The 218,804-nt window shown below is 39.6% G+C and overlaps 3 protein-coding genes and 2 pseudogenes across 17 annotated transcripts; 2 read left to right on the forward strand and 3 right to left on the reverse strand.

The window, feature by feature from the left end:
- Nucleotides 1–12,630: 12,630 nt before the first annotated feature.
- Nucleotides 12,631–30,495, reverse strand: MYL4 (myosin light chain 4). Of its 3 annotated transcripts, none has more exons than XM_081161214.1 (8): nucleotides 30,379–30,495; nucleotides 22,156–22,312; nucleotides 19,015–19,042; nucleotides 15,129–15,278; nucleotides 14,452–14,625; nucleotides 13,894–13,971; nucleotides 13,305–13,349; nucleotides 12,631–12,788 (listed from the first exon to the last, which is right to left on the reverse strand). In XM_081161214.1, exons 2-7 carry the CDS (start codon nucleotides 22,276–22,278, stop codon nucleotides 13,321–13,323), a joined length of 582 nt encoding a protein of 193 aa, XP_081017340.1. In that variant the 5' UTR covers nucleotides 22,279–22,312; nucleotides 30,379–30,495; the 3' UTR covers nucleotides 12,631–12,788; nucleotides 13,305–13,320. The 3 variants fall into 3 exon arrangements, with proteins under 3 accessions (XP_081017340.1, XP_081017339.1, XP_081017341.1); XM_081161213.1 differs by lacking the exon at nucleotides 30,379–30,495 and adding an exon at nucleotides 22,556–22,650; XM_081161215.1 differs by lacking the exons at nucleotides 19,015–19,042; nucleotides 22,156–22,312; nucleotides 30,379–30,495 and adding an exon at nucleotides 15,398–15,691.
- Nucleotides 30,496–37,204: 6,709 nt separating this feature from the next.
- On the forward strand, nucleotides 37,205–71,318 carry CDC27 (cell division cycle 27; the record flags this gene model as incomplete). Of its 8 annotated transcripts, none has more annotated exons than XM_081162635.1 (19): nucleotides 37,205–37,397; nucleotides 43,023–43,098; nucleotides 45,165–45,312; nucleotides 46,843–46,968; nucleotides 51,148–51,245; nucleotides 52,152–52,306; nucleotides 52,397–52,608; nucleotides 53,538–53,652; nucleotides 56,613–56,728; nucleotides 58,377–58,476; nucleotides 59,409–59,616; nucleotides 59,832–60,001; nucleotides 61,231–61,383; nucleotides 62,725–62,933; nucleotides 63,978–64,095; nucleotides 66,022–66,150; nucleotides 66,243–66,317; nucleotides 67,063–67,219; nucleotides 68,308–71,318. In XM_081162635.1, the coding sequence occupies exons 1-19, from the start codon at nucleotides 37,371–37,373 to the stop codon at nucleotides 68,388–68,390; spliced, it is 2,475 nt and encodes an 824-aa protein (XP_081018761.1). In that variant the 5' UTR covers nucleotides 37,205–37,370. The 8 variants fall into 8 exon arrangements, 7 of the variants coding, with proteins under 7 accessions (XP_081018761.1, XP_081018758.1, XP_081018759.1 ...); XR_014000568.1 differs by having other exon boundaries at nucleotides 37,224–37,397; nucleotides 56,595–56,728; nucleotides 59,829–60,001; nucleotides 67,044–67,219; XM_081162632.1 differs by having other exon boundaries at nucleotides 37,224–37,397; nucleotides 56,595–56,728; nucleotides 59,829–60,001.
- Nucleotides 71,319–81,285: 9,967 nt separating this feature from the next.
- On the forward strand, nucleotides 81,286–218,577 carry KANSL1 (KAT8 regulatory NSL complex subunit 1). 4 transcript variants are annotated; one of them, XM_081162819.1, is made up of 16 exons: nucleotides 81,309–81,345; nucleotides 82,957–83,095; nucleotides 121,792–123,157; nucleotides 172,118–172,259; nucleotides 178,948–179,052; nucleotides 187,008–187,120; nucleotides 187,890–188,085; nucleotides 200,886–201,057; nucleotides 208,598–208,780; nucleotides 209,212–209,400; nucleotides 209,731–209,879; nucleotides 214,784–214,905; nucleotides 215,516–215,573; nucleotides 215,779–215,891; nucleotides 216,652–216,904; nucleotides 217,219–218,577. In XM_081162819.1, the coding sequence occupies exons 3-16, from the start codon at nucleotides 121,875–121,877 to the stop codon at nucleotides 217,447–217,449; spliced, it is 3,309 nt and encodes a 1,102-aa protein (XP_081018945.1). In that variant the 5' UTR covers nucleotides 81,309–81,345; nucleotides 82,957–83,095; nucleotides 121,792–121,874; the 3' UTR covers nucleotides 217,450–218,577. The 4 variants fall into 4 exon arrangements, with proteins under 4 accessions (XP_081018947.1, XP_081018945.1, XP_081018946.1 ...); XM_081162821.1 differs by lacking the exon at nucleotides 209,212–209,400 and having other exon boundaries at nucleotides 81,286–81,345; XM_081162820.1 differs by lacking the exons at nucleotides 81,309–81,345; nucleotides 82,957–83,095; nucleotides 178,948–179,052 and having other exon boundaries at nucleotides 121,793–123,157.
- On the reverse strand, nucleotides 138,317–140,894 carry LOC308568726 (protein-tyrosine sulfotransferase 2 pseudogene; annotated as a pseudogene). Its single transcript has 2 exons — nucleotides 140,889–140,894; nucleotides 138,317–139,349 (listed from the first exon to the last, which is right to left on the reverse strand). The product of its transcript is annotated as a protein-tyrosine sulfotransferase 2 pseudogene (transcript).
- On the reverse strand, nucleotides 156,597–163,822 carry LOC308568727 (NAD(P)H-hydrate epimerase pseudogene; annotated as a pseudogene). The gene is made up of 2 exons: nucleotides 163,727–163,822; nucleotides 156,597–157,298 (listed from the first exon to the last, which is right to left on the reverse strand). The product of its transcript is annotated as an NAD(P)H-hydrate epimerase pseudogene (transcript).
- Nucleotides 218,578–218,804: the final 227 nt, after the last annotated feature.

A 218,804-nucleotide genomic window follows, 5' to 3' on the forward strand; every position in this document is an offset into this window, starting at 1 on the left:
TACTCAAAACTGCTCCCAATTTAAAACTTACAAATTATTTTTGGAATTTCCCATTTAATAATTAATATCAGACTACACTTGACGGCGGGTAACTGAAACTATGAGAAGCTAAACCATGGATAAAGAGGGATGGTTGTGTACTCTCTCCAAACTCAAACTCACAGGCTTTGGAGCTTTATCATATTTTCCTCAAAGTCCCTCCCCCACACACACACACAAATCCTTCCTCATGGTCTCTGGGTCTTCCCCAGACTAGAAACCTCACAATGCTCAAAGGGGCAAAATGCCAGTAGCACTGTGAGGCAGGAGGGCACCAGGGAGTGCCTGGGGCTGGTGCAGCCTGTGGAATGGGTAGCTCTAAAACAAGGCTTAAGGCCTCAGAGAGGATCTGGAAATCTCTCCAGCTCCTGGGCTCCCCTGAGGACCTTCAGGCTGCCCCTGGGCTTCCCTAAGCCCTCTCTTGAGACACAAGATGCCTGAAAACTGGCCCTGACTCAACTCTCTGCCTCATCTCCCACCCTAGCCCAAGAAGATACCTTTCCCAAACATTCCATGCCTTTCTATCTGACTAATCTAACTTCCTTTTTCCACCTGGAAAATTCCATTTATCCTTCAAAACCTCTCAGATATCATCTCTTTCATGTAATTTCATCTGATGTGCCCCCCTCTCTAGCCTTCCCCCCCCCACAGAGGTGGACACTACCTTCTTAGACCTCCCAAACACTAGGATACACATAATGGCGATACACATTAGCAGAAGTGTCACTAGCAATTTGCAAGAGAGCAGGGGAGGAGCCAGCCCACAAAGCATACCTGGGCTTCTTGACCTGGGACTTGAGGCTCCAGATCCATATACCACCCCTAGGTCAAAAAGACCCCCTAGGCCAGAAGCTGTTTCAACAGCATTGTCATTGCCCCTGGAGCAAAATCCAAGTCACACAGCCTGGCTACATCTCTTGCCTAAGTATTTACTTATTTGCTGTGTGTGTGCGCGTGCGTGTGTGTGCATATGTGTGTGTGTGTGTGTGTGTGTATAATTAAGTCTACCAGCCACTCAGGTGTCTCCTCAACCTAGCTCTGCTGGCACCAACCACTTGGGGTGGGCAGTGGCCCAGCAAACATGCTGTCCAAGTCCCCAGCCTAGCCCAAGCCCCGGCGAACCCACTAGAAAGTCTGCAACCCTGTTCCCAACCTCAATGACCATGCAAGTGAGTCCCTGCCAAATTCCCAGCCCAGGGAAGGAAAGGGGCTGGGCCATTTACATATCCATTTACATTTAGTATCATAATTGATGCTTGCATTTAAGTCTACCATCTGTTAGTCCATCTTTTTGGTTACACTGTTTCTTGTTTTCTGCCTTCTGGGATAATTCTTTTTTTCTTTCACTGGCTTCATAGCTACACCTCTGCTTTGTGGTTCGTGTGTGTGTGTGTGTGTGTGTGTGTCTGTCTAGGGATTACAATATGCATCCTAAACTTAACATACATACTCTACCTAGAATCAGTATTATACTAATAATTTCCTATTTCCCTTTTTCCTTCTACAGCTATTAATTAGTATTCCACAACATGGAAGAGCTGTCTCTTCTCTCTGATTTTTAAAATTCAGTTATTTATTTATATCAGTATAAATACATGGATATTTACTTTATTCTCTGAGTTATAATCCATTACTATGATTATTTTGTTGTTCATGTTGTCCCAGGTTTGTCTGTGCTTTTAAGTTTTCTCTTTGCCTTTGGTTTTCCAGCAGCTTGACTGTAATGTCCATAGGTACTGTTTTCTTTGTATTTATCCTGCTTGGAGTGCATGAGGCTCTTGGATGTATAAGTGGTTTATTTTTCACCACATATAAGAACTTTTTAGCCATTATTTCTTCAAATATATTTTTCTGCCCACTAGCTCTCTCCTTACCTTCTGAAACTATAATTATACATATTTTTAGATATCTAAATATTTACTATAAATATTCATATAGTTATAAATATTTAGATATTATCCCACAGGCCACTATGGCTTAGCTGTTTTTTAAAAAAAATCATTGCTTCGTTCTGCATATTAAATAGTCTATTAATCTCTTTAAATGTCCAAATCCTTTCTTCCACAGTCTCTAATATGCTGTTCAATCTATTCCGGTAATATTTTGGACATTGCACTTCTAAATTCTAGAATTCCCCTCCATTCTATTTTATAGGCCCAGTTTCTCTGCTGAGATTCTTCAGACCTTCAAGCATTATGTTTACATGTCCCTTCAAGCCCTTAAACACGCGCACAGCAGCTGCTATAAAGTTCCAGTCTGCGCGTTCCCGCTCATTGCAGGGCCTGTCTCTCTCTCTTTTTTGAAACCATGGCCTCCAATTTCCCGTCTGCTCACATGTATAGCGCTATTAGATTGTATACTAAACATTGTGGATTATTCATTTTAGAGCTTATGGTTGTCTACCCTTGAAGAGTATTTGAGTTCTGGTCTATTAGGCAATTAAATTACTGGCAGGTTATTTTCATCTAGTCAGGTTGGTTTCACTCCTTCAGGGCTGCTCATTTTTTATTTTATTCTTAGTTTTAGGGTGTGGTGTTTTTTATTGTAGAACACACTCCTTACTCCTAAAATGTGAACTTTCTGTACCATAAGTACCCTGAGTTGTTCAGTGAGATCTCTTCACTTTGCCTGGGCTGAAACACCGATAACTGTGAGCCATGTGCAGCCTCCAGGGTTCTGGTCTAGCTCTCTCCCAGCTCCCTGCTAAGCCTTACAGAGTCTCACCATGTGCCTGAGCAGCCCATCTTCATCTAAAATCCCTGGGGAACACTCATGCAGACTTCTGGGGGCACCTCTCTGCTCAGCTCCTTCCTCTCTGAGAGCCTTCCCCACCACTCACAGCTTCCTCAGTGGCCCTGAACTCTAATCTATGCTCTTTAGCTCAGTGAGACCATGGTGCACTTCTTTTTTTATTGATTGCAGAGAGAGCAAGGAAGGGGGAGTGAGGGAGTGATGAGAGAGTCATTGACCAGCTGCCTCCTGCACACCCCCTACTGGGGATCGAGCCGTAACCTGGGCATGTGCCCTGACCAGGAATCCAACTGGACACCTCTTGGTTCATGGGTCGATGCTCAACCACTGAGCCACACTGGCTAAGCCATTTTGCACTTCTCAGACTCTACCTTTCTCCCTCTATTCCAGAAGGTTGCCCCGCAGAAGGCTGGGCAGAGGTAGGGCTCACCTCATGTATTTCCCTTCCCTCAGGATTACACTTCCACTTTGCCTGTGTTCAGTGTCAAAAGCAGCTCCTCAAATATTGTGCCTGAATTCCTTGTTGTTTACTGTGGGAGAGCAGTTCCCTACCAGGCACTTTGTCAGTCAGAAGCAGAGGTTCTGTGATTATTTTGTTATCTGCCTCCACCTGCTCCACCACTACTGGCCAGATCCTTGAGTACTTGGGCTGTAGTTTATTATCTTATAGTCCCTAGTAGGCCCTTAGTAAATAAAAGAATCGCTTTCTAGTTTTGACCTTCTTAGCAGCCTTTGATAGTTAATTTTAATAAAATACTAATCAAGCTAAAAATGTTAGGGGACATGAATGTCCATTCTGTTATTTGCCCAAGTGCCACACTGCCCAGCTGATAGGACCATGGAGGGATATCCAATGCATGACAGGTAAAAAATCTTCCCCAAGATCCACGTAAAAGGCAAAAGTTACATTATCTGGCCCCTTTCCCAACCTTGGCCAGACTGACACCAAAATGGGCATCCTTTCCCTGGCCTCTCATGAAGAGTCTGTCCCCTTGGGGAAGCCCCACTCATACTCAATTCCTCTTGTCGCCACTATCATGGTAGGAACCAGGTTTGTGGCCATTTTCTGGACCTCTAGCCTTCAAGGTCATGCTTCATTCCCCTGTGTACTAAGGGTCAGAAGGTCTCTGGATTCAGGTCCTGGCCCCACTGCATACCAGTCAGATGGTCTTGAAAAAGTCCCCAAATCCTCTCTATGCTCCTTTTCTGTATCGGTGAAAAGTAACTATCTGTTCCCTACCCTTTTCCCCACCCACGACCCCACTCTATGCCTTCCTAACACTCACACTTGGCTATGAGGTTCTGTGAGATCATGGATGCGAAAGCCTTTTGGAATCTGAAAAGCACAGAGGAATATATTATATGCATTATTATTTATGGCGAGATTGCAGACCTCTCAGTACAGATCCATTCCTCTAGTCAAGGAAACTCAGTATGGAGCGGCGTATTGGCCCACAGCCTTCTCCTCCTACACATCTGGCAGCAGCTCTTCCGTCCATCGAGGGAGGGATGGCCCAGCTGTTCCTCTGGCTTGAAGGAAAGTGAGCTTTTCAGAATTTACACTGATGCCTAAAAATGTCATATCTTGGGATTTCTGGGCTCTGGGGAGCTATCTTAGAAGCTACTCCTAGATTTTTATTAAGGTAGCGGTGGAGCGATGAGCTCAGCCTTGGCACCCACCATTCATTCACAAGCACGCAGTGGGCACCTCCTGCAAGCCAGGTGCTTCTGGGCGCAGCGAGGATGCAGCGGTGAGGAACACCAGGCCCTGCCCCCCGGAGCCGGAGCCCAGATGGGCCTGGGCAATCCAGCTCTGTCTCAGAGTACATCCTCACAGAGCCAGGCCCTCCCCTGCTGAAAAGACAACACGGGAGCCCATGGGTCTTTCATCCCCCTCGGCATACAAGGCACCACCTGGCCAAGCCTGGGTTCAAGCTCTGAGCCCACAGAGGGGATCACAGGGCTGCTCATACCCCTCTCAGATCAAACCAGACCCTTTCCCCACCCAAACCCTGAACCAGATGACGCCTCATTCTGATAACAGAGCAGCTGCTTGGGTTCTGGCCCTCAATTCCTGTTCTGGTATCTTCCTAAATTCCCAGTGACCGTCTTTGGGGCCCTGCTCCTAGTGATCTAAACTTGCAGCTTGGCTCAGGCCCTCCTTCTTAAGAGACAGAGCAATGTAAGAGTTGTCTGCACAATAGTCAGGTGGCCAGGATTTGAATCCTAGCTCCACCATTTGCTAGTTTTATGATCCTGGGCAAGTTACTTAACTGCAGTTTTCCCATCTGTAAAATGAGGAGTCAATGGAAAAAATTAATGTAAGCCATTTAGCACAGGGACTAGCATGTAGTAAGTATTCAGTAAACGTGAGCTGTATTGCCCCTTTCGGATCAACTCATCTATGCTGGATTCTAGTCTATACCCAAATTCCGCCTACAAGTCAAAATTCCCACTGCTGCCTATCACTAGGCCCCTTGGGCAATGTTGGCCAGATTGAGGCAGGAAGATGTTACAGGCTACGGGCAGGGTCCTTGCTGGTCAAACTGACCGTCCTCTGACAGCTCCTGGGTCAGGTTCCCTGACCCTGCACCAACCCATGCTGATCCTTGGCGTAATTAGTGCTGCTAGGACAAGTCTCAGCTTGTCCCATATTCATGGACCCCTTTTCTTGCCAAGACCTAAAAGCATCAGGTCACTTATCCCTTCAGAGCCCAAGGACAAGTCACCCGGGGCCCTTTTTCTCAGAAAAAGCCTTTTCCTACCCTTTCACCCACGAGGCTGTTCTATTCCCAGGTCCTGACCACTTCCTGTCTTGACTATTATAAGAAGTTACCAGCCATGCCCAGTTGACTCCTGAGATATGACAGCCACACCGGAAAAACCTGGGCATTAGACCAAGGTCTGGACCAAACAAAGGGCCCCTGGGATTCAGCTTTTCCCTGAAAGAATGACAAAGAGTGGGATGACTATGAACCGAGAGTCTAATCAGCAGCATGCCTCACTTACCCGTGGCTCTGGATGTTTCCAACCCAGTAAGGCCTGCAATCCTCGGCCCTGACCTGGAGGCCATGAGGATGGAGGGTGGAGGAGAGGGAGAGCCCACATGTCCTTCACCCCGACTAGGACCCCTGGCAGGAGAGCACCTCCACCTCTCTGACCCTCCCCTTCCCTCCCTCCTCTCCACCCCTCTGGCTCCATTCTCCTTCCCTTAGGGCCTCAGACACCTGTGACCACACCTGGGTAGTTACTCGCATCGCCATTCATCTATCTTCCTGACCCACTGCGTCTTTGGCTCTTCCCAAGGGACCCTCAGGCCCATCCCCTAAATTGAGGATTTTGTATGTGATATAAACCTTCAGACTGGACCACCCTAGTTAATGAATGCCCTGTTTCTCTAGAGTTTTCCTTTGCCTGGGTCACAGAATGAAGTTGTTTCCTATTGCTTCAGAATTCTACTGGACAACCTACTGAGTAAGATTTAAACTAAGGTGACAGACTGGTGACAACTTTGTAGCTAACATATTGTGTTTCGTAGCTTATTTTGTGCCAGGCATTGTGCTAAATGCTTCATACATATTACCTTGTAAAATCTTCACAACTCCCTTAAAATGGGTATTGTTTTATAGATGAGGACACTGAGGTACACAGAGGGAGAGTCACTTGCCCAAGGTCACTCACTGGTAAACTGTAGTCTTCAGTTCCAAACCCTGGCATTCTCCATACCCAGCAGCCTTCAATGCCTACCCTCCCAAAAGGTGATTAATAATGGGCACTTGGGACACTGTGGCAGGTGACCATGGGTAACCTTTGAGGTAGGGGGCAAAACTCTCAGAGTCCCTTAAAAACTACTTGTAGCGTGTTAAAAGATGGGAGATACGCACAATGGAATTGCCAAAGGTACATGAAATTAGCTACATAGGTAAGATATAAGTCCCAGCCCTATTTATCTGTGGCAATTTTTAACTGTATTTTTTATCAAGCTTGAAAACAGTAAAAAATATGACAGTGATTATGTAGCAAGACTCAACAAGTCCAAAAGCTCAGGAAAAAAAGCAAGGTTGCAGAATGCCCACCTAAGCTGCAAATCGCATCACACAAGTGACTCACTGCCTCCCCTGCCTCCCCTCAAAAACTCTCTTCCTGCTCCACCCCTCCCCTAAAGACCCACAAGATTCATCTCAACCAGTTGCCCCAGGTGCCACAAAGAAAAAACCAGAGGGACAGGGTTACCAGGGAGACGGGCCCCTCATTTCACCTTCCCACCTGGAGCCCAAACCAGCATCCCCCATTTCCTTTGAGGTCACTTTTTAAACTCCTGCTCCCGGGGAAGGATGTCTGACTCACATCCCAGCACTGGTTCCTTCCTTTCCAAATCACCTTGGTACTTCTGCTCTGATTTTGTTACATGCTGGTTTTATTTTATTTTTATTTTATTGTTAATCCTCACCAGAGGATATTTTTTCCATTGATTTTTTTAGAGGGAGTGGAGAGGGGAGAGAGAGAAACATCGATGTGAGAGAGACACATTGATCGGTTGCCTCCTGCACATGCCCTGACTGGGGCCTGGGACTGAACCTGAAGCCCAGGTCCGTGCCGTTGGCCGGGAATGAACCCCGAGAGCCTTCGGTGCATGGGCCAGGGCTCTAGCCACAGAGCCACAGCGGGCGGGGCTGAGTTTCTTTTAACCTGCTGGCAGGTTTGTACCAAAGGGACCCCAGCACCCACCTGCGGTCAGGCGGCTGGGCCAGAACCACACACGACAGCTGAATAAAGACAAGGTTGGAGGAGAGGGGAGAAAAAGAAATCAGACTCCTCGAGCTGGAAGGGCCTTCTGGAGCATCCCCGACTCCTTTACCTCACAAGGAAACTGGAATGAGAAAGTGATTCATAGGTGACAAGCTGTACAGCAGGGCGCTGAGGGGCCGGAGGAGGCAGCTAAGGCGCGGGCTCTGCAGCTGGGGCTTGGGCAGCGAGAGGACGGGACCCGGGTCTGATTCCTGAAGCTTCCACAGGCCCACTGAGCGCCCCTGGAGAGCTACTTAGCCTCTCTCTGCCTCAGTTTCCTCATCTGTAGAATGCAGATCATCGCCCCTGCCCCAGGGGGAGTCGCTGGGAAGAGGAGCGGCCGATGGGCAGGAAGCGCGTGGAACAGCATTAGCGCAGGGGAAGCGCGCGGTAAAGGTGGCGGTCAAGGCCTGGTGCCCATAACGCTGAGCGCTGCTTCTCTCCATTTGCTTCCCAGGTATTTCTATTATTTGGGGGTTTGCCAAAAGAGTAATGGTTGCTTCATTTTCCTTCTTCCTCTAGAGCTGTTCTCTCTGCCTAGAATACCCTCCTCCCCTCCAGAGCTAATATGTACCAAGTCCTTACTGTATGTCAGACACCGTTTTACGGCTATTAACTCATCTGTAATAACGCGAGGGGGTCAGGACTACTATTTTACGGATTCCACAGATCAGGGAATTGAGGCTTGGCGATGTTGAGAAACTTGCCCAACAGCTCGTGAGCATAGGCCCCTCCTGACTGAGAATACTCTCTTAATTCCACTGTCTGCTGTCTCTATGTGTCGAAATCTCCCTCTACGGTTTCAGGGCCACCTCCTCTGATGCCCTAAGAGCCTTCTCTGATGCCCTAACTGGAAATAATCTTGCTTCTCCCTTTAAAATACCCCCACCTCTCTGTTAGTATCTATCTGGCAGCCTTTGCCGCCTGCTTGATATTTTGTATCTGTGCACAGTACATGGCTTAGCTTACCTATCCATCTCCATGTTCCTAGAGGGCAAGGACCAGATCCTGTATGATTTTATAAACGCCGAAGGCCCAGCAAGCAGTATGGAGGTTCCTCAAAAGATTAAAAATTGACCTGCCATTTGACCCAGTGATCCCACTTCTAGGAATATATCCTAAGGAATCCCAAACACCAGTCGCAAAGAACTTATGCACCCCTAGGTTCATAGCAGCGCAAGTTACAATAGCTAAGGTCTGGAAGCAGCCCAAGTGCCCATCAGCAGATGAGCGGATAAAAAAGCTGTGGGACATTCACACCATGGAATACTATGCGGCTGTGAAGAGGAAGGATCTTTATCCTTTGGGACAGCATGGAGGGAACTAGAAAGTATTATGCTAAGTGAAATAAGCCAGTCAGAGGAAGTCAAATACCACATGATCTCACTTATATGTGGAATATAATAAACAAAATAAACTGATGAACAAAATAGAGACATAGAAGCATGGAACAGACTGAGGGATCTCAAAGGGATGGTGGGGAGGGGGAGGGAGAGATTAATCAAAGAACTTATTTGTTTATAAGCATAGCCCATGGACACAGATGCTGGTCTGGGGAAGGCCTGGGGGTGGGGTGGATGTGGGGTGCGGGGGATCAATGAGGGTAAAAAGGGGACATCTGTAATATTTTCAACAATAGAGATAAAAAAAACTTTAAAAAAAACCCACAAAGGCCTGGCACAATGCCAGCTGCCATTATAAGAAATTAGACCCTGGCCAAATATTGCAAAGACTCAATTCTAAATCAAACCAAAAACTTGCAGTGCCAGCAATAAAATGCATTAAGAAAATGATTGTGGAACTGCCATGCACAAGAGCTCTCTCCACATTCCAACTGGTAACCAAGCTTTTGAACGCCCGATCTTTGACCTCTGGCTTCTCCTTAACATGCAGAGCACAGGCTTCTCCTTAACACGCAGAGCACAGAGCGGAGAGCTGAAGTGTGGGTGGAAATGGAATGGAAGAAAGGGTAGGGCCAAGGCGACCATTCTTTGGAAGCTCCTTTGAAGCCTGGGGGCCGGGAAGTTGAGGGAGCCCTGAGACCAGCACTGCAAGATGAGCTGTTTCCATTCCTCAGATGCCGAGATCAAAGTTCATACACCATAAAGAAAACTGAGGCGAGGACACTGTGAACTTCCTGTTTCTACACTGACCAGGGCCCTTGGGCACAAAAGGACATGTCTGTCCGTAATAACACCATAGAAGATTTATGTAAATGCAAAACTACTAAGATTTCTAGAAAGTGCACATACTCTCTTGGGTCTGACCCAAAATTTGTGAGATGGGAGGTACCTCCATTTGACGTTGGACTCTATTACAAGAAAAATTAAGCTGGTAGGACAGTGGGCATGTGAGTGCTAACCTTCAAGAAGATTCACATCCACAAGGAACCCACACATCTGAGGGAGGAAGCCCAGTAGAGGCCGCCGGAACCTGATAAAGGAACAGAGACGCAGAAGTGATCACAGCGATTCGATGAGCCTGTGGGCTCTAGCTGGGGAAGTTGAGGGGGGGGAACGCCCCAGGGGGATCCAGCAGAGTCTGGGGCAGGATCCAGAGGAACTTGGTAGGAATCCTTATCCAGCTAAAAGCAGGCCCCCAGAAGAAATAAAAGGAAAAGGTGGAACGTCCTCTCCAAACCTAAGTGTGACCCAAGGAATGGCTGGGGAGAGGTGGCAATGAAGAGCCCTGAGAGGAGGCGGCGAGCTATCTTAGAGCTGGCGGCCGCCCGGAAGGAAGGCTGGCCACAGCAGATGCAATGTCAAAACACCCGGGGGAAAGATAAACAGAATCCCACAAAGGCTCTGAAACAGCGGTTCTTAACCTTTGTTTGGTCTCTGACCCCTTTGAAAATATGATGAAAATGCTCTCCTTGGAAAAAGAGCACTAATGTTCCCACAAGGGTCTTTGCGGTGAAGAACCTCTGCTCCTGTCGCCAGAGGGATGGGTGGTGCTCACAGCTGAGCTGCAAACAACTGAGTAAGGAAACGGGTGGGGAAGGGGCTCAGAGAGGCTGGTGGGGTGAGGGAGGGGAGCTCTGCAGGGTTCTTACCTGAACACATGGAAGGGGTGGGAGGAGTAGCCAACAGCAATCATGAATAAAAGTTGTGGCGTGGGGATGTGAGAGCAGGCCAAGAAGGCATAAGTCCAAATGAGGTGGAATTTTCTTCGTGTTAAAATGAACAAATAGGTTGTATGTATGTTCAGAACACCAAGAACAGGAAGGCCTAGCAGTGTGATGTTAGCAGAACTCCCCAACCTCTGTTTTGACCTCAGCTGTCAAGAAGATTAATTTCCAGACTCTAACATGTGAAACTACATTGCTAAGAAGGAACCGAGCCCCGAGGTGGAACAAGTTAGACAGCAACCGGCCGCGTTAAATGGATCCAAGGATCTTGGCCTAGAACGTGTGCCCGCTGCGTGATGTTAGCTGAGGAAAGAGGTGACTCCAACTTCTGTCATGGGAAAAAAGTCAGTGACTAAAACCTCTACTTGCCTGCAGGCATAGAGATGGCGCAGAGACGGCCTAAGTGACTTCTGAAGATTCTCAGGGCCGCGTTGTTCAGTCGCGCACCTGGGCGTCTTATGGAAAGCGTGCCGCTGCAATTGTGCCCTCTAGCGGTGCGAGGCGATATTGCACCATTAGCCATCTTCACGCACATTCTGCCCTAAAAGCCCTGGGAACCAAAGGGCCTTTAAAGGATGCCAAACACGTGAAGGCTCTATGCTAACTGCCGCTCGCAGGTGATTACACTCTACCAGAAGTCTCCAGGGTCTCCTCGAGCTCTGATATCTTCCAATTTGGCAATTGCGTTAAGGAGACTAAGTTGTGGCCGTTGCTGATTAGCAGTGGGAAAAGCTGTAGCCTTTTGAAGGGTGGGGCTACTCGAATGGGCAGAAAGAGGAGTGAGAGTCAGGGGGGAGAACGGAGATTGATCAAGAGATCATGGGGCCAGGGGGGAGGAGGAGGGGGCGGCAGAGCAGGGAGCTAACAGGGGAAGGAGGCCAGCTGGCTGCTGCAAGTGGTGTTCCTTGGAGACTGTGGCAAATAAAGGAAGGCCTTAGAAACTGACAGGAAGGTTTGGGAATGACCAGTAGGCCTGAGGGAGGTTTTGTAAATCCTAATTAGGGAAGATATTTTATGAAATTGGTTTTTCCCGAATATTAGTATTATGCTGTTGGTTTGCAAAGTGAACCCTGTACACGGAGGGTAAGAAGAAAGAGGTAGACCCCTCCAGATTGATAGGTGGCAGTTTTAATAAGCAAGGGAACGTATTTATGAGGCTTGTTTGGGGCAGCAGAAAGACAAGTCGATCCCTGCACCTCCCACCAGAATCTTCTAAGTTTTTCAGAGGCTTCAGTGGGGTTCAGTCACATACACAGGCCAGATGGCCTCAACAACACGTTGCTCTTTCAAGGCTGCATCCTTGAAACAGCTATTCATATGAGGATGGTGGGCAGAGCGTACATGCCAAGGGCAAGGGAGGGGGTGAGGAGCCTCCAGTGCCCTGGTCCACCTCTAAGGTCAGCTGACAGTCACATCCTCTTGATGACCTCCTCCAACAGATGTCATGCTACAGCCTTCAACTGGAGGGGGGACACTAAAATACTTAAGAGTTGACTTTGTTGTTGTTATTGTTTCTATGTGATATTTTTACATCCTTAAATGGGAACAACAACTCCTACCTCCTAAGCAGCGATGAGAGAATGAGATGTGAGGTGCCCGGCATTGTGCCCAGCAGCAGAAGCAGCCATCCTAGGCCGCGAATAGAGGTCACACACTGCAATGCCACAAGATAAAAGGCTCCTGGGTCCTGAGGACTTTGTGGAGAACCACTCGTGGGTCTGGCCCTCATATTTCTGGATCCATGGGGAGCCTTTGTCTCCTAGCTCCCAGATACTACTCATTTCTCTGAGGAATACACATGTGGCCTCAGGTGATCTCTCTCTCTCTCTCCCTCTTTCTCTCTCTCTCTCTCTCCCTCCCTCTCTTTTTCTCACATACACACAAAAACAACTAAATTAATTAGTTTTAAAAAACAACTCAGAGACTGGTGGGGATCAGGGAGATGTTTATTTGCAGGGAGAGCTATGGGTTCATGAGGTCCTCTGGCTGTGGTGCAGTGATCAGTCCAGGACTCCTGCTCCAGCTCAGTCATTCTGGGCCTCTCACTAAAACCCTGGGAGGGCTAGATCCAAGGGCCAGGCACCTGAAAGAAAGTGCTAGGTGGGAAGGACATCTCTCCCTCCATACCCAGTCCCCCACCACAAACCCCACATCCCTATCAGGATGGCACCAAGCCCAGGGGAGCACAGGGAAGGGAGTGAGGAACAGGGTCAAGATTATAGGCCAGGGCCACGCTCTTCCACCTGGGATCTGGCTTTCTCATCCACAGGAACCTGTACAAAAGGCCCCAGGCCTGAGGGAGAGAATGGACTGGCCTTGAGAGGCCCTGGGAGAGGCAGGGGGACGTGACTGATGAGGGTCAAGGTAGGTACAAAGACCAGGGAGGGCAGGAGGCTGGGCAGGAAGGGAACGAGGGCAGGAGCAAGGCAGGAGCAAAGCGGGAGAGGAAATGGTGAGTGGGGCCGGCTGGCCGCCCGGGCATCATCCCCTGCGGTTTCCTCTTCAGGGGTCAGGGCTGGGGCAGAAGAGCTTGGGGCATGTGATGTTCCACAGCCCCTCGGTAGCCCGGAAAGGACCAGGATGGAGACGCTGTACTCACCCTGGAGGGGTCCGCTTCACCCAGACATGATGTGCTTGACAAAGGCTGGGAAAGAAAAAAATCAGCCATTGCCCTTGGCCCCTCTCAGCTCTTTATTGCCTTCCTGGCACTTTAAACCGCTTCCCCTCCCCTGACTTCAAACCTTCCACTCCCCTTCTCCAGACTGTGATTCTTTCTCTTATTTGGAGGTTGGTAGGAGAAAAGGGAAGAGGGAAGAGACCTTACATCTATCTGCTCCGTGTCCACTCAGTGCAGATACTTGACATAGACGAAATGAGATACATCACCTCTACTAATCCCCACAACCTTGATAACGGTGCCTGTATCACCCCATTTTTCAGATGAGAAAACTGAGGCTCAGAGAAAGTAAGTGACTTAATCAAGGTCACACAGCTTGTATATCACAGAGCTACCTCCAAATTCCATGCTTCTTCCATTATACCAGAATGGAAAAGAACACCACCAAAGTCCATCTGGTGGCCATGTCCTCTAGCTCCTGGATCTCCTCTGTTCTGCATGCCCACCTGGTCCACACCGCACTGCCCTCCCATCCCTGGGTTCCCTGGGGAAGTGAGGCGTGACCCGATACCTTCATAATTGATGCAGCCATTGGCATCCTCTTGCCCAGCCAACAGCTGCTCCACTTCTGCCTCAGTCATCTTCTCTCCTGGGGTGGGAGTCAGTGGGCTGTTAATTGCAGATGGCAAAGGAGGGACAGGAAAAATCCAAACGCCCCCTCAAGCCTAAAGGCCTAGGATTCCTTGATCTGGAAGTGGTCATACCAAGCCTCCCCCAAAGGCACTGGAGAGTGGACCAAGGTCTTAAGGCCCTTTTTAGGCCCCAAGCCTCTACCTCTGCCTTGCACCTCTCACTGGGCGAGCAGACCAGGGCCCCCGTGGCCAAGGCAAAGGCAAGGACAGGAACCCTGGGTCCCACCTCCCAGGCCTCAGCAGTCACACCTGCTCTGCCAACCTGCTCCCATCTTTTCCCAAACCCAGTGGGGGGGAGGCTGTTCCTGCAGAGCCCAGACAGACAGGGCTGGATCGGTATGTGATCCTCAGGATTCAGGGGCTCCCCAAATCTGCCACCTAGGCACTCCCACCTTTCCATTCTGCCCCCTCTTTCTGCCTCTGCCCAGCTGGCATACCCAGGGTGGCGAGGACGTGGCGAAGCTCCGCGCCCATGACCGTGCCATTGCTCTCCTTGTCGAAAACGCGCAGGCCCTCCACGAAGTCCTCGTAGGTGCCCTGCTCCTTGTTGCGGGAGATGTGCTGCAGGATGGGCAGGAACGTCTCAAAGTCCAACATCTTGGCATTCATCTCTTCAGGTGGCGTGGGGAAGGAAAGGGAAGTGCCATGAGCAGGACAGCAAGGGGAGCAGAGGGTCAGAGAGCGCCCCGCCTCTGTCAGGCTGGGACCCATCCCTGGCAGCACCCGGGGCTGAGCATCATTCTAGAGCTAATCTTGAATCTGTTCTAATTTATATTAAATGGATCATTTGCAGTCCTCCATGCTCTACCCATTATCAGAAACAAATTAATTGTGATAAAACTCACAAGGGTCACAGGGACTAAGGGCTCCCGGGTAGGGAGTTATCAGATTCCCACCAAGCCTTCCTGCCCCAGTGTCCCTGGCACCCTTGAGTGTCAGAGGAAGAGAGAATGTCGCTCCTGCCCTCCAGGAGCAAGCCCAGGCCACATTCTTCAAGGGGCAGCTAAGTCCTGGGTCAGCTAAGCGGGGAGGGGAGGCCGCGGGACGGGCTCAAGGGGAGGAAGGGGGAGAGGGGCCCACAGGAGGCAGATCTGGGCAGCGCCCCGCCGCCCACCTTCGGGCTTGGGCTTGCCCAGGACGCGCAGCACCTCGGCGTTGGTGGGGTTCTGGCCCAGCGCCCGCAGCACGTCCCCGCACTGCGCGTAGGTGATCCTCATCTCCCCGGTCGGGGTCCGGTCGAACAGCGAAAAGGCCTCTTTGAACTCTGCGGAGAGAAGGCCCGGCGGGCAGCGGCGGGGCAGGGCGGCCCCACCTGGGCTGGGGGCGGGTCGGTGCGGCCCGTGAGATATTCCCGGTTCCCTCCCGGCCCCTCGGGAGCCCCACCCGTCCTGTTGCCCGGTGCCGGCGTGACCCGCTGCAGCGCCGGCCTGCGATCTGCGCCGTCAGCCGGCTTCTCCGCGGCCTCCACCCGCCCATCCACCCACCCCTCGCGGGTGTCGGCGGGGACCCTCGCTGTGGAAAATGGCAGGGAAGCGGAACGAGCACCGGTTCGGCGGTGGGGTTCCCGGCTCCCCGGCTGTGCAGTGAGGCGGCCGAGCCTGCGGGTGTCGTCTCGGGCAGCACCCGGCGCAGCAGCGCCGCCCGGAGCGCGCCCAGCCGCGGGCGTCCGAGGAGGCGCCGGGGGAGGCGGGGCGCTCCGCAAATGGGGAGCCCTGCTAAAAGGCCAGCTAATTAATATCAGTACCTCCTCTTCCAGGCTGAAGGGGGCTCCCACGCCAGACAAGATGACATGATGGAAGCAGTCAGACCACCCGACTCTGCCACTGACCAGCACGCCCCCCCCCGCCCCCCCAAACTACTAACCTCCCAGCGCGGTCCTTCTTAGCTCTAAGAGGGGATACAGTGCAACCTGAGTGGGTTGCTGGGGGATTACAAATGGTGGTTGTTACTGTATTTCCTGGCTCTGAAGCCAGCTTGGATCTAAGGGGCCTACACTCCCGATAGGGACGGGGCAGGCGTCCAAGGGGCAAGGCTGAATGAAGGCACTTCTGCGCGCTTGCGAGGAACCTAATTCCTCACTAATTTGGATTCAAGCAATTCACTACCGGGGATAATTGGGATCAGGAAGGGCACTGCAGTTACCTTTTACTATCTGCAAAGAAATGGTTTGCTAAGCAGATTAACGATATAAACCAAAGAAGAATGTGTAGACTACCTAGGAGAAAAGCCAAGTACTTTAGAAACAATTATTTACTTAGAGGCTGCATATGGATTATTTACAATCATTCCACACATCAAAGCAGGTTCCCCAAAACTTTTACCAGCAACTCTTTATTCGGCTTTGGATGAATTAAAAAGATGTAAAACCACAGGTCTATCACAATACTGAATGAGTTCAAATTCCACTTCTGTTGCTTACTGGCTGTGTGACTTTGGGCAAGTAAATATTTAACCTCTATAAAACCTCTTCTATAAATGGCACCTATCTCACAGGGTTTTTTAATTACATCCAAATCAAATACAATAATTATGTAAAAAAATCTTAACACAATGAATTGCATGTAGTAGATTCTCAAACAATGCTATTAGTGTTATTTTACTGAGTTTAATCCTAATCTTACCATTTAACTGTGACCAAGTCACTTAACCTCAATAAACCTTGGTTTCCTCTTCTGTAATAAGGAAGTAACACCGATCTCACAGCTTTGTTGAAAGGGGTTGATTTTTATTATTATCTTTTTTAATTTTTGAAGCAATTAGCTTGCCTTCTGGCACAAGTTCAGTGCTTGATAAATACATGCTTGCTAGTTGACTCTGAACTCAGACTTCTTGATCTCCTGTTTCACTCAGAAGAGTGAGGTTGGATTTAATAGGAGTCTCCTCATAAAAGCAGACTATAATGATACCTTCTAAGAGACTGGAACATGAGGAGGAAGCAACTAAGAACAACTTATGATTTGAGTACTTACTGGGGCCAGGCTCTGAGCTGATAATTTGCATGGATTGCCTCATTAATTTTTACAAAAACCTTATGCTATAGGTATATAATTATGCTCATTTTAGACCAATGCAGATGTGACTTCTGACCGGCTGTTAAGGAAACCAAGGAAATGAGGAGGAGCGAGGAGACCTGCTAATGCTCCAGCCTTCTGGGAAACCTGGGACACACATAAGAACCAAACGCTGAAGTTTAGGATTGCTACCAGAAAAAAACAAAGCCAGGGTGATCTTGAGGTATCTGAGAGTGATGCTAATGGGCTCAGAAGAAACCTTTTCTCAATCGTCTGTAGTAGTCAGCTGCTTGCTAGAGCAATGTACAATGGTGGTAACCCCGTTCTAGAAGGGCATGGAAATCTGGAGAGGGACCAGAGAAGGCAGTCAAGGGTTAGAAGCTCATAGTTTCTATGAGAAGAAAAAAAAAAAGACATAAAAGAAATTTGGGCCATGTCACGTGGAGAATATAGAGCTACAAAGAGATTTGATAACTACCTTCAAATAGATGAGGGGCATCTAGAGGGTGCTGAACAGAGTCGCAGAATTTCTGAATCAAAAAGAACCTTACTTTGCAGATAAGAAAATTAAGGTTTAAAGGAGTGACTTGCTCAAAGTCCCACGGTCATAGTGGCAGAATTCAGGATAATACCAAAGTCTCCTAATTTTAAATAACATTCTTTCCAGCATGAGAGAACCGTCTTCAGCTTCACTGATAAGTAAATGAAGAGATAGCAGAGGTAATTAAAGCAGAAACTATTCTGATCCAACATAAGAGAGAAAATCTTCAAAGTCAGAGGGATAAAAGGCTGGAATGAGTTAGGCCCCAGTCCTGAAAATCTTTATGGCCCTAGTGGTTAGAGCATCAGCCTGCAGACTGAAGGGTCCCGGGTTTGATTTCAGCCAAGCATATGTACCTCGGTTGCAGGCTCGATCCCCAGCCCAGGTTGGGGTATGTGCGGGAGACAACCAATCAATGTGTCTCTCTCACATCGATGTTTTTCTCTCTCTCTCTCCATCTCTCTCCCTTCCATTCTCTCTGAAAAGCAATGGAAAAAAATATCCTCAGGTGAGGATATTTATATATATAAACACATATATATGTAATATGTGTTTAAAATCAGAGAAGTTGGGTCAGATGACCTTTCAAGGTCCCTTCCAACTCCTATGATTTTATGTCCTGCGGGCATGTCATGAGGAAAACAGAGGGCTAAGTTGCAATGACAGTGAGCCCCAGGGGTGAAGCAGATACACATTATGAAACATTTCATTCTCAAAACACCAGAAGATGGGCTAAGGGACAACCATCAAGTTGGAAGGGGGCTGGAGATCTTGAGGCTTGTCTTGAAGCTACACTAAATAACACTTTATGTAAGATTGAGAAAAATAAGTTGCCTTCAACAAAGATGGAGAAGTGTTGCTGATGGAGCTCACAGGTGGACTAGGACATCCCAAGTTACTGTTGGCCTTGCCACCATTAGTGAGTGAGCATCTTGGCAGACTTCAGGAGGCGGGAAGAGGAAGCTGGTAACCCGAGGGGGGCTTTCCAATAACAGGAACAGGAATGAGGGCTTCTAAATATGTTGGGGCATAGATTTTGGGAGTTGGGGGGGGAGGCATTTTTGCTGTGCATCTATTATGTTCTAGGTGGTCTGGCAGAGTACTTGAGAACTCAGGTCTGGAATCAGATTGCCTGAGTTTGAATCTTAAGACTGGACAAGCCACCCAACTTCTGTGTCTCACTTTTGTCACCTGTAAAATGGGGTGGTTATAGTCCCCACCTCACAGGGTCATTGTGAGAATTAAATGAGTTAATGCATGCTTAAGTAACAACATGTAGTAGGCAAAAGTGAGCAAAGAGCAAATCCACAGGAAATGTAAGTTTGCTATTATGATAATGATGATGATTACTATGATGGTGATGACGACAGCTCTTCCTCCTCCTGTCCCTACTCCAGGAAGGGCAACAGAGAGGACGCAAGGGGGGAGGGGGGGTTGTTAGTACTCACCTTCGATCTGGTCAGCAGTGAAGTCTATCTGGGGAGAGAAACACAGAGGAATGAGGCTGCCAAAGGCTTCCCAAGGGAAGCAGAAGTGGCTTCCACCAGCCAGGTCACCTCCAACAGGCCCCAGAGGAGCAGGGAAGGAGACTGTGGGCTAAGTGTGAAACAGCAGTCTCCTGATGAGTGGGACACGACTGACAGCCTCCAAGTCTGTCTCAATACCGCTTGTTAAGTGATGACTCCAAGTGAAATACCCTGGATAACTCTAGAACCTACACTCCCTCCTTATAACTCTTTTGTGTCAAGTGTGAATTTCTTGACCTAGTGACCATAAACCGACCTCCCTTCCATCGCTTCCGACTCTCCCTGCTCCACAATCCTCCCACAAGCCGCACTTCCACTCCTTTTGGGCGCCACCCACTCTCACCCTTGGCCTTCCTTTTCTACCTCATGTTGACTATAGGTCATCTCCTTCAATGCGGCCATCCCTCACCCCACTCCACCCCAGTCCCTCCCTCGTAGGCACTCTGGAACAGCAGGAGTAGTTTGGGTGGACCCTCGATGCTTGGTAACTGTTTCCAGTCATGCCCATATGTGTATCCTGGCGCCCTGAAGCCAGGGTTCCTGCAAGACAGGAATGTTTGTTGTTGCTCATGGAAATTCCTGGCACTGAGTGCACACTCAAAAGATATTTGTTGAGCAAAGGAATATACTTTAGATTCCCCTCCCCCAATGCATAATAATTCAACTATGAGTACAGAAGAGGAAGGTAGGAGGCTCTGAAAATGAATGACAATGACCAAGCATGAGTCATTTCCATTTAAGATCGTGTGTTTCTTCATTGTCCTTATCAACCACCACCACCTCCCCCCCAAATCCCCTCTCCGCTGCTGGTGGGGACCAATCCTGGGTCGCCTTCTTCCTGCACCATCCTTCCTAAGTCATTCTGAGCTGTGCTGTGCCCACCCCAGGCTGACCTCCGTTAATGAGGACCCTGCGGGTGGCTGCAATGAGCTAGGGGAGCAGCGGAGGAGTTACACCAGGTTGGGAAGGGAACTAGCTGTGCCCAGGAATGGACTGTGCCAAACGGGGGGGGGGGGGTCAGGAAGTTAAAGAAACCCCCTAAATGGGCTAAAGGATCCTTTGCATGAACTCTCTGAGGAAAAGGTACAGTTTGTCTTACTTTGCAATTCTTTAAGTCCCAGGAGTATACATGTAAGAAAAATTAGTAGAAAGACATAACATCAGAATACATGGTCAGAACCACACACATTGGGGCTATCACTTTTGCTCTTTCTTTGAGCAAAGAATCTTCTAAGCAAAGGAACTGAGAAGGACAAGTAATAAGGAAAATAGCCTTCATGAAAGACACATATTTTTTCTACTTTAAAGCAACTTTTAAAAAACCCAGGAGTGGAATACGCAGACATGGAAAAGGGGAGTGAAACCAGGGAAAAGAAAGCGGGGGAAGTGGGTGATGGAGGGAAGTGATACGCCGAGGGGAAAGCACTTGTCTGATACCACTAGTGAGCTGTTGCCCAGGCTCCAGGGCCCAGGCCTATCAGAACAAATCAGAAATAAAGACATCCTGCCCAGAGATAGTCAGCTTTTCTTGCCAGGCTTTACCCATAGAGGGAGTGATGTATGAGCTAGAATACCTGCAGGTATTTTCAAGATCGTACACTATGCCTCAGTTTCCCCAGAGTGTGCCATAACCAAGCTCGGGGGTGGGGCAACTGCCTCCATCTCTTGGCCAAGGCAGTTCTGCTTAACTCCTGCCTCCTGGAGACATTACCATAGATTGACCACTTGGCACAACTGCAGGGTCTCCGGGGCTGTGGGAGCTGGGAGGAATCCTGAGACTGCCAGGGAGGGTCATCCAGTGAGAGCCCAGGGTTTTAGTTTCCTGCCTCCTTGTCACAGAACCTGCTCCTGGGCTCTTATTTTGCTCTGACGTCTCACCACCCCAGCCCTGACTTCAGGCTGACATTCCCAGGGGCCCACCACACCCAACTTGTTATTAATAGCTGTTCATACCAGTGGCCACTTGCCCTCTTACATTCTGTGCCAACGCCTAAAACTGCTTTGCTCTCCTGAGACCTCTGACCTGCTCCTTCCTAGGCCCGTCCCCTCCCAGTTCCATTCCTTCTGCAGCTGGGCCGGAGACGTGGGAGGCCTAAAAGGACTGAGTCAGCTGGCAGGGCCTACACCAGCTCCAGAAAAAGGAACCTTCCAGTGTCAGGGGCACAGGGCAGGGTAGAGAGAGAATAGGACTGCGGCGGCAGACGGAACCAGGCCCGGCAGCCTCACCAGGTTAGAGAGAGAGTCTCAGCTAGGATGGGCCAGTGCTCTGCTTACGCCAGATAGGAGCCCAGGCTGAGGCCATGGAAGGGGGAGCCCACCTGGACTAGGGAAGAAGAGAGGGAACCACGCTCTGTCACCTTATCTAGAGCCTCCCTGCCCCCCAACCCCCACCCACGGCAAGAGTCTGAGAGTGAAGCCTCCCCAGGCATAGGGAACACACTCCCTCACTACCAACATCACTGACTCCAAGTTCCACTGGCAGTTATCCTTCTGTGTCTTTTCTCTGAGAAAAGGGTCAGTCTCTTTTACTTCACTATGGTGGCCCCCAAAGTGCCCTAAAAAAAGGTTGAATGGGTCAGGCCGGCACGGCTCAGTGGATGAGCATCAACCCTTGAACCAGGAGGTCCTGGATCGATGTTGCAGGCTCCACCCCTAGTGGGGGGCGTGCAGGAGGCAGCCGATCAATGACTCTCTCTCATCAGTGATGTTTTTATCTCTCTCCCTCTCTTTTCCTCTCTCTGAAATCAATAAAAACATTGTGTTTTCAAAAAAAAGTTTGGATGGTTGCACCTCCCTGCCATTCCCAACTCTGCCGGGCAAATCAGGGTGACAGAGCAGCGCTTCCTCAGACGGAGCAGAATTCTATTCTCAAGGGGCAAGGCCAAACAACCCAAAACACCCCTCACCAGCTCCAGCACCTACTCCACCACCCCCAGGACTGTGATTGGGGCTTGGACACCATAGCCTTACCCCAGCCCAGCCTCCTTGAAGTTACTCTCTAAGCTGTAGGCAAATAAGACCCTGAATGTCATCCCCACCCCTATCCCAGCGGCTGAGACTCACCTTTACACTCTTGGGGTCAAAGGCAGCTTCCTTGGGGGCCTCAGGGGCTGGGGCAGGGGCTGGGGCAGGGGCTGGAGCTGCCTTGGCAGCTTCCTTCTTAGGCTCAGGCTTCTTGGGAGGCATGTTGCCTTGTTGGGATCTTTGGTGGAGGTGGCACCTAAGAAGGAATCAAGAGATGCAGTGCCTGGGGAAGGAGACAGGAGACTGGGCAGCCTCTCTCCCCTTTTATCCTGGGCAGGAGCCCCCACGGAGGGACTGGGTGAGAGCAAGAGCAGCTGCTACTTACTATAAAAGGAAGAAAACCAGCAGGGGACAGCTGACAACTGTGTATTGTCACCAGGTTTGATGCCACCAGCCCCCTCCCCCTCTCTCCACCCCTCATACCCCTCATGGTCTCTACCTCTGGGACAGGCTGACCCCTTCCTGCCAATTGGTGGAAACCCAGAGGGGCCAGGAAAACAGGCCCTCTCAAAAATGCCAGCGCCCAGCCAGAGAGATGAGCTGACTTGAACAGTTGATAACCCTCACACAAAGCCCAGGGGAGGGTCAGGCTTTTTTTAGCCCCTCCTGAGCAGAGGCAGCCCACTGCACATTCCTTTGAAGCCAAGATCCTTTAAGCTGAGAGCCACTCTGGGGCCTCCACTCTGTCCTGAGGCTCAACTCTCAGGCCCAGAGCCCTGAAGCAACAGCTGGTCCGGAAAACGCACTCACTCCCACCCCCTCCCAATCCACAGGGTGAACCCTCCGTCTTCCAGAGCAGGCATCTTAGGAACTCCACAGACCTCTGATCCCTAGGTCTACTACCCCCAGCAAACTTATCCATTCATTCAGCAAGTATTGAGCACTTAACATGTGCCCAGGGAACCAGAGTGAGAGGCAGGTATGGCTGAAAGTGGATGAGACTGGAGGTCAGGGAACTCAGGTCTCATTTTCACTATACCTCTGGGTGTGGGTGTGTGTGTGTGTGTGGTGCTTACTGTGTACCAAACACCATTAAGCGCTGTTCATATAAAATCTCATCAAATCTTCACCACAATCCTATAAGGTAAATATTATTATTACTCTCGTATTACACATGGGGAGGCTGAGACTAGAAGTGGTAACAGCTAACAAGGTCACGCTGCTAATGAGCTATGAGCTGCATTAGAACCCAGGGGTGTCTGATTCTAAAGTTTGGGCGTGAATGCTTGATATTATAATCCCATTTATGGGGGACACATGTCTGTGTGTTCATCAGAAAGATCAGGATGAATACACACTAACGTGTTAACAGAAGACACCCCTGGGGACCTAGGGGGTGAGGATGGGATGATGACAGCAACTGGCAGTTTTTTACTTTTTTCACTTCCTGTATTCATGGAAAATTTTATAATGAGCATGTGCTGTTTTTGTAAAAAAATGTTGAAAGTCAGTAAGTGTTCAGAAAAACAGCGCAAGAAAAGCTTATCCACTGCACAGAATTGCTTTGGGCTGAATCTTGAGACTATAATTCAAAGGATAAAGAGGAATAACACCAAGAAAACAGAAAAGTCTCTTTGCCTTTCTAGGGCCAGTTGCCTCACCTCTAAAACCAGATTGCTAGACTACATAACCCCTGGTCCCTGTTAGCTCCTAAGCCTGCAATTGCAGGGGTCTTGGGACCCACATCAGCCCATTCCCAGGCTCCCTAAGCACAGGCTTCAAGTCCCAGATCTTTCAGAGCCCAAAGGGCACTTAGAGATCGTCCCAACCTGCCTGGTTTTGTAGGTGAGGAATCTAAGCCCAGGGAGACTTTGGAGCTACCTCAAGGCACACAGCAGAGCTGAGCATGGAATCCTGGCCCTGTGTGCGGTGCCCTGACACCACCCTGCCCCTCCTGTGGCTTACACCTGCTCTCACTGCTGTGAGCAGGAAGCCTTCAAAGGAAACTGAGGCAGGGAAAAGGGACTGGGACTTGCCCGGGGAGATACTAGAGCAAGAGCAGGGCGTACACCATGGGCTGGTCCTGGTCCTGGGCTGGCGTGGAGGCTCCTTTGCTCTTTTCTCCTGAACTCTTCTCTTCTGTCTCCCCTTCTCTCTTCCTTCTGACCCTCACCTGCTCCCAGGTGCCTCTGCTTGCACCCTTCCCGCTTCCCTGTCTGACCACTACCTGACTACCTTATTGCCCAGGAGGGTTGGGAGCTCAGGTTGCTGGTGAGGAAAGAGGGAGGGAAGGAAGGAAGGAAGGAAGGAAGGAAGGAAGGAAGGAAGGAAGGAAGGAAGGAAGGAAGGAAGGGAGGGAGGGAGGGAGGGAGGGAGGGAGGGAGGGAGGGAGGGAGGGAGGGAAGGAAGGAAGGAAGGAAGGAAGGAAGGAAGGAAGGAAGGAAGGAAGGAAGGAAGGAAGGAAGGAAGGAAGGAAGGAATCAGCCGGGCCTCTCCCCTCTCTCTACTCCCAACGGCATCCCCTTCTTGGACCAGGTGTCCTGAGGGGTTTACACAGATGCACAACTGGGGTTTCTGTACAAAGCTGCAGGCCAGAAGCTGGACGACCCACTGACTCTGCCGGCCACTTCTCCCCTCCCTGGGTCTCAGCTTGTTTGTCTCTTAAATGAGAGACGATCAGGAGTTTTCAAATGGTGTTCGAAAGACACCTAAGGCTCCCTGATTGGCTTCCACTGCAAGGGACGCAGAGAGGCCAGGTTTGGGAGCTCCCCCACCCCCTACCACTTCAATCAGCACCACTCCCCTGGGCTTTATACACTGGGCAGCCCACGACCACTTTCTAAAAAACGGTTCCATGGTTTAAGAGTTTAAAAATAACCACTGAATGAGATGCTCTCCTATGTCCCCTTCCAGTTAAAAAACAAGTTTTTCTATTCATTCTAGAAAGAAGTATGATCTTCAAAAGACATAGAGCAGGAAGGTGGTCTTTCCTTTCTCTTCCCCTTTCCTTTCTTTTTCTTTCCTTCCTTCCTTCCCTCCTTCCCTCCTTCCCTTTGTCTTCTTTCTTTCTTTCAACTATAAGAAGAAGCAAAATATCCAGTGTGCTTGGGAACAGAGCAACAAGGTTAGAAAGCTGGGAAGGCTGGGTGGGGCTCGAGGGGGCTCGGGCACACGGGAAGGGTGTGGGCTCTCGGGGCAAACAAGCCCAGGCCTACATCCTGGCTCTGCCACCATCCCCTTGGGCCCCGTCCCTTCAGGGCCTTCCCTAGCAAACGCTCCCTTCTCCAGTGGTGGCGAGAGCTGCGTGAATGTCAGTGAGGCACCACAAACCACCTCTGGCTCGTAGGAATCATTCGTAGCTGTTCGTTTCCTTTTGCTTTCCCGGGCAGGTTTCTCCGATTTCCATGCACAACCCAAGGACACGGACAATGGTGGGGAGAGGGACTGGGGAGGGGGAAGAAACGGGGGGGGGAAGGGTCATTGGGGAGAAAAAGGGACATCTGTAATATTTTAAACAAAAATAAAATTAAAAAAAACAAAAGTTCCAGGAGAGGGGCCCACGTGAGAGGGCCGTGGGAGGCGCAGTGGCTAAGGAGAGCGCAGGGTGTGGATTTAGGAATGAGGAAGCTGGAAAGGAGCGGGGAGGGGGGGCAGCAGCGGGGTGCCCCGGTGTGAAATATTTGTGGCTCAGAAGGCATGTAGCAGGTCCCTGGGGCCAGGCAGATAAGGAGCCTGGCAGCCTGAAACCTTAGGCCACAGGCACCCAGTGGGGGAGGAGACGCTCCTCGGATCAGCTTCTAATTCTCTCTCGGCAAGGCCGGCAAGGCCGAGATGCCCGGCACTTCAGAAGGGACCGGAGGAGGGCTGTGGTTTCCCAGAGAGAGTCAAGAATCAAGACGCCAGACACTAGCCTTGTTATTACGAAAACTCACGATGCCCACAGCTCCTAAGAGCCCAGGAACTGGAGTCAGAGGTTTCGCTTTCTCATGGTGCTCACTCGGCTTCATGGTCACTGACTGACCTTCAAATCTTATCCCTCCCGAGTATCCTTCTTCCCAGGGTCTAAGACAGGGTCCCACCCTCCAATACATGTTGACCACCCCAGGGCAAAGGAAAGAAGAGGGCGGGAAAGCGGCAGGCGGGCGAAGAGGCCAGGAGAGGAGCGGGTACCGGCAGCCCAACAGCCGCCCAGGGAGGCGTCCGGGTCCGCAGCCGGAGTCGCGCCAGCCCACTCAGATGCTCGCACTGGCCCAGCCAGGCGATCGGGGTTCGACTCCCGGTCAGGGCACATGCCAGGGTTGTGAGCTCGATCCCCAGTCGGGGGCATGCAGGAGGCAGCCGATCAATGACTCTCTCATCATTGATGTTTCTATCTCTCTCTCTCCCTCTCCTTTCCTCTCTATGAAATCAATAAAGAGATATATTTTAAAAAATGCTCGCACTAGAAGGCCCTCAAACTCAGCGCATGGGAGGCGTAGGCAGAATTTCACACCAACAAGTTTACACCACATGTCAAATTCAGAGACAAATTCAGAGGAGAAATGACATCAGCCCTCATTTGGGCTGGGCTTATGCGTTTACTCACCGGCCTCCCTTCACCTCCAACCAGGCTGAGCCTGGGTTTGCCCTGAGAGACATCCCTTAGTCTCCAGCCTGGGATCAAATGCTGCTGACAGCAGGCCTGGCCAGTAATGCCTTGTCCTTGTCACCCTCCTTCCTCTCTTCTGGCCAGTGTCTCATAAGCTAGACACCTTGGGGTGATGCCTTGGCCGACATAACATTAATCTGACCATAGAGGGCGCTGGGTAAATCCACTGCAAGGCAGAGGTTAAGAGGGCCCACTCAGGAGCCAGAGTACCTGGGTTTGAGTCCTCAACAGGTTAGTTCTCTAGGCGAGCTAGTTAAATTCTTTACGTCTCAGTTTTCCCATCTATCAGATGGGGCTGCTAATATAACCTCATAGGGCGGTTGTGAGGATTAAGTGAGTTCATCTGGGTGACACGCTTACAACAGTGTCTAACACAGAGGAAGTGCTCAGAATCCTTACACTTGAGTCCCAGTTGAACTAGTGTGACCAGTGCTCCCTCTCCCAAGATCAACCACGGAAGAATTAGAAAGAGAAAATACCAAGATAGACCGGGTTTAAACTGGTGTGTGTGGTGGAGCGTGGCTTTGGTTTGGGGCAGGAGGAGGCCAGGTTTGGCTGCAGAATGGTAGAGAGAAAAGGAGCTCTGGGGCTCTGAGCTCCCTTCATCCACCGCCGTCTCAGAACAAACGGTGATGCCCCTACACCTGCGGGACTCGAACCTGTGACCCGGGGGCTGGTGAGGGTAACATCAGGGCACTGAAGATGAGCTGTGCTGATGAAGAGGTGATTAAAAAAGCAGGTAGTGCCCAGCCGGGCGTGGCTCAGCGGTTAAGCATCGACCTAGGATCCAGGCGATCAGGGTTCAATTCCCGGTAAGGCCACACGCCTGGGTTGCGGGCTGCAGCTGATCAATGACTCTCTCATCATTGATGTTTCTGTCTCTCTCTCTCCCTCTCCTTTCCTCTCTCTGAAATCAATAAAGAGATATTTTTTTAAAAAAAAAAAAGCAGGTAGAGGCAACCAAACTTAACCAGGCATTTCCCCTCCCCACCCCCTAAACTCTCCGGGCAGGTGAATTGCAAACTAAGAAGCCCTTCCACCTAAGACTAAAATTGAAGCTCCAAAGAAAGAAAATGAAAGAAAATGCTTATTTGTGACTTAGCAAGAGAAGAACAAGAATTTACACTAAAATAGAAACCTCTCATGATGCACATTTTCTAACATAAATATGAAGATTTTAATTATAATCAACAGCATTACATAAAAACTGGCTGCAAAAATGACAAGAAAAGTTTAAATGTTTTGTTGATATTAATAAATTTAGAGTTGCTTTTCTGTTATGCAGTATCTCCTGAATTTCATGTTAGTAATACCGAGTTGACACATGAATTAGTGAATTTACTTAACTTGGACATAGTTTTGAAACTGATGTGCTTTTGCTTCAAAGTCAAGTCAATTCTAAAATAGATGAAACATTTTTGTCAATTTGGATGCAAATATTAAAGGGAAATAACATTTGGTACTTGATTCAATTATTGGAAAATTTTAAAGACTACTTGGAACAACTTAGGTATGTGAATCTACTTTTTCAGCTGTGAATTTTATAAACTCTAAATATAGATCAAGTATTTCTGATAAATATTTAGCATACAAATTGAGATATACTATAAGAGTAAAACACACAGATTTTGAAGACAAAAAAAGAATGTAATACATCTCATTAGTAAAGGTTATACTGGTTACATGTTGAAATGATAACATTTTGGATGTTCCGAGTTAAATAAAATATATTATTTTAAATATGTAAATTCAGGCATGCTAGAAGCATTACTCATTAGTCAAGAACACACACACAAACAAAAATACACGTTAAAAATATTTGATGGTTGCCCAACGTGAATGCAGTTTGGATGGGATGAAACAATGAGATAAAAGGGAATAAGTAAATAATTAAACAAAGAGGCCTTGCCCAGACCGTTCATAAAAGAAGGCTACAAAGCAAGGAGAATGATTACCCTGGTCCTCTGTACCTAAGATGCCTTACTACCAAGAAAAGAGGGGAAAAGCAATGAATAACCTGAAGTTTCACTGACCCATAAGGCCCACAGCATCAAAGGTAAAGGCAGAAAAGGAGTGGAACAGTGCCTAAAGTCAAAATATCAAGGACCATGGTAGCATTGACTCTCCCTGCACTTTAATTACCCCCTTAAACTTTCTTTCCACAGCTGCTTTAGCACCAGTGGAGGATGCTACATGACGTTTGGACTAATTGCTCGTCAGTGAAAATGGTTGAAGCTAATTTCTGTGCTGCGATCAGGACAGTGCCACCTAGTGACACATTTGTGAACTGAACCATGGGAGGAGGCACTGGGAGGGGCGCAACAACAGGTGGGTTAGAGTGGGCCTGAGGATCTAAAGCAGAGGGCAGGACAGCTGGTGTTTGTCAAAGAGATTGATAGCTGAAAAGCAGCACAGAGTAAGTTGGAATCCTCATCAGTCATCCAAACTGCGCTGTCCCAAACATCCTGACAGCTGCAAGGGACTTTAGAGGCCCAGAGGGGTGACTTGCCCAAGGTCACACTGTGAGTCATGGCAGACCTGAGACTAGAACCCAGGACACTATTCTAAGGCAACAGTGGGAGCTGGTAGAACTGATAGAGATTCCCTCAGGGAGAGACCAGCCCCCCCACGGGCATGGAAACAAGAAGATAAATGATGAATGAAAGAGATGACCTGGCACCCTCAGCATGGATGGCTCTCAGTAAGGGAAAAGAAACTTACACCCTTTGCAGGAACTTTTTCTTAGCATTTGGGGATATGCTTTTAATGCTAAAGATGATTCTCTTTTCTTGGTTTCCCTTTCCACCAACTTCTTTTACATCTTGAATTCTGACTTCCTCTCTAGTGCTCCACCAGTGACTTCTCTGTGGCTAGATATTGTGGTCTTTTCTCCAGGCCTTCTCTGCTGTACTTATAACACCAAAGTTTTGCCACTGACCCTCCTCTCTTTTATCCAGAGTACTCTCAATCATTCACTCAACTAACACTTATTGAGCACCTACAGTATGCAGGTATTGTTACTAAAGTGAATGAGAGACCATCCCTGGCCCAAGGGAGTTTGCTGTCTGGTGTAGAGGATGCAGGTATATAAATAGTTTTAATATAGTGATAAATAATCTCACAAAAATATTACAAAATATTACATAACCAAAAAGAATGGATTTAAAATTTTTTATCTTTATTGTTGAGAGTATTAAAAAGAATACATTTAGTTCTGCCTGAAAAATCTATATCTCAAGTACCAACTTCTTTCCTAAATTATTCAAACCTCACATTTTCAATTGACATTTGGACATATCTCACTCAAGGCCCTTCAAACTCAGTCTATTTTAAACCCAGCTCATCACCTGTCTCCCAAATCATATATTTGTGACACACAAAACCAACAAACAAACAAAAACAAAGTCTATTCAAGCCAACTGTAGTGTCTACTCAAGACTGGAATATAATCAAGTCCGTGTTTGATCCATTGCTGTTTGACCTATTTAGAGAAAAATGAAAGTTTACCTAGAAAATGGAGAAACAAAGAATCTATTATTTGGTGGACATCCTCTCCAGATGACATAGATATTTTTTATCTAGAAGTCAGGTGGATATGTCCCTTCTGGAGGAAAAAGAGATAATACCTAGCAATATCATTCAATTTGTTCTTTTTGTTTTAAGTTTGTACTCACCAAGAGACCTTCTGGTTAGGATTCAAATGCCCTAAGGAGAAGGAATTGGATAAGAGTATTTCTTACTGTGAATGAGTAACTCAGAACTTCTTTCATTGTACATCGTTTTTCAGATTCAACCATCTAGGATCCTAGAATAATGGAAATTTAGATACACTCCCTAGCAGTCTCTTTGCTGCATTCCAGGTCCCTACTCTCACCTCCAATTCAAGTAGCCCTCAGCTGTCAGCATAATCTTTCTCAAATTCCATTCTCATGAGGTCACTCCCTAGCTCAGTCACCACCAGCGGCTCCCTAGGTCTATTTTATCAAATCTAAAGTCATCAACCTGGAACCCAAAGGTTATCAACTGTCCCCAACACCACCATTTCAACCAATCTTATACGGCCTCCACCCCAGGCAAGCTAATTTGCTTACAGTTTATCTTTTCCCTTGTACTTTTGGAGTCAGCCTGCTCCTCCTAGCCACCAGCCATGTAGCACACCTCAGAACTCACCTCAACCAAGATGCATTTTCTGATTAGCCTCAACACTTCAGACACTGCCTTGACTTGAATTCCCTTAAGGACTCATGTTCAAGGCCAGCATGTTCTCTAAACCAGAAAGGGAGAGTCATAAAAGCAAAAGAGAGAAGTTTAGTGGTCAAGTCATTTAATAATCAGATATATTTATAATATTTTAATATTGCTTATATTTGTGCAGGGCACTATGCTAGGTGATGGGGACATCATGGTGAGCCAAAGTCCTTGCCTTTGTGGCACGTATATTAAACAAATATAATTAAACATACATACCATGAAGAAAAAGAACAAAGATGTTGTGAGAGAATCATAGGGCGGAGCTAATAATTTAGAATAGGTAGGACAGGGGATATTCTGAGTATATGATATTAAAGCTGAGGCCTGAAGGACGAGTAGAATTTAGTTAGTTAAAGAGTAAGGGGAAAGTATTTTAGGAAGAAGTATTATGTGTAAAGACTTCCACTTTAATCACTCAGTGAATATTTTTAAGCATCTACTAAATATAAATCTTTTCAAAGAGCAACAAGAGAAATGCTACTGGGCCTTCCTTTAAAAAGACAAGACATAAATAGAATAATCAATTGTATCAGTCTTCTCAGTATGCTATAACAAAATACCACAGCCTGGGTAAACAACAGAAATTTGTTTTCTCACAGTTTTGGACACTAAAAATGTCTGATCAAGGTGCTAGCAAATTTGGTTTCTGGTGAGAGCTTGCAGATGGCCACTTTTTCACTATGTCCTCATATGACCCATTCCTTGGGGCATGTGCATAGGGGCGAGTGGTAGAGAAAGAGAGAGTGAGCTGTCTGGTGTCTCTTCATATAGGAATGCTAATCCTGTCAGATCAGGGCCCCACCCTCTGACCTCACTAACCTTAATTATTCCCTTAGATACTCCATATCCAAATACAGCCCGGATAGGGGTTAGGGCTTCAACACATGAATTCTGAAGGGATAGAATGTAATATCAATGAATAAACAAGATATAATTATAGGAGTTTATAAATGGAAGTTTATTCCATTCGTTCATTAAACAATAGGAGTGAGTACCCATGATGTGCCAGCTACTGTACTAAATGTGCAGAATACATCCTGGAGTCACACAGGGCTTCTGTCCTCGTGAAGCTCATAGGCTAGATAGGAAGTGGACAATTAAGCAAGTAACTGCAGTAAAGGGTGATGTAAGTAATGACAAGTAAGGTAGCACTAGAGCAATGGCAGGACCAGCCAACCTAACCCTGTATTCTAGTAGGTCAGAAAAAGCCTGAAGAAGTATATTTGGAAGATGGGCAGAGATAGTCAGATGAAGAGTGGAATTAAAAGTGTTCTAGACAGAGCAGTACGTGCAAGGCCACTGAGGCAAGAAAGTGGGTCAAGATGTTCCATGTTGCTAGTGTAGGGAAGAGAGAAAAAACTTTTCCCTCTATACTCTTAGGTTCAGTATCTGGGACCTTGCAATTTAAACTGACAAAAGACAGATCAACGAAATGTTTAAAACAAGAGTTTATTTACACATGTAACATAGATACACGCAACAAAATTCAGTTGTAAGGAACTCAAAGAGGTGGTTAGAATTTGGGGCAATACATTTGTGGAGAAGGGACAAGACAAAAGAAAATGGGCTTGGGCTTCTAGGGGTGGTAAATTGTGGAAAGGTAAATATATGGAGAAACTTTGGAAGATAAAGGCTGTTTTAGTAAGGTTTGTTTGTGCAGACCCAATTTAGTGGCCAATTTCGTGTCTCCGGTGATAAGGGTGTTTTTCCTCCTTCTGCTATAGGAGAGGGGAGAACAACACCTCCACAAAGGTAAATTTATGACCTGCTTTTAGGCAGACGGGGAGGGCAAACATCTCTGTTTGCTGTTTCTTAATTGCTTTCAGCTCAAAATAATCCTTATGCCAAAGTAGCACATTCTGATCCCCTTCATTGGAATGTAGAGTATGAGAGGAAGATAGGTGAGATAAAGCTGTTAAGGAGGCAGGGACTAGATCTTGGAGGGCCTTGTAAGACAAGTTAAAATCCTCAGAGTTTGGGGGGGTAGTGGATTTAGGGAAGGGTATCCTGATGTGATCAAACTTGTTTTTGGACATAGGTAAAGCCAGAGGCAGAAAGAGACATAAAGGTATATTTAGGAGGTAAAATTAGGGTTTTGTGACTAGATGTTAAAGTTAAAGAAAGAGAGTGGTTTCAGGTTTGGGCAATGGAGAAGATGGCAATGCCTTACCCTGGGATGGGAAATATTTCAAGTGTGAGGAGTGAGGGATGAGGAGTTCCGTTCTGAACAGAGTACCTGTGAGACACCCAGATAGAGATGGCCAGGTGACAGCTAGACATTTGGGTCTAGAGTTCTAGGAAGCAATCTGGCTGGAGATACGGATTTTGGAACAATTTTAGATGAAAAACTCAGGCCAAGAGTTTGGATGAGCTTGCCTATGGTTTGTGTACGGTGACAAGAAAGCCTAGAACAGACCCCTGAAGCATTCTAGTGTTAGAGGGGCTGCAAAGATAAAGAATAGAGCAGTAAGAGGAAAACCAGGAGACTGCGTGATCAGAGACGCACAAGAACAGGGATAATTTCAGCAAGAGAGAAGCGCAAATATGGGGAGGAAAGAGCCCCAAGGACTGGTAATATAAGGATAAAAGACATCATGCGCCTGGCCGGGCGTGGCTCAGTGGCTGAGCATCAACCTAGGATCCAGGCAATCGGGGTTCGATTCCCGGTCGGGGCACATGCCTGGGTTGCAGGCTAGCTGATCAATGACTCTCTCATCATTGGTGTTTCTATGTCTCTCTCTCCCTCTCCTTTCCTCTCTCTGAGATCAATAAAGGTATATTAAAAAAAAAAAAAAAAGACATCATGCAACAGGGACAAAAGAAGGGCACAGATAAAGAGGACTGAAGGAATTCAGAAGAATAAGCTTACTCTAGGCTGTGTTTCAATAATACACGCATCTTGCCAAAGAGACTGTGTCTAGCTTCTTGAGCAGTTTCCTAAATGTGGCCTCCAAATCTGATTAAACATGAAACAGGCCAAGAGGCAGGCTAAAAAGAAGAGACAATTTACCATGTTTGGAATAATGCTTATTGTAACCCAACTCCACATCCAGCTAAATATATGTGGATAATGGACACAGCAGGATGCCCAAGGGCTTGCTGGTTGGTGAGTTTAAGTAGGTCAACCAGGAAGAGAGAAAGAAGTAAAAATCCTCTAAAAGACTGCATCAAAGCACAACTTCAACAATGTGGCTTTGCTGTGGATGAGTAGAAAACCACAACAGATGGGTTAGCCCAGTGAACAACATCAGAAAAGAGATGTCCTTTTTTGGGGGGGGGAAGAGCTTTAGGTAAATTCTAACCTTAAGAGTTAGAGTGCCAAGCATCACAGGCTCTTTAAATGCCAACTCTAGATACACGTTTTCACACAAAAAATATCTTTATGTATCCTGTGTTGTAAGTTCCTACATTTAAGTTTACAAGAATCCATTGTGCAAGTACAAGACTTGGGTTGGCAGCATGTTGTGTGGAAAAGAGCTGTGTTTGTAAAATGAACACGAGCTTAGCATGAGCAAAGTGTCATGTGACTGCTAAAAAGAGCAAATACAACTTGAGCCTACTTTTTTTATCATTTAAAAAAAATATGTCTCTTTGATTTCAGAGAGAGGAAGGGAGAGGGAGAGAGAGAGCTAAAAAGATCAATGATGAGAGAGTCATTGATTGGCTGCCCCCTGCTCGCCCCCTATTGGGGATCGAGCCCACAACCTGGGCATGTGCCCTGACGGAGAATCAAACCACCATCTCCTAGATCCTGGGTCAATACTCAACCGCTGAGCCATACCAGCTGGTCAACTTGACTCTGCTTTAATTGAAGTGTCTAGATAATAAAAGCAATAGACCTATTGCATACTGAATGGAGTGTTGTGTTTCAGTTAAATGCATCAAATTTTAAGAGTACTATCCCTTACCCATTCATTCCTTTTCATTTCCAAATCCTACCAGATTCTCTCCTCTCATACATGGTAGACGGTTCCCAAAGATGACCCAATAATCAATCACTCTCTTCGGAAATGCCTTTTGCTGTGTCACTTCACCACTCCTCCCACCAAGAGGTGCAGTCTATTTCTCCTCCCATTGAATTCGGGCTGGCCCTGTGTGTTACTTTGACCAATATGAAGTGTCAGAGTTTGACTTATAAGCCCAGGCCTTAACAGACGCCCACAGCTTCTGTTTTTACCTGGTTAGTTGCCAGCCAAAGTCAAAAAGCTAGGGCTAAACTACTAACTGATGAGAGGCCAAGGATGAAGGGTGTGTGTGTGTGGGGAAGAACCAAGTGGCTCTGCCAACAGCTAGCACCAAGTCCTCAAACATGTGAGTGAAGCTCTCTTGGATATTCTAAGCCCCAGCCAGGCCAATAATAGTAATATTCTATATCTGCACTATTCAGTATGGGAATCACTAGCCACATATGTCTACTGAGTCCTTGGAATATGGTGAGGGCACCTGAGGAACTTCATTTGTAATTTCACTTGATTTTAACTAAATTTTAAATAGCTAGTGGTTACTGTACTGGACAGTGTAGAAGACTAAACCCATTCTAATTCATCCAGCATAGCCCTGCTAAAACAAACAAACAAACAAGGCAGCAGAAAATCACCTTAGCACCTACCCTTTATTATGGGGCTACAAGTACATAAGCGGTGACCTGAGATGGGTGGTGGCGATCAGCTCTGTCAACTGGTGTTTTTCATTTTATTTACCAGTCTTTTTAAAAAATATATATATATAGATAGATAGATAGATAGATAGATAGATATAGATATAGATATATATAGAGAGATATATATTTTTTTATTGATTTTAGAGAAAGAGGAAGGGGGTGGAGAGAGAGAAGCATCGATCGTCTGCCTCCTGCACCCCTACTACCAGGGATAGAGCCTTCCAATCCGGAATCAAACCAGCGACCTCTTGGTGGCATGGGACAGCTGTGGCAACCAGCTGAGCCAACACGGGCCAGGGCTCAGCTGGTGTTTTTTAAAAAAAGGCCTCCCTCCAACATCACCCAAAGGAAGGGAGTGGCCATTCTAACTTGATTCATTTGCATAAAACATGAGAACCAGAAAGGGAAATTTCCACACCGTGGAGATACTATGAGTACCACATCTAGTCTGGAGATGTTCTGACTAGAAAATCAACCTACAAAAGCTGTTTTCCTCATCTACTGAAAAACAAAGTTTAATATTTCTCTGGTTCACAGATTTTTGGGGGAAGGGAGCAGGAAGTAAATTTGAGAGAGCCTACTATGTGAGTTAGATACAGTCACAAGGCATTTAATTCTCTTAATCTTTTTTTTTTTTTCCAGACTAAGGAAATAGAAGTTCAGAGACACTGTAACTTGCCGAAGGACCCAAAACTACTTAGTGACAGATGTTAAACTCAAAATCAAGCCTGTGGATTTCCAATTCCACACTCTTTCCAATACACCAAAATGCTTCCGCTATCAAGAATAAAAATATCTGCCAGCCTTCTGAGATTTTCCAAAATCTGGCCACCTAAGTATTTCCAGTTAATGCCTAAATCTTACCAGACTGATCTCATTTCTGCTTTCCTTCATGCACACTCTCTTTTCTTCTAATTCTAACCATCCCTCAAAGTCCAAGTTGTCTCCCTTTTTCCTTCCACGAAACATTTTTCATCTTAATCCCAATTCATTGTCCTCTCCTCTGAATTTTTACATCACTTAAAGTGGGCACCACCTAATGTAGCACTTTGTGACACTGCTCTTCCTTTTCAGACACTGTGATCTCTTTGAGGACAGGGGCCATATAAAATTTTGGAGGGTGGCAATCCTTCCAAATTTCCTGCCTCCCTCTGAGCCATGAATAGGTACTTCTGGAACGGATGAAGGACCTACACTCAACAGGCAAATGCTTCTTGGTTAATTAAAGTCAGCCCCAAACTCTCGAGTTTTACCCCTTGCTTAATCTACCGCCCACCAATTAATACAGAAAGCCTGAGTGACGAAGGGAGACGGCAGCCAGGCCACGTAATGCTCCCCGCCCGCTCCCGCAAGTCACGCCCAGCCTGCTAATTGCCGTTTGGGCGTGGCCCAGCCTAGGGTGGCCGATTGGGCGTGGCGTGCGTGAGTAAAGGCGTGGCCGAGAAGAGGAACCTACGCTCTGGATCGGACTCGGTAGTCTCCGGTGATTCTCGACAATTTCCGGCAACGGTCTCCTCCTCCACCGATTCACCTCGTGTATTTCCGTCTTCTTTCGGGCTTTTTCGCCCGGCTCCCGCGCGGATCTCTCCACTTCGGGTATTTCCGTATCCCGCTCGGAGGTGCTCGGCAATCGCTCGGCCGCCCCCATCCCCCGGTAACGGTCGCTGGTGAGTTTAAATGAGCCGGGGCTGGCCGGGCCGGAGCCGCTGCGGGGGGTGCCTGAGGCACAGCAGAAAGTGGGCCTGAGCCTCAAGGATGACGGTGCTGCAGGAACCCGTCCAGGTAATGATAACCCTTTTCTCTGAGGCTTGGCTTGCGGCCCCAGTCGGGAAGCCGCGTATGGCCACTCCGCGGCCTGGTGCGGCCTAGGCCGGGCTGCTTCTCCCGCCTCCCCTTATGCCGGGTCCTGCCTGTCTTCTCGTCAGTTCAGGGGCCTCGGCCGCAACCTAAGCCGTGTTACCTCTGGCCCTATGCTACTTCTGTACCTCGTCTGAGCGGCGTTCGGCGATAATACCTCCCTTCTCGGAGCCGACGTCGGGCTGCTAGCCCCTCCTGTCAGTCTAGGGGCCTGGCCCGGCCCCGGCCCGGGTGAGAGATTGGGGCGTGGGGGCGAAAGCTCGCCCCAGGTGCGCTGTTACCTACAGGATGATTGGGAAGCGCATTTGATCAGAGCTTGGACGATCTTCATAATGGTGGGGCAAGTTTGCGTGGGGGGCAGTGGGGGTCGGTGTTGGTTTTGTTTTTGTTTTCTGTGAGAGGGTAGAGGGATGGTAGGATCGGAATTTTTAATACTGATTTCTATTTTGGTAACAGACTTGCTAGCCCGCATTGCTTTTCTCGCTCAGTGCTATTTTCCACTGAACAATGATCTAAGAAGAGAACTCCAAGGCCCAGTGCTGAGGTGCAAGCACCTATACAGGGGGAGGGAGTGGAAACGGGCAAATCTGAGTTTTTTTCCATAGCCTCTGGTGGAGATCAGGAGTGTTTTAGTGTATGATAATACGGCGTTCAGGAAATGAAAGATAAATAATGGCTTTTCCATCATTTCACTCTCCTTACCACACCAAGGTGTGCTTTGACGCACAGTGCTCTGAGGGAAGAAACCCTATACGATTTTAAGTGTGCCATGCAGTGCCCAGTCATTTCCCCCCCTGCCATCTGAAGAAGCTGAATCTTTTGTCCCTTGGTGATGGACCAGGTCTGGGAGACTTTCAACCCACCATTTGATCTTTGACTTGATTAGAAGAGTTGACCTCTATCAACTGCTGTCATTGAGTCATGGACTTTATTTATTTTGAAGTTATAAAGCAAACCGATTTTAGAAATTAATTCATATTACCCTTAATAAGCTTTTGATAGCAAATAGTATTTTAATACATCATGACTTTCATATTTTCTTTATTTTTCTTCAAAGGATAAAAATACTCATTTCTCCTAGTCGACTTCTCCAACTCTTTACATATAGCAGCTATTATTGTTTGAATTAATATAATGTGGGACTTTATCTTAGGAAGTTTCTCTGTAAGTTGTACCAGTGCTTCCAAAGCTATTTCTTTTACTTTTTTTAATCCTCACTCCGAATATGTTTTTATTAATTTTTTTTTTTTTTTTTAAGAGAGAGGGAGAGAGAGAGAGAGAGAAAGAAAAACATAGATGTGAAAGAGAAACATCAATTGGTTGCCTCCCTTGCTCATCCCCACTGGTGATCGAACCCAAAACCTAGGTATGTGCCCTGAGTGGGAATTGAATCTGCAATCTTTTTAGTATACAGGATCAATGCTCCAACCAACTGAGCCACCTGACCAGGGCCCAAATCTATTTCTTAACATCCAAATTCCTCTTACTAGTAAAAAGTCCCATTAGGATTTTTTTTTTTTTTTTGAGGCCTAACATGAAATTAGAAGTTGCTATCTGTACCTTAAATGGATAAGTAGAGCACTCAAGTTGTTTAATTTGTTTCATATTCTTGTAATTTTGTCTTAATGATACATTTGCCTCCCCTGACCCCAAAAGCCTTCTAAAATGATAAACTAGTTGTATTGCTAGCCTAATAAGCACTATTTAATCATTTCAATTTATATAAAAGCATGGCAAATAAAAGAAATATGTAGCCTATTAGTAGATAGTATCCCTCAGGTTTCCTCTTTTTCCTTAAAGTACTCTTGGCAGTAATGCTCTTAGGGATTTTAAAATTATTATTATTTTGTTAATCCTCACCTGAGGATATTTTTTCCATTGATTTTTTTTTTTTTTTTTTTTTTTAGAGAGAGTTGAAAAAAGGAGGGGAGAGAGAAACATTGATGTGAGAGAGATGCATCAATTGGTTGCCTCTTGTACTTGCCCCCAATGACAGCAGGGATAGAACCTGCAACTCAGGTACTGCCCTTGACTGAGAATCAAACCCAAGACCCTTTGGTGCATGGGCCAATGCTCTAACCACTGAGCAACACCAGCCAGTGCTTAGGGATTTTTAAGACTTAAAAGTCGAATTTGGTTTGGTTGGGTTTTTCACACTACCTTTGTCCATTAGATTTGGGAATGGTGGTAAGAAGTTTTAGGATATGGTTAGGTGAGAATTCTGGTTGTGATTTATAGTATAAGAAGAAGCCAGAAGGGACCTGGAGCAGTGGGAGGAAAAGCAACTTTGGCCACAATGATAAAGATCAACTAAGGATAGTGCTGAAAATGGGAAAGAATTAGTAAGGAAGAAAATAAAATAGGACAGATAAATAAGATACTATCTATGTGTTTTTTTGTTGTTGTTTTTTAAATTATGTATTTGTAAAGGAATGAGAGTAAGTTAGAAAGTTGTTTCCTTTCTTGGGATGCCTCAGGGTTTGTGGTATTACTAGGCATAGGAAAAAGTTGAGAGAAAAGATGAATGCAACTGTTTCCTGCCTTTTTTTTTCTTTAAAGTTTTTTTTTTAAGGTGTTTTTATTGACTTTAGAGAGAGAGGAAGGGAGAGGGAGAGAGAGAAACATGGATATGAGAGAGAAACATTGATGGGTTGCCTCCTGTACTCCTCCCACACCTGCAACCCTCCAGTGCACAGGACGACACTCAACCAACTGAGCCACATTGGCCAGGTCTTTTTTCTTTAAAGTTTTAAGGTGAAATAGCCAGTCTGATAAACCACATAAGCTAAATATAAGCTTCTCCTCCAAATTATTCTCATAGAAAAGTGTTATTTATCTGTCGTTGGGGCACAAAAAAACAACTTTCCTCCACCTTTCAAGTTCTTCTAGGTGGGCTAATAATCAAATTAACATGAGACAGAATAACAAGAAAATGTCCAAAATGTATTACGGGTGTATGCAGAGTGGTGCCATAAGAATGGGACCCAAAGATGCATTGGACAATTGAGGTGTGTATGCCATTTTGATCAAAGGTGAAGGGGAGCAGGAGTCTGGGATTTCAAAGGAAAAGTAGGCAGTTCATAGGTAAACAAGAAAGAGCAAACATGTGGGAAACAAAATTCTTCCTTGGCCACCCAGGAACAAATGGGACACAGAAAGAAGCTCAACAAACAGGCTTTGCTAGGTTTCTCACTTTCTGCCACATTTAGTTTATATTTTGATGATAAGATGAAGCTTCCTTCCTTTTTCTATCTGAATTCCTTTAGGCAGGTTAGGGAGGAGAGTCAAAGGTTCTGAGTCTTTTGTTTCTTAATAACCAGATTAAAATCAGTATCCCCAAAAGGCATATTTTGTGGTGGCAAAATTTTGGTCCCCCACAAGTCTTTACAAAAGTCTCCTATTATGAGGCAGAAATTCTGTCATAAATTTTTTAAAATATTTATTACAAAAGTTGTAATCAGTTCAGTATATGCTAACAATCATACACAGTACTAAGATGTATATCATAATTTTTAATATAACTGTTTGGGAAAGGCACACTAGCCTAAATCACTTCAATCTGTGCTAATTTGGATGTTTATAAAATTCACCTGATGAAATTGATCCAAAAAAAGCAAAGACATTTTAATAAATTTATCAATTCACAGACCTTTTGGATGAAGTTGCAAAAAAAAACCTTGTAAAAATCACCTTAATAAGCAATTTAATAAGTGGATACTATACACCTAATACTGTTTTAGAGATCATTAGATAGTGAAGAAGTGCTTTTGGTTTGGGATAAAATGTACAGGGACAGCAACTAACATGGATTCAAAGAGTACTATATTTGAAATGACTTAACATTGAAGGTGGTGTATTCAGGAAAATTGTGTTTGATAAGCCCCCCCCAAAAGCTTTATTGATGTCAACGATTTATGTAAAATCAGTTTCAGTAAAATTGTTCTATTCAATGAGAATAGAAAAAAAAGAAATTTCTAAATATATTCTGTGATTTTAAAAGTATATATTTGTAACTAAATTGATAAATCAATAGGCATTGGACTATTTGATCTTCATTCAAAAATTTTATGTATTCAGGTTATATATCTATTCATAAACACATTTGTTTATGAATTTTTCTTTTGGAAAGTAGATTACCTTATACTTAGGTATGTTAGTGTAAGAAACATCCAAACCTGTAGAAAATTTTTATGAGTTTACTTGAGCCAAACTGATGATAATTGCCTGAAGCAAAATCTCAACAGATTAGGAAAATTTTCTGAGATGGCAGTTTTACAGCTTATTTTATACATTAGAATCAAAGAAGGAGTCGTAAGGGGGCGTTACATGAAATTCATTGGTAGTAGATTAAGGGGGTGGGAGAAAGCAAATCAGGGAAATCTCTGAGACACATACTTCTTTTACATTGGTGGGTATAGGATAGTTAACAATGAACATTTACCAGCGTATAGAGATGGTATTCCGGGAACAAGATAAACAGTAAGGGGATTGTGATTCAGTGGATTTGAGGTTGATCACCATCAAGCAAGGGTTGATAACCACTGATCTATGCAGGAGTAACACTAAACTGTACTTCATGAGAACAGAAACTATTTGTTAATTATTGTACTCCTGGAGTCTAGAAAGTGCCTGGCATATAGTGGGCACTCAGTAAATATTTATTCAATGAATGAGTCCTAGAGCCTTCCAGTTCAGAAAAGTTATAAAAAGACACCACTACCCCCCACCAATGCTTTATCATGGTAAGTCATGATGGAATCAGTAAAAACATTTCCTTGAGTGGATGAGAACAGGGTGGCATTAAAGGTATTTGATAGGGAAGTTTTTTTGGAGGATAATGTACATTTGAACATCTTCCTCATATGTATCATAAAAAATTGTTGGAGCCCTCACAGGTTTGGCTCAGTGGTTAGAACATGGGCCCTCAGAATGAAGCGTCTGGGGTTCATTCCCGCCAAAGGCACTTACCCTGGTTGCAGGCTCTGCCTCAGTGGGAGGTATGAGGAAGGGAACCAATCCATGTGTCTCCCTCCACCCCCTTTCCACTCTCTCTGAAAAGCAATGGAAAAAATATCCTCAGTTGAGGAGTAAAAAAAAAAATTGTTGGAAACCACTGCTTTAAGTTTAGAACAGTATTGTTTAGTGGGGCAGGCAGACCTGCAAATGAATAACTGTAATGTAATATGAGTGCTCATACGAGAAGAAGTATGTTTACCAAAAATGGCGAGATCAGTCAGGAAAGCTTTATGAAGTAGATGTTATTTAAGCTAGGTCTTTAGGAATGATGGAGCCCACGTTCCCCAGTGAAGGAAAAGGAAGTACAAAGGCACAGAGGCCTAAAAGTCCATGGAAAGTCCAGCGGGTGAATTCAGGTATGTTAGGAGCCATACTGTGAAGAGCTTTATCTAACATAAAATTTGCGCTGTGGGCATTGAGGTTTTATCACTTAAATCAGGGATGTTGATTTGAGGATTATATGCAAGGCTCTGTGCTAGGAGTTTCCTTGAAACTGTATGTTTGTCTATTTATGTTCTTTTCTTCCATTTGCAGGCTGCTATATGGCAAGCACTAAACCATTATGCTTACCGAGATGCAGTTTTCCTTGCAGAACGACTGTATGCAGAAGGTTTGTAATATATTCATTTCTATAAAATTATAAATAAATAAAATATATGAATGCCGTCCCTTTTTATGACTGTAACAAGATTCTGGTATCGCTTTTGTTTTTCCTTTATGGTTGACATTAGTTCATACAAACTTTTCCCTGTATCTGTGTAGCTCCCTTATATGCTACTTTTAATAACTATAGAATTGTTTCAGGTTTTATACTATGGTTTATTTAATCTTTCCCAATCTTTAAGTATTTTTTCCAGGTTTTTTATTAGAACAGAGTCTATATTCTGTGGCATAGAGCATGGATTAGAGTCTATGGCCTGAGTGCAAACCCTAACTCTGTCTCTTAAATATGCAGTTGTATACCTAGGGCAAGTTACTTAATGTCTGAGTATTACAGATTTCTCAGCTATAAACTAAATATAATAATAATTGCCTCATAAAATTGAAGACTTAGATGAAATAATATAATTAAAGTACTGGGCACAGATTTCTAGCATGGTAATAAATGTTCAGTAAACATCTAGTAATGTATATTTTGTTTCCATCATTAATTATTGTAATTCTCTTTCTAAAATGCTGATATAGATAATTATGTACAGTGTTATTGTTTTTTAAGTCATTTCCTTGGATTATATACTCTAAAATGGAGTTTACTAGTCAAAGGGTCAATTATACAGCAAATTACTTTTTGTCCAGCTAAGATAGGTGGTGTATGTGTCACAATTTTTTTATCCACTCGTCTATTGATGGGGACTTGGGTTGCTTCCATATCTTGGCTATTGTAAATAACACTGCAATGGACGTAGGGTGCATATATTCTTTCGAATTAGTGTTTTGGGTTTCTTCAGATATATACCCAGAAGTGGTATCACTGGGTCATAAGGAAGTTCCATTTTTAATTTTTTGAGGAACCTCCAATAGTCTTTTCCATAGTGACTGCACCAATCTGCAGTCCCACCCACAGAGGGTTCCCTTTTTTCCACATTCTTGCCAACACTTGTTTGATGATTTATTGATGATAGCCATTGTGACAGGTGTGAAGTGATATATCATTGTAGTTTTAATTTGCATTTCTCTGATGATTAGTGACTTTGAGCATTTTTTCATATGTCTATTGGCCATCTGTATGTCCTTTTTGGAGAAGTGTCTATTCAGGTCCTCTGCCAACTTTTTAATTGAATTGCTTGTTTTTCTGTTGTTGAGTTAATGAGTTCTTTATAAATTTTTGATATTAACCCTTTATTGGCTGTATCATTGACGAACATATTAACATATTTTCCCATTCAGTGGGTTTTCTTTTCATTTTGTTGGTTTCCTTTGCTGTGCAAAATTTTTTTAATTATATGTAGTCCCATTTATTTATGTTTTTGTTTTTTCTTGCTTGAGGACATATATCAAAAAAAATACACCAAGAGAAATGTCACAGAGTTTACCACGAGTGTTACAGTTTCGAGTCTCACATTTAAGTCTTTAATCCACTTTCAGTTTATTCTTGTATATGGTGTAAGAAGGTGGTCTAAGTTTAATTTTTTTGCATGTACCTGTCCAGTTTTCCCAACACCGTTTATTGAATAGACTGTCTTTACCCCGTTGTATGTTCTTGCCTCCTTTGTCATATATTAATTGAATCTGGCCCTTTTTCAATGTAGAAATTATTTCAGATTGGTAATGTATAACCCTGCATTTTCCTCCCTAATGAAATTTGACTTTTATACTCTCAAAAGGTCTATTAGGAAAATATTACATAAAAACAAGATGCTTTACTGGTAGCCTCTTTAAGGAAGGGGTGTGTGTCTGTATGTTTGCTTTTCTTAAGGATTTAGAGAGAATACAATGATTGTCTTTATTGTATTATCTCCTTGGTTCTTTGTAGAAAGATGGTAATTAGGACTTGGGGAACTAACTTTTCTATCAGTAAAGTATTTCTCCTTAATTGAAAATTGGATTTATAAATGATTGTTTTACATTAAATAACATGCCTAGTTTTTTTGTTGCTAAACTTGCTTATTGCCAGATAAACAATGATTACCATTCAACCTATTGAATAATACCCTTTTTCCCCATATCTGTTCTTAGTACACTCAGAAGAAGCCTTGTTTTTACTGGCAACCTGTTATTACCGCTCAGGAAAGGCATATAAAGCATATAGACTCTTGAAAGGACACAGTTGTACTACACCGCAATGTAAATACCTGCTTGCGAAATGTTGTGTTGATCTCAGCAAGTAAGTTTTTAAAAATGTTTTCTATCTAATTTCATTCCTACTTACATTGTAGAATTTGATACAGAATTCTTTTAATGAACTAAACTGATCGACTCGCTTTCTCCCCACTTTTTTGATAGTAAAGATTTTTCTCTAGCATTATTATTTTTGTTATGGAAAGATTTCACTGTTATGGTAATAAATAATAGGATTTAATTTTGGAGAAACTTAAGTTATAACTAATTCCTATCATTTTCTAAAATCCCAAGTATTACTTCCTTTCCTTTGCTTTCATTGTTAGGCCAATTGGAATAAACCTGAAAACCTACTTACCACTTCACCTGGGATTAACGCTCCCTTGTGTCTAGGTAGTTCGTGTAATTATTTGCCTTTCAAGATCATTCTGTTTGAGAACCACTACTCCTACCCCTTTGAAGCAATGGGGCAGATTCAGGAGAGTACTTTTGCACATTACAGTTAAACCAAGTCAACTGTACCAGTTCTGAATTTGGAGGCAACTAGATGTATATAGGTAGTTATGTCCTGTTAAACTCTTTTTCTGTGCTCTAAGAGATGGATAATGGTAAAAGTGACTAGACAGATAATTGTAAAAGCCTATGTGTATATATAGTTTGTAGGTTTACAGGTTTGTTTTATCTGATGGCTTTTAAATTAAAGCTACAATATGGATAAAATTTCTGAGATATTTGTTATTGAATTATTTTTACTCCAAGGATTCTAATGTTAAATTCTTAAAAATCTATGTACTTAAGTTACCAGTTTCTTAAGTCAGTTCTTATGTTAGACATTCTTACCCCATTTACAAATTATTACAGTTTTAAAAAAATCTCACTGACAGTGAAAAACTTTAGATATTACTTTTATGTGTAAACTTTCCTGAGAGTATTCTACATGATGATTTGGAAAAAACTTTAAAATACAAATCATTATGAACTCTGATATGCTAAAAATATATACTGAAATCAGACAAAAATTTTTCCTTTGGTGAACATTTATGATTTTCTATATCAAGAAAACATAATTGATAAATAAAAAGAGAGGAGGTGCTATTCAAGTTTCATTTATAAACCTAAAAATGACTGAGCTTGTTAAGTATGCAATATTTAATTAAAATATGTTAGTCTTATTTGATTTGCTTGCAAATTTCTATTTCAAGGAATTATAGAACTAAGAAGGGTCACCACGATTGTTAATGAAAAAACATATCATCCCCCCATCATCCCCCCCCCCCCAGTATAATGGTCTTATTTTTTTTGACAGGAGTATCTGTATGTTGTTCAGACGAGATTTGTACATACAGAAACTAAATTTAACTAGTTCCGTTTTTAAAGGCAAGACTGGAATTTTAAGATCATAAATTACCAGTCTCCCAAATGATTCTAAATACATGTTTATTAGTATTCTAAAGGTACCATGAACTTTCTTTTTTACCTATCTTTATATTAGGAGGTACATTGGTAATGAAGAATGTATTTATACTCAGGGCTTTTTATATTGACTTTTTAAAATCTGTAAATTTGTGTTTTAAAGGCTTGCTGAAGGGGAACAGATCTTATCTGGTGGAGTATTTAATAAACAGAAAAGCCATGATGATATTGTTACTGAGTTTGGTGATTCAGCTTGCTTTACTCTTTCATTGTTGGGACATGTATATTGGTAAGAATCATTTAAATTATCAGAAAATTGTTTCCAATATTAGAATGCTTTGTGGTTTTAAAAACCTATGCTTATCTGTGTTTATCAGATAGCACTTGGCTGAGTAGTACACAGTCTTCTAGTTCCATGACCTTCTTAAACCTGGAAAATATTAGAGTTGCTGATCCCATTTTGACTGTCCTCTTTGCTTTAATGATAATAGCTGTAGCAGCACTACCTACCTATCAATTGAGTGCACATATGGGGTTTTTACCTGGTTGAGGAGAATATCTTCATGTAATTCATTGAGGAAAAAGGAAAAGAGTGAAGTTTTTTTCTCTAATATTAAATATCATTGCTGCTTCTTAGAAGGAGGTTTGAAGGCAAGTTTTAGTAATAAAGTAAATAAATTTATTTATATTTGTTTAAATTCAGTCTTTTAAAAGCAAGAAAGAGCGACTTCATTGTTATCACCATAATAATATTTTTCTCACCTATTTTTCTCTGAAATATTCTTTGAGCTAGGGAACAAGGGTTGAGATTAATTAGGTAACAATAGTTCTTCAACTGCCCATCACTTGTGTAAATGTCATCTGTTGCATATCATGGGAGAAAGGGATAAGGATTGCTCCTGTAAAGAATTAGGATAGCATCGATTTTAAGATAAATTGAGGCTAGTTTAATAGTAGTTTTGAAAAACTTTGAAAATGTCTTTTTGAACAGAATAAATTATTTTAATGGAGACTCATTATCAGATGACACCACTCTTGAGAATGGGAGTAAGTAAAGATATAATATCAATATCTTCATTTATCTCAATAAAAGGACTTAGAGTAATTAATTTGGTTCATACAACTAGGATTCATTTTGTCATTTATTCCAGAAACTTTGAGATTCATCCTCTGTTACGGCTAGACACAGTAGTTGGCACTGGGAATGTAAAGATAAATAACCCACAGTCCCCACCCTCAGAGGTTTATAATAGAGTAGAGGAGATAAACAGTAAACAAAAGTTCATAAGTTTTTATTGTCACAGTAAAAATACGATAAAATTTGAGCAATATTTTGTTCAAATGAGGGAATGCTCAGTTCTATCTGGTTAAGAAGGGTAAGATGGTAACTAGGAAAGACTTGATAAGAAAAGTTTTGTTTCTTTGAATTCTCAATAGTAATAAAATTAGAAATTAGAAAATGGGCAAAATACTTGAACGGACACTTTACCATAGAGAATATCTGATGATAAATAAGCACATGAAAAGATGTACCAAGTCATTAGACATTAAGGAACGGTAAATAAAAACCACCATTAGAAACCACTCCACACATATTAGAATGGCTAATATAAAAACTATCCAAAATACCAAGTCCTGGTGAGGATGCAGAGCAATAGGATTTCTCATATACTGCTGGTGAGAATGTAAAATGATATTTGTATGTGAATGTTCATAGCAGCTTTATCTTTAAAAGGCCAAAAGTGGAATCAACCCAAATTCAGTGGGTTAATTGGTAAGCAGATTACTTTCATACAATGGACTACATACAACTCAGCAATGAAGAGAAACAAACTACTGATAAATACAATAACTTTAGATGGCTTTCAAATGTATTATGGCAAGTGAAAAAAGCCAGTTTCAAAAGTTTACATACTGCATGATTCCATTTGTATAAATAACATTAATGTGAGAACATTATAGTGATAAAGATCATTGGTTCTCAGAGGTTAGAGTTGGGGTGAGAGTGCGGCTATAAAGACATAGCTGAAGGGATGTTGAAACAGTTGAAACATGGGAACACTGTACTATTTTTGTAATTTCTATGTGAGTCAAATTATTTCAAAGTAAAATTTAATAGAACCAGAGTGTTAAAATTAAAAAATGCTATATATGCATAACTAATTACTTTAAAACAAGATTATTAAATGTTTTTGAAGGTATAGTTGAATCAGATGCTAACCATGGAGAATGAAGATTTTTTTCCCCTCCTTTAAAGGAATAAGGATGGATTATTTTTATTCATCATGAAGGTTAAAAGGTTACAGCCCTGGCCGGGTAGCTCAGTTGCTTAGAACATAGTCCCAATACGCCAAGGTTGTGGGTTCTATCCCTTGTCAGGGCACATACAAGAATCAACCAATGGGTGCATGGATGGGTGGAACAACAAATCGATGTGTATTTTTTTTCTCTCAAACTCAATTTTTTTTTTTAATATATCTTTATTGATTTCAGAGAGAGGAAAGGAGAGGGAGGGAGGGAGGGAGGGAGAAAAATATCAATGATGAGAGGGTCATTGATTGGCTGCCTCCTGCATGCCCCTGACCAGGGATCAAGCCTGCAACCCGGGCATGTGCCCTGGCCGGGAATCGAACCCCGATCGCCTGGGTCCTAGGTCGACGCTCAACCGCTGAGCCACGCCTGGCCGGGCTCAAACTCAACTTTTGAAAAAAGATTAAAAGATTACATATCCAATGAGAAACAACCCTGCTCCAAAAACTGGGTTTTAATTTCAGCCATCATATGCCTGTCTTCTGACCAAAATTGTATTCTAATCTAGATACACACATGTTGTAGTTTTATAGCTATGGCGTGTTCTTTTTTTTTATTTTTATCCTTACCCAAGGTTATGTTTTTATTGATTTGAGAGGGGTGGGAGGGAGAGAGAGAAACATCAATGTGAGAGAGAAACATCGATCAGTTGCCTCCTGTATGCACTCTTATGGGGGGCTCAAACCTGCAACCTAGGTATGTGCCTTGACCAGGAATTGAACCTGCAACCTTTTGATGTATGGGATGATGCTCCAACTAACTGAGTCACCCAGCCAAGGCTTTCCTATTCCTAAGTTACCCCTTAATCCATGGTAAATGATTATATCATTATTGTGACAATTATTTTTCTTTTATGAAATTTCATCTTAATGATCTTAGGTATAGACTTTGATAAAACTTATTTACATTTTCTGAAAGTCTCCTACCTGCTCCAGCCTCCCTCTTTGTCTATGTGTTTATTGAATCAAGTTAGGAAACTGGGAAGCTAGATGTCCTTCAACTGGTGGTACTTATCTTTAGTACATCATTTATTCTAGTTTCTACTTATTTGCAAAATTTGGAAGTAAGGCAAACTAATAATCTAGTTCCCCAAAGGGGGTCTTCTTCCCTTTTCTATGAGATTATACTGACAGCACTTATAACAGATTATATGTTTTAGCTGATAGTTTCATTTGAATGTTCTTTTGGAAATCTTGGTTAGATACCATCTGACTCTTTATAGAGTTTTGGAAGAATTGCTGTATCTTAATTTTTCCCCATTATATGTATAATGAAGAATTTCCACCTCAGACCAGGTGATTAGTATTTTTTACCTGAAAGCTCCAATGAGTCTCACCACCCTCAGCCCCTTCCGTCCTCCCATTTAAAAGCTAAGGAGGTAACAATGCTAGTCTAATAACTGCCAGGTTGTTACAAGTATATGTGGTTTCAGGGATGTTGCTTAGATTCTAAATCTAAGCCTTTATACATCTGACTTAGAAACATAAACTTTCTTTCATTAAGAGCTATCACCTCTACTTTGTTAGAAAATCTAATCTCTTAAATATGTTATATTTAAAGTATTTAAGTCACTTTCAAAGTTACCACTGGGATATCATATTAAAAATTAAGAAAATGAATGGCCTGGCCAGGAGTGGCTCAGTGGTTGAGTGTCGGCCTAGGATCCAGGAGATTGAGGTTTGATTCCCGATCAGGGCACATGCCTGGGTTGCCAGGAGGCAGCTGATCAATGACGACTCTCTCATCATGGATGTTTCTATATCTCTCTTCCTCTCTCTGAAATCAATAAAGAGATTTTTTTTTTTTTTAATTTAAGAAAATGAGACTGAAACATTGGGTTTTTTATATCTCCAGTAATTCTAGTATCTGACAGTAAATTAAAAGCATTATAATATTCAAGATGGCAATGATAGTTTATTTTGTTAGCATTCCTTTCAGTTCATGTTCTGTTTGTTTTCACTGACTTTTGACATCAACTGCCCTAAGTAACAGAGATTGGACGGTGGTAAGAAAGGGAAATTTGTGATTTAGGAGAGCATCAGGAAGAGTATTCTCAGAACTTTTTATAAGACTTAACCTAATTTCTGTGCCAAGAATTTCTTTATAATGTATGTTTTGGGTTTTGTAGCTTGTCTAATCTATTTGTTTGTCTTTACAGCAAAACAGATCGGCTTGCCAAAGGATCAGAATGTTACCAAAAGAGCCTTAGTTTAAATCCTTTCCTCTGGTCCCCCTTTGAATCATTATGTGAAATAGGTAGGCTTATAAAAGTGGCTGTGGTGGGGGAGGATCTTCCATTTCCTCTTCTTTATTTTTTCCCCTGCTTAATTTTTGGAACGTGATACAAATTATCCAGAAAAAAATATTTTTCAAGGCCTAAAGGGCTGTTGAAATTGAGACAGAAATAAGATAGAGCCTTCCCCCTGTTTGGCTTAGTGGTTAGAGCAGCGGCCCTGGGACCGAAGGGTCCCGAGTTTGATTTCGGCCAAGGCCACGTACTTCGGTTGCAGGCTCATCTGCAGTCCGGGTGCCTGCTGGAGGCAACTAATCAATGTGTCTTTCTCATGTTGATGTTCCTCTCTCTCTCCCTTCCACTCTCTCTGAAAAGCAATGGAAAAATCCAGCGAGGATTAAAGAATAATAAGATAGAATCATATGTTTCAGGAATAATGTGGCCTTTCTTGTGTCCTGTATAAATAAGACCTGGAAAATATGGGGAGAGAGTGTCTGAGTATATATATGCTCTAGGATGCATGAAGGATCATTTTAAAACATTGTGTCTATATACATGGAAGTACTTAAAACTTTAATATCTAGTGAGTTTCGACTCTCTACCCTCAGGCCTTACCTCAAGCAAAATGAGATCTAGATCTTTGCTTTCTGCTTTAAAACAAACACAAATCTGCATTTTCCTGTGATTATATTTAAAATCAATGTCATTGCTGTTTAGTTTATTTCCTAAATTTACAGCTTTATCTTAGGGGTAAACTTTTGTAGTAAACTGATGGATGGGCTTTCGGGAGGTAAATTTGATCAGCTGAAACAGACAGGAGAACTTTAAAACTCTGGAAAAGGGCTATTTCCACTCATTTATATATACCTGGGGGGGAAATTAACCCTTATTTCTTCAGAGACAAACTTTTTTTTTTCTTCCCTTCACAGGTGAAAAGCCAGATCCTGACCAAACATTTAAATTAACCTCTTTACAGAACTTTAGCAACTGTCTGCCCAACTCTTGTACAACAGTAGTATCTAATCATAATTTATCTCACAGACAGCCTGAGACGGTTCTTACGGAAACACCCCAGGACACAATTGTAAGTGTATCATATTTTAGGGTTCAAAATATTATGAAAATGAAAAATAATGATCTGAACTAAAATAATGGTCGAAATGATCTGTTTCAGGAATTAAACAGACTGAATTTAGAATCTTCCAATTCAAAGTATTCCTTGAATACAGATTCCTCAGTGTCTTATATTGATTCGGCTGTAATTTCACCAGATACTGTCCCCCTTGGAACAGGAACTTCTATATTATCTAAACAGGTTCAAAATAAACCAAAAACTGGTCGAAGCTTATTAGGAGGACCGGCTGCTCTTAGCCCATTAACCCCCAGGTAAGACAAACAAGACAGTTTAAAATATGCTGTAATATTAAATGATTTTGTAATAATTTATATTATTAGTAATGTAAGTTAATATGAACAACTTCTAAATCATGGAAATAGAGGTATTTAATAAGAGTAATGTATCTATTCTGTTTTCAGAAAATAAAGTAAAAAAATAATAATTTAATATTAAATATTGGAGAAAATGTAAAACTTTTAAGTATACCATATTGAGCTAGTGTATACATGAAAAGATGTTGTCTATGGTTGTGCGTCAGTGAATAATGAACCTCTTCAAATGTTGGAGTGTTTACGATATAATCAGACAGTGGTGGTTGTTACAGTGCTGTTTTCCAAAACATGGAGGCAGGAATGACACCTATTAATATGAAATATTTTGTCAAAATTATTAGAAGTATATCTATATATGTATATGTATAAATGTAGGAACCCAGCCCAGAGGATACATATCTCAAAGTATCAAAATAAAAAATTATATGCCAGAACAGACTGTGAATTGGTTCCCAGGGCCAGGAACTACTAAAATAGCATAACCATGAGATCACACAACTCATTGAATCCATAAATGGATTCACATTTTCTCTGTTATAGTGTCTAAATCCCATAAATTCCAAGAATTTGAAGTAATTTGATCATTTGCAACTTAGCTTTTACAAAGCCACTCTTATTTATAATAAATCTCCTATGATCAGTAGTTGCTGCTCAATTTAGTCTTGTTTGATTGGTATTTTAAATTTTAGTTATGGTGGGTGGAATAGTCTACATTCATAGCTTATTTTTAATCTGCCCCTTAGATGCTCATTGCCCCCAAGACTGATTTGCCATTCTCTTCCTTTTAGACCTTCTAATTTAAGTATACTGCTGCTTTATATATGCCTTGATGACTTTTTGACACCTTGATTTCAACCTCTTCTCAGTTTTGGGATTTTGCCATTAGAAACCCCAAGTCCTGGAGATGGATCCTATTTACAAAACTACACTAATACATCTTCTGTAATTGACGTGCCACCCACCGGAGCCCCTTCAAAAAAGGTATTTTCCATGTAAAATATAGTTTTGGTACTGATGAAAGAAATTCATTTGAAATTTCAATCTGTTAAAAGCAACTTCATAGAGAATCTAACTTTATATAATTGTTGTTGCCTTAGAGTTGTTGATCTAAACGTAAAAGGTTATTGCTGTCATAGCCTCCTTGTTATAGTCAGAGACACAAAGCTGGTTGCTGTTTTCTCCACATTAGATTAAAACTCACAAGTATAGTTTATTTCAGCATACAGCTAAATAAACATATTCAGATTTTTACTTTTAATTTCCTGTTTTTTTTTTAATGAAATTAAGATTACTTCTGTCACTTTTAATATAAATATTTCTGCCATAGTTTTTACTTGTCCCCACCACCATGTTTGTTTAATTATACTAGTGTTAAAATAAAAAAAAAAAAGATTACCCAAAGCCAGCTGTTTCTGATAATGAAATTCTTATAGTGAATCCTCATAGATGTGTAGTAAATTTATAGTAAATGTGTAATAAAATGAAAAATATTTGACAGTATTCTTATAGTAAATACTGGAACAAGTTTTGAGGCTCTCTTTATAATATTTTTTTATAAAGGTCTATGACAGCAGAGGCCAAAGTGCCATTTGTTTAAAAGATCTGTGATCAAAGCACATCTGTAATACTTTAAACAATTAAGATAAATTAACTTTTTTTCTGCCTTTTTTTTTTAATCTATGGTGCAGAATATCTTTTATGATAATTAAATTAGGTTATATGTGTAAAATGCCTATTTGCTATGCCTACTAGATGTTTAGGAAATGGCAACTAAATAAGTAATACTAGGATGTGATTGACCAATGTAGCCCCTTTACCCTTCTAGAGACATGTTCCTTCATGTTGTTTTTACTCTTTACTCTTGAACTTCCTAGAGTCTGTAAAAAAGAAAAAAATTCTATATTAGCTCCAAGAGTGGTGAAAAGAGACTGCAAAGTAGTTAAAGTGTGGATTATTTTAAATGTGATCTCTAAAAGTTGGCAACTACCTGGTATTGTACTGTTATGAGAGTGAAATATAATTGTGGAAATTAGTTTATTACAGTTGTGAGAAGGCATAGTAGCATGGTAGTTAGCCTGCCAGGTGAGTAGGCCAAAACCAGGCAAGCCATTGCAATCAGGACAGGTTAGGCAGTGAGAGGTACATGATTTCAGTGCCCAAAAAATAAAAGCCACTTATTGTCTCATCCTCTTCTGCTTCTGTTCTCTTCTTAACCTATTACAAGACATTCTTAGAAAAGCTATACTTGTAGGTCTGCTTGCTTCATCAGCTAAAAATATCAAACCGAGTAGTGAGTGCAATACATAATTCTTGGTTAAATAACGAAAGGCCAGAATTGATTTTAAGTTTTGTCCCTTGCGTGAATGTAGAAGGAAGAGGAGGAAGGAGTATAAAGTTTTATTTTGAGATGGTGGTAGATTAGGTAAAAATATTTAATGGATACAGGAAAGAATATGGCCTGCTGATAGAAATAATAATTAAAGTTGTTAAACTGGCTAGGCTCTCCTAGGGAACGAGAGTAGCTAAGGAGCAGTTAGTGGAAGAAAGAGGGACCAGCAAAGGAAGTGGTAAGGTAAATAATAAAGATTCTGTACTATTTTGGAAGTTATATAAAGTTTCAAAAAGGAGGGATGGTCAATGATGATGAATGCAGGAAAGGCCAAAATAAGTCTTCATATCTGATGAAAAAGTGATGATTTATAATGTGCAGTTTGAGAATGATGTGTAGTGGCTATCAAAGTAACAGGTAAATTTTGAAGAAAATTATCTAATAGTAAAAAAAATTAAAAATATCAATAGTCATTGATCACTTTATAAAGAAGCTAACTGAGAAAATGAATAGAAATAAGATTATAAATTTTAGAGAAGACAAAAAGGGGCAAGCAAAGGGTTCCTCCCCTCCAGGGAACAGAGACTAATTAATGAAAGATTGAATACACTAGAAAGAAATATTAATTCTAAGAGCAGTGTCTTTAGAATTTGGAAAATAATTAGATGACTTATTTTTTAATCTACTCCTCTAACTACTGTAGGTTTCCCCCCCTATCCAAAAGTAGAGCATTCATGAAACCGTTGGTAAGCTGAAATGGTTTAAAGCAAAGAAGTAGTTACCATTAATTTATATGGAAAAATTTTGAGCATTTCCAGACCCAAAGTTCAGCGCATGTCTTCACTTCATTCACCACAATTAAAACACTTATACACCCAGTTTTTCGCTAAGGGTAATTTCCTTACTAGCTCTCTTAAGCTCTTCTGATACTTTAGGACATATCTTGCTAATGAGTGCACAAAATGAAGCGCAGATGCTCACAGGCTCAGTTCCGTGCTTGGGCGGCTTGATGCTGAGATACTAAGTGTAGTTCCCAGGGAAGGAACTTCGTGGTATCACTCACTGCTGGGGGCTCACAAAGCCTCTAACAGCTCTCTGCAAAACAAATGCTGAACACTATTTTTGCTTTTCACCTTTTTTCATAAAAGCGAAAATCATGAACTTTCAAAAAACAGGATACCTGTATAGAACTGCTTTTGCTAAGTGCTAAAGAAGAGATATAAAATCTGTATTATTTTTTATGTATACTAAGTTAGATCACAAATCTTGAGGATAGTAGCTGTCTTAAAATTCTTTAGTTTTTAGCGCCAGCTGGAGAAGATGTGTAATAAATGGCTTCCAGGAATTTTGAACCTTTCCTTAGAAACTAAAGTGAAAATGACAGGACAGTATAAAGTTAAAAATATGGGGGTTAAAATGTGGAAATAGGCTGATGTTCATTCTAATATGACATTAATAATGACAAATATTGACATTAATAGTTTGTGTTTTCAAATGACAGTAATATATTATGAAATCTTGCATTGGGAAAATGGAAGTGGAAGTATCATATGTCTTATTATTTACAATGCAATTTATAATTCACAAACCTTAGACTTTTTGTGTTTTACAGTCTGTTGCCAGAATCGGACAAACTGGAACAAAGTCTGTCTTCTCACAGAGTGGAAATAGTCGAGAGGTAACTCCAGTTCTTGTTGCACAAACACAAAGTTCTGGCCCACAAACAAGGTATTTATTATGGTGTCATTATTTTATATTATTCGGTTTTTCTTGCTGTATTTCAATATAGGCAGGTTTTAACTCTCCCAAGAATTCTAGAAAGACTATTGTACATTTTGAATACATCAAATTTGAAATTCCTAACTTACTAAAAAGACTAGTGTAATTTTTAGTTGAGTATTATAATGCAAATCAAAACAAGAATTAGCTTAAATATCATTTTAGTTTAATCTAATTGTCTCATGAATTTGTTTAAACTAGATAATCCAAACACTCTTCCAAAGTAATTTTCCTGTTACTTACATGACCTTCTCCATTGGTCAAGTACAGGTAGGTTTCATTCTCCCCTTCCCCTCCTATGCATTTCTATAAACAGATAGCTATGACTCTGTCTCCTCCTAAAATAGTGAACATGTACCATAATTCTTTTTTTTTTAATATGCCTTTATTGATTTCAGAGAGAGGAAGGGAGAAGGAGAGAGAGATATAGAAACATCAATGATGAAAGAGTCATTCATTGATCGGCTGCCTCCTGCACGCCCCCCACTGGGGGTCAGGCCTGCAACCAGGGCATGTGCCCTGACCGGGAATCAAACCTCGATCTCCTGGATCATAGGTCGATGCTCAACTGTTGAGCCACACCAGCCCGGCCATATACCATAATTCTTAAAAGTCACACATGTGCATGTACCTTGACTATATAAAAGGCCTCAATATTTCTATTTATTTATTTGTTTGTTTGTTTTATTCTTTTTTTTTAATCCTTATCTGAGGATATTTTTTTCCATTGTTTTTGTTTGTTTTGTTTTTTTAGAGAGAGAGAGAGAGAGAGAGAGTGGAAGGGAGGGAAGTGGATGGGGGGAGAGAGAGAGAGAAACAGAGAGAGAGACACATCAATGGTGCCAGGGATCAAACTTGCAACCAAGGCTCTAACCACTGAGCCAAACCAGCTAGGGCCAACCTGAGAATTCTTTATTCACTGGTCAACATCTCTTTTCAAAAGCCTCTGTGACCCAAACTCAGGTAACTGGTAGCTTTTACCATAAACTGTATAAATTGTAAACAGTTTATACTCCATGGACTTACCTCCTCTCAATTAGATAATTTTAGGTTTTAAGTTTGCTTGCTTTCTAAGAATGGATTTCTTATATCTTAGGGTTTGCCTTTAAAGTGAAAAATGTACACAAGGGATTATTAGATTTCTTTGCTCTATAAACCTTGATGTGGTGTTTGAATTTACAGAAAAATAACTTCTCAAGTATCAGTCGTTTTGGTGGTATTTGTTGACAAATATCCCTACAGTTAGACTATCTTTTTCTTTTTCTCATTTGCTATAGTTGCAAATGAGGGTTAGAGATATTGGTTTATAGATGTGTTTTCCTTTTATTGACCTAGAATTTTTATGTGGATTGTTTTAAGTTTAAATTAGCAATTTCAGATAGAGCGAAGATCTGTGGTGTAATCATTATTTTATGGTAACACAAATAGTATTTAAATCTGAGTTTTCATAGAGTGGACAAGAAAAGGACTGAACAAACTCGTCAACTTTAGAGGGCAAACATGTTGAATGCTTATTTTTTAATACACCTGAATTGAAGCAGTAAAGGGTCATAACTGAATTTTTTTTTTAAATGTCTACTTTTATAATTTTTTTTAGTACAACACCTCAGGTATTGAGCCCCACTATCACATCTCCCCCAAATGCACTGCCTCGAAGAAGTTCACGACTTTTTACTAGTGACAGCTCTACAACCAAGGTAATGCTTCTCCCTCTAAAATTTCTATTCAATGATGACCCAGTCTCTAATAAATAAATTAGGTGACTATTTAAACTTTTTAAATGTTTTTATTTTTTAATTTGGGCCATCTATAGCATTTGTAAATTTTCTTGGTCCTTGAATAAATATTTTATAACACTGTTGAAGTGACAAAATTGTGGTGGAGAGCAGATCTGTGGTTTTTAGGAATTAGGACTGGAGGGAGGTGTTACAAGGAATGTCTTTGTGTTGGTAGAATAGTTCTGTTCCTTTATTGTGGCAGTGGATTACACAAATGCGTACATATGATAAAATTCATAGAACTATGACACCATAAAAAAAAGTGCATGTAAAAAAGTGATGAAATCCAAATAAGATCTGTAGTTTAGTTGATAGGATTATACCAACTCCAATTTCCTGGATTTGATGATATACTATGGTTAGTCAGATGTCATTGGAGAAAGAGTAAGTGGAAATTTTCTTTGTTTTCTTTACACATTTCTTTGCACAATTGGAGGGTCTCATTATACCTTTGGTAAATTTTCTTGGTCCATTGATAAATATTATGGACAGTCTTTAACTTTGACATATGCAGATCAACAGTTTTGTGACATCAGTTATGATGCTTTGAGACAAGTAATATTGCATCTACTTACTTTCTTATTTTTAAATAATAAATGAAAATTATATACTTTCAGAAAAGAGCAACATTTAATGCTACTTTACCTTAAACACTAGTTAATATGAATTATTTTCAGAATTATTTAATATTAACTGACTTTGAAGACTTCTGTCTTTATAAAATTTCTTCCAAGAAAAATATATATCAATCAAGACTGTACATTTATTTATATCTAATATTTGAGAAAGGGTTGGGGGAATGTCTAAAATACATGAGTATAACAAGCGTGGGGTTTTCCTCCTTTTTACAGGAGAATAGCAAAAAATTAAAAATGAAGTTTCCACCTAAAATCCCAAACAGAAAAACAAAAAGTAAAACTAGTAAAGGAGGAATAACTCAGCCTAACATAAACGATAGCTTGGAAATTACAAAGCTGGACTCTTCCATCATTTCAGAAGGGAAAATCTCCACCATCACACCTCAGATCCAGGCATTTAATCTACAGAAGGCAGCAGCAGGTTTGTTGTAAATGCCAGATATCTTCTTTGTATTTTACTTTATTTTATTCACTTATTTTAAGTAAGTTTCTGTATGTTCATTAAAGTGTCTTTCATTTTTTTCTAAGTAGATGTTGGAATTTTTAATGAATTATTTTGTTGTTAGCCTTTCTAGAAAACCAAACTGTTTTTATTGTCTTTTCTCCTTTGTTTACTACATTGTTTTCTCCTAGAAGGTTTGATGAGCCTTCTTCGTGAGATGGGGAAAGGTTATTTAGCTTTGTGTTCATACAACTGCAAAGAAGCTATAAATATCTTGAGCCACCTACCTTCTCATCACTACAATACTGGTTGGGTACTGTGCCAAATTGGAAGGGCCTATTTTGAACTTTCAGAGTACATGCAAGTAAGTATAGAAAACAGTTATATATCCCTTTCTACACATTTCCAAAACCTATGTTTGGCTGGTGGTTAGGTCTGTCATCTTGTAATCAATGCCTGTTTGAAAAACATATCTGTATAACATTTAAGGGATTTCAGGGAAGTTAACAAGGTATCAAGCTATCCTAGATAATATATGGCTATTTCTTAGAATTAAGTTCCTGGTTTTATGAATCTTATTTTCTGTCTTCATTAAGAACAGACCATGTAGTCCTTAATTCTAAACTAAATTTTACTTTCAGAATTTTGAACTTACTGAATTGATAAACCAGAGAACTAATTGGTTTTATATAACCCAAAGTCTCAAACTTCAGGGGGAGAAAAGCACAGCTCTGGGAGCTATGAATGTGATGAGGAAATAATTTGATTTGATAGCTGAGGAGGGACCCTAAGTCAAGAGAGTGCTATAGCCCAGCTGGCATGGCTTAGCAGTTGAGCATTAACCTGTGATCCAGGAGATCGTAATTCGATTCCTGGTCAGGGCACATGCCTGGGTTGTGGGCTCGATCCGCAGTTGGTAGTGTGCAGAAGGCAGCCGATCAATAACTCTCGTCATTGATGTTTCTATCTCTCTGTCCCTCTCCCTTCTTTCTGAAATCAATAAAGATATATTTTTTTAAAAAAGAGAGAGAGTGCTACAAAGGAAAAAGGAATGACTAGCTAGAGACAATCCCTGGCAGGTATGACATTGATGGGTATATTCAGTGCTCAACGTCCCTGAACCTGTTTTTCCTCTAAAGTTTTCAACCCAACTTCTTAATAAAAGTCAATATAAAAATACGTTTTTTGTTACAGAAGTCATTCTTCTCTCACCTTTCTTGAGGGAGTTATTCTGTAAAGCCATTATTAAAGCTTTGAAAAGTGGTTTTTGAGAATAAAATAATTGGCTTTTCCTTTTTAAATTATAATTTTGAATAGATCTTTTTTTGTGTTGTGGAAACTTAAATTTTCCTTTCAGAATTCATGTTTCTTCTATGACTTGTGTATAAAAAACTAAGTTAATTTGAATGTGATTATGTCAACATTTGACCTGCCGTGAAAGGTTGCTTAGTTTCGCCATGTATTATTACTGACTCATGTAAACATCATAAAACAAGGCAGCATTTAGGTTCTATGAGAAGAGTGCCCAGTGCTCTCCCTTTACATATGTAAATTGTATCAACTTGTTTTCCCCTTACTTTTTTTGTATTTCAGGCTGAAAGAATATTCTCAGAAGTTAGAAGAATTGAGAATTATAGAGTTGAAGGCATGGAGATCTACTCTACAACACTGTGGCATCTTCAAAAGGATGTTGCTCTTTCAGTTCTTTCAAAAGACTTAACAGATATGGATAAAAATTCACCAGAGGTATGGTAACTGAACACTTTGCTGTTTTTTTCTTTTTGTTTTTGTTTTTAAATATATCTTTATTGATTTCAGAGAGAGGAAGGGGGGAGAGAGAGACAGAGAGAGAGAGAGAGAGAGAGAGAGAGAGAGAGAGAGAGAGAGAGAGAAACACATCAATGATAAGAAAGTCATCATTGATCGGCTGCCTCCTGCACTCCCCCTACTGGGGATCAGGTTCGCAACCCCGGCATGTGCCCTGACCAGGAATTGAACCACAATCTCCAGGATCATAGGTCGATATTCAACCGCAAGCTACGCCATCCAGGATGTTGTTTTGATCACCTTTACCTAATTGAGATGAACCAAATAATTCAAATGCCATTTAATATCACCCACACTCTTCTCCATAGACAGGACTCAGAAAAGAAGAAAGAGTCCTAAAATAGATGGTTCAGATTCCCAAATAGAAAAATCACAAAGTAGGTATTTCATTTAGGATTAATAGAGATTTGGCTGTGTTAAAATTGCTGTTATCACCAAGATTAGAGTTCATTAAGCAGAAATTATATTGATTGAAAATTGGTCATTTTAAATAGAAATAAAATAGTAAATTTAATTGTCAATTTAAGACATAGGCACAATTCATTTACATGCTGTAATCCTGTAAGAATTGTATTTCAGTGCATCTCAAGAATATTTAGTGTTAATTTTATAACGTATTTAAGCTTAGAATTTAAAAGTCAATTCCTATTATACTTGGTAGTTATGTTCTATAGTCTCCATGAATAATGAGTTAGCATATACTGAACCATTGCTCCTTGGAGAAATAATCACACAAACACACACACACAACATTATAATCTTATATCCTAAAAACAATTCAGCCTGGTATATTCTGTTTATTTTACAAAAGAGAAAATGAGGTGCAGAAGTGTTGAGGTGCCTTCCTGAGGCCACCATACAAACAGGTGCCAGAGTTGGGATTCAAATTGTCCATCTAGCCCCAGAACCCGAGCACTCCATGCACTGCCCCGCTACAGTCTCTATCTTTTGGTCACTGACCTGCAAAAACAAGAAGGCAGAGAGTTGCCCTTTTTTACCTCAACTGAGAATGTGCCTATTGGGCAACCCATATTTTCGGTACACTAAAGCACTGCAAGTATTGATTTGAGTTTTAAAATAAAATTTAGCCAGTAGACAATTTTGCAGATATGGAACCCGTGAATAATGAGGATTGACTATATCTATTAAAATGTTCAGTTTTTGTCTTTCTGTTCTAATTTTAGCCATAGATTTGTTTGTTAGAAGAAAAAAACCAAAAATTTAATTGTGCATTTGTTTTTTGTTTTCATTTTTTTTAAGGCCTGGTGTGCTGCAGGGAACTGTTTCAGTTTGCAACGGGAACATGACATTGCAATTAAATTCTTCCAGAGGGCTATTCAGGTTGATCCAAATTATGCTTATGCCTATACTCTATTAGGGCATGAGTTTGTCTTAACTGAAGAATTAGACAAAGCATTAGCTTGTTTTCGAAATGCTATCAGAGTCAATCCTAGACATTATAATGCATGGTAAGTACTAATGAAGTACAAAGACAATATATCTTATTGATGGAGCTGATACTTAGTAATTTTTCTTCTTAAATATCTCTGTGTTGTCATGAATTTGATTAGTAATACTTAAGAGTGGTACATACTGGTTGACAAAATCTAACCATAATGTTTTTTATTTCAAGTTTATACTTTTAACAAACACTTCAATTTACTACTAAAAATAGAATACCAGATCCTTATACTCAGCAGTTTCAACCTTTTCTCCTACCAGACTTTTGCAAATAATTGATTTGTTACTTTTTCTTAGAACACTAAAATGGTGATTTGGATGGAAAGTGGAGAGAAATAGTATAATTCACCCATTGAATAATAGAATATAAACATTAAAAACAATCTACGAGTTGCTGCTGTTTGGCAGTGTTCTAGTTTATTAAGTACTAGTTTTAGTTAATTAGGTTTATTAAGTCTATAAATTTTGAATTCTATGGGAGCATGTTTTTGATACAGTAAGTGGGGAGAGAGGAAGCAGAACATGACACTATGCATATTGTAATTATATAAAATATATACACATTTGGACAAAGAATATGGAAATGGCATTGTTAGGGGTTTAGGGTTTTAGAATCAAAAGAATCTGGTTAGATTCCTTGTTAGCTATATATTTTTGGGCAAGTTAATTTAACTTCTCTAAGCCTCAGTTTTCTTAATTGAAAAAGTGAATGAACAGTACTGATCTCCTTGGTTCCTCCTAGGATTAAATAATTTACATAAAGAATTTAATAACCTATTGGCCCACACATAATAACCACTCAGTAAAAAGCAGCTATTAAATCTTGGTTGCAGTAGGGGGTTTAAGGATGTGGTTTGTTTTTCCCCACATTGTCATAGTTTTATCTGATTAATTGATTTGATTTATTGTTTTTACTTGTAAAAGTGACTTGTCTAAAATGCTTTGATGATTTTTCTACTGGTTTATTAGATTCCATACATAATTCTTTTATTAGTTGAACTAAATCAGCCACCACAGTTTATATCCCTAAAATTATACTTTTATACTTTCAGGTATGGTTTAGGAATGATTTATTACAAGCAAGAAAAATTCAGCCTTGCAGAAATGCATTTCCAGAAAGCACTTGATATCAACCCTCAAAGTTCAGTTTTACTTTGCCACATTGGAGTGGTAAGTAGCTTCCTAAACATTGTTCAGTCATTCTCCCTTTTGAGATGTGTTTGTTATTGACTTAATTGCTATAATAAGAATTAGGGCTATTTTGTTATTGTTGTTATTGTTGAAACAAGATCGTGGGTTCTTTTACAGCCAAAAATACCACGTTTCTCTTGGCAGAGAGAAAATAACTGGTGTACCCTTATCTCTTGGACAAGTCACTTATTTTCTCTGAGCTTCTATTTTATGAATGACAAATAATACCACCTTCCCTACCTCATAGGGTTCTTATAAGGCTCACATGAGATACTTCATATTTTTGAAAGTACTTTTCCATGTTAATATTTAGCTCCTAAATTAAGTAATTAATATTTTAAGGCAGATGGTTTCCTGTGTTTTAGCCTGAAATTCTTATAAGACCATGTGGATTACCAATTTTGTTTATTTTCTTTTATATATCTGATAATAAGTTGTACTTTGATAGGAGAAAAGGTATGTTTGCTTATTAAATCTCATTTATGCCCAGCTGGCGTGGCTCAGCGGTTGAGCGTCAACCTATGATCCAGGAGATCTAGGTTCGATTCCTGGTCAGGGCACATGCCCGGGTTGAGGTCTCGATCCCCAGTGGGGGGCATGCACGAGGCAGCCGATCAGTGACTCTCTCATCATTGATGTTTCTCTCTCTTTCTCCCTCTTCCTTTCTCTCTCTGAAATTAATAAAGATATATTAAATAAAATAAATAATTTAAAAAATAAAATCAACATAGTAACTTTTATAGTTAGATACTATACAGAAAATATAGAGAAAATATATTGACTTAAAAATTATTTTCATCACTTAAGATGAGGAAATCAAACTTAGTATCTCTTGATAACCTTTAGTAAAGTTGGACATTTTTTTAAAGTAAGCTTTTTTCTAAAGTTATTGTGGAAGAGATCGTTTTTAACATTTTGAGTGATTTATTGGAAGAAGTGTTCAGAGTAGAAAATATGCTTTTCTGTCTTAGGGAACTAGTATTTAGATTTCAATCCTGTGGGCAGAGTATTTGTCCACATGTAGTAATGACCTTCTGCAAAGATCATTGCATAGATGAATTTAGCAACCAGATGTTGGCAGTACCTACTCTCACATTCTTTTGACGGTGATATTTGTGAAAGTTCCATAGCCACATCCATTCATTCCACTTTATTTCTGAGATATAATTCATCCAAGGAGGAACACAACAGAATATAAGTATATACACATGAATGAATAGTGAGGCTTGGATTTGTTTGTTTTTAAGTTATTTAAAATAAAGAATTTATTTCCCAGTGTTACAGATCAATGGTTTTCAAATATATAAGACAGAAATAAAATTTATTTTTATAAGAAATTTCTAAAATAGGTAAAAGTGTAATAGTTCTGGGTGAAACAAGGTTAGTAAGATTTAGAGCCAAATCTTCTGGGGGTTTTTGAACCAAGTTTTAAATAGCCTAATACTTAGAGGACCATAATAGACCTGTTGAAATGTATTATCTAGCTAAACAGTGCAGATTTTCTTGTGAAGGGAAAACCAAGGTTTTCCTTGCCTTTTACACCTAAAGGTAACCTAATATCTTCTCTAATGACAGGATCTTGATTATCATTGTGGATACATGATGGTGAGTTAGGCACTAGAGGACCTAGGCTCTGATCCTAGAGCAAGTTATTAACATTTCTGGACTTAAGTACTCTCATCTTTAAAGTGAAGCGAGTAGGAGGAGATTTTAGAGATAATCTGTTAATAGTTTGATAACCAGTTATTAAACTCACTTTACCTAGTGAACAATCCAGTGAGACCATACAACCTTATCTCTAGTAGTTTTATTATCTTTCTGTGATTTTTAGTCACATTATTTGGTTCTCACTTCTCTTCAAAAATATTAGAAGGAAACATTAATTAGGATCTTTATTTCTTACAGGTTCAGCATGCACTGAAAAAATCTGAGAAGGCTTTGGATACCCTAAACAAAGCCATTGTTATTGATCCTAAGAACCCTCTATGCAAATTTCACAGAGCCTCAGTTTTATTTGCAAATGAAAAATATAAGGTAAGAGATATATGTCTTAATGGTCTTCAGGTTTGTATTGCTTAAGTTAAGCTTTAGTTAAGATGATGTTGTCGTTTTTTTGCTTTTTTCAGTCTGCTTTACAAGAACTTGAAGAATTGAAACAAATTGTTCCCAAAGAATCCCTCGTGTACTTCTTAATAGGAAAGGTAAAGATTGGGGCCATAGTCCTAAACTATGGCTTTCATAACAAATATTAACTTTTGGAGAATAAATATAATACTTAATGTGCAACATCCCTGGAACAAATTCAACTAGAGTTCTGAACTAAATGCCCTGGGAATAAAGAATGGATTTAGTTTTAACATTTAAGAAGATTATATCCTAATGAAGGGGCAAGACCACACATCCCATAATCCTAACCCTACTTTGCCTTTGGAAGTTCATTACCACTTTCAGTAATGAATTAATAAGTTGAGATTGCCTTATGGAAAGTCCTTAACTCCAATTATCAATATAACACTTACCAAAAGAAGAAAATTAATGGCAGTACAGCCTGGGCTTCCAGATGCCAGTTGGTTAAGGTAGTTGCTAATAGTAGGCAGATATTGAGAGTTGAAATAACTCCATTTAAAAACCAGTGTAAATGAATGCTAATCAAACAGTTTATAGTCCATTTCTTTCCATTGTCATTGTTCCATTCAGAGTGAGATTTATTGGAATCTCACTACCTGAGAGATATAGGCAAGGAATTCTAAAAATAATATCTGAATATATTAAAAGGAACTCAAAATTTGGCATGAGTTCTTTCTTCTACAGAATGAAAATGTCCTAATCATCAGAATGGGTTTATAGCACATAAATCAGGAGCTGAATTTAAATTATAAATGTTTAGGATTTTATAGTTGAAGTTCACAACTTAATGGAAAATGTAGTGCTGCTGTTTATTTCTAGGTTTACAAGAAGTTAGGTCAGACGCACCTTGCCCTGATGAATTTCTCTTGGGCGATGGATTTAGATCCTAAAGGAGCCAATAACCAGATTAAAGAGGCAATTGATAAGCGTTATCTTCCAGATGATGAGGAGCCAATAACCCAAGAAGAACAGATCAGTGAGTATCATCCATATGAATTAGGTTTGTCTGTGGTTACTCAAACTAGAGAGCTAGTGAAATACCACATCAGAGTTAAGATGGACCACATGTTTATTTAGTTTTATTTTTCTAACCATGGTATATTCTTTATACCAAATGGAATTTTAGGGAAATTGACAGAGTGACAAAATAAGAAAGTACATACGGAGTCAGATAACTAGTCTCAGTTCTGTTTCAAGTTTGCTGTGTGACTTTGACAAATTCATTGCTGGTTTTTATCTCGGCCTCAGTTTATATTGGCATATGTAACTAATGCCTGCCTTTTTGCTTTTTAGGAATGTAGTGGGGGGAAAGATGATAGATATGATGGTGTGTTGAAAACATTATAAGCGCTATTCTAATGAATAATAAATTTGTGCACATTTTAAGTTATCGACAGATCTGTAGTAGTGGCTATTCAAATTCTCTGTAGCTCTTGCAAATCCAAAATCCAGATCAAGAAAAGAGGAGGGAACAAAATATTCTAGTTTAAGGCAGTAAATACTCTACCCCAAAATTGAGTATGTATCTTAAAATAACTAGTGAAGAACCAAGATTGAATGTGTCAGTATTTTTTAGTAAGAGAATTGAGTAACTTTTGATGAGAGAAACTAAGATGCCTTTGTTCCAAAAAACTTGGCGAAAGGCCTTAATTAAAATTAATTTCTATAATCTCAGTAACCCTTTTTAAACTGAATGTTAAATTCTATATTTCTGTGGACTAGCAGGGACTATCCCCAAAGTGGAGGAAATGTTAATCTTTTTTTAATGCCTCAGAAAACTAGTTCTAATTCCTAGGGTAAGAATGAGGAATTCATTAGGGAGAGGCAGTTTTAGAAGTTAAAACTCTAATTAAAGGTGAAATGCAATAAACTAATCTCAGACCTTGCCGTAAAATAAGGAACTTGAATTGTATTTTATTAAAGGACATCAGGATTTTTAAGGACCTTTATTTAAGGTCTCATTTCTCTGAGTACAGTAGTTTTCCTTGTTTTCATGAACCAACAAGAAATATTTGTCAGACATCTTACTGTGGACTTTTTGTTTTGTTTTGTTTTTTTTTAAAGTGGGAACAGATGAATCCCAGGAGAGCAGCATGACAGATGCGGACGACACACAACTTCATGCAGCTGAAAGTGATGAATTTTAACTTCTGCAGACCAGACTTTTACAACTGGATGTGTGACTAGTGCTGACATGTTTCTTGTCTCTCCATATACTGAGTCTTCACTCTTGAGCCGGCAGTGTCATCATCCATTACTTATACCATGAGTGTGCCACTTTCATTGGACTTTGACTCTACACAGAATGAAAGGCAGTGCAATATTTAGCTGCTAACAAGACTGGCTCCTTCACCAGTATGAATGACAATTTAGGGGGGTAGGGTGGGGAACTTTCTTTTTTCTTTAATCTCCCTTTGCTGGAAAACTATCATGGAAGGAAGAGTTATGTTTTATCTGAAGGAACCATTAGATATGGAAAATAGTGATGAACCAGAATTTCTTGGTCATTTTTCCAGAATTTTGTTTTTATTTGGTTCTGTTCCTGATAAACAGAGTAACTGACCTTCATTTCTAGGTTCTTCAAGAATGGTGTTAGCAAGTGCCAGATGGAACAATAAAAGACATTGCCTATAACAGAATAACTTGATTGCCAAGGAATGTAAATTACCTTAAACTTGCAGTGTCTCCCATAAACAGATGTAATGGGCATATTGGGACTCATGCTTAGGAATCAAATATCCCTCCATGCAGTGTACACTTATTCTTGGCAAGAACGCTTTAATGTCTAACCAAGAATTTTAATTTATTCATCTTGCTTCAAAGTGTTGATCATTGTTGTCATGGTATCACAAACTTTAAAGTTGATCCTTACCATATTGCCTCTTCTCTGAGCTCTGTGGGATCACCTTCAACATTCAGAGATGATAGAGTGGTTGCCCACTGAAAAGCCAAAACAAGCCCCTTAGTAACCACTTAAGTTCACCATAGGAATCAAAATGAGAACACTAAAGTAGAGAGTCTTTAAGAGATCATAATAGTGAAAGCCTTAATACAATTAGAACTGTACCATAACCTTGAGTCTGTGTGTTCAAGACAGTATCCCTTTGACTATTCTAAATGTCTAAGCAGGGTGCAAGAATGTGTACTGACCGTTGGTTGAGGTCATTTCCATTCTTTTCAGCTCTCTCTGCTTCGAATTATTTTCAGTAATGTTTATTACCGTTTACTGAGAGTGATTGGGTTTAAGATACTGGAAATTTTTAGCTTAAAAAAAAAAAGTTCTTATGAAGGAGATGTGTTCTCTCCTGAGTTTGTCATAATATAGGTTGGTGTCTTTGGGCAATGGCCACAGTTTTAAAGACCTAATTATGTGTAATAAAATGGGAATTATTGGAATTTCACAGTAACAGATTTAAAGTCTTAAATTGTGTATCTCCTTTATTGTCATGTATTGAAATTTTTAGAGAAACTAGTTGTTAACATTTTATTAAGTGCCAATGTCAGAATATAACAAATTATAGTTTCTTATGAATGACAGGCCTACAGTTATTATTTTGGACTATTTGATGAAGGACAAACTTATTTACTGGTTCCCTGTATTAGTCAAGCTGTGAAAATGAGGTGGATTACAGAAGATGTGAAAAAAATTTAGCCTATAGACTCAGTAATTTCCTATCATTTACTATTAATCTACTCATTTAAATGTAGATTAGATACTATTATAAATTAATTCAAGTCAGAGTCTCAGATTAGGTATTGGGTGCCAGAGAGGTATTTAACAAAATTTCCTACCTAAATCTATGTATATTGTGCTGCCTTAAAAAACAATTTATAAGAAAAAGGAAAGATTGGGAATAAATGAATTATCATTAAAAATTCCCAAAGGCCAGCACTTGGATTCTAACAAATATTCCATTTTATTACCCATTAGTTCTGTAATATTTAATTTTATATTCTTTTATTTTTTTAATTGGCAAATCATAAGCCAGCTGTATAACAGTATCAAATATAGAGTTTCATAGAAAGCGTCAACCTGAGCTCCATATTACAAAGTCCAGAGAAAGGTAGGCTCAGAAAATAACTTGCCGATATGTAATTAGTTATCTTTTTGTATAGTGGGAATTTACATCCTGTGCCAGAAGTAAGCGAGAGTCTGGTACTAATTTTGAGACCAAGGATAAAAGAATAGTTATGGAAGGCACACCATGGCAATGGTTGACTGAGGGACACTCAGCCCAAGCTTGGCCTGGTTTTATTTTATTTTTCCTCACATTTACTTTCCAAGTCATTTAGGGATTTGAAGCCGTATTACCCACCTAGTAACTGTTTCTGGCTTTCTCTCTTCACCCCGTCCCCCCGCCTGCATGGACTGGGGATCAAACAACCAGAAGAGGGCATATATTTTGATAAGCAAAATGTTTGCTTCAAATTTCAGAAGTAACTTTGAAGGAAATTAAGAATACTAAGTACTTTGACATGTTTTTTTCGTCTCAGCTTTTCACACATAAACATATATGTACACACACACTTTAGTTCAGAAGTTATGTTGTGGCATTGGATATTTTTCACCCTTGGAAGTGGTTCTTAACTCTGGGATTTTAAAAGGTGGAAATATTTTTTCAAGAGAATAATGGTACTCAAAATAAGGAAAGGTGGTCCCTACATTTTCTGTATTTCATTACTTTAAAATTTTTATTTTTCCAAGAACTGCAAGTAACATTTGAACCATGCTGCTGTTGTACCTTAAACAAAAACTCAGTGATAACCAGTCTTTAGTCTATTAAAAATGCTCTTTTTGAAGAAAAAAGATTGGAAGCCTCTGATTAGCCAGAGTATAGTGTGGGTCTTCACTGAGAAATATAGTGACCCGTTTTCTTTGTGAAAACCTTGGGAAATGCAAGTGTGGGTGTGATGTGTGTTCTATTTGCATTGAAACAATGTAATTTTGTGTCTTCTTTTTGCTTTTCCTGACTTATTTCAGAAATTGTACAGTCTTGGGGGGGGAGTCTTTTGTTAATATATTTGCAATTCATTAAAGGATATGGAAAATCCAAATAAATTACTTTTGAAAGCAATTTATAATCAAGTTGTTAAAGCTAAATCAGAGCTGTGCCATCTATATTTTTATAGTAAGGCACAGCAAAATAGTGAAAGGTTAGTTTTATATTCCACAGAAGTCTAGGGCAGTGTTGTTTTTTTAACTTATGCCCTCTTTAAATATAAATATATTTGCATTCTTTTTTAGTATTTAGAGTTTCAAAATATTACAGCAAAAAGTGGTAGTTTTTAGAATATATATTTTTTCAAACTGTAGAAGCCCCTTGACAGCAGCTGCTACTTTGCAAGTCAACTGCTTATTCTCTAATCATGTGATTTCTGAAATTCTTTGAAAGGGACACAAAGCTTTTGTGTTCCAAAAAAAAAATCTTTTAAAAATCAAGATCTGAAAGAAGTAGACTATGAAGACTAAATTTTGCTTTAGTTTGATATCTTGGAGAAAGTGGAGAGAACTGGAGGGTTTTTTTCAGACTTGAAGAAAGGATTAACAACAGAGAAACACGTGAAGTAGGATGAACTAGGCAGATCAGAGGGAACCGGCATTCATAACCTTCCCTAGGGCCTGCCGTTTACTGTCAGCTGGCCAGGGCTAACTAGAAGGATAGGCAGAAAGTGTTCTTTGTCTCGTTTAGCTGCTAATTAATGGTTTATGAAGGTTTGGTATAGGTTTTATTTTTCTTTCTCAGTGCAAACTTGGCTAAATAGCGATATTGAATGAAATCATGATGTGTACTGTGTAACTTGCTTTTTATACAGTATTTTCAATCCTCAACCCTACCTCAGTAAATAAGGTAGGTATTTCTTCTGTTTTACAAAAGAGAAAAACAAGGCTCAGCTATTAGATGATAGAGCTGAACACTTTTGGCAGAATATGTTCAAACTCTTTTAGTCTAGGATTTCTTCGGGAAGTTTCAAATCATGTCTAATGTTAACCATTAGGTATCTTTTCTATCATTTTGAAATTGTCAACTATAGAGTATCATAGAAGTTCAGGCTTTACAAAGGAAACTTTATTCTTTTTTTAAATTGATTTTTAGAGAAAGAGGAAGGGAGAGAGATCAAAACATCGATCAGCTGCCGCCTGTGCAGCCCCCACCCGGGCATGTACCCTGACCAGGAATCCAACTGGCAACTCTCCAGTGCTTGGGACAATGCTCACCCAACTGAGCCACACCGGCCAGGGCAGGACACTTTATTATTAACCATAGATTCAGATCTATCATGTGCATAGTCCTGTGATGAGGCTTTTGATCTGTATCTTGCCCACTCTACTTCTTATACTGAAATTGAAAGTATGTTTATCCCCTCCTAGAGTGATTAGAATTTGCTTTAAAATGTAAGATTTTAAACCCTCAGTTTTCCTTTAGTTCTTACGTACTTTATTACCATTTCCCCTATCACAAGTATTCATTTTATATGGAGTGGAACGCAAGGAAACAGATTTTGTTAGCAAAGGCAAAGGGGAGAATGGCTCTTGTCTCAGCAGCCAAGAGCACCAGCCACACTGCTGTAGAGGAGTTACTGCTTTTTATCAATTGCCTGTATTCAATTTAGTGAACTTTCTTATTCTCAGAGTTTGCAGGGTTTCTAGGTAAGATTATATCTGCAAATAATACCATTAATTCCTTTTTAATCTTGTATGAAACACCTCATTTCTTTTTTCTTTAATTGCTGTGGCTGGGATCACCAATTAAGAGCAGTAGCAGCTATAATAGCAAGCACTCATTGCCTTATTTCCAATCTTAAAATGCTTCTTAATTTTCTCAAGCTTTTAACTCAGTGATATAATCTAAAGCCACTAATATTCAGTATGCTCCCTTTGCTAGTCTCGTCAATCCGCAACACTTAACTCCTACTTCAACTACCATTTATAACATTGATACTCAGTTAAGGTACCTCATTTCTACTGCTACTTTTCAATGGTTTTTATGATGACTAGGCACTGCTGAAATGCATCTATTTTAAAAAGCACATTGAGACTTCTCTGGCTGGAAGACAATGGCAATAGCCTGATTACAAATGTGCCCCTCGCTCTCCCAAAACAATAAAATCAAAATCAAGTAGAACAAATAAAAACACAAGATTCATGCCTCCGTTACTAGAATACTATAACTTCAAGTTGCCCGTAAGTAGAAAGCTTTTCCAGTAGGGACCTTGCTATCACCATAAGCCTGTGGGTGCTGAGACGGGGACGCGGGTAAATCACTCCACCGGACAGCAGAAAGGAGTAGAAGACTTAGAGGAAGCACAGGCAGGATCTACAGGAAAGAAAAAGTGACGTAAATGCGAACTACTGAACACAGGTGGGCACTTGGTGGGCCAGAGCCCGCACTTCAGGAAAAGGTTTGAAAATGTGTGGGACCAAGAACAGCCTCAGAAGCAGTGTTTCTGGGGGAGAATCCGAAGAATCAGATGTGAAGAAGAGGCGGCGGAAGGAAGGGGGAAATAAGACTGGTAGGAAAGAGAAACAAGGTATATTGACCTTCCCTCCCTCGCCAGCAAATGCTTAAACTGCAGAAGAGGGTAGAACAGGCAGATAAGGGCTCTAAAACTAAGAATTCTTGTCCATGAAGTTATTTAGAATGCCATATAGCAGTCCACATGCATACAAAACTATTGCAAAAAGTCAGAAAATGTAAATTAAAGCCTTTCTGATGATAAAAACGTCTCCCCCCAAAACCACAAAGCTAAAGAGAAATAATCCTTTTAAAAGAATGAAAACGTGAAAAGCCACCTTAAATTAGAAAAGAAAAAAAAAAAAGTTGATAAATTCAACTACACTAAAAACCCTTTAAATGACAAAAAAAAAAAAGTGAGACAAATGACAAACTGGGAGGAAATGTTTGCCCACATAATAGATAAAGGGCTAATGTAGACTTATTTTTGAGAGAGAGAAAAGGTATGAGCAATTCACAAAAAGATGTAAAATGGGCCCTTAAACATGAAAAGGTGTTCAACTTCACTCAATAAGAGGTGCAAGTTAAAGCTACATTGGGATACAATTTCTCACCCAACAAATTAACAAAGATTCAAAACTTCAGTCTGCACTCCGCCGGCAGAGCTGTGGGAACAGGCGCCCCTCCGCTGGCGGTGGGGGTGCGGGATGGTGCCCCGCCCCCCCCCAGCAAGATTTGGCCGCGTGCAGCGAGGCTCCATATGCATCAGCACCACCGCTGGGAATCGACCACGGAGAGAGCCTTAAAAACACATTGGCATAAGTTTATTCGTTCTGGCATTATTTGTGATTGCAAACGATTAGAAACTAAATGCCTGAGCATAGGAGATTGGTTGGATAAACCGGTACACACACAACAGAGTGTAGCTGTTAGAAACGAGGACAATCTCCGAACTGTTATGGAATGATTTTCAGGAGATACTAAGTGAAAAGTCAAGTACAAAAGATCAGACACATTTTTTTTTGTGTAAGAAGGGAAGTAAAAACATACATCTATAATCTGCTTCTCAAAAAAAGGAAACACTGGAAGGCTAAATTAGAAACTAGTGACAGTTACCTATAACGGTTGAGGAGGAATGGAGTGGAAAGGATTTGGGAGGGAGTGACACTTCTCTGATTTTCTTTTTAATGATATTTTTACTTTTTTTGTTAATTCTCACTCAGTGATATTTTTTCCATTGATTTTTAGAGAGAGTGGAAGGGAGGGGGGAAAGGGGGGAGGGAGGGAGAGAGAGAAAGAGAGAGAGAGAGAGAGAGAGAGAGAGAGAGAGAGAGAGGAACATCGATGTGAGAGAGACACATCAATTGGTTGGTTGCCTCCCACACATGCCCCAACCAGGGCTGGGGATCGAACCTGCAACCCTTCAGTCTGTGAGCAACACCAGCCAGGGCTATAATATTTTTACTTTTGAGAACATATTAATATGCAAATATGACATAAACATTGTTTGATACCTTTTTTGTTTTTGTTTTTTCACTTAAAACATTTCTAGAGATCACTCTGTAGTAGTACATGTAGGTACATGTAGATAGGACTTCTTTTTTATGGCTGGATACTATTCCATTGTATATCTGATAATAGCAATAGAGCAATAATGATAATGACATTAAATACTTACATAGTAGCTAAACATTATTCTAAGAGTCTTATTTAATTAGCATATTTATTCCTCTCAATGATACTATGCAATAGGTATGACTATTATTCTCATGTTGCAGAGATGGAAACTGAGGCACTGAATGTTTAAATAACTTGCCCAATGTCACAAAATTAGCAAGAAATGGACAAGACCAGCTACCTAATTTGTGGGGTCCAGTGCAAAATAAAAGTGCGAGCCTCTTGTTCAAAAAGCAGGGCAAAAGCGCCATTTAAGGTACTAAAATGTAAAGCTTTTCCCTTTCATAGTCTCTGTATTGACTCGTTAGGGTGTTTCTTGTTATTTAATGTCACCTAAGCAAAGAAAAATTAAAAATTTAAGTCATCAAGCAGGAATTTTACCATCTCTCATTATCTTGTGCACTGCCAGTTTTAAAGATTATTTATTTACCTCATATGTTGAATTCCTGAAGTTATACAATTTGTATTTTGTTGCTTGTACCCGCACATGTATTTTGTTCTTACCAGAATATTGGGAACTCTGGATAAACTAACTCAAATGTTCTGATTTCACTTGCTGTGGGCATGTTCTACCAGCACTCCACTTTCAGCTTACTGACAAGGAACGAAGGACTGAAAGGAAAAGGGACTCTGGGTTCCCTTTTCCTTCTATGTCATAATTTTCAGTATCAGCGATTGGCTAATACAAAGAAATAACACGAGTAAGGAAAAGATATGATACAGTTATTAGTCTTTCATGCTTCTTAGAATGATTGTCTTTTTTCTGGGTTGGAAACGAGTTCTAGTTTGAATGGAAAGCATGGTCTCTCAGGGCTTAACCATACATGTAACACACATACCTGGCACTCATTTTGAATTTTGCTGAGCTCCCGCATTATGAGACCCCCTGAATTCTGTGCTCATGGGGCATCTCAAATGCCTATGTAAATGGGGTGACATGACACCGAATTGTGCATATCTCCTCTGCTTGCTCATGCATTTGCTTCATTACCCCATTGGACTCCATTTATAAAACCCAAGTTCAAAAGTAAAATTATTTAAAATTTCAATATGGCAACAGCAGAGTGTGGGGCCCTTATGAGTGTGGGGCCCTGTGTGACTGACTGCACAGGTCACATGCCCAGGAAGCCAGCCCTGGTGACAGAGCAGGAGCCAAATAATAATTTATTTAACCAGTCCTATAATGAAGTGCACTTCAGTTTTATTTTCTTCATCTTTTGTTATTAGAATGTTTGTTTAAAAACAAATCAGTAACCATCTAGACACAGGTTATCTCAAAAATTGGAAGTAGGGGAATATTTATTATACTTTTTTCATTTTATTTAATGTGCTCTGATAGAATCTTACTTGTAGTCTCTGACTGAGATTCAAGGCTTCTTCCTCCTAAGCAACTCTATAATGATAATGAAATAAATAGCCCCATATATCCAGACTTTTCAGAGAATATATCAGTAAGATAAACTCAAGAGCATAAAACAGTGCCTGCCACATAGTGAGGTGCTCAATAAATATTTAGGGAATGAATAAATTTCTAGAGTTATATCAGTAAGATAAACTCAAGAGCATAAAACAGTGCCTGCCACATAGTGAGGTGCTCAATAAATATTTAGGGAATGAATAAATTTCTAGAGTTAGAATTGCTGAATTAAAGGGTATTTGCATTTATAATTTTGATGGCTATTGCCTTATTGCTCTTCATATATCTCCATAGATATTGGAACAACTTATATTTTCACCAGTGATGTAAAGAAATTGTTATTTCCCCCTCTCCACTGCCGACACAATGTGTTAGAAGGCGTTTATCTTCATAACCTGTTAGATGAAAATAATATCTCAGTGGAGCTTTAAATGCACGTCTTTTTAAAAAAATATATATTTTTTTATTGATTTCAGAGAGAGGAAGGGAGAGAGAGAGAGAGAAACATCAATGATGAGAGTCGTTGATCGGCTGCCTCCTGCATGCTCCCTGCTGGGGATCAAATCCGAAACCTAAGCATGTGCCCTGACCGGGAATCGAACTGGGATCTCCTGGATCAAGGTCGATGCTCAACTGCTGAGCCACGCCAGCGGGCTAAATGCATGTCTTTTAGTGAAGTCGAGCATCCTTTCATTTATTTAAGAGCCATTCTGATTTCTATTCTTGTAAAAATTGTCATATCTTTTGTTCCTTTTTCTAGAGATGCTTTTTAAAAAATATTTACATTGTGAAATATATCATAGACACAGAAAAATATATAAAAGGTCTTTTGTACTTTTTAATAAACTATTATGGAGCAAATACTTGTGTACCCATCATCTGATCAAAAAGTAGAACACTGCCTGTCCCTAAGAACAACCTCTGCCCCAGTCAAACCAAACTCCTTCTGCCCTGTTAGTTTGCCTTTTATTGTGTTCATTTCCTTTCTTCCTTTCTTCCTTCCTTTCTTTTTTCCTTCCCTCCCTCCCTCCCTCCCTCCCTCCCTCCCTCCCTCCCTCCCTCCCTCCCTCCCTCCCTCCTCTCTCTTTCTTCTTTTTCTTTTAATTCTCACCTGAGGATATTTTTCCCATTGCTTTTCAGAGAGAGTGGAAGGGAGAGAGAGAGAGAGAGAGAGAGAGGGAGAGAGAAACATTGACGTGAGAGAGACACATCAATTGGTTGTCTCCCACAGGGTCCCCAACTGGGGTCATGGATTGAGCCTGCAACCAAGGTATGTGCCCTCGGCGGGAATGGAACCTCAGACCCTTCAGGCCGATGCCCTAACCACTGAGCAAACTGGTCAGGGCTCCTCCCTTTTCTGTATAATCCTATCACCTATGTATCCCTAAGCAATATAGTTCAGTTTTGCCTGCTTTTAAACTCCATATAGATGGAATTGTACTATATGTATTATGCATCTTGCTTTTGTGTGTGTTCAATATTAGCTTTGTAAAAATTAATATGTTGTTGAATATAACCATAGTTTATTAATTTTCATGGTACAAAGATACCACAGTTTAACCCATTTTACTCTTGGTAAACATTTGGGATGTTTCCAGCCTGGGGTGCTGAGGAACAACGCTGCTGTGACTGTTCTTGTACAGTAATGTTGACCCTTAAAAGTCTGCATTTCCTTATACTATGTATCCAGTAGTGGAACTGCTAGGACATAGAGTGTGCATATCTCCAATTTTATTAGAGTATATCAAGGTATTTTCCAAAGTGGCTGTGCCAGTTTACACTCCCACCAGCAGCAGTGTATGAGGATTGCTGGTCTTTATTGATTTGTAGGAGGTCTTTATATACAGCCTTATGGAAACTAGCCCTTTGTAATAGCAAAATTTCCTTTCCAAGTTTACAAACTCTTTAAAGAGGCACTGATGTTCTTCCAACCACCCCTAGAGGAATGAAAATGTAACTGGAAGAAGTGGAATATATATATATATATATTTTAATATTTCTTTATTGATTTCAGAGAGAGGAAAGGAGAGGGAGAGAGAGAGAAACATCAATGATGAGAGTCATTGATCGGCTGCCTCCTGCACGCCCCCGACTGGGGATCAAGCCCGCAACCCAGGAATGTGCCCTGACCAGGAGTCGAACCCCGATCGTCTGGATCCTAGGTCAATGCTCAACCGCTGAGCCACGCCCGGCCCGGCAAAGTGGAGTATTCTAATTTTGAAGCATTTAAATGAAAAGTAAGTGTTCTGGGTTAATCACCTTATCGCTCTTAATTTGCTATACATGTCATTAATACAAATAATCATACCAGAAATTTTCATGGGATGCTCTGGAATACAAGATGCCAAATATAATAACAATGGTAGTTAGAAGTTGCACTTTGTTAAATCTAGTTTATGTATTAACTAATTTAATCCTCACAAAACCCCTAGGAGGTAGGTACTATTTTTTTCTGCCCCATTTTACACATATATGAAATAAAAAGCGAGACTAAAGATGTTTCCTAGGGCGCATTTAAAGAAAATTAATAAACTCAGAAAAGGTTATTTTTTAATTGATAAGTGTTTCTTTTTATAATTTATTTTTCTTCTTGGGGATTAATGATACCCCATCCCGGGTTCCTTTTCCCCGTCTTCTCAGATCTGCTATATTCTACATAGCTTTCTCTATTTTCTTTGAAGAAAGGCAACGTGTATATATCTTTCTTCCAACCCTCACTCATAGTCCTTTGTTCTTTTAGTCACAGGGACATCAGAAATCTGCAGGTAGAGAGTACTTGGAGCAAATGGGAAAGGGTAGAGAGCAAGAGATAAAGAGTGAAGGGAAGGGTTACAGCCTGGCATGGGTATGTGGGGGTGGAAAGGATGCCTTCTTTAGGGTATGGTTTCTTAACCTGTGGTCCACAGATTAGGAAATCCATGAATTTAGATCAGGAAAAGCAATATGCCTTTATTTTTGCTAAAGGGTAACAGAAAATTAGCATTTCCTTCAAGTACAAATGGAGACAACAAACCAAGTAGTATTAGCAGTACCTGTGATCTTGTCACCAATAGAAATCACAGGCATTTTTCAAATATATTACAGTTGTTGCAGAGGTCTTGAAATATCATTTATGCTCATTTATAGCCTCAAAATTATGGTGTTTATTAGGCCTGTTATTAGTCTTATTATTTAATACATTAATATAAAATACATTAATATAATTAAAAAATCATAGCTTAATATCGTTGCTTTCCTTTGAATTCCTATGTACGTTCGCTATGCATTTGAAAACATTCTGAGAGGACGACCATATGCTTCACCAGACTGCCAAAAGGGTCTGTGGTATGAAAAAATTAAGAACTCTGCTTTATGGATATATTCTTGGCTTTCGTTCTTACTGAACAAACCTAAAGAGGGTCCCTGAAGTGAGTCTCAAGACCTGTGAGGTTCTTGCAGTTTTATTCTATTTTTCCAGAAACCCGTCCTTCCTCCCTTAACTTTCATGCCTCTTCAGTATTGTTTTTCTTATCTCTTATTACACTTCTATGGGGGGGGGGGGGTGTTCATCCTTTAGCATGTCATCAACCACCATATTTAGGTGGAGACCCCCAGACCTCCCCTAGCCCAGACTGTCCACCCTCTCCCAAGGTCCCTAACTCCAGTTGCCTCTGAAACACATCCGCTTGGTTTTACCTCTGGTATCTGGATCTGAATATACTGAAGACTAAAACTCCTCCCTAAAGCTGCACGTTGTCCCACTTCGCCTCGACGGCCATCCTGTCTGTACCCCTGGTTTTCCAACCTGAGAATTATTTTTAAATTTAAATCAATTACTTAACCAAAAACCCCTGGAATCTTTGTGAATGGTACAAAAATAAAAAGATACAAAAGGATGTGCAGTGAAACGCTGCCTTCCTCCCACCTGGTCCCTTAGGCGCTCAGTTCTCCCTCCCGGGAGGAAACCACTGTTACTAGCACTTTGAGTCATTTGGGATTCCTTCTTATATTGGTTATATCTCGAGTCCTTCCCTGTTGGTGAGATGTGTGCCCTTTCCTCTCCAGGCTCTCTGACCTCATATCGGGCTGACTTTATGTAGAAGCATTTGTATGTGTATATTTTATATACATATATAAAATCTCCCCTATGGCCTTCCGGCCTCGAGTTTTCATCACGTCGCTTCCTGGATGAAGAACCTATAAGGGTGAGGGGCCAGGGTTGGGGGTGATGGAGAAGAGACCTAAAGGGGACTTGGGTGCAGGGTTCGGAGTGGCCGACGGGTGGGAAGCTCTGTCAGGGTGCCTATTTCTGTCCTTCCCACCTCCGGCCTCCTTTCAGTCCTCCCGTCCAAATGTCTCTCGTTTCCAGAAGCCCAGGCAGAGACAGCGAGATACACAGAGACAGAGACGCCGGGGCACCAGCATCCCTCTCCCCCTGCTGTCCCGCCCCACCACTCTGACGGACATCGGCCGTCAGCCAATGCCACTCACGATGTGCCCCGGGAGGGCCAATGAGAGACAGAGGAGGGCGGAAGATTCCCCGCCCCCACTTCTAGGCTTGGTTGAGCCGTGCAGGTAGGTCCGGGGCCCGGGGAGCCGCCGTTGGCACTGGTGCCCCGGGGGGTGGGTGCGCGAGTCGGTAGGGGTGATGGTGGGGAAGGGGACGCGGTTCCGTCCGCGGGAGTCCGAGGAGGCGGCGCGGCCGGGAGGCGGGGGGTCGGAGGGCCCGGGGAGCGGGCGCCGCCGAGGGCCCTGGAAGCGGCTGGGCTGGGGGAGCGGGGACGCGTGTGTGGGGCATAGGGACCCCCGCCCCGCTCCCGCTCACGGGCCTGGGCCGCGGGCAGCCCGCCGAAGGGTCGGGGGCCTGGTGCCCGGGGGCGGGCCGGGGCCGGGCCTGGGGCCGGGGGCGCTGAGCAGAGCCCGGGGCGCAAGGCCGAGCCGAGGTGGGACGGACCGACGCGGAGAGGAAGGGAAGCTGCATCCCGCGGGCCGCCCCTCCGCGGGCGAGCGGGGGCAACGGCCGCCGGCGCCCCTGCCCGGAGCCCACTTCCCCGCTCGCCCCCTGTCTAACAATGGGGATGGGGCAGGAGGAGTCACCCCACTGCGGGAAGGTGAGGCGGAGAGGTTTGGGACCCGGGTCCCAGGTGGGGGGAGGGGTGGGAACTCGGGCTGTCCCCTTCTTTCTCTTCTCCCCGTGCCTTTTGCGGTGGGGATCCTGGAGGGGCACCTGAGTCCGCCAGAGACTTGGGTCAAGAGTCAAACTACCTCCCCCAACCCCCCCCGCCCCCCCCCCCCCCCCCCCCGGTCCCCTCAAAAACCCGGTGAGCGTTAAAGAAAGTGATGCCAAGTCTTCCAAGCCAAAGTGACAAATGCATAGCAGGAACACATCTACACTAGAGGATTTTATTTTTAATTTTTCTTTAAAAAATGAGAGTATGGTAGTCTTTGATTTTTTCGAAATTTGTTTTACAGAGGTGGGTGCTGTTATTTTTGTCCCTACTCGGGCAAGCCTCCATTTTAAGCAAAGCAGTAACTGGTTAAGCTGGAATTTTCATTTAGGCCTAGGACTTGAACAAGGATTCTACGAGAGAGGTCATGTAATCCATCTTCCTGCCTCCAGGCACACTGGCCTCCCTCCGGGTCCTCAAAATTAAGTTGTTTGGTTTGCTTTTAAAGATCTCTCCGAAAGAACGGTCTTTTATTTGCTTGTAGCACTTCAGTCAAGAATAAATTTTTTAAGTAGAACGGGTTCTGAAACTTAAACTTAATAAAATTTAGGACAGTGAGAGTGATCAGAGAGGTTTTCATTAAATAAAAGTAAATGTGTAAAGGTGTAAAGGGTCTATTTTAGATGGTCAGTTAACAAATCACTTTCCAGTAGTGTTTATGAAGTACCCTGGATGGTTAATTATTTTTCTATCTGGGATTTTCATTTTCTAACTACTTATTAAGCAATTTTATATTATCTAAAATATATATTACATGTTTAATTCACCTTTATGTAGTTTATTTCTACGTATATATGGATATACACATGCCCACAGTTGCCCTTTTCCAAAGAGGACTGTGTTGTACTTCTTTTTAGGGTGATGAGGTAACAGTACTTAACGTCTCTGTCCAGAGAGCTTAATCTCTTTGCTTATTCTTGATCTTTTTTTTAGTCTAAATCAAAGTCTTCTCTTTCAGATACCTTCTTGAAATAAAAAATTTTCCTACCTGCTCATACTTGGTGACTGAGGGATTACTGAGACTCCCTTCGTGCTCATTTTTGAGTATTGTCTGAACTATTCCTGACACTATGAATGCTATTTGGATGCCTCTTAAGGTAAGATGTGTTATTTTAAAATTAAAGGCTCATTTATTTTTTAGACTTGAGAATATTCTTGCATCTCTCCTACTTGTGGGGTGTCTGACTCCCTCATGTATGTGGGGTTCCCGTACATGTGTATGTATTAAATTTGGTTATTTTCTCTTGCTAAAAAAAAAAAAGAATTGAGAATATTTTAATTCTCAAATTTGCAATTCTTTAACCTTCTTTAACCATGCCTTTCCCCTCAAAAACTATCATGCTTGCTTCCTAGGACTGATTGGTTATTCCTTACTTTGTGTTGCTACGTTTCTTGATTGTTGGAGTTAAGATATTAATGAAGTTCTCAAATTAACTTGCATTATATATATGTGTTATATATATGTGTTAATATTTTTAACTTTAAATTATGACAGCCCACATAGTTGTAAAATTCTGTTCCTATCTGCATAGGATGGATTGGCAATTCAGACATCCAGGTCCACTTTCAAAGAAGTACTTTAGAGTCATAGGTACTAGGGCGTGTCCCACTCTTGCAAATCTGTAGCTGATTCATGTGTTACAAAAGATGTGTCATTAACTATTTGTTTACTCTGAAACTTCATATAGGATATTAGGACATTCTAAGACCTGTTGGTTGATGTGTACAGCTCTGTTAGAGAGTCCTGCTGTTTTGTAGTCCTTTGCATGGGAATTTACGTTATTTTTCTCAACAGGTAGCGCTTTGTGCCAAATTTCATCTCACAGGATAAACCGCTTTTGGGCAGTGTGGACAGATCTTTAGATGAAAAAGCACTCATTGATATGGTTTTTCTCTAGTCTCTTGGCTCCTTTCAGTCTCTTGTACATAGAGGGCCAAAGAACACTCCATTGAGACTAAGCAGAGGGGCAAAGCTTAAGACATATGTAGGGAGGAAAGTGGGAGGAAAGGTGGAGAGGGAAAGACAAGGAGTGATGGAAACCCTCCACCAGCTTCGCCAGGTGGTACAGATTGCCTTCCTTTGGATCTAGATATTAGTGTAGTTAGATCGTTTGTTGTGTGGTCATCTGCCCTGCAGAATTCCAAATTAATACATTGAATAAATCAGAGAATAATGCAATCTGTGTAAACTAAATATTTGGACTATTGGAAATCTTTAGGTAAATGTAGACTGAGTTCTCATCTTCATTTATGTTCCAGCTGCTATTGTGGGATAATGAGTCCTTATATTAGTGTAAAGGAAGTCAGAGCAACAGTTTTTCCAGCCATTCTCCCTGTAGAATTGGAATGGTTGCATGGTGAACCCAACCAGATTCTGAACCCTTAGGAATTGGAGGACTTTGTACAAGAATATTTCTCTTTGGCACTGAGTATTTGGCACCAGGACCTAGTGGCCTTTGTTATCTTTAGGAAGCAGGCAAGGAGCTGTCAGCAAGTATTGGTTCCCTAGAAATCCAAGAATATTGGGATCAGTGTATTGGGTTTTATTTATAGTCACCTTGGTTTTAACTAATGTATTAGCTACAGAGGCCTGCTTTTTAAGGTATTTATGCTGTTTAAGATTTTACCTCTAAATCGCAGAACCTGGGGTGTTATACAGTTAGTTGACCCTTTAACATCCTTGGGGGTTAAGGGTGCTGCCCCCCCCTTTGCTGGCCAGTTGAAAATAGCAAATAACTTTTGACTCCTCCAAAACTTAACTACTCATAGCCTGCTGTTGACAATATTACTGATAACAAAGTTGATTAAAATATTTTGTATGTTATGTACGGAATATTTACAATAAAGTAAGTCAGACAAAAAATTTATTAGGAAAATCATAAGGAAAATTGTATTTGTGGGAAAAAACACTGCACAGTTTAAACTCATATTTTCAGGGGTTAGCTGTAGTCTCACAGTAACCCCTGAAGTTGTACTAGAGCCCTTGGGCTTGGCAGGGACACAGAATGGAAGTCAGAGCTCTGTGCCTTACGAGTGTCCGCCTGTTAACTGCTTATGAATGCAGTTATGTGGCTGCCTTAATTTTATGTTCCCTGCTAGTGGAAAACCTCTTCTAAATCTAAACAAATTTTTTACTTGCTAACATTTTCTTCCTCCTTTTATTACTTAAAAAAAAAAAAAACTTAAAAGTTACACTGTTTGATCTGGGCAGGAAAAACAAGCACTTTTTGTGGGGAAGAGCATTGAACTTGCCGGATGGAAAATGAAAGGGAAAGAGAACTCTTTCCCTTTCTCTAGTTGTAAATATCCTTAGAATGTTCCTAAGATGTCTTTTCAGGTTACAGCTATTTATTTTTTAAGTAAAAAAAAGAGAGGTAGCCCTGCCAGTGTGGCTCAGTGGTTGAGCGTTGACCCGTGAACCAAGAGGTCCCTGGTGCAATTCCTGGTCAGGGCACGTGCCCTGGTTGCGGGCTCGATCCCCAACAGGGGTGTGCAGGAGGCAGCTGATGGCTATCTTCCGTCGATGTTTCTCTCTCTCTCTATCCCTCTCCCTTCCTCTCTCTCTCAAATCAATAAAAACATATTTTAAAAAACATATATGTAGTTTTTTAAAAAAAGGTAGTCTAATCAAAATGTATACTTTGGAGCCAAAGTGTTCATATTCTGTAGTTTCTAGGCTTTGTTTCTGATTATCTTTTTTCAGAATGAACTCTAGTTCTTAATCAGGCATTACTTAAATGTTAGGCCTGAGTATGTGCTTGTTTCCGTGCTTCTAGAAAGTAGTGCCAATATTCACCCTTTTCATAAACCAAAGGACCAAAGGAAACCTAAGTAACAAAGGAAAAATAACTCCAAACAGAAACTCCTCCATTGAAGGCACTCTTGTTAATGGGAAGTTCCCATGGAAATGATTTACTGCTTTCTATCTACATCAGTGGTCTCCAGCTTTTTTTTTTTTGGTAGCCATGACTAAGCAGTATCAGTGGTGTTTGCTGTTTCTAGGTCCAGTTGTCAGGATTAGGCTATGGGTGAGATGGGAGAGGAACAAGGGGGAGGAGGAGAATTGGATGAGTTGGAGAAAAGAGCAAAGTGAAGCTGAGGTGGAGAGAATAGACAGTCTGATGTGTGATACGGTGCGCCCATCAGTTGTCTCACATGGCTCTTAGGGACTGCTGGCTGTTCTGTGTGCTAGGCTGAATTATGATGAAAGCAAGCAAAAAGTATTCTTGACAAACAAAAGGACAATTAAAATATAATTCAGTATGATATGGAAAGGTCTCCAAGATATACAGTTAGGTGATAAAAGCAAGATGCGGAACAGTGTGTGTGTGATGTGTGTTTTGAAGAAAGAAATGGAGAGAAGGAAATTTGTATTGGTTTGTTGTGTATGCATAAAAAAAACTTTAGCAGAATAAACAAGAAAATGGTGACACTGGTTACCTATTAAGTCTAGGGACTGCACAGGCAGAGGACGCATTGTGGGAAGGAGACATTTCACTGTATTATGTTTTTTAATACTTTTTTGTTTGTATCAAAGTCAGGAAATTAAATACAAAATTTAAAAAACCCAGTATCTCAATCCTTACATCTTTTCTTCTCCTGTGTCTGGAAGTCAAAGAAACAGTAAGGCGCCACAGCTGAGCACAAACAGCCCTTGACCAATGGCTGAAGGGATACATGCACATGTTCTCCTGGGATCTTGAAGAATTTTGAATTTATAGATGTGTATTTCTAGTATTGAATTATAAGGTCAGACATTTAAAAATTTCACTTGCTCTTAAAGTTTTAATATAAGAATATTTTTACGTTTATTCCTTCAAGTTGGCAATTAGATACACTGTCATGGTTCTTGGTTGTGAGATATTGGGCAATTTCTTAATCTCTCTGATAGGGCCCTCCTTTGATATTAACATTTATTTCAGAGGTTGTTGTGTATATTATATTGGTAAAGGACCTAGTGCCTGGCTTAGTGAACTACTATTAATAATAGTTCCTTATAGCCTAGTGATAAGAGTGGTGGCTCTGGCTGATTTGGGGCAAGTTCCTTAACCTCTTAGAGCCTTGGTGTTTCCTCATCTGTAAAAAGGGTCTAATTATAGTACCTAGATCCTAGAGTAAACTTTGTAAGGACTAAATGAGTTTCTTGATGCCAAGTGCTTAGAATAACACTTGGTTTGTGCTCAGTAAACAGTAGCTGCTAGTTTTCTTCATGACACCTGTTTACTAGGGCTACTGTAACAAAGTGCCACAAACTGAGTGGCTTAAACAACAGAGATCTATTGTCCTTCAGATCTGGAGGCCGAAGTGTAAGGGCAGGGGGCATGCTGCATCCCTCTTGAAGGTGCTAGGGTAGGATCTATTCCAGGCCTCTCGTCTAGCTTATGGTAGTTCCTTACAGCATATTATATAGAGTTCTTCCTGTGTGTGTGTGTCTTTGTGTTAAAAAATTCTTTTTAAAAGGACAACAGTCATATTGGATCAGGGCCCACCCTAATGACTTCATTTTAACTTTATTACCTCTGTAAAGACATAATCTCCAGCTAAGGTTACATTCTGAGGTACTAGAGGTAAGAGTCCAAACTAACTTTTTTTAGGGGGGGGGGCACAATTTAACCCATAACAACATCCAGTAGCTTTGTCAGCCCCATAGATGTATCATTTATCGTGAGTGGCAGACCCTCAGCACCTATACAAAGAAAATGAAAATTTTGGTTCAAATTGGTAACATGGTTTAAAGAAGAAGAGTATTTCTTTAGGTTTCTCATGCACTTATGTTTAATTATGTATAGATTTTTGTTATCATTGAAACTAGATTTATATAAAATTAAAACTTTAGAAGGTAAGATTACTCTCTTTTTCTTTTTGGTATCAGTAAAATTCTGATTTGAAAAATTAGGGTAAGGTTACATCTTGCTCTCTGTGTCTCATCCTTTGTAGAAATTGATGGAACCTTGGGATTTCCTTAATCTGTAAGAATTAGGGTTAGGTATCTATCTGTCTCTAGGGGGTTGGGCCGTAAGGATACCAGTAAAGTGGAATTAACACCCCCTTCCCTGTGTGAATAAAGAGACATCTTAATCAGATGCCATATTTGAAAAGCTCGGCATGGTTATCTTTGAACATTTCACTTCAAATTGACATTGGGGTAGGCAGTATGGGTTACCCCAGAAATAGCAAGGCCTTAAGGGTATTGCTCTGGTCTGACTGATTTGGTCAGCCCTCTGCTTCTGTTCCCCTCCTGTTTGTGTTTAGGATAAAATTCAAACTTTTAAACATAGAATATAGACTCCCGATGATCTGGCTGCTGCTGACCTTTCTGTTCTGTTTTTGTTTGTTTGTTTATTTATTTTATTTATAAAATGTATCTTTATTGTTGAAAGTATTACAGATATCCCCTTTGACCCCTTCCTCCCCATTCCAACCCCTTCGCCAGGCCTTCACCTCTGACAGACAGTTGTCTCTTCCCAGCCAGTTTTCAACCTCTTATCAGAACACTCTAGTGTTTTTCACTTTTAAAGAATACAAAACCCTTAAACCTTGTCCCCTTGTCCCCGTCTAGCTTCTACCCATGTGTTCCACTGAAACTGTCCTTATAGATTCATCCCTGTTACCCAAATTCAGAGGATCCCTTTATGTTCTTATCTTCTGGGGCCTCCTTGTATTTCTGACACTATGGACCATTCCCTTTGGTTCTGGTGGTGGTGGTCCCTCCTGGCCTCTTGTCTTCATTTCTGAGAGGCGTTGTGGAAGAGTGAGATGGAACATGGAATCTGGAGCCAGGCTTCTCTTTCTCAGTTTTCTTTGCAGACTTTTTTCTCTTTCACACCAGTGTTTGCCTTACTTTGGCTCTTTCTCCCTACCCTGTCCAGTTCCTGGGGGACATCTTAGACACGTTTGTGTCTCGCCATCCATATACTGATGATTTGCAAATGTGTTTTTTTCAGCTCCAATCACATACACACAGCTGCCTCCTGGACATCTCTGCTTGGATGTCCTTTGTTCATTTTAAAGTGACTTAATCACCTACTTCCCCAAGTTCAACCACTTCCTATCTTCATGTCCCAGTGGGTGGTACCATCACCCATCCAGTCACTTCATTCCTACTTATGGCATTTTAGTCACCATGTTCTTGAGATCCTAGCTTGAAATGTTTCCCTAGTCACCTCCACTTCTCCCTCTGAGTTCACACCTTTGTCACCTTTGGCCTGCATGACCTTCAGTAACCTTCTGATCATTCTCCTAGACTGCCTTCCAAGTTGCTGTCCTTGTAAAATGTAGATCTCATCATATGATTATGTGCCTCTTCCCCCATGGCTTACCTGGCTTTCAAAGTAAATGTCAAATGCTTTTGCCAAACACCTGGGTCCTGCCAGGTCATCTCTACTGCTGCGTGAGCACTCTGCGCTCAGCAATGCTGAATTGCTTGAAGTTCCTTCTGTGCACCTTGTTGCTCCTGGTCTCTGGGCCTTCACACAAGCAATTGTCTCTGTTTAGAATGGCCTCCGCCCTGTAGCAGAAAGTAACAGTGATGATAACAACAGTAAAAACAACTGTAGCTGACACAGCTTCCTATGTACCCTGGCATGGCCTTTAAGTGTGTGTACATTCCTAGCACTTCTCGTGTACAGTGATTGCCTGCTTGCTTCTCTCACAGGCTAGCTAGTCTAAGTTTTTCGAGAGTAAGGGCTGTGTCTTGTCTTTTGTCATCATGATGCTTGCTGTGTGATGGCACTTAGTAAATGTGTGTTTAATGTAGTCTGAGGACTACATTGCCCAGTCTGTGGAGTATATCTTTAGGGGGGTATCAGTGGAAAAGCTGAATTTGTTACATCCATTCACCAATCCTAGCTTTACCCTTTGGAACTATAGGATCCAGTCTGTTCAGTGTGAGCAGCTTTGTAGCTTTGGAATAAGGCAAAGAGGTCTTTGTTTGTATTTTAATAATTTTCCACTGAATAATGAAGGGCATAGGTGTTTTTGTTTTCTTAGTGAGACCTGTTTGCTGACAACCCAGTGTCATATGGTAGTTAGAATGTTTTCACGTTAGTTAGAATAAAGTATAGGAAAGTGGATATTATTTAGACTTGTGATGTTCCAACCAGGTAATTCATTCGGCAAGTATTCGGTAGAATACTGCAGTATTTTAGAATTCCTTGTGAAATTAGTTTTTATACATTAGTGATCAGGTGTCCCCTCTCACTTTCTGCATCACAGATCTGTTAAGTATGAGTTTATACACATAACATTTTATCTTTTATCATTGTGTATAAATTGTGTTTGTAGCAACAGCCCAGAAAATGGACAAGCTTGTAATTGTAGCCTACTGTTTTTTTAAATGTAGGTCTTAATCATGGTAGCAAGTTTTTGGCCAGCAGGGGGAGCTAAAGTCACTAATATGTGACTACGTCTTTACTGGTTTTCAAAAAGTTTGTCACAGCCCAAAGAAAGAAAAGCTTTACTGACAAAGAAAATGATCAGAGTTCACAAAGAAGAAATACAGTCTTTTCCTTGTTGTTGCCAGTAGAATTTGCAATCCCCCACCCCTATTTTACATAGAACATCACATTGTCTTTAGTGAACATTCTATAATTATTCAAAAATTCTTTTTTGACTGGAAGCTATGAATCCTTTAGATACAACTTAGATTTTTTTTTTAAATGCCTTACTTTTCATTTGTCTATGCTGTAATACCTGCCACTTCCCTGCCTGCAGTATTTTAGCCTCTTGTATCTCAGTGGGTCTTCGAAGTAATATAGGGTAAGAATTACCTTTTAGTTAGGTATGGTGGTTAGAAGACTTGACTTTCTGTTGAGTTGAAATGTGTCCCTCTGCAATTTCCACTTTGGGCCTAATTTGTCTATACAGGAACTGCCTAGAGCAACTACTCTAGTTTCTCTTTTGCTCAACAGCCCTTGAGCTATTTAGACTGCTTTCATGCTTGCCAAAGTGTTCTCTAAGCTGAAAAAAAGTCCTAGTTTTTGCAAATGTTTCTCATTAGATACACTTAAAAATCCTTTTCACCTCATTTCTCTTATTTTTCACTATCAGGAAGCTCATCATTCCACCAGCAAAATGGGGACTTCTCAGTATCTCTCTCATGTAATTTATGAAATCGTTAAATATAGCATTTCCAGAACATTACCTCAGATCAATCTTCTGCTTATATTTCTTTATTTGAGGAAATGTCTATGTATCCACCCATTAATTTTCTATGTCTAAATCGTGCCCCATCTATGGTAAATATTTTCAATTTTGCGGTCACTCAGGTTTTTTATAGTCTTTTATTTAGAATCTTATCAAGACTTTTATAAAGGCTTACATAAATTATATTCACATACTTTCTCAAACTCAGAGAATTTGGGTAGACTGGTGTGGTGGGATTTCCTCTTTTCGAAGCCTTGTTGTCTTTTCCTCAGGAGATCGTTCATGCTGCTGTGTCTTCTGATCCCATCCTCTACAAGAGATTGGCCAGTTTGGCTGGTTTGTAGCTCACAGCTAGAGCCCTTCTTTTGCATAGGTGGGAGTTATACTGATGGCATGTTTTTGTTCATTTTGTTAAGCAGTATTTGTTGAGTGCCAGGAGTAAAGCAAGGAGCTGGGTAAATGCTGATAAAGGACACAGATCTGGCTTCTGTCCTCCAAGGGCTTATAGGAGGTCACTCCCCTCATATAACAGCCAATAGGTTCTTCCCTGCAGTTTTATAATGTTATACTTAAATTCTTTTAAAATGCAGAGGATGCTTTGGGACTCGGTAACTACCTAACATCTAATATGTTAGTTTGGAAGCATCTTGTTTGTTGAATGATGAATTTGACTCACTGTTCCTGATTTGTATACTTTAAAGAATAATTTAGAAATAGGTTTTTCTTCTTCCTGTCTTCCTCAATAAGTATTCAAGCAAATTAAAGTTAGGCCTATCAGCTATCTTGCTTCTATCACTGTTTATACTCTACTTCTCAAGTGACTCATGCAGTCATTATTTGGCACCTGGCTTTTGTTTTGTTTTCTGTGCTGAAACCGGGAGCATCTGGCTTTTTATATATTTAAGCAACTGCTTGGTGGCTTTGCATTCTCTAGCAATGTTTTAATTGTTTTCCCTACATAGGTCTTAATGCTTCTGATCAACTATGCTTTATGGTCTTTTATTACTTTTCCTTAGTTTTGTTACCTGTTTTGAGAAAAGTTGTTTTCCTCCTCTCCTGGCTGCCCCCCCCCCCCACTACTTAGCAATTCAAAACGTATGGTTGAGCACCTGACTTTTTTGATTTCTTACATGGAGTATTTTAAAGTCCATCTCTAGACTTTGTATTACTCATTTACTTTTTAAACATAATCTTAATTTTATCTAAAGTGTAGATTTTCTTTCCCAAAATTGTGTAACCATATAACACATTTTTAGTTTTTCCTGACTTATGGAATGTTGTTTATGTGTTTTTTATGCCTATTACTGGTGGGTCATATATGTCAGTTTCTGATTATAATTTAGAACCAAGTTCTGTTATATGTGTATGTCTTAATAGGTTCTAATTTTTTTTTTTTTTGAGAAAGTGTTTATTGTGTTATTTAAAATTTTATATCTGTTATAATATTCTTCAGGGAAAGTATAATATTATTGCTTTTGTTGAAGCTTTTATTTATTTATTTTTCCCCAATATGTCTTTATTGATTTCAGAGAGAGGAAGGGAGAGAGAGAGAGAGAAACATCAGTGCTGAGAGAGTCATTGATCCACTGCCTCCTGCATACCCCCCACGGGGCATTGAGCCTGCAACCAGGGCATGTGCCCGGACCATGATCTCCTGTTGAAGCTTTTAAAATAATAATACATTCCAATCCTATATCACTGAAAATAACCCTTCCAGCAATAGGATTTTGTGTTTTTTAAACTCTTCACTTACTGATGTCCTAGTGTGTATCATTTCTATAGATGACTGATTGTATCAATGACATGTTGGGTCTTCCTCATTTCATTCTCATGAAGTAGAGTAACTTGAGTTTGATGGAAACCTAATCTTTTAAGTTAAAAAATTTTTTTTCTTTATAGAAATTTATTAAATGCTATAAAATTTCATTTTTGTGAACATGTATGATGTGCCAGATATTTCCAATGTATAATTACATTTTTTACGCCTATGTTTTGAGGTATCACCAGTCCTATTTTTTATTTTTTTAAATGAACAGTTTGTTTTTTTATCCTTCCCAAGGATATTTTTTCCATTGATTTTTGGAGAGAGTCGAAGGGAGGGAGGAGAGGGAGAGAGAGAGAAGCATTTCCCTGAGAGAGACACATTGATTGGTTGCCTCTCATACACGCCCTGACCTGCTGGGGATTGAACCTGCAACCTAGGTACGTGCCCTTGACTGGGAATCGAACCTGAGACCCTTTGGTCTGTGGGTTGACGGTCTAACCACTGAGCAAAATGGGCCAGGGCTATATGAACAGATTTTTATTAAATTTTTTTTTAACTGCGGTAAATATCAATCTTTTCTTACTTATACTGCTGGCAATGAGTTTGCAAGTGTAACATAAAGGCAAATTAGCGCTTTGAGGTAATCTCTCAAAGGGAAGTAAATGACAGAATTATGGCATGCCTTCTGACATTTTCACAAGTGGTTCAACTTTTTTTTGGCAAAGTGAAATTGTTTAGAAATTATGTTATTTTGAATTCTTTTTTTTTACAGCTTTATTGAGATACATCTCATATATCATAAAATTTGCCTATTTTTAAAAACATGTTTCTATTGATTTTTGAGAGAGAGGGAGGGAGAGGGATATAGAAACATCAGTGAGAGAGAAATATCAATCAGTTACCTCCTGTACAACCCCTGCCAGGGATCAAGCCCACATCCCGGGCAAGTGCCCTGACTGGGAACTGAATGACCTCTTGGTGCATGGGTTGATGCTCAACCACTGAGCCACACCGACTGGCCTACCCGGTTTAAAATATACAGTTTTTTTAGTGTATTAACAGAGTTGTACATTCATCACCACAATCTAATTTTAGAACATTTTTAACACCCAAAAAGAAACCTTGTATCAGCAGTCACTCCTTATTCCCTTTTGTCCCCTAGCTTCTGGCAACCACTAACCTACTTTCTGTCTCTGTGATTTACCTATGTTGGACATTTCATATAAATGGAATCATACAATATGTGCTCCTTCATGACTGGCGTCTTTCACTTAGCATGTTTTCAAGGTTCATCTGTATTGTAGCGTGTATATCAGTACTTCATTCCTTTTTATGCCAAGTAATATTCCATTGTATGGATATGCCCCATTTTTGTTTATCCATTAATCAATTGGTGGACATTTGGGTTGTTTCCATTTTTTGGATATTATGAATAATGTTGCTGTAACCATTCTTGTGCAAGTTTTTGGACACTTTTTTTTTAATACTTTTTTTAAAAAAAATTGATTTTAGAAAAGGAGGAAGGGGTGAGAGAAACAAACATTGATGTGAGAAAGAGACATCAATTGGTTGCTTCCTATATACACCTCAACTGGGGATTGAACCCACAACCTAGGTATTGAACCTGTAATCAATTGAAAAGAGGGCTGGATACCTCTTTTCAGTTCTCTTGGGTATATACCTAGGAGTAGAACTCCTAGGGTTTTTTTTGTAATGCTGTTTAACTATTTTAGAAACCACCAAACTGTTTTCCAAAGCAGGTACACCATTTTACATTCCCACCAGCGATATATGAGGGTTCTCATTTTTCCTCATTCTTGCTAACACCTGTGATTGTCTATCATTTTGATTATATCCATGGCCATGCTAGTGTTGGTATGAAGTGGTATCTCATTGTGGTTTTGAATTCATTTTCCTGATGACTAATAATGATGATATCTTTTGTTTATTTGTATATCTTTGGAGAAATCTCTATTTCTGTCAAATTCTTTGCCCATTTTTTAACTGGATTGTCTTATTATTGAGTTGTAAGAGTTATTTAGATATTCTGGATACAAATTCTTCATCAAATATGATTTTCAAATATTTTTCCCCACTTTGTGGGTTATGTTTTCACTTTCTTGATGGGGTCCTTTAATGCATTAAATTTTATAATTTTGATGACATCTAATCTACCTGTGTTTTTCTTATCACTTGTGCTCTTGGTGCCATAGCTAAAAAATGTTGCCTAACCCGAGATAATGAAGATTTACTTTTGTTCTCTTATAGGAATTTTATGGTTTTAGGTCATACATTTAGGTCTGTGATCCATTTTGAATTAATTTTTGTGTATGGTGAGAGATAGGGGTCCAACTTCATTCTACTGCATGTGACTATCCAGCTGTCCCAGCACCATTTGCTTGAAAGAATATTCCTCTCCCCACCCATTGAATTGTTTTGCAATCTTGTCAAAATTCAGTTGACTATAAATGTAACAGTTTATTTCTCGACTTTCAACTATATTCCATTAACCTACATGTGTATCCTTATGCCAGTACTATAGTGTCTTGATTTTTGTAGCTTTGAATTAGGTTTTGAACTCAGAAGTATGAGCCCTCCAACTTTGTTCTTCAAGATTGTTTTGGGTATTCTGGGATTGAATTGAATTTGTAGATCAATTTAGGGAGTGTTCCCATTTTAGTTACACCTTCCAATCCATGAATATGGGATGTCTTTCTTTTTAATTAGGACTTCCTTAACCTCTTTTGACAATTTTTGTAGTTTCAGAGTATCAACTTTATACTTTTTTGTTAAGCTTATTTCTACATATATTATTCTTTTTGATGTTATTGTAAATCGAATTAAAAAAACCTTTTTCATATTGCTCATTGTTAGTGTATTGAAATACAATTGATATTTGTATAGTGATCTTGTATCCTATAACATTGATGGACTTTTTTTATTAGCTCTAATAATTTATTTATAGGTCCTTTAGAATTTTCTATATACAAGATGTCTTGTACAAATAGAGGTAGTTTTACTTTTTCCTTTGCTTTTTGTTTCTTTTTCTTGCCTTATTGCTCTGGCTAGAATCACCAGTACAGTGTTGAATAGAAGTGGTGAGAGCAGACATTCTTGTTTTGTTCCTGTTCTTAGGGAGAAAAGTATTCAGTCTTTCTCCATTAAATACGATGTTAGCTGTGAATTTTTCATACATACCTTGTATCAGGTTGAGGAAGTTTCCTGTAGTTCCTTGTTTGCTGTGTGTTTTTGCCATAGAAGGATGTTGGATTTTGTCAAATGCTTGTTTGTATTGAGATGATTATGTAGTTTTTACCCTTTATTAATATGTCATACATTAATTGACATTCAGATATTAAACCAACCTTGAATTCCTAGGATTAACCACTTATTAAAGGTGTACATCCTTTTTTATATGTTGCTGGATTCATTTGCTAATGTTTTGTTGAGTTTTACATCTATATCCATAAGGCATATTTGTCTCTAGTTTTCTTGTGATATCTTTGTTTGGTTTTGGTATCAAGTAATAATATGATCTTGCCACCATAGATATTCTGGGAACTGAGTAGTCCCCCCCCATAGAAAGATTTTTTTCTTCTTTATACTAGAGAAGATAAAATTTCATCTAGCTATTTTATTACTTTTTGTTCTGCTAGTTGAAATAGTTGATTTGCATCTAAATTTGATTGTGGGAATTAATCTGGAATCCAGCTGAAAGTACTGAATATTGTGTTCCATTATTTTTGTCATTCTCATTCAGAAGTGAAAAAAGATTGCTGTTAAGAAAATTATATATGATTTCCTAGTAAATGAGTGACAGAGATAAGACAGGGACTTTAGCATTTCCTGAATTCCATCATGTTCTCAGTCCCTTGTGGTCTCATTTATAATATTGTACCCACGACAATTTTTACATTAGATTTCTTCAGGTTTCATTATCTGTATAAAGGGACTATGTTCAGCAGGGTTTTTTTGGCATGCATATTTATCTATAAATGATCTAAAACAGTGTTTCTCCAGCTTTTCCTTTAAAGTACTTTCAGGGTCTGGGGTTTTCCAGAGAACTTGTCACAAAAAGGACATTTCTCTGAAGACTCTTTGTTGATCTTGAAAAAATGAGAATTTTGCATTTGCTTTGTAATATATTTGTGTTTATTCTAACAAAAGTGTACCTGATTTTACTATCATCTTTAAATTGACACTTCAGCAAGGTCTCTCCTATTTATCGAATGGCTTCAGTTACTCCCTGGTCCATAGCTGTATGTTCCAGAGTGTACGTGAGAACCCAATTCAAGAATCCAGGGATTAGTGGATTAAAATGTAATATTCCTTTCCAGGAATGGTGTGCCTTTCCATTGGAGGGAACAGGCATGTTTGCTCCAAAATTCGTAGGTTTGCTTTGCTATTAGGGCAAGAGTTTATTTATATATTTTTAAATATATTTTTATTGAAAGGAAAGGGGAGGGAAAGAGAGAGAGAGAAACATCTATGATGAGAGAGAGAGTCATTGATCGCCTGCCTCCTGCATGCTCCCTATTGGGGATCGAGCCGCCAACCCGGGCATGTACCGTGACGGGAATCAAACCAGTAACCTTTGGTGCACGGGATGACTCCCAGCCAACTGAGCCTCACTGGCCAGGATCAGAACAAGATTTTAGAAGCTGCATCTTAACTTTGGACTCAGCAACTGACTTAAAAAAATTTTTTTTAAAATGCCTTTTGCCTTATGAACCTGTTGCCTTCGTTTCTCTTTGAACATTTCTCTCCTGACTCTTTATGAGGCCCTCCACAACTTGGTTGCTCATAGCTGTCTTAAAGTTCTTCTGCAAGTTTACCTTTACATTTCATTTAGAAAAGAAGCCAGGTAGTTTTCTTGGTAAATTTTGGGCAAATTCTGACACTCAAGTTTATTATCTGGTACAGTGTTTATGTCCTGGGCAGACTGCTTCATTTGACATTGCCTTATCTGCAAAATCATTATATTAAAGCACTCCTTTTATGTTTGGTCAGTTAACTTTTTTGCTTAATTCTGATTGAGAATTTAAAAATGTTCTATACTATAGTTCAAAGCTTTCAAAATAAAGTCTACCTAAATAGGCACTGTAGTTTTTCTTTACTTTGTTTAACTCCTTGAGAAACTTAAAATATTCATATAAAGTACTTGCTAAACTGCATGCATTAGAAGTCAGTGCTTGTGTAGCTACTTTGAAATCTGGGACTACAGAGGAGAAAACCATCAGTCTTGGATGTTGGATCTTAACATAGCTGATAGCCTGAGAGAACCTGACTTGTTTAAGTGATATACTTGTATTCAGTTGAATTTTAATGCTATCTTCTGAATTATCCCAAAATAATTACTAGATTTAGGAGTGCTTTCAAGGTTAACCTTAACTTTAGTTATTGTTCTCATAACTAACACAGTTAAATCATGAGGCTGCCTAAGATTAGTTTTTCTCCTTGAGTTATTGGATCCCTTTTATGGAGAGATAGTAAGATATTACCTTTATGTAAATTCTGGTCTGTATCTGTAGTAAGAGGAAGAAAATCATCTAGTTAGGTGGGATTGAAACTAAAGAATGCCATGCATTCTTTTCCCCCCCTACTTTTATATATTTTATTTCTGCATATATTATAAACAACACTTTTGCACAATTACTTTTAAGGAATTTTGAAATTAGGAAACCAAAACTCTTACATTTACCCACAAACGTCTACGATGCTGTTTGAGCCTTTGTGAATGCAGTTCTCCTTCAGCCTGAAGGACTTCCTTTAACATTTCTTACAGTACAGGTCTGCTAGTAATACATGAGCTCAGCTTTTGTTGTCATGCATTCTTATAATACTTTGCCATTTACAGAAGTTTTTCAGATGATGTAAATTGTTTAATCTTACTGAAAGTCTGTTGCTACTGAACTGAGTACGTAAGAATATATGTTTTGAATCAGTTTAAACCTCCATTTAGTGAAAAAGAAAATCTTGATTTCTGAGCTTTATAGTTACTGTAATCAGTGCGAGGGCTTTCTCTTACTTATATTTGGCTAAATCTTGATACATGCGAAACCGTGAAATAGGTAGTACAGTTTGGGTTTAATACCTTTATCAAGGTATTAAACAGGTGCTTCCTGTTTGCCAAGTGAGTCACATGTTTCTGCTGGGAGGCTGTAACTCAGGAAGGCAGGCGGTGCAGTTGGAAAGAGCATCGGAGACTGCACCCTGCTGCCAGCACGTGCTTCAGCTTCGAGGCTTTGGGCAGTTTCCTGACTGTCCTCTTTGGCCTCATTTTCCTCAGTAATGAAATCTGGAGATTGAACTACATGGCCCTTCATATTCCTTGTACACCCAAAATTCTTTGATTTAAATTTCTTAGCTTTGATTCAGTTTATTCTGGCTATTTAATATTTAGCTGGTTAAATATTAACAAAAGAGCATGCATCAATTTCAGTTTAAAGATGTTTCTTTCATGATATAAAGTTTAATATTGTCTTAAATAGATGGATGTGTTCATTTCCATGATATCTGGTCATGAGCTTAATAGGTGGTCACTGAATTTTTTTGAATAAATGGATTTTAACTTTTCTTATGTGGCTTTAGAGTTATGATTGTAAATAATCCTTTTCAGAACTGGAATGTTTTTAGGAGACTCAAAGCATTTTTATATATAGTGTTATCTGACTTTATGAATGCACACATTGTTGGCTGGAGTCTAGAGTGGGATTTGAAGTTTGAATTAGGGAAGATGTTGCTGACCTTTACTTATATAGTTTATTTTAACCTTTCAGTTATTAAACTTTGGAAAATACCTTCATTCATTCATTTTATTTATTTATTTATCTTCACCTGAGGATATGTTTTGTGTTAATTTTTTAGAGAGAGAGAGAGACATCAATGTGAGAGAGAAACATGGGTTGGTTGCTTCCCGTACATGCTCAGGGATTGAACCCACAACCTAGGTATGTCCCCTGACCAGGAATCAAACGTGCAACCTTTTGGTGTATGGGGCGATGCTCCAACCATCTGAGCCACCTAGCCAGGGCTAGCTTCATTTGTTAATTACGATGATAATAATAGCTAAACTTATGAAGTAGGCACTACTATACCCTTTTTACAGAGTAAAAACTGAGGCTTATAAGTTAACTACTTTGCTCAAAGTAACACAGTTGGTAAGTGATGGAGGCACAATAAAATCTAGGGCTATCCCTTACTCTTAATTACTACAGTACACCTCTTTTCATTTTTTCAGCAAATTCTTATGAAGTACCTCCTTTTGCAAGGTTATGGACTAGGTCTCTGGGATACAGTGGTAAATAACAAAAACAGGGGTCCCTGTCCTTTTGAAACTAAATGGTTTAGGCTTTAGGACTTTCCCCTGAGTTACTATAATAATTACTTTTTTTAAAAGTGCAAAACAAAAGAATCCCTTGTCCTTGTGAGATTAGTTTGGACGCGCAAAGTACTGAGTATGTCATAGAATATTCTGCTTAGGAATTTCTTTCTGGCTTGTTAGAAGATATATGGTGGGGAAGTTAGAATGCCTTTTTGGAATATGTTTATTGTATAGATGAGAGTAATAAATCTGAAATTGGAATATCCATAGTTCTTGCCTTTAAGGACTTCCAGACCAGCTTCAGAAGGAGGGTGAGAATGATAAATGAAAAAAACCTCAGAGGAATTAGAGAGAGCATTTAATCAAGAGCAGGGTAATGTAGTACCAGTTACATTATTGTTAAGTGAAGTGAGGAAATGACAATGGTTGTATGGTGAAACATATCTTGAAGGAAAAATAAGTTGGAGGTGGATTTGGGGAGAGGAATGAACAAAGAATGATGGTGAGGAGGGATGGTCCTCTTTTTCTTGGCAGAAAGAACACAGATAAAGACATGGATGGGTATAGAGTTGTGTATAGGAAGGAAGGGCTTTTCTGAGGAATGAATAAATGTTATATAAAATAAATGTTGGTTGTTATATTGTTCTTATGTGGCTGGAAGTCCAGAAGTCTTGCAGATAGCAGGATTGTTTGATACAAAGGCTTAATAACTGTCACCAAGAACCAAGGTTCTTGTCCACTCTGCCACCTTTCGATGTTGGTGGCATCTTCAGGCTTACTGTAAGTTAACTAGTGGTTTGAGGTGTCATGTTTAGCACTGAGAAAGAGGGAGTGTTTCTTCCTTATCTTTAGGATTTAGGATTGAAGAAGCTTTTATCATAGTTCTCTCTTGGAGATCTTTTGGAAGGCTTCCACTCATTTCTCATTGGCCAGGATTGGGTTCCGAACCAATGCCCATTCCCAACCAATCATTGGCAAAGAGAATGGGTTAAAATTAATCCATTAGGATAGAGTGGGTATTGGAGAGTCAGCTACAGTGTCTGTTCCAACAGTGATTTGAAAAGTGAGCAGTAGTATGTGTGTGTTTTTAATCAGTCTTGACATCCACTGTGTTTCTGGGGGCAATTTTTAGCAAACATATTTCTATCTCTAAGATTTTTGTGTCTGTACTGGCTTACTGTTGAATGTCCTTATTTGTAACAATTGGTGCCTAAGCAGAAAGACATCTGATTTGAGATGAGTGTAAAATAGTTTGACTGATCTAAGTGCCATAAACACTGTGAACTCCTGATTCTTGAGCTAAGCAATGAGAGAAAGAGAAAGTAGGAATTTATTTTCCCCTAAAATGCATGTTTTGAAATGAGCATTTCCATCTTTTCCCTAGTCCATTGAAAAACATATTTCATACTGGCTATTTGGGGGCCTAATTAAATCTGGCAGTTGAGTTTTAAAGGTTGAAGAAGCAGTAGTAAGGTTATTTTGTGGAGGGTGTCTTTGAACATGATATTAAAGTATACACTGCAAAGGGCTTTGCCTTATTTGGTGTTTTTCATTCTGCTCATTTAGATTTCAGAAGCCTCAGATTAGGGCTCTCGTTCGCCATCTATTGGTCCTGGAATTGTATGTTTAACACCCTTATGCTGTACTTTGTGGAATTACCATTATGTGGAGATATGTTTGTGTACATTTTTTAATCAACTAAATATTCTTCCCCAGGATTATACATTAAAAGGCCAAGATTAGGATCTCTTTTGGGTGTGTATACAAATATGTATACATATATTAGTTTATTCTTTGTGTAATTTGACTCTTTCTTAGCTGGTTGCTTTTGATATTTGAAAACCACTATGATTGAGTGATTTTAAGAGTATACACATGGAAATATAGGTGCACATGGAAATATGCTGTAGAAGCTGGTGAGTTAGTGTAACTGTGGGAAGACTAAAGCTGTGGGTTTTTTTGACTAGAAGTGAGGCATACTGCCGGATATTGGTTCTGGTAAGCCACAAAACAGTATGAGCATTTCTCAGCTTCATTTTTGGTAGTAGAATATGTCCCTTCTCACCTGCTGAATTGGATGATTAAATTGTTGGAAACATTTTTTATTTAATCAGTCATTTAAAGTAATATTTTGATGAATCCTAGGATTCTTTTTTTTTTTTTTGTCTTGAAGCACTTAATTCATCTTTTGGCAACTTTTTCTTGTTTTAAAGGATGATGGACTATAACTTGTATATTTGTGTAAATGTCCCACTTTGCATTATATTACTGATTTTTTTTTTTTTTTTTTTTAATCTGGAAAAGATTCCATTATTTTAAGACCCTATTTTGGGAAATGAATAAAATACTGTATGAAGGTGGGAAGTTTGCTTTTTGTTGTGAGATTTGGGTTTCGCTACGGAGTTCTTTGTTAAACTTTTAGCATAGCAGGGAACTTCCTTTTGGTGGCGACAGGAAGCATAAATACTCATTGTGTAATGCCGTTTGCCTGTTTTGGCGGATCTGCCAAGCCATGACACCCAAAACAAGACGCGTGCTTCTTTAACTAAAACTACAGTTCCCAGCGGGCCCGGCGCTGGTGGGCTATCACTTCCCCTCTCGCTCCCGGCTTCTTCCCGGGCTGGCCCGGCGCGGGCCCTGGCCTGCGCCTGCGCAATGACGACGTGCGCTTTTTCCTTTTTTTTTTTTTTTTACCCTGGCGGCTGCGGAGCCCGGCGCTGGGGCTAGTGCCCAGGCGTGCTGCAGTGTACGGAGACAGGCTGCTAGGACAAAGGGCGGCAGGAAGCGCTTCACTGGTCAAGGAGCTTCCTACCCGATTCAGCGCACGTTAGCCCTGGTACAGTGTGGCAACGTGGGCATTAGCCTGCAGGCATCACTACACAGTGCAAACAGATCCTCGCTCATGTCCTCTCGCTCCGCTGCGCCAGCCCGCCTAGCCCCTCATAGCCGGCGCGCGACCCCACCAGCCCCAGCGCGGAGGGAATGTGACGGCGTCAGTGCCTCAGGTTAGCCTCACCTCGGCCCGAGCCAGAGCCCGCTCCCGCTTGCCGCAGTGCCGCGTGCCGCCGCCGCACGTCTGAGTGCACCTGGGGCCCTGCGCCGCGGCCTCCACAGATGGAGGTGCAGAAACAGCGACCGCGGCAAGGAGCCATGACTGAGGCGGCGGCGGCCGCGCCTCCTGGCGGCCCGTGGGCGCGGCGGGCGCCCCCTGGCGGCGCGCCGGGGCGGAGCGGCCTTTCGCCGCCGCAGCCGCAGCCGGCGGAGGCGCTGCTGTCCCTCCTCCCCGTGTCCCCGGCGCTCGCCCGCTCGCTCGCTCGCTCCATTCTCCCTCCGCTTCAGATTAAAGGGGGGGAGGGAAAAGGAGCTCGGCCGCCATTTTCCCACTGCCGCCGCCACCGCCGCCACCGCTCGCCGAACGGGCGGGAGAACCGAGCACCGTAGCGAAGCCGACTCATCTCGCCGCGGCGGCGCGGGGGGCGGCCGGAGCGCGCTCCCCGGCCAGGAAGAGACGTCCGGGGGTGGCGGCCGGGGTGCGGGTTCGGGCTGCAGACGGCTGCGCTTGTTTGTGCGGGGCGGGGGGGGCGGCTTCACCCTCTGCCCCCGCCCGCCCGTCCGCCCGTCCGGGCTGCGGTCCTCGGCCGTGCCCAGGCCCTGCCGGAGCCGAGGAAGGCCGGAGAAAGGGCCCTAAAGAGAAGAAAAAGCGGCCGCTCCCCGCCGCCTTCCCCTCCCCCTCCGCCTCGCCCCCCCGCCCGGAAAGTCAGGGCGGCTCCGGGCGCCGGGGGGGAGGAGAGCGGGGGCCCGGGCCGGAGCCGCTGCCGCGCGCCCCCGCCCGCCGTCGGCCCTCGGCGCCCAGGCCGGGGGCTGTTTGCAAACTGCGCCCATTTTGTGGGGCCGAATCCGCCCGGGCTACGCTCCTCCATCACGTGGTAGGTGCTGCTGCTGCTGCTCCTTTCCTCCACCTCCTCCCGCTGCCCTTTCTCCTTCTCCTCGCTCTCCCTGTGGCTCCCATTTCTCCCTCTCTTTGTTAGTTGTAACTAGAAAGGCAGGGCAGGGCAGGAAAAATCCCCGGAACTTTAAATGGCCTCTCCGGGCTTCCCCGCTGCGGGTCCGGGGCTGGGAGTCGCCCCAAGGGCGGGGGTGTGCGGGGGCCTTTCCCCACCAGCTGCCGCCTCGTTCGCCAGCTTTTCCTTTGGCGTTCTATTTAAAAAGGAGGCCTTAAGAACACGATTTATTCCTGTTTTAAATAACAAAACAAAACAAACTCTGGTTCTCGCTTTGAACTTCTCGACTGCAAAAGGCCTTTCTCTGCTCGAAACACACATCTTGTGCGTTTCACGGTGTATATCACAACTCTTGATTGTTTAGTGAGATGGTTATTTGTTTCATTTATTTATTGTTTTTGTTGCCTGTAAATTGAGGTCACTTAGGTTTTCAGATCTAGTTTCCCTCAGGCGGACGTGTTTTTTTTTTGTGTGTGTGTGTGTTTTTTTTTTTTTTAAACTAAAGAGGAAGAGGTATTTATTTGCTTTTAAGTGAGTTTGGGGGCCTGTTTTCCGGCTGACGGTCTTTTGATTTTCAGCATATAGTTAGGTTGTTCTTCCATAGGATAAACAGTACCGTGATGTTTTACTTAAAAATCCTTTTGTTTTCCATTTTTGGGATCCTAGTGTGGTATTTTTGAGGAACACGTTACTTAACTATCGCTTATTGGATTGCCTTAGGGGAGAAGGGGTGACATGATGGCGCCACTTTAAATTGCTCTTTCCTTCTCCGTTTTCCCCCTTTATTCTGGAGGTCACTGGTGCATTTTTTGTGACCTGTTAATAAAGCTGTACTTGAGAATATTAACAATACAACTCGTAGGGTCAGAGTTTGGTACCTTAAGGGTCGGGAGACTCGAATCCCAAGGTCCCCAAAGTTCCGAGAAATCTCCCTAGTCTTGCCTCGCCTCCCTCCGCTCCATTCACAATCCTGGTGTTGCCATCTCCTTTGTCACGTGGCTAGCAATCATTGTGTTTTTTTTGTTTTGGGATGTGTTTATATTTTTAAATTGTAGCCCAGAAGAACCTACCCCATTCCCATTTGAGAGAGCAAAACGTTTTAGTTGTTTTAGCTTTAGAGTCGGAGAACATTTCTAAAAAACGATAAAATTACATAATCTTTGCCTTGCATAATCATGATATAGTTATAGATTGTTACTGAACTTCGTTCTAAAGCACTTTCAAGTATGGAAAACTAGTACATCGGAATGTTTTTCATATTTCAGAGTAGTATAGTTTCTATTTTTTCCTACTTTTGGGATCATTTAAAGTACCACTATTTACAAAGGCTTAAGTGGGTGTGTTTTCCCCTCCCCCCTTCTATAGGCTGTACTTGGTTCCTTTTCTGACATACTGTCTGACCAATTTAGAAATTTTCAGTTGTCTGAAGGTTTGTCAGTTTAAAACTATTTTTCTTATCTCCTAACAATAAATACTTTTGAGTAATAATTGTACTTTACCTAAGGGTATTTATTATATTTATGTTGCACTTTTGATCTGGAGAATTTTTGCTTTTAATCCTAAAAGTTTAAATGAATGTTCAGTTATCTGTTTCTTTATCAGTTTTCCTAATAATTGGGTAAATTCCTATTTCATAAAGTATCAAGTATATGTCTGTTTTTCTACATAGGTTACTATCCACTTTTGCAATTTAAAAAAATACTGTGATTTAAGAAACTTTTTAAAAAAGTAAATATGAAATGTAGTGATTCTTAAGGATGCATTGATTATTGTCCTCTTACTATGTATATTTTCAGTGGTTTGGGCCATTTTCCTTGCTAACAGTTACATCATGTCATGTGATATGTGCAGTGTGATGTGTAGTTCTAAAAATAAGGCAAGGTAAAAATGCTCATCCCTTGAGGAATTTAAAAAATGTACTATAAATGTGGGATAACTGATTTACATTTCTGATTTTGGTCATGGAATTCTGATTTCAATTTTCACTAGGTTTCTCCAACAAAGTATGCAGTTCCTTTGAATTTTTAGCATGTTTAATGTATTTGTTAGTGATCTCATGTTTGGAGGTGGTTAACTTTATTTCTCAAGTGTGCACTAGTTGAAGAGAAACATTAGATGTGACAAAGATTCTTAAACATCTGTGTTATGGTTGGTCTCTGATAACTACCTCATTGAAGTATATATAAGATAAGTATTTTTGATTTGTGTTTGTACAGACAGTTAAAAGAATGATCAATTAAATATTGATGAAACCTTGAGGTCGGGTGGGATTTTTGGTCCCTTTGCCTATGTGAATCTATTGAAGTGAAGTATTTAGAAGTGTTCCTGCATCTTCTCTGAAAGCTCATTCAGAACATTAGTATTTTGACTTTTGTGCTTTACCAAAGTCAGGTGTTAAACTTTTTGTCTGATTTCCTTTTTTTCTTGCCTACACACGTTATTTCTATGGCTAAATCTGCAGATAGATTTGTGAATAGAGCATTCTTTGATTGTTAAGTGACTTATCATTGTCCTGTTGAGGAAAATTTTGGACGCTGGAAAATGAGTAAGCCTTAGTTCACTTTTGAACTTTTATCAAGGTGAGAAGAAAGGAAAATAATTCTAGTGCTCCATTTTTTTCTTCTTTAAACACTGCCAATACTCTTCCACCTCATTTGTTACACTGTAACCTATATCCTCTGAATTTTATTGGGTTGACCACAGATTTTAATTGTATTTTAAAGTGAAAACAAGTTTTAGATTTGTTCTGTTGATACAGCCTGACTCATGTGACCTGTAAACATAGGGTCATGTGGTTGATGATGTTGGTTTGAGAAAGTATTTTAGTATTTGAGTGATTCTAGTTAGGAACTTTTGTGAATAAAGCTTAGTTACCTTGTTATATTAGAAACACAATTTTTAAATGTTGTAAAACTTAATACTAATTCATGTTGTATTTTCTAAACAATAGTCATTGAAAATCTTGCTTTTAAAGAGTAATGCTTATTCCTCTTATAGCCGGCTTGGTGGGGTTATTTTTTTCTTCTTGGTGAGGCCATTAAGACAAATTTATTTGACTTCCTGGAGAAGAGAGCGAGATTTTAAAAAATTGATTCCTCCCCTCCCTCAAAGATCTCTCCATTCCCTTGAATTTGGAAAGGGGGGAATAGTGTGAGGTCTTCAGTTGATTGCCCCAGAGCAAATTTCATCATTTAGTGGTTTATCTACAGGTTTAAAGCATCTTTTCTTTGCCCTCTTTCTCTTTTAAGTGAGTTTCTGCTTTGATTAGTTAGACTGTCTTAGGTCTCAGGAAGGCTCTTTTTTATATTAGTGTTCCCTTTTGCTTGATCACTTTATGAAGTACAGTGCAGGTGTCCCAAATAAAAATGGTCGCAAACACCTGGCTTGCCTACAGTCTTAGTGCAGAGTATTCGGACCATGTCCTTTACCTAAAATAGGACTTTATTTCTTGGAAATATATATTAAGACTGGTTTTCCAGTCTTCATGTTGGTTCTGAAGATGTATGTTTAAATTATAGTTTCTATCCTAATAAACTGCATGTTAGTCTCTGGGCATATTAAAAGTTTTGTAAAAATATTCTTGCCAGAGTGTAATAATTCATAACACAAAAATAAGACTCTTTCATCAGTACTTCTCATTCTCTAAAATGTAAGATCAAAACTTAGTGAACCACAGTAATGGTTAGGAAAGACAGTATTAATTGGAAAAGACAAATGCCCCACTATACTAGAGGTCTCCAGCATTTGAAGGTCACAAGATGAGGTAAGATGTAAGTGGTGTCTTTGGGTGTCACTGCAGATTGTGGGGAGAATTATGGGTCATACAGGAAAAGACCAGTTGGGAGGGTCGCTTAATTATTCAGTTATATTTGTTTTTACATTATGCCATGTGCCTGTCTTTTAAGATGTAGGGTAAAATGTATGGGAGAAAATAAGCCAGCAAGGTATAATTTGCCAAAAAGCCTGGACTCCAGACAGAACTGAAATTGACATTTTTTTCTTTATTTGTTATGCTTTTTCTTGTCTTTGCTGGAATAAAGGTAAAGCTAAAATAAAATGCAGGGTATGAGGAAACTGACTTCAAAGTTTAAAGCACAGTTCATATTTATGAATGAAAAGCAAACAAACTTGGGTAGTCTGAAAGAAAAACTTAAAGATTTGTATATGAAGGTTTTAAACTTTTATGCCAGGAGGCCCTCAAGGTGGAGACCTTTTAAATTTTTGTCTTTCCTTTGAGTAGTGAGCCTGGCAGATAATAGTTGCTTAATAAATATTACTGTCTGCAAGCCTTGCTTTTCCAAGACTTTAAGCTAGCTCCATAAAATTTTAACGTTTGACTGCCGTAACCTACTAAGGAATTTATATATATGTATGTATGTATGTATGTATGTACGTTGTTAATCCTCATCTGAGGATATTTTTTCCATGGAGGGTGAGGTGGTGGTGGTGGGGGGACATCGGCTTGTTGCTTCCTCTCACACTCCCTTGACCTGGGGCAGGGATTGAACCCACAACTGAGGTACATGCCCTTGACCAGAATTGAACCTGCGACCCCTCAGTATGAGAGCAGGCACTCTAACCACTGAGCCATGCCGGAGAGGGTGCTGTATATTTTAACGTTGACTATAAACTTAAAATTTTACCTAGTCCTAATTTTTTAAGAATTAGTTTCTTCCCCAAGCTTTTGAGAATCAGGAAATGTAAGATAGAGGTAAATTCAGTGCAGTTTTATCTAAATGTTATCAAAAACTCTGGTTCTTGTTACTTGAACCAGGAATCCCAAATGAGATCTCACTCTGAATTTTAAGTACAGCAGATTCTGCCCTTGTTTGGAAAAAGTTGCTTGAGTGGCATCAAACATAATGGAAGCCCCTCATCTTTTAATTTCTTTTTTAAAAAAGATCAGCTTGCTCCCCCGGCATGGCTCAGTGGTGGAGCATCAACCTGTGATCCAGGAGATTGCAGTTCCATTCCCAGTCAGGGCACATGCCCAGGTTGCAGGCTTGGTCCCCAGTGGGGAAGCATACAGAAGGTAGCCCATCAATGACTCTCTCTCATCATTGATGTTTCTGTCTCTCTCCCTCTCCCTTACGCTCTCTGAAACCAATAAAAACAGTTTGAAAATAAAATAATAAGATCATATCTGGTAAACTTCAGTTGGAGGGGAAGCATTGGGGAATAAAAAAATATGAGTAACAATTTTGTTAGAACGTTAAACCAAAAATTGCTAAAAATGTATATCCAGGCTTGCTTTTACTACTTGTTATTTGGCCTTTGTGACTGCTTATTAGCACTTCCACTGGAGGGTGTGAAGGGATAGCGGCGAAAAGCTAATTAGTTTAATTTCTGATGTTTGCTAGTGTAGAGGCTTTGTAGAAATACTAGTTTGATAAGTTGAGCTGTCGGGAAAGTTTCATTAAACTGTTCAAACATTACCATGGAGAACTTAGGATTTTGAAGACTTTAAGCACATATAAAAAAAAAAAAATGGACAGCTGTTTTTGCAGTTACTGGTTTACTGCTTACTTCCTAGTTTTTCCTTTGACCTCTCAAGGGTATGAAAGAAGGATGTTAGTATTAATATTTAACATTTCCCTGGCATTGGAAAAATGAATTTTTATTTATCATTAATTCAGTACTCTAAAGGGATAAGGTAGGCTTCAGTGAGATCCCTGGAATTTGGTCTAGGATGCCCGCTAAGAATAACCTTTTTGCTTTTGAATTGCTTGGACCCTTCAAGAAGTCTCTGATTTTAGGATTGTTCAAACACTTGTATTGTTAAGAGTTTGTTAGAAAGAGATGAGATTAAAAAGTACATTTTTTTCCTTTTTGTGAGCTAAACTGGTAGGAAATTTGTATTCAGTGGTAGAATAGAAATAGGGTAAACCAATAAATGTTTTGATAGGTATCCTTCAAAAATTTTTTTCTGTTTATATATTTTTATTTTTTACTTATTTATTTATTTTTAAATATATCTTTATTGATCTCAGAGAGAGGAAAGGAGAGGGAAAGAGATAGAAACATCAATGATGAGAGAGTCACTGATCGGCTGCCTCCTGCACGCCCCCAACTGGGGATCAAGCCCACAACCCAGCCATGTGCCCTGACTGGGAATCGAACCCCAATTTCCTGGATCCTAGGTTGATGCTCAACCGCTGAGCCATGCCCGGCCAGGCTTTATATATTTTTAAACACAAACGGGATCATACTAATGTGGCTTGGTCTTTTTCCCCTCATTTAGTTATATATCAGGTTTTTCACATCAAAACATATACAGTTTTCTTTTTAAATAGCTGCATAATTTTCCAGTGTGTCTTTTTTTAAGTTTAGGGTTTTTTGTATTACAGTTCTTCAGTGAAAGAATTGTGCATACATCGTTACATATCTATGAGAATATTTCTCTTGGATAGGTTCCTAGAAGTGCAGTTACTGGGTAAAATTTTGGGTAATTGCATTTAAACTTTTGATAGATTTTGCCTTCAAAAGACTTATGTAACCAAATTTATAGTTTAAAAGTTACAGTTAAACAATTTGCCAGTCTTAGTGCAGGTGCTTGGCAATATAAATGACTGGAACTTGAGGTAGATGAAGTCTGTCCTAGATTCAGTTGGTGCCAGCTTCTTGTTAGCTCATTATCACTTTTTGATCAGGCAGCCCCTTTAACTTCATAGTGGATCTCCAGCTGCTGCATTCAACATAGAATGCTCAGGTTAACTAAAATGTATTGGTCCACTGTCTGCCAGGCACAGTGCTACATGTGGGGGAGAAAAATAAAAGGAAATACACAGTCTAGGGAAGGAGGAGAAAGACAAAATTGGGAATTTATATTACATTATGAGCTGTTGCCCAGGGAGGGTGTTATGGGGGTGCACGTAAGACCCTAAAGGGAGAAGGACCCCTAACTCAGCTTGGAATGAATGGGGAATACTTGAAAGAGCATGTGATGTTGGAGAAGAAAGAGTAGCATGAGCAGAGGTGCAAGGGCATGGAAGAGCCTGGAACTATAAATACAATTCAGGAAGCTTGGAGCGGGGACATTAGGGTCACCGAAAGATTTTAAGCAGGAGTAAGCATGGTCAGATTTATTTTCTATTCCCTCCCTCCTTCCCTCTCTTCCTCCTGTTTTTATAATCATTTTGGTGGTAGATGCTAGATTGAAGGCTTGCTGAGACAGGAAGAAAGAACAGTTGAGAGATTATTACTGCCTGGATTACTGTAGTACGTAATTAGGTTCTGAATTAAGGCAGCGACATTAAGGGTGGAGTGAATGTGCGTGTCATACCCATTCTACCTATTTTGAACTCTCCCTAGTCAGCCTTCAGAATTCAGTCAGAATATCTCTTTCTGGAAGCCTTCCTTGACCTCTTCAGGCAAAACACAATGTTTTATCATCTGGGTTTTCCTTTGCACCTGTTTTCTATCATCTCATCTTTGCATTAATGAAACTTATTCTTAGTGCCTTCACATTAGGCCATGAACTTCTGCAGTCTTTCTATTATTCGTGTCCGGCATTAGGATATGTTTTCAATGAGGTGTCTATGATAGACAGTACATCAGTGATTGGGATTAGGATTCATTCACATAGGGAATGTCGAGGGGGCAGGAATTGGTTTAGGATTTGGTGTTGGGGGCATGGAATGGGTTTTGTATATGGAATAGTTGAAGCAGTGTGGATCATGCTGTACCCTACATATTACATATTCTTTAGGTTTCAACTTAGATGTTGTTTCTTCTGGGAAGCCTTCTATGACTCTACCCACTCTCAACCTGTGTGAGAGTCCCCTAATATGGCCCCCAGGATTCCCTGATCACATAGTAGTGTCTGTCTTTACTGGTCTTTGTCATCATTGTGTAGACACTTAGTGTGGTGCTTTTAATGTTATAGGTATTTTAATAAAATGTTTGTTGGAGATAATCAGTTGGTATTCCCTCATCAACTTTCCTCTAAAAACTAAAATTTGAAATCTAGTGTCTAGCAGTTAAGGTCCTTTTGATTTAAACCTAGCATTAAATTAATATAATGGTTTAAAAATTGTGGACTTTAGAATTAGGGATTTGAATTGGAATCCTGCTTTTGCATCTTAGGGATTGTGTGATCTTGGGCACATCACTTCTGAACGTCAAGTTTCCTCATCTATAATATGAATAAGAGTACTGCCTTACAATGTTATTGTGAAGGTAAATGAGAGCATGTGTAAAACGCTTAACTTAGCACAGTGACTGACATAGTGAAAGGTCAGTTAATGTTAGTGAGCAGAAGTCATAATAATAACCTCCAGTCAGAGCTATGATTCTCTTAGTAATTATAAAACTTTCTCAGTTAAGCCCTGTTGGTGTAGGAAAGTGTTAGGGATTGCGGTGGTGAGGTCTACATTATTTCTTCGTTTCATAATAAAAATTATGCCTTTCACTTCCTGTTGTATTACATATCTACTTTTTCCCCCCCATGTAAAAGAAATACTTTCCAGTGTGTCCCATAATGTAGCTTTCAGTACTTTATCACAAATCACTACATACATAGCTGCTTTCCTTCTCTCTCTCTCCTTGAGAAGCTGTACATGTACCGCGTGGATCATCTCCCAAATCCTTTCCCGTTAGTTTGATTGATAGTTTCTCGGTTAGAGTTTCCTCATCTTTCTCTGCTTAGCAAAATCGTACTAAAATTTGAAGGTCTACTTCCCCAAGTGTTGTTATTGTTTCGTGTGTTTTTTTGTTAATCCTCACCCAAGTATATTTTTTCCGTTGATTTTTAGAAAGAGTGGCAAGGGAGGGGGGAAGAAACATCAATTGGTTGCCTCCCACAGGACTGGGGCTGGGAATCCAACCTGTATTCCAGATAGGTGCCCTTGACTGGGAATCTAACCCAAGTTCAGTCCTCAGGCAGACACTGTAACCACTGAGTAACACTTGCCAGGGCAACCAAGTGTGTTTTGCGTATTCAATCAGTAAGTGCTTACAGTGCTTAAAGTGTACCAAGTTCTAGATAAAGTTAGTGAGCATTCAATAAAAAGATGTTAAAGAACACTGCATGTTTTGGAAGTAGAATTAATAAAGTGACCATAGGGATCATGCAAATAATTTGAATCTAGTGATGGTGACTAAAGTGCATTGTACAATTCAAGCAGGAAGAAAGCATTGTGAATCTGAACAGTATGGAAAAGTTTCTGTGGAGAAGTTATGTATTGAAGGATTAAGTTTTGGGCCTAAATGGTAGAAGGGCCTTCAGGTTGAAGCAGCAACCTACACAGAGATTGTGGAGTTTGGAATTTGGGGAGAGTTCTAGGTCCATGCTACCTGATGCACTTGATCTGATACTAAGTTTCATCTTGGAGAGTTTTGACTCCTGAAAAGGGCACTAGAAGCTATTTTAGAATAAAGAAGTGAGGTGATGAAAAGGTATGGAATGGATTAAGAATAGAGAGGATATACCACACCTGAACAGCTTTATGAGCAGTAAATGGAAGTATTTCATCATAAAGAAGACAGTTATGAAGGAAAAGAGAGCCTTTTCTTTTGTCCTTCAGGACCTTTACATTAATGTTTGTGTCACTTATTTGGCCCTCCTGCAAACTTTAGCCCCCTCCGATTTCTGGATTTAAGCTTGGAGGAGACTTTGACCGTACTACTGTGGTGACCACTTTAGTTGAGGTTCTTGCTGCATCCTGTCTGGATTATATTGCAGTAGCTTCTTCATTGCATTATTCTTTGCCTTTTCATTTTCTTTTAATCCATCCTAACCAGCCGGTCTCTGTAAAGCACAGTTCTGATGTGTCACTCCCCATTTGAAAAACCTTTAATGACATTCTGCTGCCTTTAAGTCTGAGTAAAGGCTGGCTATTTAAGCTTTTCCATTAATGATCTGGCTTCAGACTTCCTTTCCACCTTTTTCTGTACTGTTTCCTCTATTAACTTACTTTATATTTCAAGCAAATTGATGATTTCTTTTAATCTCCAGGATGTCCTATGTTTTCCCACAGCCTTGCCTTTTCCCATGCCATTTCCTCTCACAGGAATGCCATGTTACCATTCTCTTGCCCTAGCCTTTACATAATGAAGTATTAGCTAATTTTAAAATTTCAGCTGACATTTGACAACTTCACGGACACTTCCCTAACCATCCTTCCTCCTCTTTCTTTACTTTGTGCAGACTAACGAGGTAATGGGGAAAGAGGTTAGTAGAATACACTTTATGGGCAAACTTTTCTTCCCCATCTGATTTTTGCTTGTTTTCAGTGGAAGTGTGGTGATTGGCCAGCCAAATGGCCAAACCCTTCCCCTTGGTTTTTTTTTGTTGTTGTTGCAGTTTATCAACATTTTTACAAGGTGGATGCTGCCAGTTTATTCTTGTGTTTTGGGGAGTCCTTTCTTGGAAACTGAGGAATAAGGCACAGTTTTCATTTGTAGGTATAGAGTTAGTTCTTACTTGGAGTATTTGAAGCAGCCAGGTGTTTTGCTATCTGGAAAGAATATATCTTTATATCTATTTGTGTATAAAGATAGATATAGAGTCTATATTTCTAGGCAGTACTTTTCAGTTGGGAGGTGTGATTTTTGCCCCCATGGGACATTTGACATGTCTGGAGGCATTTTTGGTTGTCATAATTTGTAGAAGGGTGTTACTGGCATCTAGTGGGTGGAGGCCAGAGATCCTGCTAAATGTCCTGCAGTGCACAAGAGAGACCTCTCTCCCCCTGCAACAGAAAGTTATTCAGCACAAGATGTCAATAGTGCTAAGGTTGAGAAACTCTGCCCTAGGATATGTTTTTACTTCTGAAGTGCTACTTGTGTTAGGTGAAGTTTGTCCTTGAATCTATATTGCAGTTTAGAAATAGAATCATAACACAGGAAGGGACCCTAGAAGTCACATATTTGAGCTTTATTCCAACTTGTATCCCTCAGAACAGTGTTCTGCAAGATATTAATAGGTGTAATGGGGAAAAAGTGTTAAATAAGTTTGGTAAAGGCAAACATTTGCATATTCAGTATGATGAAGTACATTATGGATCTCCATTAGGGAAGTTTTTCCCAAATGTGTTTGCCTGCTAAACCCGTTTGACATTTTCCAGTCCCCAAAATGCTTCCTTGGAACTGGTAGGGAAACCATTAATTACCTAGCCCAACCTTTTATAGCACGTCCGCTCTTTCTTTTGTCTCTCTAAGCTTACTGGAGAATCTTAATTTATGTCAGTGACAGCAAGTACATTAGCTTCATCTGCATTTGTCAGATTGTGGTTTATTAGATGAACTAAAAATTGGGACATGTTAGGTTTCTTATTTTGAATGTACAGTATAACTTTATTGTCTGTCCCCACCAGTAAATTGGTAATTATAATCCCAGCCTGAAACCTACTATTGCCCAGGTTGTTATGAGGATTAATAAGTTGCTTATAGCTTTTAATGCTTTGTATTCTTTGGAGAAAGGTGATTTATTATAAGATGTTGTGCTATTTTTGTAAAACTGCTTAAGTCTGACAGTCTTTCTCTGCTTTAAATTGTTGGAGAGTGAAGCTTTTGGGATTCAGGTGGAATGGGAATAATTGTTTTAATCAGCACTTTGCTGAGTATGTTGAATTCTAAGAAAACGACTGTGACATTTTGCCTTACTCAGATATTTTGTCTCTAAAAATTGCATTATTTTCTTTTTGCTTCCTTCCCTTTTATTATATAAGTAATACATGTTTATGGTGGAGACAGTTACATAATCCAGAAAAGAAAAGAGAAGAATCTTACCACCTACTATTTATTTATTTATTTATTTATTTATTTATTTATTTATTTAATATATCTTTATTGATTTCAGAGAGAGGAAAGGAGAGGGAGAGAGAGAGATAGAAACATCAGTGATGAGAAAGTCGTTGATCGGCTGCCTAGTCCGCAACCTGGACATGTGCCCTGACCGGGAATCGAACCCCGATCACCTGGATCCTAGGTCGACGCTCAACTGCTGAGCCACGCTCGGCTGGGCTTACTACCTACTTTTTAAACAAAATGAGGTTATAAGTACCTGTTTTGTTTTGTAATACTTTTTTTAAAAATTAAGTGAAGTAGGAACTTTTTCATGTTATTAAATATAGCTCTGCATTGTTTATGTGCATAGTATTCCATTGTATGGATATTTCATAATTTAAATTGTTGGGCATTTGGTATGTTTTCTTTTTATCATAAACAACAACATGAAATATTAAAAGTAAATCTAGACATACAGTAAAACTATTTTAAAAATTCCTAAGCTTAGGTGATGATTTATGGCAATTAAAGCTAATACTGAGTGCTAGCTAACTAGATTTGCCATGTCCATTTGTGTGCTTTTTCCCCGTAAGTGAAAAGTCTTCAAGTACAGTGACCTTTTAGAGAAATACTTGCTTAATATTTTCCTGTGCATTAAGAAGTCTCATAGAAATTTTATATTTGCTTTTAGTCTATAGATTATTATAATAGTGCAAATAATGGGTGTTTGTGCTAGGCACTAGACTAAGTAATTGAAAATATTTCATTTAATCATCACAACCACCTTGTGAGATAGGCTTGTCTTTTGTAGATGAGGAAATGGAGGGAATAGAGTTAAATAATTTAAATGAGGATGGAGCCATGATGTGACCCTGGACCTGCTCCCCTTATCTGTGAGTGCCTTTGGGGGTAATATTAAATCTCAGCAATTCAAGTCAGCTAAGGGAGATAGTTGTAGATTTTGATTTTTTTCCTAACAGTAGTGTTGTTTTGGTGTAGAAAGATAAAGATAGCAGTTAGGAATGGAATTCTCTCTGAAGAAGTTGCTTTTCGCCCTCCCTACTTACTCAGATGACTGTTTTAGTAACTACTATTTGCAGTGCATCCTATGGGGATATTGAGACCAAGGAGAGAGTGTGTAAACAAAGTAAACTCTTGCCTTTGGGATATGTGTGATTAATGTCTAGTTCACAGATGTACTTTTACAGGGTCAGAAATTTTGAAAGATACGGGATTTGAGCCAGCAGATTTTAAGTTGTGAACTTTAAAGAATTGAATGATTCTAAAATGATGATGGAATATTTACTGCTTAAGTACTTCTGTGGTGTGATGTTAATTATGACCTCCTTTTATGTGTGCTGGGTGAGCCTGGGTTTTCCTGAGTAAGTTTTGTGTAAACTGTGTAACATCTGTGTCCTTGCTTCGATGGAGCCTCCCAGAGAGAGGCTGTTTCCTGCCATTGCTGAGACTAACTATATAGTGCTCTCTTGTAGTAGGCTACAACTACTCTTCTCATGTGGTGGTGTATTCATCTGGCACTGATAATGTTCCTCTTTGCTTTGCTAGTATCAGTGATGTATTGCTGTCAATTCAAAAGAGGAGTAGATTGGATTGATGGGAAAGATCTGATAGTGATTTTTGTTTATGGCAGAAAATGCTTTGTGTACTACAAAACTCACTCAACATATTTTTGCATTGATTCATCTGTCTGTTGGTCTATAGCACAGCCATATATACTATATTAGGAATTAATATTAACATTAAGATCAGAAGCAGAAAAAGTGGACATACAACAGTTTGTATTACATAGAATGCCGTATGCCAGAAAGTCAATAAGGATAAAACTCATAAGCTCCAGAATATCTAGTTATTTCATAGGAAGTTCATTAAAATACAATATTAGAATGAGAGACACTTGTAGTTACGTAGAGCAATAGATAAATTTGAACTGTAAGTGTATTGGTATTTGTATGGATGTTATCTCAGTCATTTCTTAAGTATTTTGATATGAATGATTTTCGTAGTCCATCCTATGCTGGGCCTACCATCCTATGTTGGCATTAATCTAAAGATGATAAAGTTTGACCAAATTGGAAGTTGTCCTCTTGTTTGTTTTTTAAGGAGAAAAGAGGTCGCTTTAGTTCAGTGGTTCACAAGTTTTTGGTCTCAAGATCCCTTTTCACTCTTAGAACATGTTGAGACAACCACAAAGAACTTTTATGGGGCATGGGGTATTATCAATAGATGATATATTGTTTTATATTTTTGCAATCTTTCTAGTATCTGGCTTAATAGAAGACACTGGGTTCCCATAGCTGCTTTTATGTTCATTCTATTGTATGTTTTGATTGTAGTGTATAAAGAAAACCTGGTTTTATGCAGCTACATAGTTGGAAAAGAGGAGTATTTTAATAGTCTTTTCAGATAAGTGTGGATATTCTTTGACATTGCACCCAAACTTGACAAGTAGTAGTTTCATCAAGGTTAGTTGCGATATGAAATGTAAAACTGTATCTTTGAACTTTTTGTACTCTCTTAGGTCAGTGATTTTTCACCCACTGTACCACGGTACACTGGTGTGCTACAAGAATTTTTAAAACATGCAATACCTGACTATTTAGTTGAGGCACTGACCTCTTTTCCCTTAGATTGTCAAATAAAAAAATGACGACAGCCAACAACAATAGCCATTCAGTGTGAATGAATCAAAATTATGCCCCTTTTTAAAAAATCAGATCTGCAAAAAATACATTTTTTGGTGTACTGCAGAATTTTAGTGCTAATTTATGTGTGCCATGAGATGAAGAGGGTTGAAAATCGCTTGTTAGATTAAAATCTGTTGGTCTGTCTTGAGCTTGCTTTTTACCTATGCATTAGTTTCTCACATGCATTGGTCATTTACTGAGTTTTGAAGATCTTCCAAATGTTGACACATTTCATTATATGGTATCAAAAATTCACATTCATTAATAGCAGTAGTATATTTAATCAGAAATTACTTTTTTAAGTGATGGGAAAATGTTCAAGTTCATGATGGTGGATACAAGTTTTCAAAATACTTTAGCTTGAAAATGCAGATTTTATAATTGGCAATAAACGACTGTGGTTTTTCATGAAGTGACAGGTTTGCTTTGTTCATTTTTAAGAAAACGTCTGCTAACTACTTAAGTCTGAATAGCCATAGTTTATTGCCTCCCACCCTGACCGGGGTCAGGACTCGAACCTGCAACCCAGGTTCGTCCGCTTGACCGGGAATCAAACCCGAGACCCTTCGGCGTATGTGCCGAGGCTCTAATGACTGAGCAAAAACACCGGCCAGGCTCTCAGACAACTTAAAACTTCAGGAAATGCTTTATGTGTAGTATATAAAGAAAACCTGGTCTTATGCAGCTACATAGTTGGAAAAGAGGAGTATTTTAATAGTCTTTTCAGATAAGTGTGGATATTCTTTGACATTGCACCCAAACTTGACAAGTAGTAGTTTCATCAAGTGTACCCTTTCTTCACACAGAATATTAAAAAAAAAAAAGTAAAGAACTGTGTGCCTAGCTGGCATGGCTCAGTGGTTGATCTATGAACTAGGAGGTCGTGTCTTGGTCAGGGCACATGCCCGGGTTGCAGGCTTGATCCCCATTAGGGGGCGTTTGAGAGGTGGCTGATCGATGACTGTCATCATTGATGTGTCTATCTTTCTCTCCCTTCCTCTTTGTCTGAAATCAATAAAAACATATTGATAAAAAAACAAAACAAAAAATGTAAAGTGTAGAGGTTTAATAAAAATTTATGATTTTCATAATGTCATCAAGGACATTACATTGTTAAATGGAACTGACTTTTTTTTTTAATCCTCAACCGAGGACATGTTTATTGATTTTTAGAGAGCAGGGAAAGAAGGGGGGGAGGGAGAGAGGAGAGAGAGAAACATCAATTGGTTACCTTTCTGTGTACTACCAGACTGGGAATTGAACCAGCAACCTTTTGGTGCATGGGACAATGTTCCAACCGAGCCAAACAGGCCAGGGCATGGGACTGACTTTTAAAAAACTAAGTGAATAAATAATACAATGACCCGTGACTGTTTCTGTACTTTGGGGCCTCTGCTTTGATTTGTGTTAAGGTACCATCAGTTTTGCTCAGTCTTGTTTTTGAATATATATAGGGTTTCCCCAAAAAATGTATACACACTTTGAATAATTGTAATGGCAGTGTTTATTAAAATACATTTCATTTTAAAAATTGAGCTATCAGCTGTTAAAGTGTGTATACATTGGGAAGCATACCCCATATATTGATTTTAGAGAGGGGGGAAGGGAGAGAGACAGACAGACCTTGATGTGAGGGAGATACATCAATATGTTGCCTCCATATATGCCCGATGGAGATCGAATCCACAATGTAGGTATGTGCTCTGAGTGGGAATTGAACCTGCAACCTTTCTGGTGCACTGGTGTTCAGCCTTGTTTTTTGTACCCTTGTTGCAAATGTCAACACAGTAAAAAAAAAAAAAAACAAAAACAAATAATTTTTAGTATTACTGTGAGAAAATAGCTTTGATCTTGTGGGCCCGTGAAATGGTCTTTGAGCTCCCAAGAAGTCTATAGACCACTCTTTTAAGAATTGCTAGTGTAGTTCTTTACATAGAGGACTGAAGAAGGAGCCTTGGTATCAAGGACATCAGGAAAGGACAACTTCAAGAATGAATTGGTCAGTTGGTCAGCACTACCCTATTGGGGACTGAGACTTGACCATTGGGATTTGATAATGAGATTACTGGTGACTTTTCCCAGAGCAGTAGGAGCCAGATTAGAGAAGAGTGCAGAGGCAGCTATTTATACTATTCTTTCAGGAAGTTTTGGGGTAAGGGGAAGAGACACCTTGGGCAATTAATTTGAGAGGTGGGCTGTACTGAGGACAGTGAAAGTAAGTTGATTACAGGTGTGATACAGCTAAGCTTGTAGTATGAGCTATCTTGCAGAGAAGTGAGAAGCTGCTGAACATTGGATTCTTTGGCCAGAAATATACACAGACCTATGACATTTGGCATACAAACTTTTTGGTAGGGATGGGGAGTTCCTTACTAATTCTTTTCTGTTTGATTGCTAGGTGTTTAGTTTGCTTATTTATTTATTATTTCCAAAGTGTTTTTACTCAAGAAATAAAGCTAACATAAACATTTTATTTGTTCCCAGCCCTCATCCTTCTGTACGCTATTTTCAGTGTTTGTAAAAGTAACAATAGCACTTTGCGTTTATATAGCACCATTTGTCCAGAAACTCAGTAATATTATGAATAGAAATAGTTTAGTTTATCTTTGCAGTGCATCTCTTATTGGAGAAAGGGTTTTTTTCTTGAGAAAGGGGTTTTTTCTTGTTTTTATTTTTCTGTTTATTTTAAGGTTAGAATAAGTCAAGATCAGCTTGACAGAATCATACAATGTAGCTGTAGCTTCATTTGCTTTAAGTCCACTAATTTTAAGAAGTTTAAAGAGATTTTTCTTTTAAATACAGGTGACTTAACTTTAACAATCTGTGATTCTCTCAGTATGGGACTTCTCTTTTAGTTACTTTCAATCTGTGGTAACAAGTGACAAAAAAGAAGGGTGGAATTCTTTTTCTTGTATGGAAGAGAGCATGCTTGCGTGCCCGCGTACACATACATACATATACACACACACACAATACACTTCCCCTAATGAAGGATATTCAAGTCTCCAGAATGAATTACTGGAGGCAGAGTTTGGATTACAGCCTCAAGTAGTATTTGTATTAAATATGTGTGTTGTTTTCTAATGTGCTTGTATTTCTAACTTCCTTCTCTTCTTTTTCTTTTTAGTCTGTTCTCTGGGGAGGCAGTAAAGGGCCGTGGAGCTGGCCTCGGCACCGGGAGAGGCTGGACTTCCTGTCTCTCTGTGCTGAATGGCTGCGATGGCGCCCGCTCTCACTGACGCAGCAGCTGAAGCACACCATATCCGGTTCAAACTGGCTCCCCCATCCTCCACTTTGTCCCCTGGCAGTGCCGAAAACAACGGCAACGCCAACATCCTTATTGCTGCCAACGGAACCAAAAGAAAAGCCATTGCTGCAGAGGATCCCAGTCTAGACTTCCGAAATAACCCTAAGGAAGACTTGGGAAAGCTGCAACCACTGGTGGCGTCTTATCTCTGCTCCGATGTAACACCTGTTTCCTCAAAGGAGTCATTGAAATTGCAAGGTGTCTTCAGCAAGCAGACAGTCCTTAAATCTCACCCTTTCTTATCTCAGTCCTATGAACTCCGAGCTGAGCTGTTGGGGAGACAGCCAGTTTTGGAGTTTTCCTTAGAAAATCTTAGAACCATGAATACGAGTGGTCAGACGGCTCTGCCACAAGCACCTGTAAATGGGTTGGCTAAGAAATTGACTAAAAGTTCAACACATTCTGATCATGACAATTCCAGTCCCCTCAATGGGGGAAAACGAACTCTCACTTCATCTTCTCAGGGGGGTGAAATGGTGGCATCTGAATCTGGGGACTTGAAGGGGGGTATGACCAATTGCACTCTTCCACATAGAAGCCTTGATGTAGAACACACAACTACATTTAGCAATAATAGCACTGCAAACAAATCTTCTGCAAATTCCATGGAACAGCCAGCACTTCAAGGAAGCAGTAGGTTATTACCTGGCACAGACTCCAGTTCTAACTTGGGGTGTGTCAAGTTAGAGGGTAAAAAGTCTCCCCTGTCTTCCATTCTTTCCAGTGCTTTAGATTCTGACACAAGGATAACAGCTTTACTGCGGCGGCAGGTTGATATTGAGAACCGTGCCCGCAGGTTACAGAAGCGCTTACAGGTTGTACAAGCCAAGCAGGTGGAGAGGCATATACAGCATCAGCTGGGTGGATTTTTAGAGAAAACTTGGAGCAAACTGCCAAATTTGGAATCCTTGAGGCCCCGAAGCCAGTTGATGCTGACTCGAAAGGCTGAAGCTGCATTGAGAAAAGCTGCCAGTGAGACCACCACTTCAGAGGGACTTAGCAACTTCCTGAAAAGCGATTCGATTTCAGAAGAATTGGAGAGATTTACAGCTAGTGGTATAGCCAACTTGAGGTGCAGTGAACAAGCATTTGATTCAGATGTCACTGACAGTAGTTCAGGAGGAGAGTCTGATATTGAAGAAGAAGAACTGACGAGAGCTGATCCTGAGCAGCGCCATGTACCCCTGTGAGTATAACCCATTTATAATGTCATTCTTGAGAAATGGGACAAGGGAGAAAAATTCCCGTCATGGGGAGAATGGGACTTTTTGTATATAGGCACCTAGGTTCCACTTGTCTTTTTCCTAATTTTAGGTAGGTGGGTGCCTATACTTGTTAGTGAAGAAATGGAAGATATTTCTGGTAATAGTATTGTGTTTCTGTAGGCTAATAGCAGCTAATTTCTTTTTAAAATCTAATTTATTAAGGAAAAATAGAAGACATCCTATTTGTAAAACTATACCCATACTGTGAGTGAATAGATTTTTTTTTTGAAACTGTATCTAAGATATTTTTGTAAGTTTCTATGACTTGACTTCAGAGTTTATTGTTTCTAGTAAGTGGGGGACAAAAATTTAGTTGACCTACATAACTTTAGAGTTTATAGTTGGTTTAATTGAGCTTTCAGCTGAGAATGTACCCAGTCTTCACTTTTAACTCTTGAGATTTCCTTACCTTTTAAAGGACTAATAATCAGAAAATGCCTCTGAGTAATTTATAGGTTACCTCTAAACACAATCCACTTTTTCACAACTTGATTCTGAGCCTAAAAGAGCCCATCTTTATCAGATTTGGACTTTATTTTCTCTCAGCTAAGTTAAATGTATTAACTTATTTGCATTAAATTCTTTTTTAAAATATGTCTTTATTGATTTCAGAGGGAGGAAGGGAGAGAGAGAGCTAGAAACATCAATGATGAGAGAGTCACTGATTGGTTGCCTTCCTGCATGCCCCTGCTGGGGATGGAGTCTGCAACTCGGGCATGTGCCCTGACCGGGAATCGAACCATGTTCTCCTGGATCCTAGATTGATGCTCAACTGCTGAGCCACGCTGGCTGGGCTTATTTGGGATAAATTCTCACTGGTTTTTCCAAATCTGTTGGTTTGAGGAAAATTCTGCATAAGCTTCGGTTGGCACTCGGTGTGGTGGAGTCAGAGACTCATGTTCTTTCCTCCCAATTCTGCATTTGGCTCCTTACGGATAAACATGGAAGTGCAGTATGAATATGTCTCCTTAAAGATAAATCAGTCTTCTACATTTTTTTTTTATCTTCACCCGAGAATATGTTTTTATTGACTTTTAGAGAGAGGAAGAGAGAGAGAAACATTGATGTGCTAGAGAAACATCAATCGGTTGCCTCTCATACGAGCCCCAGTCAGGGATTGAACCCGCAACCTAGGTATGTGCCCTGACCGGGAATCACACTGGCAACCTTTTGGTGTATGGGATGACACTCCAAGCAACTCAGCCACCTGGCCAGGGCAATCAGTCTACATTTTATCTGCTTACAAGTGTTAGACTTATGAGAGACGGAAGCATGATTATTTGAAAAAGAAGGGGCAGGAGAGTTGATGGTAGATGCTCTTTCATTTCCTCTTTAGGTAGGGATTTTGTAAAGGTTGGATTACTAGAGAAGGCTGAAGTAGGTGGTTATGTTGTAATAATTGGTTTTTCCTTGCCTATACTGAAAAGGTCACTAAGATTTTTGCTGGAGATTTAATTGAGACAGCTGTGCTTTTAAGCATAAAATTTCCTTTTTTCTCTATTTATATGATCCACATGGATAACTGTCTGAATTTGAAGTTTGGTTTATATTTCTATTTTGAGGGGAAAAGTCTGGATAATTTTGCTGAATTTCTTCCTTGTAAATGTAGTTCCATTACCATTTGTTAGCTTACTGTACTCAAGAGTTCATTTCTTTATTCATATCTAAATAAAGCAAATATATTTTGGAGGTTTGCTACTGCTGTAACATAGTTATTTTTTCTTAAATGGGTTAGTAGTTTATATCAGCTTGTGAATATTTGTGGCATTATGCCTACTGACCGCTGCATAAACCATTGCTTCTAAAAATCTTAAGGTTGAATATGTTATGTTTTAGAGTAGTTTCATATAACAGATACTGTAGTTGAAGCGTTTCAAGTTTCATGTGCTTGTTTTGTGTATTTGAGAAAAAAATCTAGAATCTAGAAGTGTACTGTTTTCAGGATACGTTGTATTGAAGAAGTTTAAGTTTTGGTAATGTGGGTAACTGTTCTAATCCAGTGAAATCAAAATAACTAAGAGAGGACTTTTCTTACTCCATGGGATAAATCTAGTGATTTGAAAAGACCTTTGAGTCCATTCACTAACTACGTAGTTCCCAGGGCCTTCTTCTCACATGATGGTTTGTTGACTGAAAGGGTGTGAAGTGTAAGGACAGCCCACAGATAATTTTAGGAATCAGTTGAATCCTCTTACAATTAAGTCAACTAAGTAATTGTTTAAAAAGTTGAATTTCCTTTCATCAGATTATATTAAAGTAAGAAAAATTGGGACACTAAAGGCACTGTGAAGTAAATACACTTTTGTACATTTTTATATAGCTGAATTCAAATTAAAAGCACCAGTACTTCAAAGATCTTGTTGAACAAAGTCACCAAATTGACTCCTAATGCAAGTATTTAGCCAGGTTTTTTGTTTGTTTTTAATTTAAAAAAATTATATATAGAGATTGATTTGTTGTTCCACTTATGTATTCATTGGTTGATTGTTGTATGTGTCCTGACCGGGAATCCAACCTGCAACCTTAGTGTATTGGGAGAACGCTCTAACCAACTGAGCTACCCAGCCAGGGCAGTAGGCTGGTGTTTGTTGACCTTTGGAGTATTTTAAAGATTTTTCAGCGATTGGCCAGACAGTGAGAGCAGAGGTATTGCTTTAATTAAAAAAGAAAGAGAGGGAAATTCTTTGGATACTGAGAGAAGCCTTTTCTTTGTGATTTAGTAGTCCCTTCCAAGTCTCCTAACCACATTTAGAATTCTTGAGTCCTAGAATAGGTAAACTCTCCATTAACTTGATGAAGCTGGTGAGTTTCAACTTGTTTTGCTTTTCAGTAGCCTGTCTGTTTGATATTTCACTCCTTTGCTGAAGTACTTCTGCCAGAGATAAAGTCACTAGATTTTGTCTAGGCAGCCATGATGAAAATATTTAGTACAGGAGACTGTTGAATTGTTTTGAAATGATGTTGCTTAAATTATAAGTGGATGGTTCTGTGAAAATTACAAGCCTTCATTAAGAACTCATTTGTGTTCTTTCTTTTCTAACTCTAAGAGGAAAAATGTAAGTTCTAAGTGCACACTCTAGCAGTAGCAGGATGATTGATTTTCATATGTTGAGTTTTTGGCAAATTGTTTATCATTGTATTATACTTTACAAATAGTAAATTCTGTATCACTAGACAAGGCACATTAGAAAAGTTCTTTTCTTTTTCTTGATTAATAGTTTTGGTTAACTTACTTTATGTTTAGTTTAAAACTGTCATGCCTTTTTATTTCAGTACTTTTTGGAAAATCTTCCTAAAATGTTTTATGTATCTTTCTGTCTTGGGACATGCCATTACTGGTTTGAAAATTCTGCACTATATTGGGTTTGACCTATATCATTGTTTAGAAGATTACTGGAAGGAGCAGGAATTTAAACATCTCCTTGATCAAGGGACTAACAAGAAAACTGTGTTTCAATAAATACCTTAAAGTTTAATGAATCAAACCAGCAGCCTTTTGGTGTATGGGGTGATGCCCCAACCAACAGAGCCACCCAGACACGGCTAATGTTTAATTATTAATTGTAGAAGTAGAAACAAAAGCATTTATATATCTCATATGTATGTAATACAACTTCTTGAGTGTGTGCTTCTGCATGTGCTCTCTTCTAAACTTTAGTTTATCTTTATATTCCTCCTAAGAGTTTTGTTCTGTTATTTTGTTACGAATTCCTGAATTCGGTTTTTATTTTCTTGGTCCTTGTGCTTATAAACTTGTAAGTACTTGCTATTAAGAAATTTTTTTTCCCCAGCTATTTTCTTAAATGTGCTCTTAGATTGGCAGTATTCTGGGTACCTGGACATTAATGTAGACCTCTCCTCCCTAAAAATTTTTTTTCTTATTGAATTGTTACAATAGACTTACCTTGGTGGTTAGTATAAAAATAATCCCATAAAATGTTTCACTGTGACTACTGAAATGTGTTTTATATATTACATATATATTATACAATGCCTTCTTTATAAGGCTCTCAGGGAGAAAGATATGCAACCAAGAGTAATTGTATTTTTCCCTAAGCTTTTAAGCCTGTTTTTATTACTTGGTTGCTATGATTTGTGTTGTTCACAAAGTTTCTATTTTCCTGTTGGCTTTTAGAAGTTTAGAACCAAGCTTGTAGGTCTTATTGTTGTACTTTTTTTTTTTTTAAAGCCTCATTTGTGGCTTCATTTTGTTCTCTCAGTTCTTGTTTTATTTTCATGTTTTTATTTCTGCTTTAATTTATTCTAACCTATTTTTTATTTGTCAAGGTAGCTTTCTGAAGTCCACATCAGGGTTGGGTAAAAATAAACTAGATACTCAGTTTAATGACACTAAAGAAGTTATTTGAATTTTGGGTTGTCTTGGTTGCAGGGATTCTCCTCTACTTTTGAGGAATTTTGCACTCCTGGAGTAGTTAATGAAGATTTCCAGATACAATGAATTACTAGTATGTTTGTAGATTTTGCTTTTTAGGTACTCTGGAATGCATTGTGTTGTAGCTCCTGCTTGAATTTATTAAGTATACACAGATGATGTTGCCAAAGTCAGCTTGATTTGTGCTTGTTTTCCTAGTCTGTCTTTTCACAGAATGATGGCATGAGAGGAATATTAGCTTGGAGACCCAAGATCTAACCCTTCTCTGCTACACGCTGGCTTTAGGGCTAAGCATGTAACAACTTTTCTAATAAAAATGAGGGAATTGGCCCAGCTGGGCGTGGCTCAGCCTTTGAGCATCAACCTAGGATCCAGGCGATCGGGGTTCGATTCCCCATCAGGGCACATGCCCGGGTTGTGGGCTCGATCAATGACTTACCATTGATGTTTCTATCTCTCTCTCTCCCTCTCCTTTTCTCTCTCTGAAATCAATAAAGATATATTTAAAAAAAAAAAAAGGAATTGATCTAGAGGATCTCTAGGGCTCAAACTACTTTAAATTATGCTACTCTAAATAACATTGATGGGAAAAGTCTCTGTTAGTCACTGGTTTAACTTGAAACAAAACAGCTTTCTTGGCTTGTGACTTAGAGCTTTGATTCTTTTAATGCCTTTGGTTTTTTTGTTGTTCATAAAGTGATTATTGTGTTTCTTAGTGTGTGGGATACATATGTGAGAATAATTCCATTGTGTTCTAATAGAAGTTACTTCAGAGCTGAGTAAACTTTCATTTTGTGAACACCTTTGATTTAATGGCCTTTGTTTTTCTGTTAGCCTGCCTATGACATCCAGTAGCAGAAACAGGAACTTTTGTATTTATTCCCTTTTCCCTGTCCCTCCTTTTTCCTGAGAATATCAATAGTGAGAATTATTCTTGGTGCTGCTTTTGTGATTCGAAAAGAACGAAGTTAGGTAACAAGAATTTGTGTTACCCACTTGCTGCAGATCTAGTTACTACAAATGTTTTTTGTTGCCTTGTAATTGGTGTTTTTGTTCTCTAAAGTTGAGTTGAAGTATTTTATGATAGTGTTTAAATGGTCATGTAGTAAGTACTTGCTGAATGAGCAAATGTGTGAGAGACAAGAGATGCCATAGGTAAATAAACTGAGTCTCTTATCTTTAAGAAGTTTCATGTTTTGATGTGGAGTGGAGATACGGTAAGACAAACATGAGTACTTAGTGTCCGGCACATAGTGATATAAAGTAAATGCTGGGTTATACAAATGAAATAGGAACAGATCACAGCTGGTTGATGGCATTGGAAAGAAAGGATATTAGAAATGAGCCTTGAAGAGTGGCAAGGATTTATATAGAAAGTTTTCTTTTGGTTGTGGCCGACCAAGGTAGATCAGTACAGGTAGAAGTCTCAGCATAAACAGGACAGAAGCTAAAAGGTATGGGGCTTTGGAGGCTAGAGTGGGGCTGTTTTAGAGACCTAGTAATAAGGGTGATAAATCTAGTATAAAAAGGAAAAGAGAACATTCCAGAGACGATGCAGAAACAGATTTAATAGGACTTAACAGTAGATGTATGGGGGTAGTGAAAGAGGGATCATCATCGATGATTGAAGTTTCAATCTTGTTTGGCTATAAGCATACAGTTTTAAAAATAACCCTAATAGCTCATAGGGGTCCGGGTTCTTTACCTAGTGTCTTAAAAATGAAGGTTTCTGTATTTCTTACAAGTTCCAGCAAGTGTTAAAAATCAGGAAATAGACTTCCAAGTAATCCTCTACATGTGGAAGGAGTCAACTTGTACAGAGGCCTCAAAGATGCACATTGGAGACTTTGGAATTAATTTATCAGATGTATTGTGTGCTTACCATGAGTTGAGGTGCTAGGGATATACAGTGGTGAATAAGAGAGACAATCCCTGCTCTGCCCTCATGGGGGAATACAGGGTAGAAAGAAATTAATTTTTTAAGCAAGTAATCACATTAATGATATATTTACGAAGGTTGTGGGTGCCACAGAAACAGAGTTCAGAGTGCTATGAGAGTGCATATAAGGAACATCTAATTAAGATAGGTGGGGATGTCATAGGAAGTATCTTGAAGAAGTACATGTAAACTGAGACCTGAATGACGAGAATGAATTGGTGGTGAAGAGTGTGTTACAGATTGAAGAAACAGCATATGCTAAGGGCTTGGGAATGGGAGTTGCTTAATACTTTCTAGAACGGAGTAAAATGTAAGGAGAGTGGTGAGAAATAAGGCCACAGAGGGAGCTAGAAGCCAGGTCATATGGGTGGCTTTTGTAGGTCATCTCAGGTTTAAATTTTTTTCTTTTTAATCCTCACCTAAGGCTATGTTTATTGATTTGTAGTGAGGGAGAGAGACAGACATCGAACATTTGCCTCCCATATATGCTCCGACTGGGGATTGAACCCCACAACTTAGGTATATGCCCTGACAGGAATCGAACTCACAACCTTTGGATGTATGGGATGACTCTCCAACCAAATGAGCCACCTGGCTAGGGCTCAGGTTGAAATGTTTAATGCGAAGCTATTGACAGGGTTTACATTTCATTGGATTTTTAAAAGACTCCTCTCATTGTGTGAAGCTAGGTAAGAGAATGATGGACTCAGCCTTTGGCAGGGAAGTGAGAGAATTGGATGGTGGAGGTAGGGTCACTAGGACCTATGATTGATTTGATGCAGTGAGAAAGAGGGGGAAAGGTATTAATGGGTGTTTCTCAGATTTTTGGCAAGAGTAACTAGATTGGATAGACATATTGAAATGGAGAAGGAGCAGATGGGGGAGGTTATTGAATGCAGTGAGAATTCACTAATTTTCATTTAAACATTTTTGGCTGTTGGTGGTTTATACCCAGAGGTTTCAGTGTCATTTGTAGAGCATCCTCTTAGGTTCCATCAGCATAGTAAAGTAAATAGAAAAGGAAAAGCTTGGGGTCACATTCTATTCAGATGAATAGTACTTGCATTAATTTCTCTTTTCTCTCCCTAAACAGAGACCAAAATGGACGAGTTTATTTTGCAAGCTAGGCAAAAATTCATGCTAAGGTTATGTCCTTTCATGTCTACTGGTTTCATTATCTTTTTCTTATTTCCCATTGTGTATTAGGAAAATTATGCATATATATTCAATGTAAAGAGAGCATTGAGTTTCTATAAATTTGTACCAAGGGGCTCAGTCTAGAATAAATATAAAGAGTAAATCTTATTTTGATTCCCATTAATTAAGGCTTTGTGTCAACATTAACCTGTCTGTTTGATATATATTTATGTAATTATAAAGAAAGGTTTTTGCTCCATAGTGGTAAACATAATTGCTTTGAAATCACTCTTAATCTGATAAAAATATCTGGAGAATCTATTCCTCAGACAGACTATACTGAAAAGTTGTTAAATTGTAAATGTGGGTTGCTTTGGCAACCTGTTTGGTAGCATTGTAGCAACTATATAGGTTATATTCAGAACAGAAAATTATTTTGGGGGGAAAGTGGAGATTGAAGAATGGCAACCAGAAGAGGGGTTATGTTCCATTTTAAATTATTTCCTTATAAGTTGTTTTTTCTTTTGCCTAATAGAGTACAGAAAGTGTAGCGATCATTTTCTTGCTCACCCTTTAATTCCTGTTTCCTGTTTGTACTTCTGATACTTGAGAGATCCTGAGAAAATAGAAATTGAGGGAGATACGGAGACTTAGGACCTTTGGGACTAAATTAGTCTGAAACCTGGGAGATCAGAGTCCCAGGAGAATTTTGACTGAACCGATTTGGTTGAGGTATGAAACAACATTTTAACCAACTTTACCTAATCAGGCAACAGAGTTGAGACATACTGATAGGGTAAAAATAATAGCCTACCATTTGTTGAATATTTTGAAGTAGGCATTGTTATGAGTACTTTACACCCATTAACTTATTTAGTCCTCACAATACAAAGAGGTAGATATTATCTTAGTTTTACAGACTTAGACAAGAATGAAAAGTTTAACTTGCTAAATGTCACATAGCTACTAAGAAATCCAAGTATTAATATAGGCTCTTCACCCGCAACCTGGGCATAAACACTAGATATATTTGTGGAAGCAATCAAATTGTCCTTTAGACTTGGTTGATGAAAAGAAATGTAGACATGTAAAATATGTATTTTGAGGAAAGGTACATGATCTGTATCCTTTAGCCTGCAACACCCTGCTACTCATTTCTTTCATGGAATAGAACTTGGATAGGTTTGGGAAGGAGCTAAAGTGATTTTTAGAAAAGAGAAGGAAACAAGGGAATCTGTATATCTGAATCATACCTTTTATGTTAGGTGGTTTACATTATTTAATCTTTAAAATATGATGAAGTGATACCCCGTTTTACGTTTGAGACTCAAGACTATAGGTACATTAAATAATTTGCTTGAGGTCAAGGCGAAGATAAAAACTACTACTTTCTTGCTGCTGTTTCTGTTTTTCTCTGGGAACTTTTTGGGAAGCAGCAGAAGAAAGATTCTGTTTTGAGAAATGGAGCAACATGATAGCTTTTTAGAATCCTCTTTGAGACCACTTTACACTGATGGACATGACATTCACCATGAAGGATATGGGAAGGTTAAATAGATTTTCTCTACAGTAGTAAATCTAGAGAAGTGACCTATTTTGTAATTTTTCTCCCATCAGTGGGCGAAATAAACATTTTTGACATTCTAAAGGGATGATTTATATTTCAACTTATGTGGAAAAATCCTTTTATTTCCCCAGTTGCTGGACAAAGAAATATTTTAAGATGTGAAAGTATTTTATATTCTTGCTTCTTTATATTCTCTCTTTTTTAGTCTTCCCTTGTGCTTACAGCTGATACATGGTTTGTAAACATGTACTGAGTGTTTATTAAAGTATTTTCCTCAAAAAATCTCTTTCTGGTAAATCTGGTTACATTGCTTTGGATATTTAAGAATTTGAAAGGCATGAAATAGCAATTGAAGGCTATCCTGATTGTCTTCCACCCACTTGTATGAGGTTTATGATTAACAGTAGGATCTTGTTTTTATTGATTTGATAATCAGACAAACGTGAAGGATGAACCTCGAAGTTATTTATCTTAGCATTTTTGGGATTAATACAAATTGGGAGCAATGTAGTAGAAAAGTGTATTACTATTGAATTGTTAATTTTAGTTTTGTGTTTTAATCTTCCTAGGCTTAAAATCCTCATTTAAAAAATCTGGTTTATACCTTTTTGAATAATGATGAGACTCAGGCCTGGATGGGAAAGACTTTTGTCACTGTTAGGCATACTGTCTGTTTTGCTGAGGTATGCTGAGTGGCCAGGTGACTGCGTAGCTCACATTACCTGCATTTCCACAGGGAGTCCGCAGACTGAGTCCCCTTAGGGAGTTAGTGGCAGAACTGTAGCAGTCTGCTTGTTTCTCTCATGAGGCATCCTGGTGCCAGTGTGTGTGCCTGTATGTGGTAACTGTTATTTTATTCTTTTTGATTGTGTTCCACTTATGGCAATGAAGAAATCTGAAAGTAAGGTTACAAACTATATACCCTGAGGCTGAGGTGTAGTGAGAGAGTGAAGACAAAGGCCTTTACCCTAGATCTGTGTCCTTTTTTGTTAATAATGCTATGCTTTGGAAGTAAATATTGCTAATGAAAAACAATCATCATCTATCCTCTCCCCTCCCCCTAAATAAGCAAAACAATAAAAATTTTTCATTAAAAAAAAAAATAAAAAGCTCTTTCGTATTCCTGTTTCTCAGACACAATTGATTAAAAACTATTATAGATTGTAAAGTACATTTACATAAAACAAATAAGGGAGCAGCTGCCTTTTGACACTGCAAAATATGAAAGCAGAATTTTAGTGATTGCTTTTTAGATATATAAAGTTGACATAGTTGAATCCTTCCATTGACTCATTTAGTTACCTTTAATGGGATTTTACACTGAAAACAAAAAGATCTGGAGTTTTCCTTTAACAATTTTCTTCAGATTTTGAAAGTTTTCTCAAATAAGTTGCTGCATCCACTGTTTCTCCACATTTCCAACTGGGTGAAGATGTTTTGCTTTTTGAACTGGCACTCCCCCAGCAGATTTTTCCAGCAAGTATTCTTTGGGCACACCCTGTGCATAGTAAGATGAAAACAGTGAGGCTTGCTTAAGACTCATTTTGCTTCTACCCAGCTATATTTGAAATTTATCTCTTAAGCAAATACATTCAAGCATTCAGAGAAGTAAGTGGAAAGGCTAATTTTGTATTTGCAGGAAGTTTGCTTGGTGCAGTGATTCTCTTCCCGATTTGTTCTTAATAACTTGATAGTAAATGAGTAGGTCTCAGACCCAAGAGTTGAGACTGTAAGGTGACTTTGATATTTGCAAGTGTATATGTGGTTTTGGTTTTACATTTTATTGGGTCTGGGAGGTTATTATTTTTATTAATGTCCGAAGCAATATTAGATTATTTACACTTCCAAGGTTTACTTTAAATAAACAGTGTGATAGTATTACTCGATGAATTAAATTTCCTTAATTTTATCCATGGACATTAAGATTGGCTGACAAATTTGGGTGTTTCCCAGTAGGCCAGCGTACAAAGAGTTTACATTCCTTTAATAGATAGTCCCTCAACAGTGATTAGAGGAGTTACCATAGTTGATAATCTGAGTACTAAGATGTGTCGTCATTGAGGGTAGTCAAAAGTATCCCTGTGGAAGTTCTAGAAAATGAGATCCAGAATTCCCTGAGCAAAGAATAATAAATATAAAAAGTTTCAAGGTAACAATTATTTGGAGACTGCCTTTCAGGATCATCTACCATCAAGATTAACCTTGCCCCAAAGGGCAAGGAACAATTCTGATAATAAAATAAGAATGATGAAAACAAAAAGAATTGAGAGAGCTTGGTTCTTGCCTTCAAGGAATAATTTATGTGACTGATCCCTCTCTCCCACCACATTGCCTCATTCAAGTAGAAAAGGAAGCAGTATATGCTTGGTACTAGATACATGGTACGGGCACTAATTGCTGAAATTTTGGAGGATGGAGTGATTACTATGGGCTAAGGTGATCAGAAGACCTGAGAAGAGATGAAACTTTAGTTTGGATCAGTGATAACACGTTTCTAAGAGGAAATAGAATGTTTCAAGTCCAAGGATGCGGGACCTCAGGTGAGAATAAAGTGGAAGAAGAGGTTGGAGAAGGGTAAGTAGGGTCACATTGTTTTTGAATGCCATTTGGATTTTATCCTAAGAATAGTGGACATCGCTAACATGGAATGGCATGATTCAAGTACTCATAAAAATCTTTGATAGTGATGTGGGTTGGATGGACTGGAGGTTTAAGAAGGTTTGGAGCAGGGCAAGACTTAAAAGCAATACTCTAGTTGTAAATAAAAAGTTGAATCAGGGCAGTGGATATAGAATGGGAAGAAAGGTTCAGATGCAAGATTGATATAGAGAATTTTAGAGCTCACTGTGGACATAAGCACAAATTTGTCATTTACAGATGAGAAATGTAAGGACAGAGAGAGGTTGAGTGACTGTGCTAAAGATTACTAGGATAAGAGTCAAGGTTGTACTAGATTTTTTACTCCAAACCTAACATATTTCATTGATAATGCACTTTAGGAAACTAGGCGATGGGACTGGATTTTGATCCTAGAAAATTGGTGGAATATTGATGGAACTAGGAGAGAGAAGAGATGTCAGTGTATGAGGAGGGGAAAAATTGAATGAAATTCTTTGGAGTTAAAGGCCTTTTGTTGGAGAAGTGTTTCCCTAAAAGGAGTGACTATGTTTAGCTTGTATGTTTAGCTTTTAAAGATTAAATTTTTTTCCCCAAATTGAGGTATAATTGACATACATTATATTAGTTTCAGGTGCACAATATAATGATTTGATATTTGCATATACTGCTAAATGATCTAGCACAATAAGTCTAGTTAACATCTATCACCATAAATAGTTACAGAATTGTATTTTCTTGTGATGAGAACTTTTAAGATTTACTCTGTTTACAACTCTTAAATATATAACAGTATTATTTACTATAGTTGCTGTGTTGTGCATTCTATTCCAGGGACTTAATTTTTTCTATAACCGGAAGTTTGTACCTTTTGATTTGCTTCACCTGTTTTATTCCCTCCCCCCCCCCCAACTTCCTGCCTCTGGCAACCACCAATCGGTTCTGTGTAGTTCTTAAAGTTTTTTGTGTATAGTTTGAGGTAAGATTTTTAAGTTCACTCCTCCCTCCCTCTCCCTAGCACTCAATCCATGGATAACCAGTTTTTCCTAAACAATAAATTTGAGTAGATCATTCTAAACTATGATGAGAAATGCCACTTTCATTTTAAACAAAATCCATATACATGTCTGTTTATGTGTCTTCTGTTTCATCGATTACATGTCAATTCCTGTATCAGTATTACACTGTTAGAATTACTAAAGCTTTAAATGATACAATATGTTCTACATACTATCTATAATATATACTGTTTGCCGTAGCTTTAAATATCTGATAGAGTATACTATTCTTTACTTATCTATATGCATGTTTGTATGTTTGTGAGGGTACTGTTCTTGCTCATCATCTCCTTCCATATGAATTTTAGAATTGGTTTATCAGCTTCCTTTAACTAATGTTGGGATTTAGATTGGTTTGCTTTTTGACTGTACATTGGGATATATGACATCTTTTTATTTCTATGTATTTTACAGAAGTCCATGCTATTAAGGATGATATTGTTTCTTGTTGGTATGTGGGAAAACTATTGGTTTCTTAGACCTTGATTTTGTTGGTTGGTTTGTTGGTTGGTTGGTTTAGCCACCTTACTTTATTTTCCCACTCTTACCAATTCTTTCAATTATTTCTATTTGGTTTTACTAACCCAGTAGTCACCTAGTGACAGATGGGTGACGTTTTTGTTTTTTCCTTTTTAATTTTTAGACTTTGTATTTCTTTTTCTTGTCTGATTGCATAGATTGGAACCTTCTAGCAGAGGGGTGGGGAACCTTTTTTCTTCGAAGAGCCATTTGGATATTTATAACATCATTTGAGGGCCATACAAAATTATCAACTTAAAAATTAGCTATGAAAAAAGCTCCTAGATTTATTGAATTTTGAGTCCTGCCTGCGGTTGCCTTGGAAGGGCCAGACCAAATGATTTCGGCCCTTGAGCTGGACTAGTACATGATTGAATAGTATCAGAGGTAGAGAACTTTGTTATCTGGGTCTTGACTTTAATTAGAGAAGCTATGTTTTGCCATTGAGTGTGATGAGTGCTGTGGGTTTGTGACCACTGTTCTTTGTTAGGTGGGCACAGTTCTTTTCATTTTTAATTCAATAACAATTTTTGTTACAACTGAGCATTAAGTATTATCAATGCTTTTTCAGTATCTGTGGAGGTAATAATATATATATGTTTCCTTCAGAGCCTTTAAATTATTTCCTGATGATTGAGCCTTGAATTCATTCAACAAATATTTATTGAGTGGTTATTGTTTGCCAGGAGCCCTTCAAGGCATTGAAGGTAAAGCAATAAACAAAATAGACACAAATTTCTGCTCTCTCTGGAGTTAACATTCTAGCGGAGAGTTCTTAGTATTTGGTAATGTTCAGCCTATCTGAATGACCTGGATCATTCTTTTAACATATGTCAGATGGCATTTATTAAGTGTTTTTTGAGGGTAGGACTGTTTTTCCTCCCCCACGTTCATGACTTGAAATAGCCTATAGAACATGTTTTGACTGGCTGGGGTTAGTTATATCAGGCTTATAGATTGATATGGTGAATCTTCCCATTTTATGTCTATGCTTGGTAATAGTTAACAAGGATTATCTGTTTGTTGATGTTTTGATAGAACTTGACTATTAAACTATTTGCCATTTTATTTTTATGAGTGGGTCTTTGCTTACACAGAGGTAGGCAAAAGTAGGTTTACAAATAAGTAATACAAGAAACTCACGTACTCAAAACTGTAAACTTACTTTTGCCAACCCTTGTATTTTAAACTTGGCTATTGGTTTAAGGCTTTTAATAAGTCTCTTCCTTCATGACCCAATTTCAGCATTACATTTTTCTAGGAAATCTCACTCAGTTTGCGTAGATTTTCAAATTTATTGTCATGAATTTCTGCCTAATCTCTTTAATTCTTCTCATAGGTTTATTATTTGTATTGCTTTACTCTGTTGTATATGTTCCATATTTTTTTCTTCTTGGATACAAAGCATTCTGTTTTATCAGTGTTTCACAAAACCTGACTTTTGATTATATTGATTGAATTTATCTTGTTTACAATTTTTACTTTATTGGTTTTGGTCTTTTTAAAAAAATAAATATTTTTTATTGATTTGAGAGAGGAAAGGAGAGAGAGAGAGAAACATCAATAATGAGAGTGTCGTCATTGATCGCTGCCTCCTGCATGCCCCGACTGGGGATCGAGCCTGCAACCTAGGCATGTGCCCTGACTGGGAATTAAAGCGCCATCTCCTGGATCCTAGGTTGATACTCAACCATTGAGCCACGCCCGGCTGGGCTGCAAATACATTCTTCATTAGCAGTCTTGTTTTGGTGATTAATAGCAAACAATATGCTTGGATTAGAGGATCGATTCCCAGGGGATGCAAAGTTTCTTCTCTTCTTGGCAACAAAGCCACTTGCAGAGATCTGGAAATCATGAGTTTCCTAAGTGGGAGGAGGTGATGTTCTGGTTCACCTGAAAAGATTCCTTTAGATTGGCTGGTATGTTACAGTCCTCTTTCAAGACCCAGTTGTGTCGTGATGACGATGGGGTCAGGGTTACCCTAGTTGGGGTCCTTGCTGAGCCCAGCCAGCATGGGGGCCATGTCCCTTACCACATCTCCAGGGATGTGACTGGTCTACTTGGGGAGTGCTTCCAGATTCACAGGCATGATGACCTGGTCTGTGGATTGCTGGATCCTGGGCAGGGAGATAGCCGCTAGGCTTGCCAATAAGGTCCTTGTGGTGTACAATGCAGAGGAAGTGGAGGATGAGCTTGAGGGAAGTGCCTGGGATGCAGCACCAGCTACTGGTAGTATTGGCAGGCACTTGTCCTTGCCCACATCCATGCAGTGGGCATATATCACCTCGATGGTCCTGTTCCACTTGATGAGGCAGTCTTGGTAACTGCTGAGGTTGAAGCCTATGATGATGACTTTGTGAAAGATCATGGAGCGCCTGGAGGCCTTGTGGCCCTGCACCATCAGCAGGAACTTGGAATTGGGGAACAGGCATGACAGTTAGACCAGGGACTTGTGGGTGAAGGGGTCCTTGTTGCAAAGCTTTTGGGCTGCTCCTGTGCTTGTCCATCACCTCCAGGATGAAGGCCTGCATGGCTGTGTCTAGCACCTCATCAGTTATGCCTGCCTTGTCCAGCTGCAGCTTCTCCTGGCTGGACTTGGACCAGTTCTGAAGCATGTCCAGCACATGGCAGCGGGGGGAGGTTTGATTTCCTTCCCACAGCACATCTTGGGGTGGGCATCCAGCATGGTGCCCCTGCGGTGCATGCCACCCATGAAGATGAGTGGCATGGCCTTATCATAGCAATACTCCGTGTGGTCCGTGCCCATCATCACCAGATCCTCCTGCTCTGGTGATATGGTGTGCCTTGGGCTCCACAGGCCCTCCAGCACCTGTTGCCCCAGATCGACCGCCAGGACCTGGGAGGGCACTGCCTGCAGCACCCTCTACACTGACAGGCCCATGCCGGGCCTAGGGTAGGGTGCCTGCTTTAGCAACAGGTCAGTGGGAGGCCCACCAAGCTCACATCATGTGGAAGCAGCCCCTTTCCCAGCTACCCAGCTACCCAGCTGCCCTTCTTATTTTCTTAAATAAACATTTCAGTGTAAGCATTTTCTGAGTTAGCTCTTTGGCCAAATTCTAGGAGTTTGGTGTTATATCTTCATCTGTTGTTCATTTCTAAATAGGAGAGCAAGTTTGGTTTCTCTTCAGCATAACTATTTAGAAAGATGTGTTAAATTTTCCAGTCTAATTTTTTATTTTGTTACTCTAATTTTTAAAAAATTGTTGATTTCTGGTTTTGTTGCATTGTGTTCAAAGAATGTGGCCTATATGCTTTCTGATATTTGGAATTTGAGTTATGTTCTTGACCCATTACATGGTCAATTGCTAAGCTTTCTATGAGTATTTGAAAAGTTTATGTTTTCAGTTTACATATAAAATTCTTTATGTATCTATAAGTAGTCATTATTGTTACTAGATTTACAATACTCCCAAGTTTTTACCTCAGTTGCTGATTGCATTCAGTTGAAGCAAGCTTTAGAGTCTGATCCATGTAGGTTTGAATCTAGGTTCTCTGACTTGCTAGCTCTGTGATCTTTGCATCTTACTTTTTTCTGTAACGTAGGACTTAAAACATTCACTTTATGGGGTTTTGTTAGCGTAGAGGAGATAATGTGTGTAAAATTCCTATATCCTATTCCAGTGTCTGGCACATAAGTAATAGTAATGATATTTAGATTTTGAGTGTATATCCGTTGTTGGACGTTATTGTCAGTTTTTCGTAATTGTACCTTATGCAGTGAGTACTTCTCTGTACATTGTGTTCACTTTTAAATTGGGTTCTAAGGTCAAAGGATATCATTTTTATGGCTGTTTTTTACCCCCAGATTGCTTTCTGAAAGAGTTGTATCACTTTATTCTGCTCTCAATGATAGTAGGAGTGTAACTTTAAGGTTGAATGTTACTATTATTACTTAGAAAAATGAATTTTAATAGGTTCTCAATGATCCTTATCTGCATTTGTTTTAATACTACTTGGAAAGACAAACTATTCTGACATTTACAAACTTTCTGACATTCGTGACATTTTTATTTGTAATTTGAGTAATAAATAGCTGCCATAAAATAAAATGGTTGCTTTTAGACTACCTTCTAAATAGGTTTCTTACAGGCTGTAAGAACTGTGTATACTGTTTTCCTCCTCTTCCATGTTTGTATGGTTTTCCAGATATGAATTTGTTTAGGCAGGGTTTCCCAACATAGGTCTTATTGACATTTTGGGGGCAGATAGCTCTTTGTGGGGGCTGTCCTGTGCATTGTAGGATGTTTAACAGCACTTAAGTGCTTTTCACAATTTAGTCTCATAATCATGAAGTGCTTACTGAGGGGTTACATGGAGGCATATTCTCTCTTTAGGAGATGTTTTTAGCAATCTCGAATGGAGAAGGAAAAAAGCTTTAGAGAAACTAAAATGAATGTAGTACCTCCATGCCCATCATTTCACTTGGAGTTTACTATGTTATTTTGGAAACACTTTAGGTAAGTTGCTGTTAATCCTCACCGGAGGATATTTTTTCCATAGATTTTTAGAGTGGGAGGGAAAGAGGGACAGAGAGAGAGAGAAACAGACATGGATGTGAGAGAGAGACATCAATTGGTTGCTTCCAGCACCTGCCCGGAGGCCAGGGCCTAATCTGCAACCCAGGTATGTGCCCTTGACTAGGAATCAAACCCTAGGCCCTTCTGTGCGCAGTCTGATGCTCTAACTGCCAGGGCCACTTTAGGTAAGTTTTATAGTTTGAGTTCCTGGTTCACAATAGAAAGGGTTTTCTGAGTTGTACTAGCTTGACAACTTTTGCTTTTTTAATTAAAAAAAAAAAAAAAAATCTTGTGGAGCTTTTTATTTCAAGAAAATTCTGACCTAAGTAGTTAACTAGCTTAGTCCTGAGAATAAGGCTGTGTTTCATCATAGCACAATAGTGTACTTCAGGAAGATAACTTTTCTCAATAGCTATTATTTTTTTCAAAATTCCTAATGGAGGTTTAGGAAATTTAGAACTATTTCCAGATACATTATCTAATTGATTAAGTAGGAATAGAAAACTTTTTGGCAGATTTGTCTTTGCAAGAATCTTAGGAAATAGGAAAGGTCAGGTGGTGGTGTCTGTATCTGAAATAAGGGATGGGCTATGTAGGGTGAGTTGGGACGTGACATTAAGTGGACTCGTGAGTTCAGAAGAGTCATATTAAGAAGAGACCTTTATGAGTTGCAGGATCGATCCCCAGTGAGGGGCATGCAGGAGGTAGCCAATCAGTGACTCTTATTATTGATGTTTCTATCTCTTTCTCTCCCTCTCCCTTCCTCTCTCTGAAATCAATAAAGATAAAATAAGAAAGAAAAGACCTTTACTGTTCTGCAAAACCACTCTACCTTGGCTTTTCTTTGTGTAGAGCAGACTATAAGAAGCGGGTTTTTGGATGGGATGATGGAATTTGTGTAGTACCTGTCAGGCCTAAAAGATCTATTTTTAGACACATTCTCTTTTTTACCACCTTACAGAGTTTGACTTTGTTCCCACTGTTAAGATTTGGAAATCCATTTTAGAATATCCAGCTTCTAGTGAACTTTTAAACAAATTAGTTTTTATCTTGATACTTTATTCATTATTATGTAATTTGGGGAGTTAGAAGAAGTGCCATACATCCTGTATGGAAAAAGACACAAGTTACTAATAAATTTGGCCTCGGAGTCTTCATATTCTCTCTCTTTAGGTAGAAAGTTAAACACAGTGTCATTATCATTATGTTGTTGGGGAGGGGACTGCAAAAGCAAAATTATTGTCACCAGCTACTCTAAAGGATGTTAATTACATTCTTGGGATTTAATTTTTGCTGTGTTATGTCCCCTGGCTGTATTATTGGGGGCTGGGAGCTCTTTCTAGATGGTGTTCCCAATAAAACAAATTGTCATATACAGGTTATGTACCTGCAATTCATGGCTCTTTATAAAGGTTCATGAGAACATGTACTTACATGATTTTATTTTCATAAATTATTAGAACGAATGCTGAAGCTGGGTATGTATTTTTGTATTGAGTTCATTTAGAGAGCCACAGGAATTGACATGGTTCAACTTGTCTTTGGTTTAAATTTGAACATGCAATTAGTATATTAGCATTTCAGAAGTTTGTTGTTGTAGGTCTCTTGTACAGAGGTGGAAATCTGGAATTTTTTGTTCTGTTTTAAATTAGTGTTTGTTCATTCATTCATTCATTCAACAAGCATTTCCTAATTATCCCTAGAGTTTGGACACACCATAGGAAATCTAGAATTGTACAATCTGTACCTGCTATTGTAAATAATAGAGATTTTGAAAGGACTTCAAAAGTAAGTAAACCTTTCTTTTCTTCAAAATGAGAGTTCTATAATTTCATCCTTCCTTGGGCTAATTTTTAAAAAAGTATTGCCTTTTCCCCTGATGACAAAGTAAAGACTTCTTATAAAAAGGCAAAGAATCAGATACATGAAACGTATCTCTAACATTGCTTTCGTTAGGGGTAGTCTAGAGAGCACATGATTTGGAATCTGATAGACTTCAAGTTCCAGCCTCAAGTTCCAACTGATGATTCTCAGTACATCACTCAACTACTCCGAACTTTAAGTATTCCTCTCTCTTCTGGGAAGACGAACACCCTCACAGAATTGCTGTGAAAATTTTAATATGTTATCACATAATATGATATTTGACTCTTAAGTGAATGTTCTCACCCTACTTTTTGCTTTTTACCTCATTTCTCTAGTAACCAATGATATTGATTCCATTAGTATATTCATTTGTATATCTGTCGCTTAACAAAAGTTTAAAGTTTTTGATTTAGTCCATTTTATCTTTGTGTACGTGTTCCTTTTGCTTTTTGTGGCATAGCATAAAACACTATTGGCCTGGCCGGGCATGGCTCATGGTTGAGCATTGACTTATGATCTAGGAGGTCTCGGTTGGAATCCTGGTCAGAGCACATGCCTGGGTTGTGGGCTCAGTCCCCAGTGGGGGGGGTGCTGGAGGCAGCCGATCAATGACTCTCTCATCATTGATGTTTCTCTCTCCCCCTCTCCCTTCCTCTCTCTGAAATCAATAAAGATAAAAAAAAAAGACACTATTGCCTAGTCTAAGGTCATGAAGAATTCACTCCTATGCTTCCCTCTAGGCATTTTATAGTTTTAGCTCTTAGGTCCTTTTTGAGTTAATTTTATATATGGTGTGTGGTAGGGGTCCAAATTCATTCTTTTGCTTGTTGTTCCAGTATCATTAATTGAAAATACTATTCTTTCCCCATAATGTGTTTTAAAACGGAAATGAATAAAATGTAAACATACTTGTTTTTAAAATGTTGGTAATTGTATAGGTGATACTTTCTTTATGCTATTTTTTGTTTTTCAAATATCTATAACAACTTTGTTATCTGTAACAGGTACATATGTATGTACATATACGCATACCAGAGCATTACAGTGATTAGAGGAAGGGGGAGTGATAATGTTTGTTCATTACTTTGATACTTTTAAATTTTATTATGAGGGGTTTTTTGTAATTAAAACCAGTAGAGCCTGGCCGGAGTGGCTTAGTTGGTTGAGCCTTTGTCCTGTGCACCAAAAGGTTGTGGGTTTGATTCATGGTCAGGGCACATACCGGGTTGCAGGTTACTGATCGATGTCTTTCCCCCTCCCCTCTTTTCCTTTCCTCCCCTCCCTCTCTCCCTCTCTCAGCATGTCCTAAGTGAGGATTAAAAAGAGAGAGACAAGAAAACAAGTAGAAAATAGTCGTCATCTCTCTTGATCATGCTGATTTACTTATATTATTATGGCAGCTTTTAGACCAGGGCCAGAAGTGCTTGTTTAATTTTAGGGTTTTGGTGGTAGTATTTTTTAGGGCAGTGTTTTCTAAGAATGCTTTCTGTTCCTAGAGTGATAGTTTCCAGAGTCAGAGGGTGCTATTTTATAGAAGAGGGGAGGGGAAAGGAAACACTCACTTCGTGCCTCTTATTGACACTATGCTTTTATATACATATTTATTAATCCTTCACATTTTTGCAGATAGGAAAAAATGAGTACTAGACATAATAAGTGGCTTACCACCATCACATAGCTTAGTAATTGGTTAAAAGCAAGAGGTGAAATCAGGATTGTATTACTCCAAAGCTTGGGTTTTCTCTGTGCTGACTAGTACATAGTAAGCAATTCATTGAATGCATGGATAGGCATGTGTTTATATAGATGGATGAATGATATAAAGGGTGGAGGAACCCTGATGAAGAAATAGATGTTAAAAAGTAAAGAAGGTTAATATTGGAAGTTGTAAAACGACTTGAGGGAACTTTTGAACTTGATGAGAGCAAGTATTTAATTGTATTTGTCACAGTATTCAAAGCGTGTTAGGTATTACACATTTCTTTGCCTATGAAAGATTTAAAACTTGGTTCCAAAAATTTGGCCAAATGTGGTAAGAAGACAGGAAGTACTAGGAATACTACGAGTTTACTTTATAAAGATGGCGAAGTTTTCCCTCATTTATTTAGTAAAGAGAGATACATTCTTACGATGTCTCAGGTATTGCCCTAGGTTTGAGGACAGAGCAGTACAATGAAAGACTTCTAGTTTTCCTTTTACTGAATTGACAGTAGTCTCTACTCAGAACTTAAGACTTCATAACAAATTAGAAATTTTTAGTGGTAATACTGTGCCTGGTGCCTGTAGGGTTGATTTTAACCCACTGGGGGCAGTTGAGTGTGAATAGATTTAATGAATTTTATCACAGGATTTCTGGTTAGAGGCAAGATTTGTGTGAGTCCTGTAATCCTGTTATTTTATGAGTTCTAAACTTGTATGTTGGTGGGTTATTATGATGATCCTTTGACTCCAGTCCTTGCTGTCAGATGAGGTCTTTGGATCAGGTGAAAAATACTACCTCATCTTTGTATTTGACTTAGTATTTTTAAAGATATTTGAATATTTAGACAAATTTATATTCAAACAGCCGGACTTGCTCTTGGAAGGCCAGTATTTTCTTTGCAGTGTGGGAGCAGTGTTCTTCTGAAGTCAAGTCAGGAGTCAGAATATGTGAATTCTGTTTATTCCTGGATAGTTTGCTACATCTAGGGCAGAGATCACATAACTAGCTTTAGCAGCAGTTAAATGTCTGAGGGTAGGTTGAGAGCCTGGGGAGCTGATTGTAACACACTTTAGCCACCTTTACATCTGGATTTTTCCACTGACGGATGAGTCATTCTTATGAAATAGTTTTCAAAACAGGAAGATGGAAGCCACGTTGTCATATTGTTTAAGTGCACACTGAAAACTTTTATGACGATTGTTTGTATCCAGAGGGGTGAATTCACTGTTTTTTCCAATAAATATTGAGTGTCTGCTATATTATAAGGGGTTGGAGGATAACATGCTATATTAAACTTTGAGGATGCAAAGTGAGATATATTAAAGTACAGTTGACCCTTGAACAGCATGGGTCCACTTACACATGGATTTTATTTTTCAATAAATACTGTAAATGTACTTTTTTATGATTTTCTTAACATTTTCCTTTCTCTAGCTTATTTTATTGTACACATACAGTATAATTAACACAAAGTATGTATGTATTGACTGTTTATTTTCTCAGTAAGGCTATGTTATTGGTCATCAGTAGGCTATTAGTAAAGTTTCTGAGGAGTCATAAGTTATACATGGATATAGGTATGCAACTCTAAAAATGTAAGGTTTATAAGCTTCTAAGGTTTGTAGAATGGGGGCGATACTATCTGGTTGTAAAATCTGGCAGTATTTCAGAGAATGCTTTAGCATGAAATATTTTGTGTGTGTGTTAATCCTTCCTTGAGGATATTTTTCCATTGATTTTTTTAGGTGGGGGAGAGAGAGAGACAGACATTGATGTGAGAGAGACACATCAATTGGCTGCCCCTGCTGCTCCCCAACTGGGGCCAGGGATCGAACCTACAACCCAGGCACGTGCCCTTGACTGAGAATTGAACCCACTACCCTTCGGCTCAAGAGCCAACGCTCTAACCATTGAGCCACACCGCTCAGGGCAGCATGAATTATTATTTTAAGTATCAGATATTAGAGAGGATGGGGTTGGGTAGAGAAATGAGTAAGTAAGAGTGAAAAGGGAGTGAAGGAGGGCTAGGAGACAGGGAGTAATGCATGACAGAAGATTGGAAGAAGAGATTAGCACAGTGTTTGGGGAGAAGGGTTTGACAGTCTTACTATTTAGCATCTGCTTTCTATTCCTGGTGGTGTGGGTACCCCGCACCTCAAATAACAAAACATGTGTCCAGGAGAAGTATTTTAATCTGCAAATAATTGAAGAATTGTGATATTTTTTTCTTTATACTTAAGTTTTATACTGTTTGTGAAACTCGACTCCCAGCCCAGGAGGTTAGTTGATAAATGCCTAGAAGTGAGGGGGAGGGATTGACCTTTGAGCAACCAGTCTACTTAGTGCATTTATGTCATGCATTTTGCCATTGAGGATTTCAGTTTAAATGTGAGTGTTGATACTGCCAAATTTCTACTTTTTGTGAATCATTTCAGTCCTCAGCATTTCTAGGGGAAATTTTTTATTTTAGTGGAAGAGGGTAGAGACTTGATTTGTATCTACTTCTAAGAAGGATGATTATGGGCATGTGAAGATGTACATGTGTATGTAAAATAAAATTTAATTCTAAACTTTGTGGTGAATTCATAACAACTGTCAGGTTTTAGGAAAGAAAACTTTGACCAAGAAAAGGTACATTAGCCCTGGCTGAATGGCTCAGTTGTTTGGAGCTCTATGCACCAAAAGGTTGCCAGTTTGATTCCTGGTCAGGGCACATACCTAGGCTGTGGGTTCGATCCTTGGCCGAGGCGTGTACGTGAGGTAACTGGTCAGTTTCCCTCTCCCCTCTTCCCTCTCTTTCTCTAAAATCAAAAGAAAAGGTACATTAGCCTATATAGTGTTCAGAGGAAAGTAATACTTTATTTAAAAAATGTGTAGATTAGGAATTCTTATCTTGAAATTGGTTTCTTTTATGTGAAGATTTACTGTGGGTTATTTTCTGTATTAAATACAGTAAATACCTAATTGACTAGTGTATAGGGTTATAACCCAGAGAGAGCCTGCAGCACCCAGCTTCTCACTGATTAACAATGTTGGGCCTAAATGCATCTCACAGAATGTGTATGATGAGTGGGATTTTTTAACTAGTGTAGGAACACTTGATGCCTACTCATTTATGTGTGAATGTTTCTATAGCTTCTCAAGCTAATGTAAGAGATTCTCAAAATGTTGAAATTTTCTCAAACTCAAATATATGTCTTAAGAAATGAAAGTGTTGAGTAGAGTCTAGTTTGCCATAGCCCTGTGGAATATTGTGAATCATTATTTAAAAATAACAATATATAGTTTAGGGGAAAAAATCTTTTCACCCTTAAAGTCCATTGGTGTCCCTTTAAACTTCCAGAATGCCTGGGTCAACCCTGTAAATCCTGGGGTTGTATATCTCATTACTCTGGATAAAATGGAGAGGTTACTCTTATGTTGGTGTTTGTCAACTCTCCTTTTTCCCTTTGTGTTTTATTGTAGGAAATTCAAGGTTACATATAAGTGGAGAGAACAGTGCAGTTAAATCCCCATGTGTGTATCATCCAGCTACAGCAGGCATCAGCTCATAGCTATTCTGGTTTTATCTAGACACCTCACAACACCAACACCATGACACACACACATACACTTTGATTATTCTGAAGCTAAGTCTATACAACATTTTTCATCTGTAAATGTTTCAGAATCTGTCTCTAAGAGATAAAAACCCCATTTTTTCTTTTAAAAAGTATTCCTTTGGTTAAAAAGATGTGAAAGAATAAGGTAGAGACTATATAACAGGGCAAAAGAGTGCAAATTAGGTCCAACTAGATATTTTACTTTCAGAAGGAGAGGATTGGGTAAATCTAGAACTATAAAGGGGATATCACCTGGAATTCATTTACTTATCAGAATGTCACATTGTCCTATCCCCGTCCCCCCCAGCCTTCTCTATACAGATTTCTGGGCCCTCTTCTCTCCCTGCTGATTGAATGTTACAGCGCTTCAGGGTTTAGTTTTCAAACACTCCCCCCTTCCTTATGCTCTTCCTGTCCTTTAAATATCATCTATACACTAATAATTCCAAATGCATATCTTTAGTCCAACTATATATCCTTTCTGAAGAAGTTCAGATTCATATCCAGTTTGTAGGTATTTCAAATTTAGTATGTTTTAAAGTGGAGTTCTTGATTCCCCTTGCTAAAATCCAGTTTATTTCACTTCCTACCACTCCCAACTCCACCTCCCCATCTTCACCTCACCCCCTATTACAGTATGTAATAAAGTCTAGGAGTCCGCCTTTGTCTTAGTTTAGGCTGCTATAACAAAGTACCATAGACTGGGTGGCTTATAAAAAATAGAAATTTATTTCTCACAGTTTTGGAGGCTGGTCATCGGAGATCAGGATGCCATTATGGTCAGCTTCTGTGTAGGCTCTATTCTGGGTTGCACACTTCATACTTTTCATTATAAGAAAGAGGAAGAAAGCTCCCTGAGGTCCCTTATAAGGGCACTAATCCCATTCATAAGAGCTCCACCCTCATTTCTTAAGGACCTTGATTCCTGTGTGATCATTCCTACCAGTCTTCTACAAGACTTTCTGGTTCTGTCTCTGCAATATATCTCGATCTGTTGATTTCATCTTCACAGCCGTCATTATCTCTCCTTGAATCACTGCAATAATCTCACTGGTTTTCTTGTATCATTTTTTCTTCCTAAGTTGTTCATATTGCAGCAAAGTGCTCATTTTAAAGTTAATGTTAGTTCCTTGGCTAAAAACCCCAAAATTCTTGCCATAGCCTTTAAGGCCTTATATGCTATTATTCCTGATTGTTTTTTCAGCTTCATACCTTACTGTTTTCTGCTTTGTAGTACTCTGGCCTCCTTTCCTGAACCAATCAAAGTCTTTCTTAAATTAGAGCTCTTGGACTTACTGTTCCCTCTGACATTTTTTCCTAAGCTCTTAGCATGGCTATCTTAGTCTCTTCCTCGTAAAACAGTTTTAAAATATGCCACTGCTGCCTCTTTTGATCACCTTTTCAAAGATGGCCTTCCCTAATTATTTTGTCCCATCACCCAGTTTCCATTATAGCACTTATCATAAGTTGTAATTTAATTAATTAATATATATATATATATATATATATATATATATATATATATATATATAGTCTCTTACCCACTACAGTGTAAGCTATATTGTGGTACTTACTCTGTAGCCCACTGCCTAACACAAGGTTGCTAAACAATATATATTGTATGAATGAAGATAGTAGAGAAGGTAGAAATTAAATAATAAATTTTGTTTTTCTATATTCTTCTGGTTCCTTTTTACCACTGGTACTGGAGTGTACAGAAGAAAGACTACTGTTTAACTTGGTTAAGTGAATTTGGGGTGAAGGGTGAAGAAGAGTGTTACCTGATATGTTTACTTAAAATTTTTAGAATTAAAAATTTCTAACAATTATTTTAGAATAAAAACACCTTGCTATTATTATTGAGCATTTATTTATCCTCACCAGAGGATATTTTTTCCCCCCATTGCTTTTTAGAGAGTGGGGGGGTGTCTATGTGAGAGAGACACATTGATTGATTGCCTCCTGCATGCGCCCCAGTTCGAACCTGCAAATGTGGTATGTGCCCTTCACCCGGAATTGAACCCAAGACCCTTCAGTCTGTGGGCTGACTCTAACCACTGAGCCAAACTGGCTAGGGCATTATTGGGCTTTTATAAATCTGTAGCCACTTCAGTGAGTTGATAAATTCACTATATAAAAATACTAGGCTCTGCCCAGCCGGGCGTCACTCTGCGGTTGAGTAATTTATATTGAGTGGTAAAGCCAGAAACATTTTCATAATACTTTTTTCTACTTACCAAAGGAGATGAACATCCAGGCTATTTATGTATTTGTTTTTAGGGTACTCAAATGTCTTAGAGGAAAGGACTAAGGAAAACTGAGGCCTAAAACTTATTTAATGTAAAGTTGAAGAAAACTTATTACAGTTCTTATTAGGTAAATATCAGATTTTAAGTCCCTTTTTCTTTAATTTATTTAGCTAAAATTTTCTACTGATAGGACTCCTTGATATTGTCCGAAACCCAACATGTTTTATATATCAATCGTGGGAATTTCAGTTTTGACTAAGAAAAGCAGTGTGGTCTAGTGGAAAGAATGCAGACTTTTGAGTCAGATCTGAGTTTGAATTCCTGTTGGTACCGATGAGCTGTGTCACTTTGTCCAAATTGCTCAGTCTGAATAGCCTTGGAATACAATATTTACTTTGTTAGGTATAATTAAAAAACTATATATGTCAAGTACCAGGCCCTTGAGATTTCAAAAAGGGGCAGCTATTTATAATAATAATACTGGCATGTAATATGCTCATCTCTTTTTGTCCTTTGGGGTTTTAAAGCCTGAGAACTGAAATGAAGTGGACAGTAGTGATGGTAAAACCTGATTATTACTGAACACAAGCACATAAACTGGTCTGAAAGGCTGAAATTGTTCAACTACGTTGTTCTTTAACTCATCTTTTCCTAATCAGGTCAGTCTTATATAAGAGTTGGTTTTGTTGTATTAATGAGCAGAGTTTCCTTATTTCGCTCATTTGATAAGAGATTTCACCTGAATATAGCTATTTTGTTCATTGGATTCCATATATAAGTGAGATCAGGGGATATATTTGTCTTTCTTTGACTAGCTTATTTCACTTATCACAATAATCTTCAGGTCCATTTGTGCTGCTGCAAAGGTTAAGAGATCCTTCTTTTTTACAGCTTGTATAGTATTCCATTGTGTAAATGTACCACAGCTTTTTTATCCCCTCATCTACTGATGATCTGGCCGTTTCCAGATCTTAGCTATTGTAAATAACGCACTTGATCTTGTCTGGATATATTTTTAAAGCAAAGTAGTTAGGATTTACTGATGGAGTAGATGTGTGGATTGTGAATGAATTTTATTGGTCTCAGCCAATAGAAGGAAGGTGTTGTTTTTTATTAAGATGGAAGGGTGTGGGAAAATTAGGTGAAGAACGGGAGAGATAGGGAGTTCAGTTTATATTACTATGATTAAAGGTGCTGGAACATCACTCTCTTTGAATTTGGCATTACATATTGAATATGTAATAGTGATGGTAGGTATAAGTTGTACATTTGTCAAAACCCAAAATGGAGAGTGAACCCTAATGTAAACTATAGACTTTAATAATAATATATCAATTTCTTCATCTATTAAAACAAACATACTACACTAATGTAATATGTTAATTCTAGAGGAAACTGGGATGGGAGGGCATTATGTGGGAGCTCTGTACTTTCTGCTCAATTTGTCTATAAACCTAAAACTACTCTAAAAAATAAAGCCTATTTTTTAAAAGCAATCATACCAATATGTTATGTTTTCTCTGATTTGATCTTTGGTTCCTTGTCAAGGCCTTTCTTTTGTATTAGCATATCAAATTGCCTTTCCCCTCAAATCCAGCCTTGTTTCTAACATTTTCATGCCAGTTAGATGCTCAGAATAGGCATCTTTCCAATCTCTTTAGTTCCTCAGTTACTTCTGAATTCTTTCCTTAAGCAAAGTAAATATTGTCTCTTCATAGCATTCTTGCCATAATTTTTTGTTTTGGACATTGCCAGTATATTGCAGCTCAGTAAGTGGTTTGTAATAGTAAATGACATATATAAGAAACAGCAGAACCATATATGGCAACTGGCATAAAAAGATGATTTCACTTAATCTTTTTTGTTTTGTTCAGTTGGTTATCTGGTCCTTCGTTTTGCTTTGCAGGGTTTATTACACATTCCTAGGATCTCTACTGGGCTTTATCTCTATAATCCCTTCAAGGGATTATAGCTATGAGGTTCTTTAAGTTTGCATCTTGATTCTTTTTTGTGTAGAGGTTGAGCTTAGAGTGAATTGAATATCATTTGTTTTTAAAGCTATATCTTAAGAGCCAGGACAAATGTGCTTTTATTTTGCCTGTGTCACACAGTGTCACACAGTGTTATTTATGCTATTATAGTGGAATGTCTCTGCTTCCTCCTGCAATTGAGAAATAGCACACTCCAAGAATTTCAAGGTTGTTTTTTTGTTTGTTTTTGTTTTCAAATATATCTTTATTGATTTCAGAGAGAGGAAAGGAGAGGGAGAGAGAGAGAGAAACATCAATGATGAGAAAGTCATTGATCGGCTGCCTCCTGCACGCCCCTGACTGGGGATGGAGCCTGCAACCCCGGCATGTGCCCTGACCGGGAATCAAACCCCGATCGCCTGGATCCTAGGTCGACGCTCAACCGCTGAGCCATGCCCGGCCAGGCAAGTTTTTTTTGTATAAAATCTGTTGCTTTTAGATAAGTGATTTTCAGCTTTGGGAACAATATGTTGGGAGTAGAAACAGTGGCAATATTGGAAATATATAGCTTGTCTCTAATTGAAAGTTCTTTTTTGTGATGAGAGATTTAATTTATGCGTTAATTATGTGTGTGCATGTTGTGGAGGCAGGAAAAAAAAATGTTAAGAAATAAAACACTAGCCCTAGCCAGTTTGGCTTAGGGGTTAGAGTGTCAGCCTGTGGACTGAAGGGTCCCGGGTTCGAGTTTGGCCAAGGGCACGTACCTCAGTTGCAGGCTCAATCCCCAGGGGTCAGGGCTCATGAGGGAGGTGGCCAGTTGATGTGTGTCTGTCACATTGACACCCCCCCCCCCCCCCCGAAAAGCAATGGAAACATTTCCTCAGGTGAGAATTAAGAAAAGAAATAAAACACTAGATTATTTTGGGTTTGTCTTTTCTTCCCCCCCCCCCTACAGTTTTTTAAAAGACATTTCTATTTACCAGATATTTTATTATTAAATAATTTATTAAAACATTTTAAAACGCAGGAAGCAAAATAGTAAATTACTGGTAATCCCAGTAATTTGACACGAACACATTAGATGATAGGATAAGAGAGGAGGGTGTTAATGTTCTTATAGTTGCTAGTATTCTTTTACTAGGGGCATTAAACACATGATTTCATTAAATCACCATAACAACTCGTTGAAGTTTGGTAGCTTCTTGTAGATTGAAGAAACTGAGGCTAGGGGAGGATGGAGGGTTTGCCCAGGGTCACAGGCAGTATCAGAGCACAGATTCAAATCTGGTTGTTCAGTTTCATCTCTGCTCTTCCATCCTTCTCTCACATCTTATCTGTGTAAGATAGACACCTGTTACATTACCTTTAAAGATAGCTGTTGGGCCCTGGCTGGTGTGGTTCAGTTGGTTGGTTGATGTCTCATGCACCGAGAGGTCGCTGGTTAGATTTCCTGTCAGGGCACATGGCCAGGTTTCAGGCTCAATCCCCAGTAGGGGGTATGCAGGAGGCACTCGATTGATGTTGCACTCTCACATGTCTGTCTGTCTGTCTCTGTCTCCCTTCCTCCCTAAAAATCAACAGACTATTAAAAAGAAAAGATAGCTGTTGGTATCTGACTAGTCAGATATGACTCCTCAAAATCATAGTGGTAGACTATTATGTTCTGTGGAATGCATGGTTTACCTAAATATACTTTAGAAAATTGTGCTGCTTTCATTCAGGCTAAAATATTCTTCTAGCAAATAGGTTGGAGTTCTTTAATTTCAAACAGGAGGCTTGTTAGAGGGTCTCTAAAACTTTATTCTGTTTCAACAGCTGCAGCCCACCCCTGACCCTAGAGTGAAACTTGCTTTGTTCAGATTTTGTTGTACCTCAACTAAGTAGTCCTTTCCATTGATTTAGTTTAAGGTATACTTTAAGATTCTTTTTAAATTTAATGGCTCCATGAAAGAGATTTGATATTTGAGTGTTCTGGTTTCAAAGCTTGAACATTTAGAAATGATACTTTTTTTTAGGTTGAACATTGTTTCTTCTTGTTTTTTCCCTTTTATCCACCCCTCTCCTCCTTCAGAAATAAGGAGAGTTCTGCATGTGTGTTGGTGTGTTTCAAATAGAGTTCTTATCTGTATGTGGAAACAGAGAAATGGGTCCAAAAGGTAGGTAAAGGCCTTGAATTGAATTCTCTGATAACTAAGCTGGTCTTTGACCTAAAGGCAATGAAGGGAGGAGCACAGCAGCTTTGGTTGGGGAAATACTGCAGGCAGAAAGACTAGTTATTTTAGAGATCAAGTGAAGGATGACTAAAGGACTTTTAGGTCAGTTGAAATAAAAAAAAAGAGATGTGAAATGTAATAGGACTTACAAACAATTATTGCAGGGACTTTATGATTTTTGAGCCTGAGAGATGAGAATATTGACTGTCAACAAGTTTAAAGGAAGAGCTGGTTTGGATGAAAGTTGGAATTGGGATTGTGTTGAATTTTAGGTGACGAAGGCAAGATAGTGTGCAGTTAAACTTGAGGATGCTGGGGCCAGATTGCCTGGGTTCAAATTTAGACTTGGTTTTTCTTTGGGCAAATAACCTGTAACCTCTTGTTGCTTCATATTCTCCATCTGCAATATGGGGATAAGTAGGCACTGCCTCATTGTGTTGTTATAATGATTAAATGATGAAATGCATGTAAAGTGTGTAGCAATGCTCAAAACAAAGGAAACATTCAACAAATGTTAGCTTCCATATGTAGTTTCTAGCTGCAGAAAGAAATCAAAATTCAGTAGGAAATATTAGGGCTGTTAATACACATTTGTTGGCCATGGAATATTGGAGGCTTAAGGTATCTTTTACAGCCATCTTTATTTGTAACCCCTAGTATTTTATACACAAAATGTAGAAGAGGTAGTTAAAACAGAATAGATAAAAACCTACAAGGAAAAATGTAGACTAAAAAAAGAGGACTAAATTTAATCTGGAATTATTACTAAATTTAGTATAGGGCAATGCTTTTCCACCTCTGATAATTAGGGGGAGGCAGTGCTATAACATATGCAGTGACTGTTGGATGTTTATCCACCCTCCCCCCCCCCCCCCATTAATGAAATTCCCAGTATTGTGCAAGTATCCTGTAATTTTGTGATTCATGGGAGGCTGGGCCCTTTTCTGTCTCCAGTGAGGAAACTTTATCAGTATAAGGCAACAATTTTCAACCTTTTTCATCTCATGGCACAATAAACTAATTAGTAAAATTCTGTGGTACACCAAAAACTTTTATTTTTGTCAGCCTGACAAAAAATAGGTATAATTTTGACTCATTCACACCGGACAACTTTTGTTGTGTTGGCTTTTGTCATTTTTTTATTGGACAGTTAAAGGGTAAAGAGGTCAGTGCCCCTGACTAAATAGTCAGATGTTGCATGTTTTAAAAATTCTTACCGCTTACTGGTTGAAAATTGCTGGTGTAACTAAGGTTCTCAGTGTGGTCTCTGGACCAGCATTAGCAACATCTCCTAGGAACGTGTTAGAAATGTAAATTCTGAGACCCTACCTCAGACCTACTGAATCAGAAACTCAGGGAGTGGGACCCAAAAGTATGTATTTAGAATACCTTCAGGAGATCAGGCATACAATATAAATGAATCAAGCCCTTTCAGGATGGGATTGATTTTGAACTGCGGGTCATGTGCCACACAGCTGCTGTTTAGCTAACAGTCACTGAGAGACTTACTGGCCCAGCATTGGCAGATCTTGTCTTTGTATACAATACAAAACACATTTAAAAAATGTGTTTATTGATTTCAGAGAGAGGAAGGGAGAGGGAGAGAGAGAAACATCAATGATGAGACAGTCATTGATTGGCTGCCTCCTGCACACGCCTGCTGGGTATCGAGACTACAACCCAGGCATGTGCCCTGACCAGGAATTGAACTGAGATCTCCTGGATCCTAGGTCAATGCGACCAATGAGCCACACCGGTTGGGCTGTATACAATATATATTTTTTTTCTTCTTCAGCATCTGAGTCAATTTTTATTGCCCCTAAATGCTCCAGCAACCTCTCTTGCTTATTCTGCTTCCCCAGAGACGACTCCATATCTCCAGTGTTGCCTGCCACCCATTAACCTTTACTGCCAGAAGAGCTCTCGGCTCTCCACAGCTCTGGGGGAGAGAGCCACTAAGTCTATTGGGAAGAACACTCACGCACCTTCCCTCACTGCAGACGATACACACACTCGGTGTCAGGATACAGTGGCAGATTCAGCTGGTACTTCTTTTCCAGAGCAGGTGGTACAAAACGACCCCCCAGGTAATGGTAGCGACCGGTGAACTGGGTGGCAGACTGTTTGGGTGCAGACAGGGAGATGAGCAAGTCTGGCTGGATCCCTCCAGAGTTTCCCTTCTCCACATCCCATCCTGAGGGAATATCAATGCTGGCAATGGGCACAGTGAGTCCTTTCAGGACACTCAGGACGCTGCGGAATGACTCCCAAACCTCACCCTTGAAGCTGAAGCGAAAGATGGCATCCACCGCCAGCTCATATAGCTTGTTGATCAGCATGGCCTCTGGAGGCATTTTAGTAAGGAAAGGGATGTGATGTCCATTTTCTGACATTGGGTCACCAGTGCAGTGAAGAGTGGCTTGTTGGGTCTTTTGGGGTAATAGATGGTTGGCTAGTAGTCAAAGAGTTTGAGATACTGGCACAGACCAGGCCATCTGCTCCATTATTCCCAGGGCCACAGATTACCAAGACAATAGGGGGGTTCCTGGACATTGACGTGGGGGGATAAGCCTTGGCAATGGCTGTAGCACAGCACAGCTCACCACAGCCAGCTCCATAAGTTGGTGCACGCTGAACTCATTAAATAGTTGGTACTCATTAAATAGCTCCTGGTCCATGCCCTGAGCCTCCTCCTAGCTCACATACCTTACCACTGTGCTCTCCATGACCTCTGAGTCCCCGCAGCCACCCGAGCTCTGCTGCTGTGGTCCCCACCAGTTGAGTCCTGCACAACAGGTGACAGGAGTTGGCCTGGGATCTGACTCGTGGCAGGCATGAGCCTGCCACCAGCAGCCCGAACCCAAACACCTGTATATAATTTTAAAGTGCTGACAATAAATTACCCTTATGGAGGCCAAAGAAAATTCAACTACAGCTTCAGAAATGTGACCTGAGTTTGTGATCTCTCATGTAGGAATTTAAAAAACATTGTTGTGATTAAAACTTGCTTCATCTCACAGATTATCTTTGGTTGTTTCTAGATGTGGACATTTTTTTTTTGGTTATGGGATAAGGATGTTTTAAGGTTTTCCGATAAATCCTGTTACATTGTTCTCCAAAATGAAACTGCTGTTTTGTCAGCAATGTTGCCCTGAAACCTAGCAGATACTACATAAAAATTTTAAGACTTCTTGTTTGTCCTAGTCAGTTTTGCTCAGTGGTTGGGGTGTTGGCCTACGTACTGAAGGGTCCTGGGTTCAGTTCCAGCCAAGGGCACATACCTCAGTTGCAGGCTTGATCCCCAGCCCTGGTCGGTGCGCATGAGGAAGGCAACCAATCCATGTGTCTCTCTCCTCCCCTCCCTTCCACTCTCTGAAAAGCAATGGAAAAAATGTCCTCAGGTGAGGATTTAAAAAAAAAAAAGTCTTCTTCAGTTCTATAGGCAAAAAGGCATCTTATACATTTTTTATTGCTTTGACTTACTAATACAGTTTATTTTTTAACCCTTGTTTTGAATTTATTGGCCATTTTTTTTTTACATAAATATATCATTTGCTTATATGTCTTTTTGAATTGATTTGTAAGTGCAAATTGTTTTTACCTAGCTTTTTATTTGCCTTCTAATTTGTATGTTTTTTGAATTATAGAAGTTTTAAATTTGTGTAGTTAAATCCATTAGTCTTTGTCAAATTCCCTTAAAAAAATCCCACTGAGATTTTAATTGGTATTAGATTGAATCTATAAACTAATAACCCTCAGGAAAGATTTTTGGCTGACTTCCCTGGCATGCACATCCTTGCTGATATGTACCACTCCCCTCTTCATCTCCACCATCACCAATATTCATTCATTTAACATACATTTATTGAATGCTTACTTCATGTGAAAAGATTATGTTTGTGGGAACACATTAGTGAATAAAACAAGAATTCCTGCTCTCTTGGAACACTGCTGGAGGAACAGGCAATAAACAAATGTATAATATATATCAAGTGGTAAGTGCTGTGGGAAACAAAATAAAATGGGGGTGGCAAGGTTGAAGAAGGGTGGTGGCAGCTACAGCAGCAGCTTTACTATTTTGTGTTGGTCTAAGAAGGCTTCTTTGATACGGTGACCTCAAGGAAATAAACATTGCCCAATGATATCTGGGAGAAGTAAGTATTCTAAGTTAAATCAGCTTGTGTCAAGAAAGGAGATGAGAAATAGCCAGGAACCTTATAGAAACTTTGCTTTTACTCTGGGTTGGATGGGAAGGTTCTGAGCAGAAGAGTGACGGAGGTCTTGAGGCAGGAGGATCACTCAGGAGGCTAATGCCATTTCCAGGTGAGAGGTGATGGTTACTCTGTTCAAGTGGTCAGGAGTAGTCTGAGATTGATATGTTTTGAAGGCAGAGCCAAAAGAGTTTCTGGTGAATTAAATATAGTGAAAGAAAGAAGTTGAAGATAACAAGAGAAAGGGGAAGGGGCGGGGGGAGACACATCAATTTGTTGTTCTACTTATTGACGCATTCATTGGTTGATTCTTGTATATGTCCTGACCAGGGATCGAACCCACAACCTTGGCATATTGGGAAACCCTCTAACCATTTGAGCTGCCAGGCCAGGGCTTGAATAACAAGTTTTTTAGCTTGAGGGAACTGGAAGACTATTTTGTGGTTGTGGGTTTTTTTTTGTTGTTGTTGTTGTTTTTTTATAGAAGAGGGGAAGGCTATCAAAAACAGATTTTTGGAAGGATATAAGAATTTTAGTTTGAGGACATTTTTTTTTTTTAACTGGCCACTTGTATAGCCTCTAGTGTTAACCCTACTTCTGATAGTTTCCCCATTTTTGTTTGTTTGTTTTTTCTCTTGGGATTTTAAGATAGACAACTATATTGCCTGGGGGGAAAGGCCTTTGCTTGGTGTTTTTGGGTAAGCAGCTTAAGGGATGATTCTTCTCAGTTTCCACCTTGTTGCTTTTTAAGTATTATTGAGTGCAGCCCCTGGCCACTTGCTGATACTTGATGGTGTTCGGATATGCTGGTTTGAGGAGGGATCTTCTCTCTGATTTTTGCCCTCCCGCTATGAGTAGTGTTGCTTCTTGTATAACTTGATTCTGTCTGTTGTCCTTTCCTTGCTAGAAACCACTTCCCATCATTTTATCAGCTTTAGCCTCTTCTCATTGCCAACTAAATATCCTTGGATATCAAATACAATTCTTTATTTTTGTCTCACTTTCATTTCATTATTTGAAACTTAATGAAGGAAATAAGTGAGCTTCATTAAAAAAAATGTTTCTAAGTTTTGGCCTTTGGGAATTTCTCAGGGTATTCAGAGAGTAACCAGTATTCTTAGTTTCTAGCTCTGTGAAAATTAAAAATTCTTATGTTCATGAATATTTAAAGAGAAGTTGGTAGAGTACAAACAAGATTTCAATGACTGTCTGCTATCTTTTTTTTTTTTATCTTTATTGATTTTAGAGAGAGGAAAGGAGAGGGAGAGAGAGATAGAAACATCAATGATGAGAGAGTCATTGATTGAGCCCGCAACCCGGGTATGTGCCCTGACTGGGAATCGAACCCTGATCGCCTGGATCTCAGGTCAACACTCAACCGCTGAGCCACGCCCGGCCGGGCTCTCTGCTATCTTAAACTAAAATAAATGGACTTTCTTAACCTAATGGTAATGTGGATACTCTGGTCCCGCCCCTTCCCACCCCTTATCCTGTCATAGGTTATCCTTCCATTTTATGTAGTCCTATGTGTGTAATTTTTTTTTTTTTTTTTTCAGTTGATCCTTTAACATCTTGGGGGTTAGGGGCTCGGCCTACGTACAGTTGAAAATCCACAAAACTTAACTCCCTTAAAACTTCTGATAGCCTTACTGATAACATAAACAGTGGATTAACACATGTTTTATGTGCCAAACGTGCAGTTGACCCTTGAACAACGCAGGAGTTAGGGGCGCTGACTTGCCTCCCGTGCAGTAGAAAATCCTGGTAAAACCCTTTGCATACCTAGTCTTGGTTTTGACCATTGAACAACTCAGGTTTGAACTGCAAGGGTCAACTGGAAAAAAAAAAATCCATGTATAAGTGAACCTGTACAGTTGAAACCCGTGTTGTTTAAGGTTCAGCTGTATAATATACTGTATTCTTACTATAAGCTAGAGAAAATACATTTATGGTATTTATTGGTGGGGGGAAATCAGCGTATGAGTGAACCCACACAGTTCAGACCTATGTTGTTCAGGGGTCAACTGTAATTGGATGTCTGGGCTCACAACACTATTGTTATTGGTCCATGCATGGCTTTATTTATAAAATAACACACTTATGACAGTACCGCAGAACTCAACTGCTATTACCAAAACTTATCTATAAGATACACCCCTATTTTCTATCCTAAATTCTCTTTTTTTTTTTTTCTTTTTTAGTTGTATTATATACCTGTATTTGCCTAAAAAATTACAGACAAGCCAACAGATTAAATCTTTGTTGGAGGGGCAGAAATGCTAAGGCAGTTGTAAAACATACAGGCACAGCTTTTAAAGTTTCCCCAGGTTACTTTTGCGTATTTTTAAACTTTATAAAAGAGTATACTAGAAGTTATTTTATTGGACTTGGATTTTCAACATTACTCCTAAAATTCATCTGTGTTATTTTATGTAGCTGTAGTGCATTCATTTTTCACTGCCCCATTGAGCAAATTTATCAATTCTCCTCTTTTGGTTTGCATTTGGAATTTCCCTCGGGTTATTTTATAAATAATGTCCAGTGCTGTTATTCTGAACATTCTTGAACATGCCTCTTGTTATAAGTGTGCTAAAGGATTTTTGGGGTCTGGGTCCATGAATAGAATTGCTGGGTGGTAAAGTATGCAGATTTCAACTTTATTGGGTAATAACTGTTTCTGTTATGTATTGGTGCTTAACAAGCCACCTCAAACTGAATGGCATAAGATAAGCTATACTTTATTTTTTTCATAGACTCTGTGGGTGAGAATTCAGGATACAGTTGGAGTGGCTTATCTCTGTTTCAGGATGTCTAAGGCCTCAGCTTTTGGGAAGATGCAAATACTTCCAAGGTGGCTTCTTCCCTCACATGTGTGGCACCTTGTTGGGGATGCCTAGGGGACTTTGCTCAGCTGGGCACCCTGGGCAAAGTGTGGCTACGCTTGGCCTTTTCAGCATAACAGCCTCAGGGCTGTCAGACTGTGTATTTAGCAAAACAAGGGTAGAAGCTGCCTTTTCATTTATAACCTGCTCTGGGAAGTCACCTAGTGTCACTTCCACCATATTCTCTTTACTGAAGTAGTCACAAGCCCTCTCAGATTCAAGGGGAAGAGACGAAGAATACCACCTCTCAATGGGAGGAATGTCAAAGAATTTGTAGTCATCTGTAAAAAAAAGGGTTTTTTCCCCTCCTTTTATTTTTAATAGATTTTTAGAGAGAGAAGAAGGGAGAGGGAGAGAAACATTGATCAGTTGCCTCCTGTAAGTACCCTGGCCAGGGGGATTGAACCCACAACCTGGGTATGTGCCCTGACTGGGAATCGAACCCCAACCCTTCAGTGCACGGGACAATGCTCTAATCAACTGAGCCACACCAGCCAGGGCTGCAGCCATCTTTTACAACCACCGTAATACAGGTTTTTTTCAAAGTTGGATGTACCAGTTTACACTTTTAAAAAAAGTAATTTGAAACATTAACAGCATTACAGTTGGTTAATCAGATTATTTTGCCATTTAAAAAATACTTTTGAGCACTCTCAGGCTCTATAGGCCTATTTTTGTTTTGTGTATAAAATAATTTCGTGGTACCATGCTGTGAAAGAGAAAAATGATGGAACTTTTACTTGCTGTTATAAAAAAGTTTGAGCTCTATTAGAGAATAGAAGTTGTTGGAGGGCTATTAATGAAGACTTTTAAATGGTAAAGTTGAGATTGCATTGTACTTAGGGGTGAAGGGAGCCATAGATAGAAGCAGAACAGAGGAGTCACATGGTGAAAATTGAGTTACTGTTCCTTCGTGATCTATTTCTGATGTTTTGTGTCTTAATAGAAACTATCCTAATAATTTAATAGGTTATTCAACTTCATCAGTGTTTCCTTTGACAAACGTGTAACCTGGCTATTTCTAACAAAATCTAAATTACTAAGTAATTTTTATGTTGTAGAAAGTCTTCTTGGTTGGGAGTTGGGTCTAGTTCTCACTGTACTGTAGGTCTTGGTAGATAGTTGCCTTATCTGTAAGAAACTTGGCTCCTGGGGTTCTTTATTTTCTGTTATGATTCTGTAATTAGTAATGTGAGTTCTAAAACTGATCAGAAATCTGAAGTGAACCAAACTATTTCTATTGTATTTTTCAAGCTGGAAGACTCCTCCTCTATTACCTTGGTAACTACCCTGGGGAATAGCACACTCTCCAGTGGTTCTGTGGCATTTGCCTGGTGTTTGTGCGCAGTTTAAGCATTTTATTGTCACCGTCTCTGATGACCCTAACAATCTACAGTAAGAGACACTTTGTGTGACTCCTTATACTTGCAGGTGATTCTGAAGACCCACTGACTTACATATGCCTAACTGAAAAGTTGCTTACCCTTACTACATATATACGTATTACATACCCTTATGTTTTCTATTGTATTTTCCCTCCCTCCCTCTCTCTGTCTCTCTTTGTCTCTCTGTCTCTCTCTCTGTCTCTCTCTCTATGTTGGGTCACAGCCTGAACTCCCTTGCCATTCACCTCATTATGAAAGAGCCTTAAGACTTTGACTGGCTTCTTAGCCAAAAAGCCTACAAAAATATAGGGCTATGATATACCAAAAGGAAGGGTTTACTTGGGAAAGGTAAGGTTTTATACTTAGCAATGACTCATATAAAACAGGGTTGGTCATCCTCAGGTCTATTGACATTTTGTTGTGGGGACTTTCCTATGTATTGTAGTATGTTTAGTAGCATCATTGACCTCTCTTCACTAAAAATGCCAGTATGGCCTGTCCATACATACCTTGCTGAGCATGCTTTAATTCGATTCAGAATAAAAGATACTTGGTTTCAGATTCCTATTTCTCAAGTGTGTTTAAGGAATACATATTTACCAAAACAGATGTTTGTCTATATGGATGGAAGGGCATTGAATACCTTTTGGTAGCTTAGTTCAGCCAAGTATGGTAGGTAGTCAGAAGTAAGAGCAGCAGCAGCTGCTATGGACTGAGCAATTATTGTAATGCTAGACATTGTGCTTAGCACCGCAATGCATGTCACTGCTTACTGGCATCTCCCAGTTATTAGGATAGTGAAAATATCCTTGTACCTTCAGTAAGTTTTTATTGTAAGCTAGTTTGGTCTCTGGGCTGACTAGGTCATTAAAAATTATTTCTTAAGGTTTTGATTTTTATGTTATATGGTGTGTGTGTGTTTTTAAAGAGGTGGGGGGCAGGTTTATATACTATTTGGGAAAGAAGAACCTGCCAAAATAACTTCCAAGTTCATATGACGGCATGTTCAAAGAAAACTTTAAAATAGAATGCAAAGAAAACTTTAAAATAGAATATTGCCCGGCTGGGCATGGCTCAGCGGTTGAGCGTCGACCTAGGATCCAGGCGATCGGGGTTCGATTCCTGGTCAGGGCACATGCCCAGGTTGTGGGCTCGATCAGTGACACTCTCATCATTGATGTTTCTCTCTCTCTCCCTCTCCTTTCCTCTCTCTGAAATCAATAAAGATATATTTTTTAAAATTTTAAAAAAAAGTTTCCCCTGGCCTCTCATTTCTTATTGTTAGTTGACCCCTTGGTCCAGCTCCTTTGCTATTGCTGCAGGGTTTGCCTGGTATTGTGGGACTAGAGAGGCAGTGATCCTGTCCCGGCCACTTTCTGTTGATAGAGTGAAAGTCAGGAAACGCCATGCCTGAGTTACCTTCTATGGAATGGGATTTTTTTTAGATGGCTTTGTCACTATGTTGTTCTATTCCTGAGGTCCCTAACCAGTTCACTTTCCTCTTTCCACCTTTTTCAGAGTTTTTATTTGGTTGCCTCTTACAATATTTCTAGGATTTATAGTTGTGTTTCACTAGTATGAGCTGGGAGGGAGTAGTCTACACCATCTTGCCTGGACCAGAAGTTCTTATATTTATTTTTATGAATTGATAAATTAACTAACAAATTGATTTTTTATTAGACTTCATTTTCTTAAGATGTATCCTTTGTTTCTAAACCGCAGTAGCTCTAATATTTCTGAAAGTATGGTCTTACACACTTCTTGTATAAGAACTACCTAAGAGGCTTATTGATGCAGGTCCCCAGAACTACAGCTCTCTGGTATTCCTTATACACTCTAAAGTTGGAACATCACTCCTGGAGGTTGAGCATTGATAAGACATTTTGTTTTTTGATTTTTCAGTAGCTGCCTAAGTGATAATAGTAACTAAGCTAAGCAGCAGGGCTATGATTTGGAGTTTAGTGTTCACTGACTCCAAACACCATATTCTTTACAACAAGATATATTTTATTTTTAAAGTGAGGAGAAAATGTTTCTTTATAGGAATTCTGTTAATATACAGTTAATCTGTTGGGCTAAATACAAAGGTTTCTTTGTTCTAGAGATAGCCAGGAACAAGTTCTCATGGAATAAGATGAGCTGGCATCCTCCCTCCCCCTTCCTCCTCCCTGTCAATACTGTACATTGTACTTTTCTACTCTTTCACTCTCCTTTAAGGAGCCCAGGGCTGGGGAGTTGGGGAATGGTGGACAGATTGCTTTTCTTTCCATCTAAGTTGTGATGTTTATGAGAAGCTTTAAGTTGTAAGACATGATCCTTGTTCAGTCTCTTGCTTAGGTGAGTGAGTCGGATCAAATAATAGCTACTCTTTAATTTATGGCTATAGAGTGAATGGGATTATTTTAACTATTTAGGAGTTTCAAAGGAGGAGTTAGTCTCACATATAGAATGTCAATATCCTAACCTTAGTGTGATTTTTTTTTGGGCGGGGGGGAAGGTTCTAAAGTGGAATCCACTGTAAAAAGAGATGAACTCTTTAGGCAGAAAAGTGGACAGAAAATTGGTTGATTCACTCTGGAGTAGCAGTTTTTTTAATAACTGAGAGCCTTTCAGTATTAACTTTGTCATTTTGCCTTATTCTTACAACATAACAGAGCCCTGGTTTCTAAAGAAGGCACAGTAACTAGGCCAGTTTTTGTCTAAATCTTCATGCTCACATTTCATGTTCAGTCCTATATCCAGCCAAGAACAACTGTAAGCCACTTCTATCTTTTTTCTCATGCTGTATTTTTCTGCATCAGAACACTTCAATGTGTTTTCTTAACAGTTTGAAATTCAAGCAGGACAACAGCTAAATACATCTTAGATTTTTCATATTTCCTGGAAATTAAGTCTTTAAGATATCATTGAAAATTGATTTAAAGCCCAGTCAGATATGTATGACATGACTTGGAAATATACGACATGTAAATAACAAAATAAGAGGATCACACTAAGCTTTAAGAATACAAAGTGATGAATTGTGAAGTACAATTCACCAGGAGAGGCTTTCCCAGAGGGTTTTAGGGATAAAATTGCTTCTTGATATTTTCAGGTTAGAGGCTTGTGTAGGGTATGACAAACAGATTGGCCTGAGTATTACTGAGGGCTCTAATGGAGAATTATTACATTTCTTACTTATATGTTACCATGTTTAATAAAAAGTTGACGATAGGTGGTCATTGAGAAGAGTTTGAAGCACCTTAAATAATTATTTAAAGGTTAGGTGTGTTTCAGTACATCTATCCGTCTTCAACATGTAAAAATTGAACGTACAAAAGTACAAATAATTTATTAGCTGATATACAGACACTAAATAACAAACTAAAGGTAGTTTAGAAGTGTCTCTTTATAAAGTTCAAAAATGTGGACTTTGTGACAAGGATTCGTTCAATCAGCAAAATCCACAATGTGAGGAATTCTAAAGGACAGATAGCTCTGTTTTCTTCCACAAAGAAATTACAAGGGAAAAAAGAGGAAATGTGTTACAAATTTGAGATGTATTAACCAAATGTAATGTGTGGATCTTAAGTTAACTTTAATTTGGACAAACCAATGGAGACAATCAGGAAATTGACAGATGTTTGACATTAAGGAATTAGTGTTTTTTAAATTATGAAAGTATGTATACATTTTAAGTGAATGCTTGCTTGTTTTGCAAGATTATAAAGCTCCATGAAAAAAGGAATGGACTTTGTGTAGCTCACTGCTGAAATTCCAGGTCTCAGCTCAATGACTTTTTTTTTTTTTTTTTTAATGAATAAAGACATCTGTAATTGGAAAAAATATACTTGTTGAATGGAAGGGGGAAGGGAGGAAGAGTTCATGGTGGATTGAAAGCTTGGCTGAAATAATACGCCAAAATGTACAAATCTCATTTCAATTTCAGTGATAATCTGGTTTAATTAGTAACACAAAAGGGTTAAGTGTTCAATCCCCCAAGTCTTTATCAGGATGAATTGGCAATTTAGAATTGGCTCTGGTACATTTGTTTCCTATTACTACAAACCTCTAAAAAGCTGATGTAACCTAGTTAGAGTGACAGAGACAAACTGGTTTTTAACCTATTCTCTCTTTTTTTGTTTTGTTGTTTTATCTTTATTGTTGAAAATATTACAAATGTCCCTTTTTACCCCCATTGATTCCCTCCCCCCTGCACCCCCCCCCCCCCCCCCCAGTCCTTCACCATACTATTGTCTGTGTCCATAGGTGGTTATGCATATAAGTTCTTAGGTTATTCTCTTTCTACCTACCCATTTCCACCTTTCCTCTGAGGTTCATCAGTCTATTCCATGCTTCTGTGTTTCTGGATCTGTTTTGTTCATCAGTTTTAACCCATTCTCATCCAGGTTTTGTTTTGCAGCTAAAACACATGGGATATCTGACACTGAACAACTTGTTTTCCCCCTGTACTTTATTTTCTCCACCTCTGTAAATTTTGGAGAAGGGGGGATAATGTCATTAAAGTTGTGGCTAAACACAGTGTCTATCCTAATATATCTACTTTGGTTTTACTGTTTGTTTAGAGTAGAATTTCCTTTTATATGACTATGAAGCCCAATGCTCAAGAAACTCAGGATTCTGTTGCTAACTAAAAACACCTATTTCCTGAATTTGTTCGCCTCTTAGAGATTTTCCCCCCTTCTTTATTTCTCTTTTCCCATTTTTACATCTTTTATGGTATGGAATTTAAATCCAAGGTGATACTTATTGAATAGTTGTTCTTTTCTAATACACATACTGTACTTTGCAGTTAGGATTACATCATTTTATGAATACTATAGCCTTGTGAGGCAGATGTTACTTTCATTTCCAGAAGTCAGTTTACATTGTCAGGACCATATACATTTTTTAAAAAGTGAAAACTTGCCCAGTGGTTGAACGTAGACCCTGAACCAGGAGGTCCCGGTTCGATTCCCAGTCAGGGCACATGCCCGGGTTGCAGGCTTGATCCCCAGTAGGGGGCATGCAGGAGGCAGCCGGTCAGTGATTCTCTCTTATCATTGGTGTTTCTATCTCTCTCCCTTTCCCTTTCTCTTTCTGAAATCAATAAAAACATTTTAAAAAATAAAAATAAAAAGTGACTTTCAGTAATGTCAAGATTTTCTATTCCTGTTCCCATAGTGACCCGTGAGTCTAGCAACTGTGTGCTCTTGATATTCGAGGATAATATCGGTTTTACTTACTCTCTTCTATTAGTTTTATAAGATATCTAAAGAACCTGGAAATTTCAGAATTTAGGTGCCTCAGACTTTCTTGCACACTTGGAAGTAGCACATAGCTCAGTCAAATAATTTATCTACCAGTTTTTGGTTGAATATAGTGCTGTGTAACTTGGTGGGGACAGTTATTTTAATTTGCTTATAGAATCTTTGTTTTCATTAAAGGAAAGAACTGGGTAGGACTGAAATAAGAATCAAAGATAAAATTACTACCAATTGGGTCTTTCCAGCATGTTTGTTGCGAGATTTTAAAAAATGTCTAGATCAGGAAAACATGTAACTCACCAGCATTGTTCTAATGGATTTCCAGCTATTCCATCTTGGAATAGAACTAAGTAGACTTGAAGGCAGTGCTAGGTCAGGTGTGTGATGTGGTTCAATCCCTATCTTTAGTGTTACTTTTAGATAAACTTCAGCTTTTGCTGAAGTTTTTTCTTCGAGAGAAAGGAAGGTAGCTAGCTACCTTTGCTATCTGTTGTCCTGCTGTGTGGCAGTGCTGTAGGCATTGCAGATAGGATTTATCGGAATCTCTTGTTGAACTCATTGATAAGAAGCTGGCAGTAAGGAGTATAGTGTTGCAAATCTTTACTTTTCTCTGTTAACAGAAATTACATTCCTAGTGCCTTTATTTTTGCAAAATTATTGGTAACCACCTCTGAATTAAGTGATTCTTAGATCATTACCTCTTATGGTGTAATAGAAAAGGTTTTATTAGTGACATCTTTGAAGAGTCAATGAATTATTTGTAATTAAAATAGAAATTCCTGTGTTGATCTATTTGTTCTCTACTAATGAAACATTTCTGTTAACATTATTATTCAAGATGATTTTAAAGAGTTAAAAACAAAAATTAATCCCTTTTTTGTTTTCTACATTGGCCAACATGTAAACTGAACCCTAAATTTTCAAGTACTTTTCACTATATAGATTCAAAGTGTTTATAAGAGCTTTTTAGAGGAATGATTTTTCTGTTCAAGTATATACAATAGATTTTCTATATTCTTGGGTCCCGTAGTACATCCTAAATTGTAGATATGTGGTAATATTCTACTAACACTGTAAAGAGAACTATTAAAGTATGAGTTCACATAATTAAAAGAGAAATCTATACAACATATATTTTATACAAATGAACACTTGAACATAGCTGGCAGCATTAAAATTGGTATCATTCATATGGTATTACGAAAACAAATATTGGTACTGTATTTTCCTGCATTTAAGTAATCAAAAAGCAATTTATAGCATAAGATTTTAATGGATTTTTATATAGCACATACAAAGAAAATTTACCAGTAAAGTGTTTATAAAAAGCAAAATATGAGTTAAAATGAATTCCCCACTCAGGCAGTAGCCCAATATATGTAGACAAATAGTTTGGTACAAACTGGGATAAAATATATAGGAGAACAATATGTTAGCATTCATTCTAGTGTCCTGCACAAACACACAGTTAAAGCAATTATTTCACTACTTTTTAGCAACAGAGTAAGCAACAGGAAAGAGTTGAAAGACTCATCAGTGATGGAATCCACATCTCTTTCTTCACCATTGATAATGACCATATTAGAAACCAGTTCATCATTATATAATGTATAACTGCAACCTTAGTCATGGGTTCTTTTTTGAAGTATATATTTAAGCATGACCCTAATGTCAAGTCAGTGTCTTTTGTTTTTGAGCTGTACATTATCGGTAATAAATTTACATTTTGAATATTAGCGGGGGCGGGGGGATCCAGCCCTACCGGTGGTAAACTGAGTTTCTGTGGTATGTTGGGATTTTGTTGTTACGGAAAAACAAACATTAAGATTGAAGCTCTTATTATTCATGCAATAATGATTTGTGGTGTTTTGCTCTGCCACTGGAGTGTGGTAACATCTTCACAGCTCACCTCACACTTGCTAACTATACACCTCTCACCTTTGCTAACAGTTCAGTTTTTTTGCCCATATTGCTAGTATTTTGAGCAGGTGGTACTTTTTGGACATTTGGGTGGTGCTTTCCATTAATTACATTACAACATTGTGACAGTTTTACTGAAACTCAATTCCAGTTCTAAACTCTCATATGAGAGCCTGGCCAGTGTGGCTCAGCAGTTGAGCATTAACCTAGGGTCCAGGAGATCACCGTTTGATTCCTGGTCAGGGCACATGCCTGGGTTGTGAGCTCGGTCCCCAGTGCAGGGCACAGCCGATCAATGGTTCACTCTCACATGGATGTTTCTCTCCTCCCTTCTTCTCTCTAAAAAAGCACTCCAAAAAAAAAAAAAAAAATATATATATATATATATATATATATATATATATAAAGAATCATTCAATGAATGCATAAATCAGTAGATCAGCAAATTGATGTTTCTCTCTCCCCCCCCTTCCTGTCTCTGAAATCAACCAACCAATAAAATTTATTTTTTAAAAAACCTGTAGGGAATTGGAACTTACTAGAATTTATAGATACATGTGAAATTACTGTCTTTCTTAAAATCTCACTATTTATTTAGGCGTATTTCATATTTTTTAGGTTTTATTATTTTCTCTAAAGATCTTTTGTGTATATTAGCATTTGTTGGTGTTGTGAATAGTTGTTTGTTGTTGTTGTTTTTTAAGGAGTACTTTTTACTTGTGGCCATGCAGACACTATTAGGTTTTATATGTTTACTTGGCAACATTGCTGAATTCTTGATTATATGTCTTATGTTAAAGTAGAAAATATTTTTATTTTCTGAGAAATCAAAGCAATCTCAGAGGCATTGTGTGCCACAGGATCAGGATACTAGAAGGCAGCTTCAATTAGTTACTTTGGGGAGTATTTATATGTGAAGAATTTTATCCGTGTGTGTCCTGTCACAGACAGGGAGGCAGACAAACAAAATCTTCCATTTTTCTTGGCAATAGAGTTGGTCTTTGTTAAAAACCTCCCACCCCCATTTAGTATAAATGTCCCGTATGCGCACACACACGGAAGAGACACAGCAAAAGAACCTCTTGTGACTGTAGAGGTAGAGACTGTAGTGATTCATCTACAAGCTAAGGAACACCAATGATTTCCAATACCAGAAGCTAAGAGAAAGGTACAGGACAGATCCTTCAGAAGGAGCATGGCACTGCCAACACTTTAATTTCAGTCTTCCAGCTTCTATAACAGTGAGAAAATACATTTCTGTTGTTTTAAGTCACCCAATTTGGGATACCTTGTTATGGCAACCCTGGGGAGATAATACAGACTCCATAAAAAAGAAAACATTGGCTCAGAAAAAGCAACCCAAGAACAAATGAAATGATTGAGTTCTACCAATGGTGGATGAAAAGATTGGCAAATCCTCTCCCCCCAAAACAGCTATAAAGCTGTACAAAATGCTTACGGCAAAACAGTTATTTCAGAGCTTTGGGATAGACTAAAGGCATACAACAAATTGTGGAGCATTTATTTCGTAAAAATTGCTGAACTTTGGATAAGAAGAGTAGTAGTCTAGTTTGCTTTAACATGATAGCCTGCAGCCATTATCATTCTAAAAGTTCTCATTAAAAAAAAAAAAAGTATACAAATTATACATGAATATATTCTCATTGCAAAATAACAAAATGCATCAAATGAAACTCCACATTGATTCTCTTATCCTTCAATCTCATCTCTCCCCTTTGGCATTACTGTAGCTATATAGAAACAAATAATTTGGTTTTGTGATTGTTTTGATATTTAAGTAAAGTCATATTGTATTTTTTTAAAAAATGTTGCTACTCTTGGATTTTACTCAGTTTATTTCCTTTTAGGAGGCGCAGGTCAGAATGGAGATGGGCTGCAGACCGAGCAGCTATTGTCAGCCGCTGGAACTGGCTTCAGGCTCATGTTTCCGACTTGGAATATCGAATTCGGCAGCAAACAGATATTTACAAACAGATACGTGCTAATAAGGTAAGGGATAAGTGTCTGGTCTTTTTCAACCCAGCTAAAAACTACCATTATCCCTTTTCTCCTATCCCTCAATAACTTAACTATGTCAAAGAGAATGGTTTAATATGATCTGATATAGTGGTTTAATGTGTTTAAGAGCCTGATGTTGCCTAATGGAGTGCAGATAACACTGCTAGAATATAATGTTAAATTGAACATCTGTTTAGAACAAAACAGTTTATATACCTGGGCTAACAGGAAACAAGAAAAAAGCTGAATAATGTATGCCATTGACTAACTCATTTATTTATAGAAAAGTGGTGATGACTAAGGATTTTTCATCTTGCTTTTTTACATAGACATCTCTGTTTTACCTAGTAACCAAGCTCCCTTGCTTTCTTGAGGCAAAACAGGTTTTTTCCTGAAAGATTGTTCAGGCAAAATTTAACATTGATGATTAAGATTTTGATTTTCTTGTGTCCTCATATCTTCAGAGAGCTGATTTTTACTACACAGCTTTTATCTTTGACCATAACATTGTATAGTTTTTCCTCTTAAAAATCAACTTAGAAGAGACCTCTGTTCAGTTCAGGTTTGACTGAGGGATAATGTGCATGGAAGAAAAATCCATTCAACAAATGGTTGAGTGCCTGCTGTGTACCAAGCACTGTTCTCCTTAGCGACGTCACAGTGATAAATAAAAATCCTACTTTTGTGAAGCTTACATTCTTGCAGGGTATTTTTTGTATTAGGTTGATGCACTTGGGCTTCATGACTGGGCACATGGGTCTAGATGAAGCGCTTACTGCTCCTAAAATTAAGTGCCACAACACGTTTTTGTCGTGCCTTAGTGCTGATCAAAGCCTTCAGAAAAGTGCTGTGAACTCTGCATTAAATTAATTAGCAGGCCAAAAGTTATAGGATGACCAATTGACAAGGTGGACAGAACGATGAGAGTTTGAAGTAAAAGTTTTGTAGCTCCCCCCCACCCATAAGCTTTTATTTCAAAAATTCCATTTCTTCCAAATTCTTTCCAAAATGGTCTATATGTAATTCTCCAAAAGTTCAGTAGAGCATGTTAGAATTGAGGGCAAAGTCCAGAGGACTTAACCTTTTTTTCAAAAAACCTTTTGTTCCCTTAGAATAAGGAACAAATAAAATCCTAACTACTTTAAAAATTACCAAGAGCACATGAAGGGTTAAAGCTAAAAATATTCACCAAGGGTGGTGAATATTTTGCTTCCTTTTGCTCTTTACAAGGGAAATTCGGTGATATTTGTACAGTGTGAGCTGGAATGGTGATAGGAATAGGCAGGAGATGACTGGATATCCTGAGTGAAAAAAGTCTTGCTCTTTCAGGGACCCCCTCTTCAGTGTCTGTTTCTAGGTTGTTATAGCCAGTAGTTAAAGCAGGAATATTTACATATTTGAGAACAAGAGTCTTAGTAATACCTGAGATTAGTACAATGATAGTCATATTTGTTGCTTTTTATATACATTCATAAATGTATGTGTATGTGTTTTGTTAGTTCCCCGTTATAAAATTACATTTCATAGACTTGAAGATAGTGCCGATTGTAAGATGCACCATTATTTTACGTGCCACTAAGAAATGATTTCAGTTAAACTAAGACATGCCATCAATTGTTACAGTGCATTCTGATTTAAAAGATGTTGAGATGTGAAGACGTGTGCCTTAGAATTGATGAAAAACGGTGTTATCAATTCTTAGGAAACTTGGAAAATACAGGGAAGTATAAAAGAGGAAGGGAGGAAAACACCTTTCTCTTTTAAGTTTTTAAAGCCAGAATTTATTTCTATTTTAAAATGCTCAAGAGACTATAAAAAGGCCCAAAGGCTTCCAGGCTTAATATAAGATCACACTGAGGTGGTATCTGTCAGTTTCTTCATTACTAAGGCATCAGCTTGATTCTTGTTAATGAAACACACCGATAATTCTTCTAGTTGTGTCATGGTGATTTCCTCTGACTCCCAGTATTTTTCATAAGTGGCCATCAGTTCACAAACGATGAAAAATGTAATGCCAGAAATAACCACGAAACGTCTGCAGATTCTACTTGAATATCCTTTCTACATTATTCTTTGAAACCAGTTCCAATGATTATCAGTTTGAGTAGTGGGGAGAGCATGATGTGTGTCATCTGCAAAGACTGGTATTAAATGCAGTTCTTTGAGAACAGAAACCAGGGAAACACCCTTCAAGACAAAACCCTTTCTCTCAGTTTTGCTGTGAACCTAAGACTATTCTAAAAAAAAATAGTCTTTTAAAAAAAATACCCAAGAAACAAAACTCAAACTCAACATTTGGGCATATTTTCTTCCACTATTATTTTTCTATGCATATAAATAATTTCTTTAAATATAGTCATGTTACATGAGGATCCTGGACATTTTCTATCTTTTTTTTTTTTTTTTAAACATTTTTACTGGCTATATTTTACTACCTTTCTTGTTTGATTATTTCAGTTATGTGCTTTATTAAAATTATACAGGCATACCTCAGAGGTATCTCAGGTTTGGTTCCAAAACACCTCAGTAAAGTGGAGGGTTGTCTTGCCTTCACTTTGTAAAAACCGCAGCATGTGTGAACTACAATAAAATGAGGTATGCCTGTATTATAAAGCATGCCTTAATAAACATCCTCACCTAAGTCACAGCATGAATACTTTTATGTTCTTGATGCATACTTGAGAGAAGTTTTTTAACAGTATGCCTCAGTTTACAGTCTCAATAGCTGTGTGAGAAGATAGTTTTACTTCATTTTTGGTTCCTGCTTTATTCTTTAACTTGTAACTCAGTGGTAATGGCAGAGCAGTTTCAGGATACTTTGAAAAGTCTTAGATATTTCTAAATATCTGGAAAGTAGTTATTCTGGAATTTTATGTATATATTGATTATCCAAGAGTTTTGTCATGCAGGACATAATGTATTAAAGAAGTACCAGACTTGGACTTTGTAATCTTTGGTTCTAGTCCTTGCTTTGCTACTATATAGCTATATAACCCTGGAAAGAAGTTACCAAACATTTCTGAGTCTCATAGGCATTCTAGATTTTAATACATTTCCTTTGTCCTGCAGTCTGAGTATACAGTGTCTGTTACAAAATTCTGACTGGAAAAGTAAAAGTAGAATGGTAATCCCAATATATGGAGAAAATTCACAACTTTATTAAATACTTATATTTATACAATGTCTATTTATACAAATGTACTCGTTTCCTGGGGTTGCCTTGATGTTCCTTGGTTTATAGCTGCATCGTTCCAATTTCTGCTTCCATCTTCACATGACCATATTCTCTCTACCTCTGTCTCCAAATTTCCCTCTTACAAGTCCAACCAGTCATGTTGGGATTTAGAGCCCCCACTAAAGGGCTCTTGATTACATCTGCAGAGACCCTGTTTCCAAATAAGGTCACATTCATTCATAGGTTCTGGGTAACATAAGTTTTGGGGAGATAAACTGTTCCACCCAGTATAACAAATAAGCAATGGAATTTTCCCCAAAGATATATTATTACGCATTTGGTCTTCATGTATCACTATAATAATACATAGAAGTCGGATACATTTACTATGCATTGAAGATAAACAAGTGGAGAGTCAAAGAGTAGTTTCTTCATGGTCATACAGCCAAGTGAGTACAGAGCCGAGATTTGAGTATCTTACTCTATTGTTAAAGTTAGCAGTTTCTTTAAGTGCTTGACTATTTGAGTTATAGAAACAGGTGGTTTTTAACCATTTGTATTTTAGTAAAGTGGATTGGTGTTCTCAATTCCCATTCTGCTCCAAGATTTTCCAGAGTTGCCTGGGTTGTGCAGTTTTTTCATGAGATGACTTTAGGTTTGGCTGTAAATAAATTGTCTTTGGACAGGGATTGGAGGGTAAGGCTTTCATTTTCTTTTTTAGGATTACTCTCTTGAATATTAAGGTAAGTTTTCTTGAAGGGATGTATTCCAAAAAAGAAAAGTATTTGAGAACTGCTAGGTGATTACCAATTTTTGTTCTGTCAAAAGTTTGGTACTATCTTCCAGGCTAAGTGTGTGTACCTGTATAACAGCACACACGCTTAGCTTGTATGTTGTTTAATGCACAGAATAAATCTGACAACTCAAAAGGCTTGTAAGAGTCAGAGCTAAATTTGAACTCAGGGCTATTTATCTGACTCCAAAGCATTTTTTGTCTAACACACAGTACTCTTGTATCCTTTTCATCATTTCTCTCTAGCATATTTATTTGAAATTTTACAGCTGGTAAATAAAACTGAGGGGGAAAGCACAAGGGGGACCAAGCGGGATCTGTTACTTGAAACTTTTTTCTCTTAGTGTACAGTCTTCATCTGTGTCTAGTACAAAACATCATATCCTCCTTTTTAATCCTATTTTTATCCCTTCTTCTGACCTGTGTAATGACACAGCAATTGCTAACTAGTGATGGAAATAGTAGGAATGAGAGGAGAAAGAGCATTGGAGCTTCTGGGTAGAAAAGGAGCAGAATGGGAATAGCAAAAGCCTAGAAGACCTTTGTCTTCAAAATTGATGTAAAGTTCCCATCTTGATAGAGTTATAAGGTGTTGTATACAGCTGTTTTCTCTAGGTAGCCCAGGATGGTCCTTGTGGAATTGGTCTACAGTGAGGTCACTGACCATCTTAAGATGAGTAGGGAGGATTGACCTCACAATGAAATGGAGTGAATGTGTGAAATTTCATCTTAGTTCTATATTACAAATTAAGGGGTGATTTTTAAAAATTTTTTATATTGTACTTTGACTCCATACATTATCTGAAATTGGTAAAGGGGAAGCAGTAAACCCATGTATACAACTTAGTTTTTTTCTTTTGCTTCCTTTTTGCTTAATTTGGCCTCGTTTTCGTAATCAAGCTTAGCATAATTCCTTTCTACCATTTCTTCTGTTTTCAGTTTTGGTTCATTCCCCCCCCCCTTTTTTTTTTTTACTTATGTAGGACAGCTTTGTGTTTTCACAGAGGAATAATTTATTAGGGATATATTATGACTACATGTAACTGTGACCCATCCCAGTTCCATTGGTCTTTATGTAGGAGTTTTCTAGGCCTGGGCAGCCCAGGCATGATCCTGGTTACAGTTCAGGGAGTGTTGGTGAAGGGTGGGGAGACTCTCCGAGACTTTTTACCTTGGCCTGTTCTAGTTACTATTTATTTTAGAGTACAGTAGCCCAGAAGTTATTGCCACTCAGGACTGATGCCATAGCCATGCAGAACTGACCCAGTGTAAACCCAGAATGCTGGAGAAACCCAGCTTGAGGTTGCTATGATAGGTGTGGAGCAGAACTTTGTGAAGTTCTCTTTGCTAATAATAACCTTTGCTTTCATGGCTATTAACTATATTGAGTGTATTTTAGGGAATTTTAAGTAATCATATAGACCTCTTCTGTAAAGTGCTACTTTCATCAGTCTCTTCACTTAGGCTCTACTTTTCTTAAGGTTTCATATCATGCAGCACATGGTAGACAATAAATGTCACCTGAATGAACTAATTTTAGTTATTTAAATGCTTTTTGTTTGCTCATCCTCTTTTTAGTTGCTTCCATCCTTTTTGGTGTGAGGTGGAGTATAAGGGATTTATTCGGTTTTGTATGCTGTAGTGAACTTTCATATGGGGGGGGCAACAATGTATAGACCAGTGTTAGCTCCATCAGTGTAGCAATTGAGCACATATTTGCAAAAATAGATTTGATTAAAACTAATGGGCATTGAAAAGACCTGAACAGATCAATTTTGTTTTTGTTTGTTTTTCATAGTAAGCTAATGTCTGCTTTTACCAAGTTGGGCCCATGCTGATTATGGAGAGGATTTTGGAGTCATGTAAATTTCTTTTCACGTTTTGTTTTTGTTTTTGTTTTTTTAATTTTCTGGATGAATGTAAGATCTGAATTTGAATTGTCAAGCAGGAAACAAATCTGGGGTAATGCTTATGAGAAACAGGTGCCTTTGGAATACTTTTGTTTTTTCTTTTTAAAATAGTTGTTGGTTTCTGATATATTGTAGAAACTCTGAACCTTTGTTTCATCCTGTAGTTTTGGTTGCTTATCATTTATTTTAGCTCATCATTTGTAATTGTAGCGCTTCAGTTTGGTCATCCTTAAGCCACATTTTTGATCAAGTAAACTAAAAAGGCTGCACTGCTGCTGTTAATATAGTATAGTCTGGTTGGTAATATTGTGTAAAATACCATACACTGTGATAAAGATTCCAGATCTAAAAGATGCTAATGGTGCCCGGCCGGGCGTGGCTCAGCAGTTGAGCATCGACCTGGGATCCAGGCTATCAGGGTTCAATCCCCAGTCAGGGGCATGCAGGAGGCAGCTGATCAATGACTCTTTCAGCATTGATGTTTCTATCTCTTTCTCTCCCTCTCCTTTCCTCTCTCTGAAATCAATAAAGATATATTTAAAAGATGCTAAGTGGTAATAAGCCATGTAGGTCAAAACATTCAAATAGAAGAAAGGGGAAGCTTGGTTGGGTCTGATTCTCAGACCTTACTCATGGCTATTGCTAGGCTTTTTGCTGAAATAACTCTTGGGAAAGCATAGCATGAGGGAAAAGGCATCTGGCAAACCAGTCCCCTTCCCTTAACTCTTTTTATATTAACTTCTAAATTAAATTTGTAACTTTTAATACCACTCACTTGTGCTGTTTCTCTGTGTCTCCTAGGGGTTGATAGTTCTTGGAGAGGTGTCTCCTCCAGAGCATACAACAGCAGACTTATTTCTTCCACTTAGTTCTGAGGTCAAGACAGATCATGGGAGTGATAAATTGGTAAGTATAAACACAGAAAAGGGGAAATGAATGTGAATTCGGGGTATAGCGTGAGCACACAGTTTATTCTCTGTTAGAAGGATCCTTGCATTGGCTAGAAGAAGGGTACTGTATCGCCTTTTATCCTTTTGGCATTTAAAGATCTGAATTCCTGAATAGGGCAGTACACGGTTCCTCCTGCAGCTGTGTAGCTGGCTTTAAGCATTCAAAAGCAGCTCCTAGCTCTCAAGGCAATACAGCATTGTGGCCTTATGAGTGTAACTGGAAATCAGAAGAACATGTGGCTCTGGCGCCTTTGACAAGTAAGGTAACCTTTTTGGGCCACTATAAAGTCAAAGGTTCGACTAGAGGTTTAACTCACAGAGATTCTGAAAACGCTCTCTATGAGTTACCTCCTTTAATTCTGTAATGAGGATAATGCTGTAATTTTCTGTAATTTTATGGGTTCTATTTCTCTCAGCAACAAGATTAATTTCTTTTCGTTCTGAGTTCCAAAAGCACTTTTTGTTTCTTTCACTTTTTTACTTTCCCCAGAAGGTCACTGGCTTTTGTGATTATTTGCATTTCTTAATTTAAGTAATTTGTTAGAAATTCCAAAGTCCCATAACAATTGTTTGAGAGGCTAGTAAGCAGTGCTGGCTCTCCAAATGTGGGTCTTCTTGCATCTGCAAATCAGCAAAGCTTGTTGTCCTTTATCATTATCATTTTTAGCAGGAACCTATATGATATGGTGGAAACCAACTTATCTAATGAGAGTGCTTCAAGAAAGCCAGCCACTGATGCTAGGGGTAAATGTGAAGACATTAAGAGATTGATAAGTTAAAGAGCAGAAGTCATTTGCAGCTGTTCTGCTGATTGCTCTAACCAGAATAAAATTTGTTACAAGTGTGAAAGAACACATTAGTAAGTTGGAAGGTTAGCTGGTGGTATGACCTTTGCAGGAAACATGAGACTTGAAGCATGTGTGATTGGGAGTAAGTTTTATGTAGATATTTATATGTGTACAGTATTTAAGGATTCCAAGATTTTTCTGGTAATCTCCTGTACTCAACACTTGTGGAGGATAGGACATAACAGTCTCATTGTGTTGTTCATTCTCACTGTTATATTTATACACATTCACATGTGTGCACATGTGCTCCACTTACGGATTTGCCCCTTTCCCTACCCACCATTCACTTGTATGTGTTTAACCCATATTAGATTGTAAAATTCTTGAAGATCAAGACCATCTTTTTCATTCCTCATAGTGTTGACCATAGTAGTTTCTACATTGTACAGTAGATTGCTCTTTTGATTCAATAAAATTGATATGTATGAAAACAAGTATATATTGTTACTCTGTCTTTAAAGAGAGGTTTAATCTTCAGAAAGTCTTTCTGAAGGAAACAAAGGCAGACAAAGTAGTATGTTTCCATTGTTTATTGCAGTGATTTTCACCTGGTGTGCCCCAAGAATTTTTTTTTTAATACCCAAGGATATATTCATTGATTTCATTGATTTTAGAGAGAGGAGGGAAGAGAGAGAAACAATGATTGGTTGCCTCCTGTGAATGCTCCCTGACTGGGAATCAAACTGGCAACTTTTTGGTGTATGGGACACACTCCAACCAACTAAGCCTCGGCCGATGTTCTTAACCACTTAGCCAAACTGGCTAGGGCTATAGTTCACTCTTGATGTTGAATTTCCATAATACATCTGCCCTCAAGGGTCCTGGGTAAGAAGAATGTAGCTGTGTTCCTATCTCTTTGGGTTGTTTGTAATTAACTATTGAAGAAGTGTAATGTGCTTATAACAGTGTTTGGTCCACAATAGATACTTGGTAAAATCTCGTTGATATTGTTTCAGACTATACTGTGAGTCTAGGTAACATCTATCAGCAGAACCCAGGTATCTTCCCTTGAGGACTTGGGCATCTTCCAACGGGCATACATAGGAAAGTTTAGAGGGAAGACTTCTCAGTTCTTTTAATAGAGGGGTCAGGAAAGGTATCTTCATGGGGAAGGATGTACTTAAGCTGGCTGAATCCACTGAATTTGTTGAAGGCTGGAGTGGGGAGTGAGTTTCAGCAAGGACGGTATTGCATGTAAAATGTAAAAAAACAACAAACTTGAGAGAGCCTGGCATTATCGAGGAACTGCCTGCGAGGTTTCTCCACTGTGGAGTTAGTATTTTTCCCTTTGTAATGAATGACTATCGTGGGGAGATCCTGTGTAATAATCTATTGCTTGTTATACTTTAATCCACAATTTTATCATCCACTGGAGGCTTTTGCCTGCAACCATTGTTAACTGTCCTGTTTACTAAATGGTGATTTTCTATTTTCTACATTTGTTAATTGTAATTCTGTTAGGAAGAGCTGTCTTTTCTCCCTTGTTTATGTAGTCATTCAGTTTACATCAGAATGGATTCATGGGTTTTTATTTTATGAGTTATAATCTATTACTATTATTCATTCAGTTCTAGTTGCCCTCAGATTTTGACATCAGGACCTCCTTCAGATTGGCTCCTGTGTCCTTTCATCATGCGTCTCTGTATTTTTTTTGAACAATTAGTTTCTAGTGCCAGAAAATGTTTCAGGTTCATTTTGTATTTTATCTGCTCCAGCCCTGGTTCCATTTTTGGAGAACAGGGTGTTTTTTTTTAAAAAAGGTCTGTGTTACTTGTTGTGCTCATTGCTACTTGGTGTCAGACAGAGCTAGGAAATATATATGTGTATGCTAGCACATGTATACATACATCTGTATTTCTTCAGCTGTCCATCTGTATATATGTTAAAAACCATGAGTTCATACTAATACCAGCTGCCAACACCAGAGCCTTCCTTTTTCCTTATTGATGCTGTTCAGTCCTGGTACCCCATAAAGTTTCATAATAGCCAACTCATACCCCTGTGAGACATATATTTATTAGCCAGAGTACAATATTGTACATAGTATGTTAGCCATGACATACAGTCAAAATACTGTTTTCTGTAGTTATACATAGTGTATGTAATTGTTTTGTAATACAGTTGGGTTCTTTTGTTACTACAGTATTCTACTTCTTGTGCATCTACCCCCCACCCCCCAAACACACACACACACACACACACACACACACACACACACACACTAGTTGGTCTTCATTCTTTATTTTTTGTTTATGTGAAACATTATTCTAGTTCTAAAACTTGGAGCTATACAAAGACTATCATCCCTACTATCCTGTTCCTGGTTTTCCCTTCTTTTCCATCCTGTCCTCACCTCCTATAGATAGTCAATTCCATTACTTTCTGGATTATCCTTCCTGTATTTCTTTTGCACAAATTAGCAGATAAATACATATTTTCTTACATCCCCTTTTTTATAGGAAAGGTAATTATGGGTAAACATTTTTTAAAAGACTGATTTGAGATTGAGGTTTTTGTTTTGTTTTAGCAAAAGTGTTGCTTCTGTGGGTTTTAACAAATGACTTTATTATTTGTGTTTGTTTCTATTTGTAAAATAACCTCCCTCTTTTACCCTTTCCTTACTTTGTGGAAGAGCTGGGGGTAACGAGTGAAGGGCTAAGGCTTTCTCAGAAGAAAGGCATACTAAAAATGTAAGCTATTGATTTTTCTTTTAAAACAATCCTAGGTATAATCTTCCTACAGTTGAGTTGGTTAAGCAGGAGCAACTTTTTTTTCCTTGAAGTTTTGCAGCCACCAGGAATCAGATGAGTGAATGGTGCATTGGCCCGGTCAGGGTTTTGAGATAGAAAGTAGAGATAAAGCCCGGCCGGGCGTGCCTTAGTGGTTGAGCATCGACCTAGGATCCAGGAGATCACGGTTCGATTCCCAGTCATGCCTGGGTTGCGGGCTCTGCTCGATCCCCAGTCGGGGGCGTGCAGGAGGCAGCCTATCTGACTCTCTCATTATTGATGTTTCTATCTCTCGCCCTCTCCCTTCCTCTCTCTGAAATCAATAAAGATACATTAAAAAAAAAAAATACTAGGTTTTAGTGGCCTTTGGACTTGCAACAGCCTTATCATGCTGATGGAGATTTTTTTAAGTGAATAATTCAAAGTCGTTTCCATATAAATGTATAGACTTTCCTTTAACCGCAGCACAACAGGCATAAGAAAGTGAGGCCCATACCCCACTCCAGTTTTACATAATCCTCCCTAAGGAACTTGGTGGAAGTTCCAGAGCATTCCACTCCCAGTTTAGCACAATTTCCTGGCCATGGTCCTGGTTCATGGAAATGACTGGTATACTATTTGTGGGCCAGCAATATTTTGGTGATTTTAAACAAGACTATGCTGAGTATCATTGAGTTGGGGAGCTTGAAACATGAAATAATTTATATAAAGTCTAAAACGAATTTGATATAGGAATAGAAGTTGAATTCTTTACATGCAGTTAGCCTTTTCTCTCCATTTTGATAATGTTTGTCAGAAAAGCAGTAACTAACTGAAACAGAACTGTTTTCTGAATAGACAAATGTGGTGCATTTAAGAAAGATAAACCCTGGCCAGGTAGCTCAGTTGGTTAGAGCATCGTCCTGATACGCCAAGGTTGTGGGTTTGATCCCCAATCAGGGCACATTCAAGAATCAACCAATTAATGCATAAATGAGTAGAACAACAAATAGATGTTTCTCTCTCTCTGTCTCTCTCTGTTCCTTCATCTCTCTAAAAAAAATTCAGTAAATGAAAATTGAAAAGGAAAGAAAATTATATTTTAAGCATTGACTGACCAAAGTAAAGATACATACACACATGTGTTGTAGGTAGAGTTTAATTTTATTGTGTGCTTTTAAGGTATGTACCTTTGGGTTTTTACCTTTTTACTTTCTCTACTTTTTGGTAAAATAAATCCAGTGGACATCGGTTCTTAGACCCTAGAAAAATCTACCCCATAAAACCTTAATTTATTATCTAGTGTTTTATTCAGGGCTCTTTGTCACACTTAATTTGTCTGGCCAAGAGGGTGGAGTAATGAATCAAATGCCTGCCCTGTACGAATAACAAATTTGAATCTCATTGCTGTGTTAATAATTTTATTCCGTACAACACCCCTTTCAATGGGAGGGGATCACTCTAGTAACTTCCTGGGGCTCTGCTTCATGGGGATAAAAAGGGTAGGGGCGATGTTACAGAAGCACTCTGTGCTATCACTATAGCTTTTTTTACTTTTCTTTATGGCTGTGGGGTGCATGAACCCTCATGCATGTATCTGAATATCATGTAAAAGTAAAGAGAAGCTCTATATAACTCCTTTCTTGATGGGAGAGCCTTCGATTTTTTCAACCTTTTTAGTTTCCCTTTGGATGATAAATATCTGAGTCATGCTCTAGTTTCCTGAAAATACTAATGATATAAAATGCTGCAGTAGTAATGATTAAGCTTAAATTAGTGTGTGAATTTAATATTTATGAAGTATTTGTTAATGTTCCCCTACCCTCTGTCTTTGTAGCCTTTTGGAAGTGTTCACTTTGTCTAAAGGCAGTGTGAATGCATTTCAGAAGCTCTAAATAAACTTACATATGTTTGTGAGTTGGTTTTTCTTTTCTAGATGGGACATTTTTGGAGGTTTGGGGTTAATATTTTAAGCTCTCTGCATTTGAAAATGAATGATGAATGCAGGTGCCCCAATGCCTTGCTTTTGGATCTCAGTGTGATTACAGGATATCCCAAGGTCTCTGAGCATATCCCTTTGGAACATTCAGTGCTTCCCTTTGTGGTGGGAACTGGAGTCCAGACACATTCCTTCTCTGACGTTCAAGCTCTTGATTGCTGTGTGCTTCTGTATCCTTGACAAACATTTCTGTGCTAAATAATATTTTGCCTTTTGACTTCAGTTTTAATTTGGAGGCTGAATTACCCCCAGGAAAGGTTGGGTTCCTTAAGAAAATTCATAGAATTCACATTGACGATCAATGGCATTTATATTTATATATTTATTTATACTTTTATATGTGTGCGTATGTGTATATATATATGTTGGCATGGAAAACAAGATAGGCTCTTAGCAGTAGTTATCTATAGGTAGTGAGATTACTGGTGATTTGTGCTTTTTTTTCTTTAGACTTTTTATAAGAAAGACAAATTTGTTTGGAAATAAGACTTTATTAAAAGAACGGCAACATTTTGTCTTGGCAGGTGTCCTTGCAGTTAATTTCCTCCATCATTCTTACAAAATAAATCTTAATCAAATGGAGTCAGCCTATTACTTAAACAGGGGCCCATGTAGGTATATAAATCAGATCTGCCACGATTTAATACTAAAAGCTGTTATTTTCAGTGAATGTAAAATTGATAAATGTTTTTAAGGTCCATATACCAGCAAAAATTTCATAGTCACAGCATTTTCATGTTCAAAGGAAAATTCTTCATCTAAACCAGAACTTCTGAAATACAGGAAAGCTGTAACATGCCCAGAGTCACACATCTCCTAGTTAATGCCAACCCAAATCTTAACTCCTTTAGATTTTTCCAGTCTTCTACCATATTATTTGTTTGGGCTTTTGGGGGTTCCCCTGAATAGTAAATCCTCACTAGCATTACTCAGGAGGTTATTTGGGTTTATCTATTTTTTAATGTAAAAAAAAAATTATCTAAATATTAATAAAATTTCAGAATAGTTTTATCTCTATAACACTTTTTGTCTTGTCATCTTTAAATATTCTTCTGGCATAAAGAAAGAAATGACCTTTAGGATTATTTTTAATATTCTGACTTGGTTTGGTCACAGTTTATAACTATGCCTCAGATGTTGAACATTTTTATTATTAATATCAATTACAGTGACCACCTTTGTGTATAAGATTTTACGGGATGTGTTGGTTATTTCTTTTAAGATAGATTTTTAGTATTGAGTAAAATACTTTATCAGAGGATATGAACATCTTTATAATTCTTGCTACTTAATGTCACATTACTTTCCAAGAGGAAATCAGTATAGCATTTAAGGCAATGAGTATGTGTGCCAGTTTACCATAATTTTGGCATCATTAACTAATGTAGTTGTTCGAAATGTTTGTGATACCTTAGTAGATGTACAGGGTATCTGAGAAGGAAGACAAGACAATTTCCCAGTGTTCGCTCATTGTAGTATACTGGTATGTCCTTTCTGTTTAGATGCTGCCTTTATCTAACTTTTTGGGTAATTTGTATTAAAACTTTTAAATTAGCTTCCCAATCTCATGTCCTTTCTTGATACTTGTCTATGACTGCTCTCAGGACTGCAGATCATTTGGGGGGTTTTTTTCTCCTTTGGGTGAAAAGATCAAAAAGAAATTGGGCAGTATCTAATAGAATTTCAGCCTCAAAATATTGGCTTTGATATGCACTGGTAGCAGGACAACAACAACCCCCCAAACCCCAGTCATTTTGAGTGTAAGGTGAGAAGGAGCACAGCCATTCTGTGGTATTTCAGCAACTCCCAGAGCTGAGGGATTACTGCATCTATGGCTTTATTGCCTGTACTTCAAAGACCCATATGATTGACATCTCATGGTTGACCTTTATCCCTTTTAACACAGAAATATATATGTGTTTTTAAACAAATTATGGTTTTCTGGAAACAGGCTTTCAGCAAACACTGTGAAGTGAAGCAGAATTAAGTACATTTAAATTTCCTCTTATTTGTTTTGATACTAAACATATACAATCCTTAGTTGAAGATTCTTGTTACTTACTATGTAATTGTTTTTGCTAAGTTTCTATTCCGTTGAATCATTTAGGTCATTTCCCTCTTAGTAGGCACTTACTGCTTTTAGTCTGCTAAATATTTTGGTTCCACACACCCCCTTCTCCCCAATGCAAAAGCTAATTGTTTTCTTTTTTTCTTCAGTCATACAAGTTTTGTTTTTCAAGTTGGTCATCAGAAATTTTAGGTATTTTATTTAAATGAAATGGTGGTATTTTTCACACTGGGTGCTTTGGTTAGATGTTGTTGATAGTATATTTTTCCTTTTCTTCTCCTTATTCAGACCGAGTCTGTTTCTCAGCCACTGGAAAACCATGGTGCCTCTGGTCATCCTGCAGAGTCATTATCTACCAAATCATATGGAGCATTGAGACCTGTCAATGGAGTTATTAACACGTAGGTTATCTCTTCCACTTCTTCTACTCAGTATGCTTGTAAAAGAGCTCTTCATTATTCCTAGCCAGCACTGACCCTGTTTTAAAGAAGCAGAAACCTCATCATTTAATAATACTGTGCATGTCTTCTACTGTAGCAAGTATAATTAGCAAGCTAATATATTTCTCATTTACGTACTGAGGCCTAAAATTGACTCATTGTGGGGAGAATGAAAGGTCCTACAATTACTGTGAATCATTGCAATTGGTAGTGTTGGTAGAATTCCTCAGAAGTGTTTGCATAAAATCCTCTAGAACAGATTAAATCCCTAAAGGCTGTATTTGTAAATCTGTATGTTTGAGAGTGCAAGGAATCCATCTACCAGTGAAAAATGTGTACACACCCCTAAAAGTCAAGTTTCGCAGGAGAGCTGATTCTTAGTTAGGCTGTCATTAATATTTGCAAAAGTATTTTTTTTTACCAGTTGCAATTTTCTAGACTTTCTTTATTCATGTTTCTTTTGTAGAAGAAAACTTGATCACTAGAGCCTGAGTTCATGTACTGACTTTTGCGCTTTTCAGACACAATAGAGGTAATGTCCACCAAGAGCCTTACAAATAAGTGCAGGCACTGCACACACAATTAGATTAGCATCAAGAGATCAACTCCTGCTCCACAGTACTTACGTGTGCCTGTAGACATTTGCAAGCAGAGGAGGTTGAACCAGTATTAGAGGCTTTGTTTCCTTGAGTCTTCTGAAAAGTAAATATTACTCCTTCCTCTCGTGCAGTCTTCAGCCTGTCTTGGCAGACCACATTCCAGGGGACAGCTCTGATGCTGAGGAACAATTACATAAAAAACAACGACTGAATCTAGTTTCTTCATCAACTGATGGCACCTGTGTGGCTGCCCGAACACGTCCCGTGCTGAGCTGTAAGAAACGGAGGCTTGTTCGACCCAACAGCATCGTTCCTCTTTCCAAGAAGGTCAGTACCAGTGAGACTTGGTCATTGTTAAACCTTGAGCCAGATGCTCAGATAGAGGTATTAGTCTTTTGCCAACTTTGGTTCATTTAACTAGTGTTTTCCAAACTTGGCAAACCACCAAGGTTTCCTGGGGAGCTTTAAAAAATACTAGGCTCCTTAACTCTATTTCCCAGAGATTCTGATTCACTTGCTCTGGGGTTGGGCCTAGAAATCTTGTTTTTAAAAAACAAAAAACTCCTAGGTGACTCTTCAGCCAGGTTTAGAAACCATTGGCTTGAGCTTTTTAATTGAAATGAGAGAGAGGAAGTTGAAATGCTGCCATCAACATTTTGAAGAACAGTGGTGTGCCTTCTCACTTGCACTGTTATCACTAAAAATGGCAATGTGGAATGCTTTTCTTTTAAATAAGAATTTCCATTAAAATTTCTAAATTGATGTTGCTAAATGAATAAATGTCTTCGCAGAGAAAATGGAGATTAATTCACAACTACAGGAAACTTGATTGCTGACTCTTCAAATGGCAGAGTTGGATTTATTCCAAAACTAGTGAAATAATACTCCGGTAAAATGAATGTCTTGTAGTGGTTCAGAGCATTAACTTTGAAAGGATAAACTTGGGTTTGGATCATGGCACTGCTGCTCAGTAGTTTTGTGATTTGGAGCAAGCTAACAACCCAACACCCCACCCCTACTCCCACCTTCTGAGATCTCATAGGGTGGTTTTGAGGATTCAGTGAAATGTATGTAACTTCCCTTATTGGGGTTCTGGCTCGTAAGTGACTAGTATAACGTGGCTGTTGTTTTTGTTTGTTCATTCACTCATCCAAAAATATTTATTGAGCTCCTACAGTAAGCTAGATGTAAATCCTTAATTTCATGAAAAAAAGTAATAAATGAACTTTATGGTATGTTCTATAATGTTAAGTGCTGGGGAGGGAAAAAATGCAGCAGAGGAAAGGAATGAGGAGCATCTGGTTGCTCAGATGGAATTAAGCCTTGAGCATTCCAAGGTTTGTAGATAAGAAAGATAAGAAAGAGACTAGGAGGAAGGAGTGGAGTAACTAGCAAAATAGAAGGAAAACTGTGGTGTGTGGAAGGTGAGTGAAGAAAGTGTTTCAGAGAGGGAGGAATGATCATCTGTTAGATGTTGCAGACAGCCAAGTTAGAAAAAGGTTGAGAATTGACCATTGGATTTTGTGGGGGCCAAGGTTGTTGGAGACCTTTATGAGCAGTTTTGTTAGAAGGAGAAGAGTAAAACTCTGATCGGAGTAGGTTCAGGAGAGAATGGGAGGGAAGGAATTGAGGAAACTATTATAGATAACACTATCAAAGAATGTTTCCGTAAAGGTGAGCAGAGAAGTAGCCTGTTTGAAGGGGAAATCTTGCTTAAAATAGAGGTGTTACCAATATATCTGCTGATGGGAAAAACTAATGACAGAGGAGAGGAAGGGAGAGGAGAGAATTGTTGGAACCATTATTTGGACAGTGGATTTTCAGTACTCGACTTATTTTGTTAGAGTATGTACTTAGACTATATAATGTTGCCATTAAAAGACAATTGAGGCAGGGAGGAGACATACAGAGCAAACTAAAGACCCTTTGATTCTAATACTAGTTTCTGAAACAAACATCCTGCCCCGGCTGCATAGCTCATTTGATTGGAGGGACATCCTGTACACCAAAAGCTTGTGGATTCCATTCCTGGTCAGGGCACATGTGTAGGTTGCAGATTTGTACGGGAGCCAACAGATAATGGTTCTCTCACATTGATGTTTCTCTCTCTCTCCCTTGCTCCCTCTCTAGAATCAATAAACATATCATTGGGTAAGGATTAAAATAAATATAAAACAGTCAATCATCCTGGCATATGCAAAAGTAAGCTGCATGGAAAATAAGACAGCAATAAATTGATTTTGGGAAAGAAATCATTTGCTGGTTATAGCAAAAATACTAGAGTTCTGCCAAAGTTGGAGACAAAGGCCATTCTCTCTATCTTGGTTGTTTATGAATATCAGTGATATTAGCTATTGAGCAAGCATCTTGCCTTCTGTCATCTTTATTTGTTAGATTTGGGTTGCTTTCCTGCATCATGATTTCATTGTAATATTAGCACAGATCATTACAAGTTGCCCATATTGCTATTTATTATGTATTTCATCACTTTAAGGGTCTAGTATGTTAGATGTTAGTAATTAGCTAAGCTAGTAAAGAGAAACACTCAAGTGGGAAGTTTTTATAATACATGTCATGTTTATTTCGTGCCCTGCTGCTTCTGTAAGGTAGATGTTCATGACTTAATTGAAAACATTAGTTTCTAGATAGTGAGATTTTAGATCACTAAAATTTTTAAAATAAATTTGGGACCAGTGTTGGGTTGCTTTTTATTTTGTGAAGTTCTATTATTTTGTGAAGTTCTAAATTAGGTAAATCATGGTACAGATGATATTTTATTTTTTATTATTTTTTAAATATATCTTTATTGATTTCAGAGAGAGGAAGGGAGGGAGGGTGGGAGAGAGAGAGATAGAAACATCAATGATGAGAGAGTCATTGATCAGCTGCCTCCTGCACGCCCTCAGCAGGATCGAGCCCGCAACCTGGGCATGTGCCCTGACCGGAAATCGAACCACGATCTCCTCGATCCTAGGTCGATGGTCAACCACTGAGCCATGCCTGGCAGGGCCAGGTGGTATTTTAAAAAAGAAAAAATAGTGTGCCTTGAAATTTTGAGGTTGGACTTACAAGCACTTTTTAATTTTTTAAAAATAGCATTTCTTATCAAATGGTTTGGCAAAGTTCTGGCATGGCTTTCCTATTTTATAGTCTGTTGGAGGAGTATAATTATATAGGAGGATTGCTTTGGGATACATTTTCAAGTTAGCTTCTATAGAATCCCCAGTGGTCCTCCACTTTTTCTTCTTGTATCACAATTGAGGACATATAGGACATTTTCTTAAGGCCTAGTGCTATGATATTTGTGGTTGAGAACTAAACCAAAATGATTATGAGTTAGTATTAAAAGGGAATAATTTGATATCAAGTGGGATGTGTACCTTATTGATAGGGGATTCTTGTGATAGACTTTGGAGGCCCAACTTTTTAGTACTAGGCTTTTGGGAAGGAGCCAAGAGTACCATGTGGAAAATCGTAGTTCCTTAGGAATTAAAGCTACTGAGAATACTCAGAAATCACTTGGTGTTTAGAACACTAATCTCTAAACTTTTATGTGTTTTATATATGTGTTATAAAACATAAAATTTGAAAGGCTGAGATTAAATAAATAGAAGCTCTAATGAACTGTCCTCAAGCCAAAATAATTTTTAATGCTTTGAACTAGTATTTTGTGATTAACAGAGAATGATGAATAGAGCCTTACTTTGATAGAATTCTTTTATAAAGCATTGCATTGGATTTTTAATGGGAATTCCTTCAGAGAGAATTAATGTCATTACAATATTAAGGGAACATAAAATTTCTCCATGTATCCAGGTATTTTGTCTCTTTATTCTTACATATTCTCTATATTCTTGATATTTTTGTGATGTGAATGAGACCTTTTCTGTTAGTGTTATAAGTGCTGATTTTTAGATATTTTGTAATTTTGAACACTTTTCTGAACTCTTAAAAGTGGTTATTTTTAATTTTCTAGGTATGCCATCTTTTATCAGCAAACAACTTGACACATTGTTTCTTTTCCTCGTCTAGATGCACTTTTCAGAAGTGTTAAGAAATAATTGGTTATAGTGAGGAATTTAATTCCTGGTTTTAATGACAATAGTTTTAGACGTTCACTATTAATTTTGATGTAAGATAACTTATAAAAATGAATTGGAACACTATCCGGAAAAGTTTCAAGATTTTTGAGGAAGTATCAATTTCTTTAAAATTTGTTGGAACTTTAAAAGTAGTTAAAACCGTTTGAGACTGGCATTATTTTACAGAAACCATTGCTCATATCTTTTCAGATTTACTCATACAGAATTTTATAGAAAGCATTCTTAATTGTTAAATACCTGTATCAGTGGTTATATCCATTTTTTTTAGTATTGATTATATCTGTGTTCTCTTTCTTGATTAATCTTGTCAGCAGTTTTTCTATTAGTAATTTCAAAGATTAGTCTTTTGCTGTTAATTCCTTCTTCCTGTGCCCCCCCCCCCCCCCCGCCTTTATTCAGATGGCTTTTTCTGGTCTTTGTTTTATAATAATAAAAACATTTAACTTTTTAAATTTTCTTCTGAGGGTAGTTTTGGATGGTAGTCCACAGCCCTTTGATGTGTGTGTTCCTTTTGCTATTTGTAGATTGCCTTTTGAGTTTTTGAATTCTTTTCTCAAAAGTTAGGAATTGAGTTTCCAAATTCTAAATGGTTTTTCTTTTTAAACCTTTTGTTATTAATTACTAATTTTCGTAGCATTTTGGTCAGTCACTTCTCAGCCTTTTGGCTAAGATAAAAGCGAATAGTATTTTGGTCAAAATGATGTTTCAATAGTTTCTGCTAATATTTATCGTCCATTATGTTTTTTTAATTTTCATTTTCTAGTATAGAGTTCTATATAATTATATACTCAGTGACCTATAGCTTCTTTTTCCAGTAGTTGTTTTTGTCTTTACATTCATTCAACTTTTTTTGATATTAATCTTATATAGTATATACAATTTTCTCATTCATTTACTTTTCAGGTTTTCTGTGTGTTTTTTGAACATACTCAGTTTTGAAACTAAATTTAAAGGCTTATTTTGACTGCAGTATTTTATTAGTTACTGACAGTCCTTTTTCTGCCTTCATGTGCCCATTTATTGAGTTGCTAATTTGGATTTTTAATTTTTCATGTTTCAAGTTCTCAGACCATAACCTTTGTTTGTGAAAACCCTGTTCCACTGCCTTTTGGTGGGGGAAGAGGGCAATTGTTTATTCTGTTTCGGCATAGAATTAGACTGATGTCAATTTTACTTTCATTCCTTTATATTGGTAATTGATTCTCCTCTGTGCTGTCCAATATGATAGCCACTATCCACGTGTAGCTATTTAAAATTAAGATAAAAATTTCAGTACCTTATTGCACTCAGACATATTTCCAGGGTTCAGTAAGTCACATGTGACTAGAAGCTACCATATTTAGTTGCACAAATATAGACCATTTCCATTATTGTGAAATATAGCTCTGTCGAGTTTTCTTCTATAATAGCTTTGGTTTTTGATTCCCCTAAATTTGTAGTTGCCTCTGTAAGTATCCCCATTATCTGTGTTATTTATCTAGCTTTTACTACCTGCTCCACATTATTGTGATCATTAAATTAGATACAGTAAGCGTTTGGCACAGTTGGGCTGCACATAATAAGTAATCAGATGTTAGCTGTTAACTTTTCTCATTTTTTTCATTTCTTTGGTTCTCAAATAATGTAAAGGGAAAAGACAACTTTGTTGTCTGGGTCCTATTTTAATTTTCTGTATCATCAGTTCTGATCTATAGTTGCACTTAGGTAGGTTTTAATTCTGCTACCATGGGTTAAGATTTTCTTTTTTCTTTTCAGATTTTGTATTTCCTTTTTTATATCACTTACTGGCCTTTCATCTTGCCCTGTTACTTTATAATAGAGGTTATGTTATCTTTTACCTTACTCTTTTGGAAATGCCAAAAGTTTCATTGTTTGACCCAAATCATTTAATAGTTTTACAGAGGTATATTCTTTCTGAATTTCTCAGATTTGCTTTCTTTTCCTTTGTTCTGCAATGTTCTATTCATGAGGGTTTTTTTCTTTCTTCATTCTGTAAAAATAATTTGATCTATCTAGACTTTGTGTTTATCACTAGAAAAATTTAGTAGCTGACTCTATTAGTTTCCTATCACAATCAAGGGAGGCTAGGAGTCTGAAATTAAGGTGTCAATCCTTGCTGCCTCTGAAGGCTCTAGGAAAGAATTCTTTCTTCCCACTTCCTGCTTCTGTTGGTTGCCAGCAATTCTTAGCATTCCTTGGCTTGTGGCGGCATAACTCCTATCTCTGCCTCTGTATTCACACGATCATCTTCCTGTGTATCTGTTTCTGCTTCTCTGCATTTTCACATGGTCTTATAAGGACACCAGTCCTCGGATTTAAGGCCCACCCTAATTCAGTGTTACTTTCTTTTAAACTAACTATATCTGCAAAGACCCTCTTTACAAGTAAGGCCACATTCAGTGGTTCTGGGTGGGCATGAATTTTGGGGCAGGGTCTGGAGAGGGGACACTATTCTACTAACTATTATCTCCTTCACCTGCTTTCTTTCCCATAGGCAACCACTATCATGAATTTGATGTGTATACTCCCGGTTCAGTTCTTCCTTGTACTTACATACATGTATCCATGAGCAGAGTACAGTACTGTTTCATTTAAAGTTTATATAAAAATGTATGTGTATGTTGTCATGGTGTACATACTCTGCTACTTGGTTGTTGGAGGGAAGGGGGAGTTTGTATTTTTGTTTGTTTTTTTAATCCTTACTCGAGGATATTTTTTTTTTCGGGGGAGGGGGCATTGATGTGAGAGAGACACATCGATTGGTTGCCTCCCACACAAGGCTAGGGCTGGGGTTTGAGCCTGCAGCCAAGGTATGTGCCCTTGACCAAAATCGAACCCGTGGGACCCTTTAGTCCTCCTGCCAACACTAACCAAAAAGCCAAACCGGCTAGGGCTGTTTGTTTGTTTTTTAAGTCACTCTTGTGTTTTCAAGATCTCTGCATTGATATACATAGTTTTATTAGTTCAGCCTTTTTAAAAAAAATCCTACCCAAGGATTCATTTGCATTGATTTGAGAGAGAGAGAGATCCATTGCCTCTCGTATGTGCCCCAACTGGGGATCAAACCCGCAACCTAGATATGTGCCCTGATGGGGAATTGAACCTGAAACCCTTTGGTATAAGGGATGATGCTCCAGCCAGCTGAACCACCCATCCCAGGCTAGTTCAGCTTTTGTAAGTAGTCCACATTTCCTTAAAAAAGACACTGTGTGGGTGTGAATATATCCATATCCTGTTGACTTCAAGGTTCTAAATTTAACTCCTATCTTCGGCTTATTTATTGTATTCATATCTTCTGCATCCTTTTGTCTGCTTTCTGTTTGGTTTTGAAATATATTTGATATGTAGCATTCTGTAAGTTTAAAGTATACAACATGTTGATTTTATATTTATATTGCAATATGATTGCCGTTGTAGTCTTAGCTAACACCTGTCATCTCACATAATTATAATTTCCTTTTTATGATGAAACAATGAAAAAAGAATACTTAAGATCTAGTCTCTTATCACATTTGATGTTTATAATACAATTGTATTGTCTACAGTCACTATACTATGTATTAGATCTCCAGGACTTTAATATTCAGTAGTTGCAAGTTTGTGCCCTTACACAGCATTTCTCTTATTTCCTCAACACCTCCCCCCCATTTCTGTTTTTTAAAAATTCATATTTATTCATATAATTCCAAATTACTGGTTAATTACATACAAGTCCATGATTGTTATTTCTTCCTCTTTGTTGTTCAAAACAACATTAGGCTGTTTCCCTTTCAATCTCCATTAATGCTTTTACTTTAAATAGGTTTCTTTAGTAAGTAACTTGCTAGATACATCTTCATCTCTCTTAGTTTTTCTGCGTCAGTTTGTTTTCAGTGTGTTTTTAAGGGGTGAGTTAAATCTGTTTACTCTGATTACTGTATATTTGGAATCATTTCTCCCATAATTTTTTAAGCCTTGCCCTTTTTTTTGTTTTTATGTCTTTTCTCCTATTGGTTTAGTTGAATGTACTTTTCATCTCTAGCTGCTTTGGGAACAATAGGACTTTGGAATACCTCTTTTTAAAACTCCGATCTTTCCTTCTATTATGTATAATTTATCTTTATTATTTAGTTACCTTGTTTTTAAATTCCTCCCAGATTAGTCATTTTAAAATTCGTACTTAATATTTACCGACACTCTTTCCATTCTTGGTCACGGTTGCTTTTTGCATTCTACTCCATCCTTCTTACCCAGTACATTCCTTAGGAGCCCTCCAACAACGGGCTGTGAGTTGTAATATCGGCCTATGTATATTAAAAATGTAGAGTTATGTTTTGTGTGTGAGTGTATACATATGTATATTTGTGAATATACCCACAGTTATAGATTGACTTTATTTATTTTTTAATATATTGATTTCAGAGAGAGAAACATCAATGAGAGTCATTGGTTGGCTGCCTCCCGCACTCCCCCTGCTGGGGATTGAGCCCACAACCCGGGTGTGTGCCCCAACCAGGAATCGAACCTCGATCCCCTGGATCATAGGTTGACGCTCAACTAACTGAGCCATGCTGGCTGGACAAGATTGATTTTATCCTTGAATGATGGCTTAACTGCGTGTAAATTTTTATATTCAGCACTATGACAATATTTCAGTGCCTTCTGGTATTATTAATGGAAATTCTGATGTTCTATGAAATATTTCTTTGTAGGTGCTCTGTGTCTTCTCTCTGATAACTTAAGCGCTCCCCCTCCACCACTTATGTTGGTTTTTTTTGTTTTTGCTTTGCAATATCAAGGGATATAATTAAAGAATGAATTAATTTTTAGCTCCTTAGAATCTTGATGTTCACCTTGATTCTGAGAGTTTTTGTCCGTCTTTTGAGTTTTGAAATTTTTCTTTCATTTTCTCTTTTTAAATATAGACTATTAGATTGTTACAGATCTTCTCACTCTCCCATATCTCTTAATTTTTAAAATATTTTCCAATTTTATCTGTGTCTTGTGCTTTACTCTGTAATCTTCTGACTGTTCTGTTCCCCGTATTCATCACATTTCTCTCCAACTTTATTGTTAAACCTGTCGGTTGGGTTTTGTGCTTTAATGTGTGCTTTTAATTCAGAATTTGTTTGTGGTTACTTTTACAAAAATCCTTTTTTCATTCTTTCCTGTTCTTGTTTTACTACTTCCATTCTTTACCTCTTTGAACAATTTAATATAATTATTTTTAAATTGTTTTCAAATTCCTCTATTTCTAGTTTGTTGAGGACAAAGTCTTCCCATTTTTGCAACTTCTGACTGCCTTATATCAGTCTGTGTTTTTGTGTAATCTTTCACAGTGATCTCATCTGGGGCAGGGGTGAGGGAGGCATGTTTTCTATAGGATTCTTATGATCCCTGGGCTGTTGAAATGTCCTTAAGGCACAGTTTCCCATTAGCTCTTCTGAAAAAGCCTCAGGAATGTGGTTGAATTTTGAATGTCAAATTTTTAGCTTCAGGTCCCTGCACATACACAGGTAGTATGAGTTTGGACCTCCTACCTGAACTTGGGTTGGGACTGGGCTTTCTCTTTCTCTCTGATGACTTTTCAGTAAGGTTCCGGGGTAGGTGTTAAACTTTCTTGCCACTTCCCTGCCTAGTTGAGTAAGACTTTCTCATCATTGCCTCCACTTTGTGAGTTCTGCTGTTTCTTACACCTTGGAATTTTCTACTCTGATTTAAACTATAGACATTTTGGTATTGTGATAAAGTCTGGACTTCTCAGAATAAATTTTTAAAGCGTAAAGTGAAATATGGATTCTTGGGGAAACTGTTGAAATGGTCATTAGAATATAAATTTGTGGTATAGTGACTTGTATTTCTTTAGTAATACCTTAAATAGCAGTTATTTAGCAAGAGGTATAATAACTATCATGATTTCAAAGTACAATCACCCTTGAACAATGTGGGGATTAGGGACACCAACCCCCTACACAGTTGAGATCCACGGATAGCTTTGCTAGGCCTTCCCCCCCCCCCCAGCTTAATCACTGTATGGCGCACTGTTGACTGGAAGCCTTACTAATAACATAAACAGTTGATTAACACATATTTTGTATGTTACATGTATTATATATTCTTACAATAAATTAAGCTAGAGAAAAGGAAAATCATAAGGAAAATACATTTACTATGTTTATTGAAAAAATGCGTAGAAGTGGGCCCACACAGTTCATACTTGTGGTATTCAAGGGTGTAAACTGTGGTGACAAGCATAATAATACTTCAGGATGTCTGCCACTACTGTAATGTGATAGGTGAATCAATTTGGAGACCACTTCATGCCATATTCTCTGCTCAAGGATTCATAAAAGATGTTAAAGACTTAAAAGTCTCTTGTTAAAAAGAAGAAACTCTTTAATTTGTTTTTCTAACTTATTTGATACGGGAACCTTTGTAAGGTAATACTGACTAAGCGTGCTGTGAATTACTAAGATTCCAAGAGAAACATTTCAGGACATCTGCTTTCTGCTCTGTAATCTCTTTATAGCTGATGTTTGTACACTTAGCAATACTGAAATAAAAAGTTTAAAAATAAAACCTTTACCTACCAACATTTTCCCCTTCTTAAAACCTCATTCTTAAATTATATCTAGATGCAGATGTTTTAAAATATCCTAAAGTAAATGTAAAAGACAGGAACTTTACTTGCAACATTGACTTAGTTATTGATCCCATTTTATTTTCAAATATAGTTTAAGTTTATAGAAAAATAAACTAGTAAGATCAAATGATTGCATATTTCTTATTAATATTTAATGTACTTATATTTGTTTTAATTGCTATGTGTATGTACTTTAGATTTTTGAGTGCATATACATATTTCTTAATATCAGTAGTACTTGGCATTTTAGATGCTGCATATGAAGTGATGTCACAGTTTGTTTAACCATTCCACGGTTTATTTTTCACTGTTATATACCAGATGAGCCATGAGCATTTTGGCACAAATTTCAAAATCTTTCCCTCTTCCATTATCATCTTAGTTCCTTTGGTTGCATCATCAGCTAGTTCCTTGGGGATCTAGTTTCTAAGAAATATTTACCAAAGCAAAAGAATCTATTGTCATTAGTTCTGTATATTGCAAGATTAGGCTGTATTAAGATTGAGTAGTACCACCTTCAGTATTGTGAGTGATTATTGCCAGCAGTAACACTTTTAACAGTGATTTCTTACTGCTATCAGAGACTATTCTGTTCAGATTACCAGGATTCTCTAAAAAGGATTTTTAAAGTTTGGGTCAAGATTCAGATAAGGTCCATACATTCCAGTGAATCTTTTAAATCTAATTTTATAGGTTTTTTCTTTCTCTTTTTAACCCTTGCAATTTAAACAGTTTTATGATATGCTTAGATGTGATTTTCTTTGCATTTTTGCTCTGCTTGGGTTTTTCAGTTTAAGTTTATGGATTGGTTCTTTAATCATTTTTAGCATGATCAGTGTTTATTTCCTTTTTTCTAATAGTTTTCAAAATAATAAGCTGGTTTCCTTCTCTCTTCAAAGGGCAATCAGTGACGTCTTTGGTGGAGGGGGGAGTGTGTATAGATTATGAAGTCATTGATTTAAACATATTTGGGTTATTCCAGCCATTGAAATTGTTTTGATGTTCAGATTGTCATCATTGATTAGTAAAAGCCTCTTCGGTCAGGCTGGCTCTTGTGTCCTTTTGCTGTGGCTGCAGTAATCTTGAGAGCTTTCTTATTTCTCATTATTAATATTTAACGGGAGCCTATGCTTTGAATTTTTCTAGGCGGCCTGACCATAATTTGAACCCTATGGATCTCAATGATTTTGCTCTCCCAGGAAACATTTGGCAATGTCTGTAGTCATTTTTGACTGTCACAAAGGGGGGGGAGGAAGGCGGGTGCTACTTGCACCACGGGCAGAGGCCAGGGATGCTGCTACTTATCTGCAGTGCACAGGGACAGCCTCACAACAAAGAATTATTCAGCCCAAAATGTCAGTAGGTGCTGGTTTTGAGAAACCTTGCCATATACTAGTTCAGCTAGCATTTTTGTGGCTTTTTAACAGTTTATGAAATCATATTACCTTTCCCACAACCCATGAAATTGACATTGCTGGACCTTTATTAACAGATGAGTAAATCTGAGGAGTTCATATGACTTACCAAAGGTCACACAACTAACCTTCACAGGACCATCTTTGCATGCCATCCATCTATGTGATTGTAAGAAGTAGGCAGTTGAGGAATGTTGATAAAGACCACATTGTTTTCATATGTATCTTTCTCCTATACATCACCATAAAAGCAAACAGCTTTAAAGAGATGTCTGCTAAAACTAAATGTAGCTCTTGAGTTTTTGCTAGCAGAGTTTTTATCCGACTCTTCTGTCTTTATTATACTACCCTTGTTCCTAGCATCCCTTCTCATAGTGTTGTTCCACAGGCAAGTTTTTTCTTCTAGGACTGCATGCTGCCCCATTAATTTTGGGTGGGTCATGATTTGGTAAATGCTAGACTTGTTCTAAAGAGTAGCTGATGACTTCTGTGTAGTCCAGGAAAACTTGCCACCTTATTTAAAACCCCCTGAAAGTCTTTTTAGAAGGAGATGTCCGTTGTCAGTTATTAAGGTTCTTAGGTGGATGAAGTTGCTAAAGAGAGCAAGTCATGTCCCACCAAGGAATTGGGAGCCAACTATTCACCTTAGTGGATGGTTGAAAACCGTGAAGGTGGTTGAAACGTAGGTTTTGTAAAGCATTCTTAGAAAGCCAGTTTCAGTAGCTTTAAAGTATCACAAGTTTTATACCTAAGTAAGCATTTAGGGTTTCAAGTAACTTGATTTCATCACTAAATAAGAAGCTAGTTTACTTAATTACTTTGAAGGTTCATGTGTTGGAGAAATGGAAGTGTTAACAAACTAATCAAACTTCTGTTAACAGTGTCATATAGGTATCTAGAAAGAGCCTTTCGAATTTTGGAGTTAATGAATGGGGAGTTGGGTTTTTATCAAACACTGAATTGTCACTTTTGTCTGGCTTTTTGCAGGTTCACCGCAACAGCCCGATGCGCTCTGGCTGTGATGTGAATCCCTTCTGTGCACTGTGTGGCTCAGGCAGTGCCAACACCATGCCTCCAGAAATCCACTACGAAGCCCCTCTGTTGGAACGCCTTTCCCAGTTGGACTCTTGTGTTCACCCAGTTCTGGCATTTCCAGATGGTAAGAAAGGCCACAGAATATAGTCTAATAAATGAAACAAAGGGTTGAAAATGAAAGGAAGTCATTTCTCACAGCCCTGAAGTGGCTGGGTGGGGCCTATGGACAGTTGCCTCCAGCCACAAGCAAAGTGGTCTTTTATACCCCAGTATATCTTTAAAAATATATTGTCTGTGTGCCCATGATGTAAAATAGGGTGGGCAGCACTGTTCTGAGAGAAGGTCTTCATATTGAGGGTGTTGTATGTATTACTGGGAGTAGTTACATGACGGCTTTCCAAGGTGTCCGTAAGCATAGACCTTCTCTGTTAGCTTGTACTTTTTCTAACACTGATCTACCTGATGAGCCTCTATGTCTGCCGGTTTTCCTTTTCTACCTCTTTCATAGTTGCTCTTCTCCCATTTCACAAAAGAAGAAAGTCATTCTTCTTACCCATATTGACACTGTTTTCTGTTTTGTTTTGTTTTGTTTTGTTTTTCTGTATTAAGTCTCGATGTGGGTCTTCTTCCAGAGTATAAAAACTTTAGGCAGTAGGGATGCCAAAGGGACCATTTCCAAGAATTCATGACTCCTGAAGGAGAAGCCTGTGGGATTTGAGTAAAAAAGAATTTGAATAAAAAAATTAAGCCCTACTTGGTTTGCTCAGTGGTTAGAGCGTCGGCCCTCGTTCTGAAGGGTCACAGGTTCAAATCCAGCCAAGGGCACGTACCTCAATTGTAAGCTCGATCCCAGCCCTGGTTGGTGCGCAAGCATGAGGCAACCAATAGATGTGTCTCTCTCACATTGATGTCTCTCTCCCTCTCTCCCCCCCTTCCACTGTCTCTGAAAAGCAATGGAAAGATATCCTTGGGTGAGGATTAAAAAAATGGATGAAGAAGATGGAAGTACCTTATTTTGTTTAAATTCTGTGCCTTACCTGTCTGTCATCTTAGAGTAAATATTAAGAGAATAACTGCAGTTAGACTTTATTCTGACTAAAAGTCTGATTGATTAAGGTCTAAAAGAAAGATTTTTCCTTCGCTAATTAAGCTAAATACATTTATATGTCAAGGTGTTGATAAAAATATTTGAGTTTATGATTTTTTTAAAATTGCATTTCATGTGATGGGAGTACATGAGCAAAAATGTTGAAACCACTGCTTTAGATACAGTTTACAGGAAGCTTTCATAATCTGGATTGATTTCATTCATTTTCAAATCTCAGGATCTGGTTCCAGCCTATGGAATGTAGTAAGCATTTCCTCTTGAATCACTGTGGTATTTTATCAATTATGTTATGAATGGGTTTTTTTTTGTTTTGGGTTGTTTTTATCTTTATTGATTTCAGAGAGAGGAAGGGAGAAGGGGAGGGAGAGAGAGAGAGTCGTTGATTGGCTGCCTCCTGCACACCCCCACTGGGGATCGAGCCCGCAACCCAGGCATGTGCCCTGACTGGGAACCGAACCGCCATCTTCTGGATCCTAGGTCAATGCTCAACTGCTGAGCCACACCCGGCTAGGCTGTTATGGCTGTTTTTGGATTTACTCTCCATTACTTAAATTGTAAGCTTCCTGAAGGTAAAGGACCATGTTTTTCTTCCTGTTCTGTCCTTTATAATACCTTACACATAGTCTGTATAAGTTTTTGCAAGGAGAATAATTGAGATAGGAGGACTTAAAAGGCTAACTGAAAAAGGAGTCTCAGGAGTGAGAATTATGTGGGATATAAGATTTACTTGGTTGGAGGAGAAAAAAAAATGTTTTAGCATAGGTAGTATATAAACTTTTTAAAGGGACAGATGCTCAGTAATTTGGATTTTGCTAGCTGTACTATGTTTAGTCTTTTCAACTATACAACTCTGCCATAGCACAAAAGCAGCCATAGACAATATGTAAACTAATGGTGTGGCTGTGTTCCAATAAAGCTTTATTTATAAAAACAATCATTAATAGATCCTGGCCAGTGTGGTTCAGTTGGTTGAGTGTCGTCCCATGCACCAAAAGATCTCAAGTTCGACCTCTGGTCAGGGTGCATACGGGAGGCAACTGATCAGTATTTCTCTCTTACATGAATGTTTCTCTCTCCCTCCCTCCCTTCCTCTCTAAAATCAAGAAAAACATTTAAAAAAAACCCCACAGTCATTACTGATATCTGTCCTAGACAATCCCCTCCTTATCTGTTCTTTAAATGATTGAAGTCTTTCTTAGCCACCTAAATCCTGCAACTAGTCCATGACTTATTATCAAAATTCTCTTTGACTAAAGAAAGGACATGGTATAATAGTCTTGCTGTAATTGACTTAGCAAAATAGAAATATTTAGAATATTTGGAGCTATATGAATACTAAGCTAGGCAGGGTTTTCGGTCAGGATTGGTACAGCAGTAAATTAACTTAATGAATGGAAGACACTAAAACATTTTCCTCTGCTTCAAATTCCAGAGCCATTAACTTCTACCTTCTCTTGCCATTTGTGTTACAGCTCATATATCTACTATTTGTATAGCATTTTGTGGTTGAAAATGCATTTTTCTCACAACTTGTCTTCTTTCACTAATCTTGTAAGGTATTGCTTCAGCTTTCCAGGTTAAGAAACAGGCTTAGAGAGGTTGTGGCTTTATCTCAGGCTAAATGGCTAGAGTTTAGATGGCTCCAAAATTCAGGCTCAGGTCATCTGATACCTGTCCTTCATTTTTCTCTATTCTGTGTTTCTTCCCAGCCAGGTTATTAAAAGAAGTCAGGTTTCTACCCAATTCCATACTCTGGCTGCAGATGAAACCACCAGGAAGATTTAGGAACATTTCTTGGATTAGTTACTCTCTCAGGTTTACCGTGTTGAATTGTATAGTCTCATATTTGAAAAAGAAGCCTGAAGCCTATATTTATATTCTGATCCTGATAAGGCCTCTTCCATACTCATTGAATATCAGCTGATAAACATGGTGATCATTCCTTTAACAACAGTGTTACCATGTAGAGTTGTGAAGTCTCCTCCATCCAATCACAAGTACCCAAACCACCTGCCTGACATCCCTCATTCCACCATTCAGCATTTCTACTAGGAGGTACCTGTTCCTTATTCACACTCTGTCCTTCTCACTGTATCACATCTATAGATCTCACCACTACTCTTATACTTCCCCACTCCATCCTATTCCAAGCAACTATAGGTAGCAATGAGGGAGAAAAGAAGGAAAGATCATTTTCTTGCTTGCCTCTAAATACTGTTTCTCCCTTTGTCTCTCTTGTCTTATATACACACAGAGCTCCTAACGATGACACTGGTGTTTGGACAAGAGTTGGTCATTAAATTCTCCTTGTATGAGACTGTAAAGGAGAATATTTATGTGTCTTTTACTATACCAAGTTGGATATATGAACATACCTGCCTGTGGATAAATTAGACTTTCTTTGAGTTGGCCTGGGGTCCTAGTTACCATATCTAATATTGTTCTTATTCGGGTGATTTTGCTTTGTCTAAACAACTACCACATTCAGAATGCAATCTGTAAACCAGAAGATTCTCAGGACCACAACTCCACAGCGCACCATTCTATGTGAATGGTGCCCCCTAAAGGATTGAGGTTCCCCGTGGATCATTGTGTAGAATAATTAGTAACAGTGAAGGCTAGCAGCCAGCATAGTACTGTGTGGGTCAAGTATGTGCATCAGACCTGACCTCTGGGCCACCTTTTTGCAGCCTCTTCATTTTTAAGTAGAACCAGTTGTGTAGTTTGTGAAGATAGGAACCATCTGAGGCTAGTAATCCTAGAGTTCTGTCTCCCATCTTGACCACCCCTCATTCACTCCAATTAAGTATGGCTAGAGATGATGGAATTTGAGGAACTGTAAGCTGGGCAGAAGTTGGAGGCATTAGGGTGTGATAACCCTTTAGTACTCCAGAAGGAGAGACTTGTTTCCTTATCACCTTACTTAATCAAGTCAGGTTAATCTTTAGCTTTGAAATGTAGAGGATATGTAACCTTGGGGAAAAGAAGATCAGTTAGACTTGGGTTTAATAAGAGCACCACCTGCTGGCCATCTGGACATGAATATCTGTGTTTTGAGAGAACTTGCCAAGACAGCTAGCTATAATAGGAGGCTACTACAACTTGCCAGCAGGAGGAGGAAGTGAGCATTACAAAACACCCCAAGAAAGTGAGTTTGAGAAAATGGTGGAAAGTATGAGCAAAACAGCCAAGTGAGTCATGGAATGTCAGGCCCTGGTGAGCCTGAAGTCAAGGCCTCTTTTCATTTTGTTTGCAGAAATAGTAACTTAAGATAATGTTCGTAATCACTTCTGTTTTCATGTTACTGACCTGATCAAGTATTTGCAAACTTTATTCTCTAATAGCAGTTTAATGCTGTTGCCTATGAAGGTGTGGAATGTATGAAGTCTTCTAGCTGAATGGTTCCCTATCATTTTCTCTGCCATTTCATCCCTTTCTTTGCTTACTTTCAGGTTCTCTATATCCAATCTATTCCATAGTTTTAGTTGTACGTGGATCCTAGGTGTTATTTCTTCCTCATCCAGAGCGTGAACTCAGTTCCTAAGAGATCGTTTTTGTTCATTGACTGGCGGATTTACCTGTTCACTCTTATATGAAAACAATTAAAACACAGCAAACTTCTAGCAAAGTGTAGCTGCTTTAGTCCCTTAAACAGTTCATTATTATCCCTAACTGCTTATTTAGTGGGTTGGAGGAGTTCTTTTTTGTTTGTTTGTTTAAATATTTTTATTGATTTCAGAGAGCGGGAGGGAGAGGGAGAGAGAGATAGAAACATCAATGATGAGAGTCATTGATAGGCTGCCTTCTGCACCGAGCCCGAAATCCAGGCATATGCCCTGACCAGGAATCAAACTGCAATCTCCTGGATCATAGGTTGATGCTCAACCTCTGAGCCATGCCAGCCGGGTGGAAAAGGAGTTCTTGGTTCTACTTAATACATCAGCTCCAAGTATGTCCTCTCTTGTGCTTACTCACAGTGTTTAATAGTGGCTGTCTGGATTTGGTTAATTTTTTGAGAAGAGTCTGAGGTCTTGGGGTCCAACAGAAACCATGTGATTACTTTAGCCTATGCTCCAGTAGACAGAGGAAGGGGGAGAGCTAGAGTACATGTCCCTGGGTGTTACCAGCCCTGAGCTAGTCCTGCTGCGTCATCTACAAATGGAGAAGCTAAAGCCTGGTTAATTGACTTGTTCTTATTTTCTCCTCCTATTCAGTGATGGAACTGGGACCCAAATCCAGGTCTCTCTACTTCTAGTCCATTCCTTTTCCCACTGTCTCCTCTTTTCCCTGGCTTAATGAAATCACAATGGTTTTGTAGTCCCGTTACATAGTCCTTGCCAAGTGGAAGTAACTCTTCTGAGAAAGGGGTATCCTGGGATATAGAGGGGAAAGTGGTCTCCCCTTTCTTAAGCCTTCTGTATGCATTCCAGCTCGGCCCAGCTTTCAGAATGCCACTAGACAATGCTTTATTTACTAAGGGCCAGTGGTCCATTCTCAGAACTAGAAAATAATGCCTGGTCCTAAGACTGCTTGCCCATTGGGGATAGCCATCCTTGAGAATGGAACTATTTTATTCACTAAAGGATACGTTCATTCTTGTCCTGAAAGATTTAGTGTTCAAACTTGGTCTTTGAAGTGTCACAAAATCCATGGTTTATACTATAGGAAAGAGTGGTTAAATTCTTTTAAACTGTAGAACTCCCTTGAAAAATATCTTGTACTCTCCAGTTCCTTGGGAATAATTTGCGAAGCATCAGATTCCACCTGAGAATTAAACCTCTCTATTCTCTGGGGCCAAAGAATAATCTCATGGTGTAGTGGCTAAAAGTATGGGCTTTAGGATTATGCAAACCTGAGTGTGAGTGTTGGTTCTTACTCACTAAACTATGTAACCTGGGACAGTTACTTCACTTCTCTGAACCATGTTTTCTGTCTTTAAAAGGATAATGGTGCTTACATCATGGAATTGTTATGAAGATTGATATACACACACAATGCCAGCCACATAGTAATGGGTTCAGTAAATGATCATTTATTCTTCTTTTCTTGTCCCTGCTACCCAATCCTAGCTTAGATTGAGCACATCTTCTACCCTCCCTGGGAGCCAAAACCCCTCACATGTTTTCCATAGAAAAAATGTTAAGTAGAATATATTCATAATAGTTCTGGAAAAAGAAGGCATGCCATCAGTGACTAGAGTTCAGAGTGATTTTCAAATGATGGAAAACAGGATAACTGTTAGGTAGGAGCTGTTATAGGGAGGTTCTTCACCAACAGAGAAGGCCACAGAGAAGTAGGGATTGGACCTGAGCATTTGGTGCTGAATTTGGACTTGTTTTGGAATAGCTAGGTTGGATTTTCCCCTCTTGTACCCCCTACTCCATCAGTGCCTATTTCTGTGCTGTAGTAGTGATATGGACTCTGGGGCTAGAACTTTTGAGTATGTCCCAGGTGCTTAATGGTTCCCAGGAGGAACTGGGAGCTAAAGAAAATATGCTAGTCTTCAGATTAAAGAGAACCTTGGGAAGCTTTTCAGAACTCTGAAAGAAAAAAAAACAGACCTGTGTCTGTCATGAAATTTTGAAGTGCTGTCAGAAAAAACAGGAAATGTTTGAGAATAAACTTAATAAATTTGGATGATTTATACAATGAAAACTGACAAACACTGCTGAGAGAAAATTATAGAAAACCTTAAAATATGGAGAGATATACCATGTTCATGAGTAAGAGACTCAGTATAGACGGCATTTCTCCCCAAATTGACCTGAGTCAGTTTAATATCACAAGATTTTTGTTTGCTTCTTTTTTTCAAAAGCTTAAAAGAGGAAAACAGACCACCTACAAGTGAATAAGAATTAGTTTATCTTATCTGCAACACTGGATATTAGAGTACAGTGGAGTAAAGCTTTAAAAATCTGTGATAATTAAGACTAAAAAGATTAATTTGTGATGTTGAATATTAACTAATCAGCTAAAAAACCTAGGTAATCTCAATGTGGGGGGTGGTGAGGCTCTGAAGGAAGGTGGGAGAAGAATGGTATAATTCTTATTTTGGGGGAAAGATGTGGTACACAATACAGTGCCTGGTACATAGTAGAGAGGGAATATTTGTTGAATGGATATATCCTGAATAAATCCATATTGACTGAAGTCAGTTTAAATGTTTTAGTGTCTAGAAGAATAGAAACAGGATGTCTATCAGTCTTTCAAACCAATAAAGTTAAACTTAGCAGATTACATAAACAAAGAAAACTCCATCAATCTAACAAAAGGGTGTGTTAGATGTGTTTTGTTCTGTTTTTGAACTTGAAAAATAAAAGGCAAAAGTAACTTGTTTGTGAGTAGGAGAATGACCTTCAGTAAAGTTCAGATAAATATGATAGTGCTTGCCCTGCCAGGTTATCATGCCACTGGGCAAATAAAGAAGGGTATGACACAGATCTTGCCCACTGGAGAGTCAGAGTTAACGGCGAATTCACTTCACCTCACTTCATGAGATAGGAGCCCACGGGCCAGGTGTTTGTACTAACCTTTAGGTGTTTTGTGTTTCTTACAGATGTTCCCACAAGCCTGCACTTCCAGAGCATGCTGAAATCACAGTGGCAGAATAAACCTTTTGACAAAGTCAAACCTCCCAAAAAATTTTCATTTAAGCACAGAGCACCCATGCCAGGCAGTCTGCCAGATCCAACTCGTAAAGACAGGCACAAGTTGGTCAGCTCCTTCCTAACAACAGCCAGTAAGTTTCAGAGGACCAGGGAGTCCTCTAGTTGTTTTTCTATTCCTTTTATAATCTCAAGTTACTGGTTTCTGTAGCGGTATGTTAGGGTTGGGAATTGACTGATACAAAGTCAGCTTACAGTCTACTTTTACTCATCTTGGATTTTCTCAGATGGACCCCAAATGCTCAGTGAACAGCCAACAGTGACATGGCATTGGGTCCATCTGTGAACAGGTTGTCTTCTGTAGCCTGGTGTCACATTTCTCTGGTTGAGGACCCTGTTGGCTCCCTAGCCATTGTGCTATTTGCTAGAAGCATGAGTCCCAGAGGACCGTCCTGCTGCCCTAGGTGTCTGTCATTGGCCTAGAGAGAACTTAAGAACTCAGAACTCAAATAAGAAAAGATTGAGAGAAGATATTTTACAGCTCTTTTTCTGTTCCCCTCTTCAGAGCTGTCCCATCACCAAACCCGGCCTGACAGGACCCACAGGCAGCACTTAGACGATGTGGGGTCCGTGCCTGTGGTGGAGCGAGTGACAGCGCCAAAAGCAGAGCGCTTGCCTAACCCACCACCACTCGTGCATGACCCAAACCACAGCAAAATGAGATTGCGAGACCATTCATCTGAGAGAAGTGAAGGTAGGGCCAGGCCCGGCACCTCTACCTGCATTTGCACCTGCTCGGGGCTTTCTGGGGCAGCCTGCGCTTCTCTTAATTGCCCCCAGCTTTCCCTCACTGTAGGAAGGCAGAGTAGAGGGACCCTACTGCTTCCAAATGCAGGCCTCTTCTTACTGCTGCAGCAGCTTCCGCCCAGCCCCTACTTCCCATCAGCCACTTGCTTTACCTTTTTATCCCCCAGGCTTAGAAAGCGTTTTGCCTTCATTGTGCATCGCTGGCATTCCTAGCTTTTGGTAGAGGCAGAGCTGGTGAAGATAGCCACATCTTCCTCTTTTCTGTTGACTTCTGCAGTGTTGAAGCATCACACAGATTTGAGCAGTTCGAGCTACTTGGCAGCCTCCCACCACTCACCGCACAGTCCCTTGGTGCGACAGCTCTCCACCTCATCAGACACCTCTGCATCCACCAGCTCCAGCCCCCAGGTTACAGCCAGCACATCTGTAAGTACCTGCATGGAGTTAGCTGGAGAGCCCCTCTGCGGTTACGGCTCATTTAAGTGTCTCTGGGGACAGTGTAGAGTGGACTGTGAAGCCCAGGGCAGGTATGGGTTTCAGCTCATCGGGATGTAAGTCGGAGCAGCGGTATTTGACTTCCTGTTGCCTGCCTTGAGTTGTTCATAGTCGAGATGGGTCTGTGCTGAGCCGTCCATAGAAGGCCTGATGCAGAGAAAACCCTTAAAAGTGGGCTGTGAGTATTAAAAACCTGTGAGACTGAGTTTCACATTGCACTCAACAATATCATGGCTCTCGCCCTCTTAGTCTAAAAAGTAAGCTGAGAGAAGGAATAGAGGCGCAATGCCTACGGGCATTGAAGACATTGGATTTCCCTGTTTTTACTCTACTGCTGAGTGGAGCTACAGAACTGAGAATAAACACTGGCTGTTAGGGTGCCTGGAACAGAAGGGAGAGGGCAGCCCATGCTTTTCAGGTATACAGAGCAGAATTACAGATCCGACAGCCACCCTGGCAGTGCTTACATGTGGTGCACTCGCAGTGACTTCGTACCACATTCTATCCAGGTAGCTGTTCTCACAGCCATTTCAGACACATTAGAATTTCATTCTAATATTTTAGTTCCTTAAGGTGTACCTCCTTAAACACATCTACCTGTAGCAGCCTTGTGCCACTAAAGGGTCCTTTATGTAGTAATTATAATAATGGTAACAGTAATAATAAAACGCTGCCACTGTAATGTGTGTGTCAGTGCTAAGTGCTCTCCACGTGGTCTCTCAGTCCTATAACACCTTTTGAGATGTAGTTGGTGTTACGGATTCCCATTTTGTAAACAGGGAAACTAAGGCTTTCCAAGGTTAAGGAAATTGCATAAGCAAGGCAACTTGTGATGGTTATAATTGTGATTCAAACCCAGGCCGCCTGGCTGCAGAGCCAGCTCTCTTACATTACACTACACAGTATTGGCCACAGGCGCACCCCATGGCAGAGGCACCTTATGCAGGTGCTTTGAAGCCCCTTTAAAGCTGATATCAAGAAACTTCTAAGCCCACGAAATGTGCTCACTAGGTTCCTGTGATCAGGTAGGAATTTACATTGTTCTAACTTTGCTCTTAAACCTTTAAAAGATGGCATTTAAATTCAGCTCTGCAGGCATTTACTTTTTTGCCTCTATCTTACCTATTTTTTGAGTTATTTATGAAAAGTAAAAACATTTATAAAGAAAATGTATTGTTTATTATTAAAGTTATCTTTTATTCGGCCAGCGGGACCCACTCCTTGCTGGGAACTAAAGTTCCCTTTCGTCCGATAAAGGTTAAAAATCAGTCTTTTCCGAACAGCCTCTTCTTCACCTCCTACATCTACAAATTTTGTCTAAATAGGTGTGTAGTATCTATCACAAACTTAGTTACCCATCACAAAAGGTGAGTAACCAAAAGACCAAATTATTTCAAAGACAGTCTAATTCTGAAAGAAAATCTGAAGTCTGAGATTCAGGTCTTGGTGAGACCAGTATTTTCTCACCTGCTGACCCTCTTGTGTCTGGAGACTGTTAACTTGGGCCTAGATCATTTGACGTTTTTACTTATTATTTATTGAGTATAAATTTTGTATATAGCCCTGTGTTGATCCTTAAGGCTCTTGCTGCCATTTTTTTTTTTTTTTTTTTAAATCTGGATTTATTTAATACAGTGAAAGGCCAGATACTTAAGGTAGAGAAGCTAGAGGACCTAGAGAGGTGGTGGGGGGATGGGGAGCGGGAGGGGTGTGCATGCTAGTGCTTCGCAATAGATTGTGGATGCATCAGAATCGCCTCTGGCTTAAAAAAACACATAAAACCCTGAAGATTCTGATTCGATAGAAGGGGGGATCCGAGAAAAAAAAAATTTAAGAGCTTTTTTTAAAAGCTGCTCATCTTGGTTCTGATGTGCGAACTAGGTTTGGGAACCACTTTCCATTCCCATCACCTGCTCCCCACCTCTGATTTTAAATAGGAGAGAGTAGTTACATTAGACCAAATTAGTACCTGATGGAATTAGGGGTGGATCTAGGTGGAGGGTGTTTGCTTGAGCCTATTGAACAATCCCACAACCCACTTATGCCTCTTTACCTCCAAGGCACTGAAAGCAGGCCCAAGAAGATTACTTGTTTCTGCAGCAGTTGCGCATTCATTCGTTGATTCTTCTTTTTTTAAAAAAAAAAAGTTTTTTATTACTGATTTTAGAGAGAAAGGAGGGGAGAGAGGGAGAGAGAAACATCAATGTTGAGACAGTCATTGATTAGCTGCCTCCTGCACGCCCCCTACTGGGGATAGAGCCCAAAACCCAGGCATGTGTCCTGACCAGGAATTGGACCAGTGACCTTTTGGTGTATGGGACAACGCTCAACCACTGAGCCACACCCGCCGGCCTCACATTCATTCTTGATTAAAATATAGGGAAAGTTCATCTCTTGGGGCTTCCTTAAGGAACACTTCTTGTAGTAGGACATTCAGTTTGAACAGAGATGTGGCAGTGGCAGAGGCCTTTGGGTATGAGGTCACTAATCCTCAGGTGCAGAATTCAGCCATGAAAGATTTGCAAAAGTCTCTTCAACCATTTTGGTTACCCAGTTATCCTAAATTTGTGAGATCAATGACAATCTAGTCCAGTGATTTTCATCCAGTATGCCGCAAGAATTTTTAAAACATGTGCTACTATGTAGTCCAGGCACTGATCTCTTTTCTCTTAGATTATCAAATGACAACAGCCAACACAACCATATCCATTCAGTGTGACTAAATCAAAATTATACTGTTTTTTTTTGTGGTGGTGGTGGTGGTGGTGGTTTTTTGTCATATCGGCAAAAAATAGATTTTTTTGGTATTCTGTGAGGTAGAAAAGGTTGAAAATTGCTGATCTATTTTCACTTGATAGAGAAGGAAGTTGAGGTGAGAAAGACATTGTGATAACCTGAAGTCGAAGGTAGAGCAGCTAAAATCCTGGCCCAGGAAAAGTGCACTGGACATTATCTGAGAATGTCCTTAAATGATGGGATGAGTCAATTATATGTCATCCTCCAGGAACAGAGTAGAGTAGTTAGTATAGGGAACAACCTCATCTCCTTCACTAGTCCCTTCTGAACCAGCCACACAAGGTGGCTTGGGTTTGAATGCAGCCTCTTAGGTGTTTCCAGCTGTATTGTCGCCATGGCAGCATCTTTGTCATCAACTGTTTCCCTCTGGCCTCTCACAGCTCAATTGCCAGTCTCTGTGGCAGGGTACAGTGTTTGCTATCTGGGCACATACAGCTAGTGGGCTTTTTCTTCCATCTGAGAAACCAAGCCCTTTGGCTCCCTGCTTTATTCCTTATTTGGTCTCCCTGCTGCTGTAGTAGATGCTCACCTCCTCTGATACTGGATCCTCATTAGTCTTCTTTCCAAAGAGTTTGATCTTCTCAACTTCCTGTAGAAGTGAATCTCCTTTTCCCAGGAGTGTGAGCTATAGAGCCTGGTCCTCTTCCTCAGTTTCCCTCCACTCATCTAGAAAGCTCTCAGCTCTTCCCCCAAGAATAATAGCCACAAAGAGGGGAAATCATGTAGTGGCTGAGCAGATGGTGGGTTCAGATTTAGCTGAGGAATTGATCTATAAGAAGGAGGTGATTTCATGACATCCAAGGTTAGATGATCTATTGAGTTGGACCTATTCTTTGAGTATCTTTCAGGATAAGGGAAATAATCATCTTTATAACCCAAAGAATCACCACTAGGTTTAAACATTGCTTTTAGAAGCTACTATGGGCCTAAGTCATAGATGGGGACAGAAAGGAGGATTTAAAGTGGGGAGGGGTCCCTGGCTGCTATGGCTCGGTTGGGCGTCCTTCTGTGCACCAAGAGGTCACAGGTTCAATTGCCGGTCAGGGAATATGCCCGGTTTTGGGCTCAACCCCAGTGGCAGGCGTGCAGGAGCAGCAGATTGATGTTTCTACCTCTCTTCCTCTCTCTCTCAAAAAAAAAAACCATTAGTTAAAAAAACAGTCCTCGCTGGGTTTGCTCAGTGGTTAGAGCATCGGCCCTTGCACTGAAGGATTGAGGGTTGGATTCCAGTCAGGGGCACATATCTCCGTTACAGGCTCAATCCCTGGCCCAGGTCCAGGCATGTGCAGGAGGCAACCAATCGATGTGTCTCTCTCATGTCAATGTTTCTCTCTTTCCCCCACCCTTCCGCTCTCTAAAATGTCAGTGGAAAAAATATCCTCAGGTGAGGATTAACAACAAAAGTATTTAAAAAATGTACATTAAAAATTTTTTTTTTTTAAATAAAGGGGAAAGGGATAGTAAAGGTGTACATGGAAGAGTAGGAACCACAACAATTGACTCAAGGCCCCAGAATAGCCACCCCTGTGAAATTCACAGAAGTCTCTTTTCATGTGAGCCCATGAAGGGGGAGGGTGGGCAGTGAGGCTTGTGCATGGGAGATACTCCTCAAGACCACCTAATATTTTTCTCCTGAGGGCTTTGTTATGGGAGACCATCTCCTGTAGGGGTGGGGAACCTTTTTTCTGCTGGTGGCCATTTGGATATTTATAACATCATTCTCAGGCCATACAAAATTATCAACTTAAAAATTAGCATGTAATATTTGGTCAAACATTTAATTAACTCACCCCTAATGTGATGGTTGGAACTGCTTCTCTTTGGTGAGGCCTTGGCAGGGCCAGACCAAATGATTTTGTGGGCTGTATACGGCCCACAGGCCAGACGTTCCACACCCATTAGATGCAAGCAGTTGCTGCCCAGCCCCTACCCAAGGGACACAGATGCCTGTTTATTGGTAATTCTGTTTTAAGTCTCTGGTGTATGCTTTGATGTTTGTAGAATTGTGTCTCTCCTTTAAACTTACCTTTGTCTTACAGCAGCCAATAAGGAGGAGAAGGGGGGAGAGCTCATTTGATATCAACAACATCGTCATCCCAATGTCTGTTGCTGCAACAACCCGTGTAGAGAAACTGCAATACAAGGAAATCCTTACTCCCAGGTAGAGGCCCTAAATAAATCAGCTTTTCTCCCCATTTTTCCTGTTACTGCTCTTTTTCTTTGGCTCTTGTCACTGAGCTTTGGGTCCTAGCTTTGGGTTTTGTCTTCTAGTAGAAGTGAAATTAGTTCTCATTAGTTCTCTCTCATTCCATTATATAAGTCTTAACCAGACCACAAGTCACAAAGTGGCAGTAGACTGTATTATTTGACACATACAGTGCATTTTAAAATACTGAATTTGCTGGCAGCATCAAAGATTCACTTATGAATCTTTATTTCCAGCTTTTGTTGACAAGTCGGAAGATTGGGTGGCCCTGTATATGTGTTCCCGTGTGGTAGCAGTCTGCTGGTGCTGAATAGTGGTGGTCCCTTTAAATAGGTTCCTTTGTTTTTCCAGCCTCCCAGCCTGCATCCAGTTTATGAACCTTGTGGATATTGAGTGTGGAGCCTCTTAGAGGCCTGCAGGGCTAAGGAGGCCAAGCTCAGAGGGCAGAGCCTGCCAGCAGAAAGCAGTATCACTCATAGGCTCAGGGCTCTCGTTCTTGCATGGACTCATTTTTCCTGCCCCAGGCTACCTGCCATCTCATGATTGTCCCTTCTTGGTTTTGCAGCTGGCGGGAGGTCGATCTTCGATCTCTGAAGGGGAATCCTGACGAAGAGAACGAGGAGGTAATGACATGGTCATTCTCTCTTAGAGAAGATACACACATGTGCTGCACACGTCCAGACCTGTGGTGTCAAATGCAGGCACATATTCCTGTTTTGACCAGAAAGAACTTAGTATGGGGTGGGGCTGGATCTAGAATTGATCTACCCTTACTTACACTCAGCTTTCTAGCGGGAAGAAGTGATCATTGAAGCTGCTCTATTGCAGATCGAGGACCTGTCTGATGCAGCCTTCGCCGCCCTGCATGCCAAATGTGAGGAGATGGAGAGGGCTAGGTGGCTGTGGACCACAAGCGTGCCACCCCAGCGGCGGGGCAGCAGGTAATGGGACGGAGTTTGGGCCCTAACTGTGTCCTTGGAATTGCCACCGCCTCTCAGGTTGCTCTTGCTCTTCATACTCATCCACTAGCAGTAGCTGAGAATACAGAGGTTTCTCGGTGTTTTTCGGAACTGATGAGGGTATAAGCAAATGCTGGGTCCTTGCTGAGTGGGAAGTGATCTCCTGGGCTCTAAGAGCAGGCTGGCTGTGACATTCGGTGGCCGGGTGGGGGTTGTGATTTACCAGAGGGGCTTTGGAGGCCTCACCACAAGCTGTCCTTCCTTTGGACAGTGGAATATGGTTTTGTGGTCCTGCTTGAAAGAACTGCCCCAGCTTATCTCCAGTTATTGTTAAGAGTGGCAGAGCCCTCAGGAGTCTCAAGTAGAAGGATTTAGACTCTTGATTTTGCTTTTTTTTCTTCGACTATAATTTTCAGTCTGAACTAATTTCCCTTCCCCTGTGAATTCTAGGCAGTGAGCAGGGATTAGTCCTGGCAGTGTTCAGCTCTGGCTTTCTCTTGGGATGACAGGTGTATGCAGTTCTTACATGTCATATTATGTAGCCACCTCTCTACACGGCAGTGGGAGGAAATGAGGGGATTTGTGGTTCCTAGGAAAGAATTGTTGGTGTCAGTATACCTTGCTACTCTGGTTGGGATGCTTTCTTTCATGCCTCTCTAGCACCCCCACCCGCACCCCCAAATAAACATACGAGTAATCCCTTATTACTCAGGCACTCAGATTTGCACTCCTTGGTGTACAGGTCTTACAGGTCATCAGACGGCCGGACAACCCCACAGCTGGGTTGTGCCAACCCCTCCACCCCCCAGCCCGCCTCTCCTGATGTCAGTAGTAGCCACTCTTTGTCGGAGTTCTCCCACGGTCAGTCCCCTAGGAGCCCCATCAGCCCAGAACTGCACTCGGCCCCCCTCACCCCTGTAGCACGGGACACTCTACGACACCTAGCCAGTGAAGACACACGCTGTTCCACGCCAGAGCTGGGGCTGGATGAACAGGTGAGGAATGCTGCCTTTGCATGGGGTTGGTAGGCTGGGGGGTGGAATTGGGAAGGGACAGTACCTGCTAAAGGTGAATCTACATGTTATGATTTTCCCTCCCCATTTTGGAGGGGAGGAGGGGCTGCACTTGAAATTGACCTTCTGAAGGTACCATGGAAATAGCCATTGTTAAAGGGCGCCCACTCTGTGAGGCATCTTCCCAAACCACCCCAAGAACTCTAGAGAAACTGGTCAGGCACTCCAGTCCACACGTTTTGGGGCAAGGGGCAGCTGGGCCTGAGTCCTCACGAAGGCAACTTGTCTGCCCACAGTCTGTCCAGCCATGGGAGCGGCGAACCTTCCCCCTGGCGTACAGTCCCCAGGCAGAGTGTGAGGACCAACTGGATGCGCAGGAACGGGCAGCCCGCTGCACTCGGCGCACCTCAGGCAACAACAAGACTGGCCGGGAGACAGAGGTGGCACCCACTTCACCTCCCGTTGTCCCCCTCAAGAGTCGGCATCTGACAGCAACAGTTACAACTCAGCGTCCAACTCACAGATGAGCGGGATACGAGAATCTAAACAGACTCACTAACTATTGGCATTAAAGCTTCAGAAATCTCTGCGTTTGATATTCAAACATCATATGCCGGAAATTTTCACGGTTTTTAGTGAATTTAAACAATTTAGATTCTACTTTGGTATTTTTTTTTCCCTTGTTTTGATTTTTGTTCTGTTTTGGTTTTGGTTTCCATGTTTTGTCGTCACACACCTGAGCACTTCCTCCAGTTGGCAAACAGAAGTTCAGGATAAGACCCTGCCAGCCTGGTCCTGGCACATCCTCTGCACTGTTGAATCACTGGACTTAGCGATGTTTGATGATCGCCTCTCCCTCGCACCTGTAGGCAGGGTGGGACAGCCAAGTGGGCAGAGGGAATGGAAAGCCCCAGCTCAGTATTGCCCCCTTAGGTTAGGGTGGGAGAGAGCAGCTCCCTCCTCAGCCCTCCCCTCCCCTCCCGTCCCCTCCCATTCGTGGCTTGGCTCAGCTCCAGCCCTCCTGGCTGGGTCTCCCTTGGTCATCTGTGCTGGAGCACCCCCACCAGAGTCTCTTAGCCATAACTGCCAGCTGGAATGGCTTCCCCCTGTCATCCAGATCTCGCAGATGAATGTTGGGTTTCCTCTGCATTTGGTTATCTCTGTTTTGACTCCTTAACTGCAGTTAAACTGGCTGCGGCTGCTCAGGTCCCCATCCTGCCCCTTTGTGCCCTCTCGTCTGCTCCCCCATGCCATACGTACCCACACACAGCAGTCCTTCCACTTGGACTTTTTTACCCTGTCCTGGTCCATGAAGGTAGAGTTAGGACTACTTAACCTCTATTCCTACTCCTCTGCAAACCTAGGGGTCTGGGAAGTGAGCAGCCATCTCCTCTGTGTAATTCCGTTTCCCTGGCTGATTCAGTCATGTTTCCTCCCCATCCAGTTCCCTGTCAGTGTCAGTTCGGCCCTTTGTCTTTTAAGTTCCCCTTTCCTGTGGAACGTTGTCTGGTCCTAGCTGTGGTTCCCATCACTCTCCATTATCACCCCCTGGTTGTTAACCTTGTGCCTGTCTCATGTATGATTACATTACCAAAAAGGGGGCAATAAGGACTTTTTTTTTTTTTTTTTTTTGCCATTTTGTAATCATATAAAAATAGTAGACAAGCTGCTTAATGGTTGGGGTTTTTTCACAATTTTCAACATTAGTGATTTTTTTGATTCTGTTTGCAATTCAAAGGGTTTGTCATTGTTTCTTTAAAAAAACAATAATGCACCATATCCCTATGCATAAAGTGCTTCTTCTATTTATAAGGTTGAAAATTCTGAATAACCCTTTTAGCATTGTAAAAAAAAAAAAAAAACAAAAACAAAAATGGAAAAA

The sequence above is a fragment of the Miniopterus schreibersii genome (genome assembly GCF_964146895.1).
Source record: "Miniopterus schreibersii genome assembly, chromosome: 16".
NCBI lineage: Eukaryota > Metazoa > Chordata > Mammalia > Chiroptera > Miniopteridae > Miniopterus > Miniopterus schreibersii.

Excerpts from the sequence above, each read along its gene's own strand:
- KANSL1 (XM_081162819.1), top strand. The coding sequence starts at position 121,875 with ATGGCTGCGATGGCGCCCGCTCTCACTGACGCAGCAGCTGAAGCACAC. Across the intron at positions 179,053-187,007 it reads ATCATGGGAGTGATAAATTG|ACCGAGTCTGTTTCTCAGCC; the intron begins GTAAGTATAAAC and ends CTCCTTATTCAG. Across the intron at positions 215,892-216,651 it reads CCCCAGCGGCGGGGCAGCAG|GTCTTACAGGTCATCAGACG; the intron begins GTAATGGGACGG and ends CTTGGTGTACAG.
- MYL4 (XM_081161214.1), bottom strand. The coding sequence starts at position 22,278 with ATGCCTCCCAAGAAGCCTGAGCCTAAGAAGGAAGCTGCCAAGGCAGCT. Across the intron at positions 15,279-19,014 it reads CACTGCTGACCAGATCGAAG|AGTTCAAAGAGGCCTTTTCG; the intron begins GTGAGTACTAAC and ends TTCTCTCCGCAG. Across the intron at positions 14,626-15,128 it reads GGGCAAGCCCAAGCCCGAAG|AGATGAATGCCAAGATGTTG; the intron begins GTGGGCGGCGGG and ends CGCCACCTGAAG.